The 282,353-nt window shown below is 45.0% G+C and overlaps 13 protein-coding genes across 18 annotated transcripts; 12 read left to right on the top strand and 1 right to left on the bottom strand.

Moving 5' to 3' along the window:
* Nucleotides 1-576: 576 nt before the first annotated feature.
* Nucleotides 577-5,842, bottom strand: LOC309596781 (derlin-2-like). Its single transcript, XM_082325473.1, has 7 exons — nucleotides 5,731-5,842; nucleotides 5,538-5,603; nucleotides 4,826-4,899; nucleotides 4,227-4,320; nucleotides 2,559-2,754; nucleotides 1,965-2,055; nucleotides 577-1,348 (listed from the first exon to the last, which is right to left on the bottom strand). The coding sequence occupies exons 1-7, from the start codon at nucleotides 5,821-5,823 to the stop codon at nucleotides 1,234-1,236; spliced, it is 729 nt and encodes a 242-aa protein (XP_082181599.1). The 5' UTR covers nucleotides 5,824-5,842; the 3' UTR covers nucleotides 577-1,233.
* Nucleotides 5,843-17,938: 12,096 nt separating this feature from the next.
* Nucleotides 17,939-26,539, top strand: LOC309596582 (solute carrier family 2, facilitated glucose transporter member 11-like; the record flags this gene model as incomplete). The annotated part of the gene is made up of 11 exons (XM_082324958.1): nucleotides 17,939-18,034; nucleotides 19,047-19,207; nucleotides 19,720-19,844; nucleotides 20,753-20,882; nucleotides 21,528-21,676; nucleotides 22,493-22,680; nucleotides 23,871-23,981; nucleotides 24,629-24,730; nucleotides 25,081-25,156; nucleotides 25,488-25,615; nucleotides 26,333-26,539. The coding sequence occupies 11 exons, from the start codon at nucleotides 17,939-17,941 to the stop codon at nucleotides 26,537-26,539; spliced, it is 1,473 nt and encodes a 490-aa protein (XP_082181084.1).
* Nucleotides 26,540-30,067: 3,528 nt separating this feature from the next.
* LOC309596581 (solute carrier family 2, facilitated glucose transporter member 11-like) lies at nucleotides 30,068-39,386 on the top strand (the record flags this gene model as incomplete). Its single annotated transcript, XM_082324957.1, has 12 exons — nucleotides 30,068-30,091; nucleotides 31,011-31,109; nucleotides 31,861-32,021; nucleotides 32,920-33,044; nucleotides 33,402-33,531; nucleotides 34,132-34,280; nucleotides 34,677-34,864; nucleotides 35,926-36,036; nucleotides 36,589-36,690; nucleotides 37,618-37,693; nucleotides 38,716-38,843; nucleotides 39,180-39,386. The coding sequence occupies 12 exons, from the start codon at nucleotides 30,068-30,070 to the stop codon at nucleotides 39,384-39,386; spliced, it is 1,500 nt and encodes a 499-aa protein (XP_082181083.1).
* A 7,839-nt stretch (nucleotides 39,387-47,225) lies between these two features.
* LOC309596580 (solute carrier family 2, facilitated glucose transporter member 11-like) lies at nucleotides 47,226-57,235 on the top strand (the record flags this gene model as incomplete). Its single annotated transcript, XM_082324956.1, has 12 exons — nucleotides 47,226-47,249; nucleotides 48,823-48,921; nucleotides 49,481-49,641; nucleotides 50,264-50,388; nucleotides 51,892-52,021; nucleotides 52,167-52,315; nucleotides 52,933-53,120; nucleotides 54,205-54,315; nucleotides 54,391-54,492; nucleotides 55,568-55,643; nucleotides 56,574-56,701; nucleotides 57,029-57,235. 12 exons carry the CDS (start codon nucleotides 47,226-47,228, stop codon nucleotides 57,233-57,235), a joined length of 1,500 nt encoding a protein of 499 aa, XP_082181082.1.
* Nucleotides 57,236-61,988: 4,753 nt separating this feature from the next.
* On the top strand, nucleotides 61,989-70,915 carry LOC309596579 (solute carrier family 2, facilitated glucose transporter member 11-like; the record flags this gene model as incomplete). The annotated part of the gene is made up of 12 exons (XM_082324955.1): nucleotides 61,989-62,012; nucleotides 64,164-64,262; nucleotides 64,708-64,868; nucleotides 66,461-66,585; nucleotides 66,834-66,963; nucleotides 67,542-67,690; nucleotides 68,250-68,437; nucleotides 68,586-68,696; nucleotides 69,206-69,307; nucleotides 69,468-69,543; nucleotides 70,244-70,371; nucleotides 70,709-70,915. 12 exons carry the CDS (start codon nucleotides 61,989-61,991, stop codon nucleotides 70,913-70,915), a joined length of 1,500 nt encoding a protein of 499 aa, XP_082181081.1.
* Nucleotides 70,916-73,476: 2,561 nt separating this feature from the next.
* Nucleotides 73,477-78,698, top strand: LOC309596525 (macrophage migration inhibitory factor-like; the record flags this gene model as incomplete). The annotated part of the gene is made up of 3 exons (XM_082324826.1): nucleotides 73,477-73,584; nucleotides 77,719-77,891; nucleotides 78,632-78,698. The coding sequence occupies 3 exons, from the start codon at nucleotides 73,477-73,479 to the stop codon at nucleotides 78,696-78,698; spliced, it is 348 nt and encodes a 115-aa protein (XP_082180952.1).
* Nucleotides 78,699-81,897: 3,199 nt separating this feature from the next.
* LOC309596458 (macrophage migration inhibitory factor) lies at nucleotides 81,898-84,225 on the top strand. Its single transcript, XM_082324688.1, has 3 exons — nucleotides 81,898-82,090; nucleotides 82,963-83,135; nucleotides 83,961-84,225. The coding sequence occupies exons 1-3, from the start codon at nucleotides 81,983-81,985 to the stop codon at nucleotides 84,025-84,027; spliced, it is 348 nt and encodes a 115-aa protein (XP_082180814.1). The 5' UTR covers nucleotides 81,898-81,982; the 3' UTR covers nucleotides 84,028-84,225.
* A 741-nt stretch (nucleotides 84,226-84,966) lies between these two features.
* Nucleotides 84,967-96,305, top strand: DDX51 (DEAD-box helicase 51). 2 transcript variants are annotated; one of them, XM_082325286.1, is made up of 16 exons: nucleotides 84,967-85,010; nucleotides 85,138-85,520; nucleotides 86,955-87,199; nucleotides 87,327-87,477; nucleotides 88,989-89,134; nucleotides 89,490-89,561; nucleotides 89,753-89,859; nucleotides 90,381-90,489; nucleotides 91,053-91,198; nucleotides 91,877-92,075; nucleotides 92,656-92,771; nucleotides 92,864-92,980; nucleotides 93,895-93,996; nucleotides 94,472-94,535; nucleotides 94,747-94,881; nucleotides 95,757-96,305. In XM_082325286.1, exons 1-16 carry the CDS (start codon nucleotides 84,988-84,990, stop codon nucleotides 95,781-95,783), a joined length of 2,142 nt encoding a protein of 713 aa, XP_082181412.1. In that variant the 5' UTR covers nucleotides 84,967-84,987; the 3' UTR covers nucleotides 95,784-96,305. The 2 variants fall into 2 exon arrangements, with proteins under 2 accessions (XP_082181412.1, XP_082181413.1); XM_082325287.1 differs by lacking the exon at nucleotides 84,967-85,010 and having other exon boundaries at nucleotides 85,389-85,520; nucleotides 86,910-87,199.
* Nucleotides 96,306-97,255: 950 nt separating this feature from the next.
* Nucleotides 97,256-103,598, top strand: LOC309596761 (glutathione S-transferase theta-1-like). The gene is made up of 5 exons (XM_082325444.1): nucleotides 97,256-97,389; nucleotides 100,144-100,231; nucleotides 100,917-101,067; nucleotides 101,605-101,781; nucleotides 102,331-103,598. Exons 1-5 carry the CDS (start codon nucleotides 97,278-97,280, stop codon nucleotides 102,535-102,537), a joined length of 735 nt encoding a protein of 244 aa, XP_082181570.1. The 5' UTR covers nucleotides 97,256-97,277; the 3' UTR covers nucleotides 102,538-103,598.
* A 4,156-nt stretch (nucleotides 103,599-107,754) lies between these two features.
* Nucleotides 107,755-118,313, top strand: LOC309596760 (glutathione S-transferase theta-1). Its single transcript, XM_082325443.1, has 6 exons — nucleotides 107,755-107,892; nucleotides 108,020-108,076; nucleotides 112,219-112,306; nucleotides 113,400-113,550; nucleotides 115,795-115,971; nucleotides 117,009-118,313. Exons 1-6 carry the CDS (start codon nucleotides 107,781-107,783, stop codon nucleotides 117,207-117,209), a joined length of 786 nt encoding a protein of 261 aa, XP_082181569.1. The 5' UTR covers nucleotides 107,755-107,780; the 3' UTR covers nucleotides 117,210-118,313.
* A 2,431-nt stretch (nucleotides 118,314-120,744) lies between these two features.
* DDT (D-dopachrome tautomerase) lies at nucleotides 120,745-123,280 on the top strand. The gene is made up of 3 exons (XM_082325345.1): nucleotides 120,745-120,879; nucleotides 120,955-121,130; nucleotides 121,885-123,280. Exons 1-3 carry the CDS (start codon nucleotides 120,772-120,774, stop codon nucleotides 121,955-121,957), a joined length of 357 nt encoding a protein of 118 aa, XP_082181471.1. The 5' UTR covers nucleotides 120,745-120,771; the 3' UTR covers nucleotides 121,958-123,280.
* A 1,868-nt stretch (nucleotides 123,281-125,148) lies between these two features.
* Nucleotides 125,149-242,838, top strand: CABIN1 (calcineurin binding protein 1). 5 transcript variants are annotated; one of them, XM_082325091.1, is made up of 38 exons: nucleotides 125,149-125,285; nucleotides 126,333-126,472; nucleotides 128,107-128,171; nucleotides 128,628-128,720; nucleotides 129,042-129,155; nucleotides 129,330-129,464; nucleotides 129,729-129,909; nucleotides 130,723-130,852; nucleotides 132,596-132,745; nucleotides 133,914-134,197; nucleotides 135,285-135,453; nucleotides 135,914-136,050; nucleotides 136,439-136,656; nucleotides 138,507-138,585; nucleotides 138,826-139,013; nucleotides 140,273-140,422; nucleotides 141,168-141,362; nucleotides 142,498-142,734; nucleotides 144,237-144,396; nucleotides 144,619-144,734; nucleotides 150,058-150,219; nucleotides 151,544-151,750; nucleotides 152,139-152,284; nucleotides 154,186-154,447; nucleotides 156,700-156,960; nucleotides 157,629-157,780; nucleotides 158,354-158,532; nucleotides 168,915-169,097; nucleotides 170,793-171,130; nucleotides 176,975-177,088; nucleotides 208,352-208,515; nucleotides 210,539-210,635; nucleotides 211,857-212,498; nucleotides 212,961-213,035; nucleotides 226,959-227,250; nucleotides 238,749-238,913; nucleotides 240,716-240,942; nucleotides 241,440-242,838. In XM_082325091.1, exons 3-38 carry the CDS (start codon nucleotides 128,169-128,171, stop codon nucleotides 241,581-241,583), a joined length of 6,549 nt encoding a protein of 2,182 aa, XP_082181217.1. In that variant the 5' UTR covers nucleotides 125,149-125,285; nucleotides 126,333-126,472; nucleotides 128,107-128,168; the 3' UTR covers nucleotides 241,584-242,838. The 5 variants fall into 5 exon arrangements, with proteins under 5 accessions (XP_082181217.1, XP_082181218.1, XP_082181215.1 ...); XM_082325092.1 differs by having other exon boundaries at nucleotides 133,914-134,206; nucleotides 158,354-158,445; XM_082325089.1 differs by having other exon boundaries at nucleotides 133,914-134,206.
* A 16,927-nt stretch (nucleotides 242,839-259,765) lies between these two features.
* On the top strand, nucleotides 259,766-276,534 carry LOC309596524 (T-box-containing protein TBX6L; the record flags this gene model as incomplete). The annotated part of the gene is made up of 9 exons (XM_082324825.1): nucleotides 259,766-259,823; nucleotides 269,651-269,819; nucleotides 270,796-270,898; nucleotides 271,352-271,516; nucleotides 271,852-271,998; nucleotides 272,515-272,585; nucleotides 273,767-273,858; nucleotides 274,601-274,793; nucleotides 275,415-276,534. 9 exons carry the CDS (start codon nucleotides 259,766-259,768, stop codon nucleotides 275,839-275,841), a joined length of 1,425 nt encoding a protein of 474 aa, XP_082180951.1. The 3' UTR covers nucleotides 275,842-276,534.
* Between the last annotated feature and the right edge of the window lie 5,819 nt (nucleotides 276,535-282,353).

Below are 282,353 nucleotides of genomic sequence, written 5' to 3'. Positions count from 1 at the left end.
TTGCAGTCTGATTTGTCATAAAAAAGGTGTTTTCATGGGAAGCCCACAGAGGAGGTGGGAGTCGGGGGGCTGTGGTTCAGCCTTCCTTTGCCACAAGGCTTCTACATCCTTCTTCTTAACTGGATGCTGGTTACTTACATTTCCCTTAGCAGTTTTAGTGGCGGTTTGCAAGCTTGTCTAGCTGAGCATACAGCACTGTTACCAAATGAGCTATCCTAAGATACATCTGCAGATTTACACCAAAGGCTTTGAGGTCTGGTACATGCACACGTGTGTACTGCATTAGCAAGAATGATCAAATCTATTTAGTACAGCTGTTCGTGGTAGGGACTAGCTTGTTTAGTTTTCCCCTAAAATTCGATGTTTACATTTCAGAACTAAAAAATTCAACAAGAGTGGAGTTACACTGCATGTGTAGACTGCCTTTATTACCAGCGTCAAGTGCTACTTCCAGTCACTGCCTGGATCAAGTGTCCAGCTCCATCCCCTGTCCTTTCCCAGGCATCCCTTTCTCCAACTAGGCACCCCCACCCCACTTCTCGCGCCCCGCAGTCCTGCTGGCAGAGGAGGGGAAGGACGTCTTCCAGCCAGCCTGGACTTTGCTTTGCCCACCAAAAGAGAAAAGCCCAAGCAAGCAGCCTGGCAGTTTTGAGCAAAGTCCTGATGAGTACTGGTGTACTGGTGCCTCCGCCCCTGGCACAGACAGACGCACAACTGAAAAATAATGACTTTAATGTAAAGACTCTTTGGAAACAACAACCAAAAAAAGGAGTGGGGGACTTAGAGGAAGGAAGAGGCTGAGCAGCGTTCTACCATGGTAGAGTTGGGAGTACTACTTCATTGAAAGCCCACAAAGAGGTCTCACAACAGCGAGAGCCAGGAGCATTAGTCTTTGCACAGAGGGCAAGTGACCCGGCACACAGCAAGTCATTAACAGCAAGAGGAGGAGTAACTGGCTCAATGCCCCATTTGATACTTATTCCCCACTGAGTAACGGAGGAGCCACCACAGCTTCCAGTCCCCGTCCCTAGAACCCCTCCGTGAGCATTCATCAGTTCTTACGTGCAAAGCTCTGTGGAACCACTTGGTACAAGGGGAAGATGGGTTACCCATACAAACAGTGAAACATTACACATTGGGATGGCAACTGGTGTTATTCCAGCAGGATCTCTGGGCCACGGCATAAGTCCAGCCGGAGGAGAGGAATCTGGCCACATGGAGAAGTCCCCTGTGTTACTGTGGATGCTGCCACTGGTTCTGGTCTTGGTCTCTAGGTTGGTTTTCTGGACGATCCTCAGGGAGAGGGTTATAGTTGGGATCCTCTTCAGGCGTGTCAAATACCATCTTCCTGGCAAGGAACACGCCCATCCCCAAGCAGGCAGGTTAGGAAAGTGAGCTGAGGACAAAACCCCCAGCCCTCCTAGGAACATCCTGGCCCTTCACAGGGCTTGGCTGCCTGCCGCAGCCACCCGCCTATTGCACCGGCACTAACTGTTCTTTTGCTCAGCTCAATGTGTAACGATGACAGTACCTGCTTCCTTCATCTCTAGGTCAGCTTTGATCCTCAGCATGAAGAACAACGTATTCTGTTTTCTTAAACTACAGAAATACATCAGAAAAAAATCCTACCTGCACCTAGCATTTCCACAAGCAGTAAGAACACTCCAGTTCAACTAGCAAAGCTTAAGAACACTCCAGTTCAACTAGCAAAGCTTAAGGTACCAGCGACTCCTTTATGGACCCTGTGTACATACATACCCCGTGTACATACATACCCCATGTACATAACATGCAAAGTGCCAGTGCTTTCTGCAGCAGAGGCATAAACTGTCTTGCTGAGGTACTGTCAGCATGCAATCGTGTCCTATGGTCACCCCACACTGTCACAGACCACAGTTTGCTATGAAAGCAACCCAGGTTGGGAAGCAACACAGCAAAGCCCAGAAAGAATCAGCTTTACTTACAGGAAGCCAGGGGTTAACAGCAGCTTCTTTCCTCCAGGCTGGTTGGGGAAAACATCTTCCAAGAAATAATAGATGTGACCCACTGCAATCCCTGGGGAGAGACGTCACCAAGGTCAGGCCCAGCTGTCACTCCTCTGCCAGCCGAACCAGAGCTGCTGGGAGCTTCAGCAGGATGAAGCTCCAAGAATCCCCCAGCTGTGCACCCACGCCCCAGCTCCCACCAGAGCCACCCGTGCTGCAGTGCCAGAGGGCCAGGCCGTTTGCTGTGACCAGCGCGCAAGCGGGCAGGGAGCCCATCAGCCTGAAGGCAGCACTGGGCACCCAGGAGACGAGACACAGCAGCAGTGTCAAGCAGAGCTCACCATACCCGATTTCTGCCCCTGGGGAAGACATAGCAAAATGCAGGTCACAAGCAAGAGGTCAGGCACGAGGCTGGCCACCCAGCAACCTCGGTCAGTTCACTTTAGAAAACCCACCATCTTCAATAAGATGAAAGCAAGAGATGGTGCTAGCGCCTCAGCAGCATCTATGAGAATAGAGCGTGCTGCGGCTGCATAGTGCCCTTGCTCCCAGCACCCGCCAGCTTTCACGTACCCAGTAAGTCGATGATGATGGAGTTGCCCAGGAGCAGAGAGAATCCCATCAGGACCCAGGGCAAGAAGGGAGCCTGGAAGTTAAGAAGCCCAAAGAAGTTCATGCGGATATAAGGGTTCCTGCGACTCCACACGTACACCAGCATGATGGTGAAAGCCTGGCCCAGGAAAAACAGGCTGGCAAACAGTCCAAATAGCTAGGAACTACCGAGTCAAGGAAAAACCTACCCACCCTGTGCACCACCTCCAGGCAGCACAGGGTGCCTTGCTACTAGGAAACCCAGAACTACAGGCAGCTGATCACAGCGTGCAAGACACTGCCCATGCCACCAAACCTTTCCTGGGCTGGCTGAGATGTACTGACCCCCCCACCCCACACTTCCCTCCCTGTCACCCCAGAATAAGACACTCTGGAGCAGCACATACAGATTGCTCGCTCCTTAAGCTGCCGTCAACAACCACCACAGACCGGGGAGCTCATTCAGTCACCTCTACAAAGTGACCATCAAAAGTGACCTTCAGGGAAGGGCCTTCACATTCTTACAGCACTTGGGACATGTGGCACACTAACAACTAGCTCCCATCCAGTATCTGCCTCCTACGGAAGAATTCTGGCAGTGAGATGGCTCTTGCAATTCACACCCCTCTTCTCCAGAACACAAGGAGACAGCCAGAGGCAAAAAATTCCCCTGCCCTTGCTGTAGTTGGACTCCAAATCCACCTACGGCCAAGTGCGTGGCTGCTGCAGGCACCTGGACACTAACTAGCCAAACACCTGAGGATGGCCGACAGCCACGAGAGCTCACACAGCTTCATGCAGAGCTCTGGGAAGAGCGGTGCTCTGAGGCATTTGTGTAAGACAGCAACGAGACACGCAGAAAAGGTTTTATGCTTGGGAGGGAGGTATTTCTCCCCATCAGACTATTTTGTCCTACAATAAAAGAACTTCTTAAGATGTGCGATGGTGTCTCCCGCCACTGACAGGCTGCACGGACAGAGCGCTGGGCTCACGCTGCCTGACGTGCTGCTGGCAGACGGTATGTGGGCACCCCACTCCTCGTCCTTACGGCTCTGTGTTCTTCCCTTTGGCTGTGGCTTGGTTTTCTGAGCCAGCCTCGTGCCAATCGCAGCTGCGCTGCAGCCTGCTCCACCCACCGGCGCTCGGGCACAGCTGCCCTGCCGCAGCTGGACGCTTTCCCACCGAGCGTAACGAGGGGCTTCCCGAGCACACTACCACACGTCCTCTTGTGGGATCGGGGAGCCCATCCCCTTGCCGGGTGCGTCAGCACTTCTGCAGACACCAACACGAGTACAGGCAGCTTTTCCTGGATTTTGCTTCTGCTCTAAGCGTTCTGGGCGAGGCACAGGCCAGGAGGCAAGGGTGGGCAAGACGAGGAGCACAAGCTGTGCTCACACAGCCAGAAGCTGCCCCTCCACCAGGTGCTCAGCAGAGCTCTCCCAAGCCTCAGGGCCTGAGCCTGGCAGGCCTGGGGCACAACAAGGCTCCCTGCCCCGCGGCGGCTCACAAGCCCACTGTCCTGCTCAGCAGGGAGGTACCTGCTACAGACCACACAGTACAGCCGGGATACAGCGCGCCAGCAGACAAGCCCCACACTGCCCACGGCATCTCAGAAGACACCAAAGAGCCTCAACCAACTCAAAAGGATACTGTCATGAGAAACCCTCCAAAGAGGAACATGAAGACAAAGTCAGCCGTCCTTCCACGGAAGGAGCCTTCTTCTAGCATGCGGCAGTACCTGTACCTGAGAGCAGGAGAGAAGGGAGGGGTTGCAGTGTAGGAAAGTAACAGCTGGCCACCTGTGTCCCCACAGCACGACTTTACGGGGAATAAGCCCGCTGCAAGCTACTTCATCAGAGGAAGCTGTCAGCCAGGTGTCCGAGCCCCAGAGCAGAGCAGCGCAAAGTTCACCTCATACCACTGACCCCAGGGAAAGAGAGAGGCATCTGCTGTGCTCCAGCCAGAGCTCACCCCAGGAACGGGCACTGCTCTCCAGCATGAGCTGCAGCAGCACTGCCAGCTTCTTCAGCCTTTTGGCAGGGGCTGCCCTGCAGCAAGCAGAGATGGAGGTGCAGGAAGCGGTCACAGTTGTTGGGGGAATGGCTTCGATTCAGACCAAAAGAGCGAAGGGAAGAATCCACAGCCCTAGACTGCTGCCAAGACAAGTCAGCCTGGGGAGGAAGATGGACAGGGGGAATTGCCTCTAAGCCAAAAAGGGAGCAGAGAGCTTCACTGAGACCAAAGGATACAGAAATATCATGTTGAAAAAGAAACTGAATCCCAGGGGCCCAAAAAAGAGGAAGTTGGTGATCAGCCTCCATATCTGAAAGAGAAGAGAGAGGAGAGAGAAAAGGAGGTGGACAGACAGGTCTCTCCCCATCACACGTTCAGCAGCCCATCGCCCCATCCGCTGGGGAGGCCCAGTCACGCACCCACCCACGCAGAACCACCCAGGACACCAGACCGCTGCACCCCCTTCACGTGGGACCTCCCTCCGTTGCCCGCACCAGAGCATCTTGCCCTTCCAGGTGCGGGAAAGGAGATTTCTCCACTTTTCAGGAAGGGACGAACAGCCACGATTCAGCACCCAGAGCCAAAGCAAATCACTGCTCGTGCCTCTCTGCCATGAAGCCTTCCCCGCCCAGCCGGACGCCAGCTGGCCGAACACCTCGGTGTCACCGAGCAGGAGGGACGGGCTTTGAGCAAAGGAAAAGGGCAATGCCGGGATGATGCACGGCAGGGAGAGGCTGGAAGAAGTTATCTCCATCCAGGCGTCTGTGGCGAGAGGGGACACCGTGCTGGCGACCCAGCTCCCGCCAACCAGGGGAGGCTGGAGCGGTGGGAAAGAGGCCCCCTGGGATCACCCAGCGCTCCCCGGCCCCGGGGCAGCCGCACCCCCGGGGCCCCGCCTGCCCCGGCTGGAAGGGGCAAGAGGGCCCCGAAGCGCGGGCGAAGCCTCACCTGGAACTTCCTGAAGATGAGGTCGGGGTTGAAGTAGAGCTGGAAGGGGGTGATGAACTCCAGCTGCTGCGAGAGACAGGCAGAGCAGCTGCCACCGCGGCCGGGCACCCGCTGCCCGCGGCCCGCCCCCGGCCCCCCGCTCCCCCGCCACGGCTCCCCCGCCCCCGCCCCGCAGGGGCCCCGGGCGCCTCACCACGGCGGCGGTGGTGAGCACGCAGGCGGTGGTGTAGGCCCGCGTCACGGCCGGCATGCCCAGGTACTCCTGCGCCAAGCCCTGGTAGGCCATGGCGCGCGGCGACAGCGCCCCGCCGCGCCGCGGGCCCTTTAGCGCCCCCCCGCGCGCCGCCGCCGCCGCCACGCCCCCGCGGGCCGCGCCCGGCCAATCCCGACGCGACAGGCGGCGCGAGCTGGCCAATGGGAGTGCGCCTCGTGCCCGCCGCCCCCATCCGCCGCCAACCCGCAACGGACCCGCCGAAGCGGGGGCCGGGCCGGGCGGGGGAGAGGCCGGGGCACCGCCCCCTGGAGGCGGGGCGAGCCGCCGCAGCCAATGGCAGCGGGCCGCGCCGGCGACAGGGGGCTGAGGGAAGGCGGGGACGGGGGAAGGCAGGTCACGTGCCTCCCGGGGATGGCCAATCAGCGGCGGAGAAGGGTGGAGCGCCGGGGCGGGCCAGTGGGGCGTGGCTGCGGCTGTGCGCGCTGCACGTGGGGCCGCGCGGGCTGGGCCCGGCCGTGGCCGTGGCCGTGGCCGTGACCCGCCCGGCGGCGGGGGCCTCGCCCCGGCCGGGGGAGCTGCGGTGCGCCCGGCTCCGCGCCCCGCGGGCGGGCCGCTCCCGCCACCCGGAACAGCCGGTTGCCGGGCGATCGGGGCGCGGTGCCCGTGCCCGGCGGGTGCGGCGGTTCGCTGGCCCGCAGGGGCCGCCCTCGCCAGGGCGCACGGGGCCCGGGGTGAGGAATTCGCGCTGCCACCTCCGCGCCCGGGCCGGCGCGGCGAGGCGCCGCCTGAGCCGGCGGGGTGGCCGCGGGCTGCGGGGCCGCCGGAGAAGCGGAGCGGCGGCGGGGCCGCCTCGCTGCGGCGGGTGCGGCGCGGCCGAGCGCTGCCCTGGGGAGCGGTGGCGGCGGGTGCTCTCAGCCGGCCGGGAGCCAGGGGCGGCCCGGCCCCGCCCGGCTGCGCGGAGGGGTCGCGGAGCGCTCTCGGAAGGGCGGCCCGGTGAGGGCTGCGTGAACCTGGCGCCCCCGGCTCCGCTGCTGCCGCTGCCTCCCCGGGAGCCGGCTCTGGCGCCCCAGCCACCCCGGTCCCAGCCGGAGGAATGGGCCCGGTGCTGGGTTTCTGCAGGAGAAGGTTGCGCTGTCATCGGAGCCCCAGTGAGCCCCGAGATCCCCCTTTCAACCCGCAGCTAATGGGAAATGAAATCGCTGGCAGGGGAGGGAGAATTTGTGTTCCCCCCCCTCCACCCCGACCGCCCTGTGAGGGGGAACAAGACCCGGCTGGAAGAAGAGGGGGTGGGAGGTTACAGCCACACCCGGGGAGAGGGGAGCGGGCCCGGGTCCAGGTCGGAGCAGAGCCGCCTTAGGGATGCGGGGAACGGAGCCGGGGGGGCTCGGGCCTTGAACTGCAGCAGCGTGACTATTCTTGGCTGCGTTGTCACAGGCTTTGGCGGGAGCTGGGGTGGATGCGGGAGCTCCGGCCGGCTGGAGGAGCGGAGCTTGCAAGGAGGCACAGCTCCTCATCAGGGCCAGGGGCTCCGCAGAGGGCTGCCCCTTTTCGTGTGGCTGTTTCAGCCCCAGCGCCCCGCTGCTGCAGCTCGGCCCTTCGGCGTGCCGCAGGGCTCGCAGCCCCAGCGGAAGGGGCAACTATGTCGAGGAACGGGGAGTGAATAAATGAATAACGAATGAAATACATGAATAAATACCCTGCTCCTTTGGATGGGGGATTAGAGGTTTCCTATCTGCTCTCGCTGCCTGCGGGCAACGCCAGCCAGAAGCTGGATTCAAGCACTGTGATTCCTGCCCCTTCCTTGCTTGAAGCAAGGCTGGAGATGGACGTTGGGAGCCTCTCTGTTGGAAAGAGGTCAGCATTGGAGCTCAGTCCCACCAGCTCCACAGAGAGGAGAATCCAAAGGATCAATCCCACTTACTCCCTGTGGAGGACTACGTGCTAATCAGAGATTGCATGACATCTAAAAAAAAGTCATCAGTTTCTCATTTTTCTTCTTTTCCCTTGTTTGCCAGCCAAAACTGGAGAACTCTACTTGTCCAGGCTTCTACATGAGGCCTTCTTTTCCAAGATTCATGGGGGGAAAGGGGACAAGCGATGAAATGCGTTGGGAAGCTCACCGTCTCGCACTGGAAGAGGCCAAACCAATCTCGGTGACACCCCCAGTTCCCAGGCTGCTTTCTGCCCACGATCTCCCTCCCCTCGGAGCTCAGCCAAGCTGACTTCATGCCCTACAGCGCGCCCAGGGGCAGCTTTAGTCTTCGGTACAATCCTTGCCACGTTTTATGGGTTTGGGGAATTACATCCTTCCCTGACTTCACATCAGCCTAGCCGCACAGCCGAGCTCACATTATACAGCTTTGTAGTGATGCCGACACGCCACTTTCTATCAAATCATGGAATCCAACTAAAAGCCTGAAAAAAAGCAAACCCAAACTCTTTGTCTCAGCTGCAGGAAGGTATGAGGGACTGCCGGAACAGAAACACTGCGCAGGAGCTGCTTTGCTGACCTGTCCTGCTGTCCTCCCCCTGCCCAGGGACCGCCGCAGGTGGAAGCGCGGGCCGGAGCAATGGCGTACCTCTGCTGCCTGCCATCTTCCACCTTCCCCTGCCTTGCGGAAGCAGTTGAACTCATGTCAATGTGCAGCATCAGTTTCAAAACTCAAGACATGAGAAACTCAAGAGTTTCCATAAAAATATATCTGATGCCCAGACTTCAGCCCATTTTGGGTGGGCTTTGAAAAGGGTCTCTGCCTGGGGGCTCTTGGAGCTGCCCGAGGAGCTAGCTGGAAGAACTCCCCTCTGTAACCTTCGCCCAAGTCTGTCAGAGGAAGAACTGACACACGGTGGTACCAGGGCGACTCTCTTTTCCAGACAGCATTTACCCATTCTGCATCTGCAGGCTTAGTGATAGTAACCTGTTGTACTGTAAACGTTTACAGTCCACAAACCAGCTGTCAAGAAAATATTCCTGGAAAAGAACTAGTGTGTGTTGTACGCTCTCCACTGTGGATTCATTTGGCCTTTGGTATAAAAACGTATCTGTTTCCTGAAAGGGAATGGTTTTGCACGCACACAGTGACAGACTGCTACGGGACCTTCCTGTTACCTCTGGGTTTGTTTTCCCCATTTCTGGGGTGATTTTAAGGAACATGCAGGCATTTTCCTGGGGTTGCAGTAAGCTTAACCCTGCAACAGAAACTCAACAGGTTCCTGTCTCACTTTCTGCAAACCAAAATAGCAAAGAGTTAGAAAACAAAAAAAAAAAAGCTATTAACTCTCCCCATGAGTTAAACAGCACATAAACCTCAAGAAGGCACATGAGCTAAGATGAATGGGCTGTTGCAGTGTTCATCTCTTTGTTTGCAGTAAATGATTGTGTGTAATTCGTGTTTCCTGTCCATAAATGCCAGAGGAACTTGAAGACATGGAATCCATTCTAATTTAGTAAAGACAAAAACAACTCCTTTTGAGCCCATCTGGAACTTGTTTTTATTGTAATTGTTTTGGGCTCAGTAACGAGTTCAAGATCTAACTGCCCTCACTAATTGTTTCAAGAATAAACAGATGCTTTGTTTAGAGGCGGCAGCTCCCATTTTGCCCAGCGCGGAGCTCTCGGGGCCGCAGGATGAAAGGAGCCGTGCGCCGTGTCAGCACAGGCCTTAACGAGCACTGGCGCCCTTGCCGGGGGCGCTCACCTCCGTCAGCAGCTGCTGGGGCAGGGAACCAGCCCCAGCCACGCGCGGGGTGAGCGTCCAGCCGGTGACACGGGCCCTCTGCTCTTTAACACCGTTGGCATTTTGTTTGTAAATTCATCTGGTGACCTTCTGCAACATGTCCTGCTGCGACAAGGCATACCTGGCCTGGTGACACATAGGCACCTCCTCCCGCCGGGTAGAGGGCACACACCGGTGAGAGTTCACTCCCTGGCTCCCCGACGCCAAGCCCCTCGGCTGGCGTGATGCTCCATCCCCCTGCAGCAGAGCCCCAGTTCTTCTCTTCATTTGAAAACACAGATACCCCCCCACTGCCCACTCTGAGGGACTCCCCCACCAGGACGTGATGCTGTGCGAGCTCTGCACAGGTCTCGCCCGCCCCAGTGCTCCCCTGGGCACGCCACCCCCGAGATCCCCGTTAGCCCCGGTGTGCAAGAGGTCGCTGCGTGACTGATGCACTGGCACTAGGCGCGCGTTCGGAGAGAGCAGCGCTGAGCTACGGGCGAGCCACAACAGCCAGAGGGACCCTACTGGAAGGTTATTTCAGCTCTCAGACTCAGTCCTCGGTGGCATGGAAAACAGGTGCCAAGAGCTCCAGATCCACCACGGAGCAGCTGCTCAGAGGTTCTGCTCCGGTTTTGGAAACGGGGCTCCATGAACCCGCTGCACATAGATAAGCTGTGTAATCATAACTGCTCGAGGCACTTGAAATGTTTACTTTTCAATGTTTAATGGCCATATATAAATTCCTTCTCCTTCATTGAAGGATTTCCTGTCCCAATTAGCTAGCTCTACAGTGTGATGGCTAAAGTCAGGAGAAAGTGAATCATACAGAATTGGATGGGGTTTTTTATTTGTTTGTTTGTTAGAAAGAAACTAAAGATAGCACTTAGAGCTCAGCCCTCCAAGGACATGTGGTTTGCACGGGGTTTGCTGTAAATCAAAGTTTATGTTATTTTTATTTCCTGGGTTTCTTTAGTTCAAAAATATAGCTTTGCATCTGGCATATCATGAGAAAAAAGATCTCACCTAAATCTCCTTGAGCAGAGCCTGATCACATATGCAAATAAAGCACCTCTTCCAAAACAGCTTCTGATCATGAGTTGAAGACATCAAGCAAGAAAACGTCTGTCGCTTTGCACAGTTATTTTTTTCCAGTGCTTAATCATTCTTGTTAAATTCTTCTGCCTTGTGATCTGTCCTCTACACCGTCGGTCGCCTCCCACAGCTGTCAGTGGGGACTGTCCTTCAAGGGCCTTTATTTTGCAACATCCATTTCATAAGCAGTGTGGCAAAATCAACAAGAGAACTGAAAAACAATGCTTGTTTCTTATAAAAAGAGGTCTATGTTCAGCCGCACAATAGCAGCACGTACAACTGAGTGTGCTGTCAGCTGTTGAAGACCCCTGCAAGGAGTCAGAAGCCGTACTTGTACTTTGGCTTTCACCAGAGGCAGGACTCTGTGTCCCAGTCCAGGTGCCTCTCCGTAAGCCAGGGGACAGCTCTAATAAAAAGCTCTATCTGAAGTGAGTGTTAAATAAGAAATCAGGATGAGTCTGACACTCCAGCACTGCTGCACATATCTTCCTCTCCTCTGACAGGAACATTCAGCGACATTTACTGCCATTTGGCAGCGTCTCAATGCTCTTCTCTTGCAGGCAGGAACAGAGATTTTGTTCCACCAAACAGTTTGTTCTGTCTGGCCTTTCAGGTCACCCAGTTTCAACTAACTGCCTGCCTCAGTGTCTGACACAAAGAAGGAAGGAAAGGGAATAGTGCAGCCACAGCATGACCTACAGCTCACAAGGGAATGAGGAAAGGGTATTTAAATTATTTTTAGTATTTTGGGCTTTCTCAGTTTTCCCAGAGAAGCTCTATTGCTTATTAGAGGGATGAAAATGCAGACTGCTGATCCAATGCACAGAACATAGAGCCTTTCTTCTGACATCCAAAAATCCTAGCTGGCAAAGAAAAGCAGCTAGATCCCTTGGCTGTATCAGCCCTCGTGTCCTCAGAGGACTCGGCTCCCATGTATCTCCGCTGGTCTGGAAAGCATCCCAGTGACTCTGGGTGGTAGCAGAAGCTCTGTCAGCACTGGGTCCCTGCCCTGAGAAACCTCTGCAATGAAGCCCATTTCCTGAAGATCTTATACAGTGTCTTGAACTTCCATAAATTGTGTTTTTTTTTCTAAGGAACATTAGTGAACGGAATAATGGTGTCACAGCAGGGCACTCATTTCCTACAAAGAAAACCCATTTTAACAGCTAAGTTCCGTAAACACTGCTTTCACCATAAAATCAGCAGACCTGCTGGCTGTTTCTTGAGAAAGCTGCTTGTTTGTAGATGATGTTATTTATTGAGTCTTCCGTATTCTGAGCGAGTCTTGCAAGAGTCAGGACAAGCAGACAGAGGTATTTCGTATTTCACTGTGATGGTCCTTTCAGGAAAGAAAGAAGGGCTTACAGTAATAGCCAGGCTAGAGCTTGGGAGATAGATAGCCAACAACCAGCCGGGGAACAGCTTCAGATCTCTCCTGCATTTACAGGGTAGTGTTTGTAGGCAGAATTCATCCTGTAGATCCAAGCCTCACAGATGGAAATGGGGCCCCTTTTCTTTTCTTGCAGTGAAACTGCAGTTGGTCCAGAGGATCCTGGGGTGAAAACACTCTAAAACATAGGAGCCTCTCAGCGCATGGCAGATCAAAGAGCATGTGTTGATGGTGTTTCCTAATGGTAGGATTACTACTTATTCCTGCAGTCAGATAATTACAGGCAGAGACTGCCATCACATTCTCCAAATAACTACTCTCCCATGCTCATGGCATCACATTTCACCTTGATTGTGACAGGTTTGAGTTCAGTGAAAAAGTATGTGAGGGAAGGGGGCGGTAGGTTCCCGCGGTGGTGCTGGAAACCTGCCGGGTTTACGCAAAGGCTCCCAAAGCCGGGAGTTTGAGTAACTGCAGCGTGGTGGTTATACCCTGGTGACAGACCCCGAGACTGGAGATTTCTCATCTACACCAACTGCGACTCTGAAATTGTGAGAACTTATCCTAAGGACAGAACATTGGGAATGCTGGTTTTCTTAAGGTGCAGCAGGAAGCCAGTTAGTTAGAAACAACCAACGTGAACACCTGTCTGCACCAAAGCACGAGTCATATACATGCTATGTAGGAGAAAATAATCTACCCATCCACTCCTCAACAAGGCAGCTGTTACTAGAAAAGACAGAGGACAACCTCCAGGCTTCCAGCTAGCCGGCTGCACACACAGATCGAGCCATAGCAACAGCCAATTTATGCCCCTTCTGGAACAGGGAGGCTTGTGAACAGCCTGTGCCATGGTCCACAGCATTTCACCGCCTACCCGCAGGACTTCACCCGCCTCCTGGAGCTGCCGTAAGCTCACCTGGTATTCCCCTTCTCGGACCAGAGGCTGCCATAGGCAGTTGCTTCACTTCATTGCACAGCTTACAAGTTCTCTCGTTTAACCACCACGTAAAAGCACCAGGAATGAGTTTTCTCTCATTCTGCCCTTGTGCATTGGTGTCCAGTGCCTCTAGGATTTCCTTTGGACTGTGACAAATACTGCCTTCATCTTCTGTTCAATAGAAGAATGTGCACATACTTGCCTTGGAAAAATAAGACAATGCAATGGTCTAAGCAGGCAGTCCATGACCAGGTCATTGCAGAAAGATATATTTCTATATTTGACTGCAACAGAAATGAGACAGATGGATCAGGTTCATGGTACTCAGGCCCGGGGAATGGATGGAGACCAGACTGCCTGGGCGAGCTGCATTCCTTCGCCTCTTATCCAGCTAGAGACACGCTTTGACATGTTGCCTCTGCCTAAGGAGCTAGAAATGGAATAATCCCCATCTGCCTCAAAGGGTCCCATGATGCATCTCAGTGACTAGAACAACCAGGGATGCTCCACCTGGTAGCCGCAGGCTGAAACTCCTGTACACCAACGTCTGAGGGGACAAAGACCTGCACTAGCTGGTCCCTGCTTATGAGATGCTAGGAAAAAGGAGAAAGCTCTTGCCTAATACAGAATATGTGTTTTTCTTCCTGGAAGAGATCTGCCCAAACCTGGTCTCATTCGGAGTAGACAGCAGGAAGAAACCAGGGCTTTCCTTTTTGAATGTTTTACTGTTCTTGATACATGCTGCCTAAACTATACGTCAGTGGCTGTTAACTTGAGCAGTTACATTCAGCTATGTCTGTTTTCCCAGTGAACAAGTTATCCTTTGGGGAGCGGTTAGAAGTACTCCTCTGACGCCTGCCACACGCCACAGGCAGCAAACTGCTGGCATGTTGGATTCAAGAGCCTAATACAGGAAATTTTGTACCTCTCCTGCCACTTAGTGGCTGCAGCTGATGCAGCACCACATCCCTACTTACACATTCGTAAGAGAATCCTTCTGTGATGGAGAACAGGTTTGTATTTCCATACAGGTGTAGTAAAACCTGAGTAAGGCCAAAGAGGCATTTTAAAAACAAGTTTCACTTAGTTTGAATACTTTGAAGTCTGTCAGGCCCCTCACAAATTACACTCTGCAGGATGAAACGATGTTAAAATGCCATGATTACTCCTAAAGGCCAGATATTATGTGAAACAGCAGCTTTGCTATTATTGCTGGCAATGCAATATGCCTCATCTCCACTGGGCCCCATCTCTAGGATTCCTGAGGATACACCATTCCTCACTGCCAGGGCGTGCCTTTCTGTTTTACAGAAAGAAGCAAGCCTGTCATTGCTGTTACTGCTGCCTTGCTGCCTTCTGTAGCTTACATGGAAAGGGGAACCGTTTTTGGAATAATGAGCATATATTCTTTATATATGCATATATATTTATATGTTCTTTAATTTTTTTTTTTTTTAAATACAGCATTTTTGAATGACAAGAGTGTAAATATTTCCGGAGTGTATTACTGTCATGCTGGGCACGAGTGGAGCAGCAGACCTTTTTCTCAGAAGAGGAGCCTGTGCAAGAGCTTTCTCTCTTTCACCACCGAAGGTTTACAACATAGGAAAATAAAACTAAACTTTCATTCATTTGTGGTTGCTGCTATTTTAGAAGTCATTCGTATGCAGACATGGGCAAGAGCAGGTATCTCTGCTCGTGGACAACATTGAGATTTTGAAATACGCAGGATTTTGAGACAAGACAATCAAAAGCAGGACTCCATGGAGCTGGGAACTGGGCAGATGGAAAGAGTAAAACACACGGTCAAAGCAAAAAGTGCTGGTACCATCATGATGGCATCAAAATATTCTGTCATTCCTTTGGTGAGGATCAGAGAAAGGACAGGAGACAGAAGTGAAGCAAAGAAGACAAGGCAGTAGAGAAGATGCAGGCTAGGAAGCAGGGGATGGACTGAAGAGACGGCCTGGGCAGAGGGAGAGGCCTGGCACAAACTGCCAGGACGTACAGGTCAGAGGAGAACTGGTTAAAACTGGGAGAAGTTGTGCCTTTCCCCAGCGCCCTGGAAGGACGGAGGCCGCCTGCACCTGACGGTCTGAATCACACCTGTTCAGAAATGATGCACGTTTACGGGACTTCCTGAGCTTCAGAGCCAGTCCTGAGAGCACATGTGTCAGAAAACACTAATTCCAACTTCCAGCATTTTTTCTGGCTATGGCCTGAAATCAGATGTCTTCAGACTGATTAAGCAAAGACAAACAGTGGTTACATTTTAATTGAAATATTTAACAAGTTGGTTAATTGTTACTGAATTAAAATACCTTCAACTGAAAAAATATATGACACTTGTTTAGGTCAATTTTCTTATCATGTGAACTGTTAAGCACAAATACATTGTGAAAAGTGATCCTGAGAGACTCATAGTTCATATAATTGTTTACAAATCAAATCACCGTGCACTGCTGGACTGATTAATAACCATCGACACCGGATAAAAATAGTTACTGCTTCTGTCCTCAAACAGTGGTCCTCTGCACAAGCCACCTCTCACTTCTCACAGCTCAGTCCCCGTCTATCCGGTTGGGATTCTTCCAGACACCGAAGACAAGAACCATCCTAGCCTTGGGAACCGCCAAGTGCAGCCGCTCACCAAGAGAAGGAATTTCCCCCTAAGCTGTGTGAAACTTGTAAAAGCCTTTTAACAGAACCATCTTCGAGACTGCTAGATAAAGAGGCCCTTTGAGAATCATGGATAAAAGTAAAGATGTAATTTATTTATTTTACAGTCAGGATTTAAAACTGACATTCAACTTTCCTAGCATCTACCATATATTATAGGGGCACAGACTTGTCAGGCAATGACCACCGCTCTTGAAGTGTCAACTGACCCCATAATTCAGGAGTTGAATGCACAGGCTCAGTCAGGCTTGGTCAAGGCAGGCTTCAGAAGGCTTTGCTGTATTGAGGCTCAAAGTAGCAGTCAGGAACTTTTGCTTTAAATGTGATAACTGATTACCCAGCCTCTGACTTGGGGAGTCCAAGCCAGTCCGCTCTAGTTTGTGCCAGTCCCTGGACTTTGCCTTCCATCAGTGCCATTTTTATTGTCCTTTACTCATCTCCTGCAGCTCTTACTGTCTGTCAGCTGCTGCTGGAGCTTCTCTTCCCTGGTGACCTGGCATGAATACACAGCTCACCAAGATTACCCGCAGCTTCATCAGTAACCAACACAATAATGACAAACCAAATAGCAAGAACTTCATGGCAAGCCAAAGGGAGTGTAAACACTGAGAAAGAATGAAATCACATGTTGAAATATTATCTCAGGCTCCTCTTTCTCTATATATAGAGCGACTTTTTCCAAAGTAACCAAAGAAAGCGTCAGGAAAGACCTAGCCTGCAAGCTGAGATGACTACCTTTGCATGCAAGTTGGTATATGTTTCTCTTTTTTTTTTCCCCAAATAGAATTTTTGCAGTACATATTTTTTTCCTTTCTGCTATTCTAAAATACCTGTTGTATAAAATAAGTACAGAAAGAAAAGTAAATCTGAATCAGATGTGGTTAGAATAATAGTATGAGGTCATATCTGAGAGATACCAAATATCTTGCAAGGAATTATTTTTAAAAAGCAAAGAAAACTGGATTTAAGAGCACGTTTATATTTAACGTCTGATACATAACAGAGGAAGACAAACCAAGGGAGTTCAGAGCAGAGCAACAAACAAAAGCCGCCTGATTTAACAGATGGAGGAGGGCTGGAAGACTGAAAAAGTCCTCCACAATAAAGGAGCTATGAATAACAAAGTGTCTGAAAGATGTAAACACCAAAGGATGGAAAACAATCCTTTCCTGTCACGGAAGCATAGGAACAGATGATGTATAGATGTATAAGAACAAAGATGTTTTTAAAAAGCGATTTTAGGATTAATATTAAGTTTAAAAAAATCTGCCTGAATTTAAAATCTATTAGACTGGAAAAGTGACCCAGGAGATGCAACAGAAAAAACAAGCAATGGTGTTATAGTACAGAATGGGGACGAGCCTAAGAAATTTGCTGCAGGTTCGATACGAAATTTGCACTTAGCATAGGGCTTTCTGATTTTCTTGCTGATGGGGCGTTTTGTGCTGATGTGAGGCCTTTTTTGTAGCACAAGGGATAGTGGGGATGTCTAGTAGTAGAGCCTGTGAATCTCATTTCTTCTTAGTGCTTTGACAAACAGGAGATTGTTATCACTTAATACATGAATGTGCCAAATATACCAAATTTATTCAGAGCTGACTCCTTTGAAGCCAACAGTGTTGCAACATGGATAAATTTGATGCCCATTCAAGCAATGCCATTCATCTGATTAGAAATCAGCTTGTAAATGTTTGGCAGTCATTGTTCAGCATTGCCTTTGAATATGATCTGTTCTAGAGATAGAAGTGCAGCATCATGCCATCGTGGCTGGACAGAATATCACTAGGACACTCAGTAACAGAACGGTGGGAGTGGGAGGGATGGGGTATGCATGTGTCGCAGTACTGGATTCTGGGGGTATTCTTAAGCCTCCTATCAGATGTAGTTCTAAGAAAGGGTGAATAAACTATGAAACTAGGAATGCCCTTCAAGCCCCGAATGTTTATCTAGTCTCAGCCAAGTCGCTGAGCAAAATATTCATTTAGGTGAGATAACAAGCGGGAAAGGAGGAGGAGTAAGGACAAATAGATGGAAATTGTGCACATAATGCGTGCACATTGCACCATGCTCCCACAACTAGTTACCCTGTGGCAGTGCAGACTAAGATGCCCAAAGCTGAGGACAGAAGCACTGAAGTGTGTAGCTGGTTCTGGGAGGCAGCTACGAGCTTCGTCTCTCCTCAAATTTCTCACTGTCCTGTGCTTTAGCAGCTGTGGTCTTCTTCTGCACTCTGCACTGGCTCCTTGGTCTCAGAGGAGGCAGGTGCGTGACATTGCTCAAGCTATAGGAGTTCCTGAAGGTAAAACAGGACATGTCTGAATAGCTATACTAGCTTTGTTTGCTGCTTTTGTTTCCTGACAGAAAATGAGCTACAATATCTTCCTCCTGGCTTTTGTCCTGGGCATTGGTGGCACTTTCCAGTATGGCTTGCAGATCTCCATTATCAATTCTCCTGCTGAGGTAAGCATGGACAGCTCAAAAACTTGAGCTACCAGCATGGATTTCAATGTTTTCATGCATTCCTGCCTCTATTTGCGACCACTAACTTTTTCACTTCTGCCCTCAAAACTAGATGTATCGTGGTTTCTTGGTTCTAAGAATAGCTGCTATTGCCCTTGTGTTTCATTGGGTTTTAACTTCTGTCTGGTGTGACAGAACTGGGAAAGGGGAGGATGAGTGATGTCTATGAAGTCAGCCGTTTTCCCCTTACTGAGTTGGATTGCTCACAGGACATTCTCCTCTTCCCAGTGCTCAGGGAGTCCTTTGAACGATGTCCTTGGCCACTCACACTAGTCTAAGTGACTGTCTGTAAGGTGAAATAGGACAGGGAAGGACTGTAGCTCTAGCGCTGAGGTCAGCACCGATACCTGCATCTGGAAAAGGAAAATTAGGGGAGGTGTTTGTCATCCTGAATGGTGCTGAGGACACTGAGCTCATACTATCACCACATTGGGAACCTCATCAAGAATGAGGGTGCCATGGAGGTTATGCACAGTAGGTCAGAGAGACCCCACCATGGGCCACATTGAGGGACAAATTCTGATCCCACTGCAGTCAGTTGAGGCCAAACCTGGATTTCACCCAAGGCATCAGTCAGGATGCAGCAGGTGGACAAGACAGACAGACAGACAGGCAAGCGGGAATGGAGGGGAAGATCGGGTAACAAAACAATCAGGGTTTAGGACGTACACAAAAGACCAATGTGCCACCACCTTAGTGACACTCACTGTTGATATTTAATATTGATATATTTATTCATTGATTTATTCATTGCACTTTGTTGCTAAAACTTTAACTCCAGGGATATTAGTGGCAAAATTCCCTTTAATTTCACTGGGGCTAAGATTTCAACCAAGGTGTCAATAGAAATGTATCACAAAGACCAGTAAGTAGGCAAGAGAAGTAAAAAAGAACTGCAGTTATGCAAAAAACATGTTGACTGAGTCCATTGATTTCTGTTTTTCTTTTAAAGTACATCAAAAGTTTCATCCGTGAGACCTGGCTGAAGAGACACGGCTCTCCTCCCAGCGAAGAGATGATTACTTTGATGTGGTCCTTTGTTGTGTCCATTTACAGCATCGGTGGGCTTCTGGGATCCTTGTCAGCCGGATATTTGTCTGTTAGATTTGGAAGGTAGGAATAATGATTACATTAGTCTTTCTGTTTACACCCACCACTGCAAAAATAAGTGACTGTGTCTTAGGAGAAACACTGCTTGTAAAGTGGCACTGTGAGCAGCCCAGAGCTGCTTCAGATGAAGGATCAGTTCAGTGAAGAAACAGAATGGCAAAATCTGCCAATGATCACAAAGAAAATTATACCCCCTCCCTTATAAATTCCAAAGCGAATCCAGGCCAGAGAAATCACATGAGTGCATACATTCGAAAGTGAATTTCACAGACAACCGCTCACAAAGCTTGTTCTTCAGTGGAGATATTGGCTCCACTATAGGCATCAAAAACTTCGACTAGCTTATCAGTCTGTGACAAAGTTTTCCCATTCCCATTTCCCCTCTACTTCACTGCAGCTGATCTCAGAAGCTGGCACAGAGTCTTCAACCATGGTACGATTCAATGCCACTTCAGCCAGGCTGTGAATGACACATGGACAATATTTATGGTCACATTAATTTAAATGAATTCCAGGAAGAAGGCCATGCTGTTCACCAATATCCCTGCTCTGCTGAGCGCAACTCTGATGGGACTCAGCCGGCTGTGTGGATCCTTTGAGATGATCGTTGCTGGAAGATTATTTTCTGGAGTTTGTGGAGGTAAATTAGCATTCCTGCCTATGGTATTAAATAGTTGGGAGAGCAGTGACTGAGGGTCACAAGGATTTACCAGACTGAGTAAATGGATCACAGATTTTTACTAAACTCTGCAGAGGGCCTGATTGCTGAATGCGTTTTTAACTAAATAAGAAAACACAAACATACTTAAATTAATCATGTGTGACATCTCCATTTCTCATTATTTTATCTTTACATCCAATCCATATAAAAAGTACTGCCAACTTGTGAAAAAGCCAAAACTTGCAATATTTCAGGGGAGCATGCTCACTCAATAGAAAGCTGACCTCTCTTGTTTCTGTTGCTGCTTGTTGTGGTTGATACTGCCTTCCATATTACAGACAAGGAAATGCTTTTCAAGCTGGGCAATTCTAATTTCCAGGTGCCTCAGAAGGCGACATTCTGCCAGCGTTTTCGATCCCTGAGCAGTTGGATAAAGATAATAATAACCAGCAAAAAAAAAAATCAAGAGAGACGATAAATATTAATTAATTCACTGAGCAAATCAAATATATAGCATTTGTTAACTTCTTGTTGGTTTCAAGCACAAAATAAGGTACATAGCACCCTGAGTAGACATTGACATATATAATCTGAGATTAAAGGGAGCAATAGCAATCCTGTGTATGTGGCTGTAGGAAACATTGTAAGAGAAGGCCAGCCTGATGAAGAACAGATTTCCCAAGGGAACGTACTTGCTTAGTGACATATTTAGCAAAGACGCAAGGCCACGGTACTGGGAACATGCTTCATGTCAGGCAGACATATACTCAGCATGGTTAAAGAAGTGTCTCAGAGCCTAACCCGATATGCTTTGCCCGCAATGGTCCCCTCCAAAACACCAGACCTATGGGAGTCTGAATTTCCCTGACAGTCATTTCTCCTTGCAGGTTTAGCTCTGAATATCCATCTCATGTATGCTGGGGAATGTGCCCCACAGAAGCTCCGCGGGCTGATTGCCATAACAGCTTCTACTGCCATTGCCGTCGGAAAGTTTGTAGGATTTGCTCTGGGTCTCAGGTAGGGGGGTCTGAGACCTATTTTATTGCTTGTTGTTAAAGTATATGCATATGTCAGTGCAAGCCTATGGATAGGCAAATCAGCAACTATTTTTAGACATGTTTTCAGGGTATCCTAGGCAGTCAGACAGAATTAGTTCAGCCCAAATTCCTGACTTAAGTGAATGGGAAACAGAAATCATACAAAGTATTTCATCCTGAAAAACAGCGTTGCTTCCTAGCAAAGACAGATCAAAATATAGATAATTAAAACCTTTAACAGATTTCGATGGGTTTGAAAGAAATCCACCTTTTGTAAGAACTGATCTTTATTATTTTATTAGAAGGAGCAGGGAATGTCATATCCATCCAAACTTTCTTGAAAATACGCACAAACCAGCACACCCACCCATCACACACACATGCAAAACCAGAAGCCTGTGGTGGATTCATTCCCCCCAGCACAGGCTCCTTCTGCCTGCCCTGTGCCAAAGATGGTCCGTCCCGTTCCCAGGCACGCGTCATTCTGGCCACAGTGTTCTCAAAGCCGCAGGAAACTCAGCGGCTGCTATTTGGGACAGTCAGTACCAGGCTGATAACCCGTGGATCCTCTCTTCATTGTGCATGCGGCTGCTCAGCTCCTCTTGCTCTGCTGGTTTTGTTTCAGAGAAGTCCTCGGAGTAGATGCTCTCTGGCCTATTCTCATGGCAGCCAACGCGCTTCCCGCCCTCATTCAGCTTCTCACCCTCCCCTTCTTCCCAGACTCTCCCCGCTACCTGCTCATTGACAAAAAGGACAAGGAGGGGTGCATGAAAGGTAAGGAAATGGGCCACAAAGCATTCATTTTAGCAAAAAGTGGAAAACATGGTAAAGGCCCACATGAGCCTGGAAGAGAGGTACAGTTGGGAAAAAGACCCCTGGTCTTTGGGCTCTGAAACGACCTTCAGCTTTAATGAAAGACAGCCTCTTCTGTTTTGATATTAGTGCTCTCTTGGCACTAGTATTTCCCTTACCCTCTGCCAGGGTCCTCCGAGGGATGTGATCACACTGAGCTTGTATTTCCATCAATACAGAATCTGCCCTGAACAGTCAGGGTGTGGATACGGTACTTCTGGCTCGGTGTAAGAAAGGGGTGCTCTTTACTGTCTGTCATGCCATATCCATAAGCGTTCCCGTTCTTCAGTAACCCTAACAGCAACTACTGACACAAAGAGAGAAACAGCCATTGTGGGTTTTTAACTATCACAAGAGAGAACTCTTTGGATGTAGACTTACTTTTCAAGGTAGGAGTCGTTCTTCCTTGTCTGTGTTTTGGTGTGTGCACTAGAACTGCACCTCTAGCAGGAGGGTATTCGGGGAAGGATTGCTAAGAATTTAGGCGTGATTTACATTGAAACACTATAAGCAGCTATTGGCCAAAGGTGAGGTCATGATTAAAATTTATGGGTAAAAATAGATAGCAATGAACTGGATCTGCATGTAATCTGAACCCAGATCTCTAGGAAGTTCATACAAGCAAAGAGGCTGAAGCTCAAATAAGACACTCTGCAAGGCAGGAAGAAATCATCTGAATTCGTGTCTGTGCTGGTGAGCTCGGACCAGGAGCCATCTTCTCTCTCCCTCTCCTTCCAGCGGTGAAGCAGCTCTGGGGAGACGGTGACCATACGGCCGAAATCGATGACATGATGGCAGAGCAAGAAGCCATCCGTGGGGAGAAGGCTAAGAGCGTTTGTGATCTTTTTCGTGACAAAGCTGTCCGTTGGCAGCTCATCACTCTCTTCCTTGTCTCTTCATGCATGCAGTTGATTGGCATCAATGTGGTACGTCTGCTACTTTTCTCTGCTTTCTAGATTGCTTACAGTTTCTTGGCAAAAAGTAAGCTCTGCAACGAGTAGTAAAATGGTGACTGCAACAGTGGCTGTAAGGAGGGGATCTGTTGTTACTGTTTATTATAATCTCTTCCCATGGAAGTTTGGGACCTGGGATAAGGCGAGAACTGTGTTTTAGCAAGTGTCATCTGAAGGCATCTCTATGGATTACCCTGTTATAATAAGAGAATGGAAGGGGATAAAATAAAATCTCAAATACAGAACAAGTAAAGAACAGCATAACCTCCTCTGGGTCTCTGAACTCCAGAACGCACTGCCCAAAATTGTTCAGCCATTTCAGTACAAATTGAGTCAGGTTTGTAATGTACACTGACAGTGCATTTCCCTTCTCTTACCTCTTTGGGTTTCTTTCTAAATCCTTTAACTTTCTCAGGTTATAGATAATTACAACATCCCAAGAATATATGTGACAGTTACTGATGTGTACTAATATACCTTTTCTCTGGAAATACCTCTATCTATGTTTCAGTAGATAGTGTTGAGTATTGGAATAGTTATTGTACAAAATGAGCTTATAGTAAAAACATAGAAGTTTCAAAATCCAGATTAATTTTGCAAATTCAGAAAGACTTCAAGATTCATAAGACTCCCTTCTACCCCCACTACTGCAGCAGTAACTACACCACGAAGGACCAGTAGAAATGGAACATATAAACAGTGGAATTTCTTATGCTTTAGGAGTGTTTGCATCCAGAAAAATAGTGACTATCAAAATCGCTGCAAAGGCTTAAAGATGATGTAGAAAGATAATTTAAACCATTCGCTTAGTATGTACTGTCCACATTTCTGTATGCTACTCGTCCAAAGTACATGAGACGCTAAAACATGTGAAAGATGTCAGATAGAATTATAACCTGTAACATAAGACAAAGGCAGTGCTAAAAGCAAGCAAAAAAAGAAGAAAAAGGCTGTATTTGTTACTGAGTTCAAGACAGAGCTGCTAGTAAAAGCTATTCTGCACAAATAAGCCTCGTGAAAACATTGAGGATTGGTTACTGAAATCAAGAAGACGATTTTCTCTTTTGTTAAGGCCTGATTAGTTATTTTCTGTCAAAAAAGACAGAAGCTAGTGTAAACCTGACCACATGGGTACAGCCTTCACACATTTCTATTCTTTCCAGGTTTACTTTTATGCATACAATGTCTTTATAAAGGCTGGAATCCCCTCTGCTCAAATCCACTATGTCTCCCTGGGAGTTGGGATCACCGAGATCCTCACCACAGTCCTGTGTGTAAGTGGCTCTTCAGCTGAATTTCATTCTGCTGTAATGTGTGGTTCATTTCAGCCTTTAGAACTACTGTAAATGGAGCTTCAGGAATCAAACTTCTGCAACAAATCAACCGTAGCACTTTGCACTGGTCACACAAAGTCAATCTCCACGCACCCTGCAAGCATGGGCATTTATATTCAATTTCTGGGAGGACAGGAGAGTCCTTGCCTCAAAATCACGACCCAGCCTGAGCCAGCCTCGGGAGTCTCAGTCCCCCTCCGTAGGAAGGGCAGATGACAGTCCCTGTGTCCACTTGTCAGCAGGACTCACGGCTGTAGGATTCATGGCAATGAAGAGTGCAAGCATCTCCACTTTGCTGGCCTCCCTGCCTGTCCTCTGCCTGCAGGGTGCCACCTCAGGCCTCCTCTGCCCGGGCAATGCTCCCTGCAGCCCTGCACCTCCCCACCTTCCCCCACTCCCTGCAGCTCCTGGTCCTGCCAGTCCCCCCAGATGCCTTTACTTGCCCTCCCAGAGGAGGTACCACGTCCCAGTCCCCGGCTCTTCAGAGATGCCCTGCCTGGTTGGTGAAGGCAGATACCGGTGCAGCTTGCCAGTGCCTGCTCTAAGGTCTGTCCTTTGGAGCTGACAGCATGTCCTCCTGCTTGCAGGGTTTCCTAATCGAGCGTGCAGGGAGGAAGGCACTGCTGTGGAAAAGCTACACTGTTATGGCCTTGGCTTTAGGGCTACTCACAGTCACACTTTCACTACAGGTAAGCCCCCACTTATGCGTTAGAGCTGTGTCCCATCTTCATGTTTTATTGTATGGCAGATATCGTTACTATTTCCCTTCCCCCAAGTCACCTTTTAGTGGGAGGGGAAGTAGTTTTGGGGCTAACCATCATACTGAGAGGTCTGTTCCCAGCCACGTACATGCAGATTAAAGCCAATAGCTTTATACAACCGTGATCACTGCCCAGGCTATCTCCTTGTGAGTTTCTGGAAGTAGAGGAAACATGTATGCTTAACATTGACATACTTGGCAGTGATCAATGTTTCTAATGGAGCTGGATAAATAAAATTTTAATTGCTGATTTTATTTGCTTTTCATTTCCTACCATAGGATTCCTTTTCCTGGGTACCATACTGCTCTGTTGCACTCATCTTTATTTTCATCATGAGCTTTGGCATTGGGCCAGGTTGGTATTTTCTGCTGGAATGGTTTCATAGACTCATTCCTTCCTCACTGCAGCCTTTAGGAGAGGTCCCAGGCATAGCTGTTCCACAGTTAGCGTGAATCCTTACTCCTGATTCAGCGCAGGGGTAGATGTTCCCCTCCATGCTGTGGTAGGAGGTAAAACTTCATTTCATATTGCATTCCTACATGCCTTCCTCCTGAAGAGCCAAGCAGCACCTCAAACACTTCCAGGTCAGTTAAAACCATTAACTTATGTGGCAATATGAAGTGTGAGTTACAGAAGCATCTTGCAAAAGTTCTAAACTTCCTTTTTTCTCCAACATCTTTTTCAGCTGGAGTATTATGCTCCTTGCCCACAGAAATATTTATTCAGTCATACAGACCAGCTGCTTATGTTTTTAATGGGGCTACAAACTGGATCCAACTCTTCATCCTTGGACTTTTGTTCCCTTTCATTGTGGTAAGCAAAGCAGGGTGTTTTGTTTCAGTTCGGAGGAGGTTAGACCCTTCTTGAAGCCAGAGCATACTTCTCTTTTTCAACACTTCATGCAAAGGACAGAGCCCAAACTGACTGCAGTTCTGATGGCCTCTTTCTTAGCAAAACCACAAAATGCTGCTAATGCTGCACACAGTTAGAGTGTGACACTGGCAACCACAGAAGCGGTGACAGAGGCACCAACACTGTCTGACGTCATTTGAACGTCACGAGGGGCTCCCTTCTCCTCCCCCCTTGTCCTGTATGTGCATCTCCTTTGGGGTTAATGTGGAAAACGGGCAGTCCCAGAGATCTCACCCAGCACTAGTGAGCAGCAGGGAACTGAAGCCTTTGCAGTTTTGGACTGCGCAAGGAGGGACAGAGCCAACACGCTACGTGCCTTCCCCAATCTAGCACTGAGTGAGAAGGATGAAGCAGAAGGAGCTCAGCACTTCTCTGAATTGTCAAGCAATGACATTCAATGTCCACTGAGCATACAGCTTTCCTCCTTAAAAAAGGAAAGGAGCATTAGTTCATCTTACGACTCGGTGCCATTCCCCAGGTGGCAGCAAGCAGGATTGACATCAGCTGAGTCCCTGACCAAGTTTTTTAGTAAAGACAAAACCAGAAACTCCATATCATAAGAGAAAGAAATCTAGATCAATTTATATGAACACATTTTGTCTCTTTCTTTTCCTATAGGAAGGACTTGGTAGCTTCTGTTTCATTATTTTCCTGACATACTGTCTGTCCATGGCTATCTTTGTCTTCCTGGTGATGCCAGAGACCAAAGGAAAGACCATGCTGCAGGTCATGGAGGAGTTCAACCGCCTGAACTACCGTGGAAAGAAGAGACAGACAGCCCTGCAGCAGAGTAACTGCTCACTGATGATTGTTACTAGACTTTAATAACAAACTCTCCGCTCCGTATTTTGCTCTTTTATTACTGTAGTGCCCAGAAGCCTCACTAAGCAAGAGAGAATCCATTGCTCCACAAACAGCACAAATGTGTATTTTTAAAATAATCACCTGCAGTGCAGGGTGCAGGATGAACTTGGTAGTTCTCTCCAACTGCTGAAATATGAGCTGAATTAAATCCTCTGCAGAAAAAAATTAAACACGGTGTATAAAGAAATAAAATCTTTGTCAGTCCCTGCAAGTTAGCAGCTGTGTAAACTGAAAACACAGGATCTGCTACTTTTCTTACCAAAACCAGGACTCCACAGTTATTGGAGGAAGTGAGTGTGGAAGGTTCAGATGTACAGCATACTCGTGAAACTGAGAGAAAAAGAACACAGAGCTTTCACGTTGAAATTATCTGCTCCTATGAACAAGCTTTCCCAGAGAAGGAGCTTCAGTCCAGAGGAAAAAAAGTGTTTAGCTCTTTAATCCGGTGGAAGGAGAGTACCTTGCCTATCAGTAGACAGAGTCGGTATGCAATGTTTCCCCCTCTTATGATTAGACTTGAGAGCAAGTAAGTACCTGGTATAGGGGCAACTAGGACTTTCTTGAGGAGCTTATGACCACACTTCTGTGACCTGCAGCATGGTCTTCATCCTTTTTTTTTTCTTTGCGGGGGGGGAAGTCATTGCTACATCTGAAGAAAAAAGGTGTAAAGGAGGTATAAGGTCCTGGTGTAGAGGAGATACTATGCTAGAGAAGCATCCAAGCATAATCTATCACCTCAGCCCAAACCTCTTGCTTGGTAATCAGGTACATCATTGCCTAGATTTTGGAGAATCTTCTATTGGGACAAACAGGGATATGTCAGCACTGAAAGAAAGCATGAGCAAAGAAAGCAGAGCTGCAGGAAATCACGAGTGGGCTAATCCACAGTGGGCAGGTTCTCCTTCTTCATTAGCAATGACTATGTAGCATCTCTTCAACCTGGAGTTATTTCATGTCAGAGAGAAGGAACACTCGGTTTCAATGGGATTGAGTTCCCAAGAGTAACTGGTACTGATGAGACGAAAAAGAGTGGTGCCTCTCCCAGGGAACCCAATCTGTATGTCTGAGTGTTTGCTTCTCTCTCCAGGTCTCTGAATACTCCACATTTTCATTACAAAACATGGTAAAAATGGCTTAACTTTTCGTATTCATTGCTATACAATGTGACACACACTTGCTTTTCTTCATGCTTTGCAGTTTACTGATTGATAAGGAAATAAAAAAGCAGTGACTAGGCAAACACATCGTTCTGATCATGCCTGGATTTGGTTTTCATTGATTGAAGAGTCAGGGACAGAGGAGAGCCCATCTTCTGGGAGCGTGTTGTTGGGGTCAAGGAATATTGTGTCCGTCTTGTTCTGGAAATGAGATCTTCACTACTGACTGTTGCAGATGCTGCACAATAAAATTTGCAAAAGGACCTGAATACTGAGTGGCAGTTTCTTTCACAGCCCTAAGCCTCCTGCTGTTTTACCTCCACACCACCCTCTAACAATATTTGTAGCAGTGCCAAGAGCTAATACCAAGAGCAGTGCACTTCCCCAACACAGCCATCCTTCCTATGACAATCATCATATTACCAAAAAAGCTAGACACAGTCTATAGTTTCAAGGCAGGACGTCATGGATTGCACAATACCACAGTAAGAACCAACATACATTCCTTCTTCTGGTCAAAAATGCAGGAAAAAAAAAAGAAGAAACTTTTACAGTATTTTGAAAAGAAAGGATTAGGTAAGACCTTGATTATTTTAAGTCTTTATTTGGTCTCGTCTTTCTCAACCTTACTGGTTCCCAGTGAGGAAGTTTTTAGTGTTTTACAAGACACTAAAACCTCATTTCCTTATACATGTCTTTCTACAGCGTGATCTTGTCCAGCATGCCTGACTTCTTCCCTTCTTCCCTCCTACTAGTAAATAATAGTAAATGTCTGCAAGAGGGAAAGCGTGGTAAATCATTAACACTGCCATAAACTAGCATGGATTGGGAATAAAGGTTAAAGAAGTACTTGTGAACATGTAGCATATCTATTTGATTTCTAGGATCACATAAGTGCAACGCATGGCATCTTTGAGAACAAAATCCCTCCAAGCCAAGGGTATCGGGTGAGCTAAGTACTGGGTCTGGAATAAGCACATTTCTTGTAGTGTTCAAATCCTAGGTGGAAAGACTCGTCCTGTCCTCTTCCTTAGGAAACTAAATAAGAACTAGGCATTTAAGTCTTGCTTTTTCCATATTACAGCACTGAACAAAAGTGTGAGGCCAGACAGAAATGAGACAGCAGTATGAGTATTCTGGGAGAAAGACAGACAACAGGAGGAACAGGGCCCTGCAGGGACTCTTTGATCAACCAGGTGTTAAAATCTGGCCACAGACAGAGTGTTTAAAAACTCCCCCAGAAAGACCCAGCGCTGCCATGTGTGTCCCTCCTTCCAGCAGCCACGCTTCCCATCCTCAGCTCAAAGAACAGCGTGGGGCTGCTCTCGGCCGCTCTGACGTGAAAAGCAAACTGTGGGAGGGATGTTGGTCCTTCCACCGTGCTCCTGAGCAAAGCTTCTGCTGCCTTCAGAGCTGTAACCCCACCTTCCTGCCACCCCTTTCGGCACTAACCGGGGACAGTTAAACCTTGTAGTATAGAGTGAACTGTGTTGTATTCAGCACAGTACAAAATGTTACGTGTAATACATAGAAGCCTGAAGGAAGCAAGAATTAACTTACACTCCTTGTAAATAGTCAAGTCTTCAGTTGATTCAAAATTTTTTTTTTTAAGGTGAAAATACTTCTTAAAATCAACTCTCAAGCCAGAACAGAACGAGCATCCTGCTCTGGCACAGACTAGGCCACCTCCATTCTTATAGAGAGGTAATAGTGAGGCTTCCGAGTGGTTCTGGAAACAGTGTGGCCCTCTGTGAAAACTGGGTGTTAGCAAGGACCAGGCTCCTTCTCCATGCCCATATTCAGATACTTCATGTCCTGCAATTGGGAAATTGTTCAAATCACTTCAAGCAACTGAAAATTTTATAGCATGCAAGAAGACAGGCGTTACAGCTCAGCTACGATAGGAAGTGGCTTATCTCTAGTAGACCGGAGAGGAGGAAAACGCGCTCTGCCTAAGCAGAGCCACGTCAGAGAGGGGAAGAGGGGCTCCGTTCCCCTGAAGGGAAGGCGGCAGCACCGCCCGACTCCCCACGCAGCCGGAGCACGCGCCCATTTTAGCAGTGCGGCTAGCGGGGCGCGCTCCCAATACAAGAAGGATAAACATTTACCCGTGTTGTAATCGGCTTGGCATATCTGGGTCTTAGAATAATTAAACCAGCCAGAAGAGTCCCTGGTCAGTGCTGGAGGAGGAGACAATTCACTAAAAGCTACATAGTTAGAATTTAACTTCTGTGCTATGATCCCAACTTCTTATAATCTAAGCATAGGAAGCGTATCTCTCATCTGACAGACTTGACAAGGGCTCTCAGAGCAGGCAGGTTTTCAAGGGGAAATGGCTGGTTTCCTCTCAGACCTGGTGAGTATCCAAATTCTTGTCTTCTAGCCCTAGTCACTAACAGCAGCACGATCTTTAACCATTACAGCAAAGGGAATCAAACAGTCTTTCTTCTAACAAAAATGAGCAAGAGAGTACGTGCTGCGGACAACGCTGATTCAGCAATAAGACTGACTACATGGCATCTCCAGAAAATATATTAGAAATGCAAAAGAGTGAGAGGTTTAAAAGAGGACCTGGGAAACCAGGAAAGAATAGGCATTTTGAGGAAGATAGAGAAAATAGTAGCAATGAAAAAGAGAAAGCAGAAAAAACCCTCCCACTCCACTGCCCTGCACTCTCAAGGGTATTTGAGGACACTCATCTGTTCAGAGTGTGGCCTGAAAACATACGTGCTTGCGAAGAGTGCTGTAAATCTAGTGTGCATCACGGAAACACAGCATTTCAGACAGGAGTCATTCAAGCAGGGGCTCTAAAGATGCAGTTTTCTATGGGGATAATAAAAGTGTTTTAAGAGGACAGACTTGATTAATCTCTGGAAACAAAGAGAACAAAGCCTTTGAGGAGGCAAAGTTGAAGGAAAAAGAGATTCAAGAAAGCTGTAGCTTCTTACTAGTACAAAAGCAAACACAAACTACCTGAACAAGGCTTTTATGATTTTTTTTTTTATTTCTGTGGCTAGCAGAACTAACAGAATTAGAGACTGCATCTTTTCAGGCTGCTAATAACCAGGAGAGGAACATAAAGGAATGTGCAGATTTGCATCTTAACAATTTCCCAGCAATTTTGCTTGGTTATTGAAAAATTCAAAATGGGCTTTTGCATTTTAAAGGCTTCTTAATCATAGAAATGTGAAGATATACGATCTCATAAATTAACTCATGGTCTGAAAGCCCTGCTGGCATCAGGAACTTAAGAAGGGTTTCATCATCTTCGGCAGGTTCAACACCGGAAGCTATTGCTAATGATTATGGTGCTAGGAATCGGTGGAACCCACTTGTCTGGTTTTCAAATATCGGTGATCAATTATGCTTCTCCGGTAAGCAAAGCCTTCATAAAATCACATCTGTAACTGTTCGCCACGGGACTAGGCCTTACACTTTGAAGATGCTCTAAAAATCTGTTGGGTGTTGCCACATGAGTTTACTCCCAGCTCTTTCCAGTCCTATGCTGTCAACGGAGTTTGCATGAACGTTAGGGGCTGTACTCCAAAGGCAACTTCCCACAGAATATCAGAATGGCTGAAAAAACTGGAAAGGCAACACTATTCCTGCTGTGGCCTGTAGCTGAACGGAGGGACAATGGAAGTTTCAGTGGCTCTTTAAACTATTTTTTTTTTCTTTTATAAAACCTCTCTAACATCTCTAAAATGAAAAATGAACAGTGCGTGGAAACAACATATTGAAGTGCCCTCCTTAAAGGTTGGGCCATGGAGAAAAAGATTAATAACTAGCTGATTGAGTCTTAACCTTCAGGTCAGCCCTTTTATCTTTCTATCCTCTGCTTGCACTCAAGAACATTTGCACTTCACAAGAATCAAGAAACGGTCCCAATATTTTGGTGTAGGAGAGCCAGGAGTCAACAGACTAAAGCGTATAATTAATTTTTGAAAGATTCTTTTACACAATTAGGTTGTATGAGAGGAAATATCAATCCTACTTTGCAAGCAACAGTCCCATAGACATGCTTTTAGTAATGACTATTAATCTGATTTTTTTAAGCTGCAAACATAACGAAGAACTATTGTGATTAGTGCCTTAGTGGAACGAAAATCTCTTTTTCTGTCCCAGTACATTCAGAAGTTTATCAACGAAACCTGGCTGGAGCGATATGGTTCTGTGCTGCATCAGGAGACACTCACATTGTTGTGGTCCCTCATCGTGTCTATGTACTGTGTAGGTGGAATGATAGGGTGTCTGTGTAGTGGGTACCTGACTGCAAAATATGGAAAGTAAGTACATTCCCCAACAGCTCACTAATCAGGGCTGCAGCAAGGGAAGCAATTAATTATTAGTCACCTCATATAATGGATGTCAGAATTCTCACTGCCCCCTTCTGGTGCAGAATTTACTCAGCACGTATAACTACACCTACGTATATTAGAGAGACAAGAGTATGCAACTATTTCTGATTCCCTTGTCACAGTTTTTGGTGCTACAAAATTTCTGTATTTTTGCTGAAATTTTTGTAAAAAATAAATCTCTGGCATTTCTTTACTGGGTAGTAATGTCCTAGGGAGCTCAACAACACTGCAGTAGTGCAGAAGCAGATAGAGATTCTGTAGGCAAAAGCTTTTTTTTTTTTTCTGTTTTTTTTTTTTTAATTGATCACAGCTTTTAAAAAAATTGTGCAGGTTCATTCCTCTGTAAGAATAATCAGAGTTTCATCCCTCGGGCGTCAGAGAAGCAGAAGTCCCTCAGGCCACCTCCCTTTGAGGGTGGCCATAAAGGACAAGCCTCTCTAGCTTGAGGTGGGCAGTGACCCAAGTTCTCAGCGAAGCTGTCCCCTTGTTCTGGGGACAAATGCAGTGTTTGAGATGGCAGCCTCGCCCACAGGAAAGAAGTGAAAAAGACCAGTCCTCATCAGTATTTGTTCTGCAGGAATTTCCTTCAGCCTCATGGTGTGCCCACGTAGTGTTAGCACGGAAAAGAGGAATCTAGCTTCTCCCTTTCCGCTCCCCTGCGAAGACATCATGCCTTTTTTTAATCAGATATGGTTGTCTCATATGCAATGGATTTAAACATGGCCATGGCTTGGTCTGTAAATCCAGAGGAGAACAGGCAGACGTTAGTTAAAGATGAAAAAGTAAAACATGGATGATGATACCCATGTGTTGTTTGCTGCTGCAGGAAGAAATGTCTGCTGTTCAACGATGTGGTCCTAATAGTAGCCACGCTGCACACTGGCTTCAGTAGGAGAGCCAAATCCTTTGAGATGATCCTGATCGGGCGCTTCCTCGAGGGCATCGGTGCTGGTAGGACTCCCCACTACTCCATGTTAATGTGACTTCTTTGGGGTGGATACAGAAATCTTCCTGCTGGGAGTACCCGGGCATGCACAGTAACCCCGGTGGAACAAGGAACAGATTGGGAAAAGGTAAGATGAGCTGTCCTTTGCCTTCAAGAGGTCTGGTTGAGAGAGAGATCTGATGGATTAGCTGAATGTCTTGCTTAAAGTGAAAGGTACATTTTCAGCCTATTATTGTGGAGGACATATAGCAAACAGGTCAGAAGAGAGAGGAGAGAGCTACCTTTGGCTGAAGGTGAAATGAAAAGGGACGCGCTCTCATGCTTTCTATAGCTTTAGCTCTCTCATGTCCTCTTCACTTTAGGAATACATATGAATGCCCATGTTCAGTATGCTGGAGAGATCTCACCTAAGAAGTTTCGTGGATTTGTAAATGTGACCACCTCTGTGTTTCTTGCACTCGGAAAAGCTGTAGCAAGAATTCTTGGATTACGGTACTTGTGCTACTCCTTCTCATCCTATTTTCTATTTATTTGCTTCTGTATGGCAGGAAAGTGTTGTTCTCCCAGTCCTAGAAACAGACATGCACTAAGGGTGGGGTTTTACTTTGCTTAACTACAGCTGGCAAAAAGGAAGCAGCCCCTGATGTTCCTTTGTCATTCACCGAGGAGAGAAAGGCCCTCCTCTTGAGAAAGTATGGGTCAGCTCTGGAGGTGTGGTCTCTCTGCTGAAGTTAATAAGAGAAGATTGTATGTAAACACTCTTAGTAAACTTTTGAGATCTGAAATCTCTACTAATTTCTTAGTAACGTGCAGAATTGCAGTATTGGTTCAGAGAGCTGTTGTGGGAATATTCAACCTCCACTGATCTTTAGAAAATATACAAATTACAAGAAAAATCTCAGTCTTGCAGTAAAAATAAAGTATTGGTCTATTTTCCTTTCCCTAGCCTAACCATCTCCTATTTCAATTTATCTTTTCAAGGTCTGTGTGTATATTGTGTCTCTTTAGCTGGTCTAGGATCTAGAAAATACCAAACTAGTTATAGACTGTAATTATACTGGATGATAAATACACTCTAATGTGCTTTCACAGAGATCTTCTAGGAACAGAAGACATGTGGAATGTGCTCTTGTCCTTCTCTGGGTTGGTGGCATTGATTCAACTGCTCTTTTTGCCATTCTTTCCCGAGTCCCCTTCCTATCTCTTGCTGCAAAAAGGAGACAAGGCTGGTTGCTTGAAAGGTAAAATAAAACTTTAGATCCTTAATTTGTTAAACCATAACTCTTGGGAAAGTGAACCTAATAGAGGGAATTGACTTTTCCATTAGCCAGCTACAGATTTCTTGATAATTACATGATTAAAGGTCTTGTAGAGATCGTAGCATTGAATTATATTACTCCAGACTAAAAGGAGTCATCAGAAGTCTTTAAGATCTACCCCTACAGCAAGTTGAAAGCCATTTTCCAGGGCAGTTTCAGGATGTTCTAGTAAGCCATGTGCTAGTTCTTTGCTCAGTGACTGGTGAATCAAAGCATGGACTGAACTGCAAATGTTGCAAATGTCATTAAAAGCTGAAAAACACAGAACTGAGTGGATCAGATGACGGAGGACTACGCTTCATTCTGTCTCTTCTGTAGCCATGAAGCAACTCTGGGGAGAAGGGAATTATCACACAGAGTTTGATGACATGAGGAAGGAAAAGGCTGTAACAAAAGGCACTAAAATCATGAATGTCCTAGAGGTGCTGAAAGAACCATCCGTATATCCGCAGCTGAGTACCATGCTCCTCCTTTTGCTGAGTCTACAGCTCTGTGGCCTGAGTGCAGTTGAGTATACTCTATTTCCATGCTTAGATCTACTGCTAAGGAACCGACGCACCACAATTCCAACTTGTCGCTTTCCTCTGGATCTACACTCTTCCTTCTCTCACAGAGCCCGCTGCCTGTGAAGGTCTGTGGTATCATCACTAGGATTCTTCATACCTTTAAGGGAACTTCTGGGATGGGAATACAGGAGATTCAGCTCCGCAGAAGTTCCTGCAAGGGCAGTGTTGCTTTCATTCCCCTGGTGGTATTACCAAAGACTCTGTAGGAGAAAGGGTTATAAATACCCCAAGGCTTGCTACAACCCAGAGATCTATTTATCTAGACTTCCATCTCCACTTTCTTTGACTTCTGCAGCAGCAGATGGCCAGCTATTGCCACTCAACTTTCATTCCATTTGACAATGGAGATTTATCCATTAAGCCGTTTCCTTCCAGTTGTTTCCGCACACAAAGAGGCTGAGCCCAATACAGCCCAAGCTAATAGTCATTCCCCTGGATGTCATTTTTATCACTTGCCTATGGGTCTCTTTCCATAAGCCTTGCTTAAGCGTGTGCCTCTGTTGGAGCTTGTTCATTACAGTTCCCAGCAACGTGGGCAGAGACGGCACCTCTGCACTCCGCTGACAGGGAAATGGTGCCCAGTCCATCAGGGACGTTGCAGATGAGCAGCTTCTGCTTAGCAACTGGAAAAGGGCGACAGAATCAACTGTTTGTATGACGATGTATGGTCTGCTATGACTGACGTTTGCTTTTCTTTTTCCTCACTCCCTGTCTTGCCCCTTTCCTCTTGCTCTTTGCCAGAACAACATCTTTTCCCCATGTCTTACAGGCAGCATGCTCCTTTCAACTCCTTTTTTTTTCTGGGCTTGTAAATCCCTTTTCTTCATCTCCATGAACCTTTTGATTTTTCACATCTCAAGCAGGTATGTCACCTCCACTAAACCCCAATAATGTACTGTTGCTTTTGCAGTGATTACAAATCTAGTTCAAAGTGATGCTGGATAACCACATATCACATCTATTGACTACGCTTCATTTTTAAAATGTTTCTTATTCCCCAGATCACCTTTTACACCTCAGAAATTTTTCAGACAGCCAACCTGCAGGAAAGCATCATCCCATATGTATCTCTAGGAGTTGCCATCTCTGAGCTCATCTCTATAATCTTCTGTGTAAGTCAGACCTTTCTGGGGCTTTAAGAGTTAAAGTACCTGTGAGTTGAGTCTATTCTTCCTCAAAGAAAATGAATCTACTCTTTGCGAACTAAAGAATTTTTCTGTGGCACTGCATAAATCTGTAAAGCGGTTGTTACCATCCCCTCCAGATTTTGTCCCACCTTTTACATCTTTCTTCCCATCTTCATTCTCCATAATTTCTTATAAAAATCTCTGTCTTATTCATACAGATATAAATGAAATGTCATTCAAACATAAATATATATACTTATTTCCATATATTTGTGTATATATATATTCAAATGGAATCATAGCATGCTTCCATTGGTTACAGTGTTTATGAAAAAGTAGCTGCAATGCTGGGCAGCAATGGTAATTCACAGCACTAGAGAGGCTAGAAGGAACTCAGTAAAATACCAAACTTGCTACCAATAAGATTTGAGTTCTCTAAAGTAAAAAGAACTCAAGAAGAATGCTTGATTTGTTGGACAGCTGATAGCTGGATTTTGCCATGGTTCCAGTGATATGCAATTTTTTTCTACTCCTCAGAGCTCCATTATTGATCGTTTTGGACGCCGGATACTCCTGTGGGGTGGTTATTTGCTGATGGCACTGATACTGGTGTTGCTTGAAACAAGCCTTCTACTGAGCGTAAGCAAATATCTCTCTGGGGGTGGACCTGCATCAGAATTCTTTGTGCAGGGCGGCAGATAGTCAGCCTTAGCGTTCATGTCCAAAATAGCAGGTCAGAATATCTTCTGAACACAAACTCATAGCCCCTCTGCAAGGCCTTTTTTGTCCTGCCTTGTAGTTCATCTTTTTTAATCAGGCTTTCAAACAGTCAGTGAAAAACATTTTGTGAAACCATTGGCCTGGCATAGCTTTCCTCCAGCTCTCTGCCTGACCGCTCCAAACCTCACCTGCGTCTTGTTCTGCTGTCCTTTAAAACCCTAGATGAGCATCCCTGCTGTCACCTTTCCCATTTGCTATCCCATGCCTCCTACAGCAGAAGCAGTGTGTACTGACCCTTCTGACAACCACCAGTTTCCACCCTTGATACAAGTGATCCACCCACATAGTGCAGCTCTCTAGCTGCTTCCAGTCGGGATGGTGGAAAGTAGTGAGGAACCCAGTGTCGTGGCTTCAGTAGCGCCAGTGTTTTGCACTGCATTGCAATCTTGGTCTAAGCCCATAAACTTTCAGCTTCTTTCTGTTTCACAGGTATCATCTTCTGGTTCACAAGAGCTTTAAATATTTCTCAGAAGTTGTCTAATTCAGTAAGATAATTAGGTTAAATCAGTAACAATTTTCCCCATGCTATAATTAGCTTGGAATTTGTTACCTGTTTTGCAGACCAGGGTGCAGTTCAGCTCATCTCTGTAGGTATGACACTGCAGGCTACTTTTGGCCTTCCACTGTATTCAGTACAGAGAGATAAGTAGTTCTAGTGAGCATCTACCACAGAGCCCAGCATCGTGGGCTTTGTCATAAATATTGCTTCTCCTGTATGTTTGGATCAGCCATGCTACAGCTATAAAATTATTTTTTATTCTCTTCCCTCCTTTCGCCTTTGTCTAGGATCAGTTCCTCTGGATGCGTTACTGCAGTGTTATTCTCATTTTTTTATTCATCATTGCCTACGGAATAGGACCGGGTGAGTACAACAATAAAAGCAACAACAGGAAGCCTTGGACCATATGGAGAAGCACGGGACATGGATGTATGGAAGTAGAACTAGACTGTGTGAATATATCTTTGAAAATCAACAGCTTAGTATGGACTGAAATTGAGGGAGTCCCAATTTTTGATGAATTATTGATCCAAGAAACAACTTCTTTAACAAATTATTTGAAATGATTCAGACCCTGATGAATCAGGACCCTGTTTCCTCTCACTGGATTACAGGTTCAAGCCAAAAAATACTTGTTAATCAATTCACTAAGACTTGTTTTGGAGGGTGTGAGTGCTGTTCAGTGCATGCAGGCTCAACTGGCCCATCTCTGTCTTTGCCTTAGGGCAGAGATAGCCTCTTCTAAAATATCAGAGTTTTCTGAACTCACCTGTAAAATCCTGCTCTATTAAAGAATGACACCTGGTAGCGCACATAGTCTGTCTCTAAGCATTGCTTTGTCCTTTCTCGTCCTCTCTTAATGTCACTCTGAATCGCCTACATTGGTAATGCCAGAACCAAACTTACACCTCTCTATTAGGACCTCACTCACCTAAGACCAATATTTACTCTGAAAGTTCCCTGACTAAACACTACTTGAAGTTATTACAGTCTCCAAATTCAAATGGCAGCCTTTACTATTGTAAGGGCTGTGTATGAGGATGATGAATGTCTTGAAAACCTAACAGAATTCCCACAGTAGCAGAACCCAGGTGTCTCCTATGGGCAATGGAGAGAAACAGGCCGTTAGGGCCATTCATCTCCATATTTTATACATTTAGGTGGATAGAAACTGCACTTCGGGGGTGTCCATCTCTCTCCGTGGACTGTAAGAGAAGTCTGTAGGGGAGTTCAGATAAAGATGGCTGTGCTGCCCAAATTTAGATGATCTCACAGTAGCCTGACTTACTGGGGCTGTGTTTGACCAGTGACAACAGTTCACTCACTTTCAGGAATATGGTTAACTACAACAATGTTTTTATTGCCTTTTTCTGGTTTTTCCTCAGCTGGAGCCGTTGCATCTGTCATGAATGAAATCTTCACCCTCTCAACAAGGTCCTCCGCTTTTGTAATTGGTGGAATCGTCATTTGGCTAGGCCTCACTTTCACTGGAATGATTTTTCCCTTTGCTGTCGTATGTAATTTGATTCAAATCTTCTTTTTTACTCCATCAATTTAAACTGGTTTTCTGGGCTGGTCTGGACAGGGAGAGGGATGAAATGCCTTGTAGATGATCAAAGCTGTGAATCCCGTATTGCTACTGGCATGTGGGGGTCATTTATGTAAAACACTTCCCTAGACTTCAGACATCCTCTGCTGCCTCAAGAACAGATTGAAAAGATAAATAAGTATTCCTTCTATAAAATCAACTTATTCCTCATTTCACAGGGAGAAATCAACAATTTTCAAGAATCTATAGGGGCAAGCATTGTCAGGGAAATCACTCATTTTTTTCTATTTTTATCTTCAGATGCTTCTTGGTCCTTTTTGCTTCCTCATCTTTATTGCTGTCCTGGTCATTTCGGCGGTTCTCATCTACCTGTTCGTCCCAGAAACAAAAGGGAAGTCAACCTCCGAAATCACAGAAGAATTCAAAACACGCCGATTTAAGAAGAAATGTCATCAGACTGTGGAGAAGAATGCTACCGAAGAAAAGACATTCTGCACCAAGCTCTGATAGACCACCATAAGCAACTTCCACTGACAAAAAGCCCTGTCTTAAAATCGAACTGAAAGCTAAACCTTAACATGGACTTTTCTCAATAAAATGTAATCGAAAAAGTAATCCACAGATATCTTGTCATTAATCCAAGTAGTCCTATTTTATATTCATCTTTGCTTTTCATGGTGAGAGGCAAAGGCTCCTTCCTAGAACAGCTCTGTGCCAGGAAGACATCAGTAACTACAGACACTTCTCAGAATTGGCACATGGAAAACATTTTCAGGCGTAACACATCGATTTTATTTCAAGTCTTTCTCCTTTGCTGTCATTTTAAAGAAGCAGGATTTGTCTCTATGTTTGCTACTTTGTAAGAAAGCTCTGCTCAAGATTAAGAGCAGGATGAAGAGAGGATGAAACATAAACATAGTTCTTGCAAACAATTTCCATGTCATCTCTTTATGATATCTGTAAAGGACCTGGTATTGATCATGAACACTGCATGAACAAATACCAGGTCGAATAGCAAAGAGAACTCAATTTCGTTCTGTTTTCTCGAGCTGACATCAAGTATGCCCTGATTGTCTCTATCATGACTGTCAGGGATCAGCCCCGATCCCTGGGCAGTTAGTACAGAACTCTCACCTGCATCCTCTGGAGCAAGCTGACTGCACCCTCCATGCATACCAGCTGTAACAAAATCTGGAGCAAGTTTTTGTAGCGTAAGCAATGCTCTCAGCCCTACTCTGGGTACCTCATGGATGGCACAAGGGTTAACAAACATACAGGCAGCGCTGAGAGCTAGAGGACCAGAGCCCTGGAGTCAGACAGGGAGTAAGACACTTTGAGAGAGTACTGAGAGAGCAGACACTTTGAAAATTCAGCCCATTTTATAAATAATTAACTGCTCCAAAAAAAAGCAGAAGCTGTGATAGCAAATGCCTGCTAGCTGTGTGCTGGCCTAGGACACATTGCACTCTACTAGCGCACACCAGCATACAATGCTACACTTTACCACTGCATGCTCCACAGCACCCATGTACTGCCGCTGTTCAGGAGTTGTTAATCCTGCTGAGCACTGCAGCATTTAATCATTTCCCTCCCCAAACTCTTCTGCCTTCATACAGGATGATCAATTATTTTTCCATTTTCTGTCACAGTTACAAATGGTATACCATGCCTCCTGTTTAGTAGGACCATAAGTCCTATCTTTCCACAGTTTAACCATTCACATTGACTATCATCGTGCTGCAGCACTGAATCAGTGTTGAGTTTTAGGGAGTTTTCTGTTTAAAAATTTCGAACAATGTGCTTGCTACTTCCAAAGGAATAGCCGCAGAAGCAGCTCTGACATTAAAGCGCCAGTGTGTGTTCCAGCAACTGAAACTCGGGTTAGATTTTATATTCAAACTGGTTTCACTCTCTGTATCAAAATAGAGAGCACTCATGCCACAAAACGTTCCTATTCAGAGGGACCTCTCCTATTGAGTCACTGAAATATTTAATCCATCCATTCAAAGTGCTGTCCAATTGCTACAAAAAACCATCAGTCAACAGAAATCACATGAAGTAAACATTAACCTCAGTCTCAGAGTCAGATGATTACTTAACCAGGAGGTGCGGAAAAGGCACGGCAGAAAACACTTCCTCAGTCTAACAGAGTTCTGCCTGCCTGGGATCAGCCACCCTTTCGATACAAGATGGAAAAGCTCCTTTCAGAAGTGGTGAGTACTACAGCTGGCAGTATCGGCTGTTAATCTCAAGCTGTCGGAAGAATTGAGAAGTTACCTGTTGCAATTACCATTCCTAAAGAAAATACAGTACATATGTACCAAACTAATTTCAAAATAATAGGGTGGACAGTGGATGCTCTTTAAATAATCCTTCTAATTTTGTTACTGAAAAAGTCAGAGCTAACACTTAAAATAAAAAAAATCAAATGACACAGAATGAACTTTCTGGACTAAATCATCACAGAAACTTTGAAGGAAGCTCCGGCTGGGTAGAGAAACCGATTCTTTAAAAAAAGTTTAAAAGTCCTCTATTACTTAAATGGTGAGGCATTTCTATACTGTTTTCACCTGCTCCCGCACCTTCCCATGTATAATTGTGATATTATTAAACGTTTCTAGCTAGTAGCCTGATAGCGATATGAAATATCATTTGAAAATAAAGTTTTTGTGGATTGGTTAATTAATTAATTTGAAGAAGAGTAACAAAACTGATAATCCAGAACATTCATCTGGCTGATCTTTTTTTGCATTGCTGCTTTGTATGTTCTGCTAAGATTATTTAAGCATCATCAAACTAGTTGATATCCTAGAAATGCAGAGACTACAGCAATTTGAAATGAGGTCATTTGGGCACTACAGCCACCTAACTGAAATAGCAGACAGCCTACTGGGAGCTATCTCATCTCGTCAGCAAACTGCACAAATAAATAACCTCATCGATTTACTACAAATTCTTCCCAACAAATCTGTCCAGATACAGCATGTCTTTGTAATTCTACGTGAAAATACACATGCACACAAACACAAAGCCCTTTAATGAATCAATATCCTCTGTTATCAGTGCAAAGAGCTGCCAGTGGCTGTGACCATAGTTTCTCTGTTCAGGTTCAAGGAAGGCACTTCCAAGGTGCTGTGACAAGAGCCATGTGATCAGATGGGGAAAGAGAGAGACCAGAGAACGTAGTGATGCTTTGACAACTGTATAGTGTTAATTAAAGTTTATATACTAACAGCTGTGAGATAGGATCTTATTTTCTGCAAGACTGAGCACAGGATATAAATATCTGTCACTGGTGTTCTCATACCATGCTTGTTAATATCATGATGTCTGAAACCTTAGGAGAATAACTAATAAATAATCTAAATAAATCTGCATGTACAAATATTATGATGCATGAATAGTACAGTTGTATCAAACTTTCCTCTTTGTTCTGCACAGCTGTGAAGAAACTGTGGGGTGAGGGAGAGCACCGGGCAGAAGTGGACGATCTGCAGAAACAAAAGGCAGTGATGGAAAACATCAAAATCCTGAGTGTGCTGGAAGTGCTGGAAGACCAAACTCTGCCCTGGCAGCTGTGCATTTTGATTATCATGATCATAACTCTGCAGTTCTCGGGCATTAATGCAGTTGGGTATCTTCCCCTCTCCACACACTACAACAACTCTTAGGTGTCCATAAGAAAATTCTGCAGTTTAAGCTTGCAGATACAATAAAAGAAGTTGTATCTGGGTGGGAGTCAAGCAGTCATGAGATTTACTCCTGGCCATCAGCTGGCTGCTGATTTGGTTTTGGATGTGTTTGCCCATCCATCTACCACTCTTTATTTGGAAAACTGGCATCCACTATTTATCTACCTAACAGAAAAAGAGAGAGCTTCACTGAGCTGGCAAAGTGCTACATAAATGCATCATGTTATTCAAGAAGAGAAGTTTTGAAATACATTTATTCTGCAATAGGGCTGGGGGCAGACTGGCTTGTGTGTGTTAACCCACCCTCAACAGCTCCTGTGCCCCCACACCTCACTGATTCCAAAAGGAATGCAGGTACTGCCTGCATCCAGGATGAAATCTTATGCTGCTTTTTGCCACCATGCCCTCTTCCCCCATCCCCTCTGTGGCAGTGCTTCTGTACAGCTTGCAGCTTCCTTAACAACGTTGTAAAGGGGAATTTCTAATGCCTGAGGCGCCTGTTTGAAAATAAGAACAGCATGAGATCAGACGGAACACAAATATAACATTTATCTTCTTTCATGCTATTCTTTTCCCAGTTTGCACAGATTTCATAATGTGGTGCAACTGCAAGTGGCAGTCCTGAACTGCGCTGAACGGACATTAAAGCCATGGAGTAGCTAGCTAAATAGACATGTGGAAAAATACATGTTAGGATCAGTGTCCACTGTTGGCACCGTACCAGATCAATAGTGTATTCTGCTGTGGTAACTTCCACTTCCATTTGTCAGTTCCTTCTCTCTGATTTACTCTCCTCTTTCTCTTTTTCACATCTCATTCTCAGGAGTCCCAACCTTTCTGCACATACAGAAGAGCTCTTGTTGTAACCTTGGCCAGTGTCACTTTGTCTTTGCTGGTCCTTTTGGAGGAACTGGTCTCAGCAGAAGCACAGCTGGATTGCAGAGGGACTGCTCATCCCCGTCACACAGCACCATGTCAGGTTAAAAGCATGAGCCTTGGATCCCTCTCTCCCTCTCTTATGAAGTCCAGCCATGCTCACTCTGATATAGCTCCAGTGTCTCCTGCAAGAAGTCAGTCCTTCACGGGCAGTCTTGCTGGGCACGTTCACTACTTCACGGCTTAAGAAACCTTTCCATCTCAAGCATTCATCCTCCCAGGCTGCACAAATCCAATGCACCAAACCTCAGGAGGCCTGTTCTCCCAAATGCTTACTATCGCTGCATCTCTTGCAGTTACTGGTAAACCAGACAGTATATGATTAACTCGCCAATATTAATGTTTGTATATTGTTTTAATCCCATGCCAAGGCCTTTCTTTCTCATACTTCCGCAAGCAACGTCTCAAATTATTTTGACTACTCACTCTGTATCTTTTATTCAAAAGGAGAGAGAAAACAAGTAAGCTAGGCTTTTTTATTTTAGCTTTCTCATCTTTGTACTACTGCTTCAGTGTCATTGCTGTGACTGACACCTTCAAGAAGACGTTGGAAATTTAGGTGCTATCCAGCCTTACTTATTTCAGTACAGGCCCAGGCATCAGGGCCAAAATCACCGTTATGAGGCTGCAGCTGGCATCCAACAGAACTGAATACAAGCGGTGGCATCACCGTTGGTGTGTCAGGGTTACGCTTGCATCTGTTCAAAGGAGGTTATGTTCTGTAAATATTATGGCTTCGGTAGCTGTTGCTGTTGTTGTTCTAAGGAGAGCTAATAAAACTGGCTAGAAGGCAGAGCACAGCCTCTTCAAGCTACCACCTGCTAGAGCCTTCTCATCCCATATTTTTGCCTCTTTTCTTGGGCCTGCCTGGACATAGTGGGGCTAGAATAGCTGTACCAATAGTGAAAAGAGAAAGGAAAACGCTTCATGTGAATTCCCTCATCCTCCTCAGGAAATTCACCCATAATTAACACCTCGGTTTGCATTCTGTAGGGCCAACAATAAATGATGATGATAGGTGTATCTTTTGTTTTTCTGGACCACAGCTGACTTGCCTCAAGATGATGACCAGGACTGAAACTAAAATGATACCAGTTTCTTTCTGTTAGAAGCATGTGAAAAACTTTTTAAAAGACACTTTCTATTTGTAACCCAGCCTTGAAAAGAAGTGTTTTCCCAACAACCAGCAAAAAGGACAGGTCAGCAGTGGAAATGTACCCCATTTGCTTCCTGACCAGTCCTGACATTAGAGGTGATATCGCACATGCAACCCATTGTTTCCAATGCAAGTTGTTTCTTCCGTTGTGTTTCCTAGGTCTCCTTCTGCACTTTCGAGGTGCTGGGTGCAGCTGGGTTTGCAGAAGGCCTTATTCCATACGTATCGCCAGGGGCTGGTCTCTGTTCCTTCGCCCTCTGCTGTGTGTAAGGGGCACGGTGTCAGGGTGTTAGGCAGGCTTTGGCTGTGCTTACAGTGAAGGGAGGGCTTTTCCTGCCCTTCCAGACCTTCACCATCGAGCGCTTTGGCAGAAGACACTGCTGTGGAAGGGCTGTGCTTTCACGGCCTTGGCACTGTCTGTGCTCACAGTCACTCTCTCCCTTCAGGTAAGAAGACATTTTTAACTATTTTATTCCCATTGCTGTTTCACATGTAAAGACTGGTGCGTTTCATGTCACAGCAACAAAACAAACCGGATGTAGAACAGCTACAAAGTGAAACTTTGCCATCATTGTCATCATTTCGTTATCATGGTCAAGGTGCTGCAAAAGGAGAAGAGAAAAACAAATCTTTCTCTGGTTTATTTCCAGGAAAACCTCATCTCTTTCTGCTCCCTTTACTGGGATCCTCATCAGCTCAGGCATCTTCATCTACCTCTTCCTTCCCGAGACAAAGCGGAACTTGGGTATGGAAATAACCGAAGAATTTGGCGCTTTACATTTGAGGAAGAGACCTCATTCCTTTACAGGAAATACTTCCCTCGAGGAACATATCACCGACACTAGCTTGTAGCTGGTCAGCAGAAGGACCATATATTAAGTGAGGTCATAAAGTCCTCCTAAAGTTGCTGATAAGGTGAAACAGTACCATGCTATACAGTCACGTGCAGCTCAGAATCACCAGAAATCCCCAAAAATGTGAGAGAAATTGCACTGTGAGCTGGTGGAATTTGCTGCTCTTTGAGATCCTCAGTAATTATTTTCAAGGAGTGCAGGAATCCTTATCACATAACTCCCGCGACACTTTGATACAATTTGAGAAAAATCATGTAATAAAAAGGAAACATTAACATTTTGAAACAATAAATAGTCAATAGCTACGCAACTTGCATTTTTGTACAATCAAAATGTTACAATTTTTGGTGTTCAAGAGAAAGTACTTAGAAAAATGCCAAGTCATTCTAAATACTATTGCAAGCCAGAAGAAACAGCATTTGCTACGCAGTTATATAGGCAATAGCTGGAATTACACAAGTAACCAAGGTTTTATTATTAACCTGTATTTTTTCTCATTTCTTTAGACTCACAGCATTTGCAGTAAACCCCTCTGTAAATAATTGCATTCTGTGTTTTATGAACTGAAAGTACAAGTCCCGAGGGTGAGCTTAGGCATTCACCGAGGGCTTCAGTGCAACCCCACTGCCCCATCTGCCCCCACCCCAAGCCCTGGGCGTGGGGAAGGTCTGCTGGCATGAGTGAGGGCCAGCAGAAGACTTTGAAAGAAGGAACAGCACAGGGCACCAACGACACCTGGAAGCCCCCGGCAAACCTCTTTCTTCCAAGTGCTGTCTCTAGCAGAAGACGTGTAGAGCTACAGTTCGGGTTTCACCCCACAAGAGAGGAGCCTCTGGGGACCAAAGGTGGCTTTGCAATGGCTGCAACGCTGATTTTGGCGTTGTTCTGTGTCAAAGCTGAAACCTGAGGGATTAAGATCCCAGCTGTCCCATCCTAACTCATTAGGGGATTTTTACCTTCTTTGATTACCTCATAACTAAGTGGGTCTTACAGTTACTGGATGTTTCAAGTGGAGCCTTCAGGACCAAATGCTCTATTCCCAAAGCCTCTGCCAGGGAACAATATCTCTTACTGCCTTTTCACCACCCCTGGCCAACAAACATTCCCATAAACACCAGACAAGAAATACCCTTCCTCAGTACAGTCTAACTAACTGATACATAAAGCCAGAACAGCAGAATTAGGCTTTGAAATTTGCCTATTTTTCAACTAATACGTGATATTTACTATACCAATGAATCTGAAACACAACACCACATACTTTACCTAATAATACATAATAATACCTAAACCTCGTACCAGCTGCTTTTTGCTTTGTGTAGATTATGGCAGAGGTACTCCTCAGTCTGTATCGCAGAAGTAAAGTATTTTACCATACCTGGAAAACTGTTTAGATTGTTTTGCCTGCACTGTTCTCCTTTCCCTTTCCAAAGCCCTCGCTAGCCCCCAGCTCCAAACTTCCTCTGCTTTGAAACTTTCCCCCTGCGGACTGGACTAGATGCAATTATTTCCTGAAATATTTAATCTGGCAGTGTTAACTTTGGCCAGTCAAAGTAAATATAAGTGAGTGAAGATGAAATAGTAAAAATTTAACTCTGGTCCCTGAAGCCAAATGCCCACTGCCATACCAGCAGGCAGGAGACAGAGACAGAGAAGCCTGTGATGACAGAGACACATCCCACACTGGACAACCAGCCCCTAGCCAGAGATGACCGGCTTCCTATCAGACCTGGTAAGTACTTGGTGGGGTATTTACATCTGTAACATTTTTGTATGCTACGGGTGTTTCAAAGAAAAGAAAATCAGTATCTCAATAAAAACAACAAGGCTCCTATTCACTAAAAGCATCTCGGAAGTGGTTCTGCCCATGACTTTGAGGTATTATTACAGATATTTGAAGTTCATATGCTCTGCCATCCATCTTTGTCATATTTTTATCACTATGTTAATGTTTCTTAAATGTTTTCATTTACTGGGAAATATTTGTTTACCTTCAAACATAATTTGCTTTGCTTACCTGCTTAAAAAAGAGTTTTGTTAAATATATCACTGATTATTTAGTGGAAGAGATGGCAGGCAGAGGTTTTGAAAGGCAGGGAACAGGACTGGATATTGGCAGCTGTGGCATCTTGGCAGGGATGTTTGTGGGAGCCTGCAGCATTTATATCCGGGCTATGGCTGCGTCTTGAACCCTCACACATCAGTGAGGCACCTCCAATTAGGACAAAGCCTCTTTGAGAAAGAGCTCTCAGCTCCTGCTGGGCACACTTAACCTCTCCCCCAAGAAAGAGGAATATGGCAGGGCACCTCTGAAAGGCTGTCAATTTTTCATTCATTCATGGCATATTCACTATGTCCTGCTGCAAAGGCTGCTGTAGAGTAAACCTAAGTGCAGTGCTTGTTGTGTATTTTCAGAGCTGTAATCAACCAGAAAAAAAAATCAGAAAAAACATCAAAGTGGGATGCCTGTTCTCAACACTCCTGAGTAAGATGCCCATGCTGCTTGAGGCAGGCAGGTGGGGCAGGAGTTCAGAACTGATGATGGTAATAAGAGCTAGAAATGACACTTTCCTCCTACAGCACATCTTGAGCAGAACCATTGCAGAAGGGAACTCCTGTCCCAAAACCTTGCCTTGCTGTTCCCTCCTCTCCGTCTAGGTAAAAAAACAAACATGGATTTCCAAGGGCTGCCACACTGACAGGAATCTGAGTGGAAAAACATGCTACAAGCAACACCAGTCTGGGGTTTTTTTCCAATTTCAGACTTCTTTTTTAAATTTTTAGCTTCTGTGAGTGATTTCAGGAAGCTTTGCCACAAAACTTGAGTTGAGGGATCACTGCCCGCTATTCAAGGGCCGGAAGGGTAGCTAGCACAGCAGCTGCTCTCTCGGATAAGATAGGAAAGGTCTGGGCACAGAGGGCATGGTCACTACTGTGGGCACAGGTCTGAGCTGCAGGTAGCCTGGCCACTGCCCAGACAGCAGAGAGGAAAGTAAGACCCCCCTCCCCAAAACCACTTGTTTTAGCCCTGGAGTGTGGAATGACCTTCAGCTTGCTACTCTGTTGACTAATTGTGGAGAAGGGGAGGGAAATGTAATGGTTTCCACAGCTAAAGGCTGCCTTTCCTTGAGTTGGGTGTAGGGAAATCACAGGAGGATGTACAGGTCACACCAGGGCAAGCAGAGGGAACATGCCTATCTGCAAATCCCTTGAACAAATGAGATGTTTCTGGAGAGCAAAAGACACATTCCAAGAATAGCCTGATGTGGCGACAAGCTTACAAAGATTTTGTTCTACCTCTGCAGGTACAGTATCGGGGGCTCTTTCAAATTATCACTGTCCTGGGGATCGGTGGAACGTTCCAAATTGGCTTTCAAGTTTCTACAATCACCTACATGTCTCAGGTAGGCAAAGACGCACACGGCACACTGGTTAACGGTGGCACTGAGTCTGCGTTCCTGCTGGAGGGTGCTCCTCTCTGGCAGTCAGCGAGGGTTTAATCACACTGTTCTCCTCTCACAATTCTTTCCCGTTACTATGCTATCATGTAAAGCAGAACATGTCAAAGTGTTGAAAATAGAAGAAAAGAGAGAGACCTGCAAGTTGTTGTTTATAGAACCGTTCCTCAGAAGATGCACGCTGACTGGGGTGGCATCTGTCTCCCCTATAAACCTACAGCACATGTGCCTACTTCAGTGGTCTCATTTCACACTCATCTCCACTACAAGTCCATGCCTCAGTTCCGCAGATTTCGAGGACAAAAAACCAAAGAATTAATTCCTTTTAACGGCAAAATGAAGACACCATACTCTATTACACTATGTATATTAGCTAATGCACGCTTTTAGAGTCTTTATGAAACAGTGACTTTAGCTGAAGCAACAAAATTATGTCCTAAATATAATAAAATACATGCACTGGAGTCACAGTTATTGTTAATGAAAATTCTTTTTTCTGTCTCAGCATGTTAAGGCTTTCATTAATGAAACTTGGCTGGAACGATACGGCTACCCCATCCATCATGATAACCTCTTGTTCCTATGGTCTATCACCGTGTCCATCTTTGGTATAGGAGGTCTCTTGGGTTCCTCAGGAAGTAGATACCTGACTGTCAAGTATGGCAAGTATGTATGCTTAAAGACAATTTGTCAACTGAATCTTACCTTAAGGAAATGACGGTTGAGGTTTTAAATGTGAGACAGACTGTTAGGCTTAGTCACGGCTGCAATACAGCCAGCTTAGCGGTGGTGTCAACAGATTTTGCTGCTTCTTGCCCTTGTCCTGCGGCACAGGCTAATCAACCGTGCCGCCAGCCTGTCACACCAGGCGCAGTTACTCAGGCTGGGTTAGTCTCGGCAAGGAGGAAAGGCAGCCCCCTGGCTGAAGACAGAATGGGTTTCTTGGAGGTTCTACTCAAAATATAGCAGCATTGAGATGCTCCTAAGTGCTACATCAACGTGTTTCATGATGGATTTTCAAGTGCAGAAAAGCTTTAAGACTTTGTCTGCTACAAAACCCAGAAGCGGTCCCAAACTCCCAGGTCTAGCCGTGTGCCAAGGCACACTGTGAGTCCAGATTATCCAATGCCACCAGTGTGGAAGGGCTTATTTTGTCCTGGACCATATATGTATAATTTCACAAAACTAGCAAGACAGTTTCACCCAAGACATCCTACGTGCCAGGAGTTTAAAAGTGCCATTTCCCTTCTGATTTACAAAAATCCTTTTTACTTCCTTGCACTTACAGAAAGAAATGTCTCCTGTGCAACAATCTGCTCATGATAGCAGCAGCATCCATCATGGGCTGCAGTAAAATAGCCCAGTCCTTTGAGATGATTCTAATTGGACGCTTCATGTGTGGAGTAAGTGCAGGTAAGTGATTTCTCCCACAGGTCAGCAGGCTCTCCCAAAATTTTACATCTTTATTCAAAGTAAATAATAGCCCTCTACTAAGAAAATAAAATATTAAAAAGTCAGTGATCCATTGTCAAAAGATCTTCTATAACACCCAGCAATAAAGAGCATAATTACTACTAATTTCACTGATACCAAATAAAATTCAGTTTTGCCAAGTGCATAAATACTCAGAGCTGTCAGGAATGTTTTGATACAATACGAAACAAGGTTTTTTTCTGATGGAAAAATATGTATAATATTATCTTAATTTCGTTAACAGTACTGGAAATTATATGGTATATGGTTTAATGCTAGTATTCTCATAAGGCTCCAAGGAACCAGGCTGTTCAAGGCCATGGCCATTTAATTTTGACTCTGAACATATTTCAGGGATGTTCTACAAGGGTATTCAACCTGCTTCAAAGCAGTAAGTCCTTGGGGTTACTACAAAGAGCTGGGCATAATCAAGCAAAATCACTCCTGGCAGGTAGACCACAGGCAGCAAAAACATCCTGTGCTGGTATCAGTATGCCTTGTATTTGTCTCCTACACAAAAAGTTGCTTTTCCATTCAGTTTGAGTATTCACAGGGATGCCTATTTTAACTTATTTCAAATAACCAGATTATACACATTGCCTCTCTGACATACAATTGTACTGGAGAACTACAGTTGTATTTTGAGAACTACTCACCCACAGGGGCCCTGCTATGGTCTAGAACCTGTACCATGCCTCATCCAAAGACCTAATTTTTCTTAAAGAGATTGCATATCTGCATTGCTTTGCCATCACATAAAGCCAGGAGAAGAACATGTTGCTTTCAAAACAGATAAAAGGGGCTGTGACCATCATATCAGGAAAAAGCTCTTGCTCCCAGACTAGTTTTCAGCATATCATCTGAGTTATTAAGTACTTCACATACTGCTGGAAACATCAACTCTGCCTGAAATCATCAAAATTATTGCTAGACAGTGGAAAAGAAATACTTGTGTCTCCCTCTAAATCATGTTCAAATCAACATTGAATATAGCACTGTATATTTTAATTTGCTGTGGATCTACCATACAGATCTGCTATAGCATTATGTCAGAAAAGGTTGAGATTATGTGGGTTAGCTACAAGCATATTAAATATTACTACAGGATGTTTAGTTATTCAGCACTTGCATACTCTGTGTCCTTTAAAATATGCTAAGGCTCACAAGAGATACTATGATGAGGCTCCACATACACCCCAAAGGGAAAACTGTACATTTCTTAAGATCAGGAAACTGCACCATGAAAAGAGGACCAAACGCTTTTGTAGAAAGGGCTAAAAAATCTCATACTGAAAAATCTCATACGTGAGTTGAGGTATAAGAAACAATTCGGCGCATAAGGGAGCTGTATTCTGTAATGTGTAATTATTTACATGCAATTATATTTCCAATGGTTATGAATGTCTTCTTTCTTCTCTCCCATAATTCTCTCCTCACCTCAAGGTCTTTGTGTTCCTCTACATCATCAATACGTTGGAGAAATTTCCCCTAGGAAGCTACGTGGATTTGCAAACTCTACTTCCTCTTTCTTTTGGTCACTGGGAAAAGCCGTAGGGCAAATTTCAGGACAAAGGTATAATACAATTGATTTCCCACCCAATCAGTTTCTGGATCCCCTCTACATTTTGCTTCTTCCTCTGCTTTTCCATCCATCCCTTTCCTTCCTCAAAACCACCGCAATGAACTTTTATTCTACACATACATTTTATCCCTGCCAGGGAGCTGCTGGGCAGCCAGTCCCTGTGGCCCATGCTGATGGCCTCCTGTGGACTTCCAGCACTGGTCCAGCTGGTCACTCTGCCCTTCTTCCCTGAGTCCCCACCATATCTCCTCATGCATAAAGGAGACCAGGAAGGCTGCAAAAAAGGTAACTGAGGGCTCCAGGTTCCTGTTCCTCTCTTGACTTTCAGCTGTTTTGTGATGTTTGCTCTCCTCATATGGAAAAAAATAAACAGGGCAAAGTCTCTCCCTGGTCATTTCCAGGATGACTCTGTGAACACCTACTAAGTATATTTTTGTTGTAGTCCCCACATAGAACATGAAACTACTTCTCTCTACAGTTCTGTATTACAAAACCTTTTGCATTCAGCTGACACCACTTGGGCTGTCACTCTGATGATAAATGATAAATGATAAATAGCTGTTTGCACTGCAGGGCTCCACAGGGCACCCCTTAGCTTTGGTTGTTGGCTGTGCACCCTGCTCATACCCTGAGAGAAGGAGGAAGGGAGAAAAGTAGGACCCATGGGCAGGGAGGGAGTCATTGTGCACCCCACTAGGGCCCCCTGTCAGAACAGGTCCCGCTGTGCCGGCGGGGACCAGGGCTCTGGAATACCCTAGAGGACATCTCTGTCTCACACCGCAGCCACAGCCCATGCATGCTGTGCTGCCAGACACGTGCATCACCTACTCAACAAACTCCTTAGGCAACAAACAACAGAGACAAATTAACATGGCAGGTCTCGCTCTCCTTCTCCTCCACAGCCATAAGGCAGCTTTGGGGTGAAGGCCATCACCAAGCAGAGATTGATGACATCATGAAAGAGAAGGCAACAATGAAAAACACCAAGATCTTGAGTGTCCTGGAGCTAATGACAGAACGAGCTTTCCGTTGGCAGCTGTACATGATAGTTATTCTGACTGCCACAGTTCAGCTATGTGGCATCAATGCAGTTGAGTGTATTTCCCCCTTAAAGTCTCAAAACACTTATTGACAACCTTAAAGGAGACATCATGGCTCCCAGGAGTTCCCTCCATTTTTCTCAGGCTCCTCAGGCCACAACTTGCTGTCTGCCAGCCCTCCTACAGGGCAGCAGCAGCAGTCTGCAAAGATTGGCCAGGGTCTTCATGTGACATCCCTTTGCCCAGCTCTTGGTCCTTGCTGGAGTTACCTTCCTCGGTAGCTAGGCTTATTTAACAGCCATTTTTGGAAGCTGTTACAAGGCCCCAAACCCCACTCTTACACATGAGCCCACTCTATAGTGGCAAAATCTGCAATGTGACTGTTCCCTGCAACTGCTGCTGTTTGCCCCCTGGCTCTTATCACCCTAAGATGTTGGAATGGCAGTATGCTCACTCTACCTTTAAAGCAAAGCAATGAGCATGCTCACTGTTCTGGCAGCTTCCGCAGTTCTCCCCCTCTTCCTCACAGCACCACTTTTCTGGGATCATTTTGAAGCCACAGCTTTGCAATCGCCTGCATGATTCTTCTACCTCTAACATCACGATGCAGCAACATCTGTAAAGGAAATACACAGCTGAGTCTAACACAGCTTAAACTGGAATCTTTACCATCTCAGCATATCTCCAAACAGTAGCAGAGCTGAAAGATGCAGAAAAGATAGATACAGAAAAGAAAAGAAAAGATGCTTGTTTCACCCCCTCATGACTCCATAACCCATGCTCTTCTTCTTTCTTGAAAATATGTTTTTGGATGGGCTCCAGAAGAGACGATATACCTGGCTGTTTCTGAAAGCACCTAAATCAGGACTCTGCAAACCTAATTACCTTGCAGCAGCTGGAGGTCCTTTTATCCCAGCATTTTATCTTTTACCAAATGACTTAATTAATTATATTTTATAATATTTTTGTCTGCCAATAAAGTGAAAACTACCAAAAAGAGTGCAGAATTCTAGCTCACTCCAAAGCTGAGCTGCATGCTCCTTGGTTAGCAGCTCCTATCCAGGGCAGTGACACACAGGTATGGGTAAGAAATCAATTATTTTCTTCTCTCACTGTTTTATGGCTTTTTTCCAGATTTATTTTTATACTTTCGAAGTCCTCCAGACAGCTGGCTTTGATGAAAGAATCATCTCCTATATGACCCTCTGTGTTGGGCTTTCTGAACTCGTAGCTACTGTAGTCTGCGTAAGTCACATTACTATGGGAACGGGTCACAATTTCTCTCCTGGCACTGATACCAGGGTGATTTCTGTCCTTCAGAGCTCCATCATTGAGCGGCTGGGCAGGAAAGTGCTCGTAAGAGGAGGCTATTGGATCATGGGTTCACTGCTAGCTGGTATCACCGTGACTCTCTCCCTACAGGTAAAGAAACTCTTCTCATGGCAGACCTTTCCATTACCTGTTCTATTTCTAACCTCTGCTCACAGGCAGGATCATGCTCCTGAGAAAGGAAAGTGAGGCTTAGAAGTGCCAAAATAACTTCTGTGTTAACAGCTTACCCTCTGGGAGGGGAATATCCTAAAGATCAAGCTTGCCCATACATAGGATTAAACCCTCGCTCAGCAAGTACTCTCGTGGACTCCTGCCTTCCTTTCAACATGATCCCATGAGCTCAGCAAGGAGCACATAAAACACTGGGCGACTAGCACCGATTCCTGATTTCATCAGACTGCAAGGACCAAACACTGGCCAGTCCTAGGAAAATGGCCCTTCCTATTCATGCAGTTTTTAACAAGTAACAATAAAAAACCAGACTCTGCATCAATTAATTTGAAATTTAACTTCGCTGCAGAAGATACCAGGAATGCATCTATCTGTTCACAGACTGGAGACCAGTTCACGTCTATAACACTGTGTCATTGCTGCAGCTTCTTCAGAAGCAAGTCTCCTGGGTTACCAGTATTCACCCAAGAGCTATAGATAGATACTACTGTAAAATTAGCCTGGAAGCAAGGTGGCAGCAGACTTCCAGTTTTGCCTCATTCATGAAGGATCTCAAACACAGGAGAGAGAAATCTTTTTTTCCTAAAGCATCGAGTCTCATATCTTCTTGACTAAGATCTAGGAAAGTTCCTTTTCAGTATCAGTTTTTGAACCTATCACTTAAGAAAAGTGAAGAAAGATATGATTTGGCCTTCCTGTACCTCTAAGGTTTGGAGGAAGCACTGTGGGGTCAAGAAGAAAGGTGGAAACGGACTATTCTGACTTCCTTTAATTGAAGGCTTCCAAGCTTGACAGCTGCTAGCAAACCTGTTTCTCTGCTCACCTAACAAAAACCTCACTGTTCCATCCACAGGAAAAAGCACACACATTTCTCTGCCAGTTCCCCCACACTGTATATTTTTCTTGAGGTGACAGTGTTGGAAAACAAGCAGCATTTCTCACCTATGGTTATAATCAAATTTCACCCAGAAGTTTGTTATGTTTTTTTTCCCAGGACTGGTATTTCTGGATGCCATACTGCAGCCTTTGTCTGATTATCTTGTTTGTAGTTGTCTTTGGAGTCGGGCCAGGTGAGTACTTCATTCAAAAGAAATAAAGGAATCGAGTCATGTGAGCTTATTAATATGGCTAGGAAAATACTGCATAATATTGCATACCATGTAGCATAAGTAAATTCATTTAACCTAGTCTTGTAGCCATTTAAACATTGTGGGTCCAGTCATTGGCCAGAAACTTCAATGCCATCAGGTTTGGGTTTTGCTAATGAGAGGAAAGGAAGAGAGCAAAAAGTACTCACTGGAAAAATACAGCAAAAATAGAGCAAAAGCAGATGGGTAAAAGGTTTTTTTTTTTAATAATAAGAAAAAAGAAAGAAAAAGAAAAGCAAGAGTTCTTTTAAATTCAGTGTTGTATAATGTTACATCTTATCCCACATAGACAGCAGTGCAGAAGACTGACTTTGGAGTAATTCCTTTCCTAGCATATACTACCTGCTCCTTTTAATTTTTTTTTTTTAAAGTCTATTCATTTTTAAAATATTTGCCTTCCCATATGGCAGGGCTGAATTATTTTCCTAACTCAAAGCTGTCGAAGTCCTGTGACTTCAAAACATAACTGAAATGCCCAGGAAGTGAATCCGGGAAGACGACGCATTGGTGATCTAGCAGTATCACGCTGGGACTTCTTGCTAGTAATAAAAATTGCTATTCCATCCTTACACAGCTCCTTTCATGAGACGTCAGACTTTCTCCAGTGTTAACTACTTAATTCTTCAATCTCCCCAGTAAATTTATTTGAATAATTTACCATTTTAATAAGCTGATGTCTAACAGTTTGTAAGATGCCACAAACCTTTTCTAAAAAACAGTGACATACTCAATTCTTTTGAATGCCAGTCCATGATAGTAGCATCTATTTGCTGACTGTGTAATGGTAACGCTCAATCCAAATGTTCCAATCAAACACATCAACAAGCAATAATTCTTATTCTTTCCTTTCAGCTGGTGCCACAGTTTCCATTAGGTCTGAAATTTTCCAGCTCTCCTGCAGACCACCCGCCTTTGTGATCGGCGCAGTTATCAACTGGCTGGGCGTCTTTGTGATCGGAACAACCTTCCCCTTCATTGTGGTGAGTGACTTTCCCTGGGACGCTCCCCAGGGGCACGAAGCTTGAGTCGGCCATGGGAGGAGGAAGAAGAGCAGCAGGAGATGACAATGCCATGTCAGTCTAGAGTGGCCTTGGCACCTGCTCTCCCAAGTCCACTTTTGCAGCTGAAGGGCCCTGATTTGCCCAAGATACTTATTCAGATTGAAATATTTGTCAAAGGTCAAAATGCAAAGAACTCCTTATCAAATTCAAAGTACTTTGGGACCCAAATACAAAAACTGTGCCAAGAAAGTGACAAAAGAACAGATATGCTCATCTCGCTTTCTCTCACTTTGCTCTTCCCTGCAGGAAAGACTCAAGCACTTCTGCTTCCTCATCTTTATGGGGGTACTTTTCACTTCAGGGATAATTATCCACCTGTTCCTTCCAGAAACAAAGGGGAAATCAAGCGTGGAAATCACAGAAGAATTCAATAAGCTAAACTTTAAAAAGACGCGTGTTCCAGCAACCCCAAATCATGTCACAGAGGATTACACCTTCTGCACCAGGCTTTGACCCGCCCTTAGGGGGAGTCAGGCTTTCTTAAAAGGAAGGAAAAAAAGACATTCGTTGTTTCCTGACTAGCAAGTCGGTCCCAATGGACTGTCGGCTTTCATATCTGTCACTTGCAAGGTTCCCATTTGGCCAAACCAGCACCTTTCTCAAGCACTCCACTCTGGGCAGCTTAGAAAAGGGATGATGGCTGATATTAACAGGATAGACGCATGTGAATTGTGAGCATTTTGGCTTAACTTGCTGATGTGTAAATCTCTTCCATAACAGAGCAACTAATACACACTGAAACTACATGCAGAATTTATAAACACTCTGCTGAACACAGAGAAAGGGAAGACCTGTGATCTCCTCTCTCTCTATGATTTCTGAGTGTTTTTACAACCCTGAAATGGGAATAGTGAAGTTCTTGGCTTGCTGTCTCTGGCTAGGGTTCAATCCATAACAGATTAAAGAAAAAATTTAGTGGAATAGGAGAGAAATTCTTTGTTTCTCTAGTCTCAACTGAAAATCAAACCTTGCCAGTTTCCCATGCATAACGCCATGTTGTCCATGTTGTGCCTCTGTTGTATCTAGTTTGGCAGACTTCAGCCCTTTTAGATTGAAGTTTTCCATGTCAGCAGCCCTCCTTGGTTTGACTTAAATTTAATTTTCTGCTAAAAAGTTCAGCCATTTGGTTCTAAGCTCAGACTTGTTCATGATAAAGTATGGGGGAAAAGTTCGTATACAACTATTCTCAAGGAACAGTGCCTTTCAGTGGCAAAACAGCTAAAGGACTCATGGGTGGAATCCAGTCGCCATCAAACACAAGCACCTAGAGTCATTTTAGATACTCTGTGCTATCTTGCCATTCACTGTCATCATCTCAAGTCTGTAGCTCCTCTTCCAGGATCAGAGTTCCCTCAGATAGCTCATGGGCTAAGAATCCCATAGCAATTTAGCTGCTACTTTCCTTTGTGTGACTTTGGGCTACCTGGACCCAGTTTATCCCAGAAGAACCATCCCAGACTGGAACTTCTGGCTGTAACAGAATACCTGTTACTTCACAGTTTCTCCTAAAAATGTCTGTACAGTACCTTGCTGTACGTGCAGCATACTGCCAGCAGAAGCTCAGTCATGTCCTCCAGCTCTTGGATACACGCAGGGCTCCTGCCTAGGGTGTATTTCTCTGCCATGACTAAGAAGTGATCACATATCCTCATATTTCAGGGATGTGCAATCAGTACAGACTCTTCAGTTATTGTTCACTGCAAGTGTAGATACTGATTGACAGCTGTAGAGATGACTGTAAATATTTTATGCCTTGAATATTTTGTCAGACTCATTTACGGTAAAAGTGGGAAATGCAATTCTAACATAAGGAACTTCTAAGGCATTCATTTAAGCATTTCCAACAACAATTTACGGTTTAATTTACAGTCTCTCATAGGCGTTTCGCCAATTTTTACAAGCATGTAGTGTGCACAAAGATAAGGAAACAAAGTGAGAGACTATGTTAAAACATATCATATGCAAGTTTTCTAACTTCCAGATTCAGTGTGAGATACCATTCCCAATAATCTCTGTTGTAGGAGTGGATGCAATATAATTTTCTACACTGATGTATAATCAACATCTGTGCTTGAGTTCACATGCTGCAGGCTTTCAAACTGTGAATGATCTTCAAGGCAATCTGATACTGAGTTCCTAATTCTGCTTCCTGCTATACATAGTTAAAGGCAAAAAGAGTTTGTGAGCCTTACAGGATAGCGTGAATTTGTAAAGTACCACAGGGATTAATTTCACCAGAAACTTTTTCTGAAATACACAAACTCATGGGACTTCTCTTTTCTTTAGAAAGTGTCTAATTTTCTGCACGTTTCCCTCTATTAATGACAGGCTCGCGCAGTTCTAGTAGCAAAGCAATACTATTAGCAAGAACATGAAAAAAGCTAAGGCTCACAGTGGAGCACACTATACAAATTAAAATTTAACTCTAGACTTGCACAGCAAAGTAAGTGTTTTTATCTCTGATATTGCTTTGACTGCCATATTTACTTCGACTCAAATAAGGCTATTCAAAATATGAATTCAATTGTTCATCTTAACTGCTGCTTATTTTTATTTGGAAATGTGAAGCATAATAAAAATGGCAGATTGCCTTGTAATAAAACTTCTGGCCTCCACAAATGTTTCTTTCCCAACATCAGGATCTCCCCTAGGGACAGCTGACTAGAAAAAACATTATTGGTGTGCATACCCTTCCATGATTGGGGTTTTTCATTATTCCTGTCTTTAGCATTGAGAGACACCTAAGACTTCTCACTAAAAAATAATCCATGAAACGTGAAGTGTCCTTAAAGTCAAAAAAGCTTCGTAGTGTTCCATATACATATAACATGATTAAAAACTACCAGTCATTTGGAGACAACTACGAATATAGAAAGGAAATCTGAACTTTTTGCAAACCAGGATTCTCTTTTCCTAAGCAGTCCTTCTGAAAACATCCTTTGTTCCATCACAACAATACCCCAAGTCTTTGGAAACGCAAGCAGAGTGGCATTGTGTAGCATTGCTGGAGTGATTTCTAGTGAGCCACTTCTCTGATCTCAGTCATTCGTTAGATGTTACTAGGAAAGCCTTCCCCATAAGATCCTCGCCAGGAAGCCAGCAGATGCCCTATGGAACACCAACGTGACAACGAAGCGGAACAGCTATTTGGAGCACAGGTCAACCTTCGCCTGTGCTCAGTGGAGCAAGAGCTGAATTCTGGTAACAGTCTGGTCAAGGGATGAAACAGCAAAAAGATATGGTTCAAATATACATGGGAGGTGACAGAAACAGAGAGGACAGTCATTCAGAAGTTTCAGGAATGCTACATGCACATTTTCTTCCAGAGACATCAGGTGATAGGTAAGATATGCCTCAAATACTGACACCGAGGCAGATATAAATACTTAAACACTGGATCAGTGAACTGCTGTCAGCTAAACACAAAAAACACAGATCTGATCTAGTCGGCCTGTATTAAGGAAGGCTTAGCAGAGCTTGGTATATGTATGTCACATGTGACTGTAAAATTGCAGGATAAATGACTAAATGACCTGATGTTGTGAGACTTACTGTCCTGATCACAGTTATGACTAAAGGATATCTGTAAGATACCTGCTAACTAGCTGTTAGCACTAATTGTGAAACTGCACATCTAATGAAGGGGGCCTCAGCACAGGGAAAGTCATAAGAGCACAGAAGCAGTACAGTAACTAATCAACATAAACGCAAAAGACATTACGCACTGAGGGCATTACAGGAGGAGGACTCTTAACCTACCAAAAGTAGGAATCCTAAATTAAAGTACAAAAGCAAGGAGTAAAAGTTACAATATGTATAAACTGTACTAAGTAGAAGTGGGTGAAGCAGAACATAAGAAAACATGTGCAACAGGCTGCATTTGAGAAGGAATGCCCCACGCTGGGAGCTACATATTATTGCCTGCTTGTGTCTTCCCCCAGTATCATCCAAGCAAGGCAGATACTTGCAGCTAACATGGCATTTCTTTCCTTTGTCAGATGCACATTCTGTTGTTTCAACTTTGTACAACTTTACAGAAAATGAAATTAATTCTTAGCACGAAAGGGAGATTCTCGCTTGTGCTCTAACAACAGCTTGTCTGCTGGAGACCCTAATCTGGAGAAAAACCCGTCATGAACTCCTGGCACACATCAACAACAAAGTACACTTCACGATGAGGACCCCATAAGGACAGGAGAAATGGCCGGGTGGCACTGCGTGCTCCATTTCAGACATGAGCTAGAGATTCTGTGAATTTTTTGCATGTGATGTGTTTTCTAGTAAATATGACTACTTGCACATGATAAGCCCATTATGATTTCTTCGTCCTCACCTTCTTTAACTAAAGTGTAAATGGCAAACGATATTTAAGCCATTTACCAACTTAATACCTACAAAACCCTCTTAACCATGAAACAGACGAAGTTAAAAGTCTGAGAATTTTCTGTCTGAAGGGAGAGACAGCACTCCAGCTACAGAGGTTACAGGGCAGTTTCAAAGCAATCTTTTTTTCTCACACACACACAACTAAATATACTGACTAATGGCAAATGTCAGACAAAACTGTGCATGACGTTGAATCTTCCTCTCCCAGCAAAGGGAAATCAGCTGCTATTAAATATTTAGCTGGTCAAACCTGGTGTGCCACTGCAGAATAGTCAAGTTTATACCCCATTCCAACATGACAGAGCATTTCAATTCCTTTAAGTAATGATTAAGTTACGATGTGCTCCAGTTGCCGTCACGTGAAGAGAGAATAGCTCTTTCCTATTATATGCCAAAGTCCTACAGTTCACTGTCCAAGCCCCACCTAAGATTCCCAACAGATAACTTTGTCTTTATGTTTCTCAACTTATACTGAAAATGAACCGAGTTATGATTATTGGAATAATGTTTAAAATCGATGTCTCAGTTCCCTATCCTCCCAGCACAAGGCAGAGTTCATGAAGTTTACAGGTTCCCCACAAAGGAGACCATCTTGTTTACTTGGGCTAGACACAACCATTGGTTGAAATATTTAATCCAACAATTCTAAACTTTGTACAACAGCTGAAATACGTGTAATTAACTCAAAAACCTCTGAAGTAAAGTTTAACTTCAATAACATGGGACTAGTTCACTGGCACTGCTATTGCATAATGCGAGCATTTGGTTCTTTTGGCGGGTACTAGCCAGTGAGCAACAGGAATCAGCTCTTTGATAGGAGATGGCTACCTTCTTCTCTGACCTGGTGAGTAGCTGGTCACTTTTTCTCAGGGCTCTGACTTACAAAGGACAAAGCTAACATAATACTAAAGATCCAGATTCCTTAAAGATTGTAAGCTCTTTTGGGACAGAGACCATCTTTCTCTTCTGCATTTAAAGATCACCATTTTTTCATGGGGCCATGAAAATCATGTTGCATGGTCTTTTCCGTGCAACAAGATAAGATAAGATAAGATAAGATAAGATAAGATAAGATAAGATAAGATAAGATAAGATACAAATAAAATAAAATAAAATAAAATAAAATAAAATAAAATAAAATAAAATAAAATAAAATAAAATAAAATAAAATAAATAACATAAAATAATAATAATAAAAAAACCCAGAAGTCCTAGCAGTTCCACCACTGACAATGCTACTGTATTTTTGTCTTCTGAATTACTGAAAACAATACTAATTATCAAGCACTCTAACCACTTCCCAAAGTAATGAATAGATTAACTGTACTGCAAAAGGCTAAGAAATTCGTGACATAAGCTTTAAAATAAATTACTTTCCTCATTTCATCCAAAGATAATTAATACTATCCATCAAGAGTTTCCATAGTCTTAAGCAGGGAAGAAGTGATAAGTATTTCTTGCTCCATTTCTCAACTGCCAGCAAGAAGCTATTTTGCTTTCCTTTTTAAGTATTAAAATTGTTAATTTGTAAGCCTGTCGCAAAAAAAAGGAAGAGTGAGAAGGTGAGTTCTTAATTTGTTTGAATGCTTTTGCCAATTAGAAAATCCATTGAATTTGAGACAGGATTTTTAAGGAAATTTAGAGTCTTCTGGTCCATAGCTTCTTGGTTATTGTCATGTGATAACTTGGGAAATCAGCCGTGGACTAATTAAGCAGCAAGCTCTTGAAAGATGGACCTAAGAACCATAAAAAGGAGCATTCTTCTAAGTATCTCCCAGTCCAGCATTATTCACCCTTGCGTTATTTTGTTCCTGCCTGATTGCATTTTCTACCAGCTTCTCTTCATCCAGGCACTGATCTCCAAAAAGCTCTGAGCTCGTGAAGTTCATATCTGACATTAAAAGAACACAGAGCACAGTGTCCTCTGTACAGAGACTCTGTGACTGTCCTGGTCTGTGACGTGCTGAATAAAAAGGGAGAGGCAGTGAAACCCCAAAGGACCCTGCACAGAACCTGGTGGGGCTAAAATCACAATTGTCCTAGGTTTGGTCTGCTGGTACGGTCTAAGCTGTTTGAGGATAGCTCCATCTAGCTTTGCAGGCACTGGGAAACAGGACGGATGACCAGTGGTATCACATACCTCGAAAAGGGCTGAGCAGTTACATGTTCTGTTTTGCCTTATTTACAGTTTAAATTATTTCATTCATCAAAGCAGCCAGTGTATCTCAGTCCCTAATCCTTGACCAAGGAAATTATAGACGCACAGTATCTCCCTAGCCTGGAAGATGCCAAACCCTTCAATACGCAAGCACATACTTTCATGGTTAAATGAGTGGAAAAAATAAAATACCAAGAAAGGAGAAATGATATCGCAAATCAAAGTCAGGAAGATTTTTGTTTTAATGCAATTACAGGGGCTATTCCAAATTATTATCTTCTCTTTGTAGTCCATGACTTTCTGAAAAAGTTGAATGTTAAAAGGATCTTTTCTTTATTATGCTTAAAGATATGACATAGTCAGAAATTAAAGCAGAGAGTACAATAAAATGTTGTTGATTTTTAATGCTGTACTTTTGTGGTACAACATTATGGTTTGATGTACATCGGTTACTGCAGATTGCAGACAAGGGAACTGATTCCCTCTTCCCCACCTCCAGGACGGCCACCTTTATCCAGCCAACCTGTCAGGTATTGCAGGCAGACAGCGAGAACTCTGCTATCGGGAGCACTTGTTAAAACTCCTTCTCCTTCTTGCACTCAGAGTGGTGGATTATCGCTCCTATACTAGCACCTAGTCTTGCTATGGCACTGCGGCTGATGATTGTACTTCGGCAGTAGGTTAGAGGGATTTGGAGAAAACGTTTAAATCCGAGAGGATTTGAAGTGGACGATGCAGGTTTCCAGAGGGGAAGGACAAGTGTGGCTAAAAGACTCTGGCTCTGCTCAAAACTAGATTAATGAGAAGCTGATGGAGCATTTTATTTTTGCTTTGCAGGTTCAGTTCCGGGGACTATTTCAAATGATCTTAGTCCTGGGAATTGGTGGTAGTTTCCCATATGGATTCCACATTTCTGTCATCAACTATCCTTCTGTGGTAAGTAGCCATCTCCCTGAGGTTGAAAACACAAAATGTAGAGCCTGAGCTTGCCATTCCCGCATAATTTCAAATTTACTGAGCATTCAGCTGATACATCTGTGCCTTTTCTTTGGGTAACAGTAACATCAAATGTGTAGAGCACTTTTTCTCCTTCAAAGAACAGGACGGTACCTTCTGTTTTAAACAAATTGTTACCGTATAGCACACAAGGCTCCAAAGGAAGGCAGAAAATGTGCTTTTAGCATGCTTCCTCAGGAAGCTTACTAACTGACACAAACCTGAAGATTTTGCAATGTCATGTCAGCTAACTTGTTTTACTAGGAAAGTTAGTCTCGAAAGAAGTCTAATATTAGAACCACAGCCTACATCTGAAGTACAACAGCCAAATAGTATGAAGGGATCTTATACCCATTGTCCAGTCAAATCTCATTTTATTTTTCAGCACATCAGGAAGTTTATTAATGAAACCTGGATAGAGCGACATGGCTCTCCCCTCCATCCTGAGACAATCATGCTGTTGTGGTCCTTCACTGTGTCTGTTTATGGGATAGGAGGATTCCTGGGGAGCCTCTGCTGTGGCTACCTGACTACAAAATACAGGAAGTGAGTGTTTCTCGTAGCCGCTCAATAGTCAGACGGTGCAGGGCGACACCAAGGTGAACAAACAAACAAACAAACCTCTTCTTGGTTGGAGCAGTCTGATTGAAGACTAGACTGATTTGGTTTGCTAGCACGTCCAGCTCTTCCAAGTAGCAATCAGTCTTTTACCTTGTTTATCTGCTCTCCCCAGTGAACTGTATTTCTGTAAAGGATGCATTCATCGTCACATCACCGGATCGGTGCCTCTGGGAGTGGCAGGATAGTGCACCTGCCTCGTGTTCTCTCCAAGATCCCCTATGACTCTCATAAAGATCTCCCAAGCTCTGCAAACCCTCAAAAAGGAGCTGCGTGTCTCGTGTTGTAACACGTTATATGCAGTTACTCTAACCACCTGGAAACCGCTGTGTGGAAGATACCCTTAAGTGACAGAGTCAGATTTCCATTTAAATACACTCATTCTGGGGTGATGAAATTATATTAAATATTCAGATCTAATCTAATGAAAATGTGAACAGAATAGGAAAAAATTAATTGCCTGTAACTACGCTGTAAAGAGACAATTAGCACCAAACAAATTATCCAAGGGACATCTCTGTTCTTGGCAATCCGTTTTACTGAAAGTCAGTTCCAAACTATCTTTCCCACTGGCTGGAGGAAGGATTCCTCACCCGTCTGGTCTGTTCTCAGTGCCTTGTGTGTAACACCACTAATTTCATTTGCAGAGAAATTGGCAAACATTTCTACTTGGTGTGACCCACTTAAAGATCTGCTCCACAACCCACTGATCCAGAGGCCCCTCATATGGGTCTCAACAAACCATCTTAGCCTGCCTGCAATTGTGTTCTTTCCTATCAGGTAAGTGCCCCCAAGAAATTTCTTGTGGGACACTGCCTCATCCCACACTGACAGGGTCTCCCAAGACTGGAAGAAAGATCACACGCTTCTCCCATGGGTTATTTAACACAAGATAACCCAATGGCTGAATCACAGCCTTCTAACTAGAGGATCTCTGTGAATGCCTACTGTGTGCAAGAGGACTCTTGTCTAGCAAGCATCACAGCAAAACAGCTGAGTGCAAAAGACTTTGATCTGAGCCTGAGACGTCAGGGTTGTGAACATACCAGCCCACAATTCACACGGAGTGTCTTTTGAAATATGCCTCTCAAAACTCTTTCTGCCATCTCAGATCACATCCATTTAGCCAAGAGTGTCTCGAATATGAGCCATTCTAGAGTGGGAGCCATGGACTCAGATTATTTCTGGGGAACAACCTGACATTTTATGAGGAGTTCTAGCCCTTTAAAAATCTTGGTGACAACCTGGGGCCAGTTCTTTGAGCTCTTTCCCCACTTGTACTGTGGAAATGCTGATGAAGTGTTCCAACTGTGTAAATTCTAAGCTAAGAAATATTAATGAATTCAAATATAAAGGATCCTGAAATTTTAAAGAATCACTTCGACTGTCCAAAGTCAAAATTTTTTCAGCCATTCCTCAAAACAGCAGGAATCGCTGTACACAGCAAGACTAGTCAAAAGAGTACAAGACATTCTCATTTCACGCTAAATTCTCGTGCGCTTTTTTTTTTTTTCCCCCAGAAAAAAGTGCCAAATGTGCACCAACCTGATCATGCTGGTAGCTGCGCTTTTCATGGCCTTCAGTAAAACAGCCAAATCCTTCGAGATGATTCTGGTCGGACGCTTTCTCTATGGCATTGGTACAGGTATGTGCTCATATGCTCAGAGCAAGCATCCTTGCTGTCCCAGCACTGTCTCTACAGGCATTGCCTTTCTTGGAGAATGACTTTTAAAGCAAATATACCAGACAACAAAAGTGAATGACATCATCCCTTTTGCAAGAAATTTTAATCCAAATACCAGAGTGAATGGAAACAATTTAAGAAAGGATGGAGTCAGAAAGTTAAGCTTTTCTCAGTATTTTAACAGTCATTTATCCTCTTCTGTGTTAAAGGTTTTTCTCTCAATATACATCCTCAGTATGTAGGAGAGATTTCACCCAAGAAGCTGCGTGGATTTACCAACGCCACAGTTTCCGTTTTTCTGACACTGGGAAAACTCACAGGACAGGTTATTGGACTCAGGTAAATGCTCCAATTTTTCTATCAGGTTACACTAAAAGTAGTAGAAATCTTTCTATAACCGTAGCCTCTCACCTAGTCAGTGACTGAGAAACCCTCTCATCTTCCCCAAAACAGGCCTTAGCCTAGGCCAGAAGAAAAGTTTTGATCATATGTGAGGCAAACATATAGTTTTAAATATAGGAGAAAGAAAAATTGATTACTCATAATCTGATTTCTTCTTATTTCCACACCCTTTCTACTAGGCGACTTCCCCTTCAAAATTTACTATACTTACATTAAAAGTCTTAGCAAAATGTTTTGGTCCTGTGGTCAAACAGTGGTCAAATCAGTCTCATGAGCTCTCTGGACATTATATTGGATCCTAATGATATTTAGAAAGTTTTTCAAAATGCCAAATAATTTCTTTAAAATTGTCAGAAATAAAAATAGCCAAATTTTTGAAATTTGCTGAATTACCAATTCAGGTATTTGCTCCACTGCACCCTTGAATGGAATCTGAGCAGCCGTCATCACTCACTCACTTTCTGAACATTCACTCCATTATTTCAACATAATTTTGTTTCACATACACTTTCCAGGGAGATTTTAGGAAGCGAAGCTTTGTGGCCATGGTTGTTAGCATCTAGTGGACTTTCAGCATTGGTTCAACTGGTTACCCTCCCATTTTTCCCTGATTCACCATCCTACCTCCTGATACAGAAGGGTGACGAGGAAGCCTGCAGGAAAGGTAGAGTGTCTGCTTCCCTCACTTACTTCACCTCATTTGATATGTTAGAGTGACAGCCTCTGCAGAAGACAAGAAAGCAGGGCAGAGCTGAGCAGCACAGTGCAGTGCCATGGAGTAATAGCAGAGGCAGTTCTAAATAAAACAGTTGAGGTACCTACGGCAATACATCTGTATTGACCAGGGGCCCTACTCAGTCTAATTTAATCAGTTAAGACAAGAAAGATAGACATATATTAGCATGTCTAACATTTCCCTCTTTGGTGGGAACTATTTTATTTCTTTAAAGGATATGGTTTAGGCAGTTCATTTTTTATTAAATAAAATGTACTTCAATGCTTACTTTGTTTACAATTAAGTCAACATTAGAAAGATATGCTACACTGACAACTAGAGAAACAAAATTCTTCCGTTCGCCTACTGCCCCAGACCCAAGCAGACGGCAGAAGCAGACAGCACCACCACCTATGCCAACGGACAGGCAGACTAGAGGGTTTGACGTAACCACTCGTGACGGAGCTATCCTGGTAGAATAACCCACGCCCCTCTTTCGCCCCAACAGCCATCAGGAAGCTCTGGGGGGACGGAGACCATCAAGCAGAAATTGATGACATTATGAAGGAGAAGGTTGCAATGACGAGCACGAAAACCTTGCGTGTCCTCGAAGTAATAAAAGAGCGATCTTTGCGCTGGCAACTTTACATCTTGATGACTGTCATGACCACCTTGCAGCTGTGTGGAATCAATGCAGTTGAGTGCTCTCTTTATCCCCAGAACACGAGACAGCTCTAGGCAGCGTTACAAACCCCTCTAAGGTACCGGCTGTTACACCAGCTTAGAATTGCATCACAATTGCAACACTTTTTTCACAGGTGCATTTCCTCTCTGCATTTTTCAGATATACTTCTACTCTTTTGAAGTATTCCACACAGCCAAGTTTGAAGAATACCTTATCCCATACGTGTCCCTGGGAGTTGGGTTGTGTGAATGCTTATCCTCTATACTGTGTGTAAGTCTTCTCAGACTTGAGTCTGAAGGAAAAATTTAATGTGGTCAACAACTGTACTTTTCCTTACTTATGACTGGGCTCGGGGAAGATTTGCATAGCCTAAGACACATCTTCCTGCTTCTGCAAAGCCACATGCAGGATAAAAGGCAGCTCTTTTCCCAAATTATTTGCACAACTGTATATCTTTAGACTTATTTTTATTCTGCAAAATAATTTTCTGATGTTCTGGATTAGATATGTGTATGCATGTGTGCACAATTCGATATACACCAGCACGCAAGAAAGAGAACTGCCTAAAAACAGCCTAGGGTTGATCAATAAATACAGCTTAATTAATAATAAATTAGCTTTGAATAAGCTAATAAAATTCATTAGAAATTAAGAGATTCTCAAATGACCTTGACTTCTGACTATTATTCAGATAAGTCTTCTGAGGAGAACACATGGCGAGGAGAGGAATTATTTCATTTGAGAACTGGGATTTATGACCTGTATTTTTTGCTTTTCAGAGCACCCTTATAGACCGATTCGGGAGGAAGGTGCTGCTATGGGGAGGATACACACTGATGTGTTCTGTGCTAGCGCTCCTTACCATGACCCTGTCGCTGCAGGTAAAGAGGCAGCAGCTGGCTACTTACCCAGCATCAGCCCACCCTTCTGGTCTCGCCTCACAGGATATGTACAAAAACTTGAGTCGGTGGCAGAAAATACAGAGCTCTGCTATTCTGTCATGTGTCTAACGGCTTGATATCACTGGTTTCTCACTTTTAGCATCAGTTTTTCTGGATGCACTACTTCAGTGTTATCTTGATCTTCCTCTTCGTTATCTTCTATGGAATTGGACCATGTGAGTACGTCAATGGCAATGCTGGGAGGACATTTTGTATCATATTGGTTGGTGACACAACTGGCAGAGGAAGAACAATCTAGTCCCATGGTAAAAAGTTGTGGAAGTTAAGGAGGGAAGGCCAGATATGTCCAAGTGGGAGACGGGAAAAGGATACAGACACCTCAAATTTTATTGCTGATCACAGGATGTAAATAATTTAAAATACAGTATGGTCTTCTCCAGAGGGTTTGAGACAGAAATTTCAGAACAATTTTTAAAATACTCATCTAAAAACAGGATTCTGGGCATTGCCAGGTACATCATAGTAATCATACCCTTCATTAACTTAGTGAGTTAAGCTTTATGCCTACCAACATGCTTCAGGTGGAACTGACCACAGGAGCCAAAATGGGAGTTGGTTTTATAAACTGCTGCGCTAATAATGGCTACCAGTGCAATATGGAACTGCACAGATCCACTGGCACCAGAAAAAGGATTCCAGTGTGTACGAAGGAAAACTAAATTAACAGCTGAAGTCCTAACTTCACAGCTGTAGTAGTCCCTTTCTGGAATCAAGGTCTTTCACCACAGCAGCGGCCACCTGCAGCAGGCCACCTATTCTGCCCGTCTGCCATTTTCTACCACTGCCATTGTGAGGATCTGCATCAGGAGCAAGGAAACAAGTACACCTGCTTTGTGTTTTGCTTTTCTTTTTCAGCTGGAGCCACTATATCTATCATGGTTGAAATCTTCAGCCAGTCATTCAGACCATCAGCCTTTCTGATTGTGGGCTGCATCAACTGGATGGGACTGTTTGTACTTGGGATGATTTTTCCATCGATTGTTGTAAGTGACTCTAACTGGATCCCTCCCTCCAGGCTAATCCGCTTCTGAACGCTGACAGGGAGCAAAATAATAGCAATATATTGCAACTACATGCAAAGCTTAGAGCTCTGTCCAAACACCGAACCTGCTCAGGAATCCCCCAGGCCTGTCAGAGGAGCAGCAGTTGGACTCAGGTCAAACGTGGCCAGTGGAAACTCCTGGTTTGATACGCATCCTGGTTTGTGTATTGAGCACACCTTTGAATTTTAATTAGTAAGACACAGACTTGCACCCAAGGGCAGGGAAATAGAAATGAGATTCTTATTTTCCTTACAGTGTCTTCCATTTCTGCTTGCAGGATAACCTTGGACCCTTCTGCTTCCTTATCTTTTTGGGAATCCTTGCTTTATCAGCAATTTTCATCTACCTGTATCTCCCTGAGACCAAGGGAAAGTCAATCATGGAAATAAAAGCAGAGTTCAACAAGCTGAATTTTGGAAAAAAAGAAACCTCAGTCACTGAAAATAACTTTCCTAAGGAACAGTTGTTCTGCACCAAACTCTGAATGTTCAGAGGAGAAATTTGCATCTCTTAGAAAAGACAGGAAACAATGTTGCAACAGAACTAAGCAAGAAACATTAAAAACAGACTGCAAGTTCTGCGGTGTCTTATTCTTTTTTTTCTTTTTTTTTAATATAGATATGAAATTCATTATGCTAGAGTTTTATTTCTTGCTGTTATCTAAATATTTTCACAGGAAATTTCATCACTCCGTTTTAAGATCTACTGGATATAACAAGATTTTTTCTTAAAAAAAAAAACCTCTTATGCTAGTCTAACTTATGAAGTTTTAAAACATTTTGTTATCAGTCCACAGGGCCCAAATCCTGCTACAAGAAGGCACCTACGGGCTCTGCTCACAGCCCTGGCCCCACAACCCCGGGCCTCAGGTGGTCTCTCCTGTTCCCAGGAGCCCTGCCCGATGCCGCAGACACCTGCACAGTTTGTTACTGAGCTTTCCTAAACAAGACCTCGCTAGCTCTAAGCACCTCAGCACCAGGAAACTGCTAACAAATAGGTCAGAGCATCAGAAATGTGAAGGAGCAGGTGAAGTAATTTAAGAAGACAAACCAAGGGAAGGAAGGATTAAGAAGGCTAAATGATCGTCAGTCATGAGGCTGGGGAAACACAGCAGTCTAAAATATTTGCCTAGCAGGCTGACGGAGGAAAAGCTAGATAAGTGGTTTAGGGTGACCCAAGCAGATGTGGGTTCAAAACTGAGCACAGTAAATCAGGAAAAAACGTTCCTGACATGGTAGCAGGGAAAAAATAGTGAAGGACGGTGCAACAGTCCTTCTGGAGATGTAATGGAAATCTCAGTGGAGAACACCCTGGTAACTCTAGGCAGGAGAAGGACCTGCCAAACAGAGTTATCATCCTATGCAAAAGAAGTAAAATGGTTCCTATAAAATAAAGCACACTCCCAAGAGCATCTGTGGTGTTTAAGGATCTGATTTCCAACCTGGTACAGAAGCTTCTGGGAATTACATCAGATGTTTTCAGAGAAGAAAGATTTTGTTTTGGAAATGTTTTTCTTGTTACGTAAGCAAGCTGCGAATAACTAGTGATCATTGTACCCAGCAGAAAAAATAGGTTGTGAGGTTCATTGAAAATACAGTCTGAGTTTTTCCAAGTGACCACTAACAACTACAGTATGATTTGTGACTAAATGCTTTGGATCATGCCACCCGCTTTCAACTAATCACTGAAGATTCATCAATATTACAAACAGCAGTTCCTCTCCTTACAGGTGGAGCTGTCACTTGAGTTTGTTTTTAATGCTTTGACACAGGAAACGTGCCCTGAAAATTCTGTTTGTACAAACAGTCTTTATTTCTGGATTTTTTTTTCAAGATTTTCATTATTTTCAAAATGCTTTGGATACAGGAGATGCAATCCACAAACACGGGCTGTAGATGAACACTGGCACATAGTAATTCATCTCCTGACTTTTTATTTGCTGGCGTTTTACAGCAAAGGTGCTACAGGGAAGGAACTGACTTAAAACCAACATACACCACACACTCAACTTAAGCATGTTCATATGGAGGTTTTCACTGATTAGAAGTATTTGTTGAAATTACACCATTGCAGTACAAGCATTTAGTGCAAGCTACAGAAAGCTCTCCCTCTTTTCTGCAGGCTGGGGAACTGAGTGAGTAGAAAAGCCCTTAGCTCACAGAAACTACTGGGCATAAAGACACCCATCACCTTTAACATGGAGAGATTAACAAACCGTCTATTTTATCCCCATCAGCATTTTCAACCTGCTTTCCCCACACACATCTCACTGCGAACACCCCCTACCAAATGCCTATGACCCCTCTAAATGACGTCTCTCATGTAAGACGCTACTAGGCAGCAAAGAGAACTGATCCCAGCTCTGCCACGTACCCCGCTCTGGATAAAACCCGCTCATTTTAGAAAGCCTGTGGATTTCCTCTCTCTCAGGAAATCCTGTTGACTGTTATGGGACTATTTGCACAACAAAGGTGCGAGCTGAAAACAAGCCTCCTATGAGTAGGCAGAATCCAGGGCTCACCACAGTGGAACATCAAGAGCCTGACATGACTTAGTCACGGTTCAGGGAAGGTTCCCACAACATGTGCTACTCGGGTTTTTCTGTTATGGTCTATTCTACAGAAAGAGTTCCCGACCTCACAATTGAGGCATCCATCTAAATTTTTTAAATAATTATAAGACTTGCATAAAGAAGCACATTATAACTCTCCCACTTTCAAACAGTCCCTGAAACACTTGCTTTTTCACTGGTTTTCATGATCAGGCTGTATCCGAATACAAGTGTCATTTTGGATGCTTTGATTTCCAGGGCACAAAAAGCCAGCTTTCCCTCGGAGGAGAGCTGCACACGGACTATCTGCGTTTGCAGCCTCGTCTCTCCCGAGGCACTCCCACCCCTCCAGGTGCACCCGAGGAAGGTACCACTGACTATTTGAAGGCTCCTGAAGTGCTTACTGGCACAGTGGGGTAAGCCATCTTGCAGGTGAGTTAGGAACAAAGCTGTGAACAAGGTGAGCTGAAAGAAAACCCTCTCGCAACCCAAAGATGCCTAAGTTCATTGTTAACACAAATATAACCAAGGATAAAGTTCCGGAGTCTTTCATGGGGGAGCTCACCCAGCAGTTATCAAAAGCAATGGGCAAACCAGCACAGGTAAGTCCGGATGCTCAAATGTTTTCTTTATTCAGTCAGCTGTGCCTATGCAATGAGCTATTTCTCAGTGACAGTCTCTATAAACTAATACAGCTAACGACTCACCAGTATTTAGAGCCTTCTCTCTGTACAAATGTCAAATACTTGTTTGCTGTAACTTAGCTCTGTTGAGGTCTTAAAACACTTGAAGTATTTAAATTAGCTTTGTATATGATGGTATTCCATGTAGGTCAAGGCACTGGATGTGTGTGGGTACGTGTGTACAGGTATCTCTCTGAATACCTCTCAAGAATCTAGCTGACCAAAAGCAAGCCTCACCCTCTAACTTCCTTGCAGAGTCCTGCTGAACATGTGTTTGTTATCTGCCACCAAATTGCCTGTAGCCTAGTGGTTACAGCTGAAGAAAAAAATAAGGTATTCAGCTTGCTTGGACATCTAGCAAAAATACCCATGTGACATCCTGCTGCTTGTAGTCAAAACACCAGAGTGAAATCCATCTGCTGGTTTCATTACCAAGCTGAGGGATTTTTACCTGCCAAAACCCATGGCAATATGCTACTGAGGTAAAGTACTGAAATACTGTCATTAAGGATCTTATAAGGTCTTTATAAGGCTTTTATTTTCTTAATTAATCCTGAAAGGTCACTAGTCACTGTATCAGTTGTTTACTGAAGTCTGCTGATGAATATGAAAAACAAAGTGAAAGTTTCTCTATAGAGCTGTAAGCTTTATAACATGAGCTAATCAGTTGCTGTAGCAGCAGTAACTTAAGTGAATCGGCTGTAGATCTTCAGCAGCTTGGTGAAGTACGCTTGCTATGTAATTCACTAGCAAATGAGTGTTTTCAGAAAATATTTCTTATTTTACTTTGGGAGTGATGCTTTGAAACCCTAGAAAGAATGAAGTTCTGGTGCCTACCGAAAGGATTCTGAGGGCTCCCCAGCAAACCCGTCTCTGCCTGCTGTGACACCTGAAGTTCTGCAGATCTTTGCTCCTCATGGAAACAAAGTGCTCTGAAAGGGCAGTCACCCTGCGCTGCTTAAAATGGCAACAGGGATCTCTGAACCTCTCAGCAATCGTTTGATAACTGCCACAGGTGGAAGTGTCCTAAGAAGGGGGAAAAATGGACCCAAAATTAAAAACCAAATGGGATAACCGAAAATATTTGAACAAACTTTGGAATGTCTTAAAAATGATAAGAAGAAAATTGTGAGCAGCTGGCATGGTTTTGTCAAAATCAGGAACACTTTAAGCAGTCCCACAGTAGTGTCTTATGCTCAGATCTAGTCAACGCTTCCAGTAATGACTCGGTAGACTGAGATGTGCGGGTGACAATAGCTTGTCATATGCACAGGAGAGAGAATTCAAGGAGACAGTAAGAGATATCTTCTCAAGTCAAGAAGCTTTCTTTGAATAGTTGATTAATAAGTCAAACTGCACAAAAGACAAAGAATAATTCATTAAAGAGGAAAGGATTTGGGGAGCTATTATGGGTTACAACATGAATAAGGGTTAAGACAATGCTTGGGAGCAGGGGAATTTCACTCCTGTTGTGCACAAGGTAGAAGTAAGCTTCAGCGGGAGTACTCCATCCAGCCTCAGGCCCTTTACTTTGAGAAAGAGGTAGACAGAGATGCAACAAAGGAAAAACGCTAAAGAAATAGGATAATTCAAGGATCAACAGACTTTCTGGCTCTTATGGAGAGAAGGAAGAGACAAGGACATCTTTTTTTTCTTCCTCAGCGGCATAAGGCAGGAAGCAGCCAGCTTGACTTGCAGCAAGATTTCAGCTAGTTCTTGGAGGACAATGTTAAGTTTCTGTGACTTCTAGTCAGATTCCGCATTGGACTTGTGCCATGGATCCCACCAGTGGTGGGATGGTTAATAGTACTGACATCTCTTTGACCGATTAGTTGTCGTCAGTTCAGCACTGATAATTAGAATATTTCTATTTGTTATTGTATGGCTGTAGACTTTACAAGGCAGTTGTATGTGGCTGGATGTCATCACCAAATTGATTTGATGTCGAGTTAAAAAGCTAATTGACCTGGAGAAGCTTGGGTCTACTGTGTCTCTTCCAGGCAGATTGTTTGATGCCTGATAAAGGGGCCCCTCTTTCTCCAGGGACAGTAATGGAGCTCTATGCAATCAACCAGTTTCATTAAACATGTAGGAAATCAATCTCTGCCAAATTTGACCAAAGTTAGTTATCTCGGGGAATAGTCAGAAGCATGTTTTAGGCTTGTATAAGCCTTGTCTCCACAGAAAGCAGGCTTAACTGTAAATGGGAGTAAGATTTCCCCGCGCCCCCCCCCCCCCCAACACATGCAGTACTATAATAAAATTCTTATGTAAAACTGATGTGTTCTATCCTCTTCAAAAAAACATTTTTTATCAGTCTAGCAAACAACTACTTGCTGTTGGGGGGGGTGTCAGCTGGTGGTTCTTGCATAACTGCTGCTGAATATAAAGCTAGACGCCAGGGCTGGGATGCAGCTGGAACAGGTTTGTGCAGCAGTGTGCAAGGGATATGCAATGGGACTTAGAATTATACAGGGAATACCAAAGAGATTTTTTGACGAGGACATGCAAGCTCTTTGTGACAAAGGAGGCAATAGGAAAGGGAGAGTCTCTTAGTTACAACACAGAAAGAAGGAAAGAATTAGGGTGGGCTGGAATGCAGAGCTTTCCTCTCGCAGGAAATGGTACCATTTGGAAAAATACTGATTTTTAATCAAATAGGGTTTGTTTTCTACTGGAAAAACTGTTCCAAACATTTTCAAACTTCTCTAAGAAGAAAATAATGCTGATTAACACTTCAGCTTGATTTTTTTTTTTTTAATAATAATCTCCTTCCAGGGTAGATGTTAAAGGCATATGTGTACCTACATTTGGCATAAAGTTGAGAGCACGGGGTGCCCAGCCAGAGGAGAACATGGCCAAGCGAGTGGTACCTCAGCAGGATCTCCTTGGCTTATCCTGTACTGCTGTGGTTTGATGCACCTTGCACCCAAACAAGCTCTAAGTGACAGCCAAGGCTAATTAGCCAGACAACTCCTGGTACTCAGGCTAGCTTGTTTTACCAAGAGGGTTAATTGCTGCTGACTTCCAACGATGCGCTGCTAATAAATGTGGGTAAGAACAGAACAGAATCCAGATGGATGCCAAAGGAACTGATCCCTGGATTCCCCCATGTGTGGATCTGACACTGTGTATTAGCAGCAGGGAAAACTGCAGGCTGGTCATATAATATTAACATAGATACTTTCTTCTGCTTTTCCTGCTATCAAGAACAAAAGTAGGATTAGGCTCTATTTTGTTTAATGAAGGGGATGCTGATTTAGACCTCTGCTGTGTCAGTTCACATTTACCTCAGCAGGGAAGACTGCAGCAGGAGCCAGTGAGGTGCAAAATCCCTCTGGAACGTAGGGCGGCAGCAATGCAATTGCACACCCCCACTCGCACCCAGCCTTCCCGCGCAGGCAGGGAGAGCCCGGCGGCTCAGAGGGGGCTCTGGAGGTATCGCAGGTCACTGAGCTCCTGGAGCACCTGAGCTTTCTACCCAAAATGCAGAGTCGGTAAAGATGATACTGCAGGGTCCTCCTTCCAACAGTGTACCTGGGCTGAGCATCCAGAACCCAGCCTTCAGTAGGTAATTGTGCACACTGGGGTTGAAGGTTGCAAGACAGCAGGCAGGGAAGGATCTTTGCCACAGGGTAACTTAAGAACAAGAGTGAACCTATTTGTATTTTAGTAAGTGGTGAAAAGCATCTCTGAGTGCCTGGGACTGTTTTTTTTGTTTGTTTGTTTTATATTTTATGTGCTGCTAGTACCCTTAGTTAAGAATACAGCCATTCTGCAATAGATGAAAGAATTGTGATGGCAGTGCCTGTTCCCAAATGGTATGTCATGGGAATGCGGTTCTATTTCATACCTTCTCATCTTTGTGACTTGCAGGGAAATATTTAGGAAGTCTGGAAGTGCAATGAAGTACACACAGGAGAATTTCAAAAGCATAACTGATAGGCATGCACCTTTTTTCACTGCAGTTTAGGTACACAAATACCTTCCTGGATTTTCAAAACTTTTCCTAACATGGCAAAGGAAAACAATACTCCTTTCTTCTTCCAACAGTATCTAGCAATACAGATCTCTCCTGACCAGCTGATGTCCTTTGGTGGCTCCGCAGACCCTTGTGCTATGTGCTTTCTCTATAGCATTGGCAAGATAGGGGAGCAGGAGAACAAGGTCTACACCAAATTTCTTTGTGACCTGCTGAACAAACAGTTGAAAATACCGTCTGACAGGTGAGCTCATGCAGCAGCTTGTCTGACATGACTTTCCACAGACTGTTAAAACTATTAATCCCAGACTTGTCCTTTGCTCTTCTTCTGTTAACATTCTGCTTGAAGAGGCTAAATGCCAAGTCAACAGAGCAACTCTCCAATTAAAAATAGGAAAGGAGCAATTATATGTGCTGCAACAGCAATACCCAGAAGCTGTAAAATACTCTTGGGTAAAATGGTGGAGGCTCAGGCACTGCACATACCCACAGATCTCCTATGTGCAAAAGCCCAGGTACAGACACGATAACCTGATGTTACTAAATTGATAACTTGAGTAACGTGTACCAACGCTTCCCTACTGACTGTGGGGTACAAGTGGAGGCCTGTTACAAAAGCTTCCACTTACATAACAGCATTTCTAGTCCTTTTCCTGAAGGTACACCAATCTGCTCCAGAAATGACTGTAAATAAAACACAGCATCCTGAGATCTCCTTAAAACAAGAAGCAGAAAAACACCGGGAACTCCAGAATGCAAGTAGACAAGGGGGAGAGGGGGTGTGGAATCTGTGACACTCGAACATGCCTGCCAGAACTTGCAAAAGGGAATGTCTAACTTGCTGAGATGCGGTGCAGGCCTGAGAAGAGTAAAGCCCTGGGGGTCAGTCTACAGCGTGGCCGCATGTGTCCTGCTGCAGCAACACCCTGGCCAGCCTGCAGCACTCTGCTCTCAGCAGCTAACGGGGTCTGTCTTCCCTTTCAGAATCTGTGTCAGCTTCTTTGACATCGGTGCTGGCAACGTAGGCTGGAACGGCACCACCTTTGCTTGAGGTGCCCTTGGGTGGTAACAGCTTATTCCTGAACCCTCACCGTGGTTTTTGAACACTGCAGTTCTAGTCATGTTACCTGTATTTGGCACAACTGTAAAAGTCAGTGGTGCCTTAGTCGCTGCTACCCAATGCTGTTTTAACATCTTGTCTGCTGCTTAATAAAAGTAAAAATCCAGCAGGAGCCTTATGACTGAGACTGTCTTGTTGTTCTGGACAGGCCTGTGGTTGAGATGGAAGGTGCTTTCTCAAAATAGTCTTAACAGAAGCTTTTCTGTTTTTAAAACAGTTTAGTCTTTTGTGTGAAGATGAACACTCCATTTGGATATGCCTTTGCCCTGTTCATGCCAAATTTAAACAGAACTATCTTGACCTGATTTCAAAATACGTTTAAGTCAATAGATGTGGCTATCAATGCGGCATATGGCCCTCTCTTCAAAAGGAGGAAATACATGATTGCCTCTTATTTAAAAGGGGTGGGATGCAGACCAGGTCCCCTTAGATCTTAACACTACATGGCCCTCTAGCTGCTTAGCAGAAAAACTCATGCTGCAAGTCTCCCAGGGCTCAGGACAGGCAGAGGGAGTAAGTAGAAAAAAAACACTGTTCCCTGTTCTGCCCTCCCCTTTTCAGCCATTGAACAATTTGCAGTGACAGTGAAGATGAGGGCACAGCTCAAAATGAGGCAGAGGCACAGTGAGCCATTCCCAGAGGCCAAAGTAATGAATTAATTACAAAAGGAAGATTTCCATATAAATATTTATTATTTGAGCCTGGGCGAAATAAGAGCATTTGCTTCCAAAGTAAAATAGAAAGACTGAGTACAGATCTGTTTCCTGAATCTCTGAAATTAGGTGTATTGTGACTTTTTTTTTTTTTCTGGAAGAACAAACCCATCTGACAGCTGCTCTGAGCATCCCATTTTGTCCCTATCACAGCTTTGCTTTGCAGCCACAGTCTTTAAATACAAGCCTATACCTCAACCTGCAAAAATGTTTTGTTGAGGTAACAAGTGAAAGCTGTTTTGGTGAATCAAAGCAGCACAGCCAATGAAGCAACATGCTACTTAGCATCTAAGTACAGTATATCTTATTAAATATTTTTCATTCCACTTAACGCCTTGCAGAGCTGCCCAAGAAAGGAAGACCTGGCACAAGGCAGGTAGTCTTTTGGCAGAACTGCTTGTGGAGAATGGCTGCAAAGCCCCTAAACACAGCAGGGTCTTCCATGGGGAGGCAGTTTCCTTCTCCAGAAATCAATCTGCCTTCCTCGTAGAGGCACCTGCTCAAAGAATGCTGCCTCTGCCCGTTCTTGCAGCCACAGCACCAGCATTCTCTGATGCTCTCCTGGCTCCTCCTCCCTGGTCCAGTTGCTCTGTGCTCAGGTTTTGACTGTGATGCAGGTGAGTGTGTACAACTGCCACCTGGGAGTGCCCCAGCCCTGCTATTTGCAGCCAGCCTCCAGGAGAGGCTTCAGCCTGCCCCACGTGCCTTCACAAGCCTTTCTATGCTAGATGCTTTCAGTCTTACTCTCAGAGCATCCAAACCCTGAAATGTGAGTTCTTAAGGTACCTCATGGCACAAGCACAGTTAAGACCACCTCTACTCACTAAGAATCCTTGTACTCTCTAATAGGGCATGTAAAAGCTGTCTTTGTCTCTGGGACATCATTAGAGTGCTCCTTGACATATTTCTGTAAAACATTTTACCTTTCATTTTTTTGCTCTTAGACACATTTCTTCATTGTTCTTACTTTAATCACAAGCAATTGTGTTTTAAAGCTCATGCTGCGCATTTGGAAAATGTATTATGAATACATGAGTGTGGAGCAATCCCGTGAGGGAGGGGTGCATACATACACACTGGTATTTGGTTAACTTCTAAAAATGCATCTTTAGAAGCTATGAAAATGTATGCACTGCTTCTTCCTTAGTCAAAGGGGCAAAAGAGAATTAAATTGTGGATGCCTTTCCATTGTGTGGCAGCATGGCCAGGGTCTGTCGCTTTGGGCCTGGCAGGCCACAGAGCAAGCACACCCGTGGTGACATTCTCTCAAGTTTCTCTCCCTGCGCTGCCAGAATTCCCACCCTATCTCCATGCAACAACTCTGGGGGGCAGGAAGGTGGGAGGAATACGTGGCACTATGCAATGGCAGGGAGCCGATGATATTAGTTCTTAATAGCGCTGTTAATCACTAAAAAAAAAAAGTGCTCCAGTCCTGCCAGATCTCAGTGTTACAGCCTGTGCCACTCCAAAGCGCTCCCACACAATGCCATCCCTTATTCTTTGTTCAGAGCTGTGTGTTCACATGCATAACACACACGTGTGGTCAAGCTTTCTAGCAGCAGCAGTGCTGGGACTTTGTTAAAAATTAGCATGTGCTCGATTCCTGCGTGTAAAATGTCTGTGTGGAGAGGGCTCTGGGCTTGAGTCTCTTTAGCCTCTTCCCGTGAGTCATCTGAAGCAGCAGAGCCGGGCTGCAGCCTCAGCAGCGCAAGAGGCAGGGTGGGGAGTCGTGCCCTCTGCAGCCTACGTGCATCGCATCACGCAGCCCAGCCACGCAGCCCAGCGGAAGGCTTCTGTCTCAGGCCGCCTCTCACCTCCGAACACACACGCGCCATTTCATTTCTAAGCAAAAAAAGACCACTTCTGCCTTTTTCCAGTAGAAAAATACGATGTGAAAATGAGGATGCTGAGGAGTAATAGATGACTTTCAGTTTGACCAAAAAACGTTAGAGAATAATTAACGTGCCAGCAAGTCAGACATTTCTGCTTACATAGTGTTAAAGCTATGCACACCGTTAAAACAAAAAACGTACAAATGTGCCTTTATTTTGCAAAAGAAAAAAAAATCCGGAGCCAGGGCTAGTATCCCTTTTTGCAGGGCCTCTAGCCCTTTTTGGCCCTGATCCTGCAAAAGCCGGCGGGAATGCTACCGCGGCAGTACCACACGCGCCAGCACCAGGTTATGCATGAACTGCCCAGCGCGGCAGGACTCGGCTGCAGGGAGGAGCCTACAACAGACCCCCAGAAATGCTCAATAATAACCAAGCACACGAATGACGGCGGAAGGGGGGCGAGTTCTGGCCGGGACGGGGCCGCGGGAGGCAGGCTCCCGGCTCCGCTCCATCCCCCGCCCCGCCGGGCGCGGCCCCTTTAAGGCCGGCGCGGCCCCTTTAAGGCCGGCGCGGCCCCGCGCGTACTAAAAGCGCCGCCGCCGCCGCCCGCTCCACTCCGCCGCCCCGCTCCGCTCCGCCGCCGGCCCCGCCGCCCCCCGCCGCCGCCACCATGCCCATGTTCGCCATCCAGACCAACGTCTGCAAGGACGCCGTGCCCGACAGCCTGCTGGGCGACCTCACCCAGCAGCTGGCCAAGGCCACCGGCAAGCCCGCGCAGGTGAGGGCGGGCGGCGGGGCCGGCGCTGCCGCAGGCGGGGGGCCGCGGCCCAGCGGGAGCGGGGGACGGCGCCGCCGCGGGCCGGGACCGGCGGGGCTGGGCCGGCAGCGGGGCGAGCACGTGCGCGGCGCGGAGCGGTGGGAGGGGGGCCCCGGGCGGAGGGGACGGGAGGGGACGGGCGGCCCCGGGCGGAGGGGAGGCCCGGAGGGGAGGCCCGGAGGGGAGGGGAGGGAGGCCCCGGCGCGGCGGCCGCGGGGCTGCGCCCGCTCTCTCGCCCAGCCGGGCCGGAGGGGCCGCGGCCGCCGAGCGGAGCCTCTGCGGACACAACGAGAGCGCGGGCCCCGCTGCTGCAGGGGACGGGGCCTGTGCCCGCCGCCGGCACCCCCCGAGCGAGGCGCGGCGCGGCGGCGGGCCTCCCGCTGCCTCCCTCCGCGCTGCAGCCCGTCCCTAGGCCGAGCGGCTCCGGGGGCCCGCAGCAGCCCCAGCCCTGCGGGAAGCTGGGTGCCCCCGTAGCTACGACGCCGGAGGGCTGCCGGCGCCGTTGGGGGCCGGGGCTGGCGTCGGCCAGGCCGGCAGAGCGGAGAGGCGCTGCGCCGGGCCGCTCCCCGTTATCCCGCGACCGGGTACGGCCCCTCCTGTGCCGGGCCGCGGCGGCCTGGGAAGCCAAAGCCCGGTGGGGCTGAGCTGGGGGCAGGCCCGGGGGCTCGGTCAGGGGCGCGGGTACAGCCGTGAGGCCGCGCAGCAGCGGTGCCGCGGGCGGGAGATCGTGGCAGGAGCTGCCGGGGCCGCAGCCCGGAGTCGGTGCCCGAGGAACGTTTGCATCGGGAGAGGGAAGGTGGGGTATCCTGTAACTGTTTGTTCTCTTACCGCAGTACATCGCCGTGCACATCATTCCTGACCAGATGATGTCCTTCGGGGGCTCCACCGATCCCTGCGCGCTCTGCAGCCTTTACAGCATTGGCAAAATAGGAGGGCAGCAGAACAAGACCTACACCAAGCTCCTGTGCGATCTGATCTCTAAGCACTTGCATGTATCTGCAGACAGGTAAGGCTGGGACACGATGTCATTAACCTTGTTTATCTGGCTCTCTGAAGCTGTTTTGAAAAGTTAATTTAAAAATATGAAAAGCCAGGAATAAGTCCGTGTGTTTGAGAAAATACAGGGTGATCATTTGCAGTGTTTTCATGTCCAGTTAAGAGCCTACATCTTTTCCTTGGGCGTCCTCTGTTACGTGGCTTACTGCTCTCGACGTAGGAAAAAATCCCAGAGGACCGACGGGTTGTACTGTGTGTTTTTTTGCCGCTGAGGTGCAATGTCCTCTGGTGATGGGAGGCTGAAAGCACGAGGGAGGAGCAGTAACGGGCTGGAGCTGCCAGGCAAAGCAGGCACTGGCAGGCTGTGAACAGCTCCCTCGCAGGGAGCGTCTGCCTGCCGTGAAGGACGGGAGGAACCTGCTGCCACCGATGCTGGGGTTGGAAGGGACCGGCCCTGAGGGCCTGCTTGGCTTCCGTAAGGCTGCCTGTCTGTTTGACACGTGTGATGGACTGCAGCGCTCGGAAACAAAAGGTTTTGATCTCTGGAAATTCCTGACAAGCTGCTAACCAAAAGCTGTCTGGTGTCTGGACAGTCCCTCACTGAAGAAGAGTTTGTATTAAAAAAAAAAAAAAGTACAGTTCCAGGGACTCTGAGGAATATTGAGTTTGGAGGCTCTACCAGAGAAGTTAGCTAGATTTTGGTAAAAAGGAAGCTTGAAATTTCTTCTGAGGAATAGGAAGCACTGTCCCCTGTCCTGTTGTCCTGTCTCACTCATTACTTATATAAATCCGTTAATAAGGTCATTATTTCTGTCTTCCTGTGCCTCTTCTGCAGGGTGTACATCAACTACTTTGACATGAACGCTGCCAACGTGGGCTGGAATGGCTCCACCTTTGCGTAGAGCTCTCCCGCTTGAAGAGACGGCTCCTGGACCTGCCCTCATCCTGCCCCTTAGCAGAGACCACCGCACAAACGGCCCTGTGTTGCATTTTGTGCACTCTCAACAGATCGATGGCTCCCTGCTAGTGTGTTTAAATATTGCTGCTTCAACATTCCTCTGTTTTCTCTGTGTAGAAAGCAAATAAAGATTTAGAAGTAAGCTGTCTGGTGTAGGCTTTGGCAGGTTGGTGATGGAGTTGGGCAATTGGCAACATATCTGTTTCACTCTGATTGCTAAAGCAAAAAAAAAAAAAAGGAATGCTTTAGGTTTGATTCTATTTCTCAGCCATAGTATTTCACCGTATGGTTCGACTGAGTGGCAGGTGCCTGACAGCACTCCAGGGTAATTTTTACCTCGCTGGGCTCCAGAGGCTGTACGTGCCTTCAGGGCTTCTTCTTGCTCTGAGGTTTGGTTGTTTTTTTGTTGTTTTTTTGTCTGCGTCCCCCACAGCAGAAGCAGTCCTTGGGCCAGCCCTGTGCCTGCTGCTTCAGGGAGGCTTCCCTCTAACAGCGTGCGGGGCCAAGCACGCAAGGAAGGGGTGCTTCTGCTCACTTGAGTCGAAACGCTGCTATCCGTGTTGCTCGTGCTGCCTCCCTTCGGGCAGGCAGGCCTTGCCCTCCGCGCCCTGGGGGCTGCGGTAAGCCCCGGCCGCCGGCCTCTCCCCGCAGGGGTGCTGCGCTCCGCGGGGGCCGCGCCTGGGGGCCTTTCCTCCCCTCGGCGCTTTCCCGTCGCCGCCGCCCCGGCCTCCTCCGGCCGCCGCCTCCTCTTCCCGCGCTCCGCGCCTCAGGGCGCGCGCGCCGCCTGCCGGCAGGGGAGGGGCGGTGCCGCGCGCCCGCCCCCGCGCCTTCTGGAGCCTTCCGCCGCGCGCCACGCGGCCTCCGCTGACGTCATCTCCGTGCGCCCGCGCGGCGCGGCGCGGCCATGGCGCTCTTCCGCATCGACAGGTACCCGCGGCCCGGCCCGGTCCCGGCGTCCCGCCGCGGCAGGGGCTGGAGCGGAGGCTGCCTGGCCGGGCGGGGCTGGTGGGGGCGGGCGGCTGGGCCTGAGGAGGTTTTGTCTGGGCTGTTTCAGGTACGGCGGGGAGGAGGAGCGGCAGGCGGAGGGGGCCGAGGCGGAGGACCGGGCTCGGGTCCTGCTGGAGCGGCTGCGCCAGCAGGCGAAGGCCCGGCAGCTGAAGAAGCAGCGGGAGGCGCAGGCCGAGGGAGGGGAAGGCGAGGTGTCCGGAGGAGCCGGCCCAGGGGCCGCGGGGCCGAGCCCCGGGGGCGGGAAGAGGAAGAGGGAGAGTGGAGAGCAGCCCGGTGCGCAAGGACAGAAGAGGCTAAAGAAGAAACAGCGGCCTCGCAGCTCTTCTGAAGAAGGGGCGGGTACTGAGGAGGCGGCAGATGGCAGCACTGCGTCGAAGAAGAAAGAAAATAGAAGAAAATCGAAAGCGCCTCAAGAGAGGACTGAAGCAGGTAACGATAAGCTGGGGTCATTTTGGTCGAGAGTTCTCAACAGAGAAGTAGGCACAAGTTGCCCTTTGAGTAACTTGCCGAATTTACCTGGTCGTAAATTTTGTTTTCCTCTGCTTAATATGTTCCCAAAGTAACTCCCTTTTTAGGGGAAAGCCCCATATTGCAAACTTTGAGGATTAATTTAGTGTAAGGGAAGGAGGGAAGCATGTCATAGAATCACAGAATGCTTTGGGATGGAAGGGACCTTTAAAGGTCGTCCAGTCCATGCCCCCCGCAATGGGCAGGGACATCTACAACCAGATCAGGTTGCTCAGAGCCCCCTTCAGTGTTTCACTACCCTCATTGTAAAAAAAGTTCTTCCTTATACCTGGTCTGAATCTACCCTCTTTTAGTTCAAAACCATCACCCCTTGTCCTATCACTACAGGCCCTGCTAAAAAGTCTGTCCCCATCTTTCTTACAAGCCCCCTTTAAGTACTGAAAGGCCGCGATAAGGTCTCCCCACAGCCTTCTCTTCTCCAGGCTGAACAACCCCAGCTCTTTCATCCTTTCCTCACAGCAGAGGTGCTCCAGCCCTCTGAGCATTTTTGTGCCCCTCCTCTGGCCCTGGTCCAACAGGTCCGTGTCCTTCCCGTGCTGAGGACCCCCGAGCTGGACACAGGGTTCCAGGGGGGTCTCCCCAGAGCGGAGCAGAGGGGCAGAATCCCCCCCTCGCCCTGCTGGCCACGCTGCTTTTGATGCAGCCCAGGATACAGTTGGCCTTCTGGGCTGCGAGAGCACATTGCTGGCTCATGTCCAGCTTTTCATCTATCAGTATCCCCAAGTCCTTCTCGGCAGGGCTGCTCTCAATCCCTTCATCCCCCAGCCTGTACGGATACCAGGGATTGCCCCGACCCAGGTGCAGGACCCTGCACTTGTCCTTGTCGAACCTCATGAGGTTCCCACAAGCCCACCTCTCCAGCCTGTCCCGATCCCTCTGGATGCCATCCCGTCCGTCAGCCGTGTCGACTGCACCGCTCAGGTTGGTGTCATCTGCAAACTTGCTGAGGGTGCACTCGAACCCGCTGTCTGTGTCACTGATGAAGATATTGAACAGCGCTGGCCCCAGAACGGATCCCTGAGGGCCACCACTCGTCACTGTTCTCCATCTGGACATCGAGCCAGTGACCACTACCCTCTGGATGCGACCATCCAGCCAATTCCTTACCCACTGAAGAGTCCACCCATCAAATCCATATCCTTCCAATTTATGTCACCTCAGTCTTCAGTTGCTTTCGTATCAGCGAAGGAATGTTTGGCTTTTGCACTTGAATTTAGGAAGAAAGAGGAGCTTGCAAGTTGTTGCTCAAGTCCTATGTTGTAAAATGTTCCCTATGTATCTTTTCTGTAGCACGTTCTCACCTGTAGCTTTGTATGCCGGTTATCCAAATTCCAGATTCTGAAGAAGACATCAACCAACAGGAAAACAGAAGCAGCCTTACAAATGAGTCTTCTAAAAGGAAGAAGAAGGATGAAGAAACAGAGGGAGCTGAAACAAGGAGGAAAGAGAACAGTGAAAGAGCTGAAGGAAATCAAAGCACAAAGGAGGAGCCGTCCTTAGCAGCCTCGGAGGAAGAGACAAATCCTCCACCCTCCAGCCTGGTGGTTCTTGGAGACTATGACAGAAAGCCAGTGCAGAAGGTAACTAGCTTGACTGAATTTTGATGATGGTCAGGAAGGAACAGGCATCCTTACCAGCTTGTTTTGTGTATGGCATTGCCTGTTTGACGGCAGAAACGCTTTCTTATTCTCCTTTCCCTCACCTCAGGTTCAGCCCTTCTTACCGCAGTGGCTTGCTCAACCCAAACTAGTGCAAAAACGTATCAAAGATAATCTAGTTCCAATTAGAGATGTCCCAGGAATTCACCCCAGGCTGTTGAAAAAGCTGCAAACGAATGGGATAGAGTCATTTTTTCCAGGTACCTTGATAGTGCTTTTGTGTCTTTCTGAATTGACTTATGTAGTTCCTGCAGTCTGTTGCTGTATATTTTATGTATGTAGTCAGTGAAGTAAAACATAGAACAGAACCAAGTTTAATGCATCAAAGTGATCATACAGTTTTAATCCTTCACTTTCAAATCTTTATCTAGGCTGAGTAGTTGAAGTCTGTTATCTAGTCATAAATGCAGATCCACAAAATACGGTGGCTTGAAGTAATAGCTCACAGCTGCCCAAAGAGGGAGGTCTTACTTGTGTCCTCCCATTTTTCCCCCCCCTTATGCCAGGCTTGTGCTTTAGTTCCTTACCTTTCACCATCTCTGCTTCTAATCAGACCTCTCTGGGAACCTGTTCAACTCATTAAAGCAGCAGAAAACTGTTCAAGCAAAAAAAGCTGTTGGTTTTCCATTATTTTACCATTTTTGCAGACAAGTACAATAAATGGCAGCTCCTAAATAAGTAGAAAGCACAGCTGGAAGCAGGGATAAGGAGAGGGAGAGAAGGGAAGAAGGTGGGATCTCTGAGCTTCATCCAACTACTTGGTCCAGCTGAGCCTGAACGCTTAGACTGTACCAGAGACTCATCAAGGTTATGTTGGAAAGCCAGCATGTGTCTTCTCTCTTTAAGTGTGCTGTTACATAATGTTTTAATGTAAATGCTATTGCTTATTTTGTTCTGGGAGATCTTAACAGGTTGCTGATAGCAGCTTCTTGTGTTTTCTCGTAAATCAAGTCCAGCTTATGGCACCTGGTAGTAGATAAATCAAGCAGTGTCGTGCTCTGTCAGGTAGAGATGGGGTCCACTGAAGTCATACATCGTATGCGTCACCAAGTATGGTCTTGTCAGGGAGCTAGATCCTCTGGCCGCTAAACCTCGTAGACAAACTGAAGTTGGACAGTTTGTCAGGGCTTGTCCTGGGACAGGGCAAGGAGAGAGTTCAGGCATGACAGCCAAAGCTCTCGTCTGTACAGGACTGCTTCAGTCCTTGTGTACTCTCCTGCAGCGAACTTGAGTGGCTCCAAAGCCTATAGGAGTTGTGCGTTTTGCTCCTTGGCAGATAAGGCTGTGTTGCCGTGTTGCATATTCTGTGTTTATGTAAGAGTAGTTTGTACTTCAAAGAAAGGATGCTTACAGACAAATATTCATAGGTTTTAAATATGCCCGGTGCCATCCTAACATGAGAACGAGAAGACAGATGTGAGTTGAAAACTATATTTAACACGGTAACATCCTAGCTGAGCACTAGAAATAGCTGAATTCTTGGAGACGGAAATCTCTGTATTCAGTGTTAAGCTCCCACGAGTGAAGAAGAACCAGCTAAAACCAGATAGCATCTCTATTAACAACTGGTGTTGATGTCTTCCTTTCTTATGTCTATAGCAACAGCAGCACAGATGTGGAAACAGATTCATTGTGTATAACTGCTTTTCTGGGTACACTGGTTTTAGCCCAGTTAACTCTGTGGTTAATGTTTGTTTCCATTTTTGTTCAGTTCAGGCAGAGGTGATTCCTGCTATCCTACAGAGTGCATCCAATGGGTATTTGACGGGGCAGGGAGGATACCGCCCCAAAGACATCTGCGTCTCAGCACCTACTGGCAGTGGTAAAACCCTGTCTTTTGTCATACCCATAGTACAGGTGAGTTTATCCCTAGAGAAATATCTGTAGGGAAGATGCTGGGGTTGCTTTTGTTCAAGTGAAACCTGAACTTAGAAGTAGGTCAAAAAGCCAAGGAATTTGTGGCTGCAAAGCAGTAGGTTTTTAGCTCGGAGCTGTCTCAGGGAGCTGTTCGAGTCCCCTTCGTCTCAGCATCCCACTCCTTTTCTCAGACAACAGGCACAGCATGAGGAGCTGGGAGGAGGGAGGGGAGTAAAATGGAAACGTAAAACTCCACGAGGATATGTCAAGCCCATCTCTTCTCACTAGGATAGATACAAGAACCCCCTTCTCTCCCCACTGCTTTCAGGGACTCATTTGACCTTTGTTTTGACAGGTTCTGCTAGATCGAGTAGTTTGCCAAGTACGAGCTCTGGTTGTTCTGCCCACCAAAGAACTGGCACAACAGGTATGTGGCTCTTCGCCTTCTCTCTGGGCAGAACTGGGCCAAGGGAGAAGCTGGTGCAGTCCGTACTTTGCTTGGCTGTTCTGTGGAGCAGATTGAAGACCCTGCCGGTGGGTTTGATGTTGTTAGCATAATGGAAAGTACTCCTTTAAATTTTAATTTCATTGTGGCTAACAAAGCCCATCTCTTTGCAGGTGAGTAAAGTGTTCAACATTTACACTGACGGGACAGGTCTGAAGGTCGTTTTGATTACTGGCCAGAAATCTTTTGCAAAGGAGCAGGAGATGCTTGTCCAGAAAAAGTAGGTTAAAAGGTCTTTCGATAAGGCTTATAGAGATTGTAAACTATTTAATCTCAGTAAGCAGAGGTCAAAATATAAGCTATTGCATCACACCATCGTGCAATAATGATATTGAATAGTGGGTTTATATGCTAGATGCGGGTTGTTCTGTCTTTGTCAAAGTACCTGCTACTGCCCCTTTTTTATGATTGTTATGTTTTACTAGATTTTGGGGGTTCTTCACCAGCTGAGTAGAATGCAAATGTTTACCTTATACCCACAGGTACAAATGATTGATACGGGATTTTGCTGCAACTAAGCTTTTTTTAAGAGCAACAAAGAATGACATTTTTTGTTTAAAGTGGGGGTTTAGTGTGCAGGACTGCCTTTGCATGCTTTCCAAAGTAAAGTCCATATTTGAATTTTGTTATTTCTCAGTTAAGTGAATAGTAGGAGAATCATAAGGTCTGCTGACCAAGGATCTCTGTTACTTGCTTTACGGTGTAGGGAGAAACTTACTGATGGGCTGCTTGTTCTTTCAGAGTGACAGGCTACTGCAGCCTGGCTGATATTATTGTGGCTACACCAGGGCGGCTCACAGACCACATTAGCCAGACCCCGGGGTTCAGCATGACGCAGCTTCGTTTCCTGGTGAGTCAACTCCACAGGTCTCCCATCTTAGTGCGAGGTCCATTACAGCTGTAATTCCTGCTTTGTTCTTGCATGGTACATAAATACATCTCTGTTGGAACTGTTGTATGGGCCTGGGCTACACTCCAGATTGCTCAGGCAGCAGTCTCAAGATGTTTTATTCCAACTCGTGACACCCAGGCACGCACCCACTTCCCCTTCTCTCAGCCTCTTGCAAACACAAACCCAGAGTAAAGCCTTATTGGTCAAGGTCAGGGTAAATCATCAGACTGTAGTAGCTTCCACCATATGGGAGTCTGTGCAGAGAGGTAGTTGCAGTCTTATTTAGGATATGGAGATTTTTATCTCTTGTTCAGAGACGTGGACTGGATTTCTGTGCAGATGAACGTGTGTGGTTTGAATGTTGGGCTGGCTGCTGAGTCACTGAAACAAAAGCAAAATTCAGTTTCAGGGTAGAAACTTCTGCCTTCATTTGATAATGGTAATATTACAAAAGGAAAATAAAAGCTGCCTAATGCTAGGCAGTATTTAACAAGTAGTGTTTTTCGTCCTTGTGAATTCAGATCATAGATGAAGCTGACCGTATGATTGATGACATGCACCAGAACTGTCTGAACCAAATTGTCAAAGCTGCATTTCAAGTAGAAAATGACTCTGGCTCCAACATGCTTTTTCAGAGGACCAAACCAGGGCCTATAACAGCAGCCAGGTAAGTTGCCAGATGCGTTTCTTTCAACTGGTAGCAGGGACACCAGCACCTAGATGCCACTGCCCTGCTTCACAGTACTCCCTCACAGGCACTCCCAAAGCTTGCTTACTCTGAGAAACGTCTGCCAAAGTAAGGCAGTGAACGGCTGGTACTAGAGGATGTCTTTTAGACTGAAGCTTAAGTATTGTATTCTCCAAGCTTTCCTTAGCTAGACTGAAGGAGCATCAGAAGAAAGCACAGATATTGCAAGTCTGTGATTCATTTGCACAGGAACTATAGTAATGCCCTCTGGCAAGCTGAGTAATGGATTTGAAGGAAAACTCCTGGAATTATCTGTCTGCGGCTGCTGTTTTCACACAGCATGGTAGGGATGTGTCAGAAACTGAGATCAGTGACCAAGAAGGAAGCAACTAGAATGAGGACACGGGTAACTGATGCAAGGATGTGTGCGGGGGTAACGGATGTGGGTTGCGTGGTTGGTTGAGAGCGCTGATCAGTTCTGTCTGTGAACTCCACCATAAAACAAGGGTGGAAAAGAACCTACAGGAAAGGCCCAGAGCAGGAGAAGAGCATCAAAAAGAGTTAATTGCTTCTGTCATAACATCGTCTGAAGGCACTTGTGGAGGAACTCCTTTGCCCCATCCTCAAAGTTCAGTTTCCGTGTGCTATTTATTTCAGCTCCTGCTGTCCTCAGATACCCTTACAGAAACTGCTGTTTTCAGCCACGCTGACCCAGGACCCAGAGAAACTGCAGCAGCTGGACTTATTCCAGCCTCGCCTCTTCACGTCTGTCTATTCTGAGAAAAACACGCTCAGAGATGGAACAGAAACTGAACAAGATACTAATAAGAAATACACACTCCCCGAGGGGCTATCGGTATGAAATTAATTCTCTTGAAGAAACTATACTTGAAGACTTGTTTCACTTTGGAGTATTTAGTTATGTTTTTACCCAGTAAACAAATATCTCTTCCCTATGATTCCTTGCATTACAGAGGTGCTGGGAGAAAGTGGCTTTGGGAGTATTTATGATCCAGAGAGCTCTACCTTCGTGCACTTGTTTTCTCATTACTTAGTGTTCATTTGGTTTTAAGATGGGATGGTTTTTATTTTAATTAAACTCTCTTCATGCAGAATTAAGTTCACAAGCAATGGGGAGTGGAGATACAAAGTAGCAGTAATGTATTAGCACTTATGCGTACCATGCCTCTCAAGGCGTGTAGATACCGGTCACCCTGTAGACAAGAAGGCGGTGCATGTTGTTACTTGCCTGGAGAAGTGAGAACATGAGAACAGCACAGGTCTGCTGTGTCTGCCTGGTGGTGTACCCTCCCAGCCTGTGACTGGGACTTGTTCTAAAGGGAGTAGCGTTGCAGGGTGTGGTTTTGCTGGGGTTTTAGAGAAGGTAATGGCAAGAAGTAATTTTTCTCTCTGAACTTCTTCCCTGTCGGCTGCAGCAATGCTATGTGCCTTGTGACCTGAATTCCAAGCCTTTACTCCTCTTGCATTTCATGCTGGCAATGAAATTTACCCGTGTGTTGTGCTTTACCAACTCCAGGGAAGCTTCTCACAGGTGAATGCATCAATGAGATCACTATAGTAGGTATCTCTCAAGTAGTGTGAGAGAGATGGTGAAGTGACTGTTTCTATCCCGTTTACCTACAGGTTGTTCCTGCTGGTTCAAGCCTTTGGTGGAGTCACTGTGGCTGAATTTTCTTCTCGGTTACCTCCAAATGAGAGACAAAGAACCATGAAGGAATTTGAACAAGGAAAAATACAACTGTGAGCATCTCAAATGAGTTTTCTGCATGTCTTCCAACGCAGGCTATTTCCAGTGGGAAAAGCTAGGTAGAACCAAGAACACAGTTAAACGGGGTCCTCTGTAAAACAGCGTGCAGGCACCAACTCACCGAATGGGTGTGAGACTTGGACCTGTGACTTTTGAGTTGTTGCCCCTGCGCGTAACTTGGCCTGTTCTAATCTAGCTGTAATCTGAATTTCTGCGTGTTACTTTATAACAAGCGGTAAATGTACCTGCTTGTTCATGGAGTTGCCCAAAACACATGCAGTTCTGAAAATCTCAAGTTTAATGTCTGTGCTTGGGGTCAGGCGCTTTTTGGAAGAAAATGGATGTTGGTGCTAGAGCTATATACAGTATTAGTTCTTCCTACCACAGAAACCCCTAATCAGACTGGCATACAGATTTACTTCTAGCCACGTGTTTGATTTGCTTTGTGATTTCAGTAGCTATATGGGATTGCATCTGTGGAATGTCTCTGAGAGGAAGGTAAATATTTGGTTTCTGGATTTTCTTTTCATCCAAACCCCGTGTTTAAATTCATCCTTGACTGCTGAAATTTTGCACCTCGCTGTCTGCGTGCGGTGCCTTTATGGAACGTTCAGGTAGCTTATAGGCTTGTAACCTCCAATGTGGCGGGAGCTGTCTGGCTTAGTGTCGCGAGCTTGGAGAACCTGGAAACACCCAGTAACTTCTCGTGCACAGCGGTAGTTGACGAGCCTGTAGTGCCAGTAAGGAGTGACTTACAACGCTGCTGTCGTGCTCCGAGGTCAGAGGCTGGCGGCCCAGTTTGAACAGAGATTAGCAGAAGAGTTGTGCTGTGTTCACTTGTGTTTCACTTGTGTGTGTAGTGCAAGAGATGTTACCTGAAAATGACCGTATATACGTTTAAAACCAGGTTAATCAGCACAGATGCCACTGCACGAGGGATTGACGTTAAAGGAGTGAATTATGTAATAAACTATGACGCGCCTCAGTTCATCAGGACATACATTCACCGGTAAGAAACCAGGAACAAAAGGAAGGTGTTTGAGCTCGGTTTACTCTGAAATATTTAGCAAAGGTGACATGCACTTGAAAGGGTGTTTAGCTTTTGGTTTTTTTTTTTTTTTACTTTAATATGCAAATAGCTTTCTAATCAAAGTTAAACCCATAGCATCACCAGCGTGATGCAGTATTGGAACAGAGAACTAGCACCCTGTTACAGAAGATGTGTTTTACAGGAGCTAGAAATACTGTCCCGGACAGGATTGAGTATTGGGTTTCTAGATGTTCAGAAATCTGCAGCGGCTCGGCAGCTGTGAATGAGCCCTGGAAATGTTCATCCTTTGTAACACAGGGCTGGTCCTGCTGTGCTAACCTCAAAAAACTCAGACTTTCTTAAATCTGGAGAATCTCAGAATGGGACTCTTGGAGCTGATAATGGCAGCGACTACATGGCTGAACTGACTTGACGCTACTTTTTCTGGTTTCAGAGTTGGAAGAACAGCTCGTGCAGGAAAAGCGGGCGTCGCTTTCAGCTTGGTCCTTAGAATTCAGGTATGTCGTTGGCGTGGGATCATTTGATAAGGATGCGTGGAGGGGCATAAGGAAGATAAGGTTCATACTACTTCCCACCTTTTCCAGTCAGCTGAGCTTTGTGCTTGGAAACTTCAGATGATTCCTGACTCGGCAGCACGTTCCAGAACGCGCTCATTTCTAGCTATAGGCGGTGGGGTGTCTCATCTCCTGTGTCGGTCTTGTTCTGCAGGAACGTAGGTTTCTGCGGATGTTGAAGGATGCCGGCATCCAGGACATAAAGAAGCACCCGGTGAAGGGCAACTCGTTAAAGCCGTTGGTGCAGCAATATGAGGAAGCTCTGTGTAAGCTTGAGAAGACAGTCAAGGTAATTGACGTGGGGAAGGAAGTTAAAAAATCAAACTACATCTTGCACAGCTTATTGCAACTCCAGACTAGCACAAGTATTAGCATCCAGAATCCTTTTCTTTAACTGAGACATTTCCATTTCAGTGTGAAGGCAGCATTTTTGGGTGCGTCATTGTGAAATACTCGGAAAGGGTGGGGAGGGGAGAGAGGTTTTCTGTTAAAAGTAAGGTAGGCAGCATCCCTGGGGGTATTTAAAAGACAGGTGGATGTGGTGCTTGGGGACATGGTTTAGTGGTGAACTTGGCAGCGTTAGCTTTACGGTTGGACTCAATGATCTTAAGGGTCTTTTCCAACCTAAATGATTCTGTGATTCTATTCTATGATTTGTGGCATTTCCTTTTCTGTTCTGCTTTCCCTTTTCCGGCCCTCTGGAGCTGGGATTTTGGCAACTACCCAGAAGGCAAATAAAACGCAGAGATTAAACCTTTTGTCATTACAGAGTTTTAGGGCTGTAATTTACCGCCATGCTGACTAGAAGTTAGGTATTTCAAGCCAGGAAAGCGTTTCTGCAGGCCCTCCTTTATACAGCAGTGGGAAGGTTGGGAGCTTTCAGACAAAAGCAGGGTAGCGTTTGACTTGCCAGGTGGGTAGGCTGGGGGTCCATAATAGACTTTCTGTGCTGTATGATTTGGGCAAGTGTTCTGCTCTCTGATTTGAGGATGCCTGATAAACATCTGTCCTTGAAAAATGATGATTTTGAGTTGTAGACCAGGAATGTTTGAGAACTGGGTCAGAAAGGATTACGAAATTGTCCCATTGCTCCCCGATGTCCCTTCTGTGTGACTCTGAGACAGGGGCATCTTCAGTCACCTTCTCAACTTTAATTTTGAACAGAGCGAGCGAGCACAGAAACGAGCCTGAATGAATGGAAGCCGAGGTCGTGTTTCGTGGCACTGAAGCTGCTGAGCGGGATAGGCCACGGGCTGCTACCCAGCACGGTAACGATGAGACACGGTCCCCGAGGGGAGCTGAGTGGTTGGCTCCTCACCCTTGTCACATCCGAAGCCAGCTATTACAGGCCTCACTCCCCATCCGAGGACACTGCGAACAGAGTTCAGTTACTGGTTTTAAAAAAAAAAAAAAAAATTGAGAAGCAGCTGTCTTGAAGAGGACTTTGCATCGTATCCTACTGGCATGTGTAAAACTACCACCAGTGCAGGGAAGAGCCGCTCCACAGCTCCTGAGCGTGGGCCCGATGGAACTGCCGCTCTCCAGAGGCGAGGGCTGTGCCCTTCTTGCCTCGGAACTGGGACAAGTAAGGGTTCGGTCTTACGGTGCAAGCAGCTGTATCTGCAAGTGCATAAACATCTGTACAGTGCCTATAGCGGAAGTGTGTTTGAAGAGCTGCTCTAGGCTAAAGTGACTGCAACTTTTAAATAAATACTATATATATTTTTAAACAGTGTCTAATAAAGATTCCTGCAAACAGGGATGGAGGCAGTGTTGAGGGGATTTTTCACTTCTGTAGTCTCGTACCTTTCTTGTCATTTTCTTGCTTACCTTGTTTCCTTCCCCACTCGGTGCCAGGGTGACGGCAGGTATAATTAAGCATTAGGTTGGTGCTAATGCAGACTGGAGTGTCTGATGTCTAATATGAATGTGCTGGAGTCGGCTCGTATGACTGCGAGCCATAAATCTGCATTTGTCACATGCCACTGGTATTTTTAGCTGCCCCTGGCAGAATGCTTAGAGCTACCACATAGCTGCAGCCTGCAGCCAAGAGCTTCACCTCCGGCTTCTTACTTTGTAAAGCAGCGTAAACGCGCGCCGGCGTTAGCAGCGCGTTACCGGAGCGCAGTGAAGGGCTGGGAGCCCCGGCGGGGCGGGTGTCGGGAAGGGGCGGCTGCGCGTTGTGAAGAGGGGAGCAGCGTGGGGTCGGTTGATGGCGGCCGAGCCCCGCGTCCTCCCGGGGGGCCGCCGTGCCCCCGCCGCGCTGCGGCGGGCCGGGGCCGGGGGCGGGGGCCCGGGCGAGGGCCGTGCGCTCCCCCGAGCGCAGCGAGCGGCTGCCGCCGCCGCGCCGGGCTGCGGTCACCGAGCGACCCGGGGCGGGGTTTGAGGCAGGCCCCGGTTCGAACAGGAGGCGGCGGAGCCCGCTCGGAGCTTCGCCCCCGTCCCGTGAAACTGCCGGGGGCGGGGGGGGGAAGACCCTTAAGATCATCGAGTCCAACCGTAAGGCGGGGCGGGGCGGGGGCGGGCGGCGGCCCCGGGGCCGCCCCGGGCGGGGCGGGGGCTCCGGCGGGGGCCGCTGCGCTGCGCCCCGCCCCGCGGGAGGGCCCGGGACGGGACGGGACCGGACGGGACGGGACGGGACGGGACGGGACGGGCGGCGGCGGCGGCAGCAGCGGCAGCGGCAGGATGGGGCTGGAGCTGTACCTGGACCTGCTCTCGCAGCCCTGCCGGGCGCTCTACATCTTCGCCCGCAGCAACAACATCCCCTTCGAGTTCAAGCAGGTGGAGCTGATGAAGGGTGAGCGGGGCCGGGGCGGCGGGGGCTTGTGGCGGGGCGGGGGCTTGTGGCGGGGCCCCCGGCCCCCCCCGCCGCTCACGACCTGCGCGTCGCCCGCCCGGCCCCGGCAGAGCCGCGCCGCGGGCGGGGCCCGCTCGCTCGCTCGCCCCCGGCAGCGCCGGAGCTGCGAGAGGGCTCGGGTGCCCCGCAGCCGCCGCGGGCTCCTCCGCTCAGGGCGAAAACGGGACCCGATTTTCTGAAGAAGCCCCGGTTTGTGAGCGGGTCCCGGTGCCTGCGCCCCCCCGCGACAGGCGCGGCTCGGCGGAGGCGGGCGGCGTCTCACCCCCGCCCCAGCAGCAAACGCCGCGGCGCCGGGAGCGCCCTTCCGAGGCGCAGCCGCGGGATGCGCGGGGTCCGCGGCCGCCCCCGCCCGGGATGGAGGCAACCGGCGGCAGCGGCGGGGCGATCGCGCGTGGGCGAGGGCGGCCGGGGCGCGCGGCCCCCGGTGCAGCGCCCCGGGCAGCGGCGCTGGTGCGGAGCGGCCGCGCTCCCCCTCGGGCCGAGCCCCCCGCGGCCGGGCCCGGCCCGCCGCCCCCTCGGGCCGAGCCCCCCGCGGCCGGGCCCGGCCCGCCGCCCCCTCGGGACCAGCCCCCCGCGGCCGGGCTGTTTTCAGAGGGTTGAGGATGGGCTGGCAAAGAGAGGAGGCAGCGGAGCGCGACGGCGCAGCCACCACGGGGCCGAGCGCTGCCAGAGGAAGAAGGGAAGGCGGTTTAGTTTGCAGTAAAACCAGCTGATAATTGGTAGGAGCCTGCCCCAGAGGTACCACGGGTCTTCACCAAAGGATGCCCAAAGATCTGTATCTTCCTACCTTGTAACTGAAGCTGGTAAAAGCTATCCTTCAACCTTCCCAGAGCTCTGCTGGATTTGAAATTAAGGTAATGCATTTGGCAAAAAAACACCTTGGTAAGTGACGCTTAAAAACAATGAAAGACAGAAGGCTTCTGGGGCTGAAATTGGTAAAGAAACACAAGAGGCTCCAGCCTGTGACTCGGAGAAACCGCAGGCGCCTTGCGGTTTGGTCTCTGGGTGTTCCCCTGCGCCCCTCAGCTGTGCGTTCGCCGCACCTTGCTGCCGCCTTCCTCCGGCCTCTCGCGGTAGGAAAAGTTGCTGTTACTTTTTGTAGCTGGGGCAGGCCCAGCTACCGTCCTTCCCCTCCCTTCCCAATACACAAACTTGTGGTGAGGCACTGGTGCGAAGGAGAGGAGAGTGGCAGGCAAGCAACGAGAGCATCGGGGAGAACGGAACGACTGAAATACAGGCACCGGGGAGCTGAGAGGAAGAGAAGTGAATTAAATCCCAGTTTCCCAGTGATCTGTGCCCCGTGGCATCAGCATTTGCTTTTGGTCAGCGGGTTTAGGATGGGTAGTTTGGCTCAGGGGAATGCTAGAGGTGCGCCCCATGGCCGCAGCGTGCGGCTCCCGCGCCGCGGGGACGCGCCGCGCTCCTGGCCCCGCAGCTGGGCGAGCTCGGCGCCCGGCCGCGCGGCGGGGGTACGGGCGCACGGCCCCCGACCGAGCGCTCGCTCGGGGATGCGGTGCGGGTGGCCTCGCCGCGCTGGTGCCCGTCGCGCACGGTGTGTAAGGCCCGGGTGAGGGAGCGTACGCTCGGATCTGAGCTGGCGGGTTAACTGTGTCCCCCCAGGAAAGCTCCTGGGCCGCGGCAGGGGAGGTCTCGAGGAAATGGGTAGAAAGAGTGAGAACGGTTGGAAACCGCAGGATGCTCCGGGGACACCCAGGGACCTGGAATCTGCACACCGCCCGCAGGAAATCCCAGTGCCTTTTTGAAAGGGGACGGGCTGCGAGCCAAGTGACGGGGGAATAGTCACAAATCAGGTTTGCCAAGTACTGGGAAAACTAAAACCATGTCCGGAGCATCTCCTCTGGCAGAGGGATTCTCGGGTGACTCGCCGCAGGACACGGCACGGGGTCGGGTGGTAGAGAAGCTCGAATACAGAGGTACGCACGTGTGGCTGAAGCCAGTGGCTGGAAAGGGCTGGCACGAACGGGTCACGTAAAACAGGGCTCCCGGTACTGGGTTCAAACGTAATGGCGCAGGCTGGGACCTCGGGGGAACAAGGCTCCGTCTCCTGTCAGGTTCGCTCTGCCCGCCTGTCGGGCGGGGGGCTTGAAAGCAAACTCAAATCCCTGTTTGCTCTGAGAAAGGATGTGCAAAACCCACAGAAAGAGCTGACTGATAGATTTGTAATAAAGTACCCATGGCTTTATATGGAATCGTAGAAATTTGTTTTCATTTCAGGACTAAAAAGAGTTGAATATAAATTACGTTATCTTCCAGAAAAAAAAAAAAACAAACCCTTGCCTTCTCGCTGTCCTTGTGGTTCGTGTTTCTGATACCGAGCTCCCTTTCCTCCAAGGCGCTTGGTGGTCGCTCTGGGTTTGTACAGGGCAGGCACAAGCTTGGAGCTGACGGAGCCCGGAGCCGACAAGCGCTGTCGGTACGGAAGGGCTCTTGACCGTTCTGCCCTTCGTCGAGAGGTTGTTCTGGTATGCAGGCAATAAGCAAGTAGGCTGACATCACAGGGCAACCCCCATTCACCCTGCGGTACTTCTTGATTGCTTGTAAACTCCAACAAGACTGTACTTGTACAATCAAACGCAGGGACTTGAGGCCAGGTGGCCCCCACAGGCTCCGCGGGCGTTTGCAGGCAGGTCCTGAGCATCCCTGCCAAGTAAAACTCCTCGTCTCCCTCCCCAGGGCAGCACAGGACGGAGGAGTTCCGGAAGGTGAACGTCCTGATGAAGGTGCCCGCGCTGAGGGACGGTTCGTTCACCTTAGCGGAGAGGTGAGGCTCAAATAAGCTCAGATCCCTCCTGCAGTATTGCTTATCCTAACGCTTGGGTTCTGCTAGTGCCCTGTTTGGTCTCCACTGGGACGCCAGCCCAGGTAGTTGTTTGCCTCCTTCCTATCTGTTCCAGTTGTACATAAAATAAACCCATGTTTCAAGAGAAGCTTTCTCGTGTAAGCAACTCAAACTGCATTGATCATGGAAAAATCTGTGAGCTGCTGCTTGGAGCTAGCTTGCACGCAGGCAACGTTTCTAAGCCAAAACACCTGTCCGTGCGTCCTCCTGCGCTCTGCCTTCAGCCGGAGGCCGAGGGCAATGCAGTCAGTCTGACGCAAGGCACCCGCTGCTGGATGGCCAGGCAATACAAAGCTCTGGTTTGGTTTAAACTCAATTCTGTGGCTCGTATTTGCTCAAAAATGTTGACAGGGCAACTGTACCAGCAGGCCACGTCTGTCTCGCTGGGCCGATGTATCGGGTAATTGCTGTCCCCAAGCAGCGGTCAAGGCAGCACAACCTCTGTGTGCTGTGCCTGCCTGGCAATCGCGTGTCCTGCGCTTCTGCCTGACGCAGACCGGGGCTGTGTTGCTGCTGGTCCAGCAGCGCAAAACTTGGGGGAAGAAGAAAGGATGAGGTGCTTTAATCTCAGATGACCAGCTCACGGTCTGCCTCGCTCTCTGGGCAGCATTGCGATCCTCCTGTACCTGGCCCGGAAATTCAAGACTCCTGACCACTGGTATCCATCTGACCTGCAGAAAAGGGCTAGGGTTGACGAGTACCTGTCATGGCAGCACGTCAACATTCGTGGGAAGGGGAGCAAGCTGTTCTTAACCAAGGTAAGCCCGTTATATACCAAAAACTAAGTGCTAAGAGCTGTGAGTGCAATGGCCCGGGAGGTACCTCCTGTGTGCAGGGCCTTTCTGAGCAAAGGTACAAGCCTGGCGACAGATAGGAACAAAACTGCGGTGGCCCGAATGCTTCGTGCTGCAGCCGCAGCTCTGTGCGTGCTCCGAGATCCAGAGCAAATTCGTCCTGGGTGAGCCGCTAACACCAGACACAGCTCCCCGCCTTCTGCCCAGCTTCGTGGAAAGAACGAACCTCCCGCTGGAAAACAAAACGCAGCTGCTCGCAGATGATGCAGCCTTCCCTTGAGAGGAGACTCTCGTGGTCGAAATTTCAGACTTTCTAGGGAGGAGACAAGGACAGCCAGGAATTAATCACTGACATTCATGTTAATCTGCCAAAGCAGATGAGCAGTACCGGCTGTTGTCGTGCATGGCTGGTGAGGGATCCTTGGAAGAAGGTAGTGGGAGGGTGTGGACTAAGTTGGGAGGGAAATACGTAAAAAGCAACTTGTTTCTTCTCCCTGCCAGGTGCTGCTGCCCCTGCTCACAGGCCAGCCGCTTCCTCCAGAGAAACTGGAAGGTGTTACTGAGGAGCTGAACGTTGTCCTGAAGCAGTTTGAGGAGAAGTTCTTGCAGGACAAGCCCTTCATTGCAGGCAGCGAGATCTCCCTGGCCGACCTCGTGGCGCTGGTGGAGCTCATGCAGGTGAGCATCGGCCCCAGCGCTGCTGGGTACGCGAGCCGGGCTGCGGGCAGGCCGGGCCGGGCTGCGGCCGCGGCACCGCCACCGCTTTAACGGCAGAGCTTTCTCCCCGCTGTTCACTCCTGAGGGGGGTTAAACCTTGTTCCTTTTTGCCTTTGACCATAACCGAGTTTGCCAGGGAACACCTACTTGGAGACAGTTCTCTCTATAGAAGTACGGACAAAATTCCTCAGAAAAAAAGATAAATTACAAACTCGGCAGAGCAAGTACAGCTATTTGGAAGAGATGAGTTGGTGCGCGTGGGGCTCTGTGTTTGCATGAGACGGTTCTTGGCTTAGCGCGGCAGTGCCCTTTCGCTGCGCGTCCCAGGGGACAGCAGCTGCTGAGGATGACAGCGCTTGCTTCCGCTGGCTGAGAGCAGAGATGAACTCCACCTAGCGTGACGGCGGCCGCTGCCTCGGGCCAAAGGCGCATCCCTGCTTCCTGCTGGTCCCGTCCCTGGTAGATGCGTTGTTTGACTCACCCCCGGGTTCTCTCGCTCTCCCTCTGCAGCCTGTAGGTGCTGGCTACGACCTCTTTGAGGAGAGGCCGAAGTTAGCGGCCTGGCGCCGGCGGGTGGAGGAAGCGGTGGGGAAGCAGCTCTTCCAGGAAGCCCACGAAGGGATCTTGACCGCCAAGAACTTGACCGCTGATAAGATTGCACCTGAACTGCTGGAGCATTTCAAGCACCAGCTCCTAAAGCAGGCCAGCCAGAATTAGGGGGTTACACTCTAAGTAAAATGGATTATTTTGTGCAGGCTCTCTGTCCTGTGCAGGGACAGGAGCGCTGGACTCGATGATCCTTGTGGGTCCCTTCCAACTCGGAACATTCTATGATTCTAGTATTTCAGCGTTTCTTCTAAAAATCATTCAGAAACACCATTCCACAAAAGGCACTTCAATCACAGCCTTTCTGCAACTTAGAAGGGAAGAAAACTACATCTTAGACTGCAGTGAGCTGCTTTCCCCTCTTGTCCACTACAGGTATGCGAGCTGTAGCCCTCTAGGCTTTTCTTCCATGCTCCAGCAGCACTGGATCCGCTTGAGGACAGCGGCGGTTCGGTCCCTGTGGGCACCGGGGCCAGTCAGAACTGCCCTTTCCACCCCTGTTCTGAGTTTTCCAGGTCACAGCACCATAGAAGAGGCAAAGGTTTCCTGAGGGTGTGACAGAGCAGTTCTGTCTGAAACAAGGAAAAATCACTGAAAATGGCTTTCCCTTTGCAACACGCTCAGCTGGAAGATTTTTGCTCTGTAGTAGAGAGGCAGGTCAGGCCCCAGCCCTGGGTGGGGACCCGGCCGGGGCTCCCGGAGCACCTGGCCACCAGAGGCTGCTGCGTCACCGGGGAGCAAAGGGAGGCAGCACCCGGGGCGGGGGGCTGTGCAGGTACCCGAGCGAGGCCTCCAGCTTCTGGGAAGGACGGGGTTAGTCCCGTCGGTAAAGATCCTCAACCATAGGCTCATGCCATACTTTACAAAGAACTGCCTGCGCAGCTGAGAAAAGCTGCTTTTCTGGGCGAAGCTGCTGCCTCTCCCTCTGCAAGCCGTATCGGTGCTCCTGTCCTTTCCCCAGCGCGGCTTTGCCAGCTCGATGGAAGCCGTTCCGGCCAGGCTCTCTCCACTGCCGAGCGCTGCGGTGGCTGGGCCAGCAGCGGTGGCAGAGGGAGGGCTGCTGGCCAGCCCCGGGGGAGCGGCGCGCGCGGTCCGTCAGCTCAGACACGGTTAATGTTCCGCTGCTCCTCTGTCACGTCAGATTCTTCAGTAAAGTTAATGGTTACGCTTGCCACGTGTTGTAGCTCTGCTTGAATTTGTAAACAGGATTTGGAAGGAAGCGGCCACTGATTCACCCTCCGTGCCTGTGCAGCACCCTTCAAACCTCTCGCCCATGTCCTTTTGTACCCCTCCTGCCCTCCTCTCCTCCTGTCCCTGTGGCCTTCCATTGCCAGGTGCGAGCCATGGGGAAGGTTCCAGCTTGCAGAACTGTTTTTTCCTTCTTGTTAAGCTCTGGCTGTATCTGGAAGTCTGTGTCTCTGCTGGCTGCTTACACCATCCGCCGAGGCGGCTGCATAGCACGCTGGGTGCGAGGCGTCAGTCATCTTAATGCAAGTCCAGTCATTACAAGTGCTCGGAAAAGGTGAAAATAGCTGCTCAAACCCGTGTCGTGCATCCTTTCAGCTGGACCTACTGGTTTTGGGGCACGAGCCAGCTGCCTCTTCTGCGTGTGTTTCCTGAGTAAACCTGCCCTTTAGTTCAAAAGGGCACCATGAACCACAGTTCGCAACGCACGTCCCCGTGGGCTGAGCTAAAGCAGCCAAGCAGGCCGGTCCCTTTTACGTTCCATTCTTCCAACTTGCAGGAAATCCTACATGTCAGCAGTGAAAAAGCAGACTTGCCCCAAAACTCTCAGTTTCAGCACTGACACAGGCAGAGGATATTTGTCTTCTTGCCTGACTTTTTTATTGGTAAGTTTGAGGAGAGCCTGTCGCGCTCCAGGCGGCGAAGTCGGTGACAGCAGCTTTCTTCTCGCCGCGAGAGCGCCCGCGCAGCTGGGGCCCGAGCGCAGCCCCGTAGGCGCTGTGCCGCTGCGCCGCTGCGCTGCTGCGGAGGCAGTTTGCCTGCAGCGCCGAGCCCAGAGGAAGCGGCCTGTTCAGGCGGCACCGCCAACCGCTTCCTTTCCTTCTAACCTGCCGCTTGCCGCAGCCCCAGCCGGGCTGCTGCGCGCCGCTGGAATACAACAGGTCCTTTGCTACCCCGGCCTCGCTCCACGCTCTCCTGTTAGCATGTTTGCGCTTTGCCTAACTTCCAGATTCCTGACCTCCAATTCCTCCCTTTCTTGTCGAGAGCAAACCTCCTCCTCCCAGCACAATTCTGTTCAAGTAGAAGCAGAGCAGAGAAGCCATCAAACCCAAGAGCCTAATCTATAGCGTGCTAATCTCTGCAGACCTCAAACTGGGCTTGGTAGCAGAGCCCTTCCTGATACACACCGCCCTGCAGAATCTTGAGATAGGGCTGCGGTGCCTGCCAAACCATCGCATGAGCCAAAGCAAATAAAGTGTCTTTTGTTTTTCTCTTATTTATGATACTTGCAGCACAAGAGCTCCATGTAAGGGAGTCTTGAGCCAATTTTCTGCTTGTTTGAATAAGGCGCAAGTTCCTTAAATGTCACCCAGTGCGTGCCCTTGCAGGGACGGCTGCCTTCCAACACAAGTCGGACCTATGTTGGGAGCTCGTCGTCGGGTGCTCCTCCGCTGCCAGGGTCACAAAGGGCGAACGCACAGGTCGGCTGCCGCCTCGCTCCAGCGCGGTCGTGGGGACAGGAGGAGATTTTAAATTGCTTTTCCCGTAGTCTTCCCTGTCTGCTCTGAGCCCACCTGAACCCTAGGTTCGCCCTCCCAGTGACGCTGCGTGCGCCGTGACCAGCGGCATCTGGGGCCCTTCCCTGCCTGCAGGACAAAGCACCTCCCCAGAGTAACTCCGCGGACGGCAATGGAGCCGTACACCAGACACACCTACCTTGCTGGGTTTTCGCTCTAAATCGCAGAGATAAGGCATCTCATCCTTGTACTTTGGCCGTTGCTGTCCCTCCACCTCCCCCCTTTTGTTCGTTTGTGTCATTTGATGGTGGCTGGTTCCGGCCCCAGGACTGGGAGCCCCGGGAGCTGCCTGCCAAAACCCCACAGGTTGTGCAAGAGTTTTGCCTGCCACAGGGCAAGGTCTGTTCGGTGTCCGCTCCCCCTTCACCTGAACATGGAGAGGGGTTACGGCGCCAGTGACCGCTGAGTGTGCTGTTCTGATTCAATTTCCTCAATTCTTGCCAGGGGCTATTTGGAAATAGGTGAGAGCCTGTGATTTCTAGAGCAAAATGAAGCTGGGATACACAAAATGGGAGGGATGTTTAAAAAACATACACATCCTGAGACATTTTCTAAATGATTAAGAAATAAACTGCAAAACTTATTGCATTTTTTTCTGTGCTGTTCCTCTTTCCAAAAAGCTGATAGACAAGTAGAGGGAGGGAAAATGGCCTTTGAGGTGATGGAGCCAAATGAAAATACAGTGCTAGAAGCACTAGCCTAGAGCCAGGAATAATGCAATCAAATGACATACATACACCACGACCAGATAAAAGTACCTCTTTGGTTGTGTGGGCTGTGCAGGGCAGTCAGCAAATTGGAGAAAAACGTAAGGCGGGAACGTTTCCAGGAGGCACAAGGCCCAGACAGGACTAATGGCTCAACTGAACCATAAATAAAGGAGCAAAGTGAACCCACGCTGCTCATCTTGCTACCCACCGCTGAGATCGGGGAACTCTTCTCGGGGGTATCTCGGAGTAGGGACACGGAACCATTCTGAAGCACGAAGACTGCTTGGGCTATTACCTGTGCAGAGCCACGGTCACGCTGCTTTTCCCCACACACTTAACTTTTAAGATTTCTTTGCACTGAAGGAGTTTGACATGAACTCAAGCACCTGCCACAATACTCTGAGCCTTCATCTCTGGCGTGTTGGTGCTCTAAAGGCTAAACTGTACTGCGGGGAGCCGAAGTGTGTGCGTACGCAGCCCCTCTCCCTGTTCTGGCCAAGAAACTGAGAAAAATCTTATTGTGCAGTTTCTAAATCTGAAGAGTGACTCTGAACATAGGCGTGTGGTGCAGCGAACTCAATACTTGAAGCTGCGATGCAGCTCGTTCACCAGACCCTGGCAGGCTGACGGCTCTAACAGTAATCCCCGTTCCTAAGGGGTTCTCGGAGCAGAAGTCTTGGCAAAGTGCTATAAAATGCAGCACCTGAAAGTGTTCCCGTTGGTAATTTATCCAGCCAAGGAGCTCGCCGCTCAGTATCCAAGCCTTTTCACCACCCTTTGCAATGATCCTTGACACAAGTAGAAGAGCAACTGATCCCTCCCGTTCCCCCTCCCCGAGGTTCCCGCGGCTCTTGCCGTGGGGCTGTGCGTGACGTACGAGCTCTCTGGCCCAGCACTGATAAAAAGGTGTCAGCTGAGCCGAGGTGGGTTTGACTGGGGGTGACTTTGCTGTGAGTGGTTCAGCCGCTCTATCTTCCAGTCCCAGAAGTCCCCGTGCTCATCCAGCACGTCACCTTCCCTGAACTGCACAGCTGCGAACGGCTGCAGGCTCCGTGCAAGGGCTTGAATTCAGTCTGAGCTTCGTTAGTTCTCCTCTGCTTTTGTGGAAATCTGAAATGACAAATACCAGGGAGAGAGGAAAGGCGCTTGACTGGGAGCATGCGGAGGTAACGCCCGCAGAGGAGTCCTCCATGCCTCCCTGCCATCCAGGCGTCGCCTCGCAGCGCTAGGCAGAGACTAGGTGACCAAAGAATTACCTTCTGAACTGAAAACCATACTGAGATCTAGCGGAGCGAGATTAACGCTGGCTTAGAGATGTCGTGCGAGGGCCCCGTTCGCAGCGTGACGCATCCCTGCAGGGCCGCCTTACGAAAACAAGCGTTTGCCTTGTGGGAGCCCGGCGGGATGCCGCGGGCGAGAGCGGGCTCCCGAGCCCCTGCGGCCTCAGCCAAGGCCGTGGCGGGGAAGGACAGCGCCGGCTCCCTCGGGGCCCAGCACCAACCTCTCCTTCTGAGGCTGGTGATTGCTACTCGCAAGTTCCCACGGCCGGTGGGTTGCCCGCTCTTCCCGAAGCCGGCCCTGGCGCGGCCAGGGCGGCCTGGCACGGGGAGCGCCGGCGCCGGCCGTGCCTCGCCGCCCTCCCGGGTCCCTCGGCACCTTCCCGGCCCGGGGCCGCTCCCCCCGCCCCCCCGCGGCCCCGCTCCGCGCCGCCGCCCGCCGAGGCCGCGTCCCCGCCCGGCGCGGCCCGGGCGAGGGCACCGCCCGCCCGCGCACGGCTCGGCCCCCGCCGGCCCATGCGGGGCGGCCCCGGGCGGCCGGCGAGCGCGGCGCGGCAGCCTCCCCGCGGGCCGGGCCGGGTCGGGTCGGGCCGGGCGGCGGCAGGATGGGGCTGGAGCTGTACCTGGACCTGCTCTCGCAGCCCTGCCGCTCCATCTACATCTTCGCCCGCAGCAACAACATCCCCTTCGAGTTCAAGCAGGTGGAGCTCTTCAAAGGTGGGACGGGCACGGCCGCCCGCCCGCCGCCGAGCTGCCCCGCGGGCGGTGGCGGGCGGCGGGGCCGGGGCGGGCCGCAGCCCGCCGGGGGCCGCGGGCTCAGCGCCGCTCTCTTGGCTCTTGGCAGACTCGGTGCTGGGGAAGAAGCCGGCGGCGGGGAGCGGCGCGGAGCAGCCCCGCGCAGGTGAGGTGAGGGTCGGGTCGGGTCCCCCCGGGCGTCCGTCCCCGTTCCCGGGCGGCGCTGGGTGCCTGGCGGCGGCCCCGCGGGCGGGGAGGGGACGGGGCGCTGGCAGCAGCCGGCGCTGAAGCGCGATCCCCGCCGGGGCCGGGGCCGGGGCCGGGGCCGGGGCCGGCCGAGCTGCCCCGACCCCCGGCGCTGGCAGGGCCGGGCGCCGCGCTGGGCCGCGGCCTGTGGGCAGAGGGGCCCGGCGCTGCGCTCCGGCTCGCCCGGCCCGCGGCCGACGCGCTGGCGGCCCCGGCGGAGCCCCTCGCCGCCCCGGCGGAGCAGCTGAAGCCCCGGCCGGTGCTGGCCGGCCGCCGCCGCTGCGGCCGGGCGCTCCGGACCGGTCCCGCCGCCTCCTCGCACCGAGCCGCCGCGTCTCCGGGAACGGACGAGCCGGGGCGCTGCCTTGGACCCTTCTGTAGGGAAGGTCGGTGCGGTCCCTCCCAGACCCATAGCGATGCAAGGCTCCTCTCCCTGCTGAGGCCTCGTCAGCCCACGCCCGGGGAGGCTCAGCCTCAGCCGAAGGAGGAAGCGCTCGGACCCCGGGCGGCAGCGAAGCGCTGGAGGCAGTGGGAGCGGGGGAGCGCCCGTCTGCGGAGGTGCAGAGCGCAGGGGCCTGGCGCTGGTCTCACCCGGTGGCCTCTCGGGCCAGGGTCCCCTCCCGCCTGGCGGGGGTGGAACAGCTGAAGGCTGCCCCGAGCTGCACATCAGAGCTGAACCTGCGCCCAGCGCCCGGGAGCTCCGCTTGGCCCGTGGGGAGGGAAGGACGCGCTCCTCGGGCGACCCGAGCGATTTTAGATACGTGCCCTGCCGAGGGGCCGGAGTGCAGTGGTTTGACCGTGCAGCTCTTCTCCCCTGAGCGGTCTCATAGCTGTGCTGCATCTATTTTTGTGGATCCCCAAGGAATGTTCCTCCAGCCATTTCTAGCAAATTAGTCACAGTGGCAGCCGAGGAGTGCTCTGGGAACGGTGTACTTAGCAGAAACACTCAGCTGTTCAGACTTGTCCAACTGTGTAAGACGACTAGTGCCCATTTACATATTGCATTTTCCTAGTAAATTGTTGCTTATGATTAGGCAGGGACGTGATTGGCAAATAGACTGATTTTCTTTCCCTTTCTACTTCTGTAAAATCTTGCCCGCTGCTCTTTTTACCCACCAGTAAATCTCCTTCTCTGCACTATGACTTACACTTGAGAATTCCTCCTGTGTGCAGCCTGCCCTGCTCGTTGACAGTGTATATTCTGCTTATGAAAGTTATTCCTCAAAGCCCAGCAATACGCACGGTGTGTGTATATATATCTCCTTGGGGGACATCGAGAACTAGCTACACCAGATGCAACTGACGTTAAACAGCACCGTAAGTCAAGACAACATTACAGGAATGATAAAGATGGGCCACCTAATACCACTAAACAAAAAGGCTAGCTCTGCTTGCTGGAAGAGAGGCACAAGCTTAAACTCAGCTAAACGGCAAATACAAATATCGGTCTCCATTTTAATACAATAAGCAATGGGTCCTAGTGGAGCAACCTGGAGTTAATGTTCACACCAAGGCTCGTATCAGTTTGCAGCTCGGAGGCAGAGTCTCGGCACAGGTCTCCTGTGTCTGTACGCAGAGGCCCTGTACGAGCCAAAGCAAACGAGGTGCCATCGCTGGGCTGCGGCGCAGTCTGTGTGGCAGACGCTGGCCTCCTGTCCAACCTGTTGTGATGACGTGTTAGTCCCATCAGGGGACTAATATGTTTGGTATTCCTGCTAGGACTGCTACACGATGAAAGCAGGCTGAAATCTGATTCAGGCTGCCCTCACCCACTGCTTCTCATACCGTTGTTTCTCCGTTGCCTGCTGCCTTCGGTAATAAACACAGACAGCAGAACGACCAGACAGCTAGGTCTGAGAATCGGCTGCTGGTTAGCTGTAAGCATTATTGGCTTGCAGCTTCCTGCTGCATTTTTCCAAAGACCCCCTGGACTCTCCAGATCTCACCAGAGCTGGGCGTGTGACGACCACTGGCCTTTGGAGCCCTTCCAAAAGCACAGGACCAAGCACCTTCCCAGAGCAACTCCTGGCATGGCAGTAGATTTACACAAATTTGTCTCACTGTTTTTATTATATAAATCATGGGCGTAAGGCACCTTGTCCTTGTACTTTGCCTGCTGGCTTGATTTTCAGGGATTTTTTTTTTTTTTTATATTCAAGTTTCTCAATTATTAGGCTTAACTTGCACTTTATGTCTGGCTCTTATTCTTGAGAAGCCCTTTCCTCCTCCCTCTCCTGACAGTGCTGCCTGGTTCTGCCGTGCATGTGGGACCCCTTACCCAGCTAAGCTGGAGGCCACCGTCGCCACAGGTAGCCACGTTTCCCAGTGAGATGGGAGACGTGGGTTTGAATCCCCTCAGTCGGCAGATGGATGTGAACCTTAATCTCCAATGAAGCTACTTACACCAGAATTTAAAAAAGCACTTCTCAGAGAAGAAACAAGGTAGAGGCTAGTCAGCTAGAAAGGAGAAGAGGGTGGTAATGTTTGCTCTGCTTCATTTGTCTCACTGGGTGAAATCAATATTGGAAAAGTAGTCTGTAATTTGAAATGCAGTGACCTTCCTTTCTCCTACCCCTTCTCAAAGCCAACCGCAAATAAACTTCATAGTCCAAAGGTCGGTTTTATTTCTTGGGGACTATTTCCTGCTGCGCTTTTGTCCAGGAAAGCAGAGCTGCCACTGCCTCCTGAATGGGGGCGAGTAGTTCTTGGGGCTGCAGACCGCTGTCTGTTAGTTAATGGCCCTGATTTTTTTTTAACAAAGGGATTTTTGTACAAGACCTCCTGCTGGTCGTGCTGATTTGATCAGGATTTGCACCCCGGAATGTCATGTTTCCTTATAGAGAGCACTTAAAACAAGCAAAGCAAACAAACTCCTCACACCTTTTCCTACGTAGGTGTTCCTGGACTTTTGTACAATTCCCTGGCATTTAACTGCTGGCTGGCAAGTGCAGTGCCTGCAGTGGGACACCGAAAGCGCGATTAGATAGTCAGCTGTTAGTGCCTCCGAACTCCAAGGGCCTGGGGAGTTTAAACTCTTTCATGGGACGGTGTCTTCCTCCCGCGTTTTCCTGCGAGGTAGGTTGACGTGCAGAGGCAGGAGTGACGCAGGGTGGAGGTGTGGGAGCTTCCCTGCCCCTAGCGAATGTCCACTGCGGCAGAAGGAATTATTTCATGAGCCTGCTGTTGTAGTGCTGACGTTTGTGTTTCTCCCATCCCAGCAAAAACTCTGGAAACATCCTCAGCTGCATGTCCGCCGTGGCATCAGCGCTGTTGACAGCATTTGCTTTCTCTGTAAACGCTCAATTCCCTCTGCTCTTCAGAGACAAACAAACAGGAAAAAGATTTTGCTCCGTGTCTGTACGCCAGCCGGGTTCTCTTTGATGAGTTAGCCGCTGCAGCGATCTCTGCGGGCACAAGGCTTTTCAGGTGCTTTCCATCACGACTCCATCCTAGGCAGTCAGCCACGTGTGCAAACTGCAGGAAAATGCCTTTGTTTTGGTGTTGCGCGCGGGAACAGGAGCAGGAGTAGCAACCATCTGCCCTCCTCAGGATGCTCTGCACGCAAACTCAACTTTTCCAGACCCCGCTTCCTGGGCAAATACTAAGTATTTTTTAGCTGCTCAGTTGCCTTCATCCTAACTCCTGTCTTTTTCCCCACTGTCTCTAAAGCCGTAGGACACGCTGTTCTCAAGTCCGTTAGCTGTTCCTGCTTATCTGCCATAGTGTTTTCAATACCGGCACCTTCAGCGTGGTATCTAAATGCCTCCCAGGGAGTGATTTTTCAGTAGGTTTTGCAAGTATTACTGGTACCAGAGCCAAGCGATGGAATTCCTGTATAGAGATGCGAACTGCTCCACGCCACGTGCGCGGCCTGAGCCGACTGCCCTCTGCAGATAGCTTTTACACCAACTCTTCAATTTCATTGCCTTTTAATTGTGAAATATGACCACCTAGGGAAAACCTAGCACAGTTCACTGATTGTCCAGTTGGCTACAGGTTTTTCATGTCTCATTCACTGGCAGATACACTTCTGACCTCTGACTTATCTGCTCATGTTCTTAGGGCCATCAAACAGCGAAGGAGCTGGCAAAGTCAGCCTCTTGAAGAAAGTACCAGCACTAAAGGACGGAGACTTCACCCTAGCAGAATGGTAAGAACTCAGACTTCCTCGGGTACCAGTAATCTGTGCAGCATTTAGGAGACGTCATTCCCGCTGAACGATTAAGGATCACAGAATTTATGAACATGTTGGTTATTTTTAATAGTATAACCTCATTTGCTCTGTTTCCATTTTCTGTTTGAATTAGCTTTCAGAATGTAAACAAATCAGCTGACTTAACTTCTTGATCTTACCCTGAATGCACTTACCTCAAAATGGGATTATAAACATTTCTGGGAAATGTTTAAAGCTTATAGAAATCCCTTTTACCCTAGGAAAAAATCCTGTTTATCTGAATTAGTCATAAAGAACAAGTGAACACCTACAGAGATAAAATTTAGGTTTTACATTTATAAGATTAATATGGAGACTGGTTAATGGTGTCACAATACTGAAATAATTGAACTATAGTGGTGTCAGTGTAGTGGGAGGGTCTGCATTTTCTTTGGTTTTGTCAGCACAGGATTTTCTGTGCCATCTCTTTTTGTAGTAACAGCCTACAGATCGTTGCAGATGACTAAGATATTTTTCCATCTGAATTCTCCTGCCAATTAGTGAAAGTATAAACATCTGGACAAACACAAAGAGATTCTGTAGGCTCGCCTTGCTGGGACTTCCACTGACTTCGGGAAGCCTCGGGCAAGGCATAGAGCTGATGAAGAGGCAACATAACCCATTCGAGAGTTTCGTTTAGTACAGAAGCGCATAAACACGGAGAGGTCTCGGAGAGATGGGTCAGAACAGTCGAGGAACAAGTGGGGTTAACACTGCTGACAGATGATTGTGGAGGTTTAGTGTTTCTTTACCCCAGTACTGCCCAGCAGTACTCTGCACCACGTAACAGCGCTGTGGTGGTCCAGCAGGTTAAAGTTTTCATGGGGACCAAGGTGATTAAGTGCCATCTCTGATGTCAACATGAATTAGATGCCTATATATGGTCCCTAGACTCCGTCAGAAATCCTGATCTGAATGCTTTTTAGTGGAAGCAGCAAGTTCAGAAGGGGCAGGAGAGGGAGCTTAGGCGAAAGCGTTCTGCATCGCAACTCCCTGACGCCTTCCCTCTGTCTTGTTAATGTCCGAGCAGCACTGCCATTCTGCTGTACCTGAGTCGAAAGTACAACACTCCCGACCACTGGTACCCATCAGACATACAGAAACGGGCCCGGGTAGATGAATACCTCTCATGGCATCATGCTAACATCCGGGCTAATGCTCCTAAGACCATGTGGATCAAGGTAAGGAGACTGAATGTTAAAATGCGAGTAAAGCGATGTTTTCCTGGCAGAATACTGAGCGTTTGAACAGCCCCAGTTTGGCGAGAGTTTGTCACGCTGAAATAACAAACCTAGGCCGTTCCTAGCTGAGAGGAGCTGTCAGAGAGGGAGCTGTTCCTCATTGCTCAATGTCAGGATCTGGCAAAAGCAGCTTTGGTCATTTTGGTTTTTTCCTTAAAGCAGGTCTGGTACAGAAGGTCTCAAAGCCCGACAGGCTTCCATTGCCTGGATTTGTGAAGGAATATCTAACAGATTGGATATTGCCTCCAAGAGCCTCCCCCTCACTGCACAGCTGTGCAGAGCGTGCACATAGGCAGAAGTTTTGCTTCTCTGGCGAGTATATGCTTTGTTGCTGGAAGCAGAGCGGCTTGCATTCTTCACACAAGTCCCTGCAGCCCCAGCAGGGTGGAAATCCAGAAGCAGACTTCTGCTTCCAGCAGGGCCTTCTCTGAAATGGGCTCGGGGACAGACAGAATAGGGACACAGAGAGAATGGCAGAATTTCTTTATTCGCTGTGGTCAGATCAATTTACGTTTCAGCAAAATTAACAGAATCACCCTGAGGCAGAAAATCATTTAGTATCAGATGATTCTGCTGAACACCTATTCCCAGCCAGCTCACCAGACAGTTAATACAGCTATCCTTAGAGGGGCCCAGGTGCAAATATAGCCCTGCAAGTACCGCTGTGGTATGGAATTTCAGACGAAACCAGGGTTGCCAGTAAACAGGTAAGAACTTCACTCTTCCTGTGTAAAGTTTGCTCTTGTTTGTGCCTAACAAAACGTATTGGGACTCATTTAGCTTCTTGATTTATTGACATTTGAATTTTTGGCTAGAGAGCACAGAGAAGCAATTCAAATATGAGTCAGATTTGTACAAGAAGCGGTTTCTTCCAGTCTCTGCAGGCTGTAACTGCAGCGCTCCAAGGGAAAGAAATCTAACTAATTGCTGCTGCTGCTTAGATAACCCAGATCAGAAAAGGTCCTCAGAGTAATTGAAAATAGGGAAACATATAAAGCCACCATGTAACAGAAGGCATATTAGCTAGACATGGGAGAAGATGGACTGCCCTGAGATACAGTAAAGGAAGAAGATGCTGTTTCGAGTGATTATACCCAGAGATCCCATCACGCATAACTGGAACCACTTAGGAAGAGAACTGGCCATGAATTTTCTGATGAAATAGATTCCACATGTATTTGGCAAAAATCCTGGCTTGGATTAAGCAATCCCGACTTGAATTGTTGGATATACTAGCAGTGAGTAGAAATTCAGTCCACTCCCACTGATTGAAATTTGTATCTTTAATTTTGCTTCTCTAAATAAACTATATTTCTTTAGCTGTGGTAGGTGGAGGCAGCATAGTTGTGAAACACTTGCGAGCTCTGACGGTGCGTACGCCTCTGTGAACGGTGAAAAATCTCACAGAAAGGCAACTACCCTCCGTGCCAGCAAGTCCGTGGAGACAAGGACTGCGGTTATATGATTGCTGTGGAAAAACTTCTAGTGGTTTAAAGAATGATGCTTGGGAGGCCGCAGAAAGGCTGGCGTGAAAACGGTGCTCACCCCCTCGCAGCCCGGCCGGCTGCTGTCGCACGGGGGAAGCCATTTCCTGCCTCTCCAGCCGGCGTGGTGCGTTCCAGGCCCTCCTACGCTCCCTGCCACGGCCGCCACCGTGCCCTCCTTTCCGTCACCCTGCGGACAGGCAGCTGCCTGCCCGGCTGCCTGCCTCCAGCACCCGGTTGCACAACAGGGTGGGTAGCAGGGGTGGCTGGTGGGCAGGCGGCCTGCTGAGCCGTCTAGGCAGGCTGTTGAAACCGAGGACATCGCAGGGGCGGCTGTGGCAGAGATTTATCTTCCCTGGAGCTGCTGCCTGTTTTTCTTTTGTAACCCACCAAGGTGGAGCGGGAGGGCACAACTGCCAGGCACAAAGCAAGCTGAGTCCTTGGCTTCGTTCTGCACGTTGCTGCTCATTAGCTGGAGGCTACTGTCACGGCAGCTCAGCCGCTTAGGACTGCTCGTGCGCTCTCTGCATGAGCTGCCTGGAACCGCAGCAGTCCATGAAGCTCTAGCATAATCCCTCCTGCAGCTTTGCTGCAGGATCACTGACGATCATGAGCAGTTCATGGGGGTATAACGTAAATGACTACCACCAGATCCATGAGGAGATGGCCAACTGTACTCTTAAGTCCCTTCTCTCCTCAGGTGCTGATTCCCCTCTTCACAGGGCAGCCATTGCCCTCCGAGAAGCTCCAGGAGGTTATGGAGGGGCTGTCCACTTCCCTGAAGCAATTTGAGGAGAGGTTTCTGCAGGACAAGGCTTTTATCATTGGGAGCGAGATCTCTCTGGCGGATCTTGTGGCCATTGTGGAGCTGATGCAAGTGAGTGCTGGCGCGTGGTAAGGAAGTCTCGGCGCAAGGGAAAACAGATGCTGCTGGGCAGCGGCGTGCAGCATGTGGTAGCACTTCTCTAGGCAGAGGAGCGAGGGCATATCTCAACAGAACTGGCCTAAGACAATGAGGAGAATAGGGGAGTGGGTTCAGAAAAGTAGTTTAAAAAAAAAAAGCTGGCTGCAACAGATCTCTCTTGTTTCTCTTCTCTAATGGTGCTGCTGCTTCTCCTTCATCCTTTATCGTGACTTTATTTTTAATCTCCAGAGAAGGAGGTAATATATAAAAGCGAGAAGCAATAGCAGACAGGTCTGATGAAATAAGAAAATGATACAGGGATATTTTCGTCATACAAGAATATTCTTCAGACGGTACTTGCCCGTGCCACGTCTGGAAGGTGCAAGACTGAACCTCAGACAGAGGCAATGGAATTAAGTCTGTTACAAACGGATTGTTCTCTGCCAGACCGTCAGGGCCTGGATCCTGCAGCCCAGAAGTGATTCTTTCTCTCAGTTCTGTATCCCAGAGACTGAAAAACAGCAGTTCCGCTTCTCTACACCGTTGTGTTCCAGAGAGTGGCACAGGCAGAAAGTAGAAGGGGGGCAGATGATGGCAGCTAAGGCATCAGTTCAATTAAACGCTTAGCGTTTTGTGCCGTGGTTTTGCTGTATGACGTAGCACTCCGTACCGCAGACTGCGCAGTTGTCCCTGGAATTGTCAGCCCAGCTCGACTTCAATGCTGTCGCTGAGAATCAGCCGCAGTAAGCGGTAGTCATCTCTGCTGCTCACAACAGCTGTTCCGGCACTCAGGAACTGGCTTGTAAATGCCCTTTAAAATATAGGCTAGCTTCTGTGTCCCCCAGATAGATACGCCTGACCAAAGGAGCCTTCTCTCCTTCCTCGTGCTCCTCTGCGAGCTCTTCCTCATTTTTCCCTCTACCTGTACCTGCAGGTACGCTTTTGGTGCCTGTTTCGGTGAAGACGTGACTGCCCCGTGCCTCACTGTTGCTCTCTCCCCCTTTCTGCAGCCTGTTGGAGTCGGTTGCGACATCTTTGAAGACAGGCCAAGGCTGATGGAGTGGCGCAGGCGGGTGGAGGATGCTGTGGGGAAAGAGCTTTTCTTCCAAGCCCATGAGATGATCCTCAATATTAAAGAACTGAGCAACATTCAAATTGATCCACAGCTGAAAGAGCACCTGGCACCTGTGTTGATGAAGATGTTGAAATGAATTAATCTGTCTTACCATTTTTCCTGCCCTTTTTTTTTTTTAACTAATTCTCTGACCTCCAGTTCTACATGTAACTGGAAAGAGCACTGTAATTCTAACACAGAAATTGCAGAGTGTTTCCCCCCCACCCAGGCCTTTCCCATATCTTTGGGGGTGGAAGCTGGGGAAGGTTTCAGACCTGAAACATTAAATTTACACAAAAGGCTGAGGCCCTACAGGTCACTTGTGCATCTGGGTTTTATTTCAGTGTCAGTCTTCTCAGAGATGGTAGAGGCACGAACGGTATTTCCTGACAAAATTTGAGCCAGCCTGCAAACTGGGAACATTAGAGACCTGTATAGGATGAGCATTGTTTTCACGTGTTTTTAACATTTGCAGCTCCTTCTCAGGTGGGAAGCACTGCAAAGCGTGCCTGATCCTCACCTTCCCAGCATGTGTCTGCACAGACAAGTACAGCACAAAATTACAGGCAGTCACAAAAGTGAAAAAGACATTGATTTTTTTTTTTTTTTTTATTTTCAAGTTTCTTATTGCTGAGGCAACTTGCTTGGCTGTCCATGTACATTCCACACTTCTTCTATTTGCCTTTAGGTTCCTGTGAGAACTATGAGGTTTCTTCATATTCATCTACAACTGTGAATCTTCATAATTCTTCAGTTTAATCGCTACTCTTCATTTCCGAGAGGCTGGGTTTCGTTGGCGCTCGGTCTGCCAGTACACGCGTGGCAGGGGCTCTTCTCGGAGATTCGTGCAGTAAAGACCAAGCAACTTCAAAAAGCCGAGGGTGGCCACAGCCTTCGAATAACTGCCTACCTGAAGTACTCTGTTGATATTATACAGGGAATACACTGAAAGAATGCATTCGCGGTGATTTCTTGAAATATGACGGCAATCAAATTGGTTTTTTTCTGCAGTAATACTGTAATAGCAATCCACATTTCTCCTAGAAAATGCAGAGGGGGAATAAATCTAGATGTGCTCTTCCGAGACTGTTTTGGATGGAAGTTCACCAAGTAAGTCACCCTGTGCAGCTGAAGTAATAAGAGATTTTGTGGCATTGAGCAACATATGCATCACAATAAAAGGGCAGAGAGTTGGTTTGGAGCTTTGGGGCTCTTTTTCTTGTCTGTGTTTATTTCTGATTAGCTATAGCTCAAATACCACCCCCTTTTGTACTGCAACACAATTTACAGGGTAAAACTGAGAGAATACAACCATTTCTAGTTTCTTCAGTTGAAAATAACAAATTGTAAAGGATGCAGAAACTGGTGGAATATCTCCCTCTGCATATTTCTGTTCATAAGTAGTTGTTGCCCTTGAACCTTACCCTGAAATGCTTGCCCAAGAACGCTTCCTGCAAGGAATAAGACAAAACGAGCAAATAATGCAGGAATGGCTTCTCTCGCCAATCAAATAGCTTCTTTTCTTTCCAGTACTACCATGTCTTGGCTAGTGACGTTGCTGCTGGTAAGTTCTATGAAACCTGGTGTGTTCTGGTGATGTTTTTCACTAAGGTTTCAGTTCTAGATACTACTGATTTAGTCCAGAGCCTAGGGAGATCTTTAAATTCCCAGTCTGGAAAGAGATTTCCATTGTATACCTCGGCTTGCATTAGCAGGCAATTTTGTTTGTGATGATGTTCTCTATAAAGACGAGCTCTGACTGAAGGCCCTCTCTTTTCACGAACCAGAAATATTAGAAACAGGCACACGTTTATTCCCACCCTTCTTTTTCTTTCCAAACAGTAGCTGAATAATATGTTTTTATTGATGTTTTATTCACAAAATATTGTCTACAACTGAGTTAAATTTTAAATGGGAAGCGGTTGATTTTTTTTGGTAATTTTGAGAGTGGAATTGCTAAGTGGATGATGACATGTGTAAATGTCTGCAGGAGGGAAAAAAACTACCATGATTTTCCAAAGGCTGAGCATGTTTGAGAGTACTTGCTGCTGTGCTGTCCTCTCTTGGTTGTATGTTCATCCCCCTAAAGCATTTTAATCACCCGTTCCAAGACAGAAACAATAAAACAAATGTCTTCAGTTTAAAAACTCTGGGAGGCCGTGAGCAATCTGCCGTTCACATGGTGAACCATCAAGGGCGAAGGACAACGCGTATCATAAAAGAAGTTTGTGACAGCCCCATGTCCTGGTGTGGTGGCTGACATCTGATACTTGAATCTTCTCTTTTTGTTCTGGAGGCCTTCTCATATGCTGGTTTCTTGTCATGTGGGAATTTTTGGCCTTGGAATTGGAAGAGATTTAGTATTTGAAGGAATGAGAGAGAAATAGGAAAATGGATCCTGAATGGCACCTTACCTGGAGGCAATGACTCCCAGCAACCAGGCAGCGGTGGGCTTGCACCCAGGGTTTGCAAGGTGGCTGAGTACCCCCCCCGCCTTCATTTTGGTGACAAACTCAGGATCTTCTATTTACAAGACTATATCTTTCTGTAAATTTACCCAGTAATCTAGCAGTTTTCCTGGGTTATTTCTTCTGCTGCTTTCCTGGATTTGAAGGGAGCGTTTGTATTACCTCTTAGCACCACAAGCAGCCACCCCCTGCCAGCCTGCTGCGCCCCGTCCCCTCTCTGGTTGGGTCTCTCTCTTCACAATCTCTCTCCTAGAAATATTTTTCCAGCCTTATCGCTGGCTGGTTTATGCACACTGCTCCTCGTGCCAGTATTGTCTTCATTAGCAGCAGTGAAGGCCAAGCAATTCCCCCAGCAAAAAAATGAGCAATTCCATCAGTTTTCATTATGATTGTCTAGAACTGTAGAAACCGAAAAGTCACATTGTACAGGGCCAGTTTTCACAACAGTGCTGTGCCTTAAACAAGATGACCTTTTAATCTAGCTGGTTCATAACCTTTTGCTGTAAATGAGCACATGTAACCCTTGCTGGACAGTAGCTCGGCTTCTGAGAAACCTCTGATCTCTAGATTAGGCTGTCCCTGTGAGCCAGCCTGCCGGGGGCACTTCTGTCAACTTTGGAGCTCAAAGTGCTGATTGCAGAAGCTAGTTTGGTAACTATATATATTGGATAAAAAAATAAACCTCTCTGCTTGCCTTCTCACTTCTTGCAGTGCTCGTTGTTCTGAGGAATCACTGCTCTTCCATTCCTAACCCTCCCGGCACAGACGGGCGTGGAGGTGCCCGTTGCGGTGACCAGAAACGTCTCCCCACGGGCAGTAAGGACCATCACAAAACTCGTTTCACCCATCCGTCGGCGAGACGTAGTTTTTGTGCTCTCTCAGCCTCTAATACATCGCCAGCGATGCACACCGTAAAAAGCAAAAGGCCCAAAAGCCCGCTGATGCAACTGGGGTGAAACGGCGAGGAGCCACGGCGCGGCCCGGGGCTGGCAGGGCAGGATGCAATCCCTGTGGCTGCGGGCCGCCCCGGCAGCCGCGGCGATGGCGCAAGGCCCCAGCCGCTCGCCCCCGGCCCCAGCCGCTCGCCCCGGGCCGCCGCGGGGGCGGGGCGGGGGCCGGGCCGGGCGGGCGGCCGGGGATAAGGCGGGGCCGCGCGGGGCCGGGGCCGGGGCCGCCGCCATCGCCATCGCCATGCCGTTCCTGGAGCTGGAGACCAACCTGCCGGCCGACCAGCTGCCGCCGAGGCTGGCCGAGGACCTGTGCGCCGCTGCCGCCGCCATCCTGGGCAAGCCGGCGGAGGTGAGCGGGGCGGCGGGGCCGGGGCGGCGGGGCCGGGGCCGGGGCGGCGGCGACTGACGGGGCCTGTGCCGGCAGCGGGTGAACGTGACGGTGCGGAGCGGGCTGCCCATGGTGCTGGCGGGCTCGGCCGAGCCCGGCGTCCAGCTGCTGGTCTCCTCCATCGGCGTGGTGGGCTCGGCGGAGCAGAACCAGCGGCACAGCAGCCGCTTCTTCGACTTCCTGGCGGCGCACCTGAGCCTGCTGCCCGAGCGGTGAGTGCGGGCCGGGGCAGCGGCAGCGGGACCCGCTCTGCGGGGGCTGCCGCGGCCTGCGCCCCCCGAGGCCGGGGGCGAACGCGCGGGAAGGCGTCCGAGCGGCGGCGATGGCGCCGTAGGTGTCCAGGTCCTCCCTGGGATTAAGGTGCGGTATCCATCCAAGGCTAGATCGCTCTTGGATGCCGAATCCCAGGCGCACGGTTTAGGTCCGGATAAAACCGTGGACTGGTTTGCGTTGAACAGTCAGGGACGTGCTGCTCTCTGAAGATGAGTAGTTCCAGTTGGTGTAATCGGTGCAAAACCTGGTGGGAACTGGTAGAGCTTTGCAGTGGGGTCGCCATGCCAAATGCCGGAACAAGGCTGTTCCTGAAGGTAAGCCCTGTCCCTCTGCCCCTCTCCCCCCTCTCCCCAAGGAGAGCAGTCGCATTTCCCTGCCCCTTGGGTGCTGTCAGGGTAAATACCTGGCAAGGTCATGAGCTGCTTGGGCCCTTCTGAAATGGACGAGTGTCTCGCACAAGCAGCGTTGAAATTCGGTCTGCTTTTCAGTTTGTGCGGATGAAGTCTGGCACCTGTCTGTACCCTGCCCGTACGCCACTTGTTTTTGCTTCTGTTAAATTAACACCGTGAAGCGTGAGCCAGAGAGAGCGTAGTGCAGATTTTCTACCCTGTTGCAAACTGGGCAGCGATAATACGTAATCGTAAAATAATAACGTTTCCTGTCCACTGCATTTTTGCTCTTATACCCAAAAAGGATTGTCATCCGCTTTTACCCACTGGAGCCCTGGCAGATCGGCAAGAACAGAACAGTCATGACTTTCCTGTGATCCCTCGGGCGGCCGGCTGGAGCGAAGCAATGATGAAGACAACCCAGCGATGATCAGCTCCATCTGCTTGTTTCCTCTTGTGATCAAATCTGTGTAGCTCTGCACCTTCACCTGTATGAATTGCTTTTGTCTTTGCATCCCATGCGCACAAAGCTCAAGAGTGGGCAATCAGCTGTACTGATTTTACTAAAATAGTTTAAGGTCTTTGTCTCAAGCCTGTCTCGTAGCGCAAAGGCTCTCCCGGTGCCTGTGTCTAAGCCGTTGCCGTCTGGTGATGGCCATATGTGGGCCTAGAAAAAGCTCTCTTGTAGTAGCGAACAGTTTAATTCCAGAACACGTTTGGCTTTACTGAGGACCAGAAAGGTTCTTGGGTTCTTCCAGATTTCCTCATACTTTGCAAGGCAGAAAGATCCTTCTTTCTATTTCTCTGTGGCCGCAGAAGGGTCCCAGGCTGGCTAAGAAGACCTGGGAGTCAAATTCTTCTCTTTTCAGGCTCCCTGAAAGCTCTTTCTGGAGAGGTCATTATTTTGTGGAGTTTATGCGTTTATATCATTGTTTATTTAAGGCTCGTGTCAGATCTTGTGCTTTGTGCTCTGCCATTGCTACCCCCGGTGGCTGCTCCTGCAGTGTTACTTGTCCGCAAGATTTTCACGGCTGAACGTTTGTGTGCTGATGGCAGCATGTAGAGGAGGGAGTCACTTGTGAAGAATTGCACTGTGGCACAGGAAAATATTTTGAAGGTTCTGCCACTGCCAGCTTTAATTCCTGTCATTCGCCCAGTTGTTCAAAATACTTTTCCTCACCCCGCTGTTCCAGGGAGTTTTGGGGTGATACAGCACCTCGCTGTGTTCTGTGGATGGTGTTTTCAGCTCGCTGTCCCTGCGGGGAAGAGTTTTCTAGGCCCCATGTGCTCCCTCACTTTATAACTGGAATACACATGGCATTTTATTAAAACAAAAGCACGGTACTTCTTATGTATAATGTTATCTCTGCCTTCCACCGATAATGAAAACATTTATCGGTTTCCTTTCCCCTTTGTGACTCGGTCAGGTCGCAGACCGGGAGCTCAGAGGATCCGCGAGCAGGCAGACGCGGGACAGGGAGGTCCGTGGGAACGCGAGGCTGAAGGGTGCTTCTGCACTCCTTTGTCATTCCGACTGGAGTTTTACTTGTTTATGGCTTGAGGTTTCAAGATAGTTGAAAATATTCCTTCTAATTACCATTTGAAGTTCGTTGTTCCCTATGCAGCATAAACATCTTCTATGTTTGCAAAATCTGTCAGGACTGTAATACCAAACAAATCTGTGTGTCGGGCTAGGGGGGCTGTACCTTATCTGGTTAATAAAACCTATCAAAGCCTCTTTTGGTAAGTGTCGGTTTGTTGGCTTACAACACTGGGGGTTTTTAGCTCTCAGTGCTTGGAGTCAGGCATCGTGGCTGCCCAGGTCCCTGCCCTTTCTCAGGAAGTCTTTGCAACTAAAAGTTTTTGAAACTCGGGTAACACGCAAGTCGGTGAACTGAGTCTGAGACACAGGTGTAACTCAGGAATACTCTGCCGCAGGGACGAGGGTGGACAGTGCTGGGTCAAGGACCATCTTGAGAATTTTATGGTTCACAGACTTTGTGCTTTTTTTGTAAGAGCAGTTAAAATATTAATCAGAGGATCATTTGGTTGTGAGTTGTTTGTGCCCTGGTCTAAGCCAATTGATGCTTCTTTGGTGCATCGCTCTGTCAGCACAAAATGAGATTCTGGGAGTCCTGCGAGCTTGTGGCCGGCAGTTTTCCTTCATAAACTGCTGGTGCTGAATATACTTTTTATGTTCATGCTGATCTGAAGGGATGGCCCATTTTGCCTCCACTGCGCTAATGTCAGAGTAGGTTCGTGCGATATGTTAGGGCTCGAGGATGCCCCGCAAAGGGGCTATGCGGCCCCCTGGAGCCCACCCTAGAGCACGCACACAGAAACCAACAGAAGCAGGAAACGTTTTCTCACACCTCTGTTGCTTATGCTCCCTAGCTGGAGAAAATCAGATACACCACCCGTATCTAGGGCTCGGCAATGAAGTTATAAATCCCTTTCCCTTGAATGCTACGTGCAGATTGTTGCTTTTCCATGGGATGGAGCCTGCCTGACATCTGGATTTAATAACTCCCAGCTACGGTAGATCTTTTTACCGTCGTACTGACCCTGTCACCTCCCAGTCCTAAGGCTGACTAATATTTCTGCTCGCAGAAATGGCCTCTGTTGGTTTGTTTGAGAGCTCTGTGTAGGCATGTTCGCAAATTCAACGGTAACGACCCGATTTTGAACAGTGTAACCATGTCCTAGCTTCAGACCTTTGAAGCGAGGACAGCTTTCTGTGTATTTACACAAGAGGGGACCAGCGAGGCCCCGAGCACGCTGGAGGGCACTACTGACAGAAAAGCATTACAGAATCATGGTATCTTTGGCAGTTGTTCTCCAAGCACAACAGTGCGATGCTGCTGCTCACGGCAACCCTGTTCTTAGGTTGTCGTGACGGAAAGGTGGGCGTTGTTTTCTCCCACAAACGGGACCCGGAGTTCACACACTCGGGACGAAGAGGACTCTTCCGTATAGTGCTAAATGCTGGTGCAGTGAAACGCTTGGGCACGAGCTTGACTTCATCAGCGTGGTGCGACCCGTTGTAAGAAGAGGCGGCTGTAGGCACGTGGTTGTACCCCACGGCCGAGCGAGCCCCGCGGCCTGCGCTAGGGCTGCAGGTGGCACGCCTTTTCTTTAAGACTCGCTGCAATAGGATCACCTTACATTTAAATAAAATTATTTCTGCCAAGAGCTGTCGCGGTTATCGTTTGGCTTGGGTCGCTGCCTCACGTCGCCCTGCCGCCATCACACAGAAACAGCGCGCCCCCCGGGCACAAAGGCGGGTTCCCGTCTCCACTGGCGTCACGGCACGTTCTAGGGAAGGCCAGTAACTTTGGGATGATTTCCAAGCCCGCTGGAAAGGGGATCCGACATCTATTTTAGCTTTCGCCCGCCCGCCCCACGGCAGCAGCGTCCTCCGCCCCGCCAGCCCCAGCGCCAACGGCGGCCCCGCCCGCGCCTCCCCGCCTCCCCGTCCCCAGCGTTCCGATTGGCTGTCTGAGGAACGGCTGCTCGGCCAATGAGCAGCCTCTTTATTGGCGCGCGGGGCTCCGGGGGCTCGGAGGAGGTTGCCGTGGCGACCGCCGGTGAGGCCGCGTCTCCCGGGAGCCGCCGCTCGCCCGAGGGAGCCGCTCCGGGAGCCCCGCGGCGGCCGCGCCCCGCCGGCCGGGAGCAGCGCCGGCGCCCCGGGGGCGGCCCTGCGAGGTGAGTGTCCCGTCCGCCCCGGCCCCGCGGAGGGGCCTGAGGGGCTGCCGGGGCTTTGGCCCTGCCCCCGCGCAGCCCGCCGGTGAGGGCTGCGGGAGCCCGGCCCGAGGCGGCGCGGCCTCGCCTGCTCCCCTCCGCGGAGCCGCGGCCGGAGGCAGACGGGGGCTCCCTCCCGCCCCCGCCTCCTCCCGGCCCTTTGTGCCGCCCGCCGGGGAGCGGAGCCTGGCGGCGGCGCCAGAGGCGTCCCCGCTCCTCTGCGGAAAGTTACCGCGTTTCGGTAAAAGCGGCTTCTGGTGAAATGCGGCGGAGGTGATCTTTGCAGCGTTAAAAGCAAAAACCCCAAACAAAACAAAAGCCGAGTGTTTTTTTAAGCAAATGTGTATTTGCAGTGTGCGGATCCCAAGTGTAGCAACAACAGAAGCCGGGGAGCCCCAGTCACTCCCTTTGTTTCTTATTTTGAAGTTGAGAATCACACAAAGCTGTGGGAGCGAGAGCTGACATTTGAAATTTTTACTTAAGTTTTAAACTACTGAGGTAAAAGGAGGTAAGATTTCGAAGGCAAAAGGCTTGGAAGAGGTGTTGCTGCCTTTTGAGGCTGTGCTCCCCTGTCATGGCCGCAGATGCATAGCTGAGACACTCTTGTAACTGAAAAAATTCAAACTGGTTTGTAATGCTTTATATTAAACACTATTTCTTTTTTCCCTACCTAATCGATGTAGCTCTGTTCCTCTGAAAGCGCTTGTAGTGACATACTTAATTCTTCAATGTTATGACACTGTTGTAACTCAGTCCACAGTGAGGTTTGCAGCCATGTACAGTGCCTGGTTTAAAAAAAAAAAGAAACAACTCCCTCACCTGCCTGACACGCCAGTATAAAAGCCGCGTGGAGGCAATGTCCTTGTCCTGTTTTTCAAAAGCATTACACTCTTCTGTTCGGTTATGCTCTCTCAACTTGTGAACACCAGAGATAATGGTTTTAAAATTTGTTGCAATTTTTCTGTAGAAATAAAAAGTAGAGCTAAAAGTGTTTCCCCACGTTTTCTGTAGCTGCAGTTTCGCTGGCAGTCTCACCACGGAAGTAAACTCTTGACTGTCGTCTCTCTCCTGTTGACTTCCTCTGCCGCCTTGAGCAAGATTGTGTGGATTCAGCAAAAGACTTGAGCGTATTTCTGAATACAGGCATATTTGTAAGTGAACTTAAAAACACTCAATTTAAATGTGTAATTCATTTGGGATCATACACTTATTTATTTAGATGTCATAAGCATCTGCGCTTTCTGTCAAAACCTGCGGCATTCAATATTTCTGAAAGAGATAACCATTAATCTCTGTGCATGTATTTTCTCCATATGCAAAGCAGACAAGGAATCTTTGTCTTGAAAGAGATTTGAGGTTTTATTAATGTTTAGTGACTTAAAGAGAAAAATGCTTTATTGCTGTGCAGTTGTCAGTCTGATTTAGCTGCAAGTGAGGAAAGTAAGTGGTGCATGGGCAGGCAAAATATCATTGCTGAATGAATGAAATTTCTGTCAAAGCATTATTTTCTCTACATGCAGAACTAATCATGATGATGTACGAGTTAATTCAGCTTATAGTTCAAAACTCCCACTGCTTCCTGCTGTGGTTAATTCTGGATTTATTCTTCTATTAATCTGGTCTCCAATGTTAAAGACTATTTTTAACCTGTCTTGCATGTGTCATCTTTTTGTTTGAGTTGTTGGGAAGGTTTTATCATGTAGCAGTGAAGCTTTTCTAAAAAAGCAGCACAGAACTCTCTCATACCTTTTGCCTTTACTAACATAATGTTTCAAGCAGTTAATAGAATATGAATTATGGGTTTAGTTATGAGGAAAAATGACTTACAGATTACAAATATGTATTTTCCCCTTTAAACTCTTTATCAGTGGTAAAAAGACTGGAAATATTAGTATCCTTCCTTCAGAATGAAGAAATACTAGTTAGTAGAAGTTCCATTTCTTTTGTTTGCATAAATCTAATAGACCTAAGTGCCTATGCAGTAGCTATAAATTGCTTTTGCATTAGAGGTGGCCTGTAGAAGTTGGTCAGCATACTCAGAAAAGACAACTGTGTTATGAACACTGGTTCTGTTCTAGCAGCCATAGCAGTAATGAAAACATTTTTAATCAGGAATTTCCAGGCGCAGACAGTATTTTGAGCAATGGCCACTATGGCCTGCTGCAAGTCAATCTGACACAGATAACCTTCTGTTGTTTTTTTTTTTTTCTTTCCTGTTCTGTAAATATCCATAAGTGCTGTGATTTCTAGACATGAGAGAGCACTCTGGTTTGTGCTATAGGTAAAAGGTGCAGGAAAACTTCCATAATTTTTTTTTTTTTAAGTAACTGAAGATAAACTCATAAGCTGTAATGATTCATACTCATAAAATGTCAGAGTGTTCGAGAAGCTTTTTTGGTTTTAGCTTTTGTCATTAAAGGGATTCATGTTGTAATGTTGTTAATATAATGTATGTTCATTAAACATTATACAGGAACTGAATAACCTTATAGCTGTAATTACATTGCCAATACTTCTGGTCCCCCCTCACTGCCAGGGCTAGTGTCTTGAAAGCCATCCTGAAGTAATGAACGTGCTTAACTTTGTATTTTATTCTCTATCTCTAGTTAAAATTCACTTTAATGTTATTGTTCCTATGTGGTAGGGCAATTTCTCTCTTGGCGTGGGATGGTGGTGACATAGGAGAGCTAATTGGTTATTGATTAAAGTATTCCCAGCCTGTCTTTTACTTCTGAATGCTTTCTTTAGGGACAGAATAAATATTCTAATCCTGTTTGCTTTCCAGACCTGTTTGTGTTAGACCCTTCTTGCTAATCGTGGAGAAAGACAGTTTGAATAGCTGTGAACATGGTAAGGGCTTATTAAGATGGTTTTTGAGATGTTTTGGTAGAAACAAAATTGAAAGTTTTCTCTTTTCCCAGGACTAAGAATAAATTGGCATAATGAGAACATTGGTTTTGGAGTGATTGTAGTTATTGGTAAATTTAAGAATTGGAAAAAATTAACTGTAATGCACACGCTTGTTCTAGGGAAGCTGTTGCTTGCAAGACACTTGAAATTTTGCTTTTCAGCTGATTTCAGGGGGGAAATTGTTTTGATATTTTATTATTTGCAATTAGCAATGGCTAAATTCATTATAGTTCTTCTAACTTTATGTACAGATCTCTCAATATTGTCCGTTTACCGAGCAAAGTAAAAAAAAAAAAAAAAAAAAGAGAGAGAGAGAGAGAAAAATCCCAGTTTGCAAGGGAAACTGGGACACATGTAGATGTAACATTTCTTGTCACGACTCGACTGTCATTCCAGATTCGAATCGCAGCACTGAACGCGAGCTCCACAATTGAGGATGACTACGAAGGTACCTTCAAAAGTCATAAGACACAGACAAAAGAAGCTCAAGTAAGTAAACCCACAATTTTCTTAATGAAGTTTTGTCTTGATGGGAGTTTTGTCCTCACTTGTTGCAGGGATTGTTCAACCATAATTTTTTGTTTTTAAGAAAGTTGTGTTACAATCTTATCTCTTGGACCCTCCTTGAGCAAGCTAAATCTTCAGTAAGGCTAATGTTCTGCTGTACAGTCTGGACGTGGACTGCAGTATAGCAGAAAATATTGAAAGCGTGAAACCACTGATATTCATAATAAATATTAGTATATTGTAGTAAGTATATTTAATAAAATTTCCCTACAAAATATGTTCTAATTTTTTTTTAAACCACAGGAAGCAGAAGCTTTTGCTTTGTACCACAAAGCTTTGGACCTTCAGAAACATGACCGATTTGAAGAGTCTGCTAAAGCTTATCATGAGCTGCTTGAGATTCGTCTTCTGCGAGAGGTCAGTGACCTTTAGAGAATGAAAGTCTAGAAACTACTTTTATTATATTTTGTATTACTTAATTTCTTATTGGCTAATTAGACGTGTCAGTGTTATCAATTGGCAAGTTGTTTGCTGTTCTTTTTACTTGTCTAATTCCTAATGCCCGCGTTGCATTTATTTTATCATTCCTAGGCAGTTCTTTCTGGTGATGAGAAAGAAGGGCTGAAACATCCAGGCTTGATGTTAAAATATTCCACCTATAAAAACCTAGCACAACTGGCAGCACAACGCGATGACTTAGAGACAGCCATGGAGTTTTATTTGGAGGTACAGTACAGCTGAAATAGGACACTGGAGCCTCGATGTTGGCAAAAACTTGCCAAAATACAGACGTACACCTTTCAGCATACATCACTTGAATGTTTGTCTGAATTCTGTGTACTTTCTGACATTATATGGGATATAACTGGTCTACCATTTGGTCCCCAAGTCAGTAGTGACCCTGCTGAAAACTGAAGCAGTGCCAATCCCTGTAGACAAGTGGACATGCATGTCTGAAATGTGGATAACGTTGTTTGTTCTGCTTTCTAGGCTGTAATGCTAGACTCCACTGATGTCAACCTGTGGTATAAAATTGGTCGTGTGGCAATAAAACTAATCCGCCTACCTTTGGCTCGTCACGCTTTTGAAGAAGGTCTCAGGTGTAATCCTGATCACTGGCCTTGTTTAGATAACCTTATCACGATCTTGTACACGCTCAGTGACTACACAAGTAAGTATATGATGGAGATTTCTTATTTCCTGATAAAGTATGATGGTTTGTATCAGTTCTGGTTACCCTAAAAATAAATGCCTGTGATCTCTTAGATCAGAGCCTCTGCATTCCCTGTAGACTGTTCTCTTGCCTTTCAGTGTATGTTGATTTTGTCTTTCTAGTAATTTCCAGCTACATAGGTCCAGGATTTGGGTATAAAACTACACTCTAGTTCATAGCCTAGTATGATTAATTGTAGTTACGGCACTTGATAGAACTAGCCCTAAGATTTTACATTTGAGTAATATCCAGTGGATGAACCGATTCAAAGGAAGTTTAGGAGAGAAGCTGCAAGATGGCAGAAATGTTGAATCTGATCCTTTAGGTTTGTCCCACTGGAATGGTCCTAATTCGCTTCCTATTGCTCCCACATGAGCAAAAACCTGGTGGGATACATTGCCTGTTACGCTAATGGAGTTTGCAGTTGAGACATTTGATAACATGAAAATGGTAAATGATTGTGATTCTGCTTTATGATTCTAATTCCTTTTGTGCAGGAATGGAGTCTTGAAAGTAAATAAAAGATATACTGCGAAAATTGTTTAAACAAAATTAATGATATTCTTTTTCTGGATATAATACTTGGGAAGACATAGGAGGTTATTTTAACTGTATGCATGTAATTATTTGACATGTTACAAAGCTGTTGGTCTACTTTATGTAAGTGTCATATTTAGTTGGAATTCCGTGGTGTATGTGAAGCCCAGAAACAGGAGCTTTTGAGTGAACCAAAGCAGCGATTGACCATTTGTATTTCTATTTCTCTGCCAGCATGTTTGTACTTTATCTGCAAAGCTCTGGAAAAAGACTGTCTATATAGCAAAGGATTGGTTCTGAAGGAGAAGATCTTTGAGGAGCAGCCTTGCCTCCGGAAAGATTCCTTAAGGATGTTCCTCAAATGGTGAATGTCATCTTATAGTATATACTGCATTTGGAGTGTAAATTGTGGGTTTGGGGTAGTTCAGAAAAGCTGGTGAGATATAATGCTTTAAGCTATAACAATATCTTGCTGATCTGCCTTCTAAATAATAGATCAATGTTAAGTGTTGGTGCTGCTGACAGAATGTTCTTCAGTAATTACCGTTGGAGGGAAGCAGAAAGGCAAAAATCCATTTGCTGCTGCTCACTTATATTCATACCTAGATCTCTTGTAATCATCTTCCTTTGTTTTATTTTACTTATTTGCAGCTGATACCTGCAGCATTCATTTTAGTTTTCTTCTCCTAATCAAAAAAACAAAACAAATCAAACAAAAAAAGCCCCCCGAAACCAAAAACCCATACACGTTACTGCTTTTCCAAGCAGTTACAGATTTGGGACTTGATACAGTTTTGTCATGTCAGTAGGTTTCAGGGAGTCTTACTGATTTTTATTGACAAATGTGTACAGTTATAGGACTTTGTATGTTTCATTAGTACCCGAGATGCAGAAATTCTTAGTTTATTAAGCTTTCAGAGCACTGCAACTCTGAAAATATTTTGCAGTATTATGTTTGAGATTTTTGTCCTTTATTATTACTTTTTTTTATTGCAGTATGTAAAACTTTTTTAGTAAAAGTTTGGTGTCATGTAGCTCTGCAAAGCAGACTGTCTCGTTCTGTGTGGATTTTATAGTATGAGTGAGTAGGAGGAAAGTGGGAAAAGAAAGTAGAGGCCTGTAAAATTTACAGCATCTGTCTAAGTTCACTGACCATTCAGCATCAGAGCTGCTTCTGATACCATAATATGTTGCTGTGATGGTCAGCAGAATTCAAGAAAGAGATTAAGTTTTTAGTTCAGTCTCACTGCATGTAGTAATCGCCGCGTGTGCAGACAGATAACGTCAGTACCCTGTATAAGTTGTATGTGGTAAATGGAAGCGGAACATGCATCCGAGCAGGCATCCTTAAGTTATGCAATACATCAGTCAAAAACATGTTTAACGTTTTAGACTACTATACTCTAACATCTAAAATGTGAAAATAGAGAATGTTTAGAAGATATAGAAGAAAAAGGATAACTTAAATTTCAAGGCTCTAGGATTCTATGTAGAGCAGTAGACCTTTAACAGAAAGTCCTGTTTAGTTATAGAGAGCCTGATTTATTAAGCTGCCTTAGGTCTGGCTCTTAAAATGAGTTATATGCTGAATTAAGCCAGGGCTTTTAACCACTTGTTTTTTGTTTCTGGATTGTGATATCTGAAGAAGTGGATTATGTTTCACTTTGAAAATTCATTCCTAGACTCAGACTATAACAAGACAATTTTCAACTCCCAAATTTTGTGATGACATGAATTCCTTAAAATAGCACTTTGGAATGAAAGGCATTTCTGAGCTGTACAAATTTTTTCTGAAGCAAAAACTTCTGTCTGAGAAAGAGAACAAAACCTCTTATTTTCCTTTCATTTCTCAGTGTTTGGAAAACGGAATAGGACAATCTCCCTTTATCTTTTAATTTTTAAGGCAGAACAAAGATTTCAGATGGTGAACACTTTATATGCATGCTGTAAAGTTTGTAAAATAATGTTGTTTGAATGCTTGTTTTAACACTGTTTATTTTTGTAACATTGTAGGAAGACATCAAATGTATCTCCCCAGGCTTTAAAAAGAACCCAAACAACCAACAAACAAAAACTTTAACTTGTCATCATTTCTATTATTTTTTAGTGACATGTCTATCCATAATGTAAATGTGAGTGCAGCTGAAACAGGAAGAATCATAGATGAAGCACTGGAGCTACGTAAGAAAAGACAAGCTTTGCTAGTGCGTGACAGAGAACCAGATCTCAGACTGGTTCAGCCAATTCCGTTTTTCACGTATGTCTTTATATTTTCTCTTTTTCAAAGGTTTCTCTGAAGCCACTTATGCTGACAACTGTGTTGCACTTGAAATTTCTTCAGAACGCCTTTTTTTTTTTCCCTTGTCAAAACACCCCCCCAGTGTTTTCATATTTTATGAGTTTATAGGTTGGTTTAGCTTAACGATTTTAGCATAAACCCCATATCTATCAGTTTTCAACCTTTGAATTAAAACCAGTGATGTAAAAAAAAAAAAAAATCATCTTAACTTAAGAATGATTTGGCAGCCTTTCCAACTGTATTATTGGATTGTTCATATGTGGCTAGTTTGTATATGAACTTCAAAGTCAGTTTAGCTTTTTAAGAAATGTTTTTACTCTTGGGATAATGGAAACTCAGAAACAAATTACAGTTCTTTATTTGCAGCAAGATATAAGGATACTAATAAGTTGTTATATGTATCTTTATTAAGTCATAAAGGATTGGGTTTTGGTTCAGTTTTTTTATTGCACATATTTTTCTGGAGTATTAATGGATATTAATAGGTCCTGTTGCAGAGAATTTGCTTCTACTTGTGGATAACGGTGAGATTTTTTTTATTGCTGTTGATTGAATGCAGAATCTGAAAATGGTTCCTTTGACACTACTGGTTTAGTAGTGGGCTTGGCAGTGCTAGGTTAACTGTTAGGTCTTTTCCAACCTAAATGATTCTATGATTCTGCTTTTCTTAGGATTCAGTATAATTTCCTCAGCAATTGCTGCATAGACCTGTTTTTTTTTTTAGAGACATTTTTTGAGATTAGGCATATTATTGACTCCCATTTCCTTCCTACTACAACCAACTCACCGGTTTCCTCTGAAAACTTTTGCCTGCTGCCACATTTTGTTCTTGTTTTTCTAAGTGGTGTATTCTAGAAGGAAAGCTCCTAAGGACGTCTGGTCCAGGCCTGAAATTGTCAGTGGTCCATATGACAGGAAATACAGAAAGATATTCTTCAGCTTTTCTAGTTGTGGGACAGATTTTGACGCTCAAATATGTGTTCCTCTCCCACTGAAAGCTGCTCTTGCTACCTCTAAGCTATTGGAGAAAAACAATGGTGAATGCTGTTAGGTTTGTAAATATACTATAGAAAATAACGTGACAAGAATTAACGAAGTTGTGATAACATTGTGTTTCCACATGCAGGTGGAAGTGTTTGGGAGAAGCTTTACTTGCCATGTATCACCACCTCACAACATGTGATCCTCCTCGACCCAGTCTGGGAAAGAGAATTGATCTCTCAGAATACCGAGACCCAGTTCAACATTTGATTCTTTCTCCTACCTCTACTCCTGTCAGTGTTATTCAGCCAACTCCTGTCAGCGCTAATCCAGTGGTGACCATGCCAGACCCTGTATTGCCTTATACGCCCACGACACCCAGCTTTCCAAGTCACAGTCAGAATTCATTGGAACCAGGAGCTGCTGTAGGTGAGCAAGGTACTTCAGTCTGAGATTCAAGATATCTTTCCTACTTGTCTGGGTATTAAGAGCACTACAGAATTCGCTGGGAAGTGCTGTCATGAAACTGCATGTTGGTGGATTCAGAATCTTTTCAGCATATGTTTAACATCTGGTAGAACAAGTGAAGTTGAGCTCTATAAAATTTAAGTTCTGTTAGCCCTTCACGTTAGAGAAGGAAGGCCACCTAAACTGCCTGAAAATCATTGATTCCTGACTAAGACATAGGACCAGTGTTCAGGACAGCGGGCTTACTTTCCCACCTAATGGAATTGACAGTCAGGTTGATTTGTTGTTCTTAAGTGTTACTCCAGTGCAGGAGTATCTAACCTCTTCTGGTTTTGTGCTATTGACTCGTACTTCAGTTTTTCAGTCTTTAAGATGAGAAGAATCATGACTCCGTTCCAGCAGTGATGCATATCAAGCTTTTAATGTTGTGAAGAGTCTCGAGCTCCTTAGAATGAATGAGCTGTTAGAGAAAAAGATGACTGGATTATTCTGCTCATGTGTAACTTTAAGAACCTGAGAGAACCAAGCTGTCAGCTATATTTATTTGAAATCTGTAGCAAGAGGTTTGAATATTTTATACTGTAGCTGTATATGTATTTACATATCTAAAGCTATCAAGGAGTTACCAGTGTTTTGTTGATATTCATGGGAATTTACAGGTGTTTTTGGAGTTAAAGGCAGACTCCTCTGATTCCCATTTCAGAAACTTCTTGAAGACTGAAATAATGAATTCTAATGAATAATGAAATGCAGAATTTTCAGTAAGTCTGCTTCTTGCCTCAGACTAGCATTTTTATGCAAGATGCCGTAGCCAGTTTATATTGAAGTGATTTTTTTTTATTATTATTTTTAAATTTTTGGCACTGTCTTCAGAAGGAAACCAATGAATCTTAAGTGTTGCTGTAGAATAAAATAAAGTGTCAGCCACAAGTAACTTTTTTTTTTTTTTTTTTTTTTTTTAAGAAAAAAGATTATCCACTTTTTATTTGGCAATTTAACCTGTTAGTATGTTGTTTGTTTGTTTTTGTTTTTTAAATTCTGTTTCTAGGTGACATATCTGCAGGTGATAAATCTAAGAAAGGTGTGAAGCGAAGGAGAATTACAGAAGATAGTGGTGAAACAGCAAAAAGGAGATCTGCTAGAGTCCGGAACACCAAGTGTAAAAAAGAGGAGAAGGTTGACTTTCAAGAGCTGTTGGTGAAATTCCTCCCTTCCAGGTACTGTGCAGCAATAACTTTCATTATGAAGGCATCTGGAGCTGAGTAGAGGAAGCTGTTTGGGGTTTTGTTTGATTCATATGCCCCAACCTTAAAACCACTAGACCCATGTTATTTTTTGAAGCAGATGTGATTCATTGTTTTCTCATGGATTTAATAAAACTGTTTTTAGTGACAATTACTAAAAGCTAATTGAAAAATAAGAAAGCTTTTATTAATGTGAAACTGAATTGGAGGACAATGCGGATGTCAAAACAGATAAGAGAAACAAACAAGGTAATCTTGGTTTGGACAAAATGGACAAAATTTGGGAACTGGATGTAAATCTCTGAATTTGCTTCAGTTAATGTACTTTCACTGTTAAAATGTGCACAACGTGCCATGTTTAGGTTTCACTTACTCGTGAAAGAAGGAATGAGGATTTTGTCGATATTGTGGTTTTTGCTGCCCTTTCACACAGATTAAGGAAATTAGATCCCGAGGAGGAGGAGGACCCTTTCAATAACTATGAGGTGCAGTCAGAGATCAAAGAGGAGAATTTCCAGCATGTTGGACCGCACAGAATGTCATTTGATTCTACAACATTTATGGAATCCGGTAAGGATTTCATTATAACCCTCACTGTTTCTTTGTTGTTTCTTCCATATTGTACGCTTTATTTTCTGTATTTTCTTATCATAGCTAGAAGATACAGAAGTATATGTTATTTCAAAACGTATAATTTTATGGCATAGAAATCTCTTAGTTGGTAACAGGTGTTATTTTTTAAGTCTTGGGGACTGCTTAATTACTGTGTGCAAGAGCTCTATTGTGTGGAGTTTCCCATTTAAACAGGTTGGAATACAACAACTTCATTCTGCGCGTACGCAGCACAGGAGAACTGCTGTGAGATTAGTGCAGGAAACACTGTTGAAAGTTATTTGTTTCAAGTTATGGTCTGCCCTGACCTTAAACACTGTGGCTTTTGTGTTTATCTGCTTTCTAGAAAAACAGGACGTTCATGAATTCCTGCTGGATAACCTGAACAATGGTGGGATCTTGGAGCTGATGATGAGATATCTGAAAGTCATCAGCCAAAAGTTCCTAGTGAAGTGGCCTCCTGGCTTGTGTGAGGTGGTCCTTAGTATCTACAATAGCTGGAGAAAGCATAGTAGTAGTCTTCCCAATCCATTACTGAGGGACTCAAGTAATCAGCATATCAAGGTAATGAAACACTTTTCCTTAGGCTTCGATTTGCTGCTGTGTTGCTCTCTGTGTACCAAAAGCACCGAACTGAAATCCAGCAGTTAGATGCAGGGTTTGCTTAGCTCTGTCTGGGGAGGTGCTTGTCTCAGCTGCTGCATCTTTCATAAGCTGTGGTGTACTGCAGCTGGCGTACTGTTTGCTCCTGAACATAGCTGGGTGATGCTGTATGCAAGTATACCCTACGTGTGTGTGTGTGTGTGTATATATACGCACACATGCATATAGACCTAATATAAATACTGTAGACGTAAATATATTATACTCCTTTACTCTGTTGTTGCTCTTTCTTTTTCTTCCCTCCCTTTGCTTCTGATATGACACAAAGTTTTGTTTTGTCATCAGGTGAGTAGAGAGGCTGCTCTGTTCACACTGGCTGATTGAGGGTCAGCATTTCTGCTCTAAATAGAGTAAATACAGTTTAGTTTTAAAATAACCTGCAATTTGCAGTAAAAACAAACAGACAAACAAAAAAACAAATAAAAAACAACCCCACCCCCCCCAGCATCACCATTTTATTACCTTTATAAATCTGTAGATTTCACAAATGCAAATAGAAAAAATGGTAAGTTCGTTAAATTAGCGTTAAACCGGCTTAGTGACACAAGATAATACTTCTTGAATTATAAAACCAGGACAGATATTTCTTGTCCACTGAGCCTGCCTATGCTATCTTTTCAATGTTAGCAACGCGTATTCATTTGGAAAGTTATTTGCCTTTGGTATGACTGCAGTTTGAAATATTTTTTTTTCAGATCAACAGTGTTTCTCCTTTTTTGCAAAAACCAAATGAATTCTGAAAGCTATGTTCCATTGACTTAGTTTACAAAACAAACAGAAGTATTGCTATGTAGCGGCTGTTAAATTTTTTTATACATCCTGTGACTTCTGTATTTCTGTATATTTTTTCATATATACATACCCTTTTTTAAGCAAGTGTAAATGTATAAATGTATCCCCTTGGTTCTCATGACTGCATAACTGCTTGCTTGTATGTAAAATTTAGAAAGTCAAGACTTTGTAGCTATACTATTAAAAATCACTGTCCTCATGCTTGTCTATTCTTTTTCATCCTTGCATTTATTTTAAACTCGATCTGCGAGCTATCCTGAGTGTAATAAATTCGGGTTTTTAAAATTGTAAAGGGCTATTCTGGTAACGTGTATGGACTTTTGAACCTCTTCACAAGCACCTGTTTTTTATAGCTAGACCTGTAGCCCTTATTCCTATGAGTTGAATCAGAAAATAGTATATTCTTCACTGCACAAAACTACCTGGCAGAGATCCATGGTGATGTGATTTCTAATATACTCCTGAACTTCCTCCAGCAAGCATTAAGAGGCTAATAAGACTAGAGTACATAGTCTCATGGAGATAAATACTGAAAAAATTATAGGATATAGACTTTTTATTTCTCAAATATCAGTACTTCTGCTATATTCTGGAAACATGCTTTTAGCATGATTTAGCAATTTAATATAGTTTTATTTCAGCCAGATACAAACAGATATTTTTCTAACATCAGGCAATGCTGTTCTGACTACCTTCTCTTATGAGCTGAGATTTTTTTTTTTTTTTAATGCTCATTCTAAGTATTATTTTGTTTTGTACCTGTTGATTTGTAAATGCTATTATACACCTTTAGACAGAGGAAGAAGTAGTTATAGCTTGGGAACAGAAATCCCAAGAGGACAAGTTGAAGATTTTCTTTGAAGTAAATTGCAAATTTAGTGGTGGGGTTTTTTTTATTCTTCTTTTAATGTATTTCTTCCTGTATGCTCTTTTTTGATATCTCCGTACTTTCTCTGAAGGATATGATGTTGATGAGCCTTTCTTGCATGGAACTGCAATTAGATCAGTGGCTGCTGACGAAAGGGAAGAGCTCTACAGGTGAGAACTGGATATTACTTTCTTCAGACTCTGAAAACACTCAAGGTATATGAAGAAGTGCTTCCAGGAATACATTGGATTTGGGAGCTATTTTTTCTTAATATCTTTCAGATCTGTATTTTATTGGTCTATCACTTGTTTACCTTAAAGTAGATCAGTACTTCTGAAGTACTAGTATGTGGGACTGTTTTCATGGGATGCTAGTAACTTTATGATAAAATGTAACTAATTGATTTGCAGTTTCTCCCCGAAATTGCCCTGCTGCCTCTGTGAATGGAAAGTTTGGTCCTGACTTCCCAGGAACTCATTTCTTGGGAGACCTGTTGCAGCTGTCATTTGCATCCTCACAGCGAGATTTATTTGAGGAAGGCTGGATGGAGTTCGTCACTCGGGTGTATTGGCTGAAAGCTCGATTTCTAGCACTGCAGGTTTGTTTTACTTTTGATTTAACAAATAAAACTCTTCCCAAATTAAAATCGACGTTGTTCAGAGATGCTACAGCTGATTTGGGAATCTCAGCTCATTCAGGCATGTGGATAAAATCAGCTCAAAACATAGCGATTTAATTTTACTTTTTAATATAATTAACTGTCCCGAAGGGTAGAGGTGGAAATTAAGTAGGAGGTCTCACATGCTAAGCTAATAGTCAGATATGTTTGATATGTAAGTCTTTGTTTAAATTAGCTCATGTTCAGCTTAAAAAAGTATATTTGGACCAAAGTTATTTGGAGTAGTATTGTGTAGCTGCAGAACATGGATTTTTTGGGACCTGGACTAGTGGATACTACCAAAGTCCCAGGCAGTCCAAACCGGAGCTTTCAGCTGAAGCAGACTGTATGTTTAATTTCTCTCCCCTCTGCTTTTTCAAGGTAGCATGATTCTTCTTTTGGAGACGTTTAATTTCATATGCAAATTTTGAAGCAGAAGGTTTTAAACTATTGCTAAGGGAATAATTTGAAATAAATGTTATTTGATCCCAGACTTTTTTTTTTTTCCCTCCAAGCCTTGCTTCTTCAGGACATCAAAGAGTGTGTTTATGTATCAATTATGTTTAAGTCAATTGTCAACTAATAGTGTGAGTCAGTTTCATAAGTGTGAACTAACCAGCTCCTTCTGTTTTTATTTTTTGAATCAAGGATTCCTTTCTAATAAACTTGAGGAAAAATGAGAGTTCCTATACGGCTACTCCCATTTTTTCTTTAGATATACAGAGTTATATTTTGCCTGTGCAGCTTGCATTCCTCTCCTGACCACTCCACTTCAGTATCTGCTTCAGTTGGACAGAGCAAGTAGAATGCATTCACTTTGCAGGATATAAGAATGTTTCTTGACTCGATGTTTTTATTTGCATAAATGGAAGAGTTATTTCTACTGTTTTACTTTTCCATGTTTTTAAAGGAAAGGGATTTTAGCAATCCAAATTAATCTTTCAAATTTATGCAAGCTGAATTCTATTTCTCTGATTTGTTTTACCTGTTATTAAAGTCACTGGTAAAAGATACTGCCTTTTTTTTTTTTTTTACTTTGAGATTGTCAGTTGGATTTATTTTTTATTTGGGAGGATGTGCAGTAATCGCACTGTCAGTGCCTGCATTGAATGTAAACATTTTCTACACGCTTTAGAAACCCTTGCTGCAGACAGAACTCTAGGGTTGTTTGTTTGTTTTCCTCTGTACTGTTTCTGTAGGGAGACATGGAACAGGCACTTGAAAACTATGATATCTGCACTGAAATGCTACAGAGCTCCACTACAATGCAAGCTAAAGCTGGCAATGAATGCAGCATCGTAATACGGTTACCGAATCTACATGTTGATTCTGTTGTTTCTTTAGAAGAGGTAAGAGTTAATTTGCAGGGGCATTCTCCCCACTCCATACCTCTGAGTTGCAAAGGTCGTCTATGAATTAGCTCTTTTGTGATGGAAGTTTACTGTATCTGTCCTAGAATTTTTCTAAGAGTGAAAGGACAGGTTCATAGTTTAATGATGATGTCAAGGCCATCATCTTTTCAAAAAGACACCTTTTGGATCTGTTGGTCCTGTACAACTTAAGATTGCTTCTATGCAAAATTAGAGCGGTTGCATGTAGAACAGTAGATTATGAGATTAGTGGTTTATTTTCTGTTCTTAAACATAAATTTCACCTTTGCTTAAATGAGCTCTTTACTTCAGCAGTCTGTTTTCCACATAACAATTTGCGTACACTTTTAAGCAAAGGGACGTCCATCTTCTGTTCTTTCTATTGCTGTTTTGGGGGATGAACTCCAACACAGGAGATGCCATCTTCACTTTGAAGTCCATCTGATGGATGTATCCTTGCAGTGTAGAAATGTGTGATTTTGGGCTTTGAGGAAAAAAAGGGTTAAAATCATTATAGCACTAAAGTCATATACTATATAATAGTTAAAAATCTGTGGAATGGGTGAAGTGTTACCTAGTAGGTGTTTTCTTCCTGGTTTATATTCCTGGGTGTAGCGGTAGAGTTCACATAGCTTTACAGCTAAATTGCTGGGAGAAATGTCAATAGTCAAATGTATGTGAAGACAAAATAAAAGTTGGGTTGTGCCATCTGTGATGTTTGCAGATTGAAAAGAACCTAAAATCTCTGGAGAGATGCCAGTCTTTGGAAGAGATCCAGCGACTGTATGAGGCAGGGGATTATAATGCAGTGGTGCATCTGCTTCGTCCAACGTTGTGCTTTAATGGCTACGGCAGAGCAAAACATCTGGAATTTGTAACATCCATACCAGAGAGACCAGCACAGCTGCTTCTCCTACAGGTTTGTTTTGTTTCTTAAAAAAAATCTTTTTTAGTAAGGGAGTAAGACTTATTCCTGAAAACAGGATGAAAGGATTTCTAGAGTGGGTGTTAATGGTTAGCAAATCTTATTTGCAAAGCAAAGCGTGGAACCAAATCTGTAAATGGTCTGAACAGCATAGCTTTATCGACATCATTAGCAATGTGTCAGCTTTTGCTATCTGAGGGCGTGCTAAAGATGTAAAATGTCTGAGGACTACATGAAATGGCCAGAAAAACTGTAAATTCAAATAAACGTGAATCATTTGCAGAGACATCTTATGGATGGATTCATGCTATCTGCATTTGCTGTGAATACTTCCTGCTTTTGCTGATGTTGACTATATGATGATTTACAGCCATTCTGAAACTTAAAAGTTATGTAGCATACGAATGATTTTTATGATGTAGTGTATCTATCCTGCATGAATGACAAACCGTTGATACTAACGTTATATATATAACCATCCAGTATAATTGCTATAGGTTTAGTCCATTTGACACTATGAAAATAAGTGTACAAATGAGCTCAGCTATAGGAACAATTTGAGCCTATCATGTTCTCTGCAAAAAAAAAAAAAAAAAGCTGCACAAAAAAGACTGATGCTCTTTTAACTGGCCTGCACTGAATCTTACAGCCTCCGTGCCATCTCATGACCCAAACGTGGCAGAGCAGAAAGAAGCAGGAGGATGTTGCTACAGTGCTGGCCTGATAGTTGCTGTTTTGTTATTTATGAAGTAATAAAATGGTAGCACAAGATCATGAAGATCCAAACCCTTTTTCTGTAGGGCCTCTATTCAACTGCATATCATTGGAATTTTAGACCTACAGCCATCCCTTTCCTGAATGTTGTTTTTCTCACATCTCTTACTAAAGCAGAAAGATTCAGTGATGATGTCTTTGAAACTTAGATCCTACTTGTATATTTGTCTCCCAGGGTCCATGCACCTGCTTATTGTCCTTTTTTAATGTCATATTTAAAGATGTTCTGTTATCGTTTCATTAAAGTAACCACATTAACTGTATATAGTGTATTGCTTTGCCCTGCTGTGCATTCATGGTTTAAAATAAACCCTTCATCCTTATAATAAATTTTTTTCATATTTACATTCCCTAGGACTCCCTGCTCAAACTGAAAGATTACAAGCAATGCTTTGAACACTCAGAAGTTGCCTTGAATGAAGCAATTCAGCAGATGCTTAATGTGACAGCAGCCTCTGCTAAAGAAGAGTGGGTTGCTACGGTAACACAGCTGCTCACAGGAATAGATACTTCATTGTCGTCAGTCAGCAGCATACTGAAAGACTCCTCTGTAACACCAAGCCTCGTTCGATTAACAAACAACCTGATTCAGGTAACCTGTTCACTTGCACTAGGAAAGAGCTATTGTGCGCTACAGACCTTCAGGCGTGATACAGCTGCTGTCTGAATTGCCACCCACTCGCAGTGATGTTTTGGGTTACATTTTTGTTGGGGGAAGGTCAGGGGAGATGAGCGTTACCTTCATAGTCTTCATTTGCATTTCAGTATGTTAGAGATGCACTGAGCACACCTGGGCTAGAATCAGTAACAGCAGGTACCTTCAAACACCAAGCTGCCTAAACTAATCAAAGAATGGTAGTAAGATAACCCAAGGAGCAACGCTATTTTCTTACGCTGTGTGAAATGGTGATAATGCAAAGACTGAATGAGCTGGCTAGGTGCGGTTTGTAAGTTGTGGCACTGATCTTGGCTATATGTGCTTTGGGCTAGAAGACAAGATTCCGTAAGCCTTACAAACGTGGTAGAGTTGCTTGCAAGTGCTGGCCAAGCTAAGGATTTTTCCAGTAAAAACAGAGAGGGTGATGAGAAGAGGGCAGGAAAAAGTGATGTGTGGACTTTTTCTAGCATTACGAATACAGCTAATTTTAGCCTTTTAAAGAAGGTACTTTCAAACCTTAAAACTACTGAATGAATGTTTTTTGGTCCAGGTAACAAATGGCAGACTCTCAGTTCTGTTAAGAAGCTAGTCTAGTTAATGTCAAAATTCAGTGTGCTTGCAACTCTCAAATCTCCATTTACTTCAGTAAAAGCCAAGGACCTTCACTACTCACAAAATCATACTCTCATTGTGTGAAGTTGTATGTGTGTCACTACGTTATGGAATGTAATGGCGTTCTGGAGAACGGAGTACTCATTGTAACATCCTAAGTGGTTTCTGTAGTAATAATAAATACGATGCTTTATCTGCATAAATACCAATAGAATAACTGTTGTACACGTGAAAGAATGTGAGAAAAGCGTAGGACTTCAGAAATTTCTGGCACTGTGGCAATAAAATGGGCAGTTGTCTATGAGAAATGCTAGGACAACAGTTCCATGACACAGCATTGTTTTACTCACAGTTTATTCAGTTACATCGTTTATGTAGCATCTGTTAATGGTTCTAGTTGGTCTTTCACAGTTGTTGTAAAAGCTGGTAAAGAATTCAGGAATTCTTCTAACTAAGTTCCTCTTCCTTGTTGGGTTGTAGATAACTTTCTTGTACAGTAATGAGGCCTGCTAACACTAAGAATTTATGCTGCGCCTTTGCTTACTTTGAATTGTTTGTATATGGTATTAACAGAGAGATAACTAGTTGGAAAATGACGGTGCAAGAGAAATGTCAGGGTAGGTGAAACGATCTTCTGCCCTTCCCCAAACCAGCTGATCTTATTTGTAGGACTTTTACTGCCACCCACTGTGAGAAGCTGAGACTTGGCTTTAGATTATTTCCTTGGGATAAAATGCATTACCAACTTTGGGTTGTTTGAAAGGATTCACACCTGACTTTTATTTGGTATCGCTTTGTCTGTATAATGTCTATTTCTTTATTAGATCATAGACTGCAGCATGGCAGTCCAGGAAGAACCAAAAGAACCATACGTCTCCTCAGTGCTTCCATGGATTATCCTGCACAGGATCATCCAGCACGAGGAAGATGCTTTTCGATCCCTTTGCTGCCAGCAGCAGCAGCAACAGAACCAAGGAGAAGAAGGTGAGTTAATTATTGACTTACATATGGAGCTGAGCTCCTTACCATCTAGCTCTGAAATACAGATGTTTGTCGTCATATCTTGCTGGCTGAAGGTGGTAGAGGGGTATGCAAACATCACTTTCTTACCACTGAGGAAACTTCGTTTTGCCAGAGGAAGCATGGGCTAGTTGGATTTAACTCAGTTCTGTGCGACTTAAATATTTACCAACTTCTTTCTTCCAGTGAGTCCTGACACCCCTATGTTGCCTTCTTCACTCATGCTGCTGAACACTGCTCACGAGTATTTGGGAAGAAGATCCTGGTGTTGCAATTCAGATGGCGCTCTTCTCAAGTTCTATGTAAGTGTTAGCATTGTAAAATAATATTGGTTGGAAGGGACCTCTGAAAGTCATCTGGCCCACCCACATCAGGGAACAACTTCAGAGTTATATTAGATTGTTTATTGCCTTGTCTTCATGTTAAAAATATGCTGTTAAATCCACTTTCCTTCTTCTCCCAGACAAACACATGAATGTTTCAGTCAGTTTAATTTGAATAGCAAAGGCATGTTATTCCAGATCCCTGTCCATCGGTATGCTTTCTAAACAGGACTTTTTGTCAGACGAGATGCCTTTGGAGAACCAACTCTGTACTATAAAAACATCTTAAATGGGAATTGGTAAATGATCTCCCTGAAAGAGAAAGCACCGGAGAAGCGTTAAGTGGTTATTCTGAGTACTTAGGAGAAACATGGGCCTGTACCAGCCACTGATCATGATAAAAGTTCAGTTGAATGACTTGAATTTTGTGGTGCTTAGCTTTGGAGGATGCATCTTCTACTCTTTAAAAATAAACATGGGCAACAAATAAACAAGAGGCGATGTTTGAAGCTATTAAAAATTTCTGGCACTTACCAGTATTCATCCAGATGACTGGTAATATGGTAATTTGTCATCATTCTATATTCTTTCCTGTGGTAAAGTCAGAGGTTGTTTGGGTTTTATTTTTTGTAATGAACGTATAAAACTGCTTGCAGCTTGTGACCTTTGGAAAGGGAATACCTGAATACTGAATCTATATCCAGTTTTATCTTCTCCTCCTGTGTCTGGTGGCTCAGCCACACCCCTGCCCTGCTTGCAGCAAAGGTTTACTCTGATTTAAACTCAAAATTTTATTTTAGATATTCAAATAACATTTTACTCAGTAAAAACTCTTAATTTTCAGCTCTCCTCTGAGAATTAAGAGTAACAATTCTAAATTCACAACTGTTGAAGGTGAACAGTCACCCCAAGTCTACTAGCTAGAGAGAGAGGAAGGATGAGCAATGTCAGGAAAAATAACAGACGAAACAGAAAATCTCATCTTTCCTGCTTGTCTCTCAAATGTCTTGCTGGAAGGTGAGCTGTCTGCGTGGATGGAGCATGCTTCCTGCCTCAGTGTTCCAGGAGCGACCACGGCTTTTGCCCCCCCACCAGTCAGTAAAGGCTTAGGCAGGGCCGAAACGGCAAACTTTGGGCGAGAGGCGTGTGCCATCTCAGCAGCGCGTTCTGGTGGGTGTGCACTTCAGTCTTTCAGACAGGAAAAAAGGCAAGTGGGCTTAGCAGAGTTTGCTGTAGGAGCAGATAGCTTCCCCACAAGGAGCGTGATGCCAGAAAGTAACCAAACCGTAACATGGAGAATGAGCCAGTTAATTCCCCAGAAATGAGCACCAAATACCTCGAGTGGAAAAATGCTGTTAACCTGATGGCCAGTAATGTTGCATAGCTCTTCTTCCTGAGAGAGACCAGTTTTCTTGTATACCGCGCCTTTATTTCCTCAGAGTTCAAATATTTGATAAAGATTTTGCAGTTAAGTAGATTTAACACTCATAATGGATGGTATTAGAAACAGAATTCTACTCAATTACGCACGGGTGAGACAGACATGACAATGCAAACTGTCGTGTGCTGTTAATCAGCCTCAGCTGTATTCAGGTCTACTTTTCTTTTTTCTCCCAGTCCAGTAACACAAGTATAAAAGGGACGTAAAATAACGGACTGAAGGAGGAAAGGGAAAGTGAAATACTTAGTGTCATATGTAGCCACTTTAGATGTTTTCTGTTGAACAATGCTGAGTTCATCATGAATTCATTATAAGGTATAGTACCTCTGAAGAGATGCAAAATTTAGATACTGCTGAAGGTAACCATCTTGTGCTTTGAAGGATAATCTAATCATTCATATGAAGTAAAAAATGAAGAAAAGACTTTTTTCAAAAGAAAAGACATATAGAAAACATACAGAGTTCATCTGTTGAACAAAGATGATGACGATGAAGAGTTACTTCAGTCCTTCCTTCCCCGTGTCTGACGGCTGTTCTTTGCTCTGTTGGTCAGATGGTGTGTTAGAAGATCTAATATGCTCCAGAGATGGGTGTCTGGGCAGTAATGCTGTGGCATTATTAGATGAAAGGAGGTGCCCACTCATTGTTGACCTTTTTAAGATTATTCCTTGAGGTCTAGTTATACCAGAAAAGAAATTTCCCATAGTTGAAGGAGAATATTTCTATGTGTGTTGCTGTTTCCTGACTCTATCCTGAGCTTAGAAACTGAAGTGCAGTCAGCTTTTCACTGTGCTGGCAGCCTGGGATAGCCTGGCTGTTGGCAAAACCCAGATAATACGGTACTGTGGCATTCATTGGGCAGCGCTCTACAGGGATATTTCCGTGGCGCTTCACAAATTCAGCTTGACTTCATTGAGGTTTATTACCTTCAGCCAGGAGAAAATCCTGGTTAGTTCTGCATAGAGGTACTCGGGAATCTCTTAATTTCCCTTCTCAGCACTCCCTGGAGCTTATTAGCCACAGCTCAGTGCCAGACCCCATCTGCCTCTGCATTTGAGCAGCAGTGTGCCCAGGACAGTAATTTAGACAGCTAGGAAGGATGGCGCGGAGAGCCTGAGGGGCTCTGCAGGAGTCGGCTCACCCTGGTACGGCAGGAGCTAATGAACGGTGTTTGAACTGAGGCTGATGCAGTGTAGGACTGTTAGATTATCTCTGCATCCTACCCTCCTCAGTCTCCCTGGTATTAGGAGCATAATGCTGATACACCTGAGTTGCCTCCGCATGGATCCGCCTCGGCTCCAGGGGCTTGTTAGCTCAGGCGCTGCGCTTCATGAAGGTAGATAGCCTGTTTCCAGACTGGAGCTTGCCCTCAGATGCAGTGCTCCTAAGTGATGGATCGAAATTGTGTCCGTACGGTGTGCCTGTGTCCACAGCCTGGTCTGATAGCATGCCCTATGAACCTGGATAAACGGCAGGCAACTGGGAGCTGTGAATGTATTTACAGCTAGATCTTTGCAAATGTCATCAGGTACTTTGAACAAAATCTTCAGTTTTCAGTCACAGAATTGCCCAATTCTTAAACTAAGATATAATATGGTATTATTCAGCACAAGTATTTAGTTTTCAGAGACAAGAGGGTGTTGGGAGGGTAAGGAAAGACAAAGATAAAATGGGATTAATTATTTGAAGAGAAAGGCAGCTTCAAGAATGTTAAACAAAAGTATGCTTTATACGCTAGTATTAAATGATCACCTTCTGTAGGTGAACCGTCTGCTCAAGTACATTGTATTGCTTGTGGCTGAAGGTGGTGTGCAAGACAAGATGTTAATATGTAGTTAAAAGTCTTTTAGCAATAGTCAAAGTCTGAATTATTAAGAACAATTCTGGGTTACTGCTAAGAATGTAAAAGCTGAATAAGAACACAGGAGATTGTTTTGAACACCGTTCAAGTGAGAATTCCCTCACTGGTGTTAGATGCGATTTTGTTTGCAGCAGTAGGAGTATCGTGCTTCTGTTACAGTATCCTGTGATGCTTGCATCTTCCTTTCAACTCATTTATCTACGCTCTTCATGAATTTCAAACGTTGTTCACAAATTCTTACAGGAAAAGTAGCGGAAACAAGGTGTCTGCTGTGACTCAAAGATGATTGCAGTGACTCAAAATTTCATTGAAATGCCTTCTAAGAATTGTCTTTACTCTTATTTTTCAGGGTTTTGGCTCTTAATAAATGGTACCTTGTTCTTAGCACAGATCTTTTAAGCAGAAGAGAATTAACATCTTATAGTTAATCCCAGCACTTACAGACGAGGTTCTTGCATGTCGAATGACAGAATTTTGCCTTGTGATGGTCTGCAGTGTTGTAGTGTCAGGAAAGCATGACGAGGAGCTTCTTGTAGCATGCATTGTATGCATAAATAATTGAGTTTACAATCCTAGATGTTGAAAAATGAAAAATGGTGATAAACAGGCAGCTGAAGTACTGTAAAAGTAATACGAAGAGCTTTTACACGAATTGCAAATAGGTGAATGTTTTGCATTTTCAATTTATGACTGCAGAATTTCAGCTGAGGAAACTCCGAAGTCAGGCAGTGTGTTGAGGAATAGGTGTGGCTCGTTTGGAGAAGTCAGATCTTACTAAAATGAATAAATGAAAGTTGATGCTTTCTGTCAGAGGAAAAATGTTAAAGGGAATTACTTACCAGTTAATAGAACTCTCCTGGTAGTGTACAGCTTCCTAAAACTTGAGAGGCAAATGGCAGTGGAGAGCTTGGTATTTTTCTGTACCCTTCAGTCTCCCAAATGACGATGACAGTAGAAGTGTTTCTCTTCTGCCCCCTCAAATGAGTTTTCTTTAGACATAACAGGTGCGCTCTGATACCGGGGACACACACACAACATATTGCTGTTGGATGCGTAAGATATTATGAATGTAATTTCTACTTGCACATTTCGTTTTTTAATTTGTATTTCACAGTGGAACATGTTGGAATTGATTCTTAAAGCTCAGTAATTAAGTGTGGGTTTGGTTTGGTTTTGTTTTTGAAATAAAGATCCAACATCCCACTACACAGATTGTTCTTGGTGAACATGTTTCTGTTGAATTTGAAACGTGTTCCTGGGATGTGTTCTTTTTTAGTTTGCTTGTTAAGGAAGCTTAGTGAAAATTTTCAAAGAATTACCTTTTGTCTTTTGGCATTCAGTTGCAGTTTTCTTTAACGGATGTTTTGGAGTAATGCCGTCTTCCAAAACATGGTACTGATGGGTACGTTTTCTTGTAATGTTGAACTTAAAGATAGCGACTTGCTACAGTGTTTAGTCATTTGGGATCAATCCAGCCGCTTCCCTTGGTGCATAGCCATCTGTATCATACTATTCATTCTGTGCAATTCTGTATCCCTTTTAGCCAGATTTTCATTAGCCGTCCCTTCTTTTTCCAGAAAGTCCTCTCCAGCCCCCTTTTTCCATGCAGAGGAAATTGATGTTTGTGTATTAGGGCATAAATTCTTCTGTGCCTTTTCCTTATTCGCAGGGCTGACAAACTGTAGTGCTCATATTCACGGAAGCAACTTGGTGCGTAGTGGAAAACTGTGAACGATCTTAAGCTGATATCTAATCTCATTGATTAAAGACAAGAGTTCATGAATTAACGTAGGAAAAAAAATAAAAGCACAGTTACAGTGCCATTGAAATTACTTGCGTGAGACGAGTTTACAGAAATATGGGTAATATTTGGTTGTACTTGAGGAAAAATACGTGTAGTTCCTTAATGTCATTTTCATCATCTGCCTTCAGACAGCTAGGTAACTTAATGCAGTCTTCCACTGCAGATGACTTTTTCATTGATATTTGTGGTATTGTAGGTTCAGGTACTACAAAAAGAACTTGCAGCATCCACTTCTGAAGATACTCATCCATACAAAGAAGAGCTGGAAACAGCCTTGGAACAGTGTTTTTATTGTTTATATGGTTTCCCTAGCAAAAAAAGCAAAGCAAGGTACCTAGAAGAACATTCAGTACAGCAGGTAAGATATGTATTATTTAATGTCAGTGGAATATCCTGAAGTCATGAAAGATATACCCTTGTTTGGTTTTAATGCACCTTAATGTATTTTGGAGAAAGATTACTTTTATTTCCTTGTAAAATTTATATATTTTACATATTGTAGAAAATAAACTAATTTAAAAAAATATGGAAGCCTTTATGAATATAGAGGGTCAGATATTTGAAATGGAATGCTAGTATAGTCTTATTCACAGTAGTCTGCCATGTTGAAACTATTGACAAATCGATTTTATTGAGCCATGACTTTCCTGTTTTCAACAGAGAAGAAGTTGGAGTTTGAGGAAAATTAGAGAGAAAAAAAGTCAGCTTGAGAGAAGAAAACTTTAGCAGCCAGCCTTGCAGTTTATGAATGTGAAAAATGTCACTGTTAAAAATTATGCAAGTAAATTATAGCTTATTTTGAAATCTATGATGGTAAATATCTGGTAGCTGTTTGAGAAATGTGTGAAATTCAGTTGAGTTTGGGAGATGAACAACTACGGAGTGCCTTGGGAAGAGGGCTGTAGTATTAAGGAAGGGACAGAAAAAGCAGATCAGCAGTCCTCTGCCTTGAAACATCATTGGTTTTGTTCAAAAACCTCAGATGATTTTTGCGTTGACCAAATGCAAGTGATCATAGAATTATAAATGAAAAACAGTTTCATACAAGCAAAACAATTGTCTGGCTCCTTTGAACAGACCTTTTTAAATACACAAATACTGTTATGTTATTACTCATTGAATATTTGTGAATTCTGTCTCTTAAAATTACCTGTTAGAAAATGAAGATAATGAGAAAATGGGAATAACTAAGAAAAAGGGAAGTATAAGGAGATTACCTTCTGCTCCCCCTCCTCCCCCCCCAATCTGTTACATTTAGGCAATTCTGGATGAAAAAGTTCTTATTGAAATCATTGACAAACTGATTTTTTTCTCCTCCATATCTTAATTACCGTAGTTCCGTATTATCTCAGGATGTTTGTGATTGATTCTCGCTTATAAACAACTTTTCTGAACAACTCTTCTAAGCAAGTAGAATGACTATTTTTCAGTGACGTACACTAGGTTGCAGCCCAATACTCTGGTCTTTTAAATCAGCGAGCAGTATGCTGTATTTGTGAGCAGCATAAATTAATGGCCCCCTTAGTTGTTCTGTTCTTGGGAGATTTAATTTGTTTCCTGCTAGAGTAATATGTATATTCTTACGAACTAGAAAAGCCATAGAAACTCATCGTTAGTAGACTTTTGAGTTTTGAAATTCGAGATGATAATTTTTTTCCCGTCCTATCTACCTCCCTCCTCAGGTTGATCTAACGTGGGAAGATGCTTTGTTCATGTTTGAATATTTTAAGCCTAAAACTCTTCCGGAATTTGATAGTTACAAAACCAGTACTGTGTCTGCCGACTTGGCCAACCTTTTGAAGAAGACTGCCACAATTGTTCCTCGGACGGACAAGCCTATGCTGAGCCTAGATACTGTATCTGCCTATATTGAAGGAACATGCAGCAAGGTATAACTAATTGCTTTAAAAAAAATTGAAAGGAGTGAAAATTATTGTTGTTATTTTTATGTTGACTTTGAGACAGTTAGGGGAATGATTTATTCCATGATGTTGGAGTTCCCCAAGTAATTGCATTTAAATGAAATAACAGTGACACCACCAAAGCTTTTAGTCTTGGAATGGCAAGATGCAATATTGATTAATATGGAGTTGGTATGAGGTGCTCATTAGCGTTTGTAAATGCTCTGTGTATCTGTGGAATGCTTTCACTGGCTTCATATTCAATACCTTCATATTCTGTGATGAAAAGCCTACTTTCACTACAAGGAAGAAGCAAGTGTGCAGCTCATTTAATATGGCCATTTTATTTAATATGAACCTTTGTTTTTCTTTTCAGGCACCATCTCTCCCGGATGGCGCAGACTATTCTCCACCAGTGGTGACTGAGTTGTACTATCTTCTGGCAGACTATCATTTCAAGAATAAAGAACAGTCCAAGGCCATTAAATTCTACATGCATGACATTTGTATTTGTCCAAACAGGTCAGTAGTACTGAATCCTGCTGCGCATCATTCATTCTTCTCACTTCTTTCAGTACTGAAAAGCAGACAAAAGATAAAAACTAAAAAAACCTGCCTGCAATCCATTATCATAGGTCAACTGTATAATTAAGGGCATCTCTGAAACAACCCAACAAACAAAACAAACCCCAAAACCTAGTGTTAAATATTCGATTGTTTTGAAATTAAAACCAAAAAAATGAAAGGGAGGTGTGGGGGAAGCAAAACTAAAATCAAGAATAACTGGGAAGGGCAAGAACCGAATCGATTTCTCTTTTGCACCTTCTGTTCTTTGTTTTGGCATTTTCATCCATGACAAGGAATGAGAGATGTCACTGTTTAATAGCATAGCTATAGGACAAATAGCATTCTTTAGTGGATTAATTGTTTAGGCTGACCTCTTTCTAAAAGTATTGATCTTGCTGCTAGAGAACTACTCAGAGAATACAAGCTTAAGTAAAGTATTTAAGTGATATTTAAACTAAACTATTTAAACACCTTGTTTCTTGATAACTTAAAACTTACTGAAATACCACCAAGATTAAGCTCTCTCATCTTAAAAATAAAGCATGTTTTGAATAACAGTCTTCTAAAATGAAATTAAATGATCTTTAAATTTACTGATTAAATATAAGGTTTGCATATTAGATGTTAGCTATCATTTTAATTCTCCTTGAAGTGGATAGATCAGGGTCAGTGACAAAAGCCCTAGTTTGATAGATTTGAGACAAGAAAACTATTTCTAAATCCAATCACGTAACAGAGACAAAAGGGAAGGTGAAGGCACAGAGCAATTTTATATGTGAAATCTACAGAGGAAATAGCTGGAGTTTAATGTTATTGAATCTTCTAGTCTGGGAACTGTGACTAGCAGATGGCTAAAAGTTGTTTGAAGCCTGATCAAGAAATTACCCCCCTCATTTTTCCGTAGTTTTGATACTTTAAAACCTAAATTCATAAATAAATGAGTGAAATGCATTTTTACTTTAATGTGTGCCATTTTGTTGCTCAGAAGATGCTTTATGTGGTAGCATAGTATTTTTACCCCAGTCATATGAGATGTTACTTCTTCCAATGTCTGTATCGCAGTTCCCCTTCCATTCCCCTTGGAATCTGACTATTGAGGTCACTTGACCCAGAAATGGGTTTTCAGTTGAAATCAGCAAGAAATTACCAGCAAAAATGCGACAACGTTATGAATATTCCTTTGGTGTTAGAATCATGGCAAAATTGAAAAATTCCAGAGCTGTTGACCCCAGATGTTAATGTGAGATTATGGAACACAGAAGCTACTCTTCAGACTGTGTTGTCGATGATCTAATAAACACAGGACGAGGCCCTGAACAGTCCCCTCAGTAAGCAATCCTTGTTGTTCATCAGAGAGTTCCTACGTGAACGCATTTTGGGTTTTGTGACTTTTATGTTGGAAAATGATGATGATGGTAAAGACCATTCACGGTTCAGTCCAACAATACAAAATGTCATAATGGCTGTCTGCTGGCCTACAGAAATACAGGGGACAATGTTTGGACAGGAGAGCGTGGTTCCTGAGAAAAGAAATCAATGGGAGTGCTGCCATTAGAAGTATAGATATGCTATTTTTGCATGGCAAATAAACCTTGTTCTTTCACCTGTTTTTCATGTGTGACAATTACTGGGGACAGTGCTTTATTAGGCAACCAGTTCTAATAAAATGAGTATGATTTAGGCTATACAGCCTCTGTTCCTCTGTGAGGGGAGGAGGAGATGCAGAAATCTGTTTTCAGAGAGCATACGATGAAAGGATGAGAAAGTTGCGGATATAACAAAACGAACGCGTCTGTGCCATTCAGCATAATGTTTGGAGTGGAAGTTGTTCATGTGTTACGTTCTTGCCTGCATAGGTTTGATTCCTGGGCTGGCATGGCTCTGGCTCGAGCAAGTCGTATTCAGGACAAGTTGAACTCTAATGAATTGAAAAGCGATGGCCCAATCTGGAAGCACTCTACTCCCGTCTTGAATTGCTTCAAGCGAGCCCTAGAGATTGACAGCTCTAATCTCTCCTTGTGGATAGAATACGGCACCATTTCCTACGCCCTCCATTCTTTTGCATCCCGACAACTTAAGCAGTGGAAATCAGAACTCCCCCCTGAAGTTGTGAAGCAGGTGGGATCTAACTGAAAGCAGTATGAAATTTTAAATAGTTTAAATTATCTTTTCTAATGTAGTAACTTTTAAAATATTTACATGCTGTCTACCACATATTAGACTGTATGGTTACTTGGTAATATTGGAAATTCTAATATTCATTCATATAATCTGCTGGTGTCAAGCAGTATTTAAAGGGTTTTTTTTTCCTTTCTTTTTCTTGTGTAAAATTAGTTTGAGCCTGATCTTTGAATTATCTTTCAAAGGTGACACAATTATTGTAACCTTCTGGAAAGGGGAATTATATTTACCTTACCTTTCTGTAAATGTCATACAATGTTTCCAGGGAAAGGTGAAATGTATACATATTTAAATAGTGAAAAGATCAGGAATTACTCTATCTGTGTCCATGTGTCATCTCTTGTATCTAAAGACATCCTCCCCCTTTCTATGTTTTTGGGCTGGTTACTTAAACAAAAGATCAAAATGAGGAGATTGATAGAGTTTTCATAGAAGAAGTTGTTATAAATTCATTAGCTCTTTATGTGTGACGATGATGAAAAAGTCAGAGTTATTATGAAGTTTATTGCTAAGCCAAAATGACTTCGAGAACTATAACATAGCCTTTCCTTTCCTAAATATTTTGTAAGGAGAAAAAATATTAAGGTTTTTATGTGTGAGAAACACATTCCTGGAAAGATATATCCCTGGAAGGGAGATATAACTGTAAGTACTTCCTGACAGTGACAAGAGTTGCCAGGGGACATGTGTTTTCTGTCTTTTTGGACCAGTAAACTCTATTTCTGATTTAACTAGTCTGACTTACAAGAGTATTATGTAGTCCACAACTGGAAGCAGAATGAAAAAAAGAAGTGCTGCTCCTGAGTGTCTGCTGTAATTTGTAAAAACTTTAGTGTTTGAACTGTGGAGAATGGTATTGGGAGCATCCTTTGTTTCCAGGAGAACGCATTTACAGCAAGATGATGGGTCTTGCGTCGGAGCTGCCTGTAGAACTGTATTGCCATTGCACTTCCCACAGACACTTACACAGCGTTTGACCCTCTAAGAAGAAAGACGATGTAAGCATGCATATTAAAGGAGCACAAATGGTTATTAAATAGTATGTTTGAAATGGCAGCTAACAACAGAGTTTTCTTTCTGAGGGTTATTACATTCAAGAGCTCCAAGACTTAACTACTCAGAAAATGAAGTTATTACGTTTTATGGCTTTGATCTATCAAAAGCTTGGTCTTACTGTCTTGCGGCCTCTTGGCTACAAGGGACTTGCTGAAGAATTCCAGGGATAATGCTGGAGTTATTCTATATTACCAGGTAAAAGGTACAATACAGAGCAGACATCTTAAGTTGTGGATTAAATCAGAATGTTTATTTAGGACTACTTGAATCTTCCTTTTTTCAAGTGAATATATTAAAATGGCATAATTTACTAAGAAAAGCACTATTATAATAAAAGATAAATTGGAACAATATTGTCTCCCTTCCAGGGATATATCTTTTCAGGAATGTGTTTCTCACACACAAAATCGTTAATATTTTTTTCTCCTTACAAAATATTTGGGAAAGGAAAGGCTATGTTACAGTTCTTGAAGTGCAACAAGTGCTTAGGGTACTGTTATAGCCCAACAATTTAAATTTATAAACTCCTTTTTCAAAGAGAGAAAATTACTTTAATGCATCTTTTGACCTAGCTTTTTATGTGACTTTATTGGCAGCTAACCTTAATTTATGCTGCTCGTTTTAATTTCTTTGGGGCGGGGGGGGAGTATTCTTGCCATATTCAGCTCAAAACTAGATGCGTTGCAAGCAAGATAAGCTACATTTCTTCACAAAGGATAGTGGTCCATGGTGGCTCTAGCAGACTTCAGTTGCAGAACAAAACAACTTGTTTTTCTTTGAAGAGTTAAGATAATTACAGCTCTGAAAAAGTGGTAAAATTACTTCTTGCAGACATGTATATTGGTTTGTTATTTTTCAGATTTATATGTGTATTCTTACACTTCTGTCTTACCGTTTTGTTCTGGTTATTTGTATCAGCAGTTACTGGGATGAACAAAACCCCATCCATAAGCACATTTTGTGGGCCGTCAGGATGTATTTGATCACTTGGATATGTTCTGCGTCTTTTAGGTTGAAAATGTTTTAAATGATGTACCTCGTTTATGCACTTTTATATGCAAGAGTGTATTTTTAGACTTTTTCATCCCAGCCACAGTGAATTCATGTGTTCTCAACACTTCATTCGATCACAGATGGAAGAGCGTCGAGACAGTATGTTGGAGACAGCCAAATTGTGTTTTACGTCAGCATCTCGCTGTGAGGGAGATGGCGATGAAGAGGAGTGGCTTATTCACTACATGCTGGGAAAGATTGCAGAGAAGCAGAACCAGCCTCCCGTCGTCTATCTGCTTCATTACAAACAGGCAGGTCATTACCTGCATGAGGAGGCCGCCCGATACCCAAAGAAGATTCACTACCATAATCCACCAGAACTTGCCATGGAAGCGTTGGAGGTAAAAGAAAGTTAAATACGTAGGCTTGAAAACCTCGTTCTCTACAGATAATGGAATACCAGTTATTATTAGTTCATATTATTAGGCATATGTACATGGTGCTCTGCATCTGGGAACATTTACAAGACTAACTTGGAGAATAAAATGGAGCCTGTTATTCAGGCTGGTTTTGGTTTAAAGACAGTTTTATGTATATGGTCTCGGTATTGGACAGACAGGCAGAAGTTCCACTTCTGAATTTTGCTGCGCACAGTTCATTAGTCAGTTTTTATCAAAATCAAATGTGGATAGGTTTCACAAGCATCTCATACCTATGAAGGCATACGGTCATGCATGAGTTGGAATTGTAGTCATAACGCCTTGCTTTCACTGTGTTGTCTGGTAAAAACAGCGGATCTAGAACATGCCCAGTGGTGACTTGCTTCCAAGGAGACCAGGTCTGCTTTCATTGTTGTGTTCCATAGGATGCAGTTATAAAATCTTTACAGTGTTCAGATCTTGTAATTTACAAGCAACTTTACAGGCGGGAAAAGTCCTGTTCGGGTAAGTTGAGGTAACAGATAACTGTCTGTACTAACTCCTGCAGCTTCTACAAAGAAGAGACTATTTGTAATAGGTTGCAGAGCTATGAATTCTCTACTGAGCAAATGGACTTTGGTGTTTTCTAGGTATACTTTCGACTTCATGCTTCTATTTTGAAACTTGTGGGGAAACCAGACTCTGGAATAGATGCAGAGATACTAGTTAGTTTCATGAAAGAAGCTTCTGAGGGACCATTTGCCAGGGGTGAGGAGAAGAACACCCCAAAAGTTGCAGAAAAGTGAGTGCTGATTTCCAGGAGTGTCCTCTGACAGCATACTTACAAACTACTGTGTAATAAACTATTAAAATGAAGCTGAATGAAATATAAACAAAACAAAGTGATGAGAATTAATTCTAATGTTTGCAGTTTTCAAGTATCATGAGCAGTAAGGTTATACGCTACTCTGAGATCTTCTCAATAACTGGCACAGTGTAGATGGGAAGGGAAGAAAATAGAACAATCCTGATCTCATGATCCATTTTGAAGCTGCTGTTTTTATTTGTTAATAAAATTATTTTTTTATCAACTGTTAACAAACACAGAAGCAAATCGCCTTTATTTTAAAGGATAAGAGACTTTAGTCCTCATAACTTGTCTCATAAACAACTACAAAATAAAGAATGTTTTACTGTTGAGCAGTGACAAGGGAGGAATATAACCTGTACTAAAAATCCATCATTTAGAATTTGTTAGTAACATTTGATTACTGTATTAGAAATGTCATAAAAACATGTAGCCTCCTTTTGTTCTTTGTATATCTCCCTAGTACGTCAACAATTTTTTTTTTTTTTTTTTTCTTGCCCCTCCCAGGGAAAAAGCTTGCATGATTGATGAAGACTCTCACTCTTCAGCCGGAACAGTGCCAGGCCCTGGGACTTCCCTCCCCTCATCCTCCGGTCCAGGTCTGACATCCCCACCTTACACAGCCACTCCAGTTGACCACGATTACGTCAAATGTAAAAAACCCCGTCAGCAGGCAACGCCGGACGGTACAGTCCCTGTTCTCAATACTGGCAGCACAGGGAGGTGCTCTAATCATGGGGGGTTTGACCAGGAATGATCAAACTGCTCATTTCAAGGAGGGTGATGGGTCTGTGGTAACACGGGCAATATTGAAGCTCATTAGCTTTATAAATTCAGTGCTTTAAATAGAATCAATGTACAGTCGGAGTTTTAAATACAAAATTCAAAGTTGTCACCTGTCACCATTGGCACCTGTACTTAGTCAAAATGGGAATGTCGATGGGAGGAGTATGTAGCTGACTGAATTCTCAGTGATTTATTTTTTCTTTTTTTTTTTTTTTCCTCCTCCAGAGCTAAATGTCTGTCTGAGCTTATTAGGAAAGATGTGGGTTCAGCCTTTAGAAGACTGGACACTGTTTCAGTGCCTGTGTGAAATGACCAGGTGAAAATTTGAACTGTGGCTGAAACAAGACAAATTGTTAAAAAGGCAAAACAAAGCACTATTATCCTTTTTTGAAGGAGGCAGGTGGCAACTATTTTGAATATATTGTGTATCAGCACGAAGTGATTTGCATGACAGTCCAGTAGACTTCATCTTTTAAGTTTTCTTTATCATTTACAATGGTTCGTTAGCAGCTCATCTCTATAGAATATAAAGTGATATAATAAATAATTGGCTTGTAAGTGTAGAAAGTAGGGTGGTATCACAGTGTTATTGAAGATTTTGCAATATACATATATTGTAGAAATTAAGTTACTGTTTAAGTAACCTGACATTATTATTTGGCTGGGAATTTTATTCTGATTCTACTCTTCTGGCCATTTGTTTATCCATCTGGATCTATGAGTATCAGCACTCAAGAAGGAGTAAAATATCTGCAATGTGTAGCTTAGTGTTGGTAGAATGTGGCGGGCCCCACAGAAATGCTCTGCTTGATATTTATTTATTTCTGGAGGGTGGGCTGCTTCCTATCATCATTTTCTGAAGAACCGTAATTTGTAAATAACTTTTGAAACTGACAGCAGATCCTTCATCTCTTTCCCTAAGTTGAATAGAGCAATGTTCATTTTATTCATGCTTACATTTCAGTCAGGAGTAATTCATTGGACTCTCTTGATACTATATGTAGTGTGTTAGTGCAAATGGGTTATGTAGTGATCAGGCTCTTATATTAGCCTTTTGATGTCTTTTGACACAGCAAACACATAAGGGGGCAAGTATTTAAATATTTCCTAAATAATATTCCCTGTGAGAAGCAGTTCTGCCTAAGACTACGTCTGCTTGGGTCCTGAAGACTGTTGAAGTGTTCCCAGGAGATACAGAAGTTAGATAAATATTCCAATATGTGTCATTAGGACATTCACTCCAAGTAAGGTATTATGGACTGTGGCATGCTAATTGCCCGACGGGAGCAACGCTGGCTGCTTAGCAAAGCCTGAAGGTGCGAGCTAAGGAACACCTACCTCTGCCGGGGCTGAAGCAGCAGTTCGTGGGTCTGCTAGCTTAGCCTAGCTAGGGCTGAGCTTTGCTGCTGTCAAAGCAATTCAAAATGTCAGCTGCTGAAAGAAGCGGAGTTAGGGTGATTTTTAGGAAGTCTGTGTGTAACCATGACAAGTAGAATTGCAAAGTACTGCATCATTCATAATGTTTTGTAAGTTGCTGGCACAACTAAGCTCTGGATACAGCATATTGAAGAGCCCCAGGAAACTGAAATATTTGCCTTGGGGCTGTTACAGATGGAAGGAGAGCTAACAGGCTGAGCAATGCTCAGAAGTCTCCCACTTTTATATTATTACATATACTGTGCTCCTCTGCATGTATTTGCATTTTACTTGTATTAAAATATATACTTTTGAAGTAAAATGCTCTTGACATCTTACACGTAATCACATCACTGAAGAAAACCGGTGCCTGCATTTCCATTGTACCATTCCTAAAAATAGCAAGGAAATATCCGTCATTTGACTATTCTTTTTTTCTTTTTCTTTTTTTTTTTTTTTTTACTATTCTGACAGCAAATGAAACTGTCTATATTTTTGTTCACTGAACTGATAATTCGGCCTAAATTCAGCTTGATATTTATTCTTTCTGAGGCTTGACAATACTCTTACTCTTGTATCGATATTATTGATCATATATGACATAAAATAAGGGCATTATACAGAGTCTTACGTACAAAGTTCTCTTCACGTTACCACAAGCAAACATGCTAGTTGGGATCCCCGTCACTGCTGACCCACGAGACCTCTGTTGCCTATTTTTGTGTGCTATGCTTCAAGAAAACATGTCCCGTGGGGAAAGAGAAGGAATTGGGATGGTTTGTCTAGCGAGGAGAAGGCTGAGGGGAGACACGACAGCAGTGTAACCTAAGTAGCGTTGAAGGCTCTACAAAGAGTTAGAGGCACAAAACCAGGCTTTCCGTGTCCATTGGAGACAGAACAGACTATATTAGATTTCAATTGCATTTTCAATCTGGACATTAGAAAAAGTAGTGTTAGAGTAGTATTAGGAGATACTATTTAGCAAAAAAAGAAAAAGTGAAGCACTGAAATATGTTCCTGGGGATAGTATAACACTGCAACACTTCAGCACTGGAAGTCTTTAAAAAGTGGCAATACAGCCATCTGCCCGGGATGATGGAGATGTATTTTATCCTGATGGAAAAAGGAATGGACTAGATGAACTCTTGCAGTTCCTTCTGAGCCCTGGTTTTTCCTATTAATTTTATGTTGTTTGTGGGGGTTTGGGTTTGTTTCTCTGCAACCCCTCCCAGAGATCCGACAACGTGCCTTCTAGTGCAGCAAATTACCGCGTTACAAGCAGGAGAGAATCACTGTACAGCCAGACATCTTTTCGTGAAAATATTGGGACTCTGATCTTCAAGCATTCACCTGTAGATAGGTAAAGTTGTGAGGGCAGGCTTAGTTGGGATACATTATATTTAAATGTGTCATTATAGTTCTGTAGCTCTCCAGCACATTTTGCTGGTGGAAAAAGACGACCAGGATGATATGCAGAAATCACGGTTAAAGTTGAGAGCATTGAAAAGCTTTATATCCAGTGAATGCTGGTGATATTAGTTTTAAGTCATATATTTAATGGAAATGGGAGAAAGGAACCAGTAAATACAGCTTGTAAAGTAACTAAACTTCTCTTTCCTCCTGGCAGCTGCTAGCATATATCTCCTTCAAGGAGACAGAAGCATTGCTGAGTGGCAGCTGTTACTTGCTGGCTGACTGGCTGCTGTCATGTGTGCAAAACAGGCAACTTCCCTCCTCTTTCCTTGTCCTTCCATTCAGCAACATCTTTTCCTTCCTTCTGTTAATCCTGTCTTTCCTGTCATCACCCCTGCCTGGTGCTGTTTTATAATCCTCCAGAATGAAAACTTGCATTTGACAGTAGAAGTCTGAGGTTTAGACTCTCTTTATTTTCCAAGAGCAAAGTAGGAAACAAGAAAAAACAGGAACTCGGCAGGGATCAAGACAATCGTAACCTGGGAATTCACCGTACTTACATAGCTAAATGGCCAGTGGTATATACCGCAACAGACATGCTCACTGTCCTCCTTTATACAGGCTGGATGTACGTAGCCGTTAAAGAGCAATCGCAGTACAGAGTTCAGGGAGTTTAAATTTACCTAAATTTTGTGCTAAGCGTTAAAGTTAGTTCAGAAAGCAGTAAAAGTATTAAAATTAAAAAAAAAAAAAAATCTGAATAAGAAATTTGTTTCCCAAAAAGTGGACTGGGAGGTTGTTGTGAGGTCTTTTTTGCTGTAATATGCCTTTGTTGTGTTGATATTCAATTCCATGTTATTGTGGTGGTATGCAGATGATGTATTCAGTATCCATTGCTATGTCTTATTGTTTAAGTCTTCATCCATGTCATGTAGTATGTTACGTGTAGTTAGACGTAATTGTCCTTTTTTGTGGTTGTCTTTGCCTAATTGCTTTTGCAACCAATATTGCCCGTGCTGCCTCTAACCTTTATACAAATCTCTGTTCCCCAGGCATTCTCTTCCTGCTTTTACCTGTCACGGCTTGCTTTTAATGATTGGCAAAACCTGCATGATAAACTCACTGGGAAAGGCTACTTGCTTCATGCTGTGGGAGAAGTCTCACTTCATAGTTTGTTGGTCTGTAATTCTGCAAATGTTATGAAGATGCACAGTTTTTTGTAAATGGGGGTTCTCAACATCCTGATGAGACAAAGGTGATCTCTGAGAAACTTTTTGCACCAGGTTGTCACTCATGCCAAACTAAACAAGCTTCTAAGATGGAGCGGGTATTTCTGTGCATAAAAAGAACGTCCACATTGCATTTTGGGACATTAAAATCTTACCCTTCAAAATTCTCTCTCTCCTGCAGTTTAAAATGAAATCTTTCGGTCTGCAGTACGTATCCTTTTCTGGCACATGGTACTGGCTGTTCATGGGGACTGCATACTGGACTGTATGAATAATGGATCAGGTTCAGTTTATTGCAGTATGCTCCATTTTTGCCTCTCCCCAATTTAACCTCTCTCTGATTAGTAAAAGTCTCACACTGACATTTAGCGTGAGATTATGTAAAAAGGATTTGACTCAATAAATGGAACATGGATGAGATGCTCTGTTGCTCTGCACTTGAAGAGAGAAGAACAGCAATACAGGACTGCAAGTTACCAAAACACTGAATCAGTGTTCAGTGCAGGCAGACAAAATACAGACTCTCATCTTTGACTCACGTTATAAGAGAACTCCCTTTAAACATTCAGGGGACTTGCTGTCCTCAAGAAATTAATCTGCTCCCATGCAAACCTCTGCAATTCTTTTGTTTTTAATAACGTGCAAGTGCCTTTTGATACAGAGCTGAATGTTGTCTTCCGTTATGGGTGGAATCTGTCTCAAGAATGAGCATTGTGTGATACATCATGTTTCTGACTACAGACCCATAAAGAAAAATGCTCATAGATACAAGAGAATAGGGGAGATACGGTGCCAGGCAGGCAGGACAAAGAGAGAGAGTCTGTACATCCACAGCCTGTGAACAATCCACCTTTATTGCATGAGACAAGATTATTTTTTTTAATAATATATAGTTAGTTATTCATAAGCTCTGAACTGTGCAGCAGGATTTTTCTTTACTGTAAACTGAGTTAGCATATGTAGATAGCTCTTTAGAAAAGCCTTCTGTGCCACTTGTTTCTGATTTTTGCCTTGTAGCTTATTGTTCGTCACGTTTCAGATGACTGAAAAAGATATTATTCAGAAAAAGTGAGCTACACCTTGTTGTCTCTCTGAGCCTGTTACCTACCCCCACATGCAGGTGTTTCAGAGGTCTTCTCCCTCCTCCTTTTAATTTCCAAGAAGTTTCAAAGGAAGGGGGGCAGACAACAGGATTACTGAGCTGCACAGTAATTAATTGAGAAAGGCGGAATACCTCATTCATGCTGGCACCACGAAGCTGTACTTAGCTCCCCTGAGAATAAGTTATGTCAGCTCATACCACGAGAGATGTTACCTGGTCGGCATACTTGGCATTAGGAGGGTATGTCTGCTGGTTCAGGGCGCTGGCGGCACGTCGCTGTCTCCTCCCCTCCCTCCTGCAGCCCTCCGACGGGACACAGGTTGGGTAACACGGCTTACGGCACGTGGTCCACGGGGCTTACGGTGCCCACGGGAGAACGCGGGCACAGGGTAGTGGCCGGTGAAGTACTGAGCCTTTTTTCCTGTTGCATTTTTAAATTAAATACTTATTTAGATTGCCCAAAGTGTAACACAGCTTTTTACTGTTAGTTGGTAGGCGTGCAGGTGTTGTGCCTGAATGCTAATGGAGCAAAGTGACAAAGGCCTTTTCTGGTGTGGAGGAATAGCGTGGAGTAGGGAAGTGTGGAAGTAAAGCCAGTAAACCTGTTGCATTCAGGATAAGGTTAATCTTAAAGTGCTCTTATGCATAGAATTAAGTCAAATAGACTACAGATATTTTTCTAGTATCTAAGACAGATGTGTTTCAGTAATGATAGCCACTTAGCTATCCAAGTGACTGGCAGGATCTCACTGCGGTACAATAAAGCTCTTGGCAGTACAGATGAACATACAAGTTCTTTTTTGCCAATGACATCCTTCCAATAGTAATTAATATTTTTTTCCTAATCTCCTGGAAAGTTAACAAGATTCTTCCTTTTGACCTTTTCACATCTTCTGTCCAGAGCTGCTCTTTTTCACCTGTTGACAGAGTAGGTGACAGTCTGACATAGAAGTCACTGAAATATCACAAGTTGAATACATTATGAGGAATGAGTTTAAAAAAAAAAAAAAAAAATTTCTCTCAAGTGCCATTTCCTTAATCTTTAGAAATAAACATGAAATACGTAACTTTATATCAAATAGAGATTTCAGTTTGTCAGGTTGTTTGAAATCTTCCTAAAACTTAGGAGTGATGCAACAAAGTAATGAAACAAAATATAATAATATCAAAGAGAGAATCTGGTATCAGGACGTATTTTTAATAGGAATTTTGTTGCAGTTGTTTTTGCACAATTTAGTAGACCTTCTTTCCTGTTCTCTTCATTTCCATTACAGATAATCATTTTGGGACGTTAATACCCAGTTGTATTTTTATCTTAGCTTTTGAAATAATAGGAAACTTTACAGGAAGGGACCTCAAAAGACTATTTAGTCCTTGATTTATCATTTGCTTATAACTGCGGGATCACTTTAGCTTTTTGAAAAAGCTTGTCTTATTGCTATCGCCAGATGGGGGAACTAAGAAAATACCTTAGGTAAACAAAATATTAAAACCCGTAATTTTTTATCTCATAAATTACACTGAGTTGCATTAAATTGTCTTTAATTATAGCAGAAATTATTAAAAAGCACTGATGTTCTCCTTGGATTTGCATCTTTCAAAAGGACAGGTATCAACAGCAGTTGGGAATTTGGAATTAATTCTCATGTCTCTCAGATGGCAGTGGTCTTTGGCACATAGGCTGAGTAACGCTGACGACTGTCCCGACTACAGTTAACTCATTGTATGAAGGAAAAGCCTTATAACACAATGAGTGTAAAAATGGATGTTGTGTGCATGTCTAGGATATATACAAGATATATTTGTGAGTTAGCCTAGAAGAGCATAGTACTTTCATGTATGAAAAATATGTAGGTTTTTTTTTTTTTTTTAAAAGCAGAGCTAGGATGTGACTTGGTGCAATTGCCATGAGTTCTGCATTACATAGTGCAGCATTTAGGTATGGACAGAGTTTTTTTATTATATTGCATCCTGGGTAACCTAACAAATGATAGCTATTTGTCTGCCTGTCCTTAGAAACCTTCAGCAATTCCATAGGTTGTCTGTGCAATTTTTAAACTGTATGTAACAGTTAAACTAGAGATTAGGAAGGAAAAAAAAAAAGCCATTTTCTTGCTGCAATTAAAACCTATTGCCTCTTGCTCTGTACTTAGTGAATATGAAGAGCAATTATTGTATTTTTATTTTGGTTAATTGTATGTATTTGGAAATTCTCCCTCATCTTTTTGAAGATAAATAAGTCCAATTCTCCCAATGTTTTTCTTAGATGCCATCTCATTAATGTCTCATCATTTTTTCTCCTCTCCTCTGAATTCATTCTAGTTGTTCAGTGTATTTTTTTAAAATGCGGGTCCCAAATACAGACACCATAATCAAGCTTAATTTTCATTAGTGCTCAGTAGAACAGGAAGACTCTTATGTATTTTTTCTGTGAAGTTACTGATTATGCATTCACGCGTGATAGTTTGCTGAATTGCCTTTACAATAGCATGACATTTCGGCCATTTCTGGTTTGAGACTCACTAATTCTTTACAGGCACATGTGAACATACACGCACATTTTTCTACTACTGATCTTGTTACCTTGTAGGTGCTTATAGATGAATTTATTTATTTATGCTCAAATAGTTCTGTGGAAGATGAAGCCTGGCTGGCTAATAGTTTTGACCTTTTACCCTTTGCAAAGATAGGTACTACACTTTGTTTTCCATTCCCTGGAACTTTACCCATCCTCTGTGACTTTTGAGAAATTAATACTAATAATTGGTGGCTGCTGCTAATTTCTGAAATACTCCGGTGTTTTTTTGTCAGGCCCACTTAGTTTGAAAGCATCTACTGCATTCAAGAAGTATCTAAAATAATAGGAAGTTGTCTCGATAGTAGTCTCCCTCTGTTTTTCAGTGATTAAGGAGCCCAATGTTAATATCATTATTTTTTTATGTAGTTAACGTATTGAAAGGAGAACGAACACACATACCTGGACCTACACTCCTTTTAGTAGAAATTTCAACTCAAAACAGCCAGCTAATTGTAAGAAGGTATTTACATTGGTTCCCCGTAGGGAAAAGCTTCCCTGTCATGCATACATTTGCAATACAACATGCTAAATCATTGTCTGTCTTGGCACGCGGAGAAGTTAGTGCCATTTCCTAGGGATCTGATATCACTCTTGCAGATTGGTCTAGCAGTTCTTGATTTACATTCTAATGCTTCATCTGTCATAGCCCGCACATCAGAACTGACCTCCAGGCTTATGGCAACATTTGGAAATTTGCCACTTTTTCTTTCTTCCCTAGATGAGTAATTCAGCCTCTTTGCCACAGATGCAGAAACTTCCTTTAAAAAATATCAAGGGAGCTACTGTAAATGTTTTTCCTGATGCCAACTGAGAGTTCAATAGTATCCATTTGTACCACAGAAGGTTATTAAAGCTTTATAAATGAGTCATTTAGAGCTTGACTGACCTCTTTCAGAATCCTTCTCTTCCCATTCTTTATAATTATATTCTTTCTGTATAAAACTTGTCATCATTAACCAACTATATAACTTCCAATTAGGAAGCAAATACTGTTCCCCCATTCTTTTTCAAGATACATTTTTATTAAGATCTGTTCACTGAAAGGGAAGGTTTTCTTTGTGTGGTAGTGAAAAGCCTACGGAGTGCATCAAATTTGGTTTAAATGTATTGGAATCCTAATAAGCAGAACCTGATCTGCAAGCTGAAGGTCTGCAGAGGGATTTATCTTGATAAAATAAATTCATAGGAGGCCCTTAGCTCTCTCCCAAACAAGTGCAATTTGGATGGAACAGAAGAAATTCAATTAAATTATCAGCTCATCTCAAAGCAAGGACTTTGGCTTTTTTAATTTTCTTTCTTGATCTTATCAAGAAAATTAATGAATAAGAATGCAGTGGAACTACCTAGACAATGGATGTAACATGCGTATTGGTTAAGCTATTCCTGTATCTTAAGCGGAAACTGGAAATCAGTATTTTGGGCTACAGGTTTAGAGAGAATTGCCTGTATGGAATTTTGTGTTGGGCACTGAATTATGTTGGCACAGTGTTACAGGAAGATGCCAGTTTCCTATCTCAGTGGGAATACGCATGCATCTTTCCGCTGGAGATACGGAACGGCGTTTTTTAGGCATGCAGGGTTGCCTCTGATAACCCTCGAGGTAGAAGAGCTTGGGGTATACCAGGCAGGTTTCAGGGACGGGTGGAAGGTTTTCACTTGCCTGGTTGTTCTCAGGTGTGAATTTTATCCCCCATGATAAAGTCCCGGTCCCGTCCAGCTTCTCCTGTGCTGCAACAGCTATCGGCAGATCAATGACTGAGTGGTGGCTGTAATGTAGTCAGCAGCCAACGTACACTGCTCCGCTCTGTCAAGGCAAAGCCGCTTCTCCTATTCTTCCGTCTGCTGCCTTGAAGTCCAAGAGCTTTCCTGTCTATCTTAGGCCTAGTTCTTTGATGGATTGTTTATTTGCTGTATCAAATCACCTTTCAGAACATTTGGTGAACAGCATCTAACACCTGCAGGATAGATGGCATCAGTGATCACTCCTGTAAGTCTCTGCACTCTAATGGCACTGATTTTTCTGTCTTTCACAAGTAATTTCTACCAGTATTGTTGTTCATGGTTTTCTCTTGTCAGCTTTGCTTGTGTCAGACTCAAAATTATACTGGGTGCTTTTCAAGGTAAATGGCACAGTTACATGGGAAATTTTATAGGACTGTACTAGCTGAAATATTGCATCCTCAGCCTGCTTTTCAAACTTGAGCATCATTGCTTTTGAATCAAATTCCAGGATTATATTCTAGGAGGAAATGTGGTGGGGCAGGGAGCGCTCTGTTACATTAGCGTTAAATAACACCTAGTGAAAGAGGACTGGGGTTTTAATTTTGTAGCACAAAGAGGTCAGATGAAAATGATAAGTTGAAGTAGACAACTTAAAAGAAAATAAATACCTTTTAGACAACAGAATTGGTGGTTGTTAAGGATCCTGTATTGCACTTGTAAGAGGTTTGCAGAGCGGCTGCACTTTTATGTTGCCGTTACCAAGATGCAAGTAACAGCTTGATGAGTATGAAATGGTGCATTCCTCCTTTCTCTCTTTTGCAGAGAGGAGTCAGGATAGCACTGCAGCGGTGCTGTCTGACTCCAGTTCCACACAGGATATGTTTAACGAGCCTGCCAGTTCTCAAGACAGCCTGAGGAAGACTTACACAGAGAAGAGGATTTCTGCTACCTGTGCTGATACACTGATGCCCAGCAAAGAGGCCCTGGGATCTACAGAGGAAAAGAGTATGCCCGATTTAATAGATAATGTCAGCTGGGGTATTCTCATTAGAGTGTTTCTTCTGGCATGCAGAAGCACTGAAATACGCTGCACTGTGACTGGGAACTTTAACTAGGCGTTATTGCTGCACGTGTGTGTGTAGCTTAAAATTGGAACTGTGCTTTGCTTATGTGGCCATCGTCCCAATTTGTACTACCTGTTAAACCTTACAAAGAAAAAAATAATGATAAACTGCTCTCTGTGGCCGCCCTTTGACTGGCTTGCCTTCTTTTAGGTTATTATTTACTCTTTCTTCAGTGTTTCAAATCTCTAAATAATTTAAGGAGTAGTTATTTGAAGATCATCTCAAACACAACATTTTTTCTTTTCCCCAGGTATAGATGCCCTTTTTGTTCTGGCCCAGTAGCAGCTTGATACTCAGTACATAGAAGAGCACAAGTAGTGGAATTAGATGTTTTCTTCCATTGGATACTTTATTTCAGTGGAGAAGTGGAATTGCTCTCTACCAAACTTTTCCATATATAATAGTACTAAGTGTTCTGTATTGCACTGGAAAAATTGTTTCAAAATCCATTAGCTGGAATTTCCCTTTGTCTGATGTTTGTACAGTTGCATGTGGCAGTAGATAGAGAGGCTGGACTTCAGAAGGGAAAGAAAACAAGACCAATGTATAAATTTTGCCCACCTTTCCGGGTTGTGGAACCGGAATGTTGGACGTTACTGACGTTTATTAGAACAAATGTTGTATTTTTCCATAGAGCTATCTGTAGAGTAAAATTATAATGGATACATAGATTGTCCAAGCAAATGTTGAAAAATTCCTGTTCTGGAAAACGTGTTTGGCTCAAAGTTCAGCCTTATCGGAGAAAAAGTTAAGGAGCAGCTTCATACTTGATGATGAAGTATACTTTAGTATATCTCTAGCCTGCTAGGAGATAAAATCTAATGTAAAAGGCTCTTTATCCTAGCAAAGACACAGTAAACTTCCATGACTAAAAATCGAAGTTAAAAAAATTAATCTGCATGTACCCTGCATGTCTTCTGCAATAATGACTTCCTAACAGGAAAGGTGGAAGCTCCCACTGTCAGAGATGTTTTCTGAAGTGAGATTTGGTATCCTTCAAGAAAAGATGGGTCAATTGAACCATGAGTTGCCAAGTTAATTGCAAATCTATTTGGATGGAACTGTAGGTCCTACGTTATCCAGAAGGTCAGGTTAGCTGCTGCTAATCATTCTGTCCAAGCCTAAATTGTATTCTGGAATTGTGTTCTTCTAGGTAGATTGTTAAGAATAATATGTTGCACTTGGCAGGATGGCTTTAATTTGCTCTTCCTTCTTCCTTTATTTGCAATAGAATTTTACTGAATTTGCACTTTTATTTTGTCATGTCCCCTCTCCCCCCATCTTCCAACAGTATATAAAATCCTGCATTGCATAAGGTGTGCTGAATTCTTACTATTGCTCAGGGAAAAACCCGAATGGAGAGATCGGTGTGCGGCTCTGTTAATGAGCTGAAGATTACTTATTCATTAAACATCAGGAATAGTCATCTTTTTTTCAGGAACCACTCAATAATTCTGACTATGCTTTAATGAGGAAAAGGATTACTGTTTGTTGTATTCAACTTTTGCCACTTTGTATATTTCATTTGCCATTTTGTAATTTTCATTGTCACTTCTGTCTTCTCTTAATGTTCCAGTTGCAGGAAAGTCAGAAGAGCTGCTGGAGAGCTCAGAATCTTACCATCCTGCTGAGCCTACTGGCCAAAAAATTCTGGTGGATCCTCAGTCTGCTTCTGGCAATCCCATCAAAGCTGCAGTCCCCCCAGCCTCGCAGTGGGACTGCAAAAAGAAAGCTGAACCGTGCGGAGATGCGGCTGAATTTCCTCACGGCCTTCCAGCAGACCTCGAGGAGCAGCGGAAGTTCCTGACAGAGCAGTGTATTGCCTCCTTCTGCTTGTGCCTCAGCCGCTTTCCCCAGCACTACAAGAGCCTCTACAGACTGGCATACCTGTACACCTACAGCAAAACTCACAAGGTGAGCCGGCCACTGATACAGCAGCCGACGAGCTGTGGTTAGTGCCCGAGTAAACAAACTGTTTTGTCATTTGTACTAATTCAGAAGTCTCAGTGTTAAAATACAGCAGATAAGTTTGTTTAATAGAGTTTGGATTGGAACTGCGCTTTGGGAAGTCTTCAGCTCCTAGATTGTCTGATTCATGTGTGTGAGGCCAGTTGAGTTTAAAATTTCTTATTTTACTACTGAACTAAGTAACTTTCTGTCATTCAGCAGAGAATTACCTTTTAGATATGTCACATAAATTAAGATGTTCTCATAAAAATGACAGCAATTATTTATTTTACTGAATAAGTGGACTGAAAAGTGACTTGGAAGCAGAAATTCATCAGTATTGGTGTAAACACATCATGTGACACAGACAGACTTTCTGGGTATCTTGGGTCTTTGTCTGTAGAATGAAAGTTTTCCTACTCTCAGAGCATAGAGGTCATCCTGAGTAAGACAAAATTATTTCAGTTGCAAAATCGCTGAGTGAAAGTCAGTCAGAGATGTTACTGCTCACGAGCTGGCGATGTTGGGTTAAACAGGAGTAACAACGTCTTGGTGACTGTAATAGTATCAGTTCCTATTTGAGGTGAGGGCAAAATAACTTGCTTCCTCCAGCATGCCCTTTGCATGTTCTTCATAATAAAATTAATTTCAAAAGCCTTCTGCTATGAATTATCATTGTTTTGCTTTTAAAATTACGTCATTCGTTATTTTACTTCTGCATACTTCTGTTGTTCTAATCCTTTGTCTTTCTGAAGTATCAGTTAGTAAAATGTGTATGAATAGTAGGTTGAAATTATCAGAGTTATTTCATTAATTGTCATAATTAAGGTTTGAACTCTCAGATTTTGTACTTGGAAGTCTTGTGTTACGTCGTACGCTGCGCTGCATGGCTTCCTGCCTTCTCTTCCCCTCTAGTACCGAAGCTGGTGTGAAGAACAGGGAAGGGAAGGGAAGGGAAACAAATCGTACCCCTTGCCTCGCAGTAGAAAACAGATCAACAGCACTGCTGCGGCTTGAGCAGTAGCATGTCTTAGCAATCTACTGAAAGGTGATGAATATTCCATTTGGCTGCACAGTGATTATCCAGACAAATATTACCATTTTTTTAAAGATAGCTTGTTTTGAAAACATTCTTACGCTGTTTGTATGTGACAGTTGTTAATTTTTCCATGGAGCTAATCATTAATAGGAGCCGTAGATTCGTGCAATCTGTCATTACTGTTGCTGACAAATGATTTTGTATCAACATTCCACAAAAAAGGCTGCCTGTTTTCAATTTATTGGTTCAAATAGCGTGTCCTTGCCTGACGAACTACTTGCAAAATATTTTCTTCTATTTTCTTTCCCGATGAAGCCTTCTCTTTTGCTTTTTGTATCTCTCTCCCTATGTAAATATCAACTTAGTGATTTGTAATGTTTTTCTGTATGAAATACACATTGTTGTCTCAATCTGTCTCCTGTTGGAACTCAGAAAAATGGAATCCTGCCTGTTTGAGCCTAGGAGTTACCAGGCTGGCTTCCACTAGCATTGTTGAGTTTTACTGTCCTTTTTTATTACTTCTCTGCATAACAGACAACTACTCAACACTGGAAAAAAAAAAAAAAAAAAAAATCTTCCCACTGATCTATGTATACTACATACTTTCGTGAGGTTGTAATTTTCTTTCTTTGATGACTCATTCAGGTTCTTTTGCAGAACAATGTCAAATGTCTGTGTTTTAATGGTACACTAATATGTCTTTAGTGGGAGTTATACTCCTGAACAAACTTAAAACACCAAATGCAGCTAAGCGTTTTCAGCAATGACTGCAGTAAGAAGTATGCTTAGATATACTGATGATAAGCCTGGCTTAAAAGATGAGATAAATTACATCAGGTTGAGTTGCTGTGGGGGCAGAGTGGATTACTGGTAAATTTTAGAAAGCTGAAATTAATTTTTAAATGCATATAACCATCTTGGAAAATTCAGCATTTATGTACCAGTGCCAGGAATTTGTATGAAGAATTTAGACTGATGGCCAAAATTCATGGTTGGCTGGGAAAGGAGAGGATTGGCAGGTCTCCATAGTGCATAGAAAAACAAGTTTTCCATATGCAATCTGTTTTCTCCCATTTTACAGTATTACTGGTTTTGCTGTTGTGAGATTAGTAAAAATAGTTGTTGAGTGCTTTTTTTAACATCCTTTTCAAAATCTTTCAATGTTTTGTTTGACTACGTGTTCTGTTTTTTTCTCCCCTGTAAAATCCTGCTTACTATTTGGAGGCTATTTCTCTTTGTTTTATTCCGTTATCAGAGCAAATTTGTACATAGCTGTTTTTTGTTGGAGTAAACGTCCAGGAAAATAAGGGTGAATTTTCAGAAGTTACTTCATTGCCAGTTTGGGCAGTAGTTTTAGTTTCCTATTCACCTTGTCTGTGTCTTGAAGTAAAGTCTTCATCCTTTGATTTTTACCTCCAAAAGCAGTGTTGGCACAGTTTGGAAGGAGAAGATAGGGCTTGGCGAGATGCTGTTCGTCAGTATAACTAAAAAGCTTTGTGAGAAGTATTTGCCTTCTGGTCCTTATGGATCAGTATGTAGAACTGGTCTGATACTCTGCAACCAGCAGATTGTCAGGAAATAAAAATATTTATTTACGTGCTTTTTTTATCTTGAAATAAAAAATACTCTGTAAATCCTGGAAGATTCTGCTCACAGATATTATTTGTATGACCTTTTGTTTTGTTTTTTTTAATTTGTATCTTCTATTACATCCATTATCAACTGAGCCCGTGATGGGGAAATTAATGTCAGGTGTAACATAATGTCAGTAGCATGACAATTTAGTCAAACTAGGCATAATGCATGCATGTAAAAATTACAAGATTATATATATGTAGGTTTAATATATACTTCGGCATAATCTGTAAGCATAATAGATGTAAGCATTTCAAGTAGCAACAGGTCATTCAAAAGGCTACCCTTCAAGGTCAATAGTCTCTTTATTTTGCTTTTATTTGATGCAGTAGCACTAGGGGTTCTAACAGACAATAAAAGAAAACAGAGGGAAGGATTAAGGTGCAGTAGGATGGTTTGGTACACCTCCCAGCAACACTGCCTGGCGTTTCCAAGTTAGCTAAAGGTGGCTTCTGACACCATCGAGTTAAGGGGTATCCATCTTGGGTGACTCAGATTTCCACTTGGTTGACCATAGGAGATTTTCCTTTTCCACTTTAACAATGCTGGTAAACTTTTTTGCGAGTTATTGTACCCTGTCAGTCATCTTGTCTTTGAATCTTGGGGTGATGAAGATGTGGGAGGCAACAGCTGAACTGGAAAGAGTATTTCATAATTGCCCTGAGTCAGACAGCTAAATCCAGCATTTCAGACTGGCAAGCAGTATGCCAAGAAGAATAAATCCTTTTTGCGGTGTCCTGGATCCCTTCACCCACTCCTAATAACTTCATCAGCTAAAAACTAAGCAGAGCGGACTGTGAAATCTAATGAGCTGAGACCTGCTCAGGCGTATTTACTGGGAATAACCGATCATGCTGATTTAAGGAGAAGGGTAGTGGAAAATCTGTAACTACATATTTTATTCCTATTAGTTCTGATTGTGTGAAGTTACCGTGTAATTGCCCCATTTGTCTGAATGATCTTTTTTTCCTCCTAGTTAGGTTACTGACATCATCTTGTTCAATAAAAGCCTATGAATTATATGTACCAAATACATGCCTGGGGATGGTCAGGACAATGTGCACAGCAGATCTCCAGAGCATGACGCTACGCTTAATGATCTCTTAACATTTCCACCATAAAACTTAGATTCAGGAATACATCCATTGGTAAAATTTGTTTAGACTGGGATTTTATAGTTAAGCTTTGTGGTGGTAGCTTTCTTAAGGGTTTTGTTTTCCTTTAATTTTTATGTGATAGTTTTAACTATCACATAAGATTCACATTGCCACACATAGGCAATTTTTTTACTTCGTTTTCACACTTGGAATTTACTTAGGTTTCTGATGACTATGATTGGCACAAAACAAAGCATTTATGTGCCTGGATCTTGGATGTTATGATAGGATTATTTTTTCTGGATTCTGATTTTATTCAAAACAGGATGACTTTTACAGAAGACCAGATTTTTGTAGGTTCTTTTCTGTGTTGTATTTTCTTCTGTATGTATTTCAAAGTATTTTGCAGGCTTAGGTTAATAGGATTACAGAAATACATATTATAAAAGAAGTACCGTAGGAAAAAGTTAGTATACAGTTAAGTTTACATACTTTGCTTTCTTCGATCTTAATTAAATTTGACACTCAGTGATAATAATTAAATTCACTGGTTCCCCTGACTAGCCAGAAAGTACCTTGTGGTATTTATGAGTGAACATGTATTTGTTCCATACCAAAAGAAAGCTATCCAAATCCCCTCGACTGTCATACACTATAATCATGAAGGTCTTGTATAAGTACCTATATCAGCTCTTGGAATGAAGGATTTTTGACATCCATAAATATCTGGTTAGTATATCCAGTGTTTAGCTCTCTTGCACATGAATCCATAATCAGCATTTTGCTAGAGGGGATGCTCCAATTCTGGTAAGACATTGGAGATTTCTGCATGATTACTGTCATTAGGACAAAAGCACTTATGATTGAGCAGGGCTTTTACTGTTTCACCAGAGTCTTGCAAAGAAAATAATCTGGAATAAAGGATAAGAACTTTGCTAATACTCCCCCCCCCCCAAAAAAAAAAAAAAGATATTACAACTGGAATATACTTCTTGGATAGACACGATTTAATCAAATTTATCATTCACAGAAGCGTATTTCCAGCCCACAGAGCACAAATCAGAATTCACCATTCTCATTTGTCTCTGACCCAGACATCTTCCTCTTTATCCGCTCTGTAGCGAAGTTGTCTCTAAAACAGCCAGTCTAATGCGACTCGAATGCTGCTTTCTCATACTGAAATAAAAAAATGAAGTAAAGCAAAACTTCCGTCAGTGAAACCTTGCAATTAATAATTGTCCCATCTGTTAGTAATGTTTTGCCTGGAGCCAACAGCTGTCCCTAGCTCTCAACCACCCCAGAGCCGTTCGTGCAGTGAACTCTTAGAGGGGTAGCGCTTTTATCAATTTTTGATTGTTGTCTATCATTTAGTTTCCTACTGACATTCTCGTTAACTCACTGAGCGCTATGAACCAAATGTGAATTTTCCAGCGAGGCTAAGTGAAATGAGGTGGAGGGCAGCGGCTGCGGAGGTGGAGCGCAAGGCCTGCGTTCGCCAGCCCACCGAGAGGAGGCTGCCGCTGCCGCGGGGGCTGAGGGCTGCGGGACGCCCAGGGCACCGAGTGCCGCTCTTTGCTGAGAAACTCTGTATTTTTATAGAGAAATTATCTTATATTGAGCATTAAAATTCAGCTTTGAACAAAAAAATTAAGGTGTTTTAAATATACCTGTAGTTCAGGTTTCTGTAGGTGATAGGAGATGCAAGGTGGATCTCAATGAAACTCAGACAGGTTGGGAAAAAAAAAAAAAAAAAATACGAGAAAGCAAAACTTGATGCTATGAGGCAGCTGTAGGGGACTGACTGGCCTGCTGGGGCTGATCAGCCTGATGCTTGCTCTGAGAAGCAAGCTGGCTTCTCTCTCCTGAGGAATGTCTTCTCCAAATCGCATGCCTCTACAAATCCTGTCAGAACAGCAGCTACGCTGCCATGAGAAATGGCAATGCAGGTTAATAAAGAAAAGCAAGCGAGCGCTTTGTATGTCTGCCTGCGGTGGCATTTCCATCCCCTGCCTGCAACTCACCTGCCCCCTTCCTCCACAGAACCTGCAGTGGGCCCGCGACGTGCTGCTGGGCAGCGGCGTCCCCTGGCAGCAGCTGAAGCACATGCCTGCGCAGGGCCTCTTCTGCGAGAGGAACAAGACGAATTTCTTCAACGTAAGTTTATACAGCTGATAAACACACCCGTACTTTCTCAGCCATCGTTTTAACACCTGTTTCTCATTTGAAAGGTTTGCGAAGGGATGGTAATGTGCGGTTCAGCAAAGGTGCATTAAACAAGCCGTGAGCGGGTAAAGGAAAGGCAGAATTGTATTATAGAGCTATTTACTGAGATTTTTTTCTCTTGAAGGGAACCATATTAGAAGGATTATTTCTGATGAGCTTGAACACATGGGGAGAGAAGCACCAACATTTCTCAGTTATGCATCATTTACCATATACTTGATGGTTGAGCCCTCTATAAAAATTCTAATTCTGTTCATCTTAATTATCCTCTTGTTTACTGTTTCTCAACTAGACTTGCACTTCTCATGACAAAAAAAATAGTGGTAGTTGCTCTAAGAAATCTCCGGAGTGGGAAGGAGCTTGCTTGTATTCAGCTTGTGTAGCATGGCTCAGCGGAAAGAGTATTTCCAAGTCCCACGGTGTAGTAGCAGCACCGTCGTGTAGACTGTCCCTGTGACTGTGGTATCTTCTAGTCCACAGGGCTGTCTGTGCCCCGCGGTGACGTGGGACACGAAATACTCCTGAGACTTACGTGAGCATTTACCTATCAAATCACTGCTGTGACTGCGACTTAACACATTGCTGTTGTCTTCAGTATCTCTGGCTTTTCTGTGGTATTTTCCAGGGTTTTGTGCCTTCTGCTCTTTTCTGATAGGATTCTGTAGCTGTTTTGTGGCTTGCCATGTATGGCGAGAACCTGCAGATGTTCTGTTTGTCTTTCTGGACTATGTATCTCTTACATGGTTGCCTGCGATTGCAGTGACAGAATTTTATGTGTCTGCTTTCCCATCCAGTACTTCTGTTTTAATATTTTAATTGTGAAATTTATTTCCATTTTATATCTGTTAACATCTATCTTCATTTCTGCTGTATGCTGTGTTAATTAGCACCTCTGTGCAAATGTCTGTTAAGTATAAGGTAAGTGCTCTTCTCTGATTATCGTCCCTCAGATGGGTTGAACAACTAAGGAATACTGACAGTGTTCAAAATTGTATCATGGATCAGTTGGCAAAACAAGCTTCTATGTCATTCCATCTTTCTGGATAGAAGTTTTGATTAACAAATGCTGTCAGCCTGACAGGGTATAGACCAAACAGTTGTCATCTGATGGATGACTATATGGCTTTGTTCTGGTTATGTCCCTGCAATATCTGCCTGCTTCCCCTACAAGAATCCTGCAGTCTGATTAACGCTTCAAGCTGGTGAATACTTTGGCTCAGATCCAGATAACACAAGTATTCTGGTAGAAGTTAATGAAATTAATCAACATGCTTCAAGTCAAGTATGAACTTTGTGTAATCAAGGTTGGCTTGTTCATCATTGCAGGGTTAAGTGTCGAGAGTATCCTGTGTTTTCATGTCGGAGGAACATGAGCGGTAGGGAACTGAGCAGTATGTACGAGGGGGTGTTTCTACTTGAAAATGTGAATTACCGTATTAAGAGAGATCAGTGGTTGACCTAAATCATGTCTAGTTTTTGAATGCTAATGTTAGATAGTTTAATTTAAAGATAGATTCCCTTGTATCCCTAGGTGGATGTTTCCAGCATTATTTCAAAAAACAATCATTCCTTATTCCACATATTGATCTTTTTATACTCTGAAGGATGAAAAGTGCTAGTATAGATACTAGACAACTATATAATAATTCTATTTTGTAAATCAACAAAAACTTAATTCCCATAATTTAATATTATTAATTTTCTTTAGTAAGAAATTAAATACACTTTGAAATAAAAGGTATATGCTAGCCCAGGGCAATATATGGGCAATACTGTTAGAAAAGAGAGAAGATGTGTGAAAATGATGTTCTCAGCTTGAACTTGGGTCTGCCAACGGACGAAGACTGTGTTCGTCTGGAGTCTTCCACGTAGACCACTGCCTCCGGGCTTGAGAAATTTCAGTTTGGGGACTCAACTCCAGTGTGTCTCAGCTATGGTGATAGTATAACTAGCACTGGAGTGCCTCAGACAGCAAAACAACTTAGAATCGTAGAATCGTTTAGATTGGAAAAGACCTTTAAGATCATCAAGTCCAAAACAACTTGTTGAGGCCTTTGTGGATCATGACTTATTCCTGCACGCGTGTAGGTTAGTCTTCCTGTTAACAGGTACAGTGTACATTATGAGCTTAGCATGATAAAATATTTCGGTGGGCTCATTTTCTACCCAGCTATATTTTCAAAATCCTCTTCAAGTAACACTCTGTGTGGAACATGTGGCAGTAATCCAGTACAGATGACACAGACTTAGCACAGTGAGAAAATCCAGATCCGAGAGAGAAAGGGCTATAAGTGCCCATGAAAAAAATCTGTTAGTGTCATCTGACGTTCCAGAATTGGACAAACCTAAATCTGCGAACAACTTGGGAAAAAAAAAAAATCTTTCAACACTGCGTTGACCTCGTCTGGGTTAAACCTCAAGCAGTTTGTTCTCAGGCAAAGCTCCTAGCCAGGCAATGGGTAAGCAAATGTACCGCACCATCTGGGTCAGTGCTCGCAATACGGACTTGGGTGTCATCCATTGCATACAGATGGTGTCGCAGCCCACTGTCCCAGCTAGCGTCTTCACACACAGAGTCGGGTGATAAAACAGAAATTATAGAGCTCCAAGAAAGTAAGTAGTCACATCTAATCTCAGAAATTAAATGGCCAACCATAAGATTTTTCTAAGCTTATTAATGTCCCCCAGGGTTATTTTCAGCAGAAGCACTTTGCCTGAAGTGTTTTATTTGCTTCCATGAAATGCATTTGGTTTTATTTTTGAGAACTCTTTGGCCTTCATGGTACAAAAGAGTTAAATGAATGTCTAAGTGGCTTTCTGTAGATACTTTACTACTGAAATACCTTTTTCTTCTGGAGCAAGTAGCACTGGTGTTTTTAATCTCTTGTACAGAAGATTCAGGGTTGTTGAAATTACAGCTGACTCAGTTTTGCAAGTACAAACAACAGCGTGCAAGAGAGAAAGCCAGCAGGTCAAAGACAAGTAGGGACTGTGCCAGCCTGCTCCTCCCAGACATTTTATAAATCATGCATACTCCTAGCAGAATTATTTATGAAATGTTTATGACAGCACTGTATGAAAAGAAATAAACCTGGGTAAAGCTGTCTCCTGTTAAATTTTACTGCAGAACTGCTGGTCTGAATCTGTGTGTCACAGTCTGTTGTCTAATTTGTTAGCTGTCACTCAGCTGTGACTGAAATCTCTTTGAATTCATTTTTTACTGTCTTCAGAATGAGCAAAAAAGGCATGTTCACTTAGCCCTGATTTCTTCTCATTTGGCATATTAGAATAATGTCAGGATGCACAGAACCTTTTTCAGTTCTAAGCAGAAAAATGCTTGCTGCATTATTGTACCTATTTGTTTCCCAAACAGAAAAGAATGGCCCTGGTTTTCTAGGACCAGAGGTTTCCGCACGTTCGCGGCCCTGCTAGTGACGGCAATCGTTGTATGAATGATTATTGCAGGTAGACTTACAGGAGTTTTAGCTGTGTTCGTGTAAATGAATACCAAGTCCTTTTTGTTTGGCCAGTTACACATTTCTCTATAACCTGCATGTGCAGGTACACTCCAGGTTTTCTCTTCTCTATCTCTGTGTGTGTGTAAATGTACAGAGAGACTTTTTTTTTTTTTTTGAGGGCTCCATGATGGTTTCTATAGTAACTAAATTAGAAATTAATTCACTAGGAGGAAAAAAAAAAATCCCCAAACATTGCTTTATATAGTAGAGCCCTTTTTTACATATTCAGATTTCATGCCACCATTAATGAAACAAAGTTAAACTTTGTGCACAGATGATGGGTATTCATCAGTCTGTGGGTGGGTGGTGATTGTGGAAGAAGCGTTTTGATGGCTGAGCTCAGCGTACCAGTAACTTCTCCATATGGTTTCATATACAGTATTTGTGTTTTCCTGGCACATCTTCTGTGGTAATAATAATCTGTTGTAATAAAGATCTTGATGTCCATCTTTGGTAACTGTTCCCCACATACGAAAGCTGTGCATGCACACAGTATACGATAATGCAGACATTCACGTGCATGAAGTCTTGCTGCAAACTGTTAAGAATAGTTGTTCTAGTTTTCATTCCAAAAGAAACACAGCATGTTTATTCTCTGCTGTATCCCTGAAGCTCTTCATTCTGCGGTCTGAGTAAGCAGGGTCAGATCAAGGTAGCAGCATCCACTGGGAGCCAGAAGCTGAGATAGCAGTGATTTCGCTTTAATTTGCCATTGTTCATTCCAGGTGTGACTGGGCACTGGCAGCAGACCTCTGCTACGCAGAACTGCAGGTTCTGGGCACTGGGCAGTTGAAGAATAAAGTCCAAGTTTGGTGCTGCAAGTTTCTACAGGTGGTTCTTATTATGGCATGCTGATAAGCAGCGGGTGCTTTCTCTGCTACTCGCCCTGCGTAGCAGGTTCCTTCCCTAGTTGTGGTTCAGGTTGAGTTACGTCTCTCTGTCTCACCAGAAGAAAGCTGATTCTGAAAAGCAGAGAAGGGTGCAAGGGCTGACTCTGTTTTGGGATTCTGTACAACCAGAGCCATACAGGTGAATTCGAGATGTCGGAAAGAAGGCTGTTGTGAAGTCTCTAATATAAAATCATGGAAGAGAAGTTCATTGGGACTGTCGAGGGGGAAAAAAGGCAACATGCCTCAACTTTCCTGGAAGCTGGGCAGTTATATCAAGGAAGTTTCATTATATGCCTCAGTTGGTTTTATACCTTCCCTTAGACATACATTACTGGTCACTGTCAGAAACATGGCACTGAGTGAGTATAGGGGATTTTCTTTTGATCGGATACAGGCTCCTTTTGTTTCTCTCCCAGCTCCTGAAGTGTAACCTCAGCGTTAATGATTCCCATGACTTGAATTAAAATGAAATGTTCGTTACAGAATTTCATGTCTCTGTTAGAGATAACTGGCTATGTATCATCTAAGGGAAGAGGGAAATCCATTAGGGTGGTCTGAACGTATTCTAGACGTTTGTTCGGCCCAGTCTGAGGTTGCTCCGAACGTTGACCTGAAGAACCCCCAAATACCAGGCAGGCCCAAGGGCAGCTCTTCAAGCTGACTGTGGCAACCTGACTGAAGCTTCAGGTTCACTCTTTCCTACCATGTACTGGAAAAGCCTGAAACTGGAGGCAACAGCAGACTAAAATCACTTTCCTAGAACTTTTACTGCTCCTCTTTCCTTCCTGTCCTTGGCTGGTGATAGATCTGGGTTACTCTCCTCCTGCTCATAGCTGGTGTGTGTCTTTTCAGTTGGCAAGTGTGCTTCCAGCTCCTAGACATCTGCTATGTGGAACATGAGTCTTCTGAGAAAAATAGTGGCATGTGAATCAGATTGGGGGAAAAAGGAAAGAGCTTGGAGAAAGTTACTGTGCATCCATGTGAGTTGAGATTGTGTCTCAGCGTGGTGAGAGTTTGAGTTTAATCGTGGATAGGGGCTCTAAGAGAATTTTTTTACCTTGAGCATGATTGGTTGCAACTTTTTGAAAAAGTGTTGGTCTTTTTAGTGCTTCTAACACTTTATGTGAAAATGAGTATGAGAGGATGCCAACTCAAGCTAAAAAAAAAAAAAAAAAAATCACAAGTGACATCCCAGAAATCACAAGGGTTTAGTTATTCAATTTTGTCCTTCTTGCTTCTGTGTGTTTTGGATGCCATTTTTCTGCAACCACAACGGAACAGAAACCATAAAGGAATAATTTAAAAAAAAAAAAAACCCACAACCTTTTTGATTCTAGCAGCAAGATAACGCTTGAAACAAGTTATTAGACTTAGTACCACTTTATAGGTGGTATACAAAAAAAGCGTCTAGAAAAGGTGACCTCCACCATTAACACTGACCTTCTGTGTAGTTGCATAAAACAAAATAACGATATCATAATGACAACACATTAATAGTCTAATATTTTGCTGCTGCTTTTTTTCTTTTTTATGCTTATGGTAGACAGATAGGGGCAGCTGGTTAGAGGATGGTTAAATCCCTGCCTACTTTAAAAGACAGAATTGTCTTTAATCTTTTCAGGAGATGGCCATATTGTGGCCATGAAATATCTGTGTTTTCACTGTGCAGGAAGCAGGCCCTGAAAGAGCGAGCTTTCTGCTTTGCAGAAGTGCCGTTCAGTAAATGCAGATTCTTACTGCCAGCTTTCTACTATGAAGTTCTCAGATGTTAAGCAGAAGACATTGCCCTGCTACGCGTTTTCTTCCTGTGCTAGGAAGAGCAAGCTGCTCTATGAAACGGTTTGACAATTCAGCAGCTCGGACCGTCAGCAGCGCGCTGGTGTGCTGCTAGGCGCCGTGCTGCAGGGAGGCTTTGCTGCAGGGCCGCGGGTGCGGGGCCGTACGGGCCATCCGCACCTCTGCGTGAGACGAGGTGACAGAGACCTTGCTGTCCTGCGCTGGGGCTAGGTCTGAGCTAACGTGCTGCCTGCCTGGCTTGCTTCCTCGGAAAAGTTAACAAGTATTTCATCGCTTTTCCTACATTCCTGAATAATATCATTATAAAGCTATTGTTCTTCATCTCTGTGAGGAAACCATTTCTGGTGTGGTGAAGAGATACTTGTATGGAAGGCTGCTGAGGAATAACTAAAAAACCCTCCAGGAGTCCCTTCTGAGCCAAGTGACTCTACAATCCTATGCCTTAATTTGTACATACAGTCAGCTGTATAAGCGGCAGTTATTTTATGGTTAGAGTGTAAGCTAAAGTTTGGAAGATTGAAGAGTGAAACCAAACCAGTGTCTTCGCATCCTCTGTTCCTTGTTTTTCTTCCATTTTGGTCTTTGCTAATTCTCTCGGTTTCCCTGCCCCGCATCTTCTGCGCAGCAGCAGCGTGTCACAGGCGCCGTGCTCCCAGCACCCATCGCTGAATGTCCGCTGAGCCCCAGCATAGAGGAACTCGCACTGAAAAAATCATTGCCTCACCTGCCTGCAGATTCAAGAAGGCATATTTACGTCGATTAAATATAATTCATATATACGAGGTTATTTTTCCATCAAGTCTAGAAACCTTTTTTTAATGAACACTTACATTTGGGATAAGCTGGCTCATTAAAATGCATAATGAGGTGACAGCCTTGCCCTTCTCTCAAACCATGACTGAAAGTCAATTTTATAAAAGTGAATGTATGGAAGAGAATTCGTGTTTTGACTCCATTAAATTTACTGATGTCTCTGTTTGAAACAGGCAGACATTTTCTATGCAGAAAAAGGTAGCTTTTCGAGAATCTGCATATTTTAGTCAAGTAAGCATATTAATTTCCATTGGTTTTCTTGTCTAGCATGGCAAATGGCTTCCACTGGGCGAGGGGGAAGCGGGAAGCTGTGATACTGGTTGCCGCTACAATAAGAGTTAAAATTTCATTATTTCTTTCCTGACTTCACCCCTGACAGTTGTTCTTTTGCCAGTAGCAAGCTGTTTTCCTTCTTTGCCCCCCTGGTTTTTTTTCACTTGTAAAATTAGTGTAATTCTACTCGTATATCTCCTGCTCAGATTTTCTAACATTTTAATTGGAAGAATGCTTTTAGTAGGTACAAAGGAGTTTGTTCTCTCATTCTCTCTCCTTTGCTCTCGTGTGTGCTCACTCTCTTGTGCAACCTTAACACCAGATCTGAAAACAAAGGTAAGCAAGGAGTTAACTGTGCAAGTGAAACTTTCATGGTGATTGGATTAAGACCAGAAACCCAGTAAGCAATGAAGTCCTAAAGTTGCCTATAAAAAGCTAGATAACTTTTTCAACCTCTGCCCAACATGTTATTTACAGTTCTTCACTCCATCCTCTTGGAAAAACAGAACTCATCAGTGAAAAATGTCCGTCGTTCACAGAGTTTTCTGTCTCAATATATACACGCTGTTCTTTCTGGCTAACTTTGCAGGCTTCCAAGACCCAGCTAGTAAAGATGCCAATAAATCTAAATCCCTGGAGACACAAGCATGGGGTTTTGAACTGTCGTTTGTGCCAGTGGATATTAAACAGCTATTTTTTTCCATTCTGTTTCCCTAGGAAAAGTTTCTTTTGTTGAGTAGATTAATTTCTAGTCCAAGGTAAGCTAGGGAGCAAATGACCCTGACATAAATGAAGATACGGCTTTGTAGAAGAGAGATTGTCATGGAGGTTGTAGCGTGTTACAGGACATAAAGCAGTTAGTTTTAAAGCTGCATCTTAAAAGTTTAACAGCAACTGTTTCACCCACTCTGAACAGTATTTGAAAGGTGCAGGCTTGCTGGAACCCTGCGTGGTGAGTGTCCTTTTACAAACGTGTAACAAATAAATCCATAATTTGATTTTTCCCATCTGCCAGCTGTGTATCAGATATGGATGGGAGAGCTACCTTTAGACACTTAATGGGGTTAGTTTTAAACTTAGGTTAGGTTCTTCTCTTTTAAAAAAAAATCTAAATAGGATTTTTTTAAAAACTAAATATATTTTTAAATACAGTAGGAGAGCAGAGTTTTAAAGGTGATGATCCATGAAAGGTCTTTAAAATACATGGTTTTATATTGTATGTCTGCTCTCCGGTTTTTGCAGCTTCTTACTATGAGTTATTTATCCTAGTTTTATCATAGAAGTAAATGGCAAGAACAGTTACATCAGTGTAGACTGCTGCATAAACAAAAGAAACCAAAACAGAAAAGAGTAAATTTGGAATCTTAGAAGAAAATCTAAGACATAAAATTGAATCTTTTTAATTAGCTGGCATTAGCATTTTCCTTTCCCCTACAAATTCCTATAGCCTCCGACTGCAAGCTTGCATGTAACTCCTTTTAATATCAATGTGTAGAGTTCACACAAGTGTTGCACCTGCAAGTAGTGTGTATGTGCCTGAAGCCACACCTCCGTGTCTTTAAATACCCTCGCCTTTTGTTCTAAAACTGACAGCATTACGCGGAGGAACATAAATTTAATGCATGTATAGCCAGAATCAAGACATACTCCGAGCGGTTTTCTTCAACGCTTCTTTCTTAGGTGAAACTATGTGTGATATAACCAGGATGAAGCATCGTTTTTCTTGATGAGCTGTTCCTACCAGTTGTATGTTAAGAGGATTCTGTGACATTAACCGTGGCAGTTTCCTCTTCTATGTATTTAATTTTGTAGATATTTCCAGGACTGCTTTTGAGGTAGGTATCAGCCTGTATCTGATCTCGCTCAGTACAGCACTTGTCTGTTCCATATGCCAGGTATGACAGATTTTTTCATTCCTGTATCTTGCTTGTGTAAAAGTAGCAGTCTCACTCTGAAGGTTAAAGGAGCCAAATGGCAGTAAGTGAGCACAGACGCAGCTACCATCAGACAAACAGCTCATACTATCTTTCTGAAACCCTGTGACAATTTCATTCTGCACCTGTGATGGTTTTAATTTACCTGGCATTAGGGTGATTTATTATAACTTTCATCCTTATAGAAAGAAGAAAATTAATACTGAAATTAACTTTATTTTATTAAAGCAGCACATTTCATGAGAAATATTCCTGGAATTGGAGTTCTCAGCAGAAGGATCTAAGTTTTGTTTTTTTTTTTTTTTTTGTGGCTATATATTGCCTTAGTGTAAAAATGAAAGCAGAAGAATGTGGGATGAGAGCAGCATGCTACACGTCTGTGTGTACATCTGTGCAAGTGGATCTCATTTATAGATAAATATTTTTAATTTAATGGCTACAGCAGGATATAATTGGCCAAATTAAAAAGCTTAAGATGGAGAAGAGAAGATGGCAGATGACGATAGGTAAGAACATAGTTTGCTGTTCTGCAGTAGCTAGTGTGTGATGGACGGTTTGCTAGCTGACTGCGGTATCACTGTGTGGAGCTTAGATGAAGGTACTGAAGCAGGAGTTCTCTGAGTAATAGTACTCCATCTTTGGCAAAATTCCTAAAGTTAGGGGAGTAAAAATGTTGAATATTGTATAGCGTATTATTGTTCCAGACTGTTTGGCTCCTGTGGAGGAGGAAGGATTTCCTGGCATAATATGAAGACTTTTGGAGTTTGCGTGATAGCTACTATGTGAAACAGCAAGGGTTGACCACTTAAACAAGGTGACTTTCTCAGTCTTCCGAAAGGAATTAAAACAAAATATGATTGAGTGGGTGAGCGAAAGTAACGAAGTCCGTAGTGGCCAGTATTTTAGCTTGCTCCTCTGAACGCTCACGTGTGTTGCTGTGATCCAACAAGGGAAGTTCCTGTGAGAGCTCCAGGGAAAAATGGCTTATTTCCAGGAGCTTGATGACCTTTGTTCATCTCGCTGCCTACACTGCATCTCCACTGCTTTGCTTACTCACCTCCTGTCAATAAACAGTTTCACAAATTTGGCTTTTATGAAATTGTTTTATTTTCCTATAGGTTAGAGGAAGCAAAATCAGAGAAAACAGACCTTTCACTTAAAGCACATCCTAACAGCTACTCAGAATGAATTATGAATTTTGCTGGCTATTTGGTTTGCTGGTGCAGAACAAAAATCAGAATTGGAAACTCCTAGCAGGTCATTTTCTGTTTAAATCTTTATCTCTTCAGAGCTGCTCCCTGTGTGTATATTCAAAGTGTATCAGCACTTATGCTATGATCCCCTGTTCAGTAGACTGGAACTAGTGTGAGCCATTACTATAATGGTGTTTTCGTAAGTATTCAGATGTTTGAGATAATTTAATGGGCTTGATGTAACAGCTAAAATGATTTCTGTTTGCACGTACCTAGTTTGTTCCTCCTGACAGACTGCACGAAGGGTTTAAGAGTATGTGTTGGGGTTTGTTGCTTGTTTTTTCTTAATTAATGGTAGAACTATCAATTGCAATATTTCAGGGTCACTGGGCTCCACTTACTCCAGTGATACTGACTCTGATGTATTTCCAGTGGGAAAAACTTGGACAAACTTGCAGATAGGCCAGGCTTTTATGTCTGCGTAGCTCATCCATGCAGAAGCGCGTAGCCATCCCAAACTCTGTGACACTTGAACACTGTCTCCTGTCATGACTGCTCCGCTTAACATAGCATTCATATTTTATGTTTATAATCCATGTGTGTATCACAGCTAGTGGCAGATTCAGTGTTAAAAAACGTTAATAGAATCATAAATCAGATTTTAAAAAGAAGTGGGGATTACAGGCCAGTATAGTTTTATAATGAAGGCGGGACTTTCGATGTGAATGCAGTGCAATGATTTCAAAAGCATTTTCTTTGTAGCGTAAGAGAAAATACTCAGAATAGGAATGTAAGCGTTGAAATAAAATGCACATTCCAATTACTTTGTAAGCTGAAATACTGACAATGGGATAAACTTAATCTTTAAAAATTCTATGTGGTGACACATAAAGGTGATGTTTTCATGCCAGTAATGAAGTAGTTGTTCCAGCAGGCTCAAACGAAAAACATCTGGCTTTGTTTGTTTGCCCTTAGTCTGACGGCTCTGTACCAAAGGTCTTACTGATAACTACTCCCAACAGGTTTTAGGTCAGGATATTTTTGTTGTCGTTTTCTTTCCAATAAACAAGAAAGCAAAAGTATTTTTCTGAATTAATTATACTAAATGAATGTTGCTTTTGGGACAAAAAAAACCCAACTCTACATTTTCTAGCATTTCAAGTAAAACATGCAACTATGTAAACAGACTAATTTTTTGAAAGTTAAGCTAATTCAAAACAAAGACTGAGATTCTGGAAGCTTAAGCTTTTACCAAATGTTTTTTAAAAAACCCTTTTTTTGTATTTAAATTGCAGCAGCAAATAAGCAGTATTCCATAGAGTTTGTAAGTAAAACACTAAGGTATGAAAGTGTTAGAAACTGATGAAAAATGAAATAAACAATAGCTAGTCTTGGGTTTTGTGTCAGAGTTGATGAGAATGAAAAACTAAACGACGAGTGGTTGATTGGCACATTTATTCCTTATTAGCTCTTCCTTTGCACAAATCTTGAAGTAAACATACTGCATCTCCTCCGTATCTTTTATAATGAGATGTTCTCGTTGCTCTGCAAGAACAGCAAAGCAAGAAAAATTATTTGTGAATAATTTTTTCCCTTTAAGTAAGTGAGAAATCAGCAGTTAGTGCCGTGTACAGGAGGAGTTACTCTTCAGGCTTTGCCCCCCGTAGTTCTTGTGGCCATTGTTGTATGAAGGGGTTTGTTTGCTTGTTTGTTTTTTCATCTTAACCATCATATAGCAAGAAACAAGAGAATTGTCACCATTTCACAACTGGGCTGCCGTCCTTGAAGCACGATGGGTCCGCATAGGTATCCCAGAAAGGAAGTACCGTTTTCTCCATCGGGGGCGGGGGGGAAACGCATAGGAAAATGCATCCTGAATGCATTGTCATCAGGAAAAAGGGTCCTGCAGGCGGGAATTCTTGTCTTGCAGGGATTAAACAGGAGCAACAGTAAAAGGACTTCTTGAATTTTACTGTGTGCATGCACGCCTGTGTGTTTATGTGTATTTTAGGAGAAAGAACATTTATTATGTTGAAGAATGAAGACATTTTAAGGCAGGGAAAAAAATGAAAGAACTGTTATTTTAAAATATATCAGGCAATAAAACTAATCTTAATAGGAAAGAAATGTTGTCTTTAACAGTAGCTAACTGGCTAGAGGACTTATTCCTACTCCTGCGACTGACTGAATTCCAAACCTAAGATTTTGGTGAGCAGCTAGTAGCACAAAGAGATACTGATGGACTTTCTTCAAGTGTATTGTTAGTTTATTCAAATGTCTTGTAGAATTATGAAAGCTAAAAAGAATGAAATAATACTTCTGAGTCCAGTTGCAGCTATTTCCAGTCACAAAGAAAAGAGTGGCAATTAGCTTCAAGGTGCATTCGCTGTACTTCGCTGATGAGGGACTGCACGGTGAGTGTGTTTGAACCGGAGGAGGTCTAATGGCTCTGGATCAGGAAACGGGCTTGGGTTCTCGGCATTGCTAGGTTGCGTTACAGAATTTCAAGTGAAGAAATGCCCAAAAAACAGTCTTGTCTGCTTTGGAGAGCATCAGTATCTGGATGACAAATTTTGGAAGTCAGTTCCCATGCTGAAATTCAGAAATATCAACTACCACGTCATAAAAGTTGTGATTTCAGCTTGTGCCGCCTGGCACCCAGGCACTTAGGAAGCAAAAAGATTTGAACTAAGGAAGAAAGGAGGAGACAGACAGACAGACAGGACTTAACTGCCTTACACGTGTCATGCCCAGAGAGTTCTCAGCCTAGGATTGAGACAATCAGTGGATGTGACCCTGCTCACAAAGTGTGGGAGAAAAGGGGAGAATAATTTTAAGCAGAAAGGTGGGTTCCTTCTTTGTAAATTAGTAATCAGTGAGTATTGCTCTCTTTCCGAAATCTTTGCGGGAAATCATAGACAGCGTATTCTGGGCACAGCATTACTGTGACAATGTAGGCAGGTAAACCGTTCACGTGTAGGCCCATTCTCTGCGTTGTTTTGTCACTGTCTTTTCAATATGTCACTTTTCTCCCTTCAAAATCTGACAAGTCTCTGCTTGCTTTATGTGAAAAATTGAGCCAGAATAAAATTTCCTGCCTCTGTATGTTCTCAAATTGAGAAGGTAAAGCAAAGCAAAGTGTCTTTCTTCCTGAAAACTTCCGTCTGAGAGCTGTCTCCAGCAGCAGCCTGACGCTGACAAAATGAAAGGCCCACCAGGAGATGAGTCTGAATCTGAAGTCGTTTAAGTATGTGGGCAGCAAGGTGAAGACAGCAAGATGAGATACCACAGATTTCTGTTCCAAATCTCCTTTCAGTTTCTCGTATTCCTGTTGCTACTTTTTGACATATTCCTCTCCTGTTTCTCCTTTTGCATTTATTCTTTCTTCTTCCATTTGCCCTTTTAAGAACAGCAGTTTAAATGCAGTGTGTGGACAAATAATTAGGTATTATTTTACATTTGTTTGTCTCTAGACAATGACAGCATATGGTCCATATGAAATTCCCCAAATAATAGCTTTATCCATAGAAATTCCTGTTTTTAAGAGGAGTAAGTCAGGTATAAAATGATATAGAATTGGTTAAAATACTCTTTCAAAATCAAGATTGTGGTTTGCAAGCAAAATAGTGTCAGAAAGGAATGAATTACTCTTACTTGTTGAATATTGAAGAGAGACAGGTTTTGAAAAGATACATTCCTCTGAAGGTGCAGATTTGGCACTCGCTGGTTTATGTTTCTCTTTGAAATTCAGAGGGAATAAAATTGCCTCCTAATAAACAAGAAATAGAAACCTGTATATAAACAGGCTATCATCTCCAGATCACAAAATTGGTGAATATATGAAATGTGAAATGTATTTTTCTCCCCTCCTTCCTCTTTATTCTCCTTAACCTCTGTCTTTGTTACCTACTGACCACTGCGTGGGTTTAACTTCAGCGCGGGTCCGTTGTTGGTTCTGGTCGTAGCAGCCAGTTCTGCTGCTCAGCATTCGCGGTGGCCTGGAAAAGACCACAAAATTTGCTACTCTGGATTAGACTGGGTTTTCTAGGCAAATATTCCAGTCTGGTAGCTATTGGTGTCTGACTGTTTGCAAGAAGATTAAAAATATCTGAGGTAAAGGAAGCCAATGCTGCTGCTGAAGGAAGAATACTTTCTTGTTCCTGTAGGACTTCCATTGCACTGGAAGCTTGAGATTACTTTTATCTCTACAAGAAATTAAAAAAGCCACCTATAAGTGAAAACAATATCCTACTTCCTTAAAAACAAAAGATGAAATCCACTCTTCCTAAGTGGAAATAGAGTTTGTGCTAGGATTTACAATGCATATCCTCTGAACTGAAGAAAATCATTTGAAAGTGGAACAGAATTTCAAATATATTGACCTTAACAAACTCATATGCTGTGTTTGCAAGGAAAGCTAGCACCCTTATCTCGACAGTGCAGAGGTCTGGAATCTTTCTGAACACTCGTTATTCACCCCAGAACATTTCATCGAGAAATCCTAGTGTGCAAAAGTTAAAAATGCTTAAAAGTGTAAAATCACTTCCATCTGGCTCCTAGTATGGCAGCGCTGGAGAGCATGTGCTAGGGTCACATCCCGTAGGTGATTCTGGCTGAGATGTTCCTCAGACTTTCTCTGGTTGGTATTGATTTAAAGATATAGAAGATTAAAAAAAAAAAAAAAAAAAAAAAAAGGCATTTGGTGAAATGAGACTCTTAAAGAAGGAAACATGGAGTGAAATATGAATTTGCCGCTTTTTAATGGTCTGGAATAGTGCTTTGCCCTCCTCCTTTCCCATCATAAATAACTAAATGCCAAGTATAGGACACGGTCTTTGGGGATTAGCAGTTGCACCTAGGATAACTGTTCTTCTTTCTCAGAGATGGTTTTCTGAACTGAAAGTATTAATTGTGAGTATTTATTTTTAAAAGGACAAATGTTAGGTCATCTTGTTGACTCTGGGCATGTTTCAAGTTCCCTGTAATTGCTCTGTCAGTCTTTTTCCCATCCATCCTTCCTTGCCAAGATGCGTAAAGTCGCATTGTTTTGTTCCTGTATCACCTAAATTAAGCTTAAAAAGCAGTACATGTTAGCTGTTCCTAGAGCCCTCGTTTGCACGGTGTCTCCATCTAATTAGACAATTAATACTACATCATCTTCTACTCCTAATCAGCCAGAAGACTTGAATAGAGTGCCCCAAGTATTGTGCTGTGTAAAAATAATTAATGAAAAGGCCTTTGATATCACATAGTGTTACGTCCGAACCAAGAATGCGGGCATAGTGGTGCCAGCCGTCTTCTGCAGCAGCCGTTTCACCAGCGAGCCTGAGCCGGCGGCAGCGGGAGCAGGACTGCCCGAGCCAGAGACGTAGCTCCGGGGCGTGCGTGTGGGTGCAGGTGAATAACCCCAGGTTACTTCTGACGCGAGCGCCAAACACGTACTCCCTTTTCGTGAACACCAAGTAAATAGTTTGGTCTACCTTTTGCCACAGCGCTACTGGATTTAGGGTGTGTCCGTAACCTGTCTCCCGTACCCAGAATGTGGAAGTCCCAGGCTGTTTCTGGTCCCCGCAGGTGCAGGGGATGCCGCTTACACTTCACTGAGCCTCTCTATTTTACCTTAGGGGACTAAATTGGAATTTTCTTGCTCAGTGGCACCGTAAGTTATGAACACCTACATGTGCAAACAGTGCAAAATTCATTCTGCTTGTGATGCTTCAGACAACTGAATAACGTGTGGTGTAGGAGTCCGCAGTGTGAACCTCACAAATCTGATGGCGATTCATAAATTGCTGATTGAGAGGGAACATAAACTTCTGGAATTGGACAGAATTTCAGATAATCTGTGGTGAAAACCATATCCTTTTAAACTCTGAAGAGAAAAATTTGTTTCCTTAATTTAAGTTGGTAATGGACCTTTACCAAGGGCTGTTTCTATGCTATAGCAATAATGAATTAGACATGTAGTAAATACTCCAATTAGTGATATTTTGAAATTTTGCTTGTTTGTAAAGCAGTTTGAAATCTAGTAACTAAGTATTATTATACTTATTTGCCTTTTATTATCAGTTCAAGATGCCTGTGTTTTTGCTGCTTTTTATGAAAAATGAAGTGACTCTTCATGGTAACAGCTAAGAGGTATTAATTAGAAAACACAATCCTTCCATTGCCATGCTTATAGCTTAAAGGTATTTAGTTGTGCAGAACTTTTATATGACATAGTTTCCGATCTAGTGAACATCCAGTCTTTGGGCTATTAACTTTAAACATTTTACAATGTATTTAATTCCAGGTACAACAACTATTTAATTTGCACAAATAAATGACAATACGTAGGAAGAAACCTCCAGTGCAATAGAGGAGATAGGAGCTCTGCTGCTAACAGTGACTAAATGAGCAGCTGAAAAAGGGCAGGTCAAAAAGAAGCCTATTTGCATGAATACATAGAAAGTAAGTAGTCATTTCGGTTCTCTATTTAAAACATAAATCCATGTTACGCAGTCAAAAGGTTAAAAGTTAATGGATTTTTGAAGTGGTAGTGCCAAGACTGCGTTGTTAATAAGTCTAGAATGGGTTATCGCCTTTGGTAGCAAGATGTACGAGGTGACGAAGACATTGGGTATTTTAAAGAGTGGCAATGCCCATAGTGAAATCTTCGCTGTCAAACAAAAAAGCTGAGTCTCACAGTTTAAGTGGAGGGATAGGCACAGGGTATTGTTGATTAACGTAATTTTATAAAAGATAAATAGGATAGCTAAGCTATTCTTTAGCTTTTTTTTTAAAGACGCTGTTAAGCATAAATGTATATATATATAAAGTATGTAAATAAGGAGGAAGGGGCAAGGTATATGGGGCTTTCAGTGTGAGAAGCCTAAAACTGATGTGGTAAGAGAGGAGGAACATGAAGAAATTAAAAGAAGGGTAGAAAGGGGCTAAAATCATGGGAAAGAGAGGTAATTAATTTCAGCAACTGACTTCTGCATAGCACGTGGGGCCTATGGGAGCTGCGGAGCAGGCTATTAAACGGGAGGTGTTAGTAAACAGGGTAAATTTTGAGCACTTCAGAATAATCCTAGAATCAGGAGGGGGAGAAACCAACCCCAAATCCCTGCAATGCTTAGGAAGGCAAGGAGGGAGTGAAAGCAATTGCCCCGCTTGCAGAAGTGAGAGAAGGGGACCATAAAGTGTTTAAAACTTTGTAGTCGGGAGCAGAGGCTGGATGAGTGGCTGGGAAAGGACGCTAAGCCTCGCTGGGCCGAGCTGCGGTCGCGACCGGTGTGCAGAGGGTGTGCGAGGCAGGACCGTAGGGCCGAGGCGGGCAGCGGGCCGGCACGCGGCGGGTCTCGCTACAGGGGACCGAGTGAAATCGTGGGCGGTGCGGGGAGCGAAGCACGGGGAAAGGGCGAGGGTAGGCCTGTGTTTGGGGAAGGGAGAAGGATGCCGTGAAGCGGGCGGCAGGGGACTGGTGCGAGCCCTGTGCCGCCGGCGTGGCGGGAGCCGGAGGTCCCTCAGCAGCCCGGGGGCGGGGGGGCGATGCGACCGCCTGAACGCGGGGCAGCGGCGCGGGGCGTCCCGCCTTTGCGGCAGGGTGTTTGCGGGGCGAGCGGGGGGCGAGCGGCCCCTGCCTCGCCCCGCCGCTCCCAGCGTCCGGGCGGGCTCGGCGCTGCGGGGAGAGGAGCGAACCGGCCGCGCTCGGGAAAAATAGGTCAGGAGCGGGCCTTGGGTGGCGGCGAGGCGAAGGGCCCCGGCGCGGCACCGGCGGGGCGAAGCGGGGTCAGGCGCCGTTCCGGGAGGGCCCGGCGCAGGTGGGAGCCGGTCGCGGTTCCCTGCTGCCTGCAAACGGGCAGGAGCAGCTGTGCAGTCCCTGCCGCGCGGGGCGGCGGCGGGCCGGGCTCGGCGGCGGTGCGGGAGCAGCGCCCGGTGCGGGAGCAGCGCCCGGGGCCGGAGCGGGCCGCCCCCGCCGCCCCCGCCCCGCCCCGCCGCGGGGGGAGCGGCCGCGCGGCAGGAAGCCCGCGCCGAGAGGAAGCGCGAGGGGGGGCCCGGCCCGCGCCGTCAGGTGGGGGCGCGGGGGCGGCGCGGCGCGGCGGGGGCGGGCGCTCCGGCTCGGCGGGCCGCCGGGGGTCCGGCGGAGCGAGCCCGCCGCCCGGTGATGGTGAGTGCGGGCGGGGCGGGCGGGGGAGCCCCGCGGGGGGGCGGCTCTGGCGCGGCGGAGGCGGCGCCGCTGGCCGCGGCCGGGGCGCGGGGCTGCGGGGCGATGCCGCGGGGGGAGCGGGGCCCGGCCTGGCGCTCCGGCGGGGCCGGGGCCGCGGTGCAGTAAGTTTGCTTTGCCTCTGCCCGCACGAGCACGAGCAGCCGCCGGCTCCCCGGCGTTGCGGGGCGTTGCGGGGCGCCCCTTCCCGCTCGGCTGCCCAGACCCTCCCCGGGGCGCCGCTCCTCGCCCGCCGCCGCCGCGGGGACCCCCTTCCCCGGGCCGGGCCGGGCCGGGCCGCCGGGGCTGGGCGCGCTCCGGGCGCCCGGCGGCAGGGGTGCGCTCCGAGGGCGTTTGCCGCCCCGGCTGGGAAGCCCGCGTTTGGTCCGGTTCGCCCTCGGCGGGAGGCTGTGACAGCTCTGCCTGGCTGCACCGAGGGGATCCCGAGAGCAATGGGAAACGGAGGAGCCGAGAGAAGTTTGGAAGGGGGGCCGAAAGGGTGAGGGATTTTTGTTTTCTTCTGCCTGCATTGTTTGGGATTTCTCGGTCTCCTTCCTCCACCCCCTTAGTGGGATGAATTATTTAGCACCCTCGTTTTCAATTCGGCTCTAAAGCTTGCAAGGAGAGGCTTTCGTGTCTGGAGGAAAAAAGAGACGGTAGGTCTGTACAGATCCTGTCTGGCACGGAGCAGCCCAGCTGCGATCTCTGGTGTGCGCTCCGCCGTTCTGCCTACGACAGCCGGGCTCGCTGGAGATTCCCCTTCTTAACGGTGACCTAACAGACCAGCCTGTTGTTCAGCATCTATTTTGCATGAGCCACTATGCTGTAGCAGTTGCTGCTTCATTCAGCTAAAGAGAGAGCGAGAGGATGAGAGGATAAGAGGATTCCAATTTAATTAGCAGTTTGCTAAAACCAGTCAGCTTTGTGTGGTCACGTGATTGTAATTTTAGAACGTATGTCTTAATTGCAGTAAATTCTGGTGTTGTGCATAAAGCAAGTGCCACATGCTATTTGCGGCATTGGCTGTGGCAGCTTCGTGTTTCTGTTTTTTTAATTTACTGCAGCATGTGTTTATTTGTGCAACGGCAGGTTTTGGTGTGTGCTGTGGGTATTTCGCATGAAGCAGATCTAGGAATTAAAGCATATGCTGTGGAGGTTTTTATTACCCAGGAAGCTGCAGGATGTGTCTCTTTTATTGGAGCGTGTTCAGGTTGACATCTTGAATACCCAGATACTGTTCTGGTTGTTTTCAGTAATAGGACTTTTGTGTGGTTTTAGCATCTTTATCGGAGTCTGCAATACTCTAAATGTTGAGGCCTTCCTCGCTCCTCCTCCCCCTCAATAATTACTCTGGTTGTTCTCAAACAAATAATTCCTATCTTGCAATATCCCTGAAATCAAACAGCAGCAGACTGTACCCTGCCTTCTGCCTAGCTAACTGAGTCACTGCCGTGCCTTGTGCTGGATTGAGCTGTTGTAGTATTGCTGCTGGTTGAATATCGAGGTCCCCCGTGTATACTGTGATTTATGTTACTGTAAATAGGGGAATTGAATTACAGCGTCTCTGCAATGTCTTGTTCCCCTGGTGTTATCAAAGATCAGTCAGCTTTACTTGGGGTGCTAGGCAGGCTGCTGCCTAAATGTTTACTTGAATTAGACATTTCCGCTAACTCTCACAATTGGATAAAGTACTACTTTTGTTTGTTTGTTTTTAAACCCTGTATTGCTGAGGAAGCCCTGGGAGTCTCTGAAAGCAGGACAGCATTAGTTGTTAACACCTCCCGCCCCCCCGAAAGAAAAAAGGTAGAATACTTGAATAACAGAGTTAATGACATTCTTTTTTGTTGCATGAATTCCTGTATCAGAGGAGAAAAGATAGTCTGAGGTTAGCTATGGAGTGTATAACAGTAAGAGATTTTTTGCCTTTTATAGCAGTCAGGACTTGTTCAGGGCCTCCACTTGCTGGGCAGAGAAGGGAAGTGTTCTATGGACGCTGCTGTAGTGGGGGGAGAAGAGGTAGCGCAGCGAGTTATCCGTCGGCTCCTAATAACTTAATTTGAAGGTCTTAATTGGGGAGGATGAAATGTGCAAACTCACGTAGAGCTTTAGTTGTTTGAGAGGAGTATGTCTTCTCCGAGGCTTGGCTCCTTTTTACCACTGCATATGTCTTTTTCTGGATCATAACCACTAATACGGGATATTTGTTTCTTATTACCTATTTCAAATAAGCTGCTTCCCGCCCTCAACTTCAGCTGGCAAACAGTTTGAGATCCAGGATGTGTACTTCTGTCATCCCTAAGCCGGTGTGAAACCTCAGGCAGAACTGTGACCTTCAAATATGAACTAAGTCATGTATTTGCAAACACGTATCTTTATAAAACTGGCGTTATAAAAAAGGAGTAGGGAACCCTAGTCAGATCTTACAGGATTCTGATTTGAGATTAAAAGGCTTTTCTACTAGCTCTTGCTGTCGTTTTAACTCTTGGAACACTAGAGGAGTTTAAATTTTTGTTCAGTTCAGCTCTCCTCTCCGTTGCTTTTGTTCTTCTCAACACTGATGAAGATGCAAGTATTTCTCTGTGCTTGCGGATAGCGTGCACGTACCGAAATACCAGCCAGTGATGGAACGTGCCATCCTTGTCGCTTTCCAAAAGGCTTTTAGAATTTGATGGCTAATAGTGAACAGATGAATGTAATTTTTAGTACCATTCCTGGTATGTATGGCATTTTATATTTTCTCCTGCTTGGTAGTACTTGTTTATATTCATGCTATTAAAAATATTGACGTTTATTCATTACATTCCGATATGCAGCTTTCTTAGTTTTTGTAAATAGCTTCACAGCCTATTCAGTGACATTTAGTAGCTTCTTCCGTGGTCTTGATTTGTTCCTAAATAAGCTGCAAAAAGCCCTACCTGTGTATGTTTTGAAGGCAGTGGCTCGTGTGCTATGAAACATGAGTCTGAGGTCATAACAACTCTAACGAAAATTTGATGAGACATTGCCAGTCCCCGACCAGAGGCAGTCGTTAGAGCTGCGTATTGATACGTCACCTCCTAACGATGACGTGGCTCTTTCCTGCCCAAGCTGCAGTACGTGCAGTACACAAATCTGTTTGGTTTTGTGTTGCATCACCTCAAACCTACTTACTTTTTCACACTTACCAGGTCAGTTGAGAGAAGCCATGCCCAACAGGTTGATGAGGAAAAATGTACTCAAAAGTCCTTGTGTGGTCCCCCAAAGTTAGATGATGTGGCTGCATGATCGCTCATAATGCTCTGAGATAAGAGAAACTCATGTGTCTGAAGGATGCATCTTAGCCAAAAGGTATTGTAAGGAGAATATTTCTGGGTAATTTTATACGAAGATGAAATTTTATATCAAGATTCAATTAAGCTGAAGGCTCTTTTCCAGTAGTTTTAAAGATTATCACTTGATTGTATTTTATGAGCTGCCGTGTGATACTGCTTTAGAGGTTTTTTCTCTTTTCAAAAACTGTGATGGAAACTAGTAGCAAGTGTTCTCTGGGCCTTTTCATTTATGTTCCTTGAGGCTCAAAGATCTCTTTCAGCAGGATCTCCTAATGCCAGGTATTCGAGTGATTTGGTGCTGACAAGAATGAACATTGAGTGCTTGATCAGTGTTTTCTGAAATGATAGCATTTTCCTCCGCGCTACTGATGTGAGACACTCTAGCTTTTGCTGTTTTCTCAGATTTTGAGTCTAACTTGGTGATATATTTGTAAAACATACAGGGGGATGATGTTACTTTTTCTAAGCATTGTACGAACATGCTGAAACATTTTGCAGACACTGGGATTTTATAGTTTCCCATTTTGATATTTTAGTGTGTGTGTGTCGTCGTGCAGAAGAGAGTCTACAAGCTGAGAGATGAGCCGTGCTGTCAGCGCAGGGATGCTGCGTCGCAGCTCTGGGGCGGGAGTGGGCAGCTAAGCATCTTGTTTGTTTAAAAGTAAGGGACGTAGGATTGAAGAGCAGTTTTTGTTGGCATAAAAAGTTGAATATTTTGTTAAAAGAACTTTTTAGCACTCTGACAGCCTAGTTTAAAATACTCAAAATCAATGGAGTCTTGTATGTGGAGACTGTCTTGCTGTTAAAAGGATAATCACTTACATTTTATGTATTGGGTAATCAGTAAGTTACATCTAGAACTTGGATATTTAAGTAGGTGAAAATGTGTTTTTTCAAATCCTGTGAAATCCTTCAAGCTTACTGAGCTAGTAAACGGTGGCATCCTGTGCAAGGAGACCCTTACTGCAGTGTTTCAGCCTGAAGAATCTCCGAACAGCTCATGGTTCTACATTAACAATGGGCCGAATCTCAGTAATTAGCATACCTCTTAATGTTATGAAGTTCGTGTCCTCCTTTTTTTCTCTAGTTTCACGTATACTGCACTAGATGCAGGAGGTGAATCAGTGTAAGCTGTTTGGAAATAGGCAACTTCAGGTACCCGTAAGGCAGGTAGCATTTTTCCTTTGCTGCACTCATCCACCCAACTTGAAAATTAGCTGATATTCTTGTGAAAAATCTGTCGTCTTTCCTTTGTAGCAGCTGCCTTGCCCGTGGCCCATTTGGACGTTCCACAGGTTGTACCATTCTGCACATCCTTTTGAACATCTCTCTTACGTTTGACTGACTTCTCCGTTAAGCATTGCCCTGTTGTTAGGGAAGTGGAAAGGCTGCCTTTTGGAGGGTGAGAGACTTGAGGCTTGTCTCCAGGCTTTAACTCTTCTGTCCCTGCATTAGATTGCTGGGTATTTCTAATCTCTCTTCTTCGTACCTAGGCTTTGTTATGGCTGTACTACTCTGGTATTCACTTAAGGCAGGAGTGTTGTCAGGATAACGTTAGTAATACGCTGTGCCAGGTTCACTGGTTTTGGGTGTTACCAGATGTAGGCAAAGATGATAGCTGGTAGTTCTGTGTTTGGAAGCAATTTTTGATTTTCTTAAAATTAGGCTGAGGTAACCCTCCTCCTGCCAAACAGAATCTTAATACCGGTTAAAGTGCATGTATGCTACTAGCTGTTTACTTCGTAACCTCTGGGAAGATGGGGACAGTCACTCTAGCGACAGAAGTGTAGGGGTCTAGGTAAAAAATCCCATGATCCTGAAACCTACCCTTGTCTGGGAACCGATGGCTTCTCTCGGCTCCGTGTTGGCCCCAGTTCTCTTTCTGGTTCTGCAGCAGCTCTAGGAAGAAGAATGAGTGGTGGGGCTCGACCTCGGCATGGCACTGACAGCGTCCAGAGCCTCCTGCCGACTTAGTAGTTGGCATTTATCTCCCCTAGCATTTGTCATCTTCTGTGACTTGCTCATCATCCTTTGATTCAGGGGAGAGAGTCGTTCCTAGCGTGTGGAGCCTATAATAGCCCAGGTGAGCCACATCCCCTAGACGCCTTTTTTCTCTCTGTGAAAGGTTTCTAGGTGATATCATTAAATGTGTGTGTCTATATCATAGACACATGGACTTAAATTAAATGAAACCCACATGTTCTCGAAAAATGAGAGTTTACTAGATCTGCAGGGGGCTAATGCCGTAGCCTGCCCACTTCCAGGCAGATGGATGGGCTGTACCGAGCTTGTTTCATTAGCTTTGGGTACCATTTGCGTCTGATGCCAGGCAGTCTGGTTGCAGCAGATACACAGAAAAGATCTAAGCAGAAAAATCCTCTTACAACAACGCAAGGCTGTCTGTGAGGCAAAACCAGAACCCCCGCCGCTCTCTAGATGTGCCCTGCTAACCGTTTGTTTTGGTGGTAAAGAAATCTTCCTGCATCTGGCCCCTGAGAATGCCTAAAGAAATGCAAAATCCTGCTAAAGAGTTTTCCTGTCGAGGGTTTCATATTTTTTCATTAGGTTTCTGCATCAAGTTAGTTGCTTATTACAAGATCTAGAGGCATTCTGTATTCTTTGGACTTCGGTGCTTTATATCCACCCAAAGAAAGAATCCAGGCTCTTTCAGATAGGGACGGGACATAAACCAAAATGTACCCCAAAAAAAGATATTGAAGTAACAAAGGCATAATGAGAAATTCCAACATGGGTGAGCAGGCACCTTTCTTGGTGTTTTCTTTTGAGTAGATAGAAGCGCCTGACTAAATCTCTGGATAACTCTCTTCTGCATCCCTTTGGCAAACCTCTTTCTTTCCTTTTTAAACCCTAGATTGGCTGCAGGACACAGTGGATAAAGTTACTGCTGATAATTTAATTCCTTTCCTGACCAATCCCTTTTTCTCTCTTTCCTAAAATACAGCTGGAGCGTCTTCTGGAGGAAGGACAATAAAGTAATTTGTCCAAAAGTCTCATTATCAATAACTGACCTTCCAGCTTGAGGAGTTGTCCAGCTGTCTAAACGAGAACTTTTTTCCCTGGTGGCAACGGGGGGAGGGGGACGGAGACGGACGGACAGACGGGGGACTGTGTTCCACAGCTGTATCTTCAAATCCACCTTTGCTTTAGCACCCCAGATTTTCAGAGCAGAGGAATGAGGGGCTGGCCAGAGGGAATCTAGGGACTGGTTGGTAGAGTGCTCTGGGGCAGGAACCCCGCCGGCGCCGGGGGCGCTGCCCTGGAGCAGTCGTCTTCACGCCGGGGACGGCGCGTTACCGCGCGCCTCCCGTGTCGCCGGTGCTGTCGAGCGGGGGGGTCTGCCCGGGGCGCGCCGTTGGAGGGCTGCGGAGGGAGCGCGGCTGTGGCGTTGCTGGAACAGGATTGCACCTTCCAAACAGGTTTTAAGAGGATGGCCTGTTGCTCCTTCTCGCTTTCTTCTCTGTCTTTCTTTCCATTGTAGCCATGGAGTAGGGTGGATTCTTTATTTTCTTTTTTTATAGTCGAGTTAGCCATTTCCCTTTAAAAAGAGACGACGTGCCTTTCTGTTGACATCCTTGCGCAATCACATGGTACATGGGAACCATCTGAGTGAAAACTCCTCCAGCCTCCTGACCCAGTGAACAAAACCCTCCAGATTCAGCCTGGCAAGCGGCCAAACCCAACGTTTTGCAAAGGCTCTCCGTAGACCTCGGTTTCTGTTTCACTCATTCCACCTGAACTTGTAACTCATCATCTTAACAAGGCATTTCTGGTTTTATGTAATTGCTTATGCAGCGAGGAAACGACTCCCTTTCCCTGCCTTGTCTGCGTGTGCCCCTGACTCGTGCTCGCACATAACAGTCTCTCCAGGCAGGTATGGCTTGGGTGTTCCTTTCGTAGGGTTGAAACCAATTTAACATCACTTCGAGAGAAAGAAGAGGTGAAAATTGTCCATTATGTTTCTTTATCATCATATGATAATTAGAGCATGTGGAGCGTTTTCATTTGTCAGTATTTTCCATGCTGCTTTCTTGCTAAAATAATGCTGCAGAATTCCACAGTTCTTCCAGAAAGCATACGTGCTGTTCGTGCACTTCGAGTCTGTGCGTATTTAAAAAAGAAGAAAAAAAGAAATAGACATTATTTACCTTGTAGACCAGGAACTGTGATCCTGCTTGGTTCTGGCTTAGGAAAAGGAAGTTGCTGCAGTTTTGCCTTATTTCTGTTTCCTTTTCCAGGCTGATAAAATGTGATTTATTTATTATCATACTATTTTTTATATTCTGCTACTGCACAACGTGAACAAGACTAACAGCAGACAAGAGGAGTGCTGCTTAAATACTCTGGAAAAGTTTGTAAGATTTTTCTGAAATAAGTGAAGTTACAGAAAGCAGGGGCTGCTTCTTTTACCTTGATGACACAAGTCCCCGCAGCTAACAACTTTAATGTTCTGCGTATAGTTCCTTTCATTTCTTAATACTTTTGTACCCACTCGCATTCCCGTTCACAGAGGTGGAGCTGTTCCACTGAACAGCAGTCTGGATGAAATGAAGAATCGAGGAAGAAAAATAATAGGATTATCTGTAGAAAAGAAGCAAAGCCAAAATCAGGTGACAGAGTAACGCAGTAGGCGATCCGGCGGGGTGTTAAGATGGGGCGAGAAAAGGCGGTTTAGTGACTCGCTCGCCGGGGGGGCCGCGGTTTCGAGGGCTGCGCTCGGAGCTGCAGGAAGTGGCGAGCCGAGCCAGCGCAGCGCGCCCGGCTGAGCGCCCAGCGGAGCCCTGCTTCGGCGAGGAGCAGGGGTATTCAGGGGGCTGCGCTGGCCCTGCTTTACCTGAAAAGGGCGAGAGTGGGAACGTCATTCAGCTTGAACCATATTCCTTTCCTTTTCAGGCCCCCGGTGCAAGATCTTACGTTGACCTAGATAACCGCAAAGAGAGGACATGAGTAAAGCCAGTACTACTTCAGTGTGTTGTGCTTAACCCTGTATTAAAACGTAGGCTTAAAAAAATAAAAACGTTTAGGAAAGCATGAGCTTTCCAGGGATTATGCAATTGTGCTTAGTTCAACTTCTGATTTTAAAATATTGTGTAGGTTCTTGCATTATTAATTGGTGGCTTCTCTGCACCACTTCATTAGTTGGTTTGTTGGCCTTGTCATGTTTTATAACAATCTCTAAATATTTAAATTAGATTCGGTTTTAGCAAAGCCTTGTCTTAATAGGATATTACTGAGGTTAACAAGTACTGGTCAAAGAAGTGTTTGGTTTTGCTCTGATCACTTGAAGGCAGCAGTAGAATCGAGTTTGTTGTATGCAGTGCAACTTGCACTTCTGGGACCCTTGGGAAAAAAGAATAAAAAGAGGGAATTGAGTCATAAGTGATTGTAGGTCTCTATTTGCAGCAGTGGTCGGTTTATGTGTTTGCTTGTTATATGTGAATCGGATCATCTGAAGTATGACTAGCATTTCTCCATTTCGTTAAGAAGAGAAATCATGGAGCATTGAGAGAGGAAAGTTTGATCTCTGCTTAGAAAATGGCTTACTCTGAAGCTCTGCCGCGTCAGCAGCAGCTGTCCCCGGAGAAGTTTGGGGTTTGTTAAGAACTGTCAGCCTTTCCTCCTCGGAGAGGCATTCCTAAGCCCCAGGGAATCCCCTCCCGTAAAGTTCTGGAGCGAGCGGCGTGGAGGAATAATAAGCACTTCCTTCCTTGCTATTTTCAGTGACTGCAGTAGAAAGTAACCACTATTGCTGGGGCTCGTGCTCACAAACCCTCTGCAGCACCGTCCTCTCCTCACCCTCTTCAGTTCTTCTGCAAGGCGAGGTTGTGCAGCAAGTTTCAAGCTGAAAATTTTTAAAGTGTCGTCAGGAGTATGGTATACTGACTTCATTATTCAGTTTCATACTTAATGTAAAATTCAGTATTGTTATCCACAGAATTTTCTCGTACTCCCAGGCTGATTTTTTCTAGCAGTGCGTATCAGGCTTGATTCCCCCGCCCCCAGCTCTTGCCAAGTGTTTGTTTAGCCAGGAAGGCATGGAGAGTGGCTTGATGTTTTGGATCTTGAGAGGCATTTTGGAGTTGTTGGAAGCGTCTTGCTCCTTCCCCTGGTTTCGTGTAAACAGCTTTGCTGGCTGCTGCGGGGGGAGGAGAACCTTTCAGCTGCGGGAACGGGGGCCAGCAAACGGGAACGGGGGCCAGCAAACGGGAACGGGGGCCAGCAAACAGGAGCGGTGCGTTGGATCTAAAATCCTTTTGGTCGCCAGAGCCGGAGACGTTTTCTCAAGTGACCTGAGTGGTGATGATCAGTAACAAAACCTTTCGAAGAACTGCAAATGTTTGTCACAAGGATCTGCACTCCTCGGTATGGGTACTTTCAAGGGAGGTACTTCGCTAACAGATCTGAATTTTCAAATGATGATATGAAAACTTTAATTTTACTCAAACTGAATAACATTTTGCAGTCTCCTCCCCAGCTATTTCATTACAAGCTTTGCATTTGTCTCTTTCTTAAGTCTCGTTTAAAAAGCTGATTGCTAGGCTATGTTTTTAAAAAAGTTGCAGTGTGTGATCTGAATTCAGAAATATTCGTCCTGAAGGTTATTGATACTTGGGAAGGAAGAATTCATGCCTGATGGGCTTAGTTAAACTTCTCTTTGGGAGAGGTTTGAATGAGACGGTTTGTTTCTTGAGTCTCTGACTCAAATTGCAATCTTAAAAAGAATTCAACATCACTCATAAAATACATTCTGATAACTCACTTTAACATCAGTGTTTTGCCTATTGCTTAATAAAATCACAGTGGGTGGAACGAAGACTGTTCTGACTCCTGACGGCAGGTCTCTCTCTGCTTTTGGCTGGAGGCTGCGTGTGAAACAGGCAGGTATGTAACATAGGGCAGGAATCCGACTTACTGCTGTTTCGCATTTGTAAAACTGCAAGTCAACACATGAAAAGTTAGCGACTTTCCTTTTAAAATCAGACCTTCCTCTGTAATTGCAATGATAAAGTAAACGTAAACACCTCTAGTGCGAGTTTTAATTTGAGCTCTTCCAGCGCGCCCTGTTGCAGGACAGAGGAGCGGCCTTCCCCGAACGCGCGGCTCTGTTTCCACCGGGCGGGCTCTGTCGCCTTCGCGGCTTTCCAGCTGCAGTTAGCGTGTTCTGTCATGGGAAGTGGTTTTCCTGCGTTATTGTCATTTCTGGGGTAGCGTTAAAACGTGTACGTGGGACACACGAGAAGGAGCTGCGAAATGACTTTCAACTGGTTCCAGATACGGTATCCGAAAGCTCCCTCCAAGCGATCTGCCTAATTCCGATGAAGGATGAGGTAATGCTGAAAAAGACCAGGAACCTACACATTGGCTGTCTTCCATTCCTGCAGTATGCATCTAAGTTGACCATAAATTGTTTTGTATAGTGAAATTGGCTAAGTAGGTTGTTGCAATGTGGTGCCATTGAGGCGTTCGGTTGTTTTGGGATTTGGCAGAAACCCAGTTTACATATGTGCAGAAAAGCGAAAAATATCATCTCCAGAATGTGTGTGTTTCATCTGTAGCCTGAAAGGAAAGTCATTGTATAGTTTGGGGGAAGAAAAAGCTTCTCTGTTTAAATAAAGTATGTGCTGTTTTACGGAACTGTTACCTACGAGATCTGTCCGTGCTTGAGAGCTGCTGAGCTGCATGAGCAGATAAGATCTTTGCCACCAAGCCGCAGAAGGTGGCTGTGGACGTTGGTAGTTGCGGAGAGGAGGAAGCGACGGTTGTGCCTCGGGTCAGTCACGGTACGCTTTTAGGTACTTTGTGGAAAAGGGAAGCGACAAAAAAAAGTCTGAAAGAAAGCTTCAGGGAGCAAGGAGGAAAAACGGCTTTCTCCATGATCACTAGGGAGTAAGAGTAGAGAGCATGAGGAAAAGCCAGAGTAAGAAAATTTGGCAGAAAAGTCCGTGCATTATATCTAGTTGAAGTCATTCTTTCCTATTTAAAAACACTGATATTTGTATGTTGTTTTTTCCCAAGTTCCTATACATCCTATGGAGTAGAACTGCAGGTTTTCTGAAGACGTGCAGGGGAAGGGTCTGTTGTAGACAGGCCGGTTACGTATCTGCTGCTTTTGTGGTCAAATGTCACTTAGGATTGCAGTAATCATTTTTTTTGCTTCCACCTTGCATTAAGTTCTGAAGAATTTTGCTCACACTGAAAGTGAAGCTAAAAATATCAAAGCAAGACCTTTAAACAAGGATAAAAGAGTAAATATTTGTATATCCTGCTCTCTGAACAGGTTTGGTAAGCAAAATTCATTTTCAGTCAGGTACTCCTATCAATGAGACTATTCTTCCTGCATCGTCACCAAATGGTATACATGACCAGAGGGTCTTCGTCTTAGAGTTGCTACAGGAAAAGTTTCAGAACTGAATAAAGCACGAGGGAAGGGTTTGCACTGATGTAACGGCAGTTTTTGTGAAAGGTCATAATGTAAGTTACATGCACAGTAGTATTTGCGTTGCATTTTTTTCAAATGCGGTGACTAGTGTGTTGACAGAATCCACATGAAACACCTGAAAAAAATCTCCTTAGACTTATTAGACATTGCAAAATCTGAGCTGACTAACCATAATTAAATTATATTTTCTATCAGTCTCCAGCCTTGCTCCCCAAAGATTCCCTTGTCCCAGAAATTTAATTAGAAGGCTCAGGATGTATGCACAAGTATTTGAATCTGCCACTGGAAAATGGATATTGCTGAGGAATCCGATTCTTCCTATCGGACTGGTTGGTGCTGTGGTGAACACTGATGATATCAAGGCAGTAACCAAGTTCCTAAGACACTTGCAACAGATTATTTGAAGGTAGAAGCTTGCTGTGGCTGCACAAGAGTAGTAGCTTTCAGGCCAGGAAAACTTATTTTAAGTTAGTCGTTTTTTTATGGCAGTTGAGCTTTGGCTTAGGAAGGCGTGTTCACAGACATTTAAGAAAAATGCACAATGTAATTTAGGCTTTGCTTGCTTTTTTCTGGGAATAGTTAGAAGCGCATTTAGAAGGTGTGCTGTGGCTGCTGCAAGCCTCCCTCTTTTGCTGCTGGCAGGAGTCAGACGAGTTTAAATCCACCAGATCTCCCTCTCTGAAGGACGTTTGTCTGTCCATTATTCCACCGACCCTCAGTGAAATTCAGCATGCTGCGGAATCTGACCCATATTTTAAGATTTCTGTCCTTTTCAGTTGGATCCCTGTTTAGAGGCGTCCTCTTTTCCCTCCTCTGCAGGGAATCTGGCGCATCCCCGTGGATGAGATCGACCGCCCGGGCAGTTTTGCATCTCATATGAACCGCTCTATTGTCTTACTGCTAAATGTGCTCGCGCAACTAAAGGATTACAACACCTTGCTGAAAGTCTCATCTATGCTACAGAGGACCCCCGATCAGGGAAAGTATGATGTGTTTATCAATCCATTACTTTGTAAAGCTTTGAATGTATTTTGTTCACTGTGTGACTATTTTATTTAAAGGCGTTCTTAGTTTAGGCAAAAAGTCTTTAGACAGATTTCCTTGGGAATACAGCGGAATGATGGCTGATTTTTCTCAGGGTTACAATTCCGCAGTAGAGTCTAGAATTGCTCTGCATTTCTCTTGAAACCCAGAGCAGCCGTACGGCTGCCTTAACAGCCTTGGAGTCCCGCTGCCCTGCGGAGGGGACCGCTGGTGGGACAGAGCACCGTGGCTTCTGCGCCCCGCGGCTGGCCTGCGGCCCGCGAGCCGTGCCCAGCGCGGAGGTCGCAGCCCGGGCCTCCTGCCTTCCTGGAGTCCGGGACCGAGCGATGCTGGCCGGCCTCTTGGCAGCTGGTGCTATTTAAAAAGCTTATCCTATTCAGAGGTGATCTAATTTTAATTGCATTAACCTTACTGAAGAAAAAAGAAGCCATCTAACGTGAGCTATATACGGGTTCATATCAATGGGAACACTGAAATGAATATCTAAGGAAAACATTGAAGCAATTGAGGTAAAATTCTAGTAGCTTCCCGAGTGGGAAACGTTGAAATTAGTCTCTGGCAAATGCTTGAGAAATTGAACTGAATGATTGATGACAATAAGTTGGAGGCATCGAGGGTTTCTTCATGTGTTTTTGAGTGTGAGTGCATGTGAATTTGCATAGATCGTAGTATATCTGGGAATATGTCACCACATGTTCAGAAAACGCGAAGCCAAAAATACTTTGACTTTTAGCATATCAGAAATGCTGGACCATAGAAGGTTTAAATTCTGTCCTAAGCAAGCCCACAGTTGTACTAAAAATATTATGTTATTTATAAGTCTAGACTGAATTTAACAAACAAGTAATTTGACTTGTTGGATCAGCCAGTGCCAGCCATGGTGAACTGCAATCGTTACAGGAACTTCTAAATGCAAATATTCTGGGTGTGTCTGGTATATGCCTGTTACAACCCTATTTTTAAAAACAGGCATTTTTATCTGAACTTTAGTTATTACTGAACTAATGTATCTTTCGTCTGAAAAGCAAACCATAAAATTACCAATTTAATGTAATGCTGTAGAGGGAAAAGATGTTTATTGAAAATGTTGGCTTTTTGACTGAAATAGTACCCTTCAAAATTATTTACTTGATTTTTAGCCCTCATTAAAACCAGCCAATTCTAAAATAGAAATTCAGTTTTCCATTAAACTCAGTTAGGTGGGATTGATGGCTGGAAATGTTTTCCTTGAAAGTGGACTAAAGCATTGTGTCAGAATACAGTGAAGCTACAATGCTCTAGTAAATTAAAGGAAGCCACAGAGCGAATAAGTTTTACACATACAATATTTTTTTTTTATAATACTAAATAGGAAAAAAAGGTATTAGCACACCAGTGTTTTAACTCTAAAAAACCTAGATTCAAAGGCAACTGATACGACCAGTGAGAAAGGATTTGCTGATGTCCTTAATCTCACATGCACGTTTTATCCAGAACATGAAAATCACCTGACAGTTCAAGATAGCTTTGTGTGACTAATACTCTTTTTCAAGAAAAGGTTTGAATAAAAAGCTGGTATTTGAGGGGCACAGAAGGCTTGATACAAGAAAACTGTAATTCTGGTTGTCTGTTTTGCTCTGGGTTTGGTTTTTGGGGTTTTTTTGTTTTTTGTTTTTTTTTTTTCCTTCCCCATTTCTCCCCTTCTCTCCGTTTGTAGATAGCCCTATCTTTTGCTTCATGCATGTCATCTTTGGTGATTGTGGGGAGGGGAGAAGTGGAGGGAAACATAGCTAAAGTGTTATATTTCAATATGCAACTGGATATGTTCTGTTTGCTTTCTTCTAACTTGTTTTAAAATTGTTGTGTCGGGTTTTTTTGTTTGGGTTTTTTTTGTGTTGTTTTTTTTTTTAATGTCCTGGTTCTTGCTTTTGAAGTCCTATAAGCTTCTGACAGCTTAATTTCTGTTATCTTACTGTGGCCCAGGAAGTACTTGCGTGATGCAGATCGGCAGGTTCTGGCCCAGCAAGCCTTTGTGCTTACCGTGAAAGTGTTGGAGGACACTCTCAACGATCTGACGCAGGTAAGGCAGCAGTGCGTTTAATGGTCGTCCATTTAGTAATTAGATTTTTCTAGGTTCAGTTTACTCATTCCTTAGAGCTCCTGAGGCTGAAGGGCTACATTATTATCACTTACTTCTAATATCTTTTGTTTATATGCAACTACACAGAAAACTTTCTTCCAGCATTGTTGGTTTTAATTTTTGAAATCCAGTAACAAATACAGTTGTTGAGAATGGATTGCAGTAAGTTTGGTTTGACTGCCCCTTAAACTTCAAATGATGGAGTATAAGAACAGCTACATTTTCAGGTGGGGTCTATTGAAATTTCCTTTTGAAATGAATTAAGATTCCTCTTGCAAAACAAAACCAGGCAACTAGGTATTTACATGCCTAGCCATTTTTAACTGCTAGTCCTTGACAGCACCATGCCTGTTATACATTTAATTGTCATGTAGATTTCACTTTAAAAAGGCATGTAGAGACTAATCAGTTTCCAGGTTAAGATAACTGGAAATTGGAAGTTTATTTGGTAAACACATTCAAGGAAGAACTTGTTCCTAGGGGTTTTCCACCTTAAGAGTATAGGTTTAACAAATTAAATGAAAACATCCTTAAGAACACTGGAACTCTGTGTATGAAATAGTTTGTTCATAAATCTGGATGGAAGAATTGTATCATTAGTGATTTTTGAATGAAGAGATGATGTACAGAAGTTTTCTACCTTTGGACCATCACCAAAGTAAAGGTACAAAAATTAAAATACTATAGCAGTTTAGCGTACCTCTTGATCTACTAACAAGAAGAAAGTTATGTAAGAGCAACCAAAGGGAAGATTCTTAAATGTGAGATTGAGCTGCAGCTGCCAAAAGAAACAGGTTCAGTTTTGATTTCAATACATTAGAAGAAAATTGTGGTCTTCTAAAACCTTGGATTTCATTTAGTTGGATCCCATAGTATAGACTGAAGTAGTGGGGTGGGGAAAACCATTGCAGCTTTGGTTCAGCCTGTGCTGTTGATTTCTCTGTGGTGTTTTCACTGATTAAGATACTTTAATTGTAAGACTTGTGGCTTGGATTAATTAATATTCAGGAACAAACAAGAATGAACATAGAATAAATGCATTTTCTTCAGCAGAGGCAGTAATGTAAAGGTCCTCATTGTCAGTATTCATGATAGTCATAGCTGTGCTCAAATCCTTTCTGATTTCAATAATAACAGAGACGAATTACTTCTTTTATTAAGGTTTCAGAAGATCAGAGTTCCAAGTCTTCTAACCTTGCTTCAGGAAGGATGACAACAGACGTCTCTAATAAAACTAGTGCTGAAGAGGGGAAAGATGTCCTTCCCAAAAAGCCAGTTTTATCGGATGGAGTAGTGCATAGTACTGAAAATGGAGTAAAGGAAGGGACCCAGGGACAGATTCCCAATGCTATGGACATATTGGAACAAGAGGACAAGAATGACAAGGAAATTAAAGAGCTTCCTGGGCCTGGTTCAGTTGAGCCTATGGATCTTGATGGATATTCCAATGACCCTGAAAAATTTGATTCTTCATGTAAACGCAGCGAGCCAGACCGTCTTCAGTCTGGCAGGACCTCAAAGGAGAGAGCTCCAGAGAGCCGGACTCCAGAACTTTCTTTGGAAGAGCTAAGTATCAGCTCAAAACATCAGCAGCAGGCAGCTAAGGGAATAGTTCAAGCAGTACCTACAGAAGAACCTGTCCAGAGATCAAGCAGGAAGAGGAAATTACTTGAGGATGTGGAGTCTGGGAAAACACTTCTGCTCGATGCTTATCGAGTATGGCAGCAAGGTCAGAAAGTTATGGCCTATGACCTGGGTAAAATTGAGAAGATCATGTCTGAAACGTACATGCTGATCAAACAGGTAAAGTATGTTGTCATTAATTGTAATTTCTCTACGTGACCTCAGACATGATTATAGAGTAACAATAATTGCCAAACCAAGCAGTATAAAATTGCCCCTATATCTGTTCAAAAGTTGGGGAGATAAATATCTCCCAAAGAACCACTCTCTTGACAAGACCACTGCTGGGGGTGGGGGGGAAAGTAGGACCCTCCATGTTTTGGAACTAAATTTCTGAAACCAGTTAAGAGCTATAATACCAATTATGTGGCGTTTATTCATGCTAAACCTTAGTTTGAATTAAGAGAGAGCTGTATGTCTTTTAATATATACTCCTGAATAACTTAAGATCACTGTTCTGCTGTAGAAGTGCTGCTTCTCCCCCTTACTCCCATGCTCTACATCCCCATTTCATCTGAATTTAATTAGATTTACAGATGAGCTCAGTAATTATGATTTCATTAGTTGTGATTCTGTGTTCAGGTGGATGAAGAAGCAGCACTCGAACAGGCAGTCAAGTTTTGCCAGGTGCACATGGGAGCATCAGCACAGAAACAGGTAAGCTCTGTGAAGGCCCTGGCTGCTTGTAACAAGCTTTTATTACTTTGTACAATCAAGTCTGTCGCTGGGTGTTTGCAGCAATTAGAAATACCTACTTTCCTTGTATTGTTGTCATCTAAGATAAGTTGGGCCACATTAGTGTAGGGAGCTCATCCCTTTTGTTAGGGTCATTGCTACTGTTTATGTCAGGCTTGAAGGACAGTTTGCGTGCCCGAAAGCTTTTGGGGAAACCCCAACCAATCTTCAAATTGAAATATTTATGGCACACCATAATTTTCTTAATGTCCACATCATTCCTCAGCATTTCATGCATGGTAATTACTTCTCTCTGATCCCTAAGGGCTAGCAATCTCATCAGCTCTTCCCTTGCTAACACTGCACTCTGCTCCAGAGATAACAAATATCTTTTCTCTCGACTTGCATGGTTGAGAATCTGATTTTAACTCTGTTATATTATTCAGTTTGTTTTTAGCTTGTGGTTTCTGGGTTTATCCAGCAATCAATTATAGAGCTTTAAAGGGATGGTTATTTATCAGTCCTTGATGTGAAATCAAAGCCAAGAAGAAAACTGGATGAATTATATGTTTAGTGGTCATTCATTTTATCAGCAAACCATCAGTTGAAAGCCCCAAAGTATTTTCTAGTTTTGTACTTCCTGTAATTTTTGCCACCAGCACAAAATGAAGCAGTTACTCAGCAGATTTTGACTAGAAGATAAAATACATTGTGAAGAAAAATCTATGTTCCTAGTTAATAGTCTGTGTTTTAATACTGCTCAGGACTTTGTGCATGTTTTGTTCTATGAAAATGTAGTCTGTGTTATCGATTGCTAGCTCTCAAAAAAAAGTAATTAAAATAGTATTTGTCTAAAAATATTTGAAAAAAAACTGTTTGAGAGCAACTTAGAAACCTTCTGTTGTCCTTGTTTCACAAGTGGTGGTCTGTACCATGCTTGAGTCTGTAAAACAGGAAGCATCTCTAAGGTTTTCTGCATAAGAAGGGTAGATAACTATGAATATGTTGAATCATGTTCAGTACCGATTTAAAGTAGAGCTCTTTCAGAAATGTCTTGAACAAACTTGTTTTATGAGCTGCAAGCATTTATTCTGTTTTTCTGCAGTTCATCTCTTCTGTCCCTCAAGTATCTCTTCTATTATTTCATCTTCCCATCATCTCCTGTCAGTTCATCTTCCTGTCGTGTGTGCTACCCGGTAGAAGTGCCCAAGGAGGAGCACATGCTATGACGAGTCTAGAGATACCCGCACGCTGCATTCCAACTCGCCAGTTACCAGAAAAAACGTACTGTGGTTGCAGGGAGGGGGAGAACTGCCTGCTTCTCCATCGCTTGCTTCTTTCCCTTTGCCTAGGCACTAATTTTCATAAAAACGGAAGGACAGTAAGAGTTGTTCAGAATTTCTCTTCATCCTCCAAGTTTGGATGAGGCTTTTCTTCTGTAAGATACAGCCATCTCTGCTTTGCAAAAACATAAACTTTTGAGGAGGTACATCTCTGATGTTAGCAAGTCAAGTATTGTCTTAATGTGAAATGGATTTGAATACCTATCTCGCCTGTTTTTCAAAATAAATACATTTCTTAAACCTTCAGATAACTCTCATTTCTGAAGCAGATTTGATATCTATCACCAGAACGCTGCCTCTGTTCTTTAGATCTTTTCAACCTGACTTCAAATAACGCACATTGCCTGGTCCTCCCTTCAGTGTGGTAACGTACGTGACAAATGCTCCTCAGAACTAAAGCGCAACTGTGTTCGAGTTGCTGGTTAATAGGTAGAAGAACTTCCAAGGTGAACCTCCTGTATTATATGGAGGTAGGAGGTCTTCCTTTTAGGTTTTCCTGCCTAGTGGAGCTGAAGAAAATTGAGGCTGTAGGTCAGCTCCTGTAACAAGGTTTAGTGCTGTCTACTCTGCAACTTCAGGAAAAGCAGATATTTCTGTGTCTTTTGTGAAAGGTTCCAGATATTTCTTGTTTCCATTTAAGATAGGAGCCTTCCAATGGAGCTTGAACCTTGTGTTTTCATGCACTATATTCTTGAATCTGTGGGTACGTGTTCTCCTCACTTTGATGAATATTGTTTTATTGGTGATAATTGCCTTGTCCAGGAGGGCAGAGGAGGTTCAGACCCTCAGGGCAGACTCTGTTATACAGCATTTGTTCTAGACAAGATTACCTTCACACTAAATGTCTTCTCGAAATGGTGTTAGTTTTAGTTGTCAAGAGGCATGCCAACCCGTGTTTTTCCATGTGCTGTGTAGAAAGTCTGAGTCTTGAGTATCCATAAAGGTTTCCAGCTGTTAATACAGAGATAAAAATTATCTAACAGTGCATCTAATTAAAATGTGCATTTGTACAGTGCATCTCCTAGCAGAGTAACAGGAGAGGATGTAAGAGTAAAGGGAGTTTTTCTTTATTAGATTTTCATGGAAGTAACTTTCTCCAATTTGTGCCCCTAAGGAAGTCAGTGACATTTTTCCATTGAACTATAGAAATGAACAGAAATGTCAAGAGAGGTATTCTCGTGGAAGTGTTTCCTTGCTCATAGTCTTGATATTTAACAGATTTTTATTTTTTTAATAATGAAATATTGGCTCAGAATGTTAAAGAGTTTTTTAGTTTATCCTGGGGGGAAAAAATAGGAGTCATCACGCTGTGATTTATGACTTCAAAATAAAAAGAATTTGCTATCAGCTTCTCTAAAAAGTAATGTTACTGTTTGCTTTTTGGATGTATTCACCTTTTGAAAAACTACTCAACAAACTCGCGTGTATCAGCCAAGTTCCTGGCTGGGCTTTCTTGAAGATCCTGGGTATGCGATCGCTGCGCCAGCTTTTCCAGCAAAGCCTACAGTTGCTCAGGCATGTGGCAAAACATTGGAGGTGAAAAACCTGCACACAAACGAACCTTGAAAGCCGATGCAGTAGGTGAGCTGGTATTGAACTGCACGGGAAGTGATGAGGTTTCCTGTTAAATCACTTGAAATAAAACATACCTCGTACCGTGATGCACTTTGAAGCTTCCCTCTTAGGAGGTGGTTCCAGCTGATGAGATGATCACGTGCTGCAGGCTCCCTGTCGTTTGCTTCTAGCAGGATCTTGTCAGCTGTGTGAAGCTGCCCTACTGCTAGTATAGCGCTGTGAATTAGCGTGGAGACACAGGAATAGCCACTCTTGTAGACATCTGTCTGTTTTCAACAGACTGAATCCTGTTTTATTTAAAATTGGCAAGTATTTGCCTTCAGTAAACAAATGATGTCACGTATAGAGCTGCCGCATCCCAGAGAAGTGCTTTGTTATTGGACGGTTTGAGTAGGTTTATAGGGCCTGTGGTTCTTCAGTCACTTATCCCAAGGAACTGAGAGTCAAGAAAAAAGGGGGGAACACAAACCCCACCTTGATCTATGTCTTTCTCTGCTGGTTGTTGTATTTTACAGTTCCAGTCAGTATACGGTTTCTTTATGGAAGTTTTCACTTGCTACTAAAATTAGGAGTTATTTGAATTATGCCTTTTCAGCTTTCTTCCAGACCAGTCAGAGTTTTTAACCTAAATATTTAACAACTCCATTGAAATCTTTTTATATGCTTCTTCAGGCATAAGCAGGAAACAATACGGCAGTCAGTAAACGGAATTTGACAAAGTGGGTTATTATACTTTTGTGATGAGATCTAATCTTTTTAATAGCTTGGCAATACTGTGACCTTTTCACTCGGTTTCAGAAATCCTCTGTCGTCCTGATGACTGATGCGATGTTAACGTGTATTGAGCCAGTGAGACTCTAGCACCATCTTCTACAAAGTCAGCTAAATACCTGGGGAAGTGGCTTAGACAGGCTGGCTCCCAGCTTTGAAGAAGGCAGAAAAAGCGGGTGGTACAAAACCTTGCCACGATAAGTTCCTGTTCTCCTGGAGAACTGTTGACGTGGAAGTATTCTCTACTGAAATGTGACACATCAGCAAAGAAGTGGATGTGGATATTCTGTCATGAGATCTTGCATGGGGGGGTGACATACCCTGCTGGTGCCAGGACAGAAGATTGTGTTTCAGAAAGGGGTCCTTTATACACGTGGCTGCTGTTCGTAGTTCAGGAGTTGCTTAATGCCTTTACCGGATGCTTAACGATGTGCTTGTGCGTAGGCTGCAGTACCTTTAACAGAAGGGTGTGCCTGTGTGTGCTCAGTACAGGCTCGGATAAAATGCTGTAGCATTAAAGCTCTAGTGTGGCGAGGAACCTTACCAGTTAAACAAAATCAGTCGAGCATCACCTTATCAATTCAACATCTTCTCAGACTTAATTGGATCCAACTCTTACTTCCGGAGTAGTTGATGTTTTCCCATAGCAAACATAATTCTGCTTTGCCAAATCCTACTAAGGCGGGCTTTGAGTTTTTAATGTCTAATGCAGAAGCAGCTGAAGACCTGAAACAGTCATTCAGAGAGGCTACCAAAGAGAGACTTGTGAGCTTGAGAAAGCTGCTAGGAAATACAATATAAATTAATCCATGTATATTACCATCTGGGGGGGGGGATTTTAACTTCATGAATAATTTGTGCTGTGTTTGTATTAGGCTAGGTTCAGTGTTACTGTAATAAGTATTTACTGTTAAACCATAATGGTGAAGTAAAATCTGAGCTTGTAACACTATCTAATGTGAAAGCGAAATGGGGGGGAGACTAAAATGTGTGCAGGTTTTTTGGTTTTAATAAAAAAGGAAAATCCTTTATGATGTGTGGGAAACGGAGTAGCATAAACAGATAGGATTCCAGTAATTGATATAAAAATTTATTCAATATAAATTGCTGGGAGATTTCTTTCAGTATTCCATAATAATAATAATAATTCAAAAAACTAATCTATTCACCAACTTCAGCACACTTTGGCTCAAAATCTAGAGAGTGGTGATGCAACATCCTTAAACACTGATATTAATGCTGTTGTTTTTCTTGTTGTGTCCTCAGAGTTAAGAGGACAAGAGCAATATTGTCTGATCAGTTTTCAGTCTTACAGAAGATTGCCCATTGAACGCTTTGAAAATAAATACCATTTTATCTGCTACAATAGTATAATTATCAGCCCTTCAGAGAATTTAGTTTTGCTGCTTCTTGCATATTTAAGTGCTCTTGTTGAAGTCCCTGAGTTATCATATGACTGAACTAGCGTATGCTGACGATTTAACAAAATATCTTCTCAAATATTCACATTTTCTAGTATTTCCTATTGACCTTTTAGCCTATTGCACTGTTTTTAAAAATAAGAGACTAAAGTTCCCGAGAGTACTTAAATTGAGTTCAGACTGCGGCACCTTCCAAAGACGGGTGTCATGGCCACCAGTAATGACCCATCAGGAGTGGGGTTGTGACTCCAAAGACATTTAGTTATCTATGCTAGTATTTGGAGTTAGGACGTGAGTAGTCCTGCAGCTGGAAAGGGTAGGAGAGCAGTAGCCCATCTCGTCTGATGGGCTTTTTGTAACTGTAAGCAGTTCTGGTTGAGCTTACGAGTCGTGATGGCGTTGGAGTTTTCTGCATTTTTTTGTGGTTGTTTGAAGTGACATCCCCTGGAAGACGTGATAGTGAGCCGTAGCGTACGAGCACAGCACAGTTAAATCAGCGCTTCAAAGTGAGAACCGCTGCTAGAAGAAGAAAGGCCCTGCTTCCTTGGTGGCTGCTCCTCCCTGTGCCACGGCATGCCTTCCTCGCTGCTGGCACCGGCGTTCGTGCGGCCGCGCAGCGCGCCGGGCCGCACAACAGCTCTGGCGGGAAGTCGCTCCTCTTCTTGTGCTTTTCCGTTTAAGTTCTTAGGTGTGAGTAAGATTTTTGATGTGCACGTATCAAGTGGGCTGACATCGCTGTCCCGTAGTGGTCACTCTGTCGCTAGTAGTTAAGTTACTAAAGTTACACTAGAGGTTAATTCACTTTGTGGTCAAGCAGCGTTTTGAAGGATGCTTGTTCTTTTCTTTGATTTTTCTCCCTCTGAGAATGTTATCAAAAAGATTTGCAGAGATCCTGAAAGCAGTCAGCTATTGCTCTGAGTTATAAGATGTATTTTTAGTCTTGCCAACTATGATTTTTATATGAAATTAATGGTCCCTGGAAATGGAATACCAAGGAGACCTTGTTGAGGGAGAATGAAAGATGAAGAGGCAGACTAGTTTGACCTTGACGTAGCATTATGCTTAAATGTGTGGTCCTAAGGACCGAGGAGGGGATGTGCTGGCAGAAAGCAGTTGTAAGGCTTCTAGATAATTAGAGAATTTCTAATAAGCCTTTCCACTGACTGCCTAAAATTGGTCGTATTAAATTCTTCATTTCATAGATACCGATGATGTCTGTGATACTGTTAAGGATGTGCCGACGTGGGAAGGTTATTGCAGCACAAGTTAGGATGAAGCTTTGTAGCGCACAGAATATTCTGTTAATGCCTGTGGAGATACTTCAGCATAAGAACACATCTGTCTTTTTTTTTTCTTGACTTGCAACTTGGAAAGGTATTTTTGTTACTGTGGACTTAATATTGAATGCCTTAATACTAAAATTACAGTTGTCACCAGTGTTGAAGCTGTCATGACAGGTAGCCTAAAGAGGACAGGTAAAACTTTGTGCTTGTGTGTTAGGGTATACTGTGTATCGCCAATCCTGAGAACTGAATTTACATAAAACAAATAGCTGAAAATATTGTAGACATCAACATTGCACACAGGGCTGGATTTAACGTCTCTAAAAATACATGAGTGTTCAAAGGCAGAGTTCCAAAATGCCACTAAGTCTCTAGTCCTGTGTTGTGACCCTTGAGAATATGGGACTGTGTGTAGAAAGCCCTAGTAATGGGTAGTGTTGTAGCAGCTGAAGTTTCTATTGGCTCCTCGCAGTATAGTATATCATCTAAATGTCATGAGAAGGGACTATTTCAACATTACTGAGTTATTTAAGACTCACTGCTGCCTTAGCCAAAAAATCCTTGCTCTGGGACCAGCTCCATCCCTGAAGAGTGAGGGAGAGAAAAGAAATTTTCAGCCACCCTTTCCTGCTGCAGCTGCCAAACCTCGAGCTCTGCCCGCACTGTTCCGATGGCTCAAATCCTCCCTTTCGCCCCTGGCTTCACTCGCCTCTTCTAGAGCAACAGGTCCGTGACCACCGCCTCCCACCGGCTGGTGCCAAACTCCCGGTGCTCTGTTTGTTTCCCTTTCCAAACCTGCAGTCAAAACTCCTCAGCAGCTTTCAGCGTCAGATCTAATTAAACATGATGCTTCAGGAAGAAGCTGCCACGAGAATCAAAACAAGTAAATTTTATTACAAACACAAAGGCACAATCAGGTTATGCAAATCAGCCGTGCCTTTCAGGCTCCTGGCGGGCTGCCAGCGCGATCCCTGATTTTACAAAGTTTTGCTGCTGCTACAAAAGCAGTATTTGTTGAGCAAAGGCACTGTTTTAGTGCTGCTGTTGCTGCCCTACTCTAGTTCCAAAACGGATAACTGAGGTCTTGTTTTCATCTTTCACCAGTGTTTAAATCTTCCCAGTGCTGGTGGTGGGTAATCCCAGCCTCGTACTGAAGGATTCCAGGGGCTCGTAGGTGCGGGGCTTGCTGTGCAGGGGCTGCAGCGGGCGCAGGCGGAGGGCTGAGATGGGCTCCGGAGCGTCAGCCTGGCGGTGCCGCCACCTCTGTGCGGACCCTGCAGCGAACCTGACGTTTTATCTGGAACAGCATAAACCGTCTTCTGCGAGTGGAGCTAGAGGGCACTTCGGTGGATTTTTCCCCTTCTGCTGTGGAATGCAGTCAGCACTGCAGTGACACGGTCTTAGGCTTTTTCCTTCAAGGAGAAAACTTGAGAGTGACTTGTTTGAACTGCCTTGAATGTCTACAGCATTTTCTTCTCGAATTCTCACTTCAAAAAAAAAAAAAATCCACAAACCAACAAACCACCAAGCTGTTCTCTTCAAGAAGCAGCTAAAAGCCTTCTGTAAAGGCACTTTGCTGGGGATGGGAGGAGATAAGTAAAATACTAAATAATTAGAAAATAATCATATCTAGTTCTACCTCATGTGTTTTCACCCCCCTTTTTGTTCCGCCCACGTGCTGCTAATTTTCATCTTTTCTTCCTGCGCATCAAGACGTCAGAGACTGCTTACAGAAAAAGTTGTTTTCCCTCAGTTGTCTGTATGCTTTATTAATGCAGCAAAGATGACAAGAAAGGAGGGGGAGGGAGGAGGTGGGGATGGGGGGGACAAAAGGACGAGCTCTGTCATGGTCTCACTCCCACCAAAGGGTGACCATTTTGTTCACTGTTGCATTTGCCAGTTGCCATGGCATCCCCCTCTTACTCTATCCTGGAGGTGTATTCTTGATATAATTAACAGCTCTCCTCCTCCTGTCTCCTGCAGAAAGCAATCATTACGTGAACATGCAGGAAAGAAAAGTCACTTTTTGTCTTTTACTTTGTCTATCAATGTTTTTCATCCTACTACCTTGTCTCTCTTGGTCCAATAATGATGTTTTTGTGTATGGAAGCGTTGCTGGAATATGGCTGCCTGTGTAGAGCAGGACGTTAAGCCCCTGCGTGCATTTGTGTAAATGGAGGATTTTGTTAGGCTACAGTGCAGTTCAGTCATATGTATATAAACCTTCATTATTTTCTGTATAGAAAACTGTAATCTTAGGAAATAAAACTGTAATCTTAGGAAATATAATGTTCTTCAGAATCTGGATCGTGGCTATTGCTGCTAGTTCTAATGTACCTTGAAGAAAACTTCCAAATGAGATTCCTTTCAAATACTGCTGCAGAGAGATTGAGAAAAAAATACAAATAGGCATAGTTTAATTAAAACACAATATTGAGCAGAAGTTGGAGTGGTGATATTGTAATGTGGCCGGCATGTCGTTCAGCCAGTTTGTGTGACAGCTTCCAGGCTTTGTGGTGATGGGCTGGTATTCTTTTAAAAGGGCATACCTCTCTTTGTAGGTGGATTCAGAGCACCAGGGTGCTAAACTGAGACATGGGAATAATTTTAAGAAATCAACAAGAAAACGTTATGGAACAGTTGCGGCCACAGCGTCTTTCATTAGGAAACTTCTGTTGGGAAGACCGTCGCCTTCCCTTTCCATGGAACAGTTGATCCTTCCTTTTTCCCACAGCCCCAGAGCAGTGAACCGTTCCAGAAGTAGTATCAGTAAGGTTCCTGTAGGATGCCTTTGTTTTTCAAAATGTGTTTTGGAAACAACAATAAAGAAGGTAAAAATAAACCCTTGGTCAGGTTGTCTGGCTTACGACTTCTCAGTCTATGAAGGAAACTTTTCTCGTATTCTATCTTAATGCTCAGTTTCTTTTTGCTGCTGCTCTTGTCTCATTGCTGAAGTGCCTCACTGGGAAACTGCAGGGAGCTATTTTTTCCACTGACATCTGTGAACAACTTCTGCGCTTTTGCCGCTACTTTTCGTGGTGGAGGCTGTCCCAGTGCTGGCTTTTCTGCATTTTCTTTACTTTTTTTTTTTTTTTTTTTTATGTCAGCTTTCAGCATGGGAAGGGATTGCCCATAGCCTCCATGAAGCTGAATGATCTTTTTGAGGAGTATGCTGAAATAGTCAAAGTTTTAGCAGATAAGGAGACTGATTTGGACCCCTGTATAAGTCAGAAATAGTCACAGTTCATGCAAACGTGCGTGCTAATTATTCATGGAAATTTTGGCTTTATACAGGTTTCTTAACAAAGAACATTTTTAGTAAGTATTTTAAAGAAGAGCAAATAAGATAGCGGATATTTATGGAAGTAATGGACTATTTTTCTCACTGTCAGTGACACGTCGTTTGGATATTAATAAGCCTTAACTGTTTCTTCCATCCACTTTGATAGCGTAGTAGCCAAAGGTAGTGCACACTCTTCTCTTCAGTGCCTCATTTTGTTGTTAAAAGTGCAGAAGGAAGTCCGATCTTGACTAGGTGAACCTGCAACTGCAGTGAAAGATATGAAGAAGGCAGATAAGCGAGTGTTCATCTTATTTCCGTTATATGCACTTGTTCTATGAGTAGCATCCTCATCAACGTAAGAGAAGATTCATTTCCTCTTGGTGACTAAAGCCACTTGTAATAAAGCTACTGTATCTCAAATGCAGTGGTGGTAATAGAGACGCTCAGCACGGTGAGGTGGATTGGAGGGGGGGAAGGAGAATTTCTGTAGTTTTGACTTTGTGCCACAACAAAGTAAAAACTAAAAAAAATCTCCTAATGAGAAACCACATAAAACACTGGTAAAGGGTTGTCACTGCTTCTCAGTTTCTTACTATGTGTTGGTGGAAAATAATCTTTATTGTGCCTTAACTGCTGCTATAGCAGTAGCAATAGATGAACATAAAGTGCTTCTGGCATGGCAAATCCAAGACTTCCTGTAATGAGTTTTTCCTGGGTTTATTCCTCAAATGCGGTGTTAAAGTAGTGATTTCCTGGAGGCGGTCACCTGCAGGATGATGAAATGTGGGCCCGTCGGTCTGGAGCAGTATGGTTAGTGACATTGCCCTGGCCTGGGCTTTGTGAGTGGCATCGCTTACTGGTCAGAGCTGCTGGAATCCTTGCCCTTACACTAAAAACTAAATATTTTAGGGAAAAGAACGTGTGCTTCACTGTGGTGCTCCTCTTAGCTTTCTGGTTACGGCTTTTGGGTTTTCTTCAGTTTCTGGGTCCAGGAAAACATGCAAAGCAGGTTTAAATCCCTTTTCTTGGGGCCATGTGAGTGGCAGAATATACAGTAGCCAACGACGGGGTTTTTTAGTGCTTTGACTCTTATTTTAAAGATGGCTTTCTCCTCCTTTTTCTTCTGCCCCCCCCCCCCCCCCCCCCCCCCCCCCCCGAGAAAAGGCAGTCATTGAGAGGTTTTTTTTCCTTTCAAGGTCTCTGTTTCATTGGGTTGAAAAGAACCTGTCTATTTGTAGAAGCCTTAGACAACTCTTCACCAGGTCGCATCTGGAAGGTTCCCTTTAAAGCCATAAATACAAAAATCTTCTTTGGTTGCTGTTCTTTGGTATAAGGCTGTACTTTTTGCCTACACATGAGAATTTTTAGTCATTTTACTGAGACAGAAGCATCGTGTTAGTTTCACCGTTGTTCTTTTGCGCAAATAAATAGTTACTGTCTTTATGAGGCAGGTTGATTCTCTGCAACAACAACAAAAAAATCTTGCCCAAACCGCAACTTCACCTGGAGGAACCAGTTCAAAATAAAAACTGATTTATTTTTCTTGTCCCTGATACAGCATCTTCATTTTGACAGAAATTAAATTTGAATTTGGTTCCATCTATGTATACCAGAGTTGTTTCAGTCTCAACCTTTTCTCTCTGCGTGCTTGATCATTTACAACTTGTAAGAAGGCTTTCCTCTTTTCCACGTTTGTCACTGCCTCCGTTGCCTGGCTCATGTGTGTGGCCAACCGCTGGGATTCTACCTGGCGGCCAGATCCCAATGGCATTCCTCAGAGACTTGCACCAGGGCATCATCCTCTCTGATGCCTTGGGTGATGGGATGGGGTGAACCCTTAGTGCGTTCGAGTGACCCCACCGACTTGGAGGGCATGGTCAGTATGCTGGAGAGCAGAGCTGCCGTTGGAAGGAACTTCAGTAGGCTGGAGGATTGCATTGACAGGAGCTACCCGAAGGTTCGGCAAAGAGAAACTCAAGGTCCTGTACCTGGGGCAGAACGACCCCTGTGCAACGTAACTGGCTGGGGAACACCTCTGCCAAAAAAGATGTGGAGCCCTGGACAAGAGGTTGAACGCAGGTCAACAGTGTGCCCTTATGGCACTGAAGTCATAGAGACCTGGGTTGCTTCATCCTGGAGAGGAGAAGAGTAATGGAGGGTGGGGATATGGAATTGCTGTCTGCAGCAGAGAGGAAGGAACCAGATGAGAGGCACCATTGAAAGCTGCAACAAGAGAAATTTGGATGAAGTGACAGGAAAAAAATGTTCACTGTGAAGGTGGTAAAGCACTAGAACAGGGGCCCGGAGAGGTTGTGGAATCTCCATCCTTGGCGATACTTGGAACTGGGCTGGACTCGGGCCCGCAGTAAGCTGAGCTAACTTTGCGGTCAGCTCTGCTCCGAGCAGGACGTTGGGCTAGAGACCTCCAGAGGTCCCTTCCAGCAGGAATTACTCCATGATGTTGTGCTCCTTCTCTCACCAATCATTTTTCTTCTGAGTACCATCCAAATATCGCTGAGTTACTTTCCAAATGTCCTCTTTCTGTCTATGGCAATAGCTGTGCGTTTTTATAGAAATACAGTTTGAGGTGCAGATACATTTTTAACAAATACGTACCTAACTAGCAGTACCTTCATGTATTTCTACTGAAAAAATTTGGGATACAAGCACAGAGATTTCAGGTTCTACACAATGTGTTATGTAAGTTAATGAAGTGCATGGGTGTGAAGGCTTTTCCCTCTAAATCACAGCTGGCGGCATTTCCTTTAGTGATCTCACTTCTGGCTTAAGGCTTCTTCTGCAGTTTAATTTCCCTCGGGTTTGTGTGATCCCATTTGTGCATCTTGAGACCTTTAGTTTTGGAACCGATGCTTTGAACATCAGAAACTTGCTGCTTTCAGAAGCAGGACAGACCTTTTTTGATCCAATACGGTAACTGTTGTGAATATAGCTGCTGTATTTTAGTTTTTGTGTGCACACAGAATCTGGCAGGTTTTAATCATATGCTTTTTAGAGATTGATTAATCAAGTTCAGGAACTTTAAAAGTACATTCCACCAATTATTTTTAAAAAATGTACTTGTGTGCTTTCCGCCTTTGAATTTTAAGTATGTAATTTCTCCAGCTGAAACTTACTCTGTTCTCTGAGTGAAATTCTGCTGACTTTTCTGGCATTGTAATAAATCTTTGGTCATCTAGGACATTAGGGCCCAATTTGATTTTACATTTGACGGCAGAACTCTTTATTTCTATTTCAAACACTCATACTCTATCACCATGGTTAAAATGAGTTATTCTTCATAGTAGAGGTATGAGAGGTAGCGGTATGAGACAGACAATTAAACGGTTGAGGGTTCCATTCAACCATATCTTTTACGGTCCAATAAGTCTCCATTAAATGAAAACTGTAAAGAGCATGAAATAAATGCATTCTGCGGCCTCACAGGCAAGAATGCTTCATGTGATCGCTGATAAAAATTATAGAGAAGATACTAATTTTATGGGTACTTTTGTCCCCTTCTTTGGTGAATTTATGCCACCCTTCTACCTTCTGTCTATATAATTAATGACGCTGCATTAAATTCTTAGCTCTGGCTTTGGAGAAGAGCGTTGCTCTTAGTGCCACTGCTACTTCTGCAAAGGCAACAGATCTTCCAGAGCGTTGTTCCAAGTTGGACACCAGAGTTACTCAGTTCTGCAGTTACTGGAAATTCATGATTTGGGGTTAGGCTGATCGCTTATTTTGCAAGCAAATACATTTTTCTGCTTTCTCCGTTTCTTCTCACATCATCATCAACTAAGAATAATTTCTTTTAATAATTTGCAAATTCTCTTAAAGCACTGCAGATCTGTTTGTTCAGGTCAAGGGTTTGTCAACATATTTTTAAATGAAAGAAACGTGTCTGTTCGCAAGACTTTGTAATTCATGCTTAATAACGGGGTTCAGGGAAGTATGTTATGTTGTGAGGGATTTGTTAAATAAAGTATTGTGAATGTGAATAAACGTTCAAGTGCTAGTTTGATAAACAGACTGTAAAGAACAGAAAAATAATCTGTAAAGGAGAACAATTTCTTTATAATAGTGATTGATTTTTATATTTGCTTTAGAGAGAGTATTTTCTGTCTGCAAGAAGTTGTACTACCCGCAGTTGTCACTGAAGCAGGTAGCATATGCAGAATTACCGGCACGTATTTTCTCACTCTCTGCCTGCCCATTTTTGTTTTATGTAGTCCACAGGAGAAACACCCACAACCCCAAAGCATACAAAGGATAACAGAGAGAGCTTCTTCCCAGTAACGCCAGCCACGCTGCATCCTACCCCAGTGAATCCAGATACTGTGACTCCTGAAAATCTCCTGAGACTGAACGATCTGCATTCCAAATCCAAACCAGCCTCTTCCTCTTCATCTTCCTCCTCCTCAGCATCTTCAGTACCTCCATCCCAGGAGTCACACAGGGACGCTGAGCATCTCCGGAGTCAGAATGCAGAGACGGCTCCCAGCATGAGTGATCTCGCACGCGGTAAGGCTCAGGGAGAGAGAACGTTTTGGCCCTCTCTAATCGGTTTGCCAAGGCCACGGGGCGAGTCAGTGCCCGAGTTCTGACTCTGGCCCATTTTCTGATCACTAGACCATGTTCAAAAGGCTACACAGACAGAGACTTTTGTCTTGGTCCTGAATTGAGCACATCTACATAATTAATACATACTTTAATTACTAGGATAGATTAAAAGAGTGACCCCTGTCTATGTAACTTGCATGTGAAATCATGGAATAGCAGCCTAAAAAGTGTCATATGTTTTAAATGGAGAATTTAAGTTTCTAGTAGCATAAAAACATTTGTTTTATTTTCTTCAAAGAGGTAAGGATCTAGTTCTTTAAAATACCTTAAATCTTTAAAAAAGTTAGAAGTGATTGCAATTGAAATAAACTGGTGGACAGCCTACATCTGACTTACAAGTGCCTGATTAACATATTTAAATTCGTAGGTATCACTGCCCTGTATATGTGTGTGGAGATACATAACACTGAAAATTCCAAGCTTCTACATGGTTCATAAAGTTAGCGTATCATTGCTATTACTTTTCACATTTGAGAAAAGAAGCATCTGGCGGGACTGGAATGTTGGGAATATGTTATTTATAGCCCAAGTATGGTTATGTGCAAGGTTGGAGTACAGAAAAGGATTGAAGAAACAGAACAAATGTTATTTATTCTATAGCAGGATCGTGTGATTTGTTTAGGACTGTGTTATGTGCTTGGTCGTATACAGTTTGTCTAGATGAAGAAAGAAATAAATGAGAATGCTGTCTTTTTCTTTACTGCTGTCATGGCAGGCTGGCTTGTTAGCAGTAGTCGGAATTACTTTGTAAGGCAGTACTGATCCACTTTGGGGAATGAAGTAAGATTAGACCCAAATTCAGACTTGTCTTGGGTGCCAAAAAGAGATGGTTGTGCTTCTTTGTGGGACGCTGCGCACGTTAAGGTGGCTCAGCACCTGCCATAGCCTGTACTTTCTTGCAACCTTAGCTGGAACGCTGTCTGAAAAAGCATCTGCTGCTGCTTTGCTCGCTCCATCTGTTCACGAGCTTGGGCCCTAACACTCCTCACAAAATGCCATAGACAAATTCGCAGGAGCCCAGATAAAGTTATGAATGAACCAAATACATACAGGTATTGTGAAAAGTGACAGATGAGGATACAGTGGAAATAGTGCCCAGGTTTGTGAGACCTAATGGTGCATAATATTCATTAATAACGAATAGACTCTGATCTAGTCTGGATGTTTTGTTAATCTGGTATTGTGACTTTCTGTAATTTTGATCTCTATACTTCTGGTATTTCATTTCTTTCCATATGTAATCAGCCTTGGCATCTGAATGCACATAATCTTCTGAATTTGTCAGCAACGAAGAGCAAATTAGGGAGAAATCAGTCTTCCCAATTTGCTAATCTCCGAGTACAGTACAAAACTGAAATTTAACGTCCAATATTAGCAGCTGCATTATAATCTTCTAATTTTCCTTTTTCACAAATCCAGGAGAGATTGTCTTGGGAGGGGAAGAAAAGAAAGGAGACTCATAAGGAAGAAATGGCTTAGTCAATGCATAAACCACGTTTGTTACTGTCCTTACGAAGCTAAAGAATGGAGTTGGATGGTGTCATAAGATACCTTGGCAGGCTTGTTCAACAGGGAGTAATTCAGGTTTGTGCCTAGACAGCAGGGGAGAAAAAAAAAGAACCCTCTGTGAAGTTGCTGTACACTTAATAAGGAGACTGGTAGGAATGACAATGCAGATAAGGGCTCATGCATTCTCTTGGTTTTCAAGCTAAACTCACGAGCATTTCTGATGTGCTTTCCTCTCTGCAGTTTCCCAGTGATGGGGAACGTTTATTTTAAATCTTTTGACTTCCTAGGCTTTGTTAGGGTTGTAAAGTTACATATTATTCTTTCTTCTTTCATGCTTTCTATACATCATCTTGGTTGAGGGAGATGGAAGGGTTAGCTGCCAAAATTATACCCCTGAAACTGTGCCTGAAGATCAAGAGGCTCTCTCTGCAGAGCTCTCATTCCAGTGCTGAATGCATGCGTTGTATCTGGCTTTCTGGCTCTCAGACCCACCTGACAGGTCATTTCTCTAGCTGAGAGAGACACCAATTACTGCTGTGTCCTTTCTTTTTCTTTTCTTTTTAATTGTCCTACCTCTGCATCCACCTCCTCTAAAAAGAATTATTTATAATTCTGCTATAACCCTTTTCCATCTGCCTTTCATTAGCTCTGTTTCTGTAGAAACTCCTCCCATTTTGAGAGTAATCCGTTTTCATCTTTTTTTGTCTCGTCACCTCCTCCTGTATCTATTTGTTCATGCGAAATTATTCCACATCAGAGAGTATTAGCCGCTATCGTGTTCTGTGACTTCACCCGGGAAAAGGAATGGCTTTCCAAGCAACGTTGATGCTATGCCACTCCTTACTTCTGTAAAGATTTTAGTGAGATTTTGCCTAGTACGTGACCAACTGGTACAGAATACGGCGTGATGAAGTCCAGCAGCAGAGCGATGACGGTGGTAGTCTCAGCACGAGAGCTTCCGACGTTTAGGCATAAATGTACATGGGACTGTTAGCCGTTGTGGCTCAGCCTGCAGTTTTCTCTGGGGAAACTAAAATAAGACAATTAAGACAAACCCTCTCCAGCCTGTCACGCTGTTCCAGTATTACCCTGTTCTAAATTGCTGAAAAATCTTGACATTTTCTTCTTCTTCGCTATCCTTATGCTAATAATGATTCTTATAAGGGATGAACAGGAAAACATTTACATCTGAGTTTCGATACCAAGAGAAGGTTTTTATACTTGGAATGATTTAAAGTAATGTGTTTTGCTTAAAGCTAGCTATTTACCAAATTGGAATATAAAATCAGAGTAGAAGAGTAACACTCCCCCCATTGAGTTCATGTCCATTTAAGGCCTAAGCATTTCAATATAAAAACAAGGTCATGATATAGCTGTCCAAACTCAGAAATTCAGAGCTAAGGAAGACAGTTTTTCTGTAGCGTGCAGGGAAGCTGCACTCCACAAGCCATGTGAATGTCCTGCTATAATTTCAGTTGTTTATTATCGAGGCACAACAGGGCACGTGGAAGTGTAAACGTATTTCAACCTGTAGAACTTTCAGACTTTCAGAAGCGGAAGAAATGAATGCAAGTGAGGACAGTTACATGGCAAGGTAATAGTGAGGAATGAAGTTAAATTGTTTAAGTGTGTGTAGGCAGCCGCAGACTCCCTAAAAGACAGATGTTCAAAACAGAGAGGGTTTTGAAGTGATAAGTCCTAAGAATTCAGTACTGATGTTGTAATATGGCAGTTCATCCTGTCGGCTTTTAACTGGGTGTCAGAGTCACAAGAGTACTTCCAGATGTAAAGAGCACCTTTTCTCAGAAGTCTGTGGCTTAGTTTATGTTAACAACTGATAGATGACCTTAAGTTGATACTGAGTTCTCAGAAGACTGAGGCAGTTTACGTAAGGGAGAGGGAAATACTGCAACAAATTTGTCAGCTCTCTAATTTTGCATTGACAGCATCTGCCTTCATATGAAAACAGTGCATGGCACAAGGGTTCACCTTGATTCCTCAGTTTCTAGATGTCCAGACATCAGTGGACATCCACAGTCCCAGGTCCTATCTGAGTGAAATAATGGAGATTGTAGGTTGTCCTTTTCAGTTGAGTTTAGCCACACACTGGTCTCGGTGTCTTCTGAGTTTGCTTGTCCTAAATTTCTAAAGACAAAACACAGAGTTTAAGAGCCTGTGATTCAGTGTGCTGAGAACTTTCTGCTTACACAAAATGCCTGAAGAATTTGGCCCTGTTGGCTGTGCCTGATTTTAACTACAGATTTCAGTTCAAACTTTCAGGTACTCTTTAAAGGACTGGAAGTTAAATGACTGTAACATTCAACCCTCTTAATTGCAACCAGTGTCTTACCTTGTTTTTTCTGCTGAATTCAAAATCGTGCTTTAGAGCAGAGAGTTGTTCTCAACAGATGGCTCAACAAAAGCTGAAACAGAGAAGAGGCTGGACTGGTGAAGGACCTGTGGCCGCCTGCGGGCCCCCTTCGTGCTGCAGTTACCAGGCAGGAGGGTTCTCCTTCAACGCACGTGTTCGTCTGCTCTGTTTTCTTGCATCACTTGTATGCAACTGAGTTTCATTACTTTCTCCTTCACTTCCCATGCTGACTTACCCTGGTTTTTAGCAGCTGTCTTCCTCAGTTCCCAAGGCTGAATTCCTCCAACGCTTTAAAAACTCTTCTTTAAATACCTGTAACCCCGTGCCTGTTGTACCACCCTAGGGCAGGGGCTGCTGTCCGCCGGTGAGCGACTGCAGAGCGGCTCAGCAGTCAGCCAGGCTGCCCTCAGCCAGCCCTGCCGGCGCTCCCTCTGCGCTCTTGCTGCTTCGGCCTCCGCGGCGTTGGTATTCTCGCCTCCCCTTGTCGATCCTTGCTCTTCGTGAAGGTTTTTATTTTTCACAATGGGCACGCTCTGGAAACAGCTTCACTGCTGAATGTCGGCAGGAGGGGTCCGGTTTGTGGATGGCTCCTTAATTCCCTTTTGCCTCGTGCTGAGGCAGCACCCGTCAGTCGTGTCTTTTCCTCTTCCCTTTGGAAGTATGCTGACTTGCTTTGCTATTGCAACAGATTAATTCCAGAAGAGTTTTTCAGTACATGTAATGCCTATTTCTGATCTTTACCCTTCAAATTTCTTAAGTTTTATTTATTCAATCCAATACTATGCAGGAAATCCTTTGAAATTAAAACTGTCGTTGTTTGCATGTACCCATGTTAGATCAGTAAGGCAAACAGGACAGGAACGGCAGCTTCCCAGCCGCGGCCTGCGAGGTAGGTAGCCAGGGGCTTAGCGCAGGCTGGGCAGGGCTGTGGTCCAAGAGGCTCCGTGCACCCCTGGATCCCCCCGAAAATCCCGGGGAGTCGCTGGCCTACGGGTATCTTACACTAACGGAACACATCTTCTGGAGACCTTTTGTAAAAAGATTTGTAAAAGAACATGGTAATGATGCTATATTGTTACACTGTGTTTCGGTTTCACTAGCTGTAGATTACTGCCAGCAGCATAAAATTTACATATATTCCTGCACAAATGAAGACTGAAGAGAGATCTAGTTGCAAGCCTGCTGCACACGTATTACGTTACTTACGAAGTTCTTAGAAAATTGTGGGGTGTCATTATATTCCTTTAAGATGTTTTTCTAACAGCTGCTTTTGCTAATTTGCATTGTGCTTAGCTGGCTGTCAGGCCAAAGGAGGATGAAATACTGACAGAGGAGGAAAGGTCTTATGGCTTTCATTGGATAACTAGTACATAAAATTGAGAAGCAGTAGACCGCAAATGAGTGACTGTTAGTGTCCACAGGTGGTACTATGCGATGCTCTCCAGATGATGTGCGCTTGCTAAGCCAGATATTAAAACACAAAGATCAATTAGCTGCATTTTTATAATGCCATTTGAAAGTTCATGTGGTTGAATATCAGGCTGTTGTCTTTTTGATCTGGGCCCATACTTTTTTTTTTTTTAATTGAAGTTTTGTTTTTTTTTTAAAAAAGAGAGAGAAAGTATTGACCTTCAGGGGTTTTCTTTAACAGCACGCCTGCCGTCTTTCTGCACCTCTGGGAACCTTGGTAGTGGCAGGCAGTGTTTCTGGACACAGCATCTCCGCTGCCTGTGCTGCTGGACTGGCCCCAGCGTGGCTCTTACAGGGACCCGGTAGCTTGGGAATTGGTAGGGGCCAGGGACTGTTTCCAGGAGGCACTTGCGGAGCAGCCGCCTGTTGCTGGCTTCGCTCCCATTTATGTTGTCCTGTGCCAGCTGACCTCGGCGGTGGGACGCAGTTCGGGGTCTGTCTCATGTAGTTGTACAGTAGACTCTCTGTTCAGGACCCCAGCGATAAATATAGCAGTATGCCATGTTGTTATGGTGCGAACTTCTGTTCACCAGACTGCTTGAATTTCTTTCATTTCAGGGGGCAGTAGAACTTGTGTTCTGCAGCTTTTCGCCTCCAAAATTACTCTGACGCTTAATTTTTAACACATGGCTCTGTGTGTCAGCTTTGAATGTAATTTCCCAAATTTGGGATTTCAAGTCAAATACTTAGTTCTACAGCTATGACTTCGGTAGTGGTTTTTTTAGAAATAAATTTCATGGCAGGATATTTGGAATGAATTCAGAGGAAGAAAATAGGTAAGGAAAGGGTACCGAGTATACCTACTGCATCCCGTGATGAACTGAATAGTCCCACTGCCTGCTGTGGTGTAGTGCCTCATGGCAGACGCCCCTGGAGGGCCAGTGCCCCCCTTGTTTCTGTAGGGCAGCATCCTTATCCAGCTGGGCTCAGCTGGACCAGCCTGTGTTCCAGTGCAGTCTTTCCGTTGGCTTAGCAGCGCAGTGCATGAGGAAACTCTGAACTCCTTCACATTCAAGCTTTCCATGGCCTTTGCAACTGCTGTATGGGGAAAAAAGCTGTAGTAATTCCCGGCACTCTGGAGGGTGAGGCAGATGGAATACAGAAAATTAATTGGTTTTGCATTAGCACTATTCTTTGGAAATGTGGTGAGATATTTACTCCGCTGTGTCAGGGAGCAAAGGATCAGACCCATTTCCGTCACCATGAAAAAAAATGGAATAATAATATCTATCTTGTATGGTAAATAAGAAACAGTTAGTTCTGTGAACGATTGCATGTCCTGTGCGTGGCCATTAAAGTACAAAGTAAACCAGTTGTTACTGGGACTGGTGAAGTGAGTATTTCCTAGCGTCTGCAGGCACACAGGATTCAATCGTTACTCTTTTGAAGTGGTTGGAAGGCAAGGTAGCACAGATTTGCTAAATCATAGTAATGTGTTTTCAGGTTTTTTGTCTTGACACACAGAACTGCTGGGGAAGGTGTTCTGCAGAGGGATGAAGGCAAGTGGTGCAAGTGCTTTATTTAAGCACTTGAAGCTGTTGTCTGTTCATTTCTCCAGGCATTCGCTTTTGAAATCGTGTTAGTATTCTGTCCTGGAGCTCAAAGCTCAGCTCCTTCCTTTCTCCTGTAATGAAATGATGTTTTGTGCATGCACTGTAAGTTGCTTGTATCCTTTAACATATCTGTGCTATAATACTTCAAACCGCTTCCATCAGAAACGGGAAAACATTTTTTCCAGGTGCTAGTCACATTTTCTGGGCTTGTCTTTCAGTTGTCATGTAATAGGTTTAGTGCATGACTAAAGGTTTTTTTAAAATTCCGCATAAAATGTTTTATCACACTGTAATGTTAACGTCTCTTATACCTGACAGCAGGACGACTGCTGTGCAGAGAGACCAGAGCAGCTGTTTACTGGTTACAGTACTACTGCTTTTAAACTTTCTCCGCATCTGCAAATTGCCGAGTGAATATTTGTGACGGTGTTATTTTTCATTTTGCACGCATCAGAATAGCAAAGTAAATTGTCTCAGTATAAAAGCGGTTGCAGGAGCTGCGTAACCTGTATGTTATAGTGTGTGGATGTACGTATGTGGTGTATTCCCTGTCTGAAGAGAGACCGAGAGCGAGAATATTAACTGTGATGAAGTCATGAACCCGGGCGCCCGCTATAGGCATCTGCAAACACTGGTTACCCTGGCAACAAGTGGAAAGAGGTTGGAGAGGAAAGCTGGAGTAGGTTGTTGCATTGAATTGTTTTCAGCTTGTTTCTTCCTCACTAAAGCAGGGAGATGTTGAAAGGTATGATGTCCCTCTTTCTATGTGTATACTATTTTATATGTATGTAGACAGTTGTTGGGAAAGGGAAGGCTGAAAAAAAATCCTTGTATTGCAGCTCGATTGGAGATGAACTTTCCAATGTAAATAATAACATGCATTGCAAATCTGTGTTTTTCCTATGTGCTTCATTTTTGTGTGTTGTGCTGTAAGGTGAGCGTGCTAAATGGATCTGCAGAGTACAGCACCTGTCCCATCTTCAGCCTGGCGACAAGTGACTGTTGCATGTTACGTCTTCAGAAACTGGTTTTATTTTAAACTGGGTTTGTAGAGCTAATGTCTGAAAACCTGCCAAGACAGTACAAGTACTGGGTATTACCGAAAGATTTGTTAACTGATATTAAATCTGAGCTTCTGAACACCTTCAGAATGTGCTGTGCTTAACATTCTTGTGCTCCTGCGCTTGTGCGGAATATTGTGGCTCGTGAGTTAGTGGAGTCTTTACCTCCCTGGGGAAAGTTTTTATTAGAAAAACTAGGACATTATGTTCAGGGCTATAACAGCATCTTCCACAAGACAAATATCAAGATATTCTCTTCAGAAATCTGTTTAAGACAAATAACAGGAGATCCGGCTGTGTGGTTCTTCTTGATGATCCTTTTCTCTTTTGCCCTTTTTGTCTGTAATGAAAAAAGATATAATAAATACCTGTGCGCTATATTAAAGTATAAATAGGGTAAATTATGAGATACACCTGAAACAACCAATTCTTGTCATTTTCAAGAATTTAAAACAGTATTTTGTTTATGAACTTTATTTTTAACTTAGAAATAATGCCACTCAAGTGACCATTAAAAAAAAAAAAAAAAATTGCAGTCCTAAAAGAATTAAGCGTATGACCCAGTCAGGGGATAGAATTCAGTCACTGTGTATTTAACACCTCTGACAGCAAGGGACCGGTTAACAGACGGTGGTTCTTGATTTCTCATGTACTGAAAGACGCAGCCTAATAGAATATTAACAAGTGTTGTTTCCAGAAGCGCAGTGGTAGAAATACACGCGTAGTGCGCCAGACTCCGGCCCCTTCCTTTCCATTCGCTTCTACGTGAAAAAATGCTGACACATAATTTGATTAAAATCAAATCTAATTTTACCACACTATAAAACTGGACCTCCAAAAGTAACAAAACCAAATACGATATGGAAGGTGGAGACGCTTATGAGTGCGCTGATCGCTCATAGAAGAACATAGACCGATACCGGTCTTGTAGCATCTTCCCAGAACAGGCTGCTCAAAAGAGGTTTTGTCAGTGGGGCATAATTTAGTTAAAATAAAGCACAGCAAATCAGCTTAAGCAATGATATATCTTACAATTAAACAAAGATTATAATCAGCATAAGAGGTAGAGTTTTTTCATTAAACAATACTGCAAATCAGAGCTCTTATTCTGAATGGTGAACTAATAAGTCCCTAATGTAATTTAGCGGTTGCGTACATACAAAGCTCTTCTCAGTTAGCAGTATAGCTGAGGCTGTAGGATTTGCAGTTTATTTGTATATAGTATTGTATCTGCTAAATTATTTACTGGTTTTGTATTCTTGGTTAATAAGTGGATAAGAAACGTTCTGTTAAGTACTTACCCTAGATACTTAAGACACTGAGTTTGGAGTGTTGGAGCAAGTTTAAAAAGGAGTTGACTTCTTAGCTGTCTTGTAGGGTAATCTTCCGAAATCATCATTTTCATCTTGCCTTTCTTCAAATGTTGATGTAATGTTCCTTCCTATCTTTTGATCAAGTGTCTTGTAGCCATTTCAGTGTGGGAGTCTTCTGGGTTTAGACTACAGCTTATCGTCAGACGCTAGCAGTGTCATGGGATGTGTGTATATTGGCTTCAGGCCGCGTTAGGGCTGATCCTTCTTCGTACAGTCTCTTTTACTTTGTCGGCATGTGGTTAAATCGTACGTGTATCTGGTATAAAGGGCAGGCTAATACGCAAAATGATCCTTCAGCTATCCTCTGCTTCTTAAACAGGGAAACAATGAATTACGATTTTCCTAGTCGAGATTCCTGGAGTTACGTACTTCCTTCTGTGTTGCTTCTAAGCTGATTTGGTCTATTAATACAATATATGTACAGATGCAACTATTATTTTCCTGCTTCCAATGCTGTATTTTGAAGTATCCATAGAGGAATACGCAAGAGAGTGCTGAGAAGGAGAACTACGTTCTTCTGCATTAGACCTTTCCGTTTCGTACTTGGTGGTGAGTGGAACGTCACAGAGCAGGAACTGCCTGTGATTTGTGCTGTAGTGGGGAATTCTCCAAGAGAATTCCCCACAAGCAAACTCGTTTCTCCTAGGGCTTGGATTGGCTCTCAGCTACAAGTTTAGATGATGGGTTCTTTTCTTTACCAATGAAAAGTAGTGGATGAACGAACTTACGGCCTGCTTTGGTAAGCCTTTTTTGTACAAATTATTCAAGACCCCTAGAAAATTCATTTAAAAAGTTGCATCTTTCAAACTGCATTGATCTGACTTCTACCAAGCTGTTAAGCTGTAACGTTGTCTTAAGCATTTTCTGCAAGGGGAACTCTCGTACAGAAGAATATTACCATGGTAAATTCCAAGTTCTTATCTACGCCGATGAAGACGGAGAAGTGTTTTCAACACTTGAGGGGGTGGGAGTATTTTTCCAATGAGGAAAGGTTGAAATATATATTCCTTTTTCAGACATCATACTGTCAAAATCCAAAATTAATTTAGAGCATGGACATACAAAGAATTTTAGAGCAAGTTAGACTGTGAAACGTACGTTTCATCTGCTGGTCTGTGGTAGATGCCTGAGCACACCTTAGCCTGTGTAAATAAAAGGTGATTCAAATTAGACTAGACAGCCCTTTGTTTTTGAAGGATATCTTCTTTTTTATCAGAGAATAAGAGCTTGTTTGTGTGTCCCTAGCCTTGAAAGGCTAACTACTGCCTCAGTCTGCCCTTCCCAGAAAGGGCATCAGTAGCTCTCGGTAGTTCAGTGAAAATTGCTCGTTATGTACAATATGCAGCTCGGTGTAAGAAAACTGGTTTAACACTGCATTAATTTAAAAGCAGATACAGCTGGTATGTAATAGAGAGATTGTACACACACATACGTGGATTCTGAGTTATAAACATCCCAAGTTCTGGAGCAGCAGAAGGTGGGAATTTTAGACTCATGTATTTATAGAGGTACAGTGGACATATCAGTGAAAAGTGGGCATTTAGTTTAACTTGATATTGGTTTCATAGAACGCAGATTTGGCCCCGTTACTGGCTGCGCACAGTAATTAATCTTTCTTACCAGTAAGCTGCACTCCAGTGCAGCACGTACCTGCGGTTGCAGGTCCGGGAGGGCCCATCCGTCGCCGCGGGCTCAGCGTTGCGGCTGGTGGTGATGCCTGCAGGTGGTGCAGCCCTCGGGTCCCCGAAGGAGAGTGGTCAGGTGCATGTGTGTTTCTTACAGATGTGCAGAGATAAGAAAATGCCATACACAAGAATTTTTTCTTCTGCTTTTTAAATGACTTTTTTTTTTTAAGAGTTTGAATTGATGGCACCAGGTATGAAGAAGCTGGTATTGCCACCTTAGCTTGCCAGTATGTAATTTCACTCAGTCATGTTACAGTTTAGAAATAGAGCAAGGGTTAAAAAAAGTTTCTGCCAGTTGGTTAGACAGCAGAAGGATTGAGGCTTAGCAGAGAGATCAGGATGTCTCTTAATCTGTGAATTATATTTCATTAATAAAGAGGAAGAAGAGCTTGAAGTGCCTTTGGAGGGGCTTGGATTTCAGCAGCAGGAGTCGCGGCTTTGTCAGCAGATGAAAATGGCGACTGTTGCACCATCGCCAGAGCCTGTTTGCTGGCAAGTGGAATCGGTGACCAGCACAAATTCGGGACATGTTTGTACCCAAGGTAGGAGCTTTCGGTGCTTCAAAGAATTCTGAGAATGAGTGGCTAGCTGTGGATCAGTGCAGGGATTGATCGACTGCAGAGTTGTTTGCATATTCCTCAGTTTCTCTGCCTGCCTTCCAGTTAAGTATTCCAGAGTTTAGAGGCTTTCCTGGCAGTGTCCCAGCTTCCTGGGAAAGTGCCTTGTTGTCCCTTAATGGTTATTCTTTTTGGTGCATGACTCACATTCTAAATACCACGGCAGCAAAGCCAAATGAAAAACCTCCCAGTACCAGGCTATCATGCTGTATAGTTTGTGCATCCTTTAAAGTTGAATTTTTTTTTTTAATTGAAATCTTATATGGGGCAATATGACAACATTTTGGATTACACTATTGGAATATTTAGCAGAAGGAAATGATCTTTCACAAAACTTGACTGACTCAGCCTGTGTAAACATAAAAAACAGCATTACAGCAGTTAATGCTTTCTATCCCTCCTCTGCCCCCTTCCCAAGAGAAGTAGGAGTTGGTGTTTTAATTGAAAAAATGTAAAACTCGGTATTTCAGGCGGGCATAATCTAGATATTCACGTTTGGGGTGTCTCATTTTTCCTTATTTGTGAGAGGCAGATTATCCTGTGTCTGATTACTGCAACATTTCTGGTACTCTACTCTGAAACGATTTGCTGCCCATGGAGATGGGTCACTGATCTTGATGGAAAGCCATGCCTCATCTGCTGTGGCAGTTCCGACATTCTTGTGTACAGCTGAGAACATACAATTCAGTTTTACATCCCTTAGTAGCTAGTTCTACTGCAGGTTGTTTTCAGGATAGCATCGGGAAGCTGGCATTTTATTTTGCTGTATTTAAGTGGCCATGTCAGTTCTGGAAATCTGCAGGAGATGGATTTGACAAGACTGAATCTGTAAAAATGTATATGGACACCTGTCATTATTATCACTCTGAGATGGACTCTGGTGTTTTCATTCATATAACTTTAAAAAAATCAGTTTTGATTCCACATGAAGCAGCATTACTAGTAAGAAATCAAGAAATCTCTTTTAACAGTTTCTCAGTTTTTAATGGGAAAGCATTGTCTTCTGCTGATTATTGTTGTGTATATATTATTTTGTAATGTGGTAGGGCCTAAGGAAGGGCCAGACCCCACTTTACTTCATGAGACGAGTCCTGTCTGAGCCAGTGTGCATTGTAAAGACCGCAAGCTGAGACGCTTGGGAAGTACGTGGAAACCAGTGCGGCAGACAGCGGCATGAGCACACCAAGGAGGCTTTTATGGCAGGATTTGAAGAGAGTAATGAGGAAATTTTGGCCGGTGTTACCATATATTTTCCTTAAATTGTTGAGGAGTTGCTATCTCAGTAATTAAAGAGGCAGCGTTACGGTGGAGGAAATTAAGACTCATGAGTAAAGCTAAGTAGCTTTTTTTGTTGCGTTACAGAATGGAGAGGCAGTTAGAGAATGCAAAGATAAGATGATTGCATCTGAAACAAGTGGGAAAACGGTGTTTGTAGCAGCCTTTTAACTAGATGTAGATGGGTCAGTGCTACGCTGGCCACTTGTCATGCTTGGTCAGACTGAGTTTCTGCTGTCCAGTAAGATTTTTTTAAATTATTACTGGTTTCCAGTTGTCATTATAGAATCTTGAGGCACTTTTCTTCTGTTTCTGAGCGTTAATTAAAGCAAGGCTCGAAGAAAGGCCTTTTGAGCCAGCCGTACGTCTAACAATGAACTGTTCCCTCTTCTTTGACAGCTGAAATCCTAGGTAGCTTTGTAACATGTTTTTTCTTATTATTTTCTGTTTAGCCTCCAGTTCCAAGCCTGAACTCAGCTCCAGTTCACAGACTTTGGGAAGTCAGCAGAACAAGACAGATGGCACCCGAGTAAAAACTCGCATTCTGCCCAACATGCCAAAGCTTTTCATACCTTCATCTGTCACCAAATTTCCACCTGAGATCACTGTCACTCCACCCACTCCCACCCTCCTTTCTCCAAAGGGCAGCATTTCAGAAGAGACCAAGCAAAAATTAAAGGTAATAAAAGGGAAACAGTAATTTTTTAGATTATCATTTTTATCTCAATTCTCCCCTTAGTAAAATACTTGTACGAAAGGAGCAACAATTCCTGTCCCCAGTTCATAACCAGAGATAGAATAAGTAGTGGAAGAAGATGCTAGCTGTTATCAGCAGGAGCCAGTTTTAAAGGACTGGTGAAATACTGGCCGTGGGTGAAATCCTAGCTAAGTCCTTACCCCTTTCCTGAGGGAATTAGAAAGAATTACAAAAATGGGCGAGGGAGCTAGTGCAGCCGTTGCAATTCTTAGGTTAGCGGAAGCTAGCAGAATATTAACTGTGGGGAAGCCTACTGGTAAATGTTATGTTGTTTCACATTAGGATGCCGTATCTTTTATAGAAGTAAGAGAGCTATTGAATGTGAAGGAATAGCAACCAGTTGGCTTTTTAATCCCGGTGATCGTGGATTTATCCTGACTATTTAGCAATATATTCTCTCTCTCTCTTTTTGGGATCAGTCTGCTATTTTGTCTGCTCAGTCTGCAGCGAATGTAAAGAAGGAGAGCCTTTGTCAGCCAGCTTTGGAAATCTTAGAGACCTCAAGCCAGGAGTCCTCACTGGAAAGTGATACTGATGAAGATGATGACTACATGGACATATGAATGAATTCTGGCCATCATCAACACCAACCATATAACCATTCTTCTTGTTGCCAGCATCTCTGGCAGTCGAAACATCTTCGTTGGCATTACTCTCCATTTAATCTGCATCATTGTGTTCTTCACTTTCATTACCTTTGTTATCACCACTACCGCTTGTATTGCCTTCAAAATCTCGCCATTCTCCCCATCGTGGTGCTTGACGGAAAGAATGATTGTTTACCAGGCACTTAACTAATTTGGACCACTCTGTCACCTTTAACTTCAGTAAATGCAAGGATGTTTTGAGCTGCAATTCACATCTTTCTACTGTTCGTGCTTCTTCAAACCAGAGCCTTGGGAGTTGCTCCAGTAGCTCTTTTTTATAGCATTTTCTTCCTTTTAGTTGTCTTTTTGCATTTTCCCCACTAGTTAAGGTTTTCTCCCGGTAATTCAACAGCCTAATGTCTGTCTAGCCATGCCACGATTAGTCCAACAGCTCCTTTTAAGGTGAATGGAGTAGGAAGAATTTGCTGAGCTGGTAGAGGTTTTAATTGCATCAGGAAATACTATGGCTTTGTTGTGGGGCAAGAAGGGTGAGCTGAGAGTCTGTCAGCTCCTCGGCACTGCTGGGTGCTTTGCTGGAAGTTGACTCGGTGACAAGAGGCAAAGAACCAGCTTTTCCAGGCAGAGGGAGAGGTTGGCCTCCTGTTAGTGCTCATTTCACACCAGTGTATGAGGTCCAGCAAAAACGATCTACCTGAATGCTGGCTTACAGAACTGATCTTTCCAGACTTGTCTTACAGTCCTTTCTCTTCTAATGCCTTGGACGAGCATTTTGAATTGGGGGCTAGATGATATTTTTATGGTGGTATTGAAAAAACTTGAAAGATTTCAGTACCATTTCAGTAATGACTGTTTTTTACAGAATGACACGAAAAGGTGTTTTTTATCTATCTGCAGAGGGACTGCTCAAGTTATTTATATGAGAAAATAATGGTAACAAAGACCCTTTTTTTTTTTTTCTACTAAATGTTAACTTTGTAAAATAATGAATGCAAACCATGCAAAAAAATACATGTCACACACTATATATATACACGCGTGCGGCCACACACATATATATATGTGTATGTACATATATATATGTATGTATATGAAAAAAGAAAATGCATACACTTGCAATGTCAGATTTCTTTGTGTTTGGGGGAGGTGGTTTTCTGTAAAATGCAGAGCTTTGTATAAACTTTTGGTTTTTTTCTAATAAAGTTGAACTGTACTGTTGTCTCTGTTTGTCTGAGAGGGCAAGGTGCCACGGTTCTGGAAAAAGTACTCCTCCTCCCTTCCTTTTATTGCTGGGATGGGGTGGTGGTGGAGGAAGGGGGCGGGGGGAGGCCTCCTCCTTTTGTGAAGGCTGCCGGAGCTCTTGGGCCGGGTTTGCTCTGGTGTGGCCCGGGCCCGCGTCCGCCAGCGTCGCCGAGATTGCCTGCAGCAGGTTCACTTCCCCACTGAGACGCGATCTGAATTCTTTTTCACCTCTCTGAGCGTCTCTGAATGCTGATGAACAACGTACGGGGGAAGACAGCACGTGGTGAACAGGACCACATAGACTATTTGCTGTACAAATTAGCATTAATCCACTATTACAGTGATGGCTCTTAGGCACTGTAAGAACGGTGAATGGACCCTGGATAAAAAGAAGCAGCATCAAACTTTGTATCGCAAGTTTATTCTCAGATTCTGGGTTATTTGTTTTGAAAAAAATGTCATGTGTAATCAAGTGAGCATGTCCATCTCGGGTGTATCAGCAACTGTGTGTGTAACTTGCTCGCTTACTACAAGTGATGGGTGAGCTGGATGCAACTGGTGTGCAAGAGATCCGGTAACTGAATGGTAAAAGCAAATGGGTATTTTCAGTAGTAATATGTTTTCAGTGTTTGCTCTTTAATTCGGTGTGAGTTATTATAAATACAGTGTATGGCATGCTGTATTGTCATGGACTGGTAGTAGGCTAAGGCAGCTGTAGACAGGCAGGCATGATCTTTATTTTTCTAGAAGATAGCACAGGAAAAAAATCAGCTTCTTATGGGAGATGGAACACAACTCAAAGGATGCAGTCCTAAAGAGGGCTTTTTCACCCAAGCAGAGTAGACTAGATATGCTTTTTGGCTAATGTAGATTCTTAAATGTATGGCTAGCTTCACATTTAAATTCTTAGCTCTGCGCTTCTAGCATGGGTTGCTGTATGAAGAGAGAGCGTTTGATTTTCTTAATGGAATTTGGTCACTGAAAATGGTTGTTTTCCTTTATTAAGGATTCCTTGGTATTACACATTTTGCTTTTTTTTTTCCTTTTCTCTCCAGAGCTTGCTAAAATGCCTGATCTTGAGCTTTCTTTTGACTTCTAGTCCTGCTTTTTGAGAAGGATTTAATTTTTTGCCCGTTAAGGAAGGCTAGAGCAGTAAGTGGAACTGTTCCTGTCAGCAAAGAGATCTGAACTTTGCTGATCTGCTCTAAACTCATTTTAACCTTCAAACTATACAACCGTGCAACTTGTTTTATCCTATATTCAAAACTTGTACCTGTTTTTCTTTTTTTCTTTTTTTTTTTTTTTTTTTTATCGTCTTTTACTCACATTATGCTCTCGGGTAGCTCAAGGACTTTTTCTCAAGCTCGAGAAGTTACTGAGGGTGACCTACAGAGCCCACCACCTCCGAGCCCTGCCCTTCTGCTGGTGGCTAAATGTGTGCCTCGGCCGCGGGCCGTCTCCCACGGCGGGCAGGACGGCTGGTCCAGGCTGGAGGAGCCGTCCGTCCGTGACCCCTCTGTAAGTACAGCCCGCGTAGTCCTTCCGTTCAGGGAACCATCTTCTGGAGTGAAGACGCCAAGATCACGGGGTGCACTTGCATGCAATGCTTGTTTCGATCACCGTCCCTAAAGGTACTTGGAGCAAGAACTTCAAATCCCTACAAACACAAGTGTTCGCTTAATGTGGCATCTTCTGAAGCCTGGCAATACAATTCGGTGGAATTTTCAAGAAAAAAAGGCATTATGTTAAACCACAGTTAGCTGTTAGTTTACTTGAAGCAATTTCTTTCATTTCAGTCTAATCCCAGTTGTACTAGCTTGAAGTCCGAGTACGGGCAAGGCCCAGCTTACCAACGCCCCATTGCAGAGATGCGGATCAGATGTAAACGCAACGTCTGTCTTCAGGATGTACTGGGGACCCTCGCTTCTGGGATCTCGGCGTTCCCAGGTGTCTTTCTAACGTGTCGGACAAAGAAATGGCAGCTGCTGAAGTATATTGCTTTGTTTTATCCCTGTGAAGCTATAGGGACAGCAGTGTCTGGTGCCTGACGTAAGCTTCAAGGTAAGGTCTGTGACCGAGTCGGGGGGCAGGAGGCTTTTACTCCACCCCGGCCAGTAATGGATTAAAAAGCAAATCCCTTTGGCTACTGAAACGCTGAACTGTTAGGACTTCCAGGCAAATAGAAAAAACGGTTTTGTTCCAAAGCAAATGGGAAAAGAAGTTTTGAATCGGATGTTGAGAGTAATTCGTGGATGGTTGCTACGCTTTCTGTGCTGTTACTGGGCGTTGTTTTTACATGGTAAGATGCCTTTCACTGGTCACCATCGTTAAGGTGTGAAGTACTGGGCTTTGGCTGTGCTTAATGCAGTTTCATTTCCTGGCACAAGGATTATATAGTCTATGTGTAGTTAAGACCATCGACGGTTTCTCTCTCTGAGGCAAGGACTAGTGTTTTGCTAAGAATTAATTTTGCTGGGCACAGCTGTCGTTAGTGGCCTCTGCCCACTGTCTCAGAGATGCTGTTCTTCAAAAGCTGATGTTTCATTCCACAACCAAAATATCAAAGATACTGAGTACCTTCCTTAATTTTATCATGTACTAGGGTTTGTCAGTTGTTGTCTCCTGTTTTGCTTTGTTGTGTTTTTTTTTTTTTTTAATTAGAATGATATTTCCTCATGAATAATGAAATTAATGTCTTTTGCAGCCAAAATAAACACCATATGGTCAGGGAGAAAGGGACCAGGAAAAGATGAGGAAGGCATGGCAGCCGAAGCCGATTAGGAGACAAAACGGACTGAAGGGAAACGGAGGGGCCAGGTGAGAACAGACTGAGTCAGGGTGGGATCACGCCATCCTTAAATTCGCCGTTCTGGTTTTGGCAGTGGTGTTGATATTTCAGTCAAGCTGCAAAATCCGTTGCGTACGTGGCTTGTGCGTGCAGCGTACGTAGCTTGCGTGTACGGTGCCGCGCACCGCGCAAAGCTCAGTTCTGTTCCTGCGGGTGCTTGTCATATTCTTTTAAGGGAAAAGGTGGCAGGGCAGATGAATTGGGATGCTCAGAAGAAAAAGCAGCAGGCATAAATCTTAATGATCTCCTATTTAGTCATGTAAAGCTGGGATGAAGAAGCTTTGTTCTTGCGGTTGAAGACGATGGTAAGAACTTCAGTGTAGGTGTTGAGTGCTAATTGCCATCTTTCCCTTTCTTCTAGCTGATGACTAGGAATCGACTGATGCTAAGCTTTGGAGCCCGTGTCAGGATTTTGGGCGTAGCCTCGGGGCACTGTACCGCAGGCTGCGCGAGCCCAGGCTGCGCCTTTGGCAGAATCCCCCCGTGGGAGACGCGGCAGCTGCGGTTGCGGGGCTGCGAAGGGTGACAGCCCAGCAGCCGCGGTTTGCTGGCTTCTGGAGGACGACTTGGCTTCACTCGAGTGGCTCTTTCACACCCGTACTCGGAGACTCCAGCCGGATCCCAGCAGAGGTTTGAAGACGCATCTCTCCTTGTTCCTGCTGCTGTTTATCTAATGCGTGCATGAGGATGGCCATCCCCGTCAGCAAGCGCTCGTGAGCCAACTCCAGAGCCCCTGCTCCACAGTCTTCAAAGCTGTCTTGGAGCCCACCGACCTCTGGCAGCTTTGCTCACGGAACGTGAGTATCTTGCTGCCTGTGGATTTCTTTTGGCCACAGCTGACCCTCAAAAAGAAGAGTTGGGGCCTTAGAGACTGTGTATGGAACACGCGTGTGTGTTTGACACCCCCCTACTACCCACACGCCGTCCGTACCGAGCACGTGAGCTGTGCGCCATGTCTTTAGGCTCAGATTGCAACCTTGCAGTGCTCAAATGCAGCAGCACAGTAGCTGTGGATGTCAAGGGGCTTTTCTGTACGTTATCTCAAACATATTTCCTACGGACGGATTGATCCCTAGTGAAATGTAACGTATGCGTAAGGACAGGGCGCGTGGCCGGGCTGGCTGGAGCGCGGTCCGGGGCTGTGTGTGCAGCCGTGTGCCCCGGGCTCGGCCCCTGTCGCCGGGGAGCCGCGCTCGCTGCTCCGGCAGCGCGAGGGGGCCCTGGGACAGAGGGGAAGGGGGGGACCAGCCCTCACCCCCCAACCCTAAAATGGGTGACCGCGATCTAAACTTCTGACAGAGTAAACTGCATTGCTGGTTTTGACCTCGCTTACTCCTCGGGGCCCTCTGCTACTGTACCGTATGTCCTTCTCATAATACCCAGCCCGATTCGAGGTGGGGGAAGGAGAATCCTCATTGTCTGTTTACAGGATTCTGTCCCGTGTTCCTGGCCATGGAATAATAAAAATAAAAAAAAAATAAAAATAAAAAAGAGCTCACTTTGTTACTATTAATATTGCAACTCAGCAGGAAAACAGATCCCCTATTTACTTGCTTTTCACACGACATGTGTTTACCCCATAAGTTTTTCCCTTTTTTTTTTTTTTAATTCCCCTATAAAAAGCCTACTGGGTGTTTTCCATTTTCTTAGTGTGCAGCACATTATAATGGGGGAGAGAAAGAGTATCTTTTGACAGTTAATCTTGTGTAAAAGGACTCAAATAATGCTTTCAGCTTCATCAGCATAAATCCTGATGAATTCAATCCGAGTTCATTGCGGTGGCATGAAGTTTGTACCGGCCTAACTGAGCCCAAGAGTAGGTGATAAACATGCAACTCATAGGTCTGTCAAGTGTTTTGAGATAGATTCATTAAAGTAAAATTCTAATTAGGGACAAAAATGTGTATGAAAATGATGGAAGAAACACGTAGCTTTCAAGCTTGGAAAAAATCTTGTATAACAGCCTCTGTTACCCAACGTAGCCAGGAGCTGGATCGAGCGCTGTCGTAACCTTGCAGAAAGGCACCTGAAACGGGGCAGCGCGGTGGAGCTGAGGCACGAACTGACGGCAGAATCAGAAAAACAAAGGCACTTCTACCAAGAGGAGAAGTAAAATCGCACTTCTGCCTGCATTGAAGATTTATCTGCGCAATTAAATGATTGCGTGTGCAGCTTGGCACAAAAGCACTCAATTATATGATCCCAGTGGGAGGAACACTTCGCGATGTCTCTCTAAGTACCTTGGCTTATCGAAGGAAACTGCCTATCTGAAACCAAGTCAGCGTGTCTGGTAAAAGTAGATGTTGCTCTCAGATGGGACACTGATATCACCCCCTCAATTTTTATTTCTCAGCCTATATTTTTCTCTCCCTTCTCTTTCAGAGACCCTGCAGACAACAGTGAATTCCAGTATAAATGGAATATAAACAAAGTTCGTTTATGGTATAAGCATATGAGAACAGCATTGGAATGGTATTCATTTAATTTGAGTTGGTGATATTATTCTAACCGCAAGCGGAAGGCCCCGGCGCAGGCCAAAGGCGTTTTAGACGTAGTGCTTCCCGTGCGAGTGCGGAACCGTGACGTGTAACGCCAGCTAGCTCAAGGACCTGTCCGCACGTCCACCTTCTTTTCTTTTTACTTCTCTGAGGTTTTTGGCAGATACGGAGGGCTGTCGACAAGAAATAATATGCAACTGAGTTTTATTTGCAAATATGCATCGCGTGAGCTATTATCTAATACAGCACTGAACACACACTGTTCAGTAATAATTAGTAAAGGATGTTGTGTGAGCAGAAAAGCTTCATACTTTAGAAGTGTTCTTTGATTCCTTGTAATTTAAGCCATGCCAGAGATTTAATTCCCTTGAGTTACACACTAAAATGTATGAAGAGTCACATTTTCTCTTCTAAATGTGTGAGCATATATAAGATGTAGCTCCTTCAATAAGATTGCAATGATCATTTTCTTTTCCCCTTAAGAGATGGCACTAGATGTAGTCTCAAAGAATAGCTTAACTTGTTAATTGAGCCGGCATATAAAACCACCATGCTATATGAATGTCAGAAAGCAGTAGTTTGAATATGGAAATTTGTCACTAAGGAATGTCTAGACTGTATGTTAGATTTCCATTAAGTTAGAGTGGGTTAGAAAAAAAAAATTAAGGTTTAGAAATTCGTAGTGGAAGTTACTGAGCTTACACCATCAATTTGCAACGCTGCGCCCTCAAGTAATCAATGCAAGTTCAAACAAATAACAGTGCTGCTATGGCTTCCCAATAGACGGCACTGCTGGAAACGCTTCCTATACTTAATAAGTAAATGGGCTTTCCTGGGAGGAAAGCAAAGAGCCTGATGTGTTGTCTCGCAGCAAGTAGCAGTGGTACAAGCTGATTTTTCAGTTTGGCTTTTTTGAACATAGTAACAGCTCGGGATTGCACATTGTAAAGTATTGCTGCAAAAAAGTGCAGGGGTTTCTTGTTGACAGCCTGGGTCCATCATCGCCTTGCTTTGCCGGCATAAAGAAGCCCTTCAGTTCCGCCCGTGCAGCCCGAGCAGGCCGCTGGCGGCCCGGCCGTGCTGCCAGGGTTTAACCGCGGGCAGGCAGAGGCGTGGGTCGTTCCGCAGAAGCCGGGCAAGCCGAGCGCATTCACTGGCGCGCTCCTGGAAGCACCATGATGCGTTTCTTTGTCTCCAAAATCAATCTTCCAATGAACTGAGCAAAGATTCTCCGACAACGGCAAGTTTGACCCGGCCTGTGCTTTTCTTTGGAAGTTGTTGATATAGCGGGTTTTCTCAGTGTAAGAAAAAAATAGAAAGCAGTGCAGGATTGCTAGAAAGCCTGCAGCCTCAGAGTCATTTTAATCCCTCGATGTCTTCCCCTGCCTCCCCTGGGCCACCAGTCTGCCCCGTCAGCCGGGCTGGCAAGTGGTCGGCCTGCCTGTGCCGCAGCCCGCGCTGCGGGAGCAGACCTGCCCGGCGAGCTCCCGGCCGCGCGCCTGGGCGGCTGCGAAGAGGCAGACAGGCGGTCCTTCAGCAGCCGCGCGCAATCCGGGTGGCTGCTCTGGAGACGTTACCCTCTAAATTAAGGAGTTCACTTTTAGACAATTGATAATTGAATTAAAATGTAGGAGAGAGTAAATAGTATGTGCTTATATGCACTCCTGCCGCATTTGCTTTTTCAATAAGACGAGCTTCTTGCAATTTCAGTGAAACTCGGAGACGTTTACGTTACCGTTCTAAGGCCCGGTTTGTGTCTGTGGTCACATTCCAGTGATGAGAACTCGGGTGCAAAGGCAGCACAGCGCAGCAACTGTCGTGTTATCTGGCACTATGAAGACAAATGGAAAAGTGGCTGTAAAGAATATGAAAATATGGAAATGTTATTTCCAAGCGTAGAGAGTCTGCTGGGGAAGAGGGAGAGCGGAGGAGGACAACGTTTCTTCTAAAATATGCCTGATTCAACAAGGTACCTCAATATAACTATAATTGACTACTCTTGGTTTCAGTGAAGATAGCAAAGGGCATCATCAGCTTATATTGCACCGTAGGCTTACATTGTACACAATTTCTTTAGTGACCTAACGTATTTCCACAGCTAAAATTTAGATTGAAAACAGGTGCTTTAAAATAAATAGACTGAACTTCCTTAGTACTTGCAAACTCGAGAGTTCACAGTTAACCACTGAAAAATGCAAAAGGCCAAAGAAAGGTGGGAGCATCTCTGCTGGTAAAAATCTCGGCCCAAGTGAAATCTGCGGGACACCGAGTGTCTGTAAGGGACTGTAAGGAATGGGCTTGGGTATGGTAGGGTGCGCAAATAAAATGACAACGTAACGTGGGGTTTAGATAACAAATCAATTGGAGCAAACAGGAACAAACTATAGTTTTAAAATTGTGCTACATTTAGAGAGCAGTACCAAGGAAGTCAAAATTCCCCAATTAATTCTCCCTGAAATTATGATGGCTGTGGCATATAGATGAACTTTGGCGAGCAATTGGCGTTAGCAACATAAGTTCCAGGGAGGGAGATCGTAAGATGAAGTTCCGTTTAGCGATACCTGCCTGTGTGTGATCCCTGGGACAGGGTGTTTAGTAGGAATATCATTTTCTTTAACGCCTTTTCTCCCCCACCCTCAGTGGTTGGTATTGTTCCAGCAAGGAAATCCCGGTGCCTTTCAGAGCAGCAGCAGCAGAGCTGCTGGTATTTACGGAATACGATGGACCAGAAGCCGGCTCGTTCCCGGTGTGTTCTCTGTCTGGGCTTCGGCAATATCCACCTTCCGCACCTATTTCGTAACACCACCATCGATTTGTTGGTTAAATCATAACAGTCAAAAGAACTGAATTGTGCATCAGAGCTTTCCCACTAGCTGGTGAGTTTTTCAGTTTACCATTTATCTCCCATTTTCTATCTCCATAAAATGGAAACTACTTGTCCAAAAAAAAAAAACCAAACCCCACCCCAAACGGCCACTGAATTTGAAGCTAAGACATTTTTATAGATCTTAAATTGTTTATGATTTTATCTCCTAACCAATTTGAGTTAAAACTACGGCTTTTTTAATTTTGAGTGAATGAATATTAGTATCTACTAGGAACCGCTCCCATAGCTGGGGTAAAGAGCAGCAATACAGAAAGTCGCCTGAGGTTTTGTCGTGGTGAGCAACGCAGAGCTTCCCGTGAGCAGAATTCTGGGGAAGGCTGGCGAGCGCCTGCTCGTGCAAGTGTACAATGGGCTCAGGTTTTTGGAGAGTCCTTAGCTCTGATCGCTGACACATTGGGATAATTCAGTGCGGCAAAACCAAGTCTTTTCTTCTAATCAAGACTTAACCTGGATTTTTCAGTTTTTCCCGTTCCCCAGTTGAAATTTCCTGTGTCGTGTAACCATTTAACAATATGGTACTAACCATCCATTATGTCCTGCCTTATTCTCTTTTAGATGAAAGAGCCATGTAAAAAAAGAAATCGCCAACCCCCGTGAGTGAATTTGAGCGATAATGTCAATGGAATTAACACATTGCCATTGTTGAATGGTCTCCTGTGGCTATATAAACATCAAGGTAACACATCTCCAAAGCAGAAGACATTACTGCTGCGATACTGTTGTTCTGAGAATATTTCCTTACTGCCGAAATACTGATGTAGATTTAGCATTTTGCCTGGTGGAGGATGATGGTTTGGTTTTGGTTTTGTTGTTTGTTTTTGTTTTTTTTTTTCTTTTAAAAAAAAAGGGTTGATTTTACTGCTTTTATTGTTGCTGAATTCTGGTTTATTTGCTGAAGAAAATCTATTACATTGTTTAGCTAAACATGGAATGGGAGTGCAAGTACGTTGAGGTTTATTTCAGATGACCTCTGATTGGCAAATACGTTTAAATGACAGCTCTCTGAAGGGCCTAATTCCGTCTCTGAAGACGACCTTCTGGAGAAGCTGGGGCAGCACTGCCTTCAGGAGACCCAGGGTTCTTCAGCCTGGGGAGAGTCTGCTGGAGGGTAATTGTCTGCCGCACAAGCTTCAGCCATTAGCGTAACTTCCATCTCTGCGAACAGAAATAGACTGAGGCTTAAATACCTCTGGCATGTTGCCGAGTAGAACGTCGGTAAGATGCAAGTTTGGGTTTTAACTTTGAGGATGGCAAACGAATCGTGAGGCCAGGCAAGTCGGATAACTCTAACTGTGATAATCCCCCTGTAGGCCATTGTCGTTGTCTCACCTAATGCAAGAGAGAAATAGCTAATGTGGATGTTGCACAGAAACTGGTTTTAATTCCTTGGGTCACAAAACGGTTGACAATGGCCGCACTACAGAAGGCAGAGCTGGTCAGTTAGGACATGCAGGTAACAGTGATGATCTCCTTCATTAGGAGCTTCCTGATCCCAGCTGCAAATGGAAAAAGAACCTGCATTTCTGCAAGTGTGTTTTCATTTGTCTTCAGGCAAGAAAAAAGTCAGGTAGTAAGTGCTAAACCAGAACCTTATATCTGACAAGTCCCCTTCCTAAATACCCCGTGCTCTGTGAGTTTTCCTTCTCTGCAGTCACCTTTAAACAATTAAAGAAGTCAACAGGTTTGCTGCATTTCTACTAGTCAGAGACTATAGCCCAGTACTGAAAGGCGGGAGTCGGTCTCAAGGCTGACCTCGGCGACCAGGCGAGGACAGACGTTTCCCTCTCCAGAATCAACGCGCCGCTCCCGCTGCCTCTGCCAGAGCTGAATCGGGTCTGGAAAAAAGGGCTTCACTTGGCAAAGCTGAGCCTGGCACTGTCGTGAACATCAGGGCTGAAAGAGAAGAGAAGGGGGTAGTGTCCACCCCGGTTGTTTGTGGCAAGAACAGCCCTGGGTTGGGTTCCTCAGAGGAGAAGGCTTTTTGGCGCAGAGGACGTCCTGTTTCTGGACTGCTCTTGGGTAACGGGGTAGCGAGGACAGTTGTGATGGGAGGAGGTGCCGGCGGCAGGAGCTTGTCAGGACATGGAAGATGACTTGGTGAATCATGAACGCTGCGCATGAGTTAAAATACACTAAGTGGACATGGTTTGTGTAAACTGAAGTCCTTTTTCTCCCTTGAGGGCTGTTTTGAAGCTCTCTGAAAGCAGGGGGGAGAACAGCTGGTAAACCTTGTGCTTCAGAATTGCAGAGAAACCACTTCGTTCATCCCTGGATCAATCTTTTGTCAGCCCTAACACACTGGCTGATGGCTTTAGTGTACCTCCACTGTCACCCGAAGGCACTTCTGGGGAAACGAAGCCCAGCGGCTCAATAACTTGTCACCTTTCCCATCGCTCCGGCCTAGGCCTAGGGGTGGGGAAGGGGAGCCTCTGCCAGGCCCGGCAGCGTTCAGACGGCAGCCGCGCCTCCCCGGGGAGCCGGCAGCTGGCCTTCCGCGCCTCGTGAGCTGTGGAAACTCGGGGGTTTGCTTCTGTAAATCCTCGGCTGGCTGCAAACGCTGATGGCAGGACCCCTGAGCCCAGCAAGAGGGTACCAACGGCAGAAGCATGCACAGCCTCTTACTTTTTTTTTTTTTCCCTTCACTTTCATTTTTTCCCTTCTTTCTTTCTACCCTCACTTTTCCGTACAGTTTTCCCCGACCTACCCACTTTTCCTTTTTTCCGGCACGTGCACAGGATCTCCTGAACAAGGAAGGGGCGGCTCTCCTGAAGAACAGGCGTTACGGAGCCCTTCCGCACGTCTGCTCTGGGGTTCTGCAGGAAACCTGTCTGCAGACGGCTCCCAGCACCGGTGCCAAAGCGGGCACCAGCCTCGCGACAGCTGCCGCTCTGGCCAGCGGCAAATAACACCAGTGGCAATGCCAGGTAGGAGACAGTGGTCCGTCACCTGAGTCACCCGATATGCTCGTGATTTTATCACCTCGGACTGCAGTGAAGTAGTTGCATATACACTGTGAGACCTAAACATCTAGCAGACAACCCTGTGGGGAAAATTCAGCATGACTGCCGTAGTTCCTTTCCTGTTAATCGACACTAGGGCTCCCTTGTCAAGATTCTGAACAAAAGGCAGGCCTAACCCTGCCCCGTTCAGGGTTGTTGTTGAGGTTCAAACTTGAGCACGAAAGATTCTTCCTTTTTGAAATGCACTCGATTTGCGCTCTGACTCCCTTCTGGATGATGAGCGTTTCAGATCTGGAGCCCTCTTAAAAAGCTTGGGCAGCTTTGCAACGTATCGGTGTACGGTGTGAGCAAATGATCTCAGAGGAGAGGCAGAGCGACTGTCCCAAGGGACAAATGAGGATGAAGGAAGCGGGTAAAGAGGAAGGCTTTGTGCGTTGTGTTAGCTGTCTGCCGTCTTCTGTTGGTGGTTGCATTTTTTGGCTTCTGGTGGAGCACTGGGTCAGTCCCAGTATCAGCCCTGAAGCGACAACACTCAGTTCTGCTCTCTCCCGCTGTGCAGACACACGTTCCCTCCTCCCAACTACTCGCTTCAGGCCCGGACCCTCGCTCTGCCTCCCTGATGCCGATGAGCATCATACCTTTGGACAATGCCCACTGCCAGCGAGAAGCCGTTGAGAAGGCTGATCCCCCTTTCCCCAAATACTCTGCCCAGATTCTCCAGCTCTTAGGAGTCACTGGAAGAAAGAACCAGTCTCCTTCCAGAGAATTAAGATTACCAGTAAAGCTCTGAAGCAGTGTGATCATGCAAGAGAAGCCTGGACATCTCCCTCTACTTGAATCTGTGTCGAATGTGTAGTGCTGTAACGCACGGTCCGTAAGTAACCCCCGGTTGCGTTGCACCGGGAAGCAGTCTGTTCACGTGCCAGCAGCACGTACATTCTTCTTCACGGTCCCAGAATTCATTTAGTATTTGTTCGAAGAATCATAGGAATGAGAGATGAGCAGGTGTGTCAGAGCCTTCTTTGCTGCTCGTTTGAAGGCAGGATTGTTCTCTGCGACACCTCTGGTTTGTGTAAAAATCATTTGAAAGTCTAATACAATAAGGGCTTCGCCTATAATTCTGTGAACAGGCTGCCCTTGCACAGCCGATACGTTTTTTCCTGGATACTCAAATTACTTCGCTCTCATTTTCATCCCTACTAATGAAGATAATTATATCCCTTTGTAGCGCATTAATTCCTCTGTCATCTGTATGTTTACACCCTGCAGACACGTTCGTTTCTTCTTTGTGCACAGAGCCATCAGTCAATGAAGCTTTACTTACCAACCCTCCTCATCTTTTCTGGTGTTCACTTCATCCAGTCTCCCTCCAGTTGCCCAGTAGCTTTGATAATGAGGTGATAAGAATTACATGTAGTTTTACCGGTTTGTTTTACAGCAGACTAACAGAAAGAAGCCCTGACACTTCCCTGCTCAACTATATGCTATTTTCACATATGCATCCTGTGGTTATATTTGGCTGCTTTTGTTTTCTTGTTGGAACAAAAGCATCACACTTACTGCAGAAAACCATTTAAACTATCTCTATATTGTAGCCTCCTTAATACTACCGTGTTTTTTATAGGTGGATATGGCTGAACATCACTGTCTTCAAAAGAAAAGTTTAAGTGATACTAAACGACTCTTAGGGGAAAATCTGGAGGCGGGGGCGAGGAGCTGCAGCCGTCAGCAGTTCCTCCCCTGCGCAACTCCTTGGCAATACGATGCGAAGGGAGGAGGAGTAGTTCCATCCCGGAGAGGAAATACAAGACACGGAGGTCAGAAAGACGTAACGGGGGACCACGAATGGGCCTAGATTTCAAATTTTTGCCTCAGGTTCCTGATAATCTAAACCAGTGCTCCCAAACTGCTGTCATAACTTCTGCACTCTGTCCTGTAGAGCACAAGTGCTCTTTACATCTGGTAGGCTCCCTCTGCTCTGTGAGCAGGTATTTAAAAATGAAGTAGAATACTGGCAGCTTCTCCAAAACCACAGCTGACTGCAGGGATGCGAGCACCTTCGATGCCATTGTCCATCCTCCTGATGCCTTATGTTGTCTTTGGCTCCAGACCATTTTGCACTTGATGCAGAAATACCAGCCCAGGCTCCCTGCGGTGCTGACCGGCATGGATGCCTGCACCTTACCCTGGAGTGCAATGGCTGCCTTTACGTCCCTAGAAATGATTTCTATGGCTGTGACAGCCCATGACAATTCCAAGGTGACCTTTTTAATCTCCTTTTTTCCACTCTATCCATCCTTGCCTTTGCATGCAACAAAGGAACATCTCTCAAGGCAAAATGTGCATAAGCAGGGAGAGAGAGATGGGCAGTTTGGACTCTTAACGCCATTAAGTTAGAGTATATACAATTTACGTTAATTAATTTAAGTTAGAGTATACATACAATTAGTATAACTGATCACTTTTCCTACGTTAGGCATAATAAAACCCCCTAGAATCCTGCAATGGAATTTTGCCACAGCTTTGTCCAGTAGAAGCCTCTGAAACCTCAGACCATTGCAGTGGGATATTCCCCAGAGCGCAGGAGTACTCTCAGCGTTTCTTCCTCCGAGATTGCTTCAGGTTAGCTCCTGATCACCCAGAATTCGTGCGGCAGGAACATCGTGGAGAGGCAGGAGAATTAAACGCTGAATTGTCCTGTCATAACCAGTCCTTAACAAGTATATGTGAAAGGTATCTAAAGACTTGCTTGATCTTGCTGCCTGTTTTTCCCTCCTAATAATTTTTTTGGCTCAGTCTCCTGGTTTCAGCCCAGCTTGGCAGAAGTGTAGAAGTCACACAGATTGATTAGGTCCTGTGGGTTTCTTGAAAATGCTCTGTCTGAGGCAACGGCTGCAGTGTGAGTTAACGTAATAGTAGGCAGCAGAGAATCCAAACAGGAAAGCTGCGTTCGAAGTGCCTCAGTCATGAGAAAAGCGTCGGTGGAAGCTCAGGATGGGCCGCAAGGTACGCGTTGCCGTACTGCACAAGCGTGAGTCTTCCTCGCGCTCTGTGATAATCCGGCTGGTTTGGGTTTTTATGTTGTATTAGGAGGAAGAACCCGCGCAGCGCACGCAGTAAAGCAAGCTGGCGGCGAGGAGGAGGAGGGCTGTGAGCTCCTTGGCGGTGGGTCCAAACCTGCTTGCAGGCAGACTTAACTCTCACCGAGCCGGGCGCCGGCAGTAGCTCCCTGCAGAAGCCTAAACCAGTAACTGCGGTGTCAGGGGTGGCAAACCCCGTGACCTCGTTATGGATAACCATCTAATCTCTGCTCAGAAGGAGTGCTTGCTCTCAAATACGATCTCGAGTTCCTCCTGCACGCTCCCCAGCACTCTTCTTAGCAGAATTTAAATATTTCTGTTGAATTTACATTATATTGTTGTTTGTATCTACATTTGGTTGGCAGGCATAGATGAGGTTGTAAAGTGCCAGTCATTTAAAAACGGTTTTGCCATCGCAAAAGCGAAGATTGTGTTTTTAAGAATGGTACCTACTACGTGCGTGTTCGTGATCGCTAGGTTAGAGAGGAGAAGAAATCTAAGTCATTTATGCCTAAGTAGATGAAATCAAGTATTTTCAGTACAATGCAGTCATTGCACACCTCTCGTCCTCAGCCGAGGTGGAACTTGTCTGTGTAACTGTTCGGATAGCTCAAAGTCATGGGCCGTCCCTTGGTTTCTCAAGGAATTGCAACCAATGAATTTAAATTGTTCGAGTGCCTGATGTTCTTAACAACTTAGAAGCATTTGTCTGCTATAGTAGGGCTAATTTTTAATTTATTTTTCTAAACACATCTATCCAAAATGATGCTAGGCTTTTATATTCACAGCAGGGAGCACTGTGAGGTTTAAATATCCCTTTAATCACTAAGGATGTAATAAAAACAAGAAGAGTTCTTTGAGCTGCAGAGTGTTACCCAGGGAAAAATCTACGCTGGAGCTTACAAATGTGAGCCGAAGAGACAAACTGGGCAATAAAATCCGCAACTACGGACCAAACCGGCTGAAAGTTGGTCTGTAGCTGCCCATCAGGGGCTGAGAGTTGGAGGGGGGAAAAGGCCATTCAGCACCTCTGGAGCCATAAGCGCCAGGTCATAAACATTTCACAATCCGCTGGGTCGGGGGAGGGCGGGAGCCCTGGGTCTGTGATCCTGCCGGGGTCGGTACCCCGGCCCGCGGCTGCCGCACGCAACGGGGATGAGGAATTCGCCGATACGAGAAGGATGGAGCAAAAAGCCTGGACAGACCAGGGATGGCGGGAAGAGGTGGCAGCTGCCATTGCTTGTGTCGGGTCACGGGCGCGTAGGGCAGCCCCGGCCCACGGCAGGCTTGAGGAGTCCATGGACTCCGACAGGTGCTTTTTTTTCTATTATTGGTGCTGTCAAAGGATTCTTACCTGAGTATCGCTACTGTGGACATCGGTATCATTTGGCTACGGGGGGATGAACAAGTTGGGCGAGAAAAAGTACAGCTCAGAGTTTATCAAGGTCTTGCTGCCTAAAACGAATGTGTATTTCCAGCTCTTTGTTACTGACTTCAAACTTCCCTACAGATTAGGAATGTCCCATCATAATGCTCTAAGTCAGCTTTCAAAAACTGCCTTGCGGGATGTGCTGCGTGAATCTGTCTTGGCGTTCTTTTTTTTTTGCGGGAGACCCTATAAATCGCTCAGCTCGGACGCTACAGGTTGGTTAGGCATCCTGCGGGTTCGGTTCCCTTCTCCCTGTCAGATGTACGCGCAGTTGTATGTATCCTATGGCTATATAATTTGTTATAGTTCTTTTTTAAAGAAATGATAAATAATACTGTAAAAGGGGAAAAAAAAAAGGTGGTAATAAAGTCTTAGTAAAACAAAACATGATTTATTGTAAAATGCTCTGAATCAAAATCAACTGTGTGTGGTTTAATGGTTCTCTTTCCTCTTGCTTTCTGGTAATGTTAACAATCTTCCTCAAAAAGTTCCTTAGGGTCAGTAGTGATTTTGGAGGAGCTGAGCTCTGCCCAGCTCTGTGGAGCTCACAACAGTTTTTATTTTTATATTGCAAAACCTTTAAATCTTAACAAGTTTCATTTGCTCTTTGAAGACAGTTCCTTTGATCGGGAAGGATACTGCTTATCGATTTCCCGGTTTGATTAGAACATCGCTGTGATGAACAGTGGATGGGAACTTCCTTACGACGCTGACAGACTGAGTCTGTGTGGGCAAACCAAAGTGACTTGCAAACTGACCTGCATGATTGCAGTCTGGCTTTTTATCTCTTGGTTTATCTGTTGTTGGCTTGCGCACCAACAAAACTGATCTGTTGTGGACACCAAGGTAGTGTGACAGCGTATCTGCAATCTCGAAAGTCCAAATAGTTGAGATAGAGGCTTCTGGGTTCGGGCTGCTGCTTTTTCCTGGAAAAGTCAGCTTGTTAAGGGAGATGGCTGCAGCAGCCGCCGGGCGTCCCTTCAGCGAGTCCGTTCTGCGCGGGTTCTTTGCTGGTCTCGATTCGTGGTGAAGTGAACTGCCAGCAATTTTTAAGCTCTGCATAATGCTTCTCTTTGCGTGCGAGTGCGTGCGCATGTGTATCAATATGGAAGTATTTATGTATGGACGTTAAGCCAGAGGTGTTGGCTGCCTGCTTCCAAGGCCGGCCCTGCCTGGTGCCCTGGCAGGGTGCGGGCATGGTGAGCCTGCTGCTGGCTGGCCCTTTCCTGCGCCTTGCTGCTGCGAGTCCTTTCAGTATGTACTTTTTGTGGATTTGAGCGGGACGGTGCTGAGCTGTGTCTGGGGAACACAATGGTTTGACAGGAAAACAGTGGACCTAACATCAGGAGTCTGCGAAAACTTGAAAGGGCTCTAGACAGAAATATTTTGCATTTGACTCTGGACTGTAGCCTTTGAGGCCAAACGCAGCCTGCAGTGTTAAGTGGCTGCTAAGTGGTTCCCTTCTTGTCTCAATGCTAACTAACTGCTGGGAGAGGGGCGCATATTCCAGGGGCTGGGGAGGGCGGATATGAGACGGGAGAGCATCCTCGTCTCTTCAGTTCAGGAGCACAGCGCTGGGGGCAGGTACCTCAATCCACAAACCTGCCGGAGGAGAAGCCTTGTGTTAAACTTGTAATGTACAACTTTCCCTTTAGGTGAGCCGGTTTCAGCGTTGCCTTCCAGAACAGATCCCGCCGCTGCTCAAGCACCAGCCGCTCCAGGGTGGGCGCAGGGCCGGCCCCGCAGCACGCTGCGCCTGCCTCCCGCGCGCCTGCTGGGAGTTAGCGCCGAGCTGCTACCAACAGGCCCTCTCCAACCAACTGGTCTGCTTTGCCAAATGTGATGTTTGCTTTCTGGGAGCGCAGGGAAGATGTGGGGGTGATACAGTTTGGGGCTCAGCATGGGGCTTTCAGCCCTACAGAGGTCTGCCTTCTGCGGGGGCCCTTGCACGGGTCCCAGGGTAGGAACGTCTGCGTGGCACTGTACGTGTAACACGCCCGGAGACACCGGACAGCTTTTCCAGCTGTAAAAAGGGGAGAAAAAGGTGCCATTTCCCACCATCAGAAGAAAATGCCATGTTACGTGAGCTGCTGTAAGGAATTGGCTAGGAACTGTTCCTTACGCTGCCACACGATAGGAAATGATACGTACTGCTTCTTCAGAGGATCTCAAAGCACTTTGCAAGCTTTCGCCATTCCTGTAGCCAGCCACAGAGACCTGCTGATAAAGCTGCCCAAATTCAGCCTGTGCCCATGCCGCCGGAGCTCAGCCGCTCCGTCCCGACCGACCCTGCTCCGTGCGCTCGGTTGGCTCCCTGCCCTCGGAGGAGTTGCGCTTGTATTCCCTTTTTTTCTGTATGAGATGTCAGTCACTAACACGGACAAGGAGTCCCCTGCTTTGAGGCTGGCACAGCCGTAGGAGCAATAGTTTGGTCAGGCTTTTTCCTGGAAAAACACGGCTTTTCCCCGTGGCCCCGTTTGCTCCGCAGCGAGCTGAGCCTCTGTTTAAGGGGCAGGTTCACAAATTCTGAAGCTGTCTGGAGAGTCTGAGGCTGCTTCATGTTTTTAATTAAGTACGAAAATAAGTAGCCATCAGTGTAGGGCTATCTATTTATTTTATTTTGGGTCCTGTTAATGACACGCTGCCTTTCCACGTTTTCAGTATTCACCCTGTGCAGACGGCAGAGTATCCTTCATAAAGAGTTGCCAAGACTCTCTGGACTGTGGCCTGCGTGTGCCAGGTGGGAATCTGCTAAATGAGTCACCTTTAAATGGCAGTAAGGCTATCTCCATGTTTCGGAGGGGAGCATCTCTTAAATGCAGTTTGCACTTCTCCACGTTATTTTTTTCTTGCTTGTGCAAACTCAGGCAGACAACACTGCTTCACTTAAGCCCGGTTTTATTGAAGCTGGTACGATAGCGCTCTCACAATCGTGTGCAGAGAGGGAAGTCTGCAGGGGCTGGATGGCTGGCTGCTGCACCCGAGCGCTGATACAGATGAGCACCGATCTGGGACCAGCTCTTTCAAAAGATCGTTATTACCAATCTGGATTTCTGTTGCATTTCAGCAGCCTCCTGGACAGTAACTTCACGCCTCGCACTGGGGCTTGCTCTCGGGCAGAGCGCTGCCCTGGAAGTTCTGCCTGGCCGGAGGCGGTGCAGCCGCTGGCGGGCTCGGACCCCGCTGGTGGGCTCGGACCCCGCTGGCGGGCTCGGACCCCGCTGGCCGGAGCCCCCCGCTAGCCGACCCGCCTGCTCTGCTCCCCCCCAGCCCGAGCGCCCCAGACACCAGCCGGAGCAGGCAAGGTGATGGCCCATCTCCGAGAGCTCCCAGTTTAGGAGGCGGGAATGGGGGAGGTATGTGTGCAGACCAGTTCCCTGCAAGGCCCTGTTGAGAGTTAAGGGTTAACGGGAGAAGTGCCAGAAAACATTTGCCTTACTACAAAACCCAGAGGGGGATGTTTCTTTCTAATCACCTCCTCAAAGAGATGCAAAGCAAAAGCTCTTGGCCTCTGCCTTTGCCAGCGCACATCCCCTCCCTCTGCGCTGCCTTCAGCCTCGCAGGAGGCTGCTGTTAGAGCTGGGCGCTGCCGGGTTGGTACCTGCTGCTGCACATGAGCTGGGAGCAGGGCTGCGTGTCGCTGCCTTACACACGTCCGATCCACTCTCTCCCCCATCCCTTTCGCCCCCCAGCCTCCAATTTGCCGGTGAATTGTTAGACACCAGCACATTCCCCTCTGCCTTCCCAGCAAACTGCCTGAGGGTGCTGCGTGGACAGACAGACGAGAGGGTAAGGTGCTAAATTCCCCCTTGGCTAGTGATGAATTCACAGGGATCGCTCCTGTTAGCCACGCTTTCCAGCAATAGTAACAAATTCACTTTTTTTTTTCACTTTTAAAACCTTTCCAGTGCAACGAGAATGGCTGGGAGAAAGCTAGTTGTTACCTAGTCATGGGTAATTAATGACTCCACCTTCCCCATCAATCAGCTGGGAAAAGCCAAAAGGATTTCAGCACTGGTAGCAAATGTGTGTTCTCTAGGCGCGCTGATGCGCAGCGTGCAAACGAAGTGGCAGCAGGAGGCCGCCCCGTGCCCTGCTCGGGGAGAAGGCAGCCGCGGTCCCCATCCCACGCTCCCGTCGGGCGCGGAGTCTGCAATGCCCGCGCTGCTGCTGCTGTTGTGCAGTTTCATACTGTGTGGGATGCTGATCCATCGCGCTGCTAGCTTGAATCTGACCCAATTCTTGTTCTGTTTTTCCATTTCAGATTCTGATTACGGTTGTCTTCTGCTTTCTACAATTAAAATACTAGCATTAGAAAAGCGGGACATGGAGGGGGCAGTTTTGACGCTGGCTTTCCTTTGGTAGCAGAGCAGAACAGCATTTCTGCATCCCGTTTTGTTTGTGTCTGGTTGTGGCTGTGCAAGTACAGGCAGAGGAGATTCGACCTTGATACCATTTTCAGCTGATCTTTTCTCTTCCGACTTATTTTTCCCCATATGTAATGAATAATCTCCAGCTGACCTACAAGCTGATGTTGCTCCACCACGCGGCAGTCTCCTCCTCAGCGGTACTGAGACGCCCCAGTGCTGGCTGTCCCCAAGTTAGCTGAAGGAGGAGAGCCTGTGGTCTTCTGCGTTATCCAGTAGTTTCAAAGGGATGCCAGGAAGGCTGGATGTGGTCCTTCAAAGGTGTCGGGATCCAATGGATCATCTCCTGCTATAAAATCCTCCTCAGGACTTCTCCAGCTCTCCAACCCCCTTCTTCTAAACGTTCTTCCTTGCCACGCTAAGCATTGGCCCTTCTCTCCCTGCCTGGTGCTGGTGTGCCTCAAATCCAATGTGCCATTGAAACAGAGCCTGTCCCCGCGGCTGGTTCAGCTCCTCCGTCCCCGCGGCTGGTTCAGCTCCTCCGTCCCCGCGGCTGGTTCAGCTCCTCCGTCCCCGCGGCTGGTTCAGCTCCTCCGTCCCCTTTGCGTGTCCCTGCACTGCCTGCTCCAAAGCGCAGTGAGAGCAGAACTAAGGGGCTGCTGTTGGTTACAGAAACTAACTGAATTCAGAGTATGTTTTGCATGTCGGACTGAAAATCAGATGTCCCAATAACATCACTGAGAAAATAAAACCCCGTTTATTTTATTGGGAGCAAAACTAGCCCATGGATCAGCTGCAGGCTTAGAGCAACCCTCTTTGAAATGAAGAGAGCTCCTGAATTTGCTGTGCGGGTTCCAACCCTGGCCCATTGAGACCGATATCCTGCTTTTGACCTCCTCTTTTTGAACATCTTTGACCTTTAAATGTTAGTATAGCAATTTGTGTTCATGAATGCCTAGAACTCCCTTCTTCACCGAGGTGTAGTGGCTGTTTTGTGCCCTGAAGCATGAGACTTGATTGCTGTCTCTTAGCACTTGTAAGCACTTGTAAGTACAAAAGCTAATGGTCACACTTGCAGAATAAACTAATTAAAGGAAAATGCTGAAGGCCTTCAGTTTCTGCTCAGCCTTCCGTAAGAGCCGTGCCTTGAACAAGGCCTGAGACCTGTGTCTGATCCACCATGAGGCTCTGGGATCCCTTGCGCTGGCCCCGGAAGGTGCCAGCCGAAGGAATTTGGTGCCGGTAAAATTATATGCTAGCACGGCTGTGTCATTAAACAATTGCAACTTTGACTCGTGAAGCTCGGCTGAAAAGATGCTGCCTGCAGAGCAGCCTCAGTCCTGAGCTTCAGACCAGATCCGACGCAACGGTGAGGACCCTGCCGTAGAAAAACAGCGCAGCAGGACAATTAACCGCGCAGTTAAGGGCTGTGAACGGAAAGACTGGGTAGGCAAGTAACGTTACCTCATCCAATGTGTTTCTGTTAGTGGAGAAGACATCTGTTGGTGAATGAATGTGTTGCTGCAGCATCCCAGTCGTGAGAGCAAACCTTACCACAGACTGTTAATCGCCCACTGGGGAAGGAGCAGGCTCGATACAGTCCTGATTCTGATACCAGAAATCAAGAGTAAAATGATTCTGTACTCTGGAGATTAAAACTATACCAAATCCTTGCAATAGCCAGAAGGAAATTTTTCCTGCTTGCTGTTTAAGTGATTTTTTTATTTTGTAGGTAAATCTTCAGCTGATGTTTTTGGTCTTGTCTCTATTTGTTTAAAAGTGCGTTAGCAGTAAATCAAGGTGCATTTCCCCTGTAGGGTTTCCTGTATGTCAAAGCCATGTTAATTCTCTTTGATTTTCTTCCCCTAGCCCCAGCCATTGCTGCAGATCCTTCCTCTCTTTGTCCCTTTGGACATCAAAGGATCGCAAGGGGACAGCCCTGGCGAGAAGCTCCTCCCTGCTCATTAGCCTCCATAAAACAGGAGCTCACCTTGGCTAGCTGCGCCTGGAGTCCCTGGCCACTCTTGACACTGGATCTCGGAGGGAAGGGCTTTTGCTTGTTTCAGGAGATCAGACCTGCTTTTGAGCTGGACTACTGTGGCTCCCCTTGCAAGAGCTCTTGCGGTGCCCTCAGCCGTGCAGCCTCCTAGACTCCACAGTACATGGAAAAATGCAAGCTTTACCAGGTAGGTAAAGGACTCCCTCCTTGTCCTTATTGCGCGGAAAGATCCCAGACTTATGCCAAGAGCCTACAATCATTTTAGAAAGAGAGCAAGTGCTCCTGAAGGGTTACCAGCATTTCTAGTAGTGTGTGTGTGGCTAGAGAGGATTTCTAGAATGGTTTGGGTTTGGGTTTGGTTTTTTTTTTTTTTGGTAGCAATAGATGAGAAATTGTGGGTTTGAGTGTTCTTTGTGAGCCTTGGAAGATCTTTTGTCAGGTAGCAAAGGTTTATTCACAATTGTGCCCACAACTCCCTTATCTGTATCACCTTGTGCAAGGTGGTGGTCATTCCCTGAAGGCTAGAGGGGTTCTTCGTATATTGTCTGCAAAGTACCCCGAGTTCCTTCAGGCTGAAGGCCACAGAAGGTTTGGGAGTATTTGTTATCATCTTGCTAATAATAGTTCTGATACAAACTATTTGGTTTTTCTTCTGTTTTTTTCTCTGCCCTTTGAAAGTCTAAACTCCAAGCAGGCATACCCCACCTCTACCAGGTTCATGCCCAAACACAGGATTTTTGTGATTTCCGTAGGGTTTTATTTACGTTTTGCCTCATCAGTCCGTCTCATAGCGTGTTGTTAACCTCCTCTGCGCGGGGCATGATCAGGTTGGGCCCGATGACAGATGTGCGTTGGGAAACTGAGGGCCAGTCCGGGTGCTGCGTGGCAGTAGCTGAAACCCAAATTTGGTCTTGGGCGTTCGTCTGCATGGGAAGGAAACGGCTCTGTACCTCGCTGAGGTGTACGCAGTTCACGCAGGCGTTGGAGGTGGCTGCGGACTCTCAGCTTCCTTCCTCTACCTCTGCAACGTGGTGTTTCATTCATAAGCAAAATACATGTGCAACGACTCAGTTTCTGCCTTCGCTGTTATTTTGGGTTTTTATAAAGCGGTCCATACTGTGTTGGTCTAATTCATACTGATTTCTGCCACTTCAAGAGAATTTTGACTTGAAAAGCGAAAGAGCAACAACGAAAAGATCACAGACTGTACTACGGTATTTTATCGTGTTAAAGATTCCAGCTGTTGCAGAAGTCGCCTCGTTTTCTTACTGAATTGTTTCTGGTGTCTGACCCCACACAGCAGAAATATTCCAGGTGATGGCTGAGTGCATTTGAGAGGAGAAGCCATTGCATTTGTAGAAACACCATACTTTCATTACTGCCAAAAAGCTTTCTGGTTCTGAGAAATGAGGTTCCCTCCAGAGGGTCGAGGTGTTTCTACTGACATTTATAAGATCAGAGACCATGGGGTTTTTTTTGATTGTTGGCAAGATTAATTTCTCAGATAGCTTTATATCTTGATATGCATTTCTTCCCTGTGGACACTGGCTGGCTGTTAGTGTTGGACTTCTTCACTGGGAAGTTAACAGCAATGAATGTGATAATAACTGATTCTAGTGAAGGTAAGAAGCATACCTTTTAGCTTGGCATTTTCCCAGTATTGCAAACCCTACCCCATACTTCGTGGGAAGTCTGCAACAGATTTTCTAACATCGTAACGTTGTCTCAGTAACTGACGATTAATTGAGGGACGGCTTTAGGCGTGTGGGTTATACACTGGCATCTTCTGTCCAAAGATCTTACCCCCCCAAGCGTTACTGCATTGGCTCTCATTTCTCTTTCTCTCCATCTCCAAGGTAGGAAAAGGATACGTACAGCCTATTCTAGGTACAGAAACTGAAGAACAAACTGCTCTTATTTATATAAGGACTTCAATCTATTTCATGCTTGATTTTAAAGATCTCTTAATTTTCAGTGCCTTTATCATAGCAGCTGTCTTCCCTTTCAACCTAATCTTGGCCTAAGGAGTATGTTTTAAAATGTGCCACATGCGGTGTTACCACCACAATGATAATAATAATGAATACTTTTAAAATAGCTTAGAACTAAAATTCTTGGAAAATGTTTAAATCTCTTTCAAATAATACTTAAAATAAAAAATAAGTTGCATAGAAGAGGGAACACCAGAAGTACAGATCTAACATGTTCAGTTCAGTGCTTGGACACCCTGCCACAAACCTCTTCGTGCTGCAGTGCATCTTTGTGGGGAGATGTCTGCGTGAGTCCTGGCATTAGTTACACAGGCGCAGACTAGGAGTGAATTTGAAGCCCTCGCACGCCAGCCTTTGGCTCTGCAAAGGAAATCCAAAGTGGATCCTGCAAAGGGATCCGCCGCTGCAGAACCCCGCTGAGGCCGGCTGCCCGTGGCTGTAGCCAGCGGGGCGGCTCCGTTAGCCAGCTCACGCCGTGGCTGGGTCCGGGTCCCACACAAACTGTTGGTGTCCTGCTTCTCAGCCTCAGGCAGCGCACACAAAACCTGCAGGGTGAAAGACATCATTAACTACGTTTTTAAATCTTTGCCGCAATGTTTATTGTATGCGCAGCTCTTTTCCCCTGTCTCTGGTAGCATCTTGCTCATACAGGTGCGTTGTGGACTCTTTTTCGTGAAAACCAGGTCATAACATCTGCCTTTGCTTTTTAATGCAGTATTGAACGCCTTTCACTTAAGTTCCTCTTGATTTCATTGGAAGCCTCCCCTCAGTAAGGACTCCCGAGATCTGCCTCGTTGTAGTCTCATTTAATGGCATTGGAATTTGCTTACAAAAATGTTAATTGTAAAATTCATTTGGGGAAGGAGCGAGCATCTGTCTAGCTAATCAAAATCTGTTTGCACGTATTTGTGACTGGATGACTCCTGTGGGAAATCAGCCCAATTTTATTGTAACTCCTTTTGATACATGTGCTGCACTGAGCTACCGAATGCAGCGTCTCATGGCAGCTTTCATGTCTTTGCAGGAGGATATGGGGGAAGCTTTAGTAAGAAGATGTTAACAGGCTAATCTTAGCGAGCAAACTAGGTGTCACTTCTTAGCCAGTTCATTAATGTTGGATCAAAGCAGAAAAAAGGGTAGAGGATATTTTTTGAAAATGCCTAAAGACCTTTACAAACTGACAAAATTACTTTTAAATGCCTTTTACTTCCTAATAGTGTGGGAAGAACCCCCGAGACTCGTGTTGGGTTGTTTTTGTGGAAAGATGTTGCTTTCTGGAAAAAGCGAATTTCTGTGGAAATAGTTGTCTACTTTTCATGCTTATTCTTTGGAAGACGTTACTCAGGAAAGCTGTAACAAGGTGAAAATTCCCTTATTTCTGATACGCTCTGAATAAGATTTGATCAGGCTGAGAGGCAGAAATATCTCCCTTTTAAAGGAATAGCGGTGCGTGGCTGGATAACCATCGCCCGCAGCAGGGGCCGGCTGGCCCCGAACCGAGGGCAGCGCTGCTGCGGTGAGTGCCCCCGCGCCGAGCGGGCTTAGCAACACCTCGTTCGGACGCAGGGCGGTGTTAGTAAAGCCCGACGGGTATGAAATCAGCCCACCAGTAGCTATACCGGGTCAAGTTTTGACCTAAAATGGAACTGTTTATTTTTTTGCCTGGGCTTTTCAGTACGGCAGCAGCAACCTTGCGTGTGTTGCAATATAGTTAAGAGCTCCTACAGGAGGTTTTTAATCCAAAGAGCGTTACAGAGGAGGTGGGTACCACCAACACCAAAGACGGTTTCTCCTGTAGTTCCCCCTTCTCTTCCACAGGACCGTAGTTAGTCCTCTGCCTGTAGCAGAAAGTGCAGGCATATTGCAGGCAGCTCTGATGGGCCGTGGTGCGTTACTGACGAGGCGCCTTCCACTGCCGTCACAGGCTCCTCGGTGGTCTCCATCTCCAAGTCCAGTTCAGACCAGTCGTCCTCTTCTCAGGATATTCCGTGGTCTGGCTCTGTCGCCTCCCGGTCTTGCCTTCACTTACGTTTGGCTCTCCTGTCTGTTCCTGCTTTGTCCTCTGGAGAGATTTTTCACCTCTGCTACCACCTATCTGTCGTTTTCTCCCATTACCCACTGGTGCACTTAAAATCTTTCCAATCCTTTCAGCTTTCATTTTCTTCTCTTGGTGAAGTGTTTTGTGTAACCCTGATCATACCAGAACAGGAATAAAAGCGGATTGTGGCTACCTGCCAGTCTGAGTCTTGGAATAAAGGAAATCAGGTTGAGCTTTTACAACACACAGATCTTTGCAAAAGAACTTATCGACTAAAAACAAACCTGTTGGAAAAGCCTTTATGCCTTCTGAGCCTAGTAAGTAACAAAAAACCTTTGAAGAAAAAGAATGGATTTTCTTTAAGAGGTTTGTTGTGGCGCAGACTCCCTAGTTCTTGGCAGCACCTGGGCCTTCCTGGGTGAAGTCAGGGCACCCAGCTCCCGGAGCTGAGCCAGCGCTGCGCAGGGTGGCTCGGGGCCGAGACGAACCGAGGCCAGGCGGGGGAGCGAACGGCCAGGTGTCGGACCCCATCTGTTACAGCAGCGTGTGAAATTCAGTAGCTCCCTGTACTGGAGGGAGCCGGCACCGGGGGCTGCGGGGAGGGCCGGCGTGGGTGCTGGGTCTCGGGGCGCTGTCTCTGCGCAGGAGAGGCTGCTTCACGCCGGCTCCCTCCTGCCTGTCCGCAGTTACTGTTTTCTCTCTCCCGGTAGACGTGAAAGCGCCGTGTGAGGCACTGCCTTCCCCCAGCCTGGAGCCCTACCCGCAGAGCTCCATTGTGGTCACCCTCGAGGACATGGGTCTCTGGATGAAGTTTCATCAGATAGGAACTGAGATGATCATCACCAAATCCGGCAGGTGAGGGGAGCGGGACAGCTGCCCGCACGACACCCCTCCAAGCTGTTAACAAAATCTCCGAGCGCTCGTTTTTTGAATGGTGGCCCTTAAGCTAATTTTGTAGCCAGTTATGCACATCTGCCTGCCCCGGCAGAAGAATTGCACTTGCAGGGTGTCATAGAAGTCCCAAAAGGTCACTGTGGGGCTGATGTGCTGAGAAAACTTCTGTGCTCTTATCTCAGCGCTTAACGCTGACGTTCTGCTGCCGCTGTGAGGGTGCTCTGGAAGGGCCCTGGGCTTCCTTTGCCTCGGTCGCGGGCGGCGGCAGCTGAGCAGTACATGCCTGGTTTTGAGTCTGCGCTTGCAGACAAGAACATGGCGTAGAATAGTAACGATCTGCGGACGCAGACTACTCTAAAGTTTAAATGAGTCATGCATTGTGGAGCTTGCAGTGAAAGAATATGAAATTGTGAAATTGTAATGCATTATGTCAAAGCTGCTGTGAGCTGAAATAATCCCTTTGGGTAGGGAGGTAGGTGTCAAAGCTTTTTTGCAGAGTCAGAAGATGAAAGCGGTGGCAGGGAGTACTGGAACAGAAAGCTAGATGTGCTCTTAGATGAGAGCACGTTTTCTGCCCACACTAGAAAATGCTCTAATCTGTCCTCCAGGTCTGTGATAGCTGCAGACGGCTAGGAACTAGGTGCAAATTCCAAATTTTTAAGTTTCTCACTATTGTGTTACAAGAATCAGAAGAACAAAAGCAGTAACGATGCCAGGCCGTCAGTGACTGCTGCCCTGTTAGTGCCTGTTCCACCCCAGCCCACAGGATTAGACGAATGCACCAGTAAAATGGTAAAAACGCTCAGTGGCTGGCCTGTAGAAATACTGCTACCACAGCTTTGCGCAATAGTGAGCAAACATGACCTGCTGCTTGGCCATTAGGCAGTATCCACTTTACAGAGAAATCCTTACACTGCGTATTTCATTTCTCCTTCAGACGAATGTTTCCACAATGCAAAATCAAAGTCTCCGGCTTAATCCCATATGCCAAGTACCTCATGCTGGTAGATTTTGTGCCAATGGACAACTTCAGGTACAAGGTAAGTACTTTAAATAATAGAAGTGATGCTGTCCTTCCATCTTCATTTGAAATAGATTAATCTTTGTGCTTCACTGGCCAGGCTGATGAATAAATTGTCTTTGAACAAAGTTCAGAAGTGACTGGTGGATTTTATGCCTCTCTGGAGTTATTTGTCAGTTTTGCCTGGGGAGCAGGTGGAAAGGCAACTAATTCTCATTGTAAGCGGTACAGTTTTAATCACGATTAACGTCAGACTTCTCTGACAGCCGTTGGGAGAAAGGGAGGAAAAATGAGGCCTAAACTTGGAGCTGTTTTGGTAATGTGATCATGGCTTATGAGAGACAATCTGCTGCTCGTCGGGACTGTGCTTCAGAGGAGTCCACTAAATCAACGATGAAGCAAAGTTGCTGGGGTTTTGCTATATTGAAAGTAACGTTTTTTAAGCGCTAGATTTCCGTCTTTCCCTTCACAGTGGAATAAAGATCAGTGGGAAGTTGCTGGAAAAGCAGAGCCCCAGCTCCCTTGTCGCACCTACGTCCACCCAGACTCCCCAGCTCCCGGCAGCCACTGGATGAAAGAACCCGTCTCCTTCCAAAAACTGAAGCTCACCAACAACACTCTGGATCAACACGGGCACGTAGGTTGTAGCTGGCCTTTGTGCTGTGCTCTCTTGGAATTCATTGCAGATGGATGTAAGGGAAATAAGTGAGATTTGTGAGAAATTAGATCATGTGGAAATGAAAACATATCCCAGTGCCCTCTCTTCCTTCCTCAGCCCAGCCCTCGTGCTCTCTTAGCTGCCTGTGAGGGAAGGCTTTAGCCTGCGCTGTCACTGTGGAGGCATGGTGGAGACACCAGTCCCGGGCAGGCGTCCCTGGTTCGAAGTGGATGTCCTGGGAGCCTCCGCAGGAGACTGCACGGTGCGTTGGCAGTGGTTGCACACAGAAACTTTCTCCTTTGTCTCTGTGCCAGATCATCCTCCACTCCATGCACCGTTACAAGCCTCGCTTCCACATCGTGCAGGCAGATGACCTCTTCAGCGTCCGCTGGAGCATCTTTCAAGTCTTCAGCTTCCCTGAGACTGTCTTCACTTCTGTTACTGCCTACCAGAATGAGCAGGTACAGTGTGCAAGCCCTGCCCTTGGACACGGTGCTAAATACTCTGTCTTTAGAAACCTTGTAGAGGAAGGTGTCTCCTCCCAAGCTGGTCACCCAGGGCGCCTGTGATGGGCAGTGGGGAAAAAAATAGGCACATTATGGTTCCTATGGAAAATATCTACTCCGGGCTGAGGTGAATCATGCACCTTAATTGTATTAAGTGCACTGTCAGTGATTAACAGAACCCTAAATGCAGTAGAAAGTATGGGCAAAAGTCTGGATCCAGATACTGACCCTGTATATTTCTCTGGTCGGATGAATCCCACCCAAATTCCCGCTGGCCCTGGCAAAGTCACTTCTCTCTGTCAGTTCCTAATCAATAACGGGAGCTGATGGGCGAGCTCAGGTACGGTGGCAAGGGCATGCCCGAAACCCTCAGACAAGCTGTTGTGATAAATATTGAGGTGAAGGTCTTGAAATGGTGAAGAACCCAGCCCCAGTCACCACGATACTGAATCTTGTTCCTTTTATTTTAAGATTACAAAGCTCAAGATTGACAACAATCCATTTGCTAAAGGTTTCCGCGAGCATGGGAAGAACACTCGAAGGTAAACTGTCTTTTCATCTTAATTTTTTTATAACTGGAATTCACGTGTGAATTTTGCCCAAGGCCATTGAGCAGAACTGTAGCAGCCAGCCCTGCAGAGCCTGCTGCGTTGTGCACTCTGCATTGGCCTGTACCTGGGCACGGCGTCCCCCTGTGCAGCCTCCTCCCCAGAGGCTTGGGGAGTGGGAGGCGATACAGGATTTCCTCCAGAAATGCGGGAGGTGTGACAAATTGAGACCTGCATCCGCTTGCAAGTTGGAGCTAGACTGGAGTCTGACACGTGAACAGCAGTGATAACAGGAGTCCACAGGAGATCATTGTGTCTCTTCGAGATCAGCTTGATTCTGACTTCGTAGTCTCCCTCATCTCCTTTCCCTGTGTGTGGAAAAGTGTCTCTTCCAACAGGAGATGTTGTCTGCAAGAGGAAGATGGATACCAATACCCGCGAGATCTTCTGTCTGGTCTGAGGGCAGCCACTGGATAAGATGAGGAAAAAAAAGCTTAAATGCAACCATAGACTGGCAACAGAGACGGAAAAAATGTTTTTTTCCAAGCAGAAAATGTGATGAAAATATCTGAGATTTTGTTTTGTGTTCTTTTATGCCTGAAAAAAAATCTAATTTCCTGATGAAAAAGGCCAAAGCTGACTCTTTTTTACTTAAACTTTGAAAATGTCATAGATTTTCTTTCTCCTCCTAATAGGATCATTTCTGACTAACCTTAAACTCGTTTTCCATTTAGGAAGAAAGCTGCTTTCAAGCAAAAGACCCACGCTACTGTACATGTACCTGTGTGTATAGTATGTATATCCAGCATCGCACTACGCTTACAAACTCGGTGCCAAAACCTCCAGTGCTGAGTTTCCACGTTGATTGTGCCTTTTGTGCAAACGTGAAGCGGGCAGCCCCTTCATGGGCCTGTCCCCCGTACCCTGCGGGGCGAGGGCCCTCGCTGGAAGCGTGCGCTGGCGGCAGGCGGCACGGCTAACCCTGTAATTCGGCTATGGCAAGGGAATTCCCAAGGGCCCATCGGGGTGCTTTGCTAGGAGAGGTTTAAGTCACAGAATGTCAGAGAGGTTCAAACCATCCTTTTGTCTTCCAGGGCTTGTCCAGCATCCCTTGCATATTCATCTAGGCAGAAAGCTCACATACAAGCTACCCCCGTGTCTTCTTTCTTTCCCAGGGAAGGACGCGCCAAGTGCCAGAAGCCTAGCCCAGCCAAGGGCCAGAAGAGGAAGCTGCCCGAGGAAAAGGAGTCCGGTGCTGAGGAACGTGGTAATATCGATCATGACAAGCCCAGAGAATGATTTCCAAACAGTGCCCAGGCCGCGGGAAGGAAAAGGAAGAGCGACGTAGCTCTGCTGTCTCCTGCCGGGGAGCGTGGCCTGGGGGAGCCCATAGGGTGCTGTCTCTGATGGCTTTGGGTCTCTGCCTCTGTCTGGCAGTGATCCACAGGAGCCTGCTCGCAAGTCGCTTGTCATTGCTGACTATTCATCAGCTCTCCCACCAGCCGCCCAGCCTAGCCACGCTTTGTGACCGCGTATGAGCGTGGGCTGTGCTTTCATAATGTTTTTTCATCAATAGCGATACGAGCTTGCAGTATCACCCGTTCCTTACTTCTTGGTTCTCATCGGTGCAGTTGTGCCAGCAGTGCTGTTTGTCCAGCTAGGCTGTGGTGCAGATGGGGGAACTGATACCATTAAAAAAAAAAAAAAATCTTTACTCTTTCTGTTAGGTTGTTTTTAAGCGTGATCATTCCTTGCTCCAGTTCATGGTGCTGCTTGCAGTACTACAACTAAGGAGAGGACAGGGCAGGACCGAACACCGCAGTGTGTAAGGGCAGACAAAAGCTGCAAAGGGCGCGTCCCTTAAGGCAGTAGGGCTATGGAAGAGGTGTTAGCGTGTTTCCTTCCACCATCCTGCGCTTAATCCAGCTGCCAAGAGACCGCTGTGAGCTCTGGGTCTCCCTTCCCCTTCTCACTTTTTTCCATTCTTTCTTTTCCCCACTGTGAGTCAGATTTTGAGAAAGATGAGACTGCAGATGTGAAGGAAGAGAGTAACCCCATCGTGGTCAGCAGCGGGTACCCCTTCTGGGTCTCGGAGCAGAACGGCAGCCATGCCTTTCCTGCAGCGTCGCCGGTGCCAGCCGACCAGAGGGAGGGCCTGGCCAGAGAGCAGCAAGTGCCTACGCCGTCCTACCAGACCTATCGGTGAGTCCCGCCCCGGTGCTCCCGTCCAAAGGCACCCTTTACTGATGGGATTCCTCCTCCTCTACTGGGTATTTCCCAAGAAAAACAGCTAGTGGGAGTGAGGAAGGATGCCTTTCTGTTGGACAGCATGCCTGGGTGATAGGTGCTAGATTAGCATGGAAATACCTCCACAACAAAGCCTTTCTGCGTTACTTCAAACCCACTGATTCTGGGTTTATTTCCCTGTCCTGAAATGCTCTCCCAGCCAGCTCTGTGTACCGCAGAACTTGCCTGTCCTTTGAAGGAAGCGTGTTGAAGGAGTGGCAGAACTCCAGTGATTTTTTTTTTTCTCCCTTCTTCTTATCATTGCAAATTCAGGCATGAGTTATAGTGAGCCCAGACTAGGACTAACCCAGAACTAGAGTGGTCTGGGTTTACCTTCTCTGGCATTTAATTTTTCTGTGTGAGTGACAGCGACGCTTGGACTAAAATCCACACCAAGAGTACGGTGAAGCAGTAGGCAAGGGGACGAGGGCATGCTAAGAGCTTGCCCTGCCTCTCCCCAGGGGAGCTGTGTGGGCTTTCGGTGGTTTCCCACCGCGGTAGGTTTCACTCGCTCTTCTCTCCGCCCTCGGGGCTCAGGTTCCACGAAGCCGGGGACAGCCAGCAGCTTCCCGCCCGCGATGCCGCAGCCTTGAACGATTTCCGGGCCAGGTGCCACCCCTTGGATCTCGCCGCGGTGCCCGAGCATGACTCCAAACAGCTCCCAGAGGGCTTCGCCAACCTGCCTCCGCTGCCCCCGCCTCTGCCTCCTCCCCAGGACTACACAGGAGTGGTGAACATGGCCCTAGACTCTGTCGGGAAACCGGCGGCCCGCGCGCCCGTGTACAGTCCCTACGGCACGGAGCAAGGCCTCGGCCAGTGGATGGTGCCTTCCCACAGCCAGTACAGGGCGATGAGCTACTCGGCCTTCTCCACAGAGTACAACGCGCAGGGCGCTCCAGGACATGCCCACGGGACCATGGCAGAGTGGAGCCAGTACCCTCTGTTCCCATATGCCTGCTGGTGAACGGGGAAGACCCTTCCCGAAGAAAAGACTGAAAGAAAATTGTAAATGAGATAATATTTGCTCTGGAGTGTTGATCTCGAAGCCTACGCTTGGCAAAGAGGCATTGCCGCAGGCGGTAGCGTGGGACACCTTCACTTCCTTCTCTCCTTGCACAACAACGCTATTTCACAAGCAATGGCTAAACTGGTGGCTGTCCCCGCCATCTCAGCGTGAGTCTGGCTGAATCAATGTGCTCTGCGGTGGTTTTTTTCCCAGCAGGAGTAGGAAACCACAGGAGCTACAAGATCAGTATTGGAAGAGCTGCTGAACTCTCAGTCCCAGGCTGTTTGTGTCTCGCATTTGGCAGTTTCCAAAATCCGTTCCTCCCAGGACTTGCGTGCAAGGAGATAGGGGCTGAGGATTTTCAGTAAGCCATCCAGGTGGCCAAGAAGCTGTAGAAAATTATTGCAAAGGCGAGCAAAACAAGCAACCCCGGTGCCCCCTTGAGCAGTTTCCTCACTTAGCATAGTCAAACTGAAGCTCGTGTCTTGCCTTGCGTCCAGCAGCCCGTGAGGGTGAAACACGCAGCAACGCCCGTGTGTCTGGAGCGCAGCGGTGGGTCGCGCAGGCAGGGGCGAATTTGTCCCGGGCAGGAGAAGCGGCGGCAAGGCTGTGTTGTGTCCGCAGGTCCCCTGTGCCCGTCCCTCTGCTGTCACCCCTAGATTCACGGTTAGCGAAACGCGCTCGTCGTTCTGCCGGTGGCGGAGGGAGGTTGTTCACAGAATGGGGGCTGCTCTGGGGGTTCCCAAGGGCCTGTGGCTGTCAGAAACAGGGCCCCGAGCGGCAGTGCTGGCTGCGTCACTCCGACCTCTTCCTTTCGAGGGAAAGGAAATCTGTCACTGTGAACTTCTTCCTTCTTCCACCGCCTGCCGCCCCTGGAGAATATAATTTATAGCTGTGGTTACTGCGCTACGCTCTGAGCAAGCCTGGTCGATAGGCAGCTCTCGCCAGCCTGGCGTTGCTCGTGGGGCACGTGCTTTAGCTCACAGCCGGGGGCCCTGAGCTGCGCGCCGCGCTGCTGGCGGGCTCGGCACCTCCCGGGCCGGCCCGCAGCCTCGTCGTGCCGCTGTTGGCAGTCTGTAGGGATCTGCTTCCACCGTCGGTTAGCAGCGCAGTTTCGCCCCCCTTACCTCTGCGGTCCCATCGTGGGGAGGAGCCGTTCGGCCCGCGCGCTGCCGGCAGAGGATTTCTTTTTATCTTGTGTTAGAAGGGGGAAGCACCCGTTTGCCCAAGTGGCCCTGGCAGCGGGGTCTGCCTTGAGATAGGCTCCTTGCTTCTCCGGGAGGATAGACGTGTTCCTAGGTGTTATTTAGGGAATGTTTTCTTGTAACACTTTAAATAAACTGCTGCGTGGCCTGTAGCCATCAGTAGGCAGCGAGGTGTGTCATTTAGCCGGTAGGCCAGATGGTTTTCTCTGTGTGTGCGCAGGCGTGTGTAGCGAGATGCTGTCTCTGAGCAGACCTGGGCGGGTTTGTGACCACCGGTGCATCAGGACCGGTGTGCAGCTACACCGGGAAAGGCTGTGTGCTGGTCTGTTGGGGTACCAGGTCAGCACTATGCATGTGTGTAGCGTAGAGGTGTTGAGCTGTGTTTATTATTGTTAAAATGACTTTGAAAAGTAGCCCTACAAATTTGTGAAACTCAACTACCGCTTCCTTATTTAAATAGCATGTTGGTAACTGCTTTTGTACCACAATTATGATACGTACAGAGCAGCCAAGTACGTCCCCTCGGCTTCGCAGGATGGGTGTGAGATGTGCAGCGTTTAAATAAAGGTCAGACGCCACCGCAGTATATGTATGTACTACCCCATTAGCCGCTCCTTTGATAGCACCCTGGCCAGTAGCGATTTGTACCTGCTGTGCACGACACGCATGTGGATGCGAGTGACTCACCAAACAGAGATCTGGTTGGGGAAAAAACGCGGAGGAGAGTGTTTTTAGCCCCAGAATAATGTGATTTCCTGCTGCCCAAATGCCGGCTGCGTGAAGACAGGTCAGCTGTAAAAGGCTGTCCTCTGCGGACGAGAAAATTTTCTGTCTCTGAGCATTAGTAGCTGAGGTTACGGCCGCCGTTTGCCGCGCCGGGGGTACCAGATGAGAAGGCTGGCTCGGGAGCTGGGCGCCTTGGGCGCCGTGTGCGGGGCGCCGGGGGTACTTTCTGCAGGGTCTCTGCAGCGGAGGCAGACCTCCTGGGACCCCGCCGCGATCGCTGCCAGGGCGGCGCTACCAAGGGAGGAGAAAGTGCCGCACCCCTCGCAGGCTGCTTCGTTAGATCTGTTTCTTTATCGTTGAAGTCGGGTTGTCTTTCCTTCCCTCTGTCACAGGGTGCTAGTGAGGATGAAAACCATGCTGTGGTGAGTATGAGGAGCTGAGGAGAACTGGGCAGCACGGGGAAGCCCGTGTGCAAATATCGGTGTAATGTTCTTTTTCTTTCAAACCTTCAGAACAGCTTTGCCAGCGCCGCTGCCCCACGGACCTGTCAGTAGAGCTGGTTTGGCAGGCGGCTCTGCACCGGGGTAAAAGACTCGGCCTCGTGCCTAGGACGAGCCATTAATTACTCATCAGCCTTCTGTTGCAACAGGACTCCTTGCCCTTCTCCAGTGAATCATCCAGCTCAGTAGAAACGTACCTTTGCTTTCCGCGCTCGCCTGCCTCTGGTTAGAGCGTGCGTGCGGCTTGCCTGGGTGGTGAAGGCTTTGGAGATTTCGCCCGCAGGTGTGTGCTCGGGACTCTGCTGCCGCCTCCTCCCTTTGCAGTTCCCACTGTCTTCTTTTCTTCAGCTGTGGCATTTAAAACTCTGTATGAGCTCGACTGAAACGCTGGTTTTGCACGCATGTGAGATAATGTAATGCCTCTCTGACAGCTTCAATAAAAGGAAATGAGACATGCGGAAGGCAGGCCATTAAGAGCAATAAAATAAACTCTAAAGTGTGGTTTTTGTGCATCTCTTTCAAGCACGCCAGTGGCTCCACTTCAGTCGTGTTACCCCAGGCCAGTTCGTACATGCATGACACACGCCGTTGATCTCGGCGTTCGTTGTTCTGCGCGGCGTATTCAGCGCGCCCCCGGTTGTCTGCCCGCATCGCTAGGTGTGACTCAGTCTCTTGCACTAATTCTTTGCAGCGAATTGTTTATTTTCTCTGTGTTTGCTGCTCCTCTCCTGCAGAGGAGTTACATAAGGATGAGGGCAAATGGACTATAAATGGGATCTAGGTAAATTTCCTATGGGAAATAAAGATCCTGATTTATTTTTGTTTCTCCTACTGGTTTTTGCAGCCTTAAGCCTTGTCTGACACTGCTTCAATGCAGATGGGAATGGCAGAAAAATGCTTTCTTGCCAACGCTGCAGTTCTTCCACAGACGCCACATCCCGGTGAGCGGCTGCAGGCTGGGGAGAGGCCGCTGCCACGCTGCTTCCCTGCAGCACGGCGAAGCGCCTGCCTCTCCCGCGCCTCGCCGGAGCTAGGGCGAGCCCTCCCGGGGCGCAGGGCCCCCTCTCGCCGGCCCGGGATGCGGCCTTTGCGCTTGTACCCACTCGGTACAGTGAGCCCCGCGGGGGCTCCTTGCCTGCGGGGAGGCGTGGGGACGTCCTGGGGAGCCCAGGGTGGGCTGGGGCACTTGAATCGCCTTGTAGCTGGGCAGCCAGGCTGAGCCGGACTCGTTGCTTCCTTCTGGGCTGGCCCGACTGCCCAGCGTGGCCGCGTCTGTCCTTTGCTCCTTGGCGAGCCTCCCAGGAGGCTCCTGCTGCGCGTTTCCTTGCTCAGTGTATGTGCTATGTCACCTTAAGCAAATCCAAGCAAGCAGCGCAACCCCCTTCCAGGACTAATAACATTCTTCGAGTCAAATGGTTTTTTATTGCAGAGCTTAAAAGCCACTTAATTCAAAAGCCAATCCCCAGGTTGGGATCCCATATGGAGCCTCTTAGCAGGGGGGATGCAGCATTTGGCTGACAACAGCAAACAGCAGCCATCACCCGGCGTGCGGGGCTGGACTAGCGCAGAGCCAAATACCTCCCGCACAAAGCCAAATAAATACCTCCTACACAAAGCCAAATAAATACCTCCTGCCCGGGAGCTGCAGGCAGCTGCCAGCCCCCCTCCCTGCTCATCAGGGGCCAAATGTGTGGGGTGCAGGTGTCTCCACTTACCTGCTTCCCCGCCCTCAGCCTGAATTTACCTTGTAAATGGCCAAGAGCAAAGAGAGAGGGGGTAAAACCGTCCGGGGGCAGCTGAGGAGGGAGGACAGCGGGTTTCCCCCGAGCCTGGGGAGGGGTGGTCTGTCGCACTTTCCCCCCCTGCCCTGAGTGAGACGGGCTCCTGCGGTGCTCGGAGGCACCCCTCCGCCGCTGTTCTGTTGCGGCTGTACGGGGTGCCTGTTTCTGCCTGTTTCCCTAGGGCTCGGCTCTCGGTTCCCCCGGCTGCGAGAAGCAGGCGTGCTCCTGGCCTGGCTCCCGGCAAGCCCAGGTAAGCTGTTTCGCTGTCATGCTTTGCAGAGAAGTAGTAAGGTTTGAATGCGGCTTCTTGGTGTTAGAGCAAACCTGAGCAGGAGCAAACCCAGGGAGAGGTAAGGCAGCTGCTTGCGGGCTCACAGGACAAGGTGAAGCAAGTGGGGAAAGCGTGCCTGCCCCGCAGCCCGTGCTCCCCGCCGCACGTGGCGTGTGCTGCCCAGAACAAATGCCGAAGCGTTCTCCGGACCGGGGCCTGAGCAGCAGCATCCGACAAAATTTTAACCTGGGGGAAGCAATCCTTCGACGCAGGGGTGAGGAGAGCCTCAGCCGTGATGAACAGTGTTGCTGCTCAGCTGGATTTAGTGTTGCTCCTTTTTTGCTTTTCTAAGTGACGCAAGTTTGTTTTATGGCGTGACGTACTTTGCTGTAGGGTGCTGGATTGCCTCTGGCACTTCTCTAATGCTCCGTTTTTGTTCCCTTTGAATGTGCAGGTGTACGACTGCAGCGTTACTGCCCAGACAGCGCCCTGCTTGGCGACTGTAGTGGATGGATTTAATTTCCATCTCCTGCAGTTCTTTGGGGACATACAGAGATTTTTATTTCTTCCTCTCCTATTTTTACTGAAGAGGGAAAATTTTGTGCCTCCATAAAGGAGAGCAGGAGCGGGTAGCTAGCGATACAGGAGAGGCACACCGTCACTCACACAGCCAGGCATAAAACATTGCTCAGTTTTGGTATCTCTGCCTCCCACTGAAAAATAAGACTACACGTAAAATACAGCAGTATTTCACAGGGGAGACCTCCTGCGTGCACCGTCACTCCTGCAGCTCCCACCCGTGGGGCTGCAAAGCGCCGGCACCTGGGAGTCGGTGGGTTAAGGGTAGATGTGTGTGGAGACGCTGGTGCAGACGCTGGTGCAGAGAGGACGGGGACGAGTCAGCCCCGATTTCTGTCGCACCGCGGGGTCCGTCCCCAGGCTGGCTCTGTTTGCGCTGAGCAGCCAGCCCTCTGCTGCTCACGATCTGGTTTTGGCTCTGGTTTACCCTCTAGGAGGGGCTCTGTGGAGGCAGAGCTGTCCAGAGCAGCTCGGGCACCATCCAGCAGCATCCCGGTGAGGGGGAAATGGGAATTGCTGTGGATCCAGTAAGTGTAAGTCATCCCTCCCGTGTCCTTCGGGGCATCCCCAGACATCATTCTCCAGGGATAAAAGTAGTGAACAATTGAGCAGTGGAAGTGATACGATCAAAACCTCCCTCTCACCAAAGGGATATGCTGAGCATTGCACTGACAGAGGCTAGATGATCCTAATGTGCTCCCTGTAGAGCCCCTGGGGACACAAGGCATTTTGAAAATCAGGGATGATGAGGCCAGGCCAGCAAGGTTTCCAACTCCTCAGGCTGGGCTGGCAGTCTCGCATGGAGCCGCTCCGCCTGTTTCTCATCCCATGCCGCAGGTTTCTCATCCCTCGCTCCATCCTGCCCCTATGCCTGTTAATGGCCCTGTCCTGCCTCCATCCTCAGGGACTAATTGCCTCACACTTGAGCAAATGTGCTTGGTGTTTAAAAGGAGTCTATCGATTTGCGCGTATTCCCGAAAGCCTCGCGGGGCCCTGTTTCCTTTGAAGTGTAAAAGCATCTGTCTGTCTCTGCTTCTCCAGCAGTCTGCTGCTCCATTTGCATCTCCGCTGCGGCTTGCAGGGACGGCCTGGGGAATCGGCCCCGGCCCCGTGCAGTGCCCGCTTTCGGGCTGCTGAGAGGGCTCCCTGCCACGGGAAGATGGGGCTTGAAGACGAAAGTGCAAAGCTTAGGTCTAGGCGGGGGACTGAGCTCAGCTTGCAGCTCGGGTGCTCAGGACAGAGCTATTGCTGAAGGCTGGTTTCCAGTACTCCAGACTTCGGGAATGCTCTCACTGTGCATGTCTCTCTGGTGGGTGCGTTGATTTGGAAGGAGAGGAAATAGCCCCTGGCTTCTTCCCACCCTGGTACTGGGCTCCTCCTGCCAGACAGCACTGGTCGGAGAGGAAAC

Source organism: Platalea leucorodia (genome assembly GCF_965183815.1).
Source record: "Platalea leucorodia genome assembly, chromosome: 12".
Classification (NCBI taxonomy): Eukaryota; Metazoa; Chordata; class Aves; order Pelecaniformes; family Threskiornithidae; genus Platalea; species Platalea leucorodia.
The sequence above is the reverse complement of the archived record's forward strand: the minus strand, read 5'-3'. Positions and strand labels throughout refer to the sequence as shown.

Bases quoted from the DNA above. Each gene is read 5' to 3' on its own strand.
- LOC309596760 (XM_082325443.1), top strand. From the start codon at position 107,781: ATGGGGCTGGAGCTGTACCTGGACCTGCTCTCGCAGCCCTGCCGCTCC. The intron at 112,307-113,399 runs GTAAGAACTCAG...ATGTCCGAGCAG, and splicing joins GACTTCACCCTAGCAGAATG to CACTGCCATTCTGCTGTACC. The intron at 113,551-115,794 runs GTAAGGAGACTG...TTCTCTCCTCAG, and splicing joins CTAAGACCATGTGGATCAAG to GTGCTGATTCCCCTCTTCAC.
- DDX51 (XM_082325286.1), top strand. From the start codon at position 84,988: ATGGCGCTCTTCCGCATCGACAG. The intron at 92,981-93,894 runs GTGAGCATCTCA...GTTTAAAACCAG, and splicing joins GAACAAGGAAAAATACAACT to GTTAATCAGCACAGATGCCA. The intron at 93,997-94,471 runs GTAAGAAACCAG...TTCTGGTTTCAG, and splicing joins ATCAGGACATACATTCACCG to AGTTGGAAGAACAGCTCGTG.
- LOC309596458 (XM_082324688.1), top strand. From the start codon at position 81,983: ATGCCCATGTTCGCCATCCAGACCAACGTCTGCAAGGACGCCGTGCCC. The intron at 82,091-82,962 runs GTGAGGGCGGGC...CTCTTACCGCAG, and splicing joins CCACCGGCAAGCCCGCGCAG to TACATCGCCGTGCACATCAT. The intron at 83,136-83,960 runs GTAAGGCTGGGA...CCTCTTCTGCAG, and splicing joins TTGCATGTATCTGCAGACAG to GGTGTACATCAACTACTTTG.
- DDT (XM_082325345.1), top strand. From the start codon at position 120,772: ATGCCGTTCCTGGAGCTGGAGACCAACCTGCCGGCCGACCAGCTGCCG. The intron at 120,880-120,954 runs GTGAGCGGGGCG...CTGTGCCGGCAG, and splicing joins TCCTGGGCAAGCCGGCGGAG to CGGGTGAACGTGACGGTGCG. The intron at 121,131-121,884 runs GTGAGTGCGGGC...ATACCCAAAAAG, and splicing joins CTGAGCCTGCTGCCCGAGCG to GATTGTCATCCGCTTTTACC.
- LOC309596781 (XM_082325473.1), bottom strand. From the start codon at position 5,823: ATGGCCTACCAGGGCTTGGCGCAGGAGTACCTGGGCATGCCGGCCGTG. The intron at 4,321-4,825 runs GTATCCTTTGGT...TCCTGCTCTCAG, and splicing joins TTTTTCAACATGATATTTCT to GTACAGGTACTGCCGCATGC. The intron at 1,349-1,964 runs GTAAGTAAAGCT...GTTCCTTGCCAG, and splicing joins CTGTTAACCCCTGGCTTCCT to GAAGATGGTATTTGACACGC.
- CABIN1 (XM_082325089.1), top strand. The intron at 140,423-141,167 runs GTAAGAGTTAAT...TGATGTTTGCAG, and splicing joins CTGTTGTTTCTTTAGAAGAG to ATTGAAAAGAACCTAAAATC. The intron at 158,533-168,914 runs GTACAGTCCCTG...TCTCTTTTGCAG, and splicing joins TCAGCAGGCAACGCCGGACG to AGAGGAGTCAGGATAGCACT.
- LOC309596761 (XM_082325444.1), top strand. From the start codon at position 97,278: ATGGGGCTGGAGCTGTACCTGGACCTGCTCTCGCAGCCCTGCCGGGCG. The intron at 100,232-100,916 runs GTGAGGCTCAAA...CTCTCTGGGCAG, and splicing joins TCGTTCACCTTAGCGGAGAG to CATTGCGATCCTCCTGTACC. The intron at 101,068-101,604 runs GTAAGCCCGTTA...TCTCCCTGCCAG, and splicing joins GCAAGCTGTTCTTAACCAAG to GTGCTGCTGCCCCTGCTCAC.